Source organism: Meles meles, chromosome 17, assembly GCF_922984935.1.
Source record: "Meles meles chromosome 17, mMelMel3.1 paternal haplotype, whole genome shotgun sequence".
Lineage (NCBI taxonomy): Eukaryota > Metazoa > Chordata > Mammalia > Carnivora > Mustelidae > Meles > Meles meles.
The window spans coordinates 1,759,405-2,005,592 of NC_060082.1; the positions used below are offsets into that span (position 1 = coordinate 1,759,405).

At 61.2% G+C, this 246,188-nt stretch overlaps 13 protein-coding genes and 5 long non-coding RNA genes across 33 annotated transcripts; 11 read left to right on the forward strand and 7 right to left on the reverse strand.

The window, feature by feature from the left end:
* The first annotated feature begins 1,634 nt into the window (after window positions 1-1,634).
* Window positions 1,635-21,758, forward strand: SEMA4A (semaphorin 4A). 4 transcript variants are annotated; one of them, XM_045983540.1, is made up of 16 exons: window positions 7,080-7,230; window positions 8,131-8,262; window positions 8,499-8,666; window positions 10,328-10,488; window positions 11,400-11,462; window positions 11,721-11,819; window positions 12,054-12,159; window positions 12,833-12,949; window positions 13,175-13,299; window positions 13,451-13,623; window positions 14,626-14,776; window positions 17,847-18,027; window positions 19,379-19,497; window positions 19,583-19,740; window positions 20,003-20,103; window positions 20,462-21,758. In XM_045983540.1, exons 3-16 carry the CDS (start codon window positions 8,528-8,530, stop codon window positions 21,052-21,054), a joined length of 2,286 nt encoding a protein of 761 aa, XP_045839496.1. In that variant the 5' UTR covers window positions 7,080-7,230; window positions 8,131-8,262; window positions 8,499-8,527; the 3' UTR covers window positions 21,055-21,758. The 4 variants fall into 4 exon arrangements, with proteins under 4 accessions (XP_045839498.1, XP_045839499.1, XP_045839496.1 ...); XM_045983542.1 differs by lacking the exons at window positions 7,080-7,230; window positions 8,131-8,262 and adding an exon at window positions 1,635-1,662; XM_045983543.1 differs by lacking the exons at window positions 7,080-7,230; window positions 8,131-8,262 and adding an exon at window positions 3,960-3,980.
* Window positions 21,759-27,256: 5,498 nt separating this feature from the next.
* On the forward strand, window positions 27,257-41,885 carry SLC25A44 (solute carrier family 25 member 44). 3 transcript variants are annotated; one of them, XM_045983361.1, is made up of 4 exons: window positions 27,257-27,399; window positions 31,631-32,268; window positions 37,451-37,578; window positions 39,618-41,885. In XM_045983361.1, exons 2-4 carry the CDS (start codon window positions 31,644-31,646, stop codon window positions 39,807-39,809), a joined length of 945 nt encoding a protein of 314 aa, XP_045839317.1. In that variant the 5' UTR covers window positions 27,257-27,399; window positions 31,631-31,643; the 3' UTR covers window positions 39,810-41,885. The 3 variants fall into 3 exon arrangements, with proteins under 3 accessions (XP_045839317.1, XP_045839315.1, XP_045839316.1); XM_045983359.1 differs by lacking the exon at window positions 39,618-41,885 and adding an exon at window positions 37,997-38,206; XM_045983360.1 differs by lacking the exons at window positions 27,257-27,399; window positions 39,618-41,885 and adding exons at window positions 31,004-31,278; window positions 37,997-38,206.
* Window positions 41,886-42,025: 140 nt separating this feature from the next.
* PMF1 (polyamine modulated factor 1) lies at window positions 42,026-53,833 on the forward strand. Its single transcript, XM_045983363.1, has 5 exons — window positions 42,026-42,221; window positions 50,383-50,488; window positions 51,007-51,107; window positions 52,060-52,255; window positions 53,346-53,833. The coding sequence occupies exons 1-5, from the start codon at window positions 42,064-42,066 to the stop codon at window positions 53,397-53,399; spliced, it is 615 nt and encodes a 204-aa protein (XP_045839319.1). The 5' UTR covers window positions 42,026-42,063; the 3' UTR covers window positions 53,400-53,833.
* A 137-nt stretch (window positions 53,834-53,970) lies between these two features.
* Window positions 53,971-55,753, forward strand: LOC123928278 (bone gamma-carboxyglutamate protein). Its single transcript, XM_045983364.1, has 4 exons — window positions 53,971-55,161; window positions 55,292-55,330; window positions 55,412-55,481; window positions 55,594-55,753. The coding sequence occupies exons 1-4, from the start codon at window positions 55,098-55,100 to the stop codon at window positions 55,721-55,723; spliced, it is 303 nt and encodes a 100-aa protein (XP_045839320.1). The 5' UTR covers window positions 53,971-55,097; the 3' UTR covers window positions 55,724-55,753.
* A 140-nt stretch (window positions 55,754-55,893) lies between these two features.
* On the reverse strand, window positions 55,894-60,992 carry PAQR6 (progestin and adipoQ receptor family member 6). 4 transcript variants are annotated; one of them, XM_045983353.1, is made up of 8 exons: window positions 60,939-60,992; window positions 58,873-58,950; window positions 58,365-58,492; window positions 58,062-58,267; window positions 57,771-57,897; window positions 57,283-57,379; window positions 57,044-57,194; window positions 55,894-56,766 (listed from the first exon to the last, which is right to left on the reverse strand). In XM_045983353.1, exons 2-8 carry the CDS (start codon window positions 58,921-58,923, stop codon window positions 56,492-56,494), a joined length of 1,035 nt encoding a protein of 344 aa, XP_045839309.1. In that variant the 5' UTR covers window positions 58,924-58,950; window positions 60,939-60,992; the 3' UTR covers window positions 55,894-56,491. The 4 variants fall into 4 exon arrangements, with proteins under 4 accessions (XP_045839309.1, XP_045839308.1, XP_045839307.1 ...); XM_045983352.1 differs by lacking the exon at window positions 60,939-60,992 and adding an exon at window positions 59,507-59,689; XM_045983351.1 differs by lacking the exon at window positions 60,939-60,992 and having other exon boundaries at window positions 58,640-59,494.
* A 35-nt stretch (window positions 60,993-61,027) lies between these two features.
* SMG5 (SMG5 nonsense mediated mRNA decay factor) lies at window positions 61,028-84,733 on the reverse strand. 2 transcript variants are annotated; one of them, XM_045983347.1, is made up of 22 exons: window positions 84,514-84,733; window positions 81,239-81,337; window positions 80,617-80,740; window positions 79,897-80,053; window positions 78,576-78,665; window positions 77,573-77,662; window positions 76,846-76,924; window positions 74,826-74,951; window positions 74,669-74,737; window positions 74,314-74,522; window positions 73,579-73,716; window positions 72,788-73,372; window positions 70,925-71,100; window positions 69,788-69,863; window positions 69,030-69,205; window positions 67,830-67,988; window positions 64,786-64,845; window positions 64,165-64,324; window positions 63,685-63,775; window positions 62,946-63,020; window positions 62,505-62,643; window positions 61,028-62,394 (listed from the first exon to the last, which is right to left on the reverse strand). In XM_045983347.1, exons 1-22 carry the CDS (start codon window positions 84,585-84,587, stop codon window positions 62,311-62,313), a joined length of 3,036 nt encoding a protein of 1,011 aa, XP_045839303.1. In that variant the 5' UTR covers window positions 84,588-84,733; the 3' UTR covers window positions 61,028-62,310. The 2 variants fall into 2 exon arrangements, with proteins under 2 accessions (XP_045839303.1, XP_045839304.1); XM_045983348.1 differs by lacking the exon at window positions 84,514-84,733 and adding an exon at window positions 84,306-84,412.
* Window positions 64,852-67,820, forward strand: LOC123928276. Its single transcript, XM_045983362.1, has 2 exons — window positions 64,852-66,695; window positions 66,974-67,820. Exons 1-2 carry the CDS (start codon window positions 66,203-66,205, stop codon window positions 67,384-67,386), a joined length of 906 nt encoding a protein of 301 aa, XP_045839318.1. The 5' UTR covers window positions 64,852-66,202; the 3' UTR covers window positions 67,387-67,820.
* A 182-nt stretch (window positions 84,734-84,915) lies between the features above and the next one.
* TMEM79 (transmembrane protein 79) lies at window positions 84,916-91,083 on the forward strand. Of its 4 annotated transcripts, none has more exons than XM_045983355.1 (4): window positions 84,916-86,149; window positions 86,914-87,716; window positions 87,850-88,063; window positions 90,351-91,083. In XM_045983355.1, the coding sequence occupies exons 2-4, from the start codon at window positions 86,957-86,959 to the stop codon at window positions 90,562-90,564; spliced, it is 1,188 nt and encodes a 395-aa protein (XP_045839311.1). In that variant the 5' UTR covers window positions 84,916-86,149; window positions 86,914-86,956; the 3' UTR covers window positions 90,565-91,083. The 4 variants fall into 4 exon arrangements, with proteins under 4 accessions (XP_045839311.1, XP_045839312.1, XP_045839314.1 ...); XM_045983356.1 differs by having other exon boundaries at window positions 84,916-85,430; XM_045983358.1 differs by having other exon boundaries at window positions 85,248-85,345.
* On the reverse strand, window positions 89,717-90,352 carry LOC123928279. The gene is made up of 2 exons (XR_006815654.1): window positions 90,044-90,352; window positions 89,717-89,842 (listed from the first exon to the last, which is right to left on the reverse strand). It is a non-coding gene; the product is annotated as an uncharacterized LOC123928279 (long non-coding RNA).
* A 387-nt stretch (window positions 91,084-91,470) lies between the features above and the next one.
* LOC123928272 (glycosylated lysosomal membrane protein) lies at window positions 91,471-94,089 on the reverse strand. Its single transcript, XM_045983354.1, has 6 exons — window positions 93,915-94,089; window positions 93,376-93,633; window positions 93,021-93,221; window positions 92,702-92,920; window positions 92,081-92,337; window positions 91,471-91,971 (listed from the first exon to the last, which is right to left on the reverse strand). Exons 1-6 carry the CDS (start codon window positions 94,032-94,034, stop codon window positions 91,806-91,808), a joined length of 1,221 nt encoding a protein of 406 aa, XP_045839310.1. The 5' UTR covers window positions 94,035-94,089; the 3' UTR covers window positions 91,471-91,805.
* A 3,117-nt stretch (window positions 94,090-97,206) lies between these two features.
* Window positions 97,207-113,594, reverse strand: CCT3 (chaperonin containing TCP1 subunit 3). Its single transcript, XM_045983349.1, has 14 exons — window positions 113,441-113,594; window positions 111,584-111,645; window positions 110,924-110,974; window positions 110,766-110,828; window positions 109,681-109,777; window positions 105,005-105,122; window positions 102,930-103,116; window positions 102,161-102,310; window positions 101,278-101,410; window positions 101,004-101,085; window positions 99,813-99,993; window positions 98,434-98,679; window positions 97,882-98,013; window positions 97,207-97,544 (listed from the first exon to the last, which is right to left on the reverse strand). The coding sequence occupies exons 1-14, from the start codon at window positions 113,469-113,471 to the stop codon at window positions 97,440-97,442; spliced, it is 1,638 nt and encodes a 545-aa protein (XP_045839305.1). The 5' UTR covers window positions 113,472-113,594; the 3' UTR covers window positions 97,207-97,439.
* Window positions 113,470-120,047, forward strand: TSACC (TSSK6 activating cochaperone). The gene is made up of 7 exons (XM_045983309.1): window positions 113,470-113,492; window positions 113,622-113,697; window positions 113,880-114,079; window positions 114,494-114,550; window positions 116,722-116,771; window positions 118,504-118,626; window positions 119,559-120,047. Exons 1-7 carry the CDS (start codon window positions 113,470-113,472, stop codon window positions 119,774-119,776), a joined length of 747 nt encoding a protein of 248 aa, XP_045839265.1. The 3' UTR covers window positions 119,777-120,047.
* An 8,905-nt stretch (window positions 120,048-128,952) lies between these two features.
* Window positions 128,953-138,856, forward strand: RHBG (Rh family B glycoprotein). Of its 2 annotated transcripts, XM_045982813.1 has the most exons (11): window positions 128,953-128,973; window positions 129,119-129,236; window positions 134,227-134,413; window positions 134,883-135,033; window positions 135,145-135,292; window positions 136,179-136,345; window positions 136,624-136,761; window positions 136,882-137,015; window positions 137,341-137,462; window positions 138,270-138,343; window positions 138,506-138,856. In XM_045982813.1, the coding sequence occupies exons 3-11, from the start codon at window positions 134,247-134,249 to the stop codon at window positions 138,572-138,574; spliced, it is 1,170 nt and encodes a 389-aa protein (XP_045838769.1). In that variant the 5' UTR covers window positions 128,953-128,973; window positions 129,119-129,236; window positions 134,227-134,246; the 3' UTR covers window positions 138,575-138,856. The 2 variants fall into 2 exon arrangements, with proteins under 2 accessions (XP_045838769.1, XP_045838768.1); XM_045982812.1 differs by lacking the exon at window positions 128,953-128,973 and having other exon boundaries at window positions 128,983-129,236.
* Window positions 138,857-198,075: 59,219 nt separating this feature from the next.
* Window positions 198,076-199,350, forward strand: LOC123928422. The gene is made up of 3 exons (XR_006815695.1): window positions 198,076-198,305; window positions 198,552-198,718; window positions 199,133-199,350. It is a non-coding gene; the product is annotated as an uncharacterized LOC123928422 (long non-coding RNA).
* Window positions 199,351-199,475: 125 nt separating this feature from the next.
* On the forward strand, window positions 199,476-200,377 carry LOC123927539. The gene is made up of 2 exons (XR_006815482.1): window positions 199,476-199,687; window positions 199,930-200,377. It is a non-coding gene; the product is annotated as an uncharacterized LOC123927539 (long non-coding RNA).
* Window positions 200,079-230,508, reverse strand: MEF2D (myocyte enhancer factor 2D). 3 transcript variants are annotated; one of them, XM_045982169.1, is made up of 12 exons: window positions 229,623-230,508; window positions 214,311-214,501; window positions 213,532-213,735; window positions 212,232-212,369; window positions 211,162-211,372; window positions 210,907-210,963; window positions 209,297-209,487; window positions 208,802-208,822; window positions 207,541-207,670; window positions 204,342-204,561; window positions 203,671-203,977; window positions 200,079-203,461 (listed from the first exon to the last, which is right to left on the reverse strand). In XM_045982169.1, the coding sequence occupies exons 2-12, from the start codon at window positions 214,362-214,364 to the stop codon at window positions 203,450-203,452; spliced, it is 1,545 nt and encodes a 514-aa protein (XP_045838125.1). In that variant the 5' UTR covers window positions 214,365-214,501; window positions 229,623-230,508; the 3' UTR covers window positions 200,079-203,449. The 3 variants fall into 3 exon arrangements, with proteins under 3 accessions (XP_045838125.1, XP_045838126.1, XP_045838127.1); XM_045982170.1 differs by lacking the exon at window positions 229,623-230,508 and adding an exon at window positions 216,880-217,488; XM_045982171.1 differs by lacking the exon at window positions 208,802-208,822 and having other exon boundaries at window positions 229,623-230,506.
* Window positions 230,509-233,265: 2,757 nt separating this feature from the next.
* Window positions 233,266-235,921, reverse strand: LOC123927397. The gene is made up of 2 exons (XR_006815456.1): window positions 235,658-235,921; window positions 233,266-234,438 (listed from the first exon to the last, which is right to left on the reverse strand). It is a non-coding gene; the product is annotated as an uncharacterized LOC123927397 (long non-coding RNA).
* On the forward strand, window positions 233,275-238,844 carry LOC123927396. Its single transcript, XR_006815455.1, has 3 exons — window positions 233,275-234,343; window positions 237,762-237,923; window positions 238,229-238,844. It is a non-coding gene; the product is annotated as an uncharacterized LOC123927396 (long non-coding RNA).
* Window positions 238,845-246,188: the final 7,344 nt, after the last annotated feature.

Genomic DNA, 246,188 nt, shown 5'->3' on the forward strand with positions numbered 1-246,188 from the left:
TGGGGTCTGTCTCATTCTTGCTATGACTCCAGCGCCTAGCGCGCTGCATCAGGCAGCGGGCACTCTGCCAGCGTCCGCAGGCGCAGGAGGGGAATCCGTCGGGGCGAGCACAGTCGCAGAGACCTGCTGCTCCTGGCTGCCGGGCAGAGGTCACCTTCCCACTCTGAGCGAACCACCCCGGGAACCAGTGCGGAGAGAGGCTGGGCCGAAGTCATTCAGTTGCTGGTGGCGTCCGGGGCTCCTGGTTCCCAGAAGATGCTGTGGCGACTCACAGCACGGTGGGATGACCCGGGACTTTCTGGAGGAAGGGGTTCTTTTGGGGCGGGCAGGGAAGGACAAGAGCTCTGTCGGGGGCGCCTGGCCGGCTCAGTCAGTGGAGCGCGTGGCTCTTGATCTCGGGTTGTGAGTTCAAGCGCCACGGTGGGCGGAGAGATTACTTAAGAAGAAATTCTGGGGCGCCTGGGTGGCTCAGTGGGTTAAGCCTCTGCCTTCAACTTGGGTCGTGACCACAGGGTCCTGGGATCGAGCCCCGCGTTGGGCTCCCTGCTCAGTGAGGAGCCTGCTTCTCCCTCTCCCTCTGCCACTCCCCCGCCTTGTGCTCTCTCTCCAATAAATAAATAAAATCTTAAAAAACACAGAGAGAAATTCTATCTGGTGGAAATGAGAGGACGTCCTGCTGCAGGCAGAGGTTGATACACACTGAAACTCGGGGAAACGCTGGATCTAGGAGGTCTGGAGTCGAGCCTTCCGAACCTGCAGGGATTCCCCGGGGACTTCACATTGGCGCTGCGGGCACCGGGGAGCCGTGGGTTTGAGCCCAAGAGAGGAGAGCCATGCTTCCTGTGGGCTCCCTGTCTGAGGTCTTTCCGCCTTCATATCTTTGTCCTCTCCTTATCTGCCTGTTTCCCTCGGCTGCCCGGGCCCCTCTGTGGCCACAAGTAACCGCTCAGGCCTCTGCCTTTTCCATGCCCCCGCCCTCACCAGCTCGCAGGCCCGGAGGTGGGGAGCCAGACCCTGCCTCCCTGCAGCCCCAGCGCCACAATGCCCTTACCCTGCTGCAGAGGGATCTGGAGGGGAAGGTGCTCCCTCCCCTGGCCCCTGGAGTGACCCTGGGGGGGACTGTCCTCGCCTCCCCCTCTGGGGCCAGGCTGCAGGCCCTCACAATCCTTGGGCTGGTTCTCCGTGCTTAGTACCAGTCAGTGCCAGCTGGCAGCTCTGAGCGAATATGGGGGAGGGGAGGAAGTGGGCAGGGCCCAAGGGGATGGGGGCCAGGATCCGAGGCGGTGGTAGCCGGAAGCCGGGTGGCCAACATGGGGGTCCCAGAGCATGAGGGAGAGGTTCAGCCGACGAGTCTGAGGGCTTCAGGAGCAAGAGAGGGGACGTCAGGCCCCCAGGCCCCCAGTCTGGCCCTCCTGCCCGCCCCCCCGCAAATCTCATCCTCCCCTCACCCCCCACTTTCCTCCACCACCACCCCCTGAAGCCGTCCCTGGCTAATTCGTCTTGGTCCCTTTAAGAGCTGCCTGGGAACTGGGGCACCGGAGGGGGCTGGCAGGGCCCCCACCACCTCCCCCTGCCATGCCCGCCTCGCCTCCGCTCCGCCCCAGACAGACTCTGCTGGAAGTCTTGGACGCCGGGGTTAGGGTCTCCACTGCTGGGCTGGGGGTAAGGCTGGAAAGTGGTGGGGACCGTGGTCCCCGGGGGAGGGGACGGGAGGGTGCGATGCCAGTTTCCTAGCACTCTGGGCACAGAGTATCCGCGCCAACTTCAGTGGATAACATAGGGGGTCCTTCCGGGTGGTCCTCCGGCCTCAGGCTGGGGGTAGGGCAGCTCTGGGGGTCTTTAGGGGCAGAGCCTGGGGGGAAGGATCCCTGTGTCTCCTCACCCTCCCCTCCCCCATCTCATTTTCCTGGGACCCTCCTGGGATAAACTCCATCAGCCACTTGTCCCTCCTGCAACTAAAGATGTGGGACCTGGGCACCCCCATCTCCCCACAGGTGGGGAAACTGAGGCTAGGCAAGCCAGAGGAAGTGGAATGGTATGTACATTAGCAGGAGAGATGGTGATTAGGCTGCACAGAGCTTCTCCCTCCTTCTCCACCTGGAAGAAGAGGACACAGGGCACTGGGTGTCCAGCTCGCCCCAGTACAGTTCCAACCACAGCGCGAGACGACGTTGCCGCTGCGTCACCGGGACAGCCTAGCTCCTGCCTGGAATTCTGATTCTGTAGCGGAAGGCCGGGAGAGGCTCCCCGAAGCCCACCTGCGTGGGGGTGAAGTAAGGCAGGGAAGCTGGCAGCCTCCCTCCACTTTGCTTCCTCGGAGGAGTTCAGAAATGTGGCCCTTACGATTCCGGTCCAGGAACGGCACCCAGTGCCCCTAGAGGGGAAGGAGGTGGGGGAAAGACCCAGGGACACTCGCAGTGGGAAGTCCTTCCGCAGTCTGACCCCTTCCTTCCTCTTGCACCACTCGCTCAGCTGCCCCCGACCCCCCCACCTTGATTTCCAGTCACGCCTTCTCCCGCCCCCTTGTGCCCCCATCCGGGGCAGAAGAGCCTGGACAAGTGGGCGCTCTCTGAGCCCCCAAGGCCAAGGGGCCGCCGGCAGCAGGAAAGGGACCTTGGGGGGCAGAGATAGAGCTTGGCTCAGAGTCCACTTCTGCTTTCCGCACAAGCCCTGCCCAAGCGGCTCCTCCCCAGACGGAAACGCTCACTCGCCACCCGAACCCAGACCGGAGTGGGAACCAGACTTGGCCTCTGAACGCCCGGCCTGGGGCCAGCACCAACACACTCACTTCCTTCTTCTTAGAAACACGATAAGGTCTAGAAATGAGCCACACTGCTCCCAGGTAGGCTGGAAAGCCGTTACTTACCTATGTGAATCAGAGAGGGCAAGCACGCTGCCCAGGGTCACACAGCCGGTCTGAGGCAGCCCAGCCTGGGACCCCGGGCTCCGGCTCCCTGGCCCCTGACCTGGGGCCTGCTTTACGGCCGTCCCCCAGGCCCGGAGAAGCCAGCCTGGAAGGCGTGTTGTCAAACTGCTCCTGTTACCAGTGAGGAAGCTGAGGTCCAGGGGGGACGGGAGAGCAGGGAAGGGTACAGGGGTGCTTGGTTCCGGGGCCGGGAGAGGACACAGGCCCAGGTTCAGAGCTTCCAGCCAGATCCCTGCTTGCCCCTTCAGAAGTGGGAAAGACTCCAGCTCAGGCTTGTCTCTGTTTTATCCGCATCTGGTCTGGACTTTAGAAAGTCCCTTCTGCAGGAGACTGCCCTCCTCCTCTTATAGCATCGCCCTTCTCCCCCAACAGGTGTCAAGGGGCTAGCCAAAGAAGGCCGTGGCGCAGAGCCTGAGCCTGGTGGTGGACCCCTTCCCGGGGGACTCGGGGCACTAGGAACGGAAGAGGCTTCCGAGCCTTCTTGACGGAGACCTCTCAGCCCATTTGCCCGGATATTTGTGTGTTCACTTGCCTCCTCCGTGGCAAACTCAGTTTGCAAGGGGTTGGGCCGGCTGGCAGCTGGGTGGGACCCCCCTCCTACAGAGACACAGTTCCCAGGGAAGAGCGAAACCCAGAGAAACTGACCACAGGAAAGAATTTGGCACCACATGACCCGTGAACCCAGCTGGGGGACATCTGTGAGGTGATGCCTGCTGGACAGGGGGAGAAGGAGCTGAGCAAGCCCCCCCCAAGGGCTAGTGTTCCCTTCCCGCCTACCCCCCACAGCTGGATCCCGCCTCCCCCACACATGTGGATCCGTGAGCCGCAGAAGGTGGGGCACGGGGGGACACGGGTAGGAGGAGGAAGAATATGGGGAGATTCTAGTCCCTCCCACTTAGAGATGCGGTCGTCATGGTGACTGAGGACCAGTGAGGCGGGATGGGGTTGAGGATGGGGGGCGGGGGCGTGGCAGGGACGGAGGCACTGGGAGACGGAACTGCCGGGCATTCTGGGGGGAGGGAAGCGCGGTGCATCCCCGAGCTCCAGGCTCCAGGTAAGGAAGCAGGAGAACTGAAGGGAGGGGGCGGGCCATTGTCTGACGCTGGCGCTGCCCTGAGGAGGGGGCAGACCGAGGGTCGGGCCATTGTGTGCGCTGCTCTGCTCAGCCTTCCAGCAGTCAGGTTGGAGGAGGAAGCCTAGGAGGCCCCGGGTAAAGGCTTAGTGGGGGTCGGGCTGGACGGGTGGCAGGAAGGCTGAGAGCCAGTGTGGGCGGGAAGAGGCAGGGGAGGCTGGGGGAGTAGAAGCCGGGAGCACCCCTAGTGCCTGACGCACGGTAGGCTGCTCTGCACAAGTTGACTTGACTTGGTTGTGACCATGAAAAGGGGGCCCCAAGGGGCAGGGCAGGTGGGGCGGAGGAAGGGGAGCCAGGAGGCTGGTGTTCCCCACGACTGGGCTCTTTGGGGGCTGCCCCTGAGGCTGGAAGGGAGAGGGGCTGGGGGCGTTGGACCTGCTAGGTCATTGGCAAAGCCTTTCTCCCCACTCCTGGAGCCCCTCTCAGTATCATCCATATCATACCTCTCAGTGAGGTGTCCATGTGCCCTGGGGCACTGAAGAGACAAAGTGCCCCAGAGTTCTCTGGTGAACACGGGATGCGGAGGGGAGGGGGGTGAGCATGGGGTAGGAGTGCAAGGGGTGAGCACAGGGTAGGGGTGCGGGGAGGTGAGCACAGGGTAGGGGTGCGGGGGCTGAGCACAGGGTAGGGGTGTAGAGGGTGAGTATGGGGTAGAGGTTCAGGGGGGTGAGCACAAGGTAGGGTTGCAGGGGATTAGCACGGGGTAGGGGTGCAGGGGGTGAGCACAGGATAAGGGTACAGGGTAGGGGTGCAGGGGGTGAGCACAGGATACGGGTGCAGGGGATTAGTACAGGGTAGGGGTTCAGGGGATGAGAACAGGTAGGGGTATATGGGGGTGAGCATGGGGTTGAAGTGCAGGGGGTGAACAGAGGGTAGGGGTACAAGGGATGACCACAGGGTAGGGGTGCAGGGGAGGTGAGCATGGGGTAGGGGTCAGGGGGTGAGCATGAAGTAGGGGGTGCAGAGGTGAATACGAGGTAGGGGTGCAGGGGAGGTGAGCACAGGATAGGGGTCCAGGGGGATGAACACAGGGTAGGGGTGTGGGGGGGTGAGCATGGGGTAGGGGTGCAGAGGTGAATACGAGGTAGGGGTGCAGGGGGTGAGCACGAGGTAGGAGTGCAGGGGGTGAGCACGAGGTAGGGGTGCAGGGGGTGAGCACGAGGTAGAGGTGCAGGGGTGAGCACGAGGTAGGGGTGCAGGGGGTGAGCACAGAGCAGGGTGGAGAATGACACCTCCATCTCCCCTCCCACCTCCAATCCCCACAGCTAGAGCTCCACCCTGGGCCAGAAAGCTTGGCAGGAAGGGTCTGCTGTTTGATGTGACTGAGGGGCCGTGGGGGAGGAGTCCCCAGAGGAGGTGGACCCTGGGGCGGGGGACACGGCTGAACTCAGCATTGCTGCTACTGGGGGGTTGCCCAGGCTAGGGAGAGAGGAGCCCGAGGACCCCCGCATTGGGGCTATGCAACAGGCCTTGTCCCTGAACACCTGACCCCTTCTCGCCACCCCTCACCTGCACAACCCTCCCAAGAAGTCCCCTGCTGGGCCCTGGTTTCTTCACTGGGTCAGGCGGGAGGGAGGTGGGGCCTGCCCTCGGGGAGCTCGGGGCTGTGGGCAGGACTTGCTACGTGGTCTGCCGGGCTGGTGCAGAGGGAGATGTGGGCGGTCGGTCTGGTCAGAAACCATCAGTTGCCTTCAGGAGGCCGCTGGAGAGCAGCAGACCCTGTGCGCGGGCCGGGCCGTCTGAATGTGGGCTCCTGCGACTGCCCAGGTCACGTGTCCCTGACCCCAGCCTGTGGCGGCTCCCCAGCTGCAGCTGCGACGGTGCGGGGCGGAGTGTGACTCCAGGGCCTCCCATGCAAGAGGGACAGTGGCGAGGCGGGGCGCAGTGCCCTTCCTCCAGGTCTGGGTCTTCCTGTGATCTCAATGGCCTTCCTGGGTGTGGGGCTCCTGCCTCCTCCGGCCCGCCAGAGAGGTTTCTGTTCCCTCTTGCGTCGGGAGTCCCCTGCGACACGCGCTCTTGGCCAGGAGAGCCTGAGCCAGCCGCATGCACCCTCCCAGCTGTCTTCCCGGCCCAGGTGGCTCTGAGCTGAGGGAGGACAGCGGGAGTAAGCGCTCCACAGACACTGGGTGGCCAAGGGATTCAGATCTGAGCCTAACTTGGCTTCTCCCCGGGGAGACTCCCTGAGCCTCACTCTCCTTACCTGGGAAATGGGACCACCACGGCAGCCAGCACAGTTCTCGGCAGACCAGAGCTCGGTAGTGCAAACTACTCATGTTGGCTGGAGGGGCTGGGAAAGATGGTCCGGCCAGAAGGAAAATTCCTGGGTCCCTGGGGAAGAGGGGCTAAGCCCAGCGCGTGTAATCAAACACTTCTAGAGGCAGGGCGTGGGGCTGAGAGCGTGGGCTGGAGCGGCTTCCCCCACCTCCCCACCCACCTCCCCCCACCAGAACTCCTCCCTGTGACCCAGATAAGCCAAATCTGCTGGAGCCGAGAGGCCCAGGGCCAGGGCAGGTCCCAGTCTGGGCTGGGAGGTGGGGAGGCACCGAAGGTGGGGTTCCGGGGGGAGTCTCCCAGGGTTCTGGGAGTCTGAAAGACTTTCTCTAGCGGCTTGCCACCCCTTCCCTGGCTTCTCCCAAGGACCTGGCCACCAACCTCTGTAACAGTTGTCTGGAGGGGCCTGGTTGAGACCAACCCCGAGGAGAATGGAAGAGAAACGGGAGCAGAGGGACAAGGAAAGAGGGCTGGGGTCCCCAAGACCCCATTCTAGGGAGTGACCTGGGCTGCGTTGTGGCCAGAGGGCTGGCAGGACAGGAAGGACTCCCCGCCAGAGGAATGGGCGTCTGAGAAGGAGTGGGGTCGCGGGTCGGAGTCAGGTCAGCCCAGGGATGGCCGAACTCTTAACCCAGCAGCCAGCCTGTCTCGGGCTGAGCCGGCCGGAAACTCCCCACTTCATAGGCTGTGAGCCCTCGGTGCGAGACGTGTCATTAACTCTGCGTTATGAGGCTCCCCCGGGGGCCTCCAGGGGCAGGTGAGCTATGGGGGGGTTGGGCGCCCCAGCAGTGTGTCCCGGAGATGTGACTGCAGACGGGACATGCTCTGGGCCACCCAACCTGTGCTGCCCCGAAGGTGACGGAGACCAGGCTGCAGAGGGACTGGGTCGGCACAGCTGTGGGTAAGAGCCGGAGGCTCAGTTGGAAGTGGGGTCTGGGGGTCCGCCAGCTGCAGGCCTGTCCAGCCCCCAGCTGGGAGGAGACCTCGTCTTGTGGCCGAGCCGAAAGAGGAACAGCAAAGCCCGGGTCAGGGCTCCCAGCTGGGAGGGCTCGAGCAAGAGAAGTCACTCCTGGTCTGGTCAGACGGGATGTGGCATGACAGAGGGCAGAGGGGTGGCTGACATGACCCAGAAACTTTCTGGCCTTTTCAGCTTTCTGGATGGACAGGGAGAGAGAGGAGGGGAGACAGAGGCAAGTCTCCTTTCTTTGCCCGCCCCACCCCCCCACTTCCGCCCAAGCCCAAGCCAGGGATCTGTCAGGACTCGAGAGGTGGAAATTCTGGTTTTCCAGAACTCCCAGGGCTGGCTCTGGCACTATGAGCACCTGGAGGGCCGCGCTCCCGGCCCAGCCGGGCTAAGGCCTCTGTCCCCTGCCTCCGGGACCTGGGGACCCCCTCCACCCCAGAGTCCGGACACCCGGGTTTCTGCGCTGTGGCTAGCTCAAGGGTATGCGGGAAGGGGCGGGTGGCTGGTGGTGGACCATCCTGGGGACACAGAGGCAGCGACCCCGGGAGACAGACTCCAGGGAGAGGGTCAGCTGTGGACACTCCGGCAGTGCTAGGAGCCTGCTGGGCTCCTCATCACCGCCCTTCGAGGACGGGGCCAGGTAGGCCTCGGCACCAAACATCGGAGACCCACGCCTGGCTGGGCCGAGGGGAGCTGTCAGAGCAGGCCGTGCAGGCCCGCCTGGGTCGTCCAAGGCCAGGGGTGAAGGCGCAGCCCCAGGGTACGTGCTGATCTGAAAGCGTGGGGAGAGACCCGTCCGATTCACCTCTGCTTTAAGTGTGGGAATCTGCTCTCCAGAACCTCCCCTTCCGGGGGGCCAGGCAGCGCTCTGGGGTCTGGACTATGGAGAAGGGAAGGAAAGGAGGAGACAGCAAGAAGGACTCCTGAGAGCAAGGAGCAAAGGCAGAGCCGGGCCAGCGGTGGCTGGAGGTCAGGATGACGGCCTGGCGGCAGGACGCAGACCCAGAGGGCGGCGGGAGGCAGCGGGCGGGCGCCTGCGGGTGCTGGAAGTGAGACTCCGCGGGCACCCCGCAAAGGAAGCTGCCCCCTCCCGGCTGCCCCCACCCCACCCCCACTTCTGCTGCCTGGGGCTCTCCCATTGGTCCCCTGGGGGGATGTGGTGAGGAAGGCTCACGCTGAGAGTGCCCGGGCGCCTGTTTCCCCAGAGCCATCTGGTGACAGCCTCAGGCTGAGCATGGCCCTCCCAGCCCCCTGCCGGGACCCCTGGAGCCTCCTGGGCCTTCTCCTCTCCCAGCTGTTCCTGGCTGTGCAGCTACGGCTGACTGCAGGCGGCGGAGGGCAGGAGCCCTTGCCCAGGATCACGTACCGCGCGGGTAAGTGTCCGAGGGCCCGATGCGGCTGAACTGGAGCGGCAGAGGAGGACAGAGACCAAGGGAGGGGGGAGGCAAGGGACAGGGTGGTGGGGGGAGACTGTGGTCTCGCAGCGCCAGAGACTGAGGAAGGAGTGAAGAAACCGTGTGGCGAAAGACTGAGGGACGGGAGGGACCGGGCACTTCTCGGAGGCGGTTTTTCCTTCCGTCCTCACCCGACATGGTCCTCCGGTTGGGCACTTCAGACCCAACTGCTTTCACACACACCCCAAACCGAGGCCCGTGCCAGAAGGTTATCCGTGGACCTGGCGGCCCAGGACAGGCAGGCACGTGACAACCACACGACCATGCCGGGCCACGCCGTGTCCAGTGCCGTGGACCCCAGGAATAAGAGAGTCAGGGCGGCCTGCTGGGGTCCCAGGAATAAGAGAGTCAGGGCGGCCTGCTGGGGTCCAGGACACTATCGGCTGGTTTCTTTCTTTCTTTTTTAAGATTTTATTTATTTGACACAGAGAGAGAGAGGGAGATCACAAGTGGGCAGAGGGGCAGGCAGAGGGGGAGGGGGAAGCAGGCTCCCCGCTGAGCAGAGAGCCCGATGAGGGGCTCGATTCCAGGACCCTGAGATCATGACCTGAGCCGAAGGCAGATGCTTAACCCATTGAGCCCCCCAGGTGCCCCTGTCGGCTGGTTTCGTGCTGAGGCTATGGGGGCTGATGTTCCTCCCACTTCCAGGGAGAAGGTCCGGGGAGGACTTGGGCCCTGCAGGAGGGGTGGGTGCTGGGGTTACCAAAGGAGGCAAGACTCAGCCACGCTCAGGGGGCTCGCAGGCTTGAGTGGGGAGGCACGTCCGCAACTAGCCGTGCGAAGGGGGTCAGTTCTGTGAGCTCTGGGGGAGGCCGCCCCTCCCAGCACCTTGCCAGCTTCTTTTGGTCCTGAGATTGTCAGAGCTTCCAGAAGTAAGTCTTAGCGCGACGGTCCTCCAACGAGGGCCGAGGTGCCAATGTGCCCGTGAGGGGATTGAGGAGCTTGTCCCTGTCACTGGCACGCCCCTCCTGGAACCAGCTCGCCTCCCCCGCCCAGGTGACACCCAGCCATGCCAACAGGGGCCTCTGAAGACATGTGGTCCCCTCTGCTCAGCCTCTGGCTGTGATTCTAGTGGCTGAAGCTTCCTGCTAGAGGAGAGGCAGGGGGGTTGGCAGGTGTGAGCCTACAACTCACAGCTACCCCAACACGCCGTCCCATGCGGCTCACATCATCTTCCTGTCTGTCCCTCTGCCTTCTGCTCCCCTGCTCCTCCCTGGGGAGGGTCAGGGCATCCTTCCCCCACCCCCAGCGCCCCCCAGGCCTGGAAGAATGTCCATGTGCCTTGTTCGATTTCCTGTCCCTTTGTCTATCTCTTGGGTGCAGGCCACCTTCCCCAGTCCCAGATTGTCATTAGCCTGTCTCTGGCAGGCTTTTGTCTCCCCTACGGGCTCAAGACAGACCTCCTAAGTTACTGGCACGTCGGGGTGGGGGAAGGGCAGCCGCTGATGGAGAGCGGGTCCAGCTTCCAAGGCCCGTGGAGCACACTGCGCCAACCCTCCTCCCCACCACCCCCACCTCAGGAATCATCTGCCTGCCCAGCCACCCCTCATCACTCACCCCTTCTCATCACTTCCCAACAGGGGAGGGACGCAGGGCTCTCAGCCTCTTCCACCAGAAGGGCCTCCAGGATTTCGACACCCTGCTCCTGAGCGATGATGGAGGCACTCTCTATGTGGGGGCTCGAGAGGCCATTCTGGCCTTGGATATCCAGGACCCAGGGATGCCCAAGCTGAAGAACATGGTGAGGAGGCCAGGGATGAAGGGTGTAGGCTGGGTGCGTGGGGGAGCACCTGCCGGGGGCCTGGACTGCCCACGCACGACTCACTGCGCCAGCACTGTCCGCTCTAACCTGCGGCGATCAGCCACCCCCGACGCAGGTATCTGGTCTTCAGAGCAGATGAGAAACGCCACAGTGGCCCCACTGCTTGCTGGTACCATGCACCCTGGCCGAATAACATTCACTGCTAAAGTGGCTGACGTGGAAATCACCGACACTGAAGGCAGCGGGACTGGAGTTATGTCAGTAGTACGGTGTCCACCCGCCGGCAGAAATCCCCGAGGCTTCCGTGTCAGATCATGGTCACCCTCCTGCCGGGAACACTGTGGGGGCGACCGGGGAAGGAAAGGGAGTGGAGTTGAGGGTCCCTGAGCGGCTCCCTCGTCTCCTCGCTGTGTCTCTCAGGGTGTGTCTCTGGGCCACCTGTGCGGACGGGATGCTGGGTGAAAAATGCAGATTCTCTGAGGTGTGCGCCAGGAACTGACATTTTAAACAAGTTCCCCAGGAAACGTGTGGTTTGTTGACAGCCGCTCTGCCTAGCCCGCGGGTACTGGGTACTTTCCATATGACCCTGGCTGTGCCCTCCGGAAGCCTGTGCGATGGGCTAGGACCCCTCACCCAGGGAGGGGCTGCGCCTGGATTCAAACTCGGGTCTCATTCCACAGGCTGGGTTCTCCTGTAGAGCCGCACCCTCCTGACACCCGTATCCTTCGGGCAATAGCCAAGGTCAAGGGCTGGTGTCATTATAGCTCATCAGCGTGCACTGACCACCGTGCCTGCTGGTGGCTTCAAAGCAGACCTGAGGAGAAGACAGCGGGTCAAAGCTAGAGCAGAAGACCTCATTGTCTTCTCCCTCCCGACCCCTACCGCTGCAGATCCCCTGGCCGGCCAGTGACCGGAAAAAGAGTGAATGCGCCTTTAAGAAGAAGAGCAATGAGGTGAGTGGAGGTGGGGGTGTAGGGACTCTGGGTGGGGAACCCCTGAGTGCCCAGACCATCATGGATGACATCTGGTTGGGCAGGCAGTGGAGGAGGCTTCTTTCCAAGGCGGTCGCCTGCATCACGCTCTGTGAAGACGTCCAGGGAACCCCCCCCAGCAATTCTGGGCCCTCTCCCCACCAGGAAGTGGGGGGGCAGCCCATGGGGCCGAGGCGTGTGGGGCAGGTGGCCAGACACCCGGATTCTCTATCTCCCCAGACACAGTGCTTCAACTTTATCCGCGTCCTGGTCTCTTTCAACGCCACCCATCTGTACACCTGCGGCACCTTTGCCTTCAGCCCCGCTTGTACCTTCATTGTGAGTTACGGGGCACCAGCGCCTAGACCCGAGCATCCCTTCTCACACCTATACCCCGCCCCCACTCCCCCCTCCATCCTCTCTAGCTCTGGAAAACCCTGCTCTTCTGGATGCGGGACCCTCGTGAGCTTCCTGGCCCCAGTTCCCCTCCACCTTTCTCTCCCTTCCTCATGCCCCTCATTTCCCAGACATGAGACTCTGGCGTTCTGGCCCCCAGCCTCTCCCCCCCTTTAGGAACTCCGAGATTCCTACCTGTTGCCCATCTCCGAGGACAAGGTTGTGGAGGGGAAAGGCCAGAGCCCCTTTGACCCTGCCCATAAGCACACGGCTGTCTTGACAGGTGAGTATCAGGTTCCCAGTAGCGGCTTTCCCGGGTCATTCTGTGAAATATGGAAGCTGAGAGTTTCCTGAAAGGCAGGGGACAGAGGGAGGGGAAGCCAGGAGCCTCAGAGCACTAGATCTGAGGGGCACTCAGCACCCCAACCACCAGCTCCCCAACCACGAAGGAGGTGGGGGGAGATGTATAGAGAGGTTCACTTGGGGGGGGCTGGGAAGGGTCTTGGGCAGAGAAGAGGCCTGAGGCTCAGCCACTTGTCCATAGATTATAGAGACATCACTGTCTGCGCCCTCCCATACACAAACCACCACAGACTCCCCACCCTGGCTTCCTGGAGGAGGTGGCCTTTGGCTTTTGAGTGGGACCTCGGAAGTTGGGTAGATGCACAGGGAAGATGTTCCAGGAAGAGAAGAGTGGGACCAAGGTGTGGAAGCAGAAAGCACCGCCACGTCTAGGGAGGAAAGAGGGATCCTTTCTGGCAGGGGGTTCAGCTGGGCGTGCGAGGGAGCGGCCAGGGAAGGGCTGTACAGCGCCAGCGTGCAGAAGGCCGAGGAGGGAGGCTCCTCCTGCCGCAGGAGTCCCTAACAAGGGTGCTCAGAGGGGTCTACCAGCTGGGCTGTGGGCACCCCAGGAAGCTGCACCCTCCAACGAGGACGCCTCCCGCCCTCTCCCCTAGATGGGATGCTCTATTCTGGCACCATGAACAACTTCCTGGGCAGCGAGCCCATCCTGATCCGCACGCTGGGACCCCAGCCCGTCCTCAAGACCGACAATTTCCTCCGCTGGCTGCAGCGTAAGGACCCGAGCCCCCAGCCCAGGTCTGGCCCTGCCCTGAGCGCGGAGACCGGCCCGAGAGCCGCGCTTCCCGCACTCCGCGGTCCTCTGTGCCAGGAGGCCTGTTCGGGGAGGGGGTGCAGTTCCCGCCCCCGCGGCAGGCGCCCCCAGCGCCACCTCCCGCCAGCCGCGGGGCGTCCCGTCCGGCCCCGGGGTCCCAATCCTGAGCCTCCCCGCCCCGCAGCGGACGCCTCCTTCGTGGCCGCCATCCCTTCCACGCACTTCGTGTACTTCTTCTTCGAGGAGACGGCCAGCGAGTTCGAGTTCTTCGAGAAGCTCCACACGTCGCGCGTGGCCAGAGTCTGCAAGGTCTGCGGCCCGCGCGGGGGGCGGGGCCGGCCGTCGGGGGAGCCGCGGCGCAGGTGGCAGAGGCGGGGCCGGGCTCCCAGGGCCCAATGGGAGCGGGGAGGGGGCGGGGCGACGGGGCGAGGCGTCCCTGACTCCGCCCCCGCGGCCCTAGAACGACGTGGGCGGGGACAAGCTGCTGCAGAAGAAGTGGACCACGTTCTTGAAGGCCCAGCTGCGCTGCTCCCAGCCGGGGCAGCTGCCCTTCAACGTCATCCGCCACGCTGTCCTGCTGCCTGCCGCCGCCGGCGCCGAGCCCCGCGTCTACGCGACCTTCAGCTCTCAGTGGTGAGCAGAGCGGTGGGGACGCGGGGGCGGCACGCGTGTCGTGGGGCCCAGAGCGCCCACTGCATGCACGCCACCTAGGAAGGCACGGACCCGTCACCACGTCCCAGGAATCTGACTCATGACCTTCGTGGAGGTGGGAACGTCAGGCTCAGAGAGGTTCTTTCTGGTTTATAACCTGCCCGCTTGCAAGAAGGATAGGAGCTGACGGCAGGGGAGCGTTGAGACCAGATAAGGTCAAACCGATGAGGAAATGGGAGTAAAAGGAGAACGAGAAGGCAGGGATAGGGTCAGCACATCACAAATGGCTGTCGCTGGTGCAATGTTGGGATGCTGGTTACAAATTTAGCTCTGAGCTTCCCAATGGCCAGAGCAAAGAGGGAAATACCATCAGTGTCGCCAAGATAAGAATAGTCATTGCTTGGAGGCTGGGAAACGTTCATTGATTTGCTGTGCTCTGGCCCCACAGTGTTTAGGTGTCTGCTGACCATATGCCAGGTACCAAAGGTATCTGCTGGCAGCAGGGGCTGGGATCAGTGGCATTCGGAACTGAGAATATGGGGTGTGCCACAGTCTGCCTAAAGGGAACAAGAGAAACCTGTCTTCACAGACCAGGGCTGAAGGGATAAAAATAGTTGCATAGTCAGGCTCTGGTTGGTTGTCCAAGGACCAGGAATCTAGGAGGCCCAAAGGATCAGGGCTTCATCATCAGGGGCTGGTTCCATGGCCCCTCCGATGGGTACAGCCCAGCCTGGGCAAGACAGGAAGGAGCCGCCCCAAGACCTGAGCCCCAGTTAATTATCCTTAAGGATAATCCTAAGATGAGCCAGAGTGAGGGGCTCTCCTGGCCCTTATCAAGGGGGCGGCGGGGGGGGGGGCAGTAAATAGCAGTAGGCCAACTGGGCCCTCCACACTCCTGCCCTCCAGGGCTTTCTCACAGGGGTGGGCCAGGCCTGGAGCTGGGAGAGCAGAGGAGATGACCGCGTCTGCTCTGGCTGTCCCCAGGCAGATCGGTGGGACCAGGAGCTCTGCTGTCTGTGCCTTCTCTCTCAAGGACATCAAGCGTGTCTTTGAGGGGAAGTACAAGGAGTTGAACAAAGAGACGTCACGCTGGACTACTTACGGGGTCCCCGAGATCAGTCCCCGGCCAGGCAGCGTGAGTACCACCCCGCACACCGAGCAGTCCTCCGCCGCACTGATACACACATGTCCTGCACAATCAGTGTCCGATAAATGTTACCCAGCCCCGTCTGCTCAGGCACACACCTGCTCCCGTGGCCCGCGTTCCACAGGTGTCCGTGCATCCTACACACAGAGAAGTCCCCCTGCCGCTAAGTGCACCCCAAGTACCCGGGCGTATCATGGAGGAAACAAGGGAGCCCCGGCTGTGCCAAGAACTGCCTGGGCATCTGACTCTGCCTTTCTTGTTTAACTTCTGTGTTTTGATCAGAGCTGTATGCGGACGGCATTTACAGAATCTTACGGACCTACGTGGTCAGTTACCAAAAACAGCCCTATGCAGCGTCCCACACTTTTTCCTCTCTAAAGGGACGACCTCTTTTAGCTGAGCTGATACGTTTTGTATTTATCTCCAAATCTCTAACATACTGTTATTGTTCCTTCTTGACGTTTGGGTTTCAGTAGGATCTATCGAATGCCCATTCTGGGTGGTGACGATTTCCCTATGCCCCTCACCCCTACCCAGGCACGTAGGCGCTGGCCTGCAGCAGCCAGCAAGAACCGTTTGGGGGCATCTCTTTCCAAGCTCATTTGTGCTGACATGACGCCAGTGGCCTGAGACCCGCGGGAATTAGGGCTGCCGCCCCCCCACCCCGAACTGTTTTACCAGCACACCACTGCACCCAGCCGTCATCTCCCAACAGGGTTTTATAGTAATTTTGGTTAGATCAGTATTTAGATCAGGACTCATGCACAGCTGAGCCAGGAAGCAGGCCCTGATTACGTTTCCTTTGTGCATAATTTTAAAATTTCCCCGGGAGTGTGTAACTCTCTCTCTTCTTTTTCTTTCTTTTTTCTTCTTTTACTTTCTTAATTTGCTTTTTCTTTTCTTTTTCCTTTTCTCTTTTCACTGCCTTGTTTTCTAAGCTCTTATCATTAATTCTACCCCAAACCCTTCCTCAGTGATCTGTGTCTCTTCTGAAGACAGATGCGTTAGGCATTCTAACACGTTTGCCTTCCTGGAGGTGGTTCCCGTGAGCCGCAGCCCAGACCCGCCCCCCGCAGTGCCGCCATCCTAGAATTCCCCTTCTCGTCCTTCTGGGCATTTCCTTTGTATCTCTCCGTGAAGTCCTCGTGGTTCTGACACCCATGGCTTCCTCTTTTTTTTTTTTAATTTTTTCTTTTGTTTTTAAAGATTTTATTTATTTATTTATTTGATGGAGTGAGTGAGAAAGAGAGAACGCACATGAACAGGGGCCCACACCTTGTTGAGCCGGGAGTCCGACTGGGGACTTGTTCCTAGGGCCCTGGGATGCTGATCTGAGCCGAAGGCAGACGCTTAACCATTTGGGTCCCCCATGTGCCCCAAAATACAATTTATTTGAATCAAAATCTAAGTAACATATGTAACTTTGGATTAGCTGGGTTTTTTTTCTTTTTTAAGATTTTATTTATTTATGACAGAGACCACAAGTAGACAGAGAGGCAGGTAGAGAGAGGGAGGGAAGCAGGCTCCTCGCTGAGCAGAGAGCCCAACATGGGGCTCAATCTCAGGACCCTGAGATCATGACCTGAGCTGAAGGCAGAGGCTTGACCCACTGAGCCACCCAAGAGCCCCTCTTTTTTTTTTTTAAAGTTTATTTATTGAAGTAATCTCTACACCCAGCGTGGGGCTAGAACTCGCCCCGTGGGATGGAGAACAGCACACGCTCCTGACGGAGCCCGCTGGGCGCCCCTTGGGTTTGTCGTTGTTTTAAGGCTCTTTTAATCTGTACGTTCCACCGTCTTCTTTTCTCTTGCCATTTGCTTGTTCTGTGGAATTTTTCTCAGTCTAGATCTCGGGGCCTCCGGGTCTCTGTGGCGGAGCTGCTGTTGTTCCTGTGCCTTCATTGGAGGCTGGGCCTAGAGACTCGGTCCGATCAGAGCTCCACGGGGGTGTAAGATCCCTTCAGTAGTTCTTTGCCTGGAGAGGGTCTGTTTCCTCTGGGTCGTTTAGCTTTTCATTTATTTTTTCCATTGGTTCGTTTTGGTCTCTTTTGTGTTCGTGATTTAACTCACGGGTCTGATGGCCCCGGGCTCTCTGTTGTCGTGAGTACACGAGGGCCCATGAAACTCTCCGGAAGCTTCTTCCGTGGACGTGACCGCCAGCGGGGGCTCCCCGATGCCCCGCGGAAGGTGGCCTGGCTGGGCGGTATTCTCAGGGGCCCTCCGTGTCAGCATCATGAAGTCTTACCTCTGACCTGCAGCCAGTTTTCTGGGGCCCTCTTCCAGACTCGTGCTTGGAGGGAGACGGCCTGGCTGCTGGCCCTGGGGGCCCAGGGGGCCGGGGGACCACGTCCCCACGTGCACTGGTCCTCCTGCCTTCTCCCCTGCTTTCAGCGTGTGCCTGCTGCCCGTGTCCAGAGACCCTCTGCTTTCTGGTCTCCAGAGAAGGAGCCTCCAGTCCTGGGCCCGGGGCCTGCAGGGCCAGCCCCCCCTCACCCCCCACGTGTGGGACCCCGGCCTGCCCTCCTGACGCAGCCTCCCACCCCACTTCCAGACGTGGCTGCTGCCATTCATGACCTTTAGAGAGTCTGCCTTGTAAGTCAGACTCCTTTGGCGACCCCAGGGCTGGCTTAAGAAAAGTCTTTCCTTTTTTCCATGCTCCGTCTTTCACCATCTTTGTTCGTTTGACTTCCAGCTTTCACCCTGTCTGCCTTTGCTCTCCCCTGTCCCGTCCCCTCCTTTTCGGGGTAGGGGGAGGAAGTGAGAGTAGGTGCACGTGCCCCTTCCGGCATCAGAAGGAAACACAGATGTTCTCACCTCACGTCGCAGATGAGGAAATGGAAGCGTGTGGAGGGGGAGTGACTTATCTGCACAGTGACAGTGACGGAGTGGGGCCCCGTGAGCTGGTGACACACTGTGCTGTGTGCAGGGCCCGGAATTCAGCAGCCCCAGGGTCCTGAGATGAGGACTGCCTTGAGAGAGGGACCAGTGGGGGTGCGGGAAGGCAACAGTGAGCTTGCGGACAGGGAGCCCTGACCTGAGGCTCCTCCTTCCCCTTTTAGTGCTCCGTGGGCCCCTCCTCCGACAAAGCCTTGACCTTCATGAAGGACCATTTCCTGATGGACGAGCAGGCGGTGGGGACACCCCTGCTGGTGAAGTCTGGTGTGGAGTACACGAGGCTTGCGGTGGAGACAGCCCAGGGCGCCGACGGGCACAGCCATCTGGTCCTGTACCTGGGCACCGGTGAGTGGAGTCTCCCGATGTCCCGCGGCGACCACACAGGGACTGCGACTCGGGCTGCGCAGGGAAACCGCGTGCTTCGTTCACTCCCGCTCTCAGTCCGCAAACGCTTGCTGAGAACCCACGGGGCTCTAGGATACGGTGGGATCACCCGACAGCCCAGCGTCCACCCTGTCTGAGCTTTGAGTCTGGAGGGGGTGACGGACACAGAACACAGTGGGCTTTGATGGCCGGACCAGGAGCTGTTTGTCTCCCAAAGCCCCAGTAGAGCCGGTGGCGGGTGGCTGGGAGCAGCCCGTGGCGGGGATGGTCCTTCAGGAAGTTGGCTGTGAAGGGAAGCGGGGAGGGGGCGGCCGGAGGAAGGAGGGGTTTCCTGCCAGCAGGCTTCTTTTTTTAAGATGGGAAGGTCCTCAGGCCCCAGGAGAGAGGCGGCGGTGAGGAAGTGAGCAGGAGGGTCAGGGGTGGCTGGCAGGTGATGTTGCAGAGGGAGGAGGAAGCTGGAGTCCAGGACGCAGGTGGGGGGCAGCCCCCATGCTGGGATGGGGTGAGGAAGTAGGAGGAGGGAAGGCCGGGGTGGGTGTCGGGCAGGGAGCGGACGTGGCTGTCACAGGCAGGTTGGTGTCCGGTACAGGAGGAGGACATGGGGTCTGGGGCTGGGGGCGAGGGGTGGAAAAGCAGGGAGGTGTGAGGAGAAAGGGCTAGATTCAAAAGTCAGTGTGGAAAGGAGGAGAGAGGGTCAGCGGGGGAACGTGCAAGATTGCGTGTGTTGAGGGCTTGGTGGGGGTAGGTGACCTTGAGCTTCCGTGGAAGGAAGCTACCTGTGCGCCCATCCTTCCAGGACACGTCCCCAGCCACTGTCCCCGCTGCGTGCCTGCTGGGTTCCAGCAGAGCAGGATGGACGGAAGCTCGGTGCCTGGGGGCGCATGGAGACAGACAACGCATTAGAACATGAGCCTCGCACCCAGTGTGTTTTGAGATTGGAAGTTGATTGGGAGGGAGGGGGGTCCCCCAGCCACCGCAGGGGGGTGTGACTTCTAACAACGCGGTCAGCGCGACCTCGCGTGGAGGAGGGACCCTCCGTGGAGGCGAGGATGGCGGCTGCCGGGGTTTCTGCAGCAGCACGTGGCTGTCCTTGGCCCCAAGTCCGTGGGGCTGTGGGTTTGGTTCTCACGAAGGAAAGACGGAGGGGCAAGGGGTTCCGAGCCGTTGGTAACCGAGCTCCCGTCAGCCCCACGGCGTGGAAGGGAGCAGCCTGATGGGCTGTGCTGGTTCTCTTCGGAGGAGTCTGGAGTCAGAGGCCACACACGAGGGCCCGTGGAGGAGGGCACGGTCTCCACCCTCTGTCTCTCCGCAGCCACGGGGGCCCTCCACAAGGCTGTAGTGAGTGGGGACAGCGGTGCTCATCTGGTGGAGGAGATCCAGCTGTTCCTCGACCCGGAACCTGTCCGCAACCTGCTGCTGGCCCCCGAGCAGGTGGCAAGGGCCCGTCTGACGAGGCGGGGCTGGGGGGCTGGGTCCTTACTGGGGGTGCAGAGGTCACTGTCCCTCTCGTTTCCAGGGCGCAGTATTTGCAGGCTTCTCGGGGGGCGTCTGGAGGATTCCCCGAGCCAAGTGCAGCATCTCTGAGAGCTGCGCGGACTGTGTCCTGGCCCGGGACCCCCACTGTGCCTGGGACCCCGAGTCCAGAACCTGCCGCCTGGTGCCCAGCCCCATCCCGTGAGTGCCGGTCCTGGACGGCGGTGGAGCCTGCCCCCCTGGGACCTTCTTACCCAGCGCGTGGGGCACGGTCCGCCCGGCGTCTCCCTCCTGGGGCCGAGGCTCCTCCTGGGGTGGGCTGAAGCGAGGGGTCTTGGAGCTGCCCAGCCGCCTGGGTTTGCCTGCGTCTTCCCTGTCCTGACCCCCCACCTTCCTCTCGTCCTCCATCCTCTTCCCACTTTGGTCTGTTTCGAGGCCTGAGGTTTGCTCTCTGCCTTCGCAGGAGGTCCTGGAGACAGGACCCTGAGCACGGGAATCCAGGGTGGGCATGCGCCACAGGCCCCATGGGCAGGAGCCACCAGCCCCAGAGCCGTCCCCAAATCAGTGAGTGTGGAACGGGGGTGGAGGATGGGGGGAGGTTTAGGTGGCTGCTCCCCCAGCGCCCCCGGCTGGAGAGCCCAGCGCCCCAACCGGCGAGGATTTCAGGCCTGGCTTCGGGCGGGAGAATGGGAATTGCAAGCGGGGATTCCGGATTGGGGCTGAAGTCTGTTTTGGTGTCAGAGTTGGAGTCAGATGAACCAAGGTTAGTGTGGGGTCCAGATTGGAGACAGACAGGGGCTCAGCTTTGAGTCTGGGGGCTGAACTGGAAGGTGGAGAGGGGAGTCAGGGTCCAGATGTCCGCAGAGCGTTCCTGCCCTCCCGCTCCCCTGCCCTTAGCCGTGTCCCCTTCCTTCATCTCCAGTTAAAGAAGTGCAGGCTGCGCCCAACTCCATCCTGGAGCTCCCCTGCCCCCACCTCTCGGCCTTGGCCTCGTACCGCTGGACTCACGGTGCGGCCGAGATCCCAGAAGCCTCTTCCGCGGTCTACAACGGCTCCCTGGTGCTGCTGCTGCAGGGCGGGGTAGGAGGCCTGTATCAGTGCTGGGCCACAGAGAACGGCTTCTCTCACCCCGTGGTCTCCTACTGGGTGCACAGCCAGGACCAGCCCCTGGCCCTGGACCCCGAGCTGGCAGGCATCCCCCGGGAACGTGTGGATGCCCCACTGACCAGGGTTGGGGTTGGGGCCGCCCCGGCTGCCCAGCGGTCCTACTGGCCCCACTTCCTCACGGTCACCGTGCTCCTGGCCTTAGTGCTTTCTGGGGCCCTCCTCCTCCTCCTCGCCTCCCCGCTGGGGGCTCTGCGAGCCCGGGGCAAGGTGCAGGGCTGTGGGACGCTGCCCCCAGGGGAGAAGGCCCCCCTGAGCCGGGAGCAGCGCCTCCAGCCTCCCAAGGAATGCAGGACCTCGGCCAGCGATGTGGACGCTGACAACAACCACCTGGGCACGGAGGTGGCTTAGGCTCTGGGCAAGGCTGCGGCCGTGTAGGGTAGGGGAGGGCGGGGTGCCCAGCTGGGCTGCCTGGGGGACCTGGGGCAGTGTAGCCCCAGGACAGGCCGGAGCACAAAACACGGCCTTCCTGTTGTGCCGCTGGTGGTCCTCAGCAGGCCGGACACGGCGGCCTGAACCCCCTGGGCTGTCCCTCCACCGCGCACTGGGCGCTCCACCGGGCCGTCCCAGACCCGGACCAAACAAGACCTGGAGCCCATCCTTCCTCTCCGGCGGTTCCAAGACCTTCCAGAAACATGCTGCTGCAGGAGCCCCTGCGACCCGGGACTGTTCGGGCCCCCGTGGTAACAAACACCGAGGTGCGAACGACACAGCTGCCCGCTGCCCGGAGACCCCACGGGGCCGCCGCCGCCGCCACGGACACCAAGGCTCCGCTGTCCCGGGTCCCTGCCCGGAACTGCCCCTCCTGCTCCTTTACCAGCCGCGCTGCTGACTCCTGGGAAGTCCTTCTGGAGGTCTGACCACCTTCCTTCTTATTTCCGCCGGGGCCGACTGTGGCCCCTGCCGTGGCTGGAAGGACGGGATAATCTGAGCCTTGTTCCTTCCTCCGCTCTGGCTGACCTCTTGAGCCCTCTCCTCTCCCCTTTCCTTTATTTTGGGATCCAGAAAACCGCTTGTCACAGACAGTTTATTTTTTATTAAAAAGACAAAGCTCACGACTCGTGCTGTGTTCTGGGAGCAGAAGGCGGCCGCAGAGGACGGCGGGATGGAGCGGGCAGCAGCGGAGGGCCTCAGCGGGGAGCGGCGCCGGGCTGGTGGGGCCAGGGCTGTCCAAGGGCAAACCAGCTCTTGTGGCACGCCGGCTGCCCACCCGGAACCAACCCTGCAGCCCTTTCCTCATCCGTCGCCCACGCGCGCCGTTCCCTGCCTGGGCAGCTGCCGTCCCCGCTGTCCCCGATCCCGTTGCCCATGTCCGCGGTCGGTGTCCACTCTTGGCGGACTGAATTTACGGAGAGACCCTACGGCCACCCCCAGCCGGGGCATCCCCTTCCCCGGTCCCACAACAGCCCTGTGTGGGGCTCCCCCAGGGGCTCCTGTCACCGAGACCCCAGCACTGCCCGCACGGCACCGCTCCTCCCTCCCCCCCACACCCACGCTGGGTGTTCCCCGCAGGGTCCAAACTGAGGAGACTCTCTTTCCGGTTCTCACCCAAACCCAGACAGGGCACCTTCTGGCTGCCCACCCACGGCTCCCACAGGGACAAGCTCGCCCTCCTGGGTGCCCTGTGCTCTGGCTTTCTGTCCCACCTGTCTGCACAGTGACTGAAGCATCTCATAAGCCCCAAGGGGCCTTGACCTCTCTGCCACCTTCACACTTGGCCGCCGCACTCCCATGACTCTCTTTCTCTGGGGCTTCTCCTTTTTCCTTAACCTGTTTATTTGTAACGTGGCTCAAGCACACGACAGGCGGTTTACCCCCTTCACGGACCGCCGTGGAGTGTTGCTGGCGCTCGCGTTGCTGGTGATGCCGCCAGAGCTTTCCTTCCTGCGGCCCTGGGTCTCTGCCCCTCGAACGGCATCTCCCCCTTGCCGGGCCCCTGCGGGCCCTGCAACCACCAGTCCCCTCGCTGTGAATTTGGCTACGTGCCGTGTGTCCTGTGGGAGGAATCGCACGGTATTTGGCCTTCTGCGACGGGCTTCTTTCACTCCCCATGATGTCCTCAAGGCTCACGCATGTTGGAGGACCTCCTTCCTCGTCGGGGCAAACACTGTTCCCCCGGGCATGCGTCCCGCCGCTTCTCCCCCGTTCTCGCGCCGGAGGACCCTCCGTTGTGGCGTTTCTCGGCCACGGCGGACACCGCTGCAGTGAGCACGGGTGGGCAAGTCTGCCCTCCGGACCCCGTCTTCTGTGCCTTCTTTTCTGGAGGGGGTCTTCTTCTCTAGAAATGTCCGCCCCCCCCCCCGCCCAGTGGCTCCGTCTTCCTCGATCACCGAACACGCTGTTAGCCCGAGCCCGGCTTCTGCTGTTCAAGCACCTGCCAGATGTGCCTTGTGGCTCTAGCCGCCCCCTCCCACCCCGGGGACCTCTAGACCAAGAGCATTGGGACTGCGGAGGGCACTGGGCCACAACGGGGCTGCTGGGAGCTTGCACTCGGCCTATGTTCCTGTCCGCGCCGCAATCCCTCATCTCTTGGAAGAAAGGAATGTACCGGAAGGCCCCCTGCTTCAAGAGTTATGGACCCTCGCTGCCAAGCAGGTGTCTCCTCAGCGAGCTTTTCTCCCCGTCTCCAGCCAGCCTGGGACAAGCCCACTGGAAGTCTTCCTCCAGGCCACCCAGAGACGTCGGGAAGTGCGCCCTTTCTCTGCCCTTCCCTGCCTCCCTTCAACATTTCTCTGGAAACGTCTCTTTCCTCATTCCCCTCTGAGGTACCATTTAGATGCCTCCAAGCCATCTTCCCAGCGGGCCCCAGTCCTGGTGGTCATCCTCCCCGGGATTTCCCTGATGCTCACTGTCCGCCTCACTCAGGAGGTGCCCGAGCCAACCGAGGCAACCCTAAGAATGTGAGCGACACTGAGAGCGGGCCCAGGGCGGGGTGGGGGGCTGTGCATCTCAGGACACCCCCAGAGCCGGCAGCATGAGGCGTGAGGCACTACGCACTGGCCACAGGAGGCTTCTGGAGATTCTCACCATCTGTGACAGGACAGCCTCCGTCTGGCTCGCCCTGAGTGACCTCTGTGCAGCCTTTGACCTTGGTGACCTTTCCTTCCTGCAACACCTGTCCTCTGGTCCCCGGCTGCACACTCGCTCACTTACCTGCCTTCCTGCCTGCCTGTCCCTGCATCTGAGTTTCCTGCGGGCATCCTTCTCTTCTCTCCCGCTGAAAGCTCCCTTGGAGGGGCGCCTGGGTGGCTCAGTCATTAAGTGTCTGCCTTCAGCTCAGGTCCTGATCCCAAGATCCTGGGATCGAGCCCCCCATTGGCTCCCTGCTTGGCAGGAAGCCTGCTTCTTCCTCTCCCATTCCCCCTGCTTGTGTTCTCTCTCTCTGTCAAATAAATAAATAAAATCTTTAAAAAAAAGATCCCTTGGACAGTGTGTCCATACCTACTGCTCCCTCGCCCACCTCTTAATGAGAGGTCCCTCCACCCGTCCATCCCCCCACCCATCTGTTCAGCGAACATGCACTCCGCCCCGGCTGTGGTCCAGAATGTGACTTAGCCAGGCCTACCTCCTGTCCGCTCGGGGCTTCCAACACAGCAGCAGGGACAGCTGGCTACGAGCCAGTGAAGAGGTATTGAGGGGGACAGTGCTTTGCCTGCCCCTCCAGCGACCGCTTCCCTCCACCTGGACACACCACAGACATGTCTGACGCAACATGTCCCAAATTCGATTTGTCATCCCCTCCGAACCCGCCCCCTCTCCCACGTTCCCCTGTGCTGGATAGTCACACTGCAGTGCCAAGGCCTGGGGCTCGTCCTACACTTCCTCTCTCCCACCCCTCCATGGCGACTGGGTCCCCACCCCATCTCCTCCCCCGCCCTCGCTTGCCCCTGCCGCCGGCCATCAGGTCCTGACCGCCTCCCGCAGGCAGCCAGAGCCGACCCCCCACCGGCCCCTTCCACCTCTCTGCCACTCCCATCCGGATGCCATTCTCTGGCCAGGGTCAAGAAGAGCTTGCTAGAAACGATTCTGCCACAAACTTGAAATGGCTGGGGCACCTGGGGGCTCCACTGGCTGAGTGTCTGACTCTTGACGTCAGCCAGGTCGTGATCTCAGGGTCGTGAGATCGAGCCCCGTGGCGGAAGTCACGCTCAACGGGGAGCTTGCCTGAGGTTCTTTCTCTTCCTCTCCCTCTGCAACCTCTCTCCTTGCTGGAGCACGTGCAAGCTCACGCTCTCCAATACATACATAAATAAATCTGAAGAAAAAAACTTGAAATCGGTTTTCACTCAATCCAAACTAAAGAACTCCAGCGTGACCTCTGGGGACAGCGTGCCTTCCCTCCAGGTGCTCTGCATACGCCTCCTACTACGGGCAGCGACTGAGCACCTGGGACCATTCTCCACAAACCTTTACTGAGTGTCCAATGTCATTCCAGGCCTTGGTGACACAGAGATCAGTAGCCTCCTGCCTAATGGAACTAACAGTGATGTTCTTGAGGCATACCGTTTCTTCTCCCTGGGACATCATCCCCTCTGGATTCTTCTCAAACCTACCGTGCAGAGTTAGTGCCCTAGGCACACCTCGCCGTAATTCCTTTTATACGTGGCTGCTGCTTCACGGGGTTTCTGTGTACCTGGCATATAGTCTCAATGCTGAAATCCTTTCATTCATTCAAACATTTACTGAGCACTTACTACGTGACCGGCACTGTGAGGTGCTGAGGGCACACCGATGAACAAAGTAGACACAATTCTTTTTTTTTTTTAATTTTATTTTTTTGAGAGACAGAGATCACAAGTAGGCAGAGAGGCAGGCAGAGAAAGCAGGGGAAGCAGGCTCCCCACTGAGCAAAGAGCCCAATGCGGGACTCGATCCCAGGACCCTGAGATCACGACCTGAGCTGAAGGCAGAGTCTTAACCCACTGAGCCACCCAGGCGCCCCAGTAGACACAATTCTTGTGGTCATAGAGCATACATCCCAGTGTGGGAGACAGACGACAGAGGTAGTCAAACAGGTAGGGTATGTTAGAGGGTGATGCGCTATAAAGGAAAAAATTGAGTTGCAGGGAGAAGGTTGAGTGGAGTGAGTGTCTACAGATAGGAGATCCAGAGCAGGTCTCGTGGCTAACGTGAAGTGTGAACAGTGAAACGATGCAGTAAATGGAAGTACAGGCTCTGTGGGTGCCTGCGGGAAGCGCTTCCAGACGTAAGCAGAAGCCAGTCCGAAGGCCCTGAGTTGAAGTGAGAGCAGTAGACGAAGGGAGAAGGATACTCGGTGTGCAGGGTTGGAGGGAGACCGTAGGACCTCGCAGGGCTTTGCCATCGTAGATATTGGCTTTTACTCTGAATAAATGGAGGACCCCTGGAGTATTTGAACAGAGGCGGGAACAGAACCCGACCTAGGATTTAAAAGCATCACCCTGGCTGCTGTCTTCTGACTAGAACATAGCAGGAGCAAGGGGCGAAGCAAAGAAACCGGTGAGGTAGCTGCTGGAGGCATCCAGGTGAGAGTGGTGGCTGGGGCCAGGCAGGCAGCGCGCAGCTGGTGGGGAGTGGCCAAGCTCTGGACAGACTTTTGAAATGAAGCCCATAGGGGCGCCTGGGTGGCTCTGTGGGTTAAGCCTCTGCCTTCGGTTTGGGTCATGATCTCGGGGTCCTGGGATCGAGCCCCGCATCGGGCTCTCCGCTCAGCGGGGAGCCTGCTTCCTCCTCTCTCTCTGCCTGCTGCTCTGCCTGCTTGTGATCTCTGTCTGTCAAATAAATAAATAAATAATCTTAAAAAAAGAAAGAAAGAAAGAAATGAAGCCCAGGGCGTCTGAGGACGGGCTGCCCCCGGCGGGTGAGGGAAGGAGAGCTGGCACCGGGTCTGTGCAGACGCAGGGCTGGTCGTGCTAAGGAACGGACGGGAGGGAAAGAATGTCTGTGCAAGTCCTTTGTCCCCCGGTCGGTGCGCTTTTGCTGTTGGGTTGTGGACAATCCCATTTTGAAGTGAACTCACTCTCCACCCCGGGTCTTCCAGGCCCTCATTTAAAATCCAAATCCAGGTGGTTTCAGAGCCGGAGGACACCCTGATGTCATTTACTCCGCCTCCAGAATGGCCACTATTCCCGCAGGTTTTGCGTTCTCGAGCCTCAGAATCGGTCGTCTGACCGCAGTCCTTCCGGCTGCACACCGGCCTCTACTGTTTTGGCTCCACAGATGAGAAAAGTCACGCAAAAATCACAGATTAGATTTGGAGCTAAGGTTTCCAACAGACCCGAAACACAAGGTGACCCATATACAGCGGGATCCTCAAGCAGGGCCGGGTGACTCGGCTCGGCGAACGAGAGAGGACACGCACGCGCCGCAGAGCGAAGGGCACGACGAGGCCCAGGGAGGCGTGGCTTCTGCCCGAATTCAAGATGGCCGCGCGCCCCGCCCATCCCCTCCTCGGGGGTGGCGGGGAAGAGGCCCAAGGCTCAGCACGCTATTGGTGGGTTGCCCGCGGCGTATCCCCGCCCCCTCGCGGGGGGGGGGGCGGGAGTGACAGTGTCCCAATTTCCGGTTCCGGCAGTACGGGGAGCCCGGTCGAGATGGAGGAAGATGCGAGCGGGGGCCGGCGGCCGCCGGGCATGGAGGCTCGTGTGGGCGCTGTGGCCTAAAGGGCCGGGCTCGGAGCTCGCCTCAGTCGCGGCAGAACCACCCTGATCGGAGGAGGTGAGAAGCCGCCGGCGCGGAGCGCCTCACGGCGGAGGTCTCCGAGGACCCGGACCTGTCACGGCGGCGGCGGGAGCCGGCCTCGCAGCCCCAGGGCCGAGGGGCGGCTGCGGCCGGGCGTCTGCTCCCGTCGGAGGAGCGCACGGCGGAGGGAGCGGGGCGAGGGGCGTGGCTCGGCCGGCAGCGAGCCCCGGGCCGGGGGCGGCCGTGCGGGGGGCCCGGGCGGGCGCTGCGGGGACGGCTGTCGTGCGGCGTCTGTGATGAGGATCGCGTGGGCGCCTGTGGACGACCCCGGGAGAGCTGGGTGCGACCGCTCCGCGACGGGGGGGGGGGGTCGGCCTCGAGGGAGGGGTCGGAGGCGTCGCGGCGGCGGACCGTGGAGATGTGTCCGCGCCCGCGCGGGGAGGGAGGAGTGTGGCTGCAGGTGCAGCGGGAGAGTGAGGGACAGAAGCGGGCAGAGGCCTTGTTTCCGCTGAGAACCGGCCCGAGCCCAGCGTGTGGGTCCAGAGCTGCGGGTGGCCGCGGGGACAGCTCTGCCTGCGTCTGGTAACCAGCGCTGGGCCCAGTTCTGGTGACAAGTCGGGACAGAGTGTAATGGTCCTGGGCGGATGTCATCGTTATACCGATAGCGACAGTCGTCACTTAAAGCAGTGTTTTCCAAACGCCGGGCACAGTAGTCACCCAGAGAGCTCGTTGACATGTGGCTCTTACTGGGCGGGCTAGCCTGCAGCCCACGTTCGTCTGTCTGCAAGCTCCCAGCCCTCGGGCTGCCCCTGCCTGCGGCTCTGAGCAGCCAGGGCTTAGGGCAACGCCGTCCAGTAGCGCTTTGCAATGGTAGAGATGCTTCGCTGTTCCAGAATGCTTTCCCACTACCGCCACACCGGTGTATGTGTGGCAGGCCTGGCTGTCCCGCTTCCCAGATGAGGAAGCGGAGTTTCAGTGAAGCGACATGGTTCCGATCGCACCCGTAAGTGATGGACGTGGAACTCGGACCTCCCGCGTACGGGTGTTCTTCCCCCTTGCATGACCCCGGCCTTCCAGGTGGCACTGCCTTGTCCTGAGCCGGAGTCTCATGTCAGAACCTAGAGAATGATCTGGTGTGATGCTTCTGGTTCCGGAAGCACGTGGAAGGGAGATGTGCGGAGACCACCAGTCTGTCCCTTTCCCCCACCGGGCTTGGTATCGGAGGCTCTGCCTCTGACATCTCGCTTGATGACTTCGGGGTGTCCTGGGTCATCTCTTGGGTTCCATAGGAAGCACTTCAAACTTTGTGCCTGGGCAGTGGTTGAAAGATGGGAGGAAATTCAGATTCGGCGCTGTGCACACAAGGAAGGGTCTGGGGAAAGAGCCAGAAAGACGGGGGCTGACTGAGTTGGGAGAAGGGAAGCCCGGAGGCAGTGTGCGAACGGGTGCCTGCCAAGAGGGTTTTCCATCGCGTGAAACGGGAGGAACTCGTTCTGACACTTCAGCGGGAAGTTTGGAGGTTATGTCACAAAGAGCAGGTTGGGATCCCACTTTTGAGGGGCAGCCGCAGCTTTTGAAGGCTTAGAGGGAGTGCGTGCGGGGCCTTCTCGCCTTCAGCTGCACAAGCTTCTCCCTCTGCGGCATGACCCTTAGTGGCTTCGGCCACCATGGCAGCTGTAGAAGACACCTCCTTGGCTTCGGAGAGTCCCCCTTCCTTCTGGGAATTTACAGTCAATAGGCCCAGGTAAGGATGGAGGAAAGCGGAGAAGGGGGCGCTGGGTCCCGCCGTCGGACTTCTTATCAGGAGTTAGTGGTTCTTCATGATTCAGCCCGACGAGTTGAGAACGAGTCCACTGCTCTTCCTTTCTGTCCTGCTTAGCACAGTTGGCACGAGCCCGGCAGGAGGCCGTCTTGCTCGAGCCCTGCCGTATTGGTTTGGTGACAGCAGCGTGCTGGCCAGTCGCTCAGCTCGGTCAGTCCCTGCACCGGCACCCTGGGGAAGCAGAGGCAGCTCTTGGTTTCTCCGGAGCAAAGCTGAGAGAAATCTCTTCCTCTGCAGGCCCAGGAGCTTATGGTTAACCCTTTAACCCTTGAGTGACCAGCAGCCATGAAAGCATTATTGCTGCCTACCACGGGAGGAGGGACCCGGCTTTAGACCGAGCGGTGTGACTTGTGTTGGAACTCCTCACTTCCCTTGGGGTAGCAGGCATGGTCAGTAGAGGAGAAATCTTGGCTCATATCCTGCCTCCGCCGCGACCTTGGACCTGTTCCTTTTACCTTATCTGATGGTGTCCTCATGGAGAAGTGTCTAACTCGCACAGGTTAGGTTCTAAGGTCACATGAGGTGACAGGTATTCGGAAAATCCTTGCGTCTCTCTCTGCTCACCGCCCAGTGGTGTTGGAAACATGACCTTGGGACCCTGGATACCAGACACTCTGGGCAGGTGACAGGGACCACTTTCTCTTGAAGGCCTCAGAGGACTGGACTGGGGGGCTTGGTGGGTGTCCCCATCTGAGACTGGGGAGGAAGGGCCACTTTTGCCCGCAGCGAGTGACGCGGCAGCCTTCCTTTCGGTTATTTCCCACATCCTAGATGCTCCACCTGGGCCGAGCTGGTTGTTCTAAGCCATCGTTTGCTGCTCTCGTGGTCTGCGTGCATTCCTGCTCTGTCCCCACGGCTCTGCCCTGCAGCGTTCCTCCACTGGTCTCACCTGGAAGCTGAGTTTTTCCCTCGGGGCACAGGGGTTTGGCTCACCCTGCAGGCCGCCTGGCCTTCTGTGACAGTGACACGGTCCAGCCGGGGTGGGGTGGGCGCTTCCCGGAAAGCTCCCTGTGCTGCTCTGCTGACTTCCATGGCAAAGGGAGAAGCTCCTCGGGCTACTTGGGACCTTTGGTTGGGTGAGGTGGTGGAGGATGGATTCTGTTTAGACACTGGACATGAGGTTGGCCGAGGCACTGGCTTCGGGAACATTTCAGCTTCTAGAGATGTCCCTTTAATGTGGCCACCTCCTTTCCAAACCTGTCGGGATTTTTCCCAAAGCCTGGGGAGCCCCTGACGTCTCGCTGCCAGTTCCAGCTCCCGGTTTCCACTCTGGCCGAAAATGGCCGGTGTCCTGTGCAGGAACACGTTCTGTTGTCGCTCAGGGCATGTCCAGTAGATCATGACCCGTTGCCGGACGGTTCTTAAGTTGGAAGGTCCTGGTTTCCTATGGTTATTGCATTAGTGCTGGTTTTGCTGGAGAACTTCGGTGGTGGCCAGGCCTGACGGTAGAGCCACGGCAGCGTACTTTGGCCTGGTTTCTGTCTGAGTCTGAGATCCATTCCCCGGAGGGATTGCTCTTGTCTTTGAAAACAGACTGTGCGTGTCTGGAAGGCAGAGTCGGTATCTTCCTATCGCTTCGGTCTCCCATCATTGTACAGCACAGGGGTTACGATTTCTGTGCGTAGGGGTGAGAAGGGCCGGGCCTGTCCTGTGCTGGTGGTTCTCCAGACTTCAGGGAAACCTCTGCTCTCTGCTGCTTCTTCCCTTTCTCTAGAGTGAGTTATCTAATAACCAAAGAGGACTCTGACCTTTTGCTTTTTGCTAACTTTCTATCCTTTGCTGGAGGGAGGGGAGGGGGGCAGACTTTCTTCTAACGCAGGCTGCAGGGAAGATAAGTGTAGCGAGTGTGAGTCCGGGCAACTCGGAGGGCCCAGTCGGAGGCCGGTAAATGGTGACGGAAGAAGCACCCTGCTGAGGGTTAGCGGTCAAGGCGGTGCCGCCTGGGCAGGCCCTGGAGCAGCCACAATGGAGCACTGGCTTCCGCTCAGCGTTAGGAACCGGCTACGTGTCCCTCAGTGACAGCCCTGCATCCCGCCTGGAGGCCTTGCCCCCGGCCAGGTGGTTTCTCTAGCGGCATCCTGAGCTCTGCCTGCGTGAGCAGAGCAGGAGACGCAGGGGCTATGACTCTAGGGCCCGGGCAGAGGCAGGGACTGGAATCGGTGGTCTGCTCAGCCCCAGCAGGGAGCCGAGCTGGGAGCTGAGCTTCGGGAGTCACTGAAGTGAGGGGCGGCTTCTGGAATTGGGGAAGGGTTGACCGAGGAGAGAGAAGGGGGCACGGAGGACGACTCGGGCAGGAGAGCCGGCCAAGCTGGACTGGGTGGGATCGAAACCGCGGGGAGGCGGGTGCCCCGGGGATGAAGCCTGAGGACAGGGTTTGGAGCCGGCAGGGCCGAGTGCGAGCCCTGGCCTCCTGGTCCACGTCCTCCCGCCCGCTCGCACCCCCAGGTCTGTAGGCGCCATGGAGGACAAGCGCAACATCCAGATCATAGAGTGGGAGCACCTGGACAAGAAGAAGTTCTACGTGTTTGGGGTGGCCATGACCATGATGATCCGCGTCAGCGTCTACCCGTTCACCCTCATCCGCACCCGGCTGCAGGTCCAAAAGGGCAAGAGCCTCTACCACGGGACCTTCGACGCCTTCGTCAAGATCCTGCGAGCCGACGGCGTGACTGGCCTCTACCGGGGCTTCCTGGTCAACACCTTCACGCTCATCTCCGGCCAGTGCTACGTCACCACATATGAGCTCACCCGGAAGTTCGTCGCTGACTACAGCCAGAGCAACACGGTCAAGTCGCTGGTGGCGGGCGGCTCGGCCTCCCTGGTGGCGCAGAGCATCACGGTGCCCATCGACGTGGTGTCTCAGCACCTGATGATGCAGCGCAAGGGCGAGAGAATGGGCCGCTTCCAGGTGCGGACGAGCCCCGAGGGACGAGGGGTGGTAGCCTTCGGCCAAACCAAGGACATCATCAAGCAGATCCTGCGGGCGGATGGGCTCCGAGGCTTCTACCGGGGCTACGTGGCGTCACTGCTCACCTACATCCCAAACAGCGCTGTCTGGTGGCCCTTCTATCACTTCTATGCAGGTAAGGGGGGGCGGGGGGAGCGGGGGCGGCGCGGGTGGGGCGCTGTGCAAGCCAGAGCGGAGGATTGCAGGGAATAACGGGGTGTTCGTCCAACAAACATTTGATCCCAAGAGGGCTCACGGATGAATGAGACACGGTTCTTGCTTTTGGGGAGCTTCTGTCATCGCGGGGGGACTCAGACGAGTAAAGTAGACGACTCTAGAACATCAAGTATGTTGATTGCCTTAATCAGTGGGGGTTCGTGGACTTTAATTGGAAGGCGAGGAATGACAAAATTCTTGGGATATTTGGGATCTGAAGAGGAAATTTCAAATTTCAGACGAGTGTTTGCGTCGGATGCCTTTCCTCAGCGTTGTTAAATTCAGGGTATCAAAGAGCCTGGAACCCCTCCGCTCCTAGAATGTATTTTTGTTTGTAAGACATTTTATTTCTTTTTAAGTGTTTCCCAGAAACGATTACTGGGTCCACAGAAAACATTTTTGAGGGTCTCAATAAGCATGTTGCCAGACTTCCTTCTGGAAGGCAGAGTGCATTGCCAAGAACAGGACCTGAGCATGCCCATGACCGTTGACACCCACGGCTTTGGGCCACCAGCAGACTCCCGTGAGGACGGCGTCGGCTCGCAGCCTCTGCAGTCCCTGCTGTGGGCTCCGAGCCTTGGCCGTGGGCACTCTGCCCAGTCCATCCGGGACCTTTCTAACCAAACTTCATAATGCCTTCCTCACCTGTCATCATTCTCTCCCTCCGAGACTACACATTGGTGATTCTCCTGTTCTCCTGACTGTGCCTCCTTCTTTATTGCTAGCTCTGTTTCTCTCTCCTGTTCAGCACAGTCTTTCTTCTTGCATATTTGGTAAAATTCACCTACCCAGACTCCACCCCTGACCTTTTGCCTCAGATCCTTTGGGAACAGATCCTGGTAATCTTAATGTTAAGAAAAACTCTAAGAGGGGCGCCTGGGTGGCTCAGTCTGTTAAGTGTCTGCCTTCCGCTCAGGTCATGATCCCGGGGTCCTGGGATCAAGCCCTACATCCAACTCCCTGCTCAGTGGGGAGCCTGCTTCTCCCTCTGGCCCCCCCCCCCCCACCGTTTGTGCACATGCGCTCTTTCTCGCCGAAGAAAGAAAAAATGAAGAACTCTAGGAAATGAGAGCATTTTCTCTGCCATCTGTTTTTGCCCTTCTCTCCTCACGTGACTTCATTTACCATTGACTTGTCCTTTTCTGCCATGTCAGAAAATCTGTGTCTGTCCCTAGACTAACTTCCCAGAGCTCTGGACAGACACTGACTGTTGGGCCTCCCGACTTGGACGCATGCATTTACATCCGAAACACTATGCAGTAAACTCTCTTTCATCCCAAGCTGGTTGACTCACTTCCTTCTCTCAGAAGCCAGGTTATTCTCCATGTCACTGACACAGTCACTCCCTCATCCCCACATCTGGTCCTGGTGACCCCGGAATGTCTTTTCCTACTCTCTGTCCATTTCTCCTGCCTTCCCTGGAAACCAGGCCTCAGGGGCCACCCTGCCGGCTGCTGCGCCAGCCCTCCAGCTGGTCTCCCATCCCACCTACCACACATGCCAATGGAGTCACTCTGTAAACCCTGGGCGTGGTGCTCAGCGGCTCCATCTGCTGGCCGAGGATGGGCCCATCTCTTCAGCCTGGCTTCCCCCGCCCTTTCCAGCAGAGTGTCCCCTGGTGTGGTGTGCGTGGTAGCCAGGCCAGATCATGCACCAATCTTCCCACCCCAGCTTTGTTCCTCTCCGCCGTCCAGGTGCAGTGGCCCTGTGAAGCCGTGACGTACGTGAGTGCTGCTCACTGCCGCCTGTCTGGCCTTGAGCCCCGCTGGTGTTCCCTGCAGCTGCATAGCTTGCCTCGGCGCCGCATGTGTGCGCCTTCTCTCTTCCACGGTGGGGAAGGGTCCCTTTTCCTAATGCAGTTTTCAGTTGAGATACAATTAAGACACAGTTGATTGGGAAGGTTCTTGGAAGGGGGAGGAAACTGACGTTTCTTGACTACACGCCACCTGCCAGACAGGCTCCTGGACCCGTGTGCTTCGTAAGTACGTGTTGAGCGAGTCGAGTGGTTCTTGTCCTTCCTTTTGCTTAAAATCTGCCAGTGCTGCCTTCTGAGCATTTAGAACAAATGTATCACTGAGCTCTGTCCTCAGCTTTCCATGTAACGTTCTCCCGGCCTGGTGCGCCCTGTCCCCTGTCGTCCTTGTGCTCCAGGCCTCAGCCGACATGCCACCCTTGCACGGAAGACGCCTTCATCCAGGTCGAAAAAGGGCTCCTTCTCTCTTTTTTTTTTTCAGCTTGTTTCCTTCACAGCATTTGTCGCAATTTGCGATCACTTTGTCCTTGACTCACAGCTCCTGCAGAAGAATGTGAGTCCCATAAAGGCCCTTCTAGGTACATTTCTCTGCTGTGTGTCCTGTGCTCAGCGCAGTGCCTGGCATCCGGTAGCGTGAAACAAACACGTTTATATTACTGTCCAAAATCATGTGGCAGGAGGGACTTAAACCAAGTGAGCTTGGGTTTACCATCTGCTCTGCAGATATTTGGTGCCCATGAGCGCTTGTTGAATGGGCAGTGGAGAGTGGAGACTGGGACTCTTGCCCCTACCCTCTTGCTTTGTTTTCTCATCCTCTCCCGAAGTCCCAGGAAAATGGTCTGTATGGATGACTACAGCTGGAACCTGGAGCCTGCTGTGGCTTGCAGACCCAGGGGCCAGTGCAGACAGGCCCATGGAGGCTGGCAGCACTGAGCCCGAAGCCACCTCGCAGTGGCCGCGAGATGCTTCCTTCTCTGGAGAAACAGGACGCGGGTGTCTCGGTTTAGGCTGGCCAGTGGCTAGCAACCTCGGGTGGTGGGGGAGGCAGCTCTGGCAGGCCGTATGGAGTCCTCCCATGCTGCCGGGTTTAGAGGCCCTCATGCCTACCCCGATCTTTAGGTGGCCACAAATGACCAAAAGTAAGGGCATGAAAGAAAATGCTTTTTTTTTTTTAAGATTTTATTTATTTATTGGACAGACAGGGATCACAAGTAGGCAGAGAGGCCAGCACAGGGAGAGGAAGGGAAGCAGGCTCTTTGCGGAGCAGAGAGCCCGATGCGGGGCTCGATCCCAGGACCCCGGGATCATGACCTGAGCCGAAGGCAGAGGCTTTAACCCACTGAGCCACCCAGGCGCCCCAAGAAAACTCTTTAAGGTTCTGTGGCAACTGAACTGTAGAGAGAAGAGGGAGACAGAACCCGCGATGGTGAGCCTGCCATACGTCCAGCCTCCTGCGGAGCAGAAGCCAGAGCTTCGGCCTTACACTGGCCTTGCTGCCCTTGAAGACTTAAGGCACGCTCTGGCCTCAGGGCCTTTGCACAGGATGTTACCTCTGCTTGGAAAGTTCTTTGCACAGATCCATAGGGCTTGCACTCGCCTTCAGGTCTTTGCTCAGACTTGAGCCACCTTGGAGAGGGCTTCCATGCCCACCGCGTTTACACCTGCAGCCCCTGCATTGCCAGTGCTCCGCATTCCCCATCCCCCCTCCTGCTTTATCCTTATCGACAGGGGACACACGTGACCTTCTGACGTAGCTCTGTCTTTTGGTTTTTGGGATTGCCTGTGTCCCCCCAGTAGAACAGAAACCTTTCTGAGGATGGGATTCGACCTTGTTTATTCACTCCTCCATCCTCGGGGCCTGGGGCAGCTGGCCACGGTGGCCACTCAGGGAGCCTTTGTTCAACAAGCGAGCTCTTGTCTTTCACGGCTAGAGAGGGTAAAGCTAACAGTCGAGCTGCGCTGAACTTCCCAGTGACCAGGGAGTGGGTGAGTCTGGCCCTCTCCGTCAGCAGTTTGAGAAAGGAGCTTTGCTTTCCTGATACGGCCTGGAGAAAACATCGCACTGTTGGATATGACTTTCTCTGGTTGTTTTTATTTTTAAAAACATTCATAGGGCAGGGGACCCCGGGGGGCTCAGTCAGTTAATCGTCTGCCTTCGGCTCAGGTCATGATCCCAGACTTCTAGGATCGAGTCCCGCATCGGGCTCCCTCCTCAGTGGGGAGCCTGCTTCTCCCTCCCTCTGCCGCTCTGCCTACTTTTGCTCACTTACTCTCTCTAATGAGTAAATTAAAAATCTTAAAAAAAAATTCACATAGAGGGGCGCCTGGGTGGCTCAGTGGGTTAAAGCCTCTGCCTTCGGCTCAGGTCATGATCCCGGGGTCTTGGGATCGAGCCCCGCGTCGGGCTCTCTGCTCAGCAGGGAGCCTGCTTCTCCCTCTCTCTCTGCCTACCTGTGATCTCTGTCAAATAAATAAATAAAATCTTTAAAATAAATTCACATAGGTATATACATAATGGAGTATTAGCCACTAAAAAAATGAAAACTACCGTTTGCCATGACATGGACGGAGTTAGAGGGTATAATGCTAAGTGAGATAAGCCAGTCGGGGAAAAGCAGTATCATAGGATCTCACGCAGACGTGGAATTTAAGAAATAAGACAAAGAAAAAAAGAGACAAACCAAAAAACAGGCTCTTCGCTCTAGAGAACACACTGCTGGTCAGCAGAGGGGAGGCAGGGGGCTGGGAAACAGGCGACGGGGGCCGAAGGGGGTTAGCGTCACGAGCACTGAGCGCATATAGGATTGTTGAATCACTGTATCGCACACCGGAAACTACCGTAACGCTGGATGCTGAGAAACTGGAATCAAAAGCACAAATATTCACGTGGCCCAGAATGCACAAGGTCAGGTCAGGGATGCGGGGAAGAGACCCCGCGCCCTCGGCGGTCACCCTGCCCCTTCCTCGTGTGCGCATGGGAAGATGGGCCCCGTGCGCGTTCCTGGCGGTGAGTGGAGCGGAATGGAGCGCAAGCCTCGGGTTTTCGCCGCAGGGAGGATTTCCGTCCATCAGATGAAAGGAGCTGGCGTGCAGAGAGTTTCTGCAACCCGTTCTCCAGAGGACTGTTCTGTTCAGGTTGGAGATGGACCCAGCGTGGCTTCCGGAGGAAGGGTCCTCGGAGCCCTCAGTGTTGTTGGCTCCGATAGAAGCCAGGAAGAGGAGACGGGCGTTCCGGGGGCCGAGGAGGCTGAGGCTGGAGAGGGTTCGTCCTCGTTGGGCACAGAAGCAGCCTGAGGGCCGACCGCGTGGCGCCGCACGTCTTGAGGCCTTGTCTTTCCCTCGATTCCAGAACAGCTGTCGTACCTCTGTCCCAAGGAGTGCCCGCACATCGTCTTCCAGGCTGTCGCGGGGCCCCTGGCCGCGGCCACTGCCTCCGTCCTCACCAACCCCATGGACGTCATCCGCACCCGGGTGCAGGTAAGACCGGCCTCGACCCGGGTGAGGAGGGTGGGTGACCTGCGGGCCCCCCCGTGCCCCCTGACCTCTGAGCCGTGGCCTTCTAGTCTGGCTGGCCTTGTCCTGTCAGCCAGGCCCCCTCCCGCAGCCGGCTCGCGTCTGCAGAAACCGGCTGAGCCCGTCGAAGCCCCTAGTGCTCCCCTCGTGGTGTCTGGGGCCTCGTACGTCCTGCTCCTGGCCTTGCACACTTGTGCCAGTCCGCTGCTCCTGTCGTGGCCGTGCCCGCCGGGCTCCTCCCCGCCTGGCCGCCTGTTAGCACAGCCGATAGGACAGCTTTGCCTTGCAGCGCAGGTGTGTGGCTGTTGGACGTCTGTCCATTTCGGCGGGTAGGTCCGGCTCCTCGGCTGGGCTGGGTTCTCTGCAGACTGTTCTTGGGCAGGCCTCTCCCACTGACCCACTGTGTCACGGAGACTCAGCGGGACGCGGACAGAGCCCTTGGCGGTGCTGTCCAGGGATGATCGTCCCTGTCCTCCGTCGGCTCAAAGATAGCTCCCTGGCACCTCGTCCAAGGAAGCCGAATGGGAATCTGGGTGTGTCACATACAGGTGGCGGGGGCTGCGGTGGGAAGCTTTAGGTGGGGAGAGTGGGGGATGGTGATGTCTGCAGTGGGTGCGGTAGGAGGACAGCTGTCCAGGAGAGTGGGCTCACTGGTGAGGGGGGAGGGGAGGAGAAGAAACTCAACAACTTGGAGGTGAAGTCAGCTTCCCTGATGCCAGGATGCTGGGACAGAGGTGGCCTGTCAATCTAGGTTTACTTGTCCCTGGGAAGGAATTCCGCCCCCACACACTTTTTTTTTTTTAGATTTTATTTATTTATTTGGCAGAGAGAGACACAGTGAGAGGGGGAACACAAGCAGGGGGAGTGGGAGAGGGAGAAGCAGGCTTCCCGTCGAGCAGGGACCTCGATGCAGGGCTCGATCCCAGGACTCTGGGATCATGGCCCGAGCCGAAGGCAGACGCCCAGCAACTGAGCCCCCCAGGCGCCCCCCCACACTTTCGAACGAATCAGTTGGCATCTGATTGGTTTGCAGATAACAAAGTGCACGGGTTCCCTCCTCCTCTTCTGAGGCTTATTTCCAGTGTTCCGTGAGGAGACCCGAGGGAAAGGACAGGTGTCTGCTTCTGAGGCATCGCCGGGTAGGAGGGGACAAAGCGCTCGGGAGGCCCGGAGGCTCACCCCAGCGGCTGCGGCTCTGCGGGAGGGCAGGGGGCAGAGGCGGGCAGAGGAGAGTGCTGCGGAGGACGAGCGGAGTGTGCAGCCACGTGCTGCGGGGTTGCTGCGGGAGGTCAGGAGGAGGGGGTGACGCTCGGAGCCGATCGCCTTGGGAACATCGCCCAGTCCGGAGAGGCGGCACACGGAGAGCTGGTGTCCTGCGCGGGCTGAGGGTCTGAGTGGGGCCAAGTGTGCTTCGGTGGCAGGGTCTGGGGGCACAGGAAGGGGGCAGGGCTGTCAAGAAGAACAGAGAAGATTCCTGCCTCAGCCGGACGTCCGGTGTGGCAGGGAACAGGGGTCTCGGGTGCGTGTGGGTGCCAGGGTGGGGGGAGGAGTCCAGCCCGGGGACTGAGGGACCTAAGTGGTCGGAACAGAAAGGACGGAGTGGCAGGGTCGCGCGTACCCGGTCTCCCTGAGGCCGGAGGGACGCAGCCAGGGCAGGGCCGCGGTGGAGGGGCTGGTGTGACGGCGGTAGCGGCTCGCACGAATGGGCGCCTGGGCCTGCCAGCGGGACTGCTCAGACCACCACCGCGGGGGCCGGGGGGGGGGGGTGTGCTGCGTCGCGGTCGCAAGTGTACGCTCCCCCCGAGCCCGCGCTGTTGGCGGCTGGTGATCAGGGAGCAGGATCCAACCCCAGCAGGCAGGCGGGCCCGGGGGCCCACAGGCAGTCCCGGGCCACAGTGCAGCTCCCAAGCACGGTCCCGCCCCAGACCCCAAGGCACAGGGAGGCTGTGCTGAGCGGCGGCTCTGACCGCAGCCCTCCGCCCTCCGCTGTGTTGCTTCTCCAGGTTGAAGGCAAGAGCTCCATCGTCCTGACCTTCAGACAGCTGATGGCAGAAGAGGGGCCCTGGGGCCTCATGAAGGGCCTCTCGGCCAGAATCATCTCAGCCACGCCGTCCACCATCGTCATCGTGGTGGGCTACGAGAGCCTTAAGAAGCTGAGCCTCCGGCCGGAGCTGGTCGACTCCCGACACTGGTAACCCGCGGCGGGAGCCAAGCCCACCGGTGGCCGCGCTGCTCTGGGGCGGGGGCGGCGTGGGGAGGGTGGCGCCGCCCCCCGACGGGCTCCCTGCCGCCCCGCATCCACAGCCCTGCCCCGGGGCCTGTCTGGGACAGGGCAGAGACGGATCGGCTCTTGCTGAAGAAGCTGCACACTGGGACCCCCTCCCCTCTCCCATACCTTTCATTTTCTTGCCCAGCTGGGCTCCCTGGCTCAGTCCCGGTCCTCAGCCCTGTCCTAGGGAAACCCGCTGTCTGGTGCCGCCGGCCAGGCCCTGCGAACCCTTCTTCCGGCTTCCCCCACCGTCTGTGTCCCGGCGACCCTGACAAGAGCTGTACATAGAGCTTGCTTCCCGTCACTGGTCTTCTCCTGGGCCCTCAGCCCCGCTTCCGTCAGCTGCCACCAGCCCTGTCCCGCTGCCTTCCGCGGGCCTGCTCTTGCTTACTTCGGGGCCGAGCTGCCTCCAGACGCTCTGCTTCTCCCTGCCGCCGGGGCGCTGGGGGCACGGGGCCAGGCACTTCCGCGCAGGGAGTAGGAGCAGCGAGAACCTCTGGTGTTCCAGAGCACTTGTCCTCTCTTTGGAGAGGTATTAGGTCGGGGACAAACGTTGATCCTTTATCCTGTGTGTGTTTTTTTAACGCCTGTGAACTAGGTACTGTCAGTCCTGCTGAAGCGCCAGTCCTGCAGTCCGAGCCCACCCCTTCCCCAGACAGGTGGAAAACGCCGCTCTTCCCTCAATCCCAATTATCTGTCCCTCCACGTTCCTTCCCAGCCAGCAGCCCCCGGATGTGCAGGCCCGGGGTCACTAGAGGGCCTGCCCGACGGAGAGAACAGCCAGTCCCGGGCAGCCCAGTGGAGCTCTGGGCCCTGGGCAGTGGGGCCGCCTGCATCTGTACCCGGGTCAGCGGGACTCACGGACACACAGGCCTCACAGTCGGAGCCTCCGAATCGTGGAACCGCTGGTGTTTCTCTTCTCCTCATCCCAGTGAAGAGTCTCCACGGTCACGGGCCTCCTGAGGGGTGCTTGGGAGAGTCAGGAGCAGGGCACGAAGCTACCTGCCCACGACCGCTGCACTTACCAGCCCGACACTGCCCTGCGCGGCCGCCCGGCACGTCTTCCTCATGCCCCGCTGCCACCCAGGCCGCCGCACCCACAGAAGGCACACGAGCGATTGGAGGAGCCTTCCCGCCTCTCATCGGTCCGCCCCGGGGAAGGCCGCGGTGCCGTGAAAGGTGCTAGCTACCCGAGGCCTTGACACTTCTAGGCTGCTCCCTTCTGCCTCCCTGGCCAGGTCAGAGCCAGACCCCGCTTCTCCACCTCTGCCCACCTGGGTCCGTCCGATCTTCGAGGGCTAACCCCCTTCACCTCCCTTGGGCTTTGTGTCCCCTCTCCTCTGTCAGGTGTTCCCCAGTGTCTGTCCCCTAGTGGCTCCCTCCCCACACACCAGGGTGCACAGGTGACTCTGACCCACGGCCCCTCAGTCACCCACCTGCCCAAGACCACCAGCAGGGTGGAGGCCAGGGTCCAGTCCCTGCAGCCTCGGCGCTTCTGCCCCACGCCTCCTCCCTAGAGGCCCGTCTGCCATCGGCCCCACCGCTGGCCACGCGGGCCGGGCGGTGGCAGGAGGAGGTGTGCGTGCGCTCAGACTGCTTTCCCCCGAGCTCCCCACGCGGGGTGCCGCACACCTACCCCCGCCCTCCACCTCTCCCTCTGTCCGGCTGTCCCTCTGTCCCCCGCTCCTTCCTCCACCTCTCCCTCTGCCCCTCGCACCGGCGCGCGCTCGGACAGGGAGCCCCGGCCCTTGGGCTCCCACCCAGCCCGTCAGGGGGCGGGTGGCCTCGGGTTACGGAGCGCCCGGGTGGGCAGCGGGCCGAAGGCGGCGGCCGCTGGACTTGGGGGGGCTGGTCCGTGGCCCGCCCCGGGAGGAACGTGGGACACGGGGCGGCGGGCACGCAGGTGCAGCTGGCGCGTGGCACACCGGACTGCTGTGGACACGGACCCCCACTGTTGCACTGTACGAAGTCCCTGACGTGTGATTAAACCTTTTTACTGAGCCCCAGGGCGTCGGCCTGCGCGCTGTCCGCCTGCCCGCCCGAGCGCGCCGCCCCGCCCCCGCGGCTCGGTGACGGACACCCGCCGCTTCCAACCGGAGGCGCCCGGTGCCGGGCCGGCCAATGGGGGGCCCCGGGGGGCGGGGCGAGGGAGCCCGTTAGATTTGGCGGTCGGGTTCAACATGGCCGCAGCGCGCTGCGTCCACGCAGACGGCGGCTGCGAGGAAAAGGGGCCTGAAGGGTCGTGTCCAGCCGTGCCCCCCGGCGCCGCCATCCCGAGGGTGAAGCTCCTCGACACCCTGGTGGAAACTTTCCTCCAGAAGCTGGTCGCTGCCGGGAGGTAAGGGGCAGGAAGCGAGAGGCCAGGGAGGCGGAGCGGCGGCGGCCCGGTCACGTGGCCTCGCGCCCGGGTCGTGACTGGCCGGGCTCCGCCCGCGGTCACGTGGTCGCGCGCGCGCCGTCGGGGGCGGGGCGGAGCGGGCGTTCTGGGCGCTCGGCTTCCGGGGCTGGGCTCCAGGGCTGGGCTCCGGTGCGCGGGCCGGCGGGGCGTGTCCCCGCGGTGGGCTGTGGCGGGGCTCCCCGCGCCTCAGCCCCGCACGGAGCGCCGGCCTGGGGGCAGACGTGCGGGGAACGGACGCCGGACTTGCCGAGACCGTGGGCGGGCGCCGGGGGAGCCGCAGAGGACGTGACGCCCAGCGGAACCTGCAGGAGGGAGCGACGGGGAAAAGGCTGCGGACGAGGAGGGGCTGTGCAAAGGCCCTGGGGTCGTGAGGCCTGCTGGGGAGGGGCAGCTGGTGGGCTTCGTGCCGGAGCCGGTGTCCGTGGGAAGGAACCTGGCAAAGCATCCGCACTGTTCTTGTGGACCCGTCGCCAGCCGCCACCAAGCCTGCCCACGCCAGGCCCCTGCTTTGTTTTAGGTATTTTCGTTTTCGTCCCCGTTCGTGTCTTCCTCCCCTCCCCAGGCCTCACGTTCTGTGGGCTCGTGCCCTCCGCTTGGAGGTGGACCCGCGGCCGGGCCGGCGGCGCCTGCTCTCGCGGACCCGGTGTCCAGGGCCATCAGAGAAGGGAGTCGGGGGTAGAGGAGTAGAGCCGCGGGCCGGGGCGTCTGGTTAGCAAGAGTGCAAGGAGGGGACACTGGTGTGTTTGCCTCCTTGTAACACAGGTTTCGCGCCCGGTTGTAAGTGTACGTGAGTGGTAACCCGGCCGCGTGGGACCGTCTTCACTGATCACCGCTTGCTTTAGGCTCTCACCACGGGTCCTCCGTGCCTGTGGTGCAGGGCCGCTCCCGCTGCCTTTCATGCCCTGATCCGCATCCGGCCTCACCCAGCCGGTGGCAGACCCCTGGCCGCCTCTGGGCCCGTCCTCCACAGCCCCTGCGTGGGTGGCTGTCCTCGTCCTTGCTTTCGCACGTGCCGGCATTTCTGCACGAAGGTAATGGAGAGGGACCCTGGGTTCTGGGGTTCACACCTGCCTCTGCCTTGTCAGATTGCTTTCCGGAAAAGCTGTTTCTGCCTCCTCCATCTTCACCCGCCCGGCGTCCACCACCTAACCCCTGCCGCTCTGAAGGCGTGGACAGGGCTGTCCCATAGCGTCGCAGCTTCGGACATAGCCTCATCGCCCTTGTCAGTCACGTGGCTTTCCTTTTCTGCCGGCGGCCTCCGCGTTTCCTCTGGGTTTTCTTTTTCAGACTCGTTTTCTTAAGATTCTACTTATTTGTCAGAGAGGGAGGCTGAGAGAGAAGGAGGGAGCAGCAGGCCCCGCTCAGCAGGGAGCCTGGTGTGGGGTTGATCCCAGGACCCCAGGATCATGACTGGAGCTCAAGGCGGACGCTTAACCACTGAGCCCCCCAGGCACCCGTTCTGCAGAGTTTTAACGTTCTTTAAAGAACTCACGCATTCTTTTTTTTTTTTTAAAGATTTATTTATTTATTTATTTGACAGAGAGATCACAAGTAGGCAGAGAGGCAAACAGAGAGAGAGAGGAGGAAGCAGGCTCCCTGCCAAGCAGACAGCCCGATGCGGGACTCGATCCCAGGACCCTGAGATCATGACCTGAGCCGAAGGCAGAGGCCTGACCCACTGAGCCACCCAGGCGCCCCAGAACTCACACATTCTTACTAGATCACTACCTCGTACTTGATAGTTTCTGTTACTGTCGTGAATAATACTCTCTTGTTTTCTGTTTTCTTTTAAGTTAGGTACTGATGACTTAGAGAAACTATTGCTTTTTGTGAGATAATCGTATCCAGCAGCCTCGTTCCACTCTCACTGAAGTGTGATCTCCCTCAGAGCGCGCGGGTCATCAGTGTTCAGCCTGATACCATTTCCACGAGTGAGCACACCCCAGTGACCAGCACCCAGCCCCGGAAACACCCCCAGAAAGCGCCCATACACCCCTCCCATCTCACCTTCAGCTGGAAGGGTAACCACTTTCCTGCCCTTTGTTAACCAGACATTAATTTTGCTCGGGTCCCCCCCTCACGCTTCATTAAATGGAAGGAACCCTGTGGTTTGTGATCCTTAATGTCGGACCCTTTTCCTCGACGCGGCCTTTGTGAGATTCACCCGCATAGTCATCAGGGATTCACAGTAGTGCACAGTGACGCGATCGTCTTTGCCTTCTTCCTTCTCCACAGTGTTTACGTTTTGGCTACGTGTTGGGGCGCCTGGGTGGTTCAGTGGGTTAAGCCTCTGCCTTCGGCTCAGGGCATGATCTCAAGGGTCCTGGGATGGAGCCCCACATCGGGCTCTCCGCTCAGCAGGGACCCTACTCCCTTCTCTCTCTCTTTTTGCCTCTTTGCCTACTTGTGATCTCCATCTGTCAAATAAATAAATAAGTAAAATCTTTAAAATAAAATTCCATTTTGGGTGGCTCAGTGGATTAAACATCTGCCTTCAGCCCAGATCATGATCCCAGGGTCCTCTGATGGAGCCCTGCATCGGGCGCTCTCAGCAGGCTCCTCCCCCTCCTTGTACTTTCTCTCTCCCTCTCAAATAAATAAGTAAAATCTTACTCCATTTTGAATAATCTCTGCTCATGGGAGATGATCATGTGACGATGTTAAATTTTAAAACCAGGTGACTGAGTTAAGCGCGCGGAGCCCACAGGAGTGTGGTCTTCTCTAGTATTAGAGTTGCGGGTGCAGGGGCACCGGCAGCTCGGTGGCGGGCGCGTGCACCTCTTGGTCTTGGCGTACTAGTAGGTTCAGGCCTGTCCGTTGAGTAGGGACATTCCTTAAAAAATGGAATCTTAAAAAAGTAACATTGCAGCTGACCAGGGGACACGTTACATTGTATAGTCTTCTACAAATGACCATTATTAGTTTAGTTTGGGCTTTGTTTTTTTAAGCGGGGGTCCATTTTTTTGGAAGTCTGAGGCGTTCTGTCTGACCTTGAAAAGCTCCTCTGCCCAGAGTCGGGTGCCGAACTGCCTGGTCCGGGCTGCAGCGGCCTGAGGCGGCGCAGACAGAGGTGACTGGGGCGTGGGGCACAGGGGAGAGGAGGGACAGGGACGCCAGGACTCCCCTCTTGCAGTGGTTGGGAGCTGGGGAGGGAAACCGGTCTGGGCTCAGAAAGCTGCTGGGCAGGTGCGGGGTTCTCTGCGCCTTCCGATCCCCCTCCTCGCGCCTGGCCCAGCCCAGGTCAGTATTCTGCCTGCACCCCACGCCGGTTCCCAGCACCGCGGAGCCCCTCCCGGTGGGAAGCCGCGCCTCTGCGCCCCCAGGCCTCTCCCCTTCTCCGCAGCAGCTCCTGGAGATACGGGGCTGTGCAGAGACCACATTCGGGAGACTTGACTGCAGTTTTGCTCTTCTGAGGCTGTTCTACAGAACGATTGTTGTAGCGTCGTTCACCTCTTACAGTACCTGGTTCGTGAACGAAGCTTTCTGGTGCTGTGTCCGCACCGGAGACGCTGTCGGGTTCGACGCTGTCCAGTCTCAGGCAGAGTCTTGGCCTGCGTGCGCCGTGGGTAAGGGGGTTGCTGTACAGCTATTTTGGGAGATTTTTAAAAATCTTTTTATTCGTATTTATCAAACCAGAAGAAGTCTTTTTCAGAAAAAGTATCACAATTTCAGATTCTCACTATTAAGTTTCTGGTAGTTTCCGAAGTTTCCAAGCAGAAGAAGTTTAGGTTACAAGGGGCTTGTGTCCTCACTCGAGAGAGAGCCAGAGCTCGAGCAGGGAGAGGCGCAGAGGGTCGGGAAGAAGACGCGGGGGACCCGGAGATCACGACCCAGTGGGAAGGTGGACCCCTAGCCACCCAGGCGCCCCTAATGAGTTTTTAAAAGCTTTTTGCCACAGTCGTCCTCATGCGTCACAGACGTGTGCTGTCCTCAAGGAGCATTTCTTGTTCGGGCTTCCCTCTGCCTTCTCAGGCCCGCGGCTGCCCAGTGAGCCCGGCAGCGGCACCGAGAAGGAGCCACCGACAAGCGCCTGCTGGTGAGCGCGGCAGCCGGTGGTGGTGGGCGGTGTCAGACCCCCAGCTCTGAGCGCCCCCTCCCTGGGCGGGGGCCGAGGCGCCCTCTGGTGGACGGTGGCTGGAGGGGCGCTCAGCGGGGCACGAGCGCGGGCTGGGGCGGTGCTTAGAGCTGCAGGCCAGCGGGCGGGGCGGGCATGGCCGAGCCATCTGCAAAGTCCTGCACTGACCGACCGCGGGGGCTTGATTCTGGGCTTCGGTATTTTGAGGGTAATTGAGCAGGGCGCTCTAGATCTCGGGGTGCCGAGTTCCAGCCCTATATGGGCCACAGAGGTTACTTAAAAACTAACTTAAGGGACGCACGGGGGGCTCAGTCACTAAGTGTCTGCCTTCAGCCTGGGATCGAGCCCCACATCGGGCTCCCTGCTCCGCGGGGAGCCTGCTTCTCCCTCTCCCACTCCCCCTGCTTGTGTTCCCTCCGTCACTGTCTCTCTGTCAAATAAATAAATAAAATCTTAAAAAAGAGTTAAAAGAGTGTAAGAGAAGAACTAGATAAAAGTCAGTTAATACAGTCGTTGTGTTTTGATAATTAGTAAATACATTTCAAACCGTGACTTTGGTGATAAATAGAGCCCTCTTTTGGGGGGTCCACAACTTAGCCTTTTCTCCTTCGTGGGGCCGCTGGGCTGGCCTCGAGCAGGCGTCTGCCACCAGGACCCTTAGGGAGCCCTTGCCGTCTGCGGGGAGGCTTTGCCGACTGCGGGGAGGCAGCTCGTTGTTGGCCACGTCCGCGGGCGCCGTGCGGCCTGCGGTGGAATCGGTGCTACCGACCGGGAACGCGGAGCTCGTGCGTGTGCAGGCCCTGTGCTGGGTGCGTCACACACGTGACTGCGGGAGCTCTGGGAGTGCGGACAGTGACACCCCGCCCAGCAGAGCGGCACCTGAGGCTTGGAAAGGTGCAGACACTGTCCCACGTCACTCATGCGACGAGCGGTAGCGGTGGGGTTTGAAGCCAGGCAGACGGACAGGCCGGGAGCCACGGAACCAGTGCACAGAGCCACGCGCAGCTGATTGGCCCCTCGGTGCCCTTGGAAGGCCAAGGCCGGGGCACCGTCCCAGCAGGGGGTGAAGGGGGCTTGCAGAGAGGCCGCCCTGGGGCTGCTCCTGAGGGAGGACCCTGGGCTGATCAGTGCACTCCGCTGGCCTGGGGCTGGGGGGGTGGTGGGGCGCGGGGCGGCGCTGCCTCCAGCACAGTGGGGCCCCGGGATGCAGGGATGTGACGGGGGGGGGGGGGGGGGGGGCATGACGGCCCCGAATGTTTTCCAGAAGGAGTCACTTGATCTGCTTTGCCCTGAAAGGACGTTTTTAGGAGTCACGAGGGCATTTAAACTGTTCCTGAACCTGTAACTCGTGGGGTGGGGAGAGGGGCGGGAGGAGGGCAGACAAGGGCACAAGCGTCGGCTGGAGGGTGAGGACGCCCAGGGCGCGCTGTGTCCGTGGGCCTGACCGTGGCGCGCGCTGCTCTGCGAAGGGCGTCCGCGGCGAGAGCGCCTGCCACGAGGAGAAGCTGTTCTCCCGGTTTTCTGTGTCTTGCGAGCCGGCGGGTGTTGGCTGCACTCGTCATGGCCGTCCTGTCACTGTGTGTGAGTCACAGCGTCGCGCTGTGGGCCTTACCCATGAGGCGTGGCAGCGACACCCCAGGGTCAAACAAAGCCCGGATCCCTGTCCTCCGTCTCCCCTGCCCCGTGCTGCAGCCCAGCAGCCCGCCCTCCGCTCCCGGGCGGCCGGCGGTCACTGTCCTGGGGATCTGCGCGTGTGGCTTCGCCGTCACTGAGTCCTCGGAGCCCAGCGGGGCCACGCAATGACCTCCATAGCAGCGCTGGTGGGCGATGGCCTGTCCCTGGTCCCTGGGCCCCGCGTCCTCGCCGCCACCACCACCAGATGCCGGAGCGCCGGACAGGGGCCCACTCAGACCCTCTGCCTGCAAGCGGGCCCGGGGGAGGAACAGGATCTCCGGTGTCCAAGCCAAGACTTTCTCCAGCCACAATTACCCAGTTTCAGTTCCAGCCCGCTTGGCCGGACGTCCTGCGTTGCCACATTCCTCGTGTAGCCACAGACTGCGTGGCGAGTGGGGCTGGCAGAACACAAGACGCCTGGGGCCCCGCCGAGGCTAAGGGTGCCGCCCTCTGTCCCTGCCCCTGCTCACAGGGGCCAAGGTTTAGCCCCCCAGGTGCCGGTGTCAGGGGGGACCGTCACGACAGGGAGAGACCGTCCCCTCACGCAGAGCCACTGGCAGAGGCTTGCAGGTGGCCTTCTAGAAATAACGGCCTGGCCTCCTGCGTGTGCCAGTTTCCAAGGTGTCAGTGCTCAAGCCGCAGTCAGGGAAGGACAGCAGCGGCGCCCCGTATGCGGAGCGTTTCCAGACAGAGGACAGCAGCCGCCCCGGGGACCAGGAAGGTGCTGGGCCGGGAGGCGGCGGTAGCCTTGCTTCTAATAGCACTTACTGGCCGACGACAGGACTTCGTGTTTGGGGCAGTGGCGCAGCAGGTTCACAGGTTTCCCGCGGACGAGCAGGCGTCCCTCGCAGGCCCCGTGCTCACACAGGTGTCACCCGCTCTGCAGACGTCAGGGAGGGCAGGAGCCATGAGAAAGGGGGGACCAGCAGTGAACCCCGAGCGGGGGGGACTAGGCGTAGGCTTCCAGGGGCCCAACACCCTGTGTGTCCCGCACCCCCCAGTCTGGCCACACAACTGGGGAGCGTCCGGTCCCCCGCCAAGCGCAGGTGTGCGCTGTTGTGTGCTTGGGGACTCCGGGCTCAGACACTCCTGTGGGTCATTGAGGACCCCCCACCCCAGCTTAAAGACCATCCCGAGACCCTTTGCTTTCAAAGTGCCCCCCATAAGCGGCCGTCCCCACGTCCACGTGTGCTCCCGCAGAGCCCCGGGAAGGCCGTGCGGCTCCCTCCCCCAAGATCACCCAGTACCTGGTTGAGGGCCAGCACCCGGCAGCCAGCGGACAGGCCTGGCCGGAGGGAGAAGGGAGAGAGAGAGACAAGAAAGCAGGGAGTGGGGAGGGAGAAGGCAAGAGACTCCGTTGCCTTATTTGAATTTCTTTGTCCAAGAGAGCGGGCCTCCGGGAGCGTCCTGGGTACCCTCTGATCCTTCCACTACGAGGATGGATCCAGGAACCAGCTTCCAACAGCGGGGACAGAGACCTCCTTTTACATGGCACAGACAGGGCGCCCAGGGGCTCTGTCGGTGAAGCGTCTGCCTTCGACGTGATCCCGCCCTGGGATCGAGCCCCGCATCAGGCTCCCTGCTCCGGGCACGTCTCCGTCTCCCTCGGCCTGCCGCTCCCCCAACCCTGGGCTCATGCTCTCTCTCTCTCCCTTTCCCTCAAATAAATAAAATCTATAAAAAAATTTTTTTTAAAAAAGCGTGACAGTAAGAGGAATCCATTACCCCATTAACGAGCAGCCCCAAGGTGGGTTGGCTCTGGAGTGGTTTTCAGCGTGACGATGTCCTCAGACAGCCCAGGCCCCCTCTTCCGTTCAGCCTCCTCAGGGCATGAGCTCTGCCCTCAGGCCAAGGTCCCCACGGCCGCCTGCACGGGTCGTCCCCTCCCACAGAAGGGGCATTGCTTCCTTCCCGTGTGGCTCCTCTACAGAGGAAGGAAACCTCTGCCAGAGGCCACCTGTCCTTCCTGTCCTGTCCTGCTGGAGTGACCAGAGCTTCTCAAGGACCGCGGTCCACCCCCATAGCAGCACACCCCCCCCCCCCCGGGAGCGGGTTGGACACTGTGGGGGCGCCCGGCACGGAGTCTTAGCTCCCGGTGATTTGAGGCACCGAGGCCGGACGGGTGACCCACCCGTAAGGGGAGACCCCGGAGCTCAGTTGGGCTCTGCTGTGGGGCGGCGGGGGCCCTGGGGATCAGGTGCGGCTGAGCGGGGCTGCGGATGACAGCCGTAGCCTTCCCCGGGGCCGTGGACTTGACTGGCCAGCCCCTGCGGCAGGGAGGCAGGGGTAGCCAGGCCGGGCGCAGGCTGGCCGTGCGCTTGAGCCTCTGCCTGCCGTCTGTCCCCCCGCCAGCTACCGGAGATTCAGCGACTGTTACAAGCGCTTCTGCCGGCTGCAGCCTGACGTGACCCAGCGGATCCACGACACGTTTGTCGCCCAGCTGCAGGCGTCCGTCCGGGTGAGTGGCAAGGAGCCCAGCAGGGGGTGCTGGCCTTGGGGTCCCCAGGGCTCAGCACTGCCCTCCGTAGCGGCAGGCTGCCGTGGCCGCTGTCAGTTCTGCTCTCGTGGGCCGGGGCCGGGCCGTGTGCCCGCTGCCCTGTGGGCTCCTGTCCTCCCCGCGTCCCCAGCGCCCGGGGCACAGAGGAGACACACAACCGTGGCCGACCGTGGAACGGCCTGCTGCGGGGAATGCGAAAGAGGCCGGGGCTGTGTTCGCGTGTTGAAGTAACCGTGGTCCCTCCGGAGGGCTCCACGCCCGTGTGTGTCCGCCAGGCCCCGGGCAGCGACACCCCAAGGGGCTGGGCAGGCTCTGCTGTCCGTTTGGTACTTTCTGTCCTTCATTATTAAAGTCACACGGAGAGAAGTTGGAATGTTGGTATGAAGACACAGAAATTAGCCCAAATCTTACCGGTCCGGCGCGCGTGGTCACCGCGGGCTTGTCCAGCGTCTTAGCGCTGTGGCCCGCCTGCCCTTCAGGAGGAGATCTCTGAGATCAAAGCGGAGGGGAACCTGGAGGCGGTCTTGGACGCCTTGGACAGGATCGTGGAAGAGGGCAAAGACCGCACGGAGCCGGCCTGGTGAGTAGCGTGGCCCTCAGGGGAAGGCGAGCCCCGAGCCGGCGCGTGCTATTGGGGGCTCAGGGCCCACGGGGAGGCTGTCCTTGTGGGGGGCTCATCTCGGGACCCACCTGGCGGATTTGCAGTGCCTGTCTGGCCGGGTTTTAGTCACTTGTCCATTTCACAGTATTTAGGGGACCCCTGCTGTGCGCCCCCAAAGCTGACCTTCCCGTGGCTGGGGGCGCCCCACACAGGATGGGGGGATCCTGAGCTCCTGCCTCCACCGACGCCCCCTGCCTGAATTTAGGCCAGAGCCAGGAAACATCTTTCTCATGCCTTCCAATTTTTATGCTTTATGACCTTAACACACAAGAGAATTGGGTTTTAGAGCTAAAAATGAATTTTTTTTCAAGATTTTATTTATTTATTTGACAGAGAGATCACAGGCAGGCAGAGAGAGAGGGGGAAGCAGGCTCCCCGCTGAGCAGAGAGCCTGATGGGCTCCATGCCAGGACCCCGGGTTCATGACCTGAGCCAAAGGCAGAGGCTTTAACCCTCTGAGCCACCCAGGCGCCCAGAAAAACGAAGTTTTTAAAGAACTTCTGGGGACTTCCACGCCCCTGCCGCTCGGAACAGCCCGTCCTCACTCCGGGCGTTCGGGACCCGCGCATTCACCTCCAGACCCGCCTCCCGTAGCTTCCCAGGTCGCCGGCACCGGCTGGGCCTCTCGGGGTAGCCCTGCTGGCGGAGGAGCTGGGGCGCAGGGTCCCATGGGCAGGGGCAGTAGCCGGAAGGTGGCCTCCTGCTCTGGAGCGTTCGACGTGGGCGGGCTCCTGCGGCTGGCGGGCAGGGAGAACGGGGAGGGGCCCCGGGCGCCCGAGCCGAGAGCCGGCAGGTGAGCGCCCAGTGGAGGCCCGGCCCGGCCGGCTCGAGACTCACCCACACCTGTGCTCCCCCCTACCCCGACACCCAGGCGCCCCAGCGGGGTCCCGGCGGCGGACTTGCGCAGCGCCGTGGTGCCCTACTTCCTGCAGCAGCGGGACGCGCTGCAGCGCCGGGTGCGCAGGCAGGAGGCGGAGAACCGGCAGCTGGCGGAGGCCGTGCTGGCCGGGCGGCAGCAGCTGGAGCAGCTGGAGCGGCAGGCCCGGGCCCGGCAGCAGGCCTGGCAGGTGGGTGTCCCCTGCCGTGGGGCCTGATGGCAGGTGGCAGCTCGAGGGACGGGCTCCTCCTGTTGGGCTCAGTGGCCTGTGGCCGTGGGGCTCTCCACAAGACCCCCCCAGGAGCCTTCAAGCGTGTGCATTCGGGGGCGCCGTCTGTCAAGCGTCCGACCCCGTTTCAGCTCAGGCGGTGCTCTCGGGGTCGTGGGACTGAGCCCCAGCGCGGCTCTGCACTCAGCAGGGAGTCTGCCTGGGACCCTCCTCCCCCTCCCTCCCTCCAGAGTGGCTCCGGTCCAGGGCTGAGGGCGCCACTGCCGGGCTCGCTCCGTCATCCGGACGTGCAGCCCCTCTTTACTGTGACCACTTGCGGGTTCCTGGGGCGGGCCCTCCTGTTCCGTTCCTCGCCGCAGTGGGTCCCCACATCCCTGGCTCCAGGGTCCCCGAGCCTCGCAGAGCTGGCAGCAGGAGCGGGGCCGGTGGCTTGCTCCCTCCTGCCCTCACCCCCTTCCTGGGGGCACCGGGCAGCAGGTTCCCACGGGGTCCTGACCCGGGCCTTCTTGGGGGCCCCCTGCTGAGTTGTCAGGCCCCGCTGCTGCTGCTCCGTCCCCATGGGGCCATGGCTCACTCTCCTGTCTGGGCCCCGACTTCCAAACCGGCCAGCCCTGACATCCAGAGCTTCTGTGTTCAGAGTGGGGCACACAGCCCCGGCTCAGAGCCGGGCTCAGAGCAGCCCCAACGCAGCCAGAGACCTCACCGTGTGGGAGGTGGGTGCCCTGGCGAGCTGGGTGCGCGACTCCGTGGGGCACCTGCAGGGCTGTCCGTGTCGCAGCCCATGGCCCAGCTGCGACGCTGCTAGGGTCAGGGGACACTTGAGGGCCCTTATTCATGCTGGGCGCTGCTCTGGGGAGACCCAACCTCAGTGGCCACGACTGCCAGCCTGCCTCAAACACTAGCTGAGTAGGGGACACCTTGGCCTGCTCCTCCCTTGCTGGGCCTGTGACCTGAGCCGAGACCCCTTCTGTGTCATTGGGGGAGTCAGGCCGAGTGGAGGGGAAGCTTTACGGTTTCCCCTGTGCTGTTTGTCTCCTCCTGCTGCTGCCAGGCCCTGCACAGAGAGCAGAAGGAGCTGCTGGGCGTGCTGGGGGAGCCTGAGTGAGGTGGCGGCCGCCGGACCAGGACCAGAGGGCAGGCGAGGTCAAGGGCCTGGGCCGGCTGCTGCTGAGAACCACTGACGTGGCGGCCAGTCCCTGAACGTGGATGGGATCAGCCGGAGGATGAGGCCTGACCAGCTCTTCTGCCTTGGGGGCTCCCTTGGGGTCACACACAGACACACCCCCCCCCCCTTCAGACCCTTCCTGTTCTCTTCCGATGTGATGCGAGGGCCGCCGGCCAGCTCCCACGCCGGGAATCAGGCCCCAGGCTCTCTGTCCTCCAGGTCGGGGCCAGCCACCTGCCCTGCCTGCTCCAGAGCGCCCGTGGACCTGGCCCGGGGCATCTGTGTTCAGGCCGCCCTGATTGCCCTCTTGCTGGCCAGCCCCAGGGCCCTTGCCATGTTCTCCCCACATCCGCAAATAAATCTCCACACTGTAATCTGCGAGGATGCTTCCTCCCCTGGGCCGCTCCCAGTCTCTCCCGGGCCAAGGCCCCCCGCGCGGCCCCCATGCTGCTCTGAGAGCCTCCAGGCCGGGGCGGGCTGGTGGGGGGCCGCTGACCACCGCCGTCCTGCGCAGGAGGGCAGCAAAGGCCCTTGGCCCGGAGACCGGGACCCCTGGGTCCACCCCTTGTCTGCCAGTCGGGTGCACTGTGAGGAAGGCCCCCGGGCAGGCCTCCCTCCGTCTTGCGCACGGTGAGTGCCCGTGCACAGGCGCACACGTGTGCCGACGGGTGAAGTGGGCGGGTACACGTGGGGCACAGAAAAAGCTCGCCCGGGAGGCTTGGCTGGGGCACTGGGGACACAGGCAGATACCGAGGGACCCTTGCTGGCTGTCCCGAGCCCAGCACGGCTGCGACATTCGTGCTGGAGACCCCCCTCCTGCCCGGCTGCAGGCCGCGGGGTAGGCAGTGAGGCCGCACTTGAGGACGCCGTTTCCCCATCCTCTCCAGGCTGGGCCGGGGCACGTGGCCCTCGGGGTGCTGGGGTGGGGTTTTGCAGGCTGGACGTCTGTCTCGGAAGACAGGTCCCAGCTGTCACCTCGAGGAGGCTGCCAGGCCGCAGGAGGACCAGAGGAGACTCCATCTCCTGCTCCTCAGAGGCCCTGTCTGTCCCCCTGCGAGGGGCTCCGGGCGAGGGTCCCCACTGCCCCTACACCAGGCCTGCCACTGACTTTGCGGGGATGGGCGCCTCTGCCCTGCCTCTGGGTGAACGAGGGCATCGCTGCCTCGGGCTCCCCCTCCCTGGGGTTTGGCTCCTGCCCTCGGCCGGCAGTGCAAATCACAGCCTTCCAGAGGCAGCCCGGCTCTCCCGAGCCTATTTTAGACCTGGAGCCCCCCTCTGCCCCCAGGCTCCCCCGCCCTGGCCCGGCCTGGCCCACTGGTGCTCAAACTGAGGCTGGGGGGGGAGGGGGGACTTGGGCTGTGCCCCCTGGGGAGGGGCCGGGCCTGCCCAGGCAGCTGCAGTTCCAACCACAACATCCTTCGGGGCTTGGCCTTTAGAGCTGGGGCAGATGACTCCCACACAGCCCTGGCACAGCCCCCCGAGACCCGCCCACAACATGGGGGGCGCCCTCCTTGCCTGCGGGGCTCAACCCGGAGTATAAGTGGCGCGGGTGCTGGCCGCGGCCGGAGACAGACCAACTGAGGCCCAGCAGCCCCGGCAGCCGCTCACGGACACACAGACAGACAGGACAGACCCGCCATGAGGCCCGTGACGGCCCTCACCCTGCTGACCCTGGCTGCGCTCTGCCTGGCGGGTCCGGCCGGTGAGTGGCCCGCCTCGCCCGCCTCCCCTCCCCTGCCTGCTGCTCCCCCAGCGGCCCTCGCTCCTGTGGGCTCTGTCCTGGGTGTGGGGGCCGGGAGGAGCGGGGCTGAGCCAGACCCTCTCCTTTGCAGACGCGAAGCCCAGCGGTGCAGAGTCCCACAGAGGAGCAGGTATGGGGCAGGGCCTGTGGGGCGTGCGCGGGTCACCCCGCAGGCCCTGAGCCCCCTGACGCCCGCCTCTGTGCCCCACAGCCTTCGTGGCCAAGCGGGAGGGCAGCGAGGTGGTGAGGAGGCTCCGGCGCTACCTGGACCCCGGGCTGGGGTGAGTGCTGTCCGGGGCCCCGTGGCTCCAGACCGGGCCTGGGGGTGCGCGGGGAGCCCCGGGGCCGTGGGCGCTGTTCCTGGAGGCTGATGCCCCTCTCTCGGCGTGTCAGAGCCCCAGCCCCCTACCCGGACCCCCTGGAGCCCAGGAGGGAAGTCTGCGAGCTCAACCCGGACTGCGACGAGCTGGCTGACCACATCGGCTTCCAGGACGCTTACCGGCGCTTCTACGGCACGGCCTAGAGCGGGCGACCCGATGGCCCCGGCCCGGCTGGCAGCCGTCCCACAAGGGTGGGGGCCCCATCATCCCACTGCTCCAGAATAAACTCCGGAAGAGGAACGGGGGCGGCGAGTCTTTGTCCGTTTGTGGGGTTTGGGGGGCGGGCCTCTTCGGTCTCAGTGCTCCCCCGATCTGCTGTTGACTGGTTTATTAGGAAGCATCGAAGGAGCTTTCTAAAGGTCTAATTATTAGGCCCCTCTAGCCCAGCGCCCCTCCCCCACCCAGGACACCCACACAGACCCGAAGGCCCGGACAGCCCGCGTGGCTGTGACCGGGACAGCCTCTTCCCCGAGGGCAGAGAGCCGCCCGGTGGTGGGCGCAGGGTGGCCGTGGGTCTCCAGGCCGAGCGCCCGGGGTCGGGGGTCTAGGTTAGTCCTGTTAGTGCTTCCCCGGGCTTGGCAGAGACTCGCGGCCAGAAACGGGACCCGGTGTCAGGGCCTCGGCACCTCCCCGTCCCCAGCCTTCAGCTGGGGGCCAGCTGCAGCCCGGCACTCCCACTGCCCCTCTCGGACCCTCAGCACTTACCCCGCCCCGCCGAGCACACCCTCGCAGCCCTCCTGCTTGCTGCCGGCAGCACCCTGGCCGCTTCCTCTCCTCTGCCCTCTCTCTGCAGCCGCTCTTGGCGCCAGGCTTCCCTGCGCCCCACTGTCAGTCAGGCTCCTGTCTGGACTCCTCCCCAGCCCCGGGGCCTGGCCTCTGCCTTCCCCCAGGGCAGGCTCCGAGATGGGGCCTCACTGCTGTCTGGCCTTCATACCCCCCTCCAGGGGGCCGCCCTGCACCAGGGGGCAGGTGCTGGGGGCCCGCAACAGGGAGCTTGTGAAGGCAGCAATGATGAGCAGGTTCCCGGCCACTGCCAGGCCCAGCGCGGCCACCGTGCCCGCCAGGCCCACGGGGGGCTCCTGCGTGGCCAGCCAGGCTCGGCGAGATCCCATGTCGGCCAGCACCGCCTCCAGCTGGAAGTGCGTGCCCAGCACGGCACAGATGTGGAACAGTTGGTGGCTGTGGCCTGTGGGGGGCGGGGGGCTCAGGGTGCGCACCCCGTTCCCAGGGCCGCCCTGACTGCCTCCTCCTCTGGGCGGGCTGCTCCCCTAAACGGGGAGTATGGAAACCTACAAGGCCCCCAGTACCCGTGCTGCTGGTTCCCCCGTTATGTGGGGAGGGGGTGCGCGGGGACCCTGGGTGCTCTCCCCGGCTGCGGTACCCCGTTCCTCGGTTCGCTCTGTGCTCTGGGACGCTGTCTCCCCTCACCCCTTCCGGGATGGGCACCACTCTGGAGCGCTCACCAATGTAGTCGAAGCGTCCCGGGGCCAGCCGCTCGGGCAGGTGGGAGGCGAAGAGGAAGCCGGTGAGCAGGGCACACAGCAGGTGGTAGCCGTGGCTGGCGCTCAGCGCGTCCTGCCCGCAGCCGGGGCCCCTGACCCAGCACAGTCCGAGCTAGCAGAAGACGAGCGGAGCTGCCGGGAGGGCCTTCGGGAGTGAGGGTCTGGGGCGCGGGGAGGGCAGGCGCCCCGGGCTCCCTTACCCGGTAGAAGAGAGGGAGGTTGTCGAACAGGAAGGGATAGGCAAAGGCAGCCGTGCGGAGGACCTTACTGAGCCCAGGGCTCTCCAGCTCCGGGAACCTGAGGGAGGGAAAGGCTAGTTACCACCCTTGCTTGCGGGTGGTCACTGAGGGTCAGGGGTCCTCCGGCCAAGATGGACTGTCACTAGCTTAGCGGCCGTGAAAGCCCTTAGGGCCCGGGAGCCTCTGGAAGTGACCACATCCGTGAAGGCGGTAGACCCCCGCCCGCCCGCCGCTCTAGGGTGGCCGTGAGAATTCAAGGAGAGGGCGCAGGTCCGGTGCTGGGGCGCAGGAGCGACACCCGGGGAGTCCTCAGTAAGCCGGGCCGTTGTTCCTCATGTCGGTCAAGAGCCCGAGGCGCAGGTACACCATCGCCGGCCTCCAGTGTGTCTGAGGCCTCCAGCTGCGACCTGTCCCTCCGCCTCCCCCCTCCGCACTGGCGGGAAACCCACCGGGAGTAGCAGGAGAGGCCGGTGCACAGGAAGGAATTGAGTGCGGCCGCAGGCACGAAGAGCCGGTGCAGGCGGCTATGCAGCCAGGAGGCCGGCATGGAGTAGGCGGCATAGGGGAAAGCACAGCCTGGGGAGGAAGGGGGCGGGGCTGGAGCCGAGGTCTCACAGGCGCGCCCGGCCCCGCCCCCAGAGCGTCCCGGGCCCCGCCCCCGGAGCGCTCCGGCCCCGCCCCCAGGCCCCGCGGGCCCGCCCCCACAGCAGGCCGGCCCGCCCCGGCCCCGCGGGGCTCACCCAGGCTGTAGAGGCTGAGCGCGCCGTAGTCCAGGAAGTAGCAGATGTGGCGCGCGCGGGGCGACATGGAGCTGAAGGTGTGCGCGCAGCACGACGCGAAGGGGTAGAGGCAGGCGGGCAGCAGGAAGACGAGCAGCGGCCGGTGGTACGGCTCCGCCCGGAAGCCCGGAGCCCCCGCCAGCGCCAGCAGGCGCCACACGAAGTACCTGCGGCCGGCAGCTGCTCAGGCCCGCCGCCCGCCCGCCGCGCCCGCGGGCCCCACGGCCCCTGCCCCCCACCCGGGACCCCGTCGGCGGCGCTCACCAGGTGGGCAGGAAGTGAGTCCAGATGTTGGCCGTCTCGTTGGTCATCTGGAAGGAGCTGAGGACGCAGTCCCGGGCCGAGCTGCTGGGGCGGCGATAGCCGGACAAGATGCCGTCCTCCCAGAACACCTGTGCGGGGCGGGTGGGGCACAAGGTCGGGGGGCGCCACTGCGCCCGCCCCGTTCTCTCCGCGAGACCTCCGCAAGCCGCGTCGCAGGGAGTGGGCTGGAGGTCAGTCCCGCCCCAAAGCCGAGCCCAGTCAGAGCCGCGCCTTACCGCAGGTCCCAAATACCCAGAGAGCAGAGGAGAAAGCGAGGAGGCAGTGGGAAGGGGACCAGAGAGGCGGGGTGAGGTGGGGCCGGAGGGAAGAAGGGGACTCTGGGGAGGGGTCGCCAGCAGGTTCCTTAGAGAGCAGAGGGACGCCTGCAGGAAGGAGCCCCCCACGCCCACGCCCAGCCGCTCGGAGGGGGGAGCCTGGGGACGCGGAGCTGGTGCGTCAAGCCCCTCACCCGAGGGACCTGGTGGACTCGCAGGAGCTGGGGCAGCTTGAGACTGAGCATGGTGGCCCGGCAGCTCCACGCCGTGACCTAGAGACAAAGCGCGGGGTGAGGGCATCAGGTATCTGCCCCCATCCTCGGGCCCCTTCTCACCCCGGGCCGGCCGGGCCTGGCCGCCGGGAGCCGGAGTGCGCTGTGCCCGCAGGTGCGCGCGGGAGCGGGCGTCCATCGGCACACCACGTGACCCCCGTCCCCGCCTGGAGCGCTCAGTCCCGGGTGCGAGGGGCTGCTCAGTTTCAGCCCGGGACGGACCGAGTGCGGGGCGCTCCCCAGCGCGAAGGCAGCCCGGGTCAGTAGTCCCAAACCCCGGGTCCGGGTCCCCAGCCCCCAGTGCCCGTCTCTGGGGAAGCCCGAGTCAGGGAGGTCAGTGCAGAGAGCATCCGCGCACCCCCGCCCCGCCCCAGAACGCCCCTGGCCCACGGAGCCGGCGAGCACAAACTGGTGGCGCTCGCGGAGAGCTCGGGGAGAGGCCGGATGGCCGCGGGAGGCGCAACGAATTAGGGCGAGCCTGGCTCTTCTCTAAAGACCCCACATGTGCCCCGGGGGTCCCCGACCCTCCTGAGCCCCGCACCCCTCGGCTCCAGACCTGTGCTCTGCCTCCGGGTGGCTGCGGCTCCGCGGCCCCTCTTGCCTCGCCCAGGCACATTCCTCGGCACCGCTGGAGGGGCTGGGCCAGCCGGCGGGCGGAGCTGCCCGGGGGCGGGAGAGTAGGACCCTCCCCCTGCCCCCGCCGGAACAGCGCGGCACAGTACAGCCCCGCCCCGCCCCTCTTCCTGCCTCCGGCCGCGGCGATCCGGGTGTGGGCCGCTCACTCCGGACCTCACCGCCAGCCGGTGCCCCGAGCCTCTGCTCCTGCCCGGCCCTCTGCCTCTGACCTGGGTGCTGCGGACTCTGCTGGGCACAGGCAGATCCGATCTCTAGTCCCTGTGGCCGGGCTTTTAGATGAGGCCTCCCGGGTCCCCCAAGAGTGGGATGGGGGTGATTCGACCCACCCTGCGTGCTGCCGGCCTCCCTGGGGGGGGGGGGTGTTGCTGGAGATGCTGGGGCCTAGCTCCATTGGGGTCCCTTCCCTTAGCGGTAGGGTTGGGGTCTCTGCAGGGCTGTGTGCTGTAGCCATTTAAGCAGAGGAGGGGTCTGGAGCAGGCGCTTCACCTCTGGTCCCCCAGAGCAGGTGTCACGCCCCAGGTGAGCTTCCTTACCCAGAGCGTGGCCAGCGCTCCCCACCTGGTGGGTCAGCAGGCCGGGGGCTCCACGGGCAGAGCCCCAGGCTCCTGCCAGCCACGGGCAGGCGGCGGGCCAGGCCTGGACGGGGAGTGAGACAAAGGGGAGCCAGGGAACAATCCCAGCCTTGTCCAGCCCCCAGGGAGCAGCCGGGGGTGGCGCAGCCCCATTAGCAGGCAGCTCACTCGGCCTCCCGCACACAGCCAGCGCCGCCGGCTTGACCCGAGCCGTGGACATCAGACCGGCCACACCAGGCTAGAGCCAGCCCGGACTTGGCCAGGGGACATGGCGCCCTCCTCAGATCAGGGGGCGCGCAAGGGGTCCAGGTTCTGCCTTGAGCAGGGCGGTGGGGGGAGGAGGGCGCCTGGGCTCTGGAACCCAAATCCTGACTTGTGACCTCAGAAAGCACCTCTCACTGAGCGCAGTGCTGGGCCGAGTCCAGAGCGAACGCCTCCAGGAAATGGGGCTGAACCACAAGGGAGCCGCCATGCCTGTTTATCCCCCGACGCGCCAGTCCTTGCCGGTGGCCTAGGGCCGAGGCCCCAGAAGCTGGTCTCCAGGCCCCCACGCACGCCCCCTGTCCCCACCCCCGAGGAGGAGCTTCAGCCCCGATCATGGGACCCAGCTGGAGGCCAAGCATCACCCGCCCCAGCGGAGCTGCTGTCCTTGCTGGAGTTCCCGCCAGCACCCCTGCGAAGCCACCAGCCGCTCACAGGGCCACCGAGCTTGGAGTCTGCCACAAAACCATCCCTGGGGCTTTCACCCGACTTGCTGGGTTCTTGCTTTGAGGGGTTCACCTCGAAGAGACTTTCTGGGAACGCCACTTCTGGAAGAACATGCCGACGTCCCAATACAACTGGACAGAATGGCACCAGGAGACGGGGTTGGGCTTCGAGGGGTCTTTATTAAGTGACGCTTTCGTCTCAGTCTCTGCCAGGGACTGGGGGGGGTGACCCCACTGCCCCCAGGTTGTCCCAGACCTGCTGTCTTAGAGGAAGGAGGCAAGAAGCCTGCTTTCCTCTGAGAACAGCCCGGGAAGCTAGGCTAGCGCTGGGGTGGGGGACGCAGAGCCGAGACCCCTGGCACCCCCCCACCCCTGGCCGAGCTCCTGGCCAGCCCCAGGGCAAGGGGCCAAGGCATTCCTGGCCAGAGCTTTCCGGACAGCCTGCGCCCGCTGCAAAGCCCGCTGCCCTGAGCGGTTCCCGAGCCCCGGCTCCCACATTCACCTCGCCCCTTGCTGCGGGCCAGTGAACCCCATGCTCCGCCCCACCAGGCCAGCAGCCCCTCGCCAGGCAGCTCTAAGGGCCTCTCCCTCCTGCCGCCCACCTCCACGCAGGCCTCTCCCGGCCTCGCACCTCTCCCCTCTCTTCCCGGCCTCGCACTCCGCCCCCATGCAGGCGCCACCACCATAGGGCTGGGGGCCCCAGGGTCCCTCCCTGGCCTGCGGGCCAGACTGCCGACAGACAGAGTGACCTGCTCGGGGCCCTGGAAGCCAGGCAAACGCAGAGCGGAAGCAGAAGTGGGACGGCTGGCTGCGCGGTCCCCACAGCAGGAGGGGGTGAGCCCTGGCCCTGCTCTTGGTGCCGGCAGCTCCAGGCCCCTCTTCCGGAAGAGTCCCCAAGGCTCTGGAGCTGCCGTACCTGCATGAAGGGAGAGGTCAGGCGGTCCTCCAGGAGAGAAGGGTCCGCAGAGAACTACCCACGTGTCTGGTGCTACCCAATTCTCCCCACCCCCTGCGCCAGAGGGTCCAGACTCCAGGCGCCAATCACCCTGCGTCCCGAGTGAGGAAGAGGGGCCCTTCCGCTGTCCCTTCCCCTCAAGAGGTCCACAAAGCCCTCCGATGGAACGCGGATGCCCATGCCTGCCCCCTGCCCCTGGGGACAGTGGTGGGCTGAGGCAGCAGGGCTGGCTGGGGGCCCCCAGGCCTCTCCTGCTCCCAGCACTTCCCTCACTTTCCTGACGTCATCGTCAGGGAGACCCGCCCTCTCAGCCGGCTCCGGGCCCTCCCCGCGGCTCCCGGGACCTCCCCGCGGCCTGTGCGCGGCTGGGCTCCCTTCCTGCGTGCGTGCGTGCGTCTGCGTGTGCTGGGGTGACTACAGGCGGTCCTGGCTGCCAGGGAGGGCAGGAGAGGTCTGGACGCGGCCCCACTGTAGGGCGTGGGGGTCCGTCTCAACCGATCTCCTTCCACTGCTTGTAGAAGTCCAGAACATTCTTGATGTCCACACTGGCATGTGCCGCGGCCTGCAGCGCTGCCTGAGGGATGGCGGAAGCGAGACAAGCAAGTGCATGGAGTGGTCTGAGGAGGCCGTCGGCCCGGGCACCTCCAACCCGCTCACCCCCATCCTGCTACCTTGCAGACCGACCTGCATAGGGCCTGAGAGCACACTGGGGTTGTCCAGCGGAAGGCCCGTGACAATGGTCACCATGCCGCTGGGGTCCTCCTCACCCGCCCCCTGGGCCAGAGTCAGTTGCTTGCAGCTGTCCAGGATCTTATACAGGGTCCTGGGAGGGAGGAAGAGGAGGCAGGCCAAGCCACGGCGTGAGGGCAGCCCGCCTACCAGCATCCCAGGAGCTGGGGACCGGGAGGGCAGCAGGAGCACAAGGAGAAACCAGGCAGAGAGGGACAGTGGTTCTAGAGGGTGTCCCGTGGGGACTGGGTAAAGGGACACTGAGCAGAGCCACCAAGGGGCTCTGGGGCTGGGACCACTTCTCCCAGGGGACACGACAGGCGGGTTAAGCATGGCCCCAGGCTGGTCCCCCGCCGGGGGAGAGGTGGGAGAGCAGGGAGGCGGGCCGGAGATTACCAGGCGTCTGCGTCCTGCCGCTTTAACTTGTGCCGCTCGAAGCTCTTCCCCACCTCTTTCTGGCAGCGAATGTACCTGCGGCAGGGGGAGGGGGTGAGAGGAGGCAGGGCACCTCCCCTACAGCACCTCCGGGTGGGGGCGGGGGAGGGCACCTCGCTCCCATCGCAGCTCTCTTTGGAGCCATTTCAAAGGAGCTTCCTGGCCAGAGCCCAGCTCCCTTTTCCTCCCGATAACATCGATCCCTGGTTCCTCCCAGGGGAGGAGGGGGGAAAGGGAGGAGCAGCAGATGCTTTTCAAGTCGCGGCTTCTGCAGACAAGGTCCAAACAAGCAGGCTTTGTGTGGCTTCCTGGCCAGGCAGGGGCAGATGCCACCGGGGTGCCGGGGAGCAGGAGCCAGCTTGTCCCTCTACCGCTACCGAGCCCCGAAGGGAGGGACTGTGCGGGCCTCAGCAGTCCCCGCCTGGCTGCGCCGGTGAAGGCACTCCCAGCCCAGGAGCCCTGATCGCGACCGACCGACCCACAACAGCAGCCGGGAGCCTGGGGGGGAGGGTGCTGCCCCCGCTCCGGTAACGCTCATCTCACGTCTGTCCCAGAGACAGACAACAGCTCGACTGTCCAACAACAGGCTCTCCCTCCCTCCGGCCACGGCTGAGACCCTGACTTGTAATTCTATCTCCCCCTCCCCGCCGTAGCGCACACGGACCGCAAGTGTGTCAGGGGCCGCCTGACCCACACTCACCTGTTTCCTTTCTTAAACTCTGCCTCCAGGTACCGGATCCCATCCCGGGCCCCTGGGTGCTCCTTCTTCAGCAAGTCCAGGCCATCGATCACTGGCGCACGAGGGGCGGGGGGGGGGGGGGAGGAGGACGGAACAGGTGAGCTCGCGGGGAACCCCCAGCACCCGCTGCGGGAAAAGCAGGGACCCGGGCTCCTGGCGGCTCCCAGGGCTCTTCCAAAATAGGGCCTTCTCCGATCAGCGGAGCTCGCGGTCGACCAAGTGCGCGCGCTTAGGTTTTTCTCATTTCTCCCAACCGTCTTGGGAGTCAGCATGTAACAGATTGTCACATACGTTCCACAGACGAGTGATCGAGCTTCGGAAAGACGGCAGGACCTGACCAAGGCCACAGTGTGCAAACTGGGCCTCCGTGAGCGCTTCTCGACTGCAAGCCCCACGTCTCTCTTAACCACACCCTGTCCCCCCCCCACCCCGTACACCTACCTGTCCTCGGGATGATGACAATGAAGCGGCCGCTGGCGGCCAGCTGGCGGATGACCGGGAGGTGGTGGCAGAGGGCCTGGGTGTCAGGGACGAGGTAGGGAGACATCGCCGACTGGGCCTTGGGCTGCTGCAGGCTCCCTTCCAGCTGAGAGACCTCGAGCTGGGGAGAGAGGGCAGAGTAGCTGCGGCTGCACGGGCCCTGCAGCCTGGGCGCGAAGGACGGAACCCAAGGGGGCGCTCGTGGGGCGTCCCCTGCTGCCGAGGGGGATGGGGGGGCCTCCTTGTACCAAGGCCTTGGAGGAAAAGGAGGCAGAAGGAAAGGGAAAGAGAAAGAGAAGGAAAAGCGAACAGAGAAGGCAGAAAGGCCCACCGACGCCGAGCGAGGAAAGAGCCGGAGAAGGCGGTCTGGGAGGTGAACTGCTTCAGGCGAAGCCGGTGCACAAGGGGGTGACGGCACAGAGCTCTAGGGGCGGGCGCCACACTGGGGCAGCGGGGAGGGGAGGCGGGGGAAGCCAACAGGCGCTCGGGCAGAGCAGGGGGCAGCGGCTGGGCAGCATCTGCCGGCGGGGTCTGACCAATGAGCAGACGCAGAGCGGCCGCCGCTGGGTTCCGACCGCCTACCTGAAGCCGCAGCTGGGCCATGTCTCTCATCAGCCTGTTCCGACGGGCTTCCTCCTGCGCCTACAGGGCGAAACGGGCGCTAGGCCTGGGACCAAGAGCTGGGGCCACAGACCCTCCCCAGTGATCAAGAGCTCTCACGCGTTATCCGAGACAAGTTCCAGAGTGGGAGACAGGAAGGCATCACATGAGGTCAGCTCTCCCGCTCCCACCAAGTGAGCGAGAGGGAGGCTCAGGAGACAGACCACCCCTGGCAAAGAAGGGCTTCTGGGACCCACGCCGCAGCTCTCGCCGGCCCAGGCACTGGGGACGGGGGCAGCAGCTGCGCGTGGGGGCCGCACGCACAGCGCCCAGCAGCACGGCGGCTTGCGAGCTCTGCCCCGCTGCTCTGCGCAGCCCCCGCACACCACACCTTCCATCACCAACCACTTGCCAACTTCTTCCAAACCTGCTGCTCCCCTTCTGGCGGCCCCCGACTTGGGAAAGCAGCCACTGTGTGCGCCAGGAGGCTGAGCTGGGCTGTGACTGGTCCCTCTCTCTGCTCCCCAAGCCTTCGCCTTCCTATCCTGCTGACCACACGCCCGAAAAACCACTCACACGCTTCTGCTCCCCTTCACCTCCGCTGTGTGACCCCCGGCTAAGCTGGTTCCTCCCCCCTCATCTTCCCCAGCCCCTGCCTCCGCCCCCAGCCACCTTCCCCGCCGGCACCCAGACACCAGCTGCTGGGCACCGAGGCCCCGAGTCCTCTGACGGTTCCCTTTGTCTTCTGGATGAAGCCCAAACTCCCTAACGTGGTCTAAAGATGAGACGAAGGATGGGGGGGGGGCCACGGCACCGAAGGACCTTTCATGGGTGAAGGGACGTCCTCGGAGCGAGGCTCTACACCAGTAACCTGTAGAACCGCACCCGCCGCGAGAACGCGTGTCCGGACAGAGCCAGACTGAGGGCGCTCCACAGATCGGCTGACAGACACTCCCCAGAAGTGTCGAGGTCACGAAAGCAAAGACTGAGAAACCGCCACAGCCGAGAGCCGACCAAGGACACACACAACCCAACGTAATGTGGGAGCCTGGGAAAGAAAACAGACATCTGGGGCACCAGGGCGGTGGCTGCCTTCGGCTCAGGTCATGATTTCAGGGTCCCGGGATCGAGCCCGCATCGGACTCCCTGCTGGGCGGGAAGCCTGCTTCTCCCTCTGCCCACCGCTCCCCCTGCCCGCGTTGTCTCTGTCTTTCCCACTTGCTTGCTCGCTCTCAAGTAAATCAAATCGTTAGAAAAACAACGAAGAAAACAGGCGTCAGTGGAGAATCCAGTGACGTCCGAGTGAAGTCAGGGCGAACGGCACGCGCTCGTCCCAGCATCTCAGTTGTGACCATTACACGACGGCTGTGCGAGTGCGCCGACCCCCCCAGAGGCCAAAATGGCCCCCCTGGAGACATGGGGCGCAGGAGGGAGGGAGGCAGACAGCAGGCGCTGCCGGCACCGCCGGAGCCCAGCCCGGGAACAGCCTTTCAGGCTGGAGTTGAACTGGGAGGTCCGCTCTGCCGCCGGGAGAGGAAGGGACCTCCATCTGGGTCCAGGAAGAGAAGAGCTGCACCAACCTTGGCCCCTGGCATCGTCGGGCCAGCGGCTCAGAGATGTGGGCCTCGGCCGTCCTCAGGGGACATCCGAGGAACCACAGGCAAGCTGGGTCCCTAACCCAGGCAGGATTAACCTAACGGCCACAGCAGCTCAGAAGGAAGAGCCAGTCTGCCCAATGCCAGAGCCCTGGCTTTACCACGGACAATCCCTCCTCTGTGGCTCCGTGTCCCATCACGGGGCGCAGGAGAGGGTAAGCGCCCCTTCACTGAGCGGCACCCAGGGCCAAATGCGCTGTCCCGGGCCAAGTCGGCGCGGCACACGGAAAGCTCTCGGTATGTGCTGGCGGCAGATGTCACCACGGGGAGGGCACGCTGCTGCTAAGGGACGTGCCCTTGGGGTGGACATGGGCCACTGAGCAGTGCTGGGGGCAGCCCAGGCAGGCGACGGGACCTTGGGGTCCAGCACCAACGGCGAGGGGCCCTCAGTGGCTCCCTGTCTGAGATGAGAGTCTTGGAGTTTTAAGCTAAAGGAAATGTCTACAAAAACTGACATTTTTAAAGCTGTGTGATTTCCCTGTGAATGTCTTGGTAATTATGTGTTTTCCCCACAGAACAGCAACAAACCCTAACACGACAGGTGTTTTCTCAACACGACGAGCCTTTCAGACCGCAGAGAAGGGAGTTTCTGGTGCGCCCGCGCCCCTTCCCAGCCCCGCACGCTGTCCGCGCGAAATGGGTGCTCAGAGACGTGGGGAGGCCTGCAGCTTGGCAGGAAGGGACGGGCCTGCGACGAAGAGCCTCAAGGTTTGCAGAGACACGTGGGCCGCGCTTGGGTGCCAGACACCCCTGCTGCCCCCCGCAACGGGCTGCCACCCGGCCCAGGGGGACAGTGTGCCCAGCTGTGCAGGCCCCGGTGCAGAGCCCAGACCGTGCTCCCGAGCAGCAGCCCCCGAGACCAAACGGCCTTGCTCGCTCACTGCCAACCCCAGGGCCTAGAGAACAGACCGGCCTGGCCCGGAGGTGACTCTCATCAACGTCTGGGGGACCAGGTTCTGAATGGAGAAGAGGTTAACCCCAGCCACCTTCTACTTTGTGGGGGTCCCAGAGGGAAGGATCCTGCCATTCCCCCACCCCCAGTCCTCATCCCCAAGACAGGAGGCGCCAGGAGCACCTGCACACACAAGCCCGAGATGCGGGCTCCTTCTGGCGTCACAACAACCCCATGAGGCCAGGGACCCGGTGGGGGAACCCAGCAGAGAGCGCAGACAGGAGGGGACAGGGACGGGCCTCCAGCCCAGGCAGTCTGGACACGGACAGGGGCCAGGCTGCCTCTGCTGAAAGCATCGCTCCTTCCTCGTGCTCCCTCCCTGTCTGCAGGAACACGGGGGGACGCCACTCCCCGCGGCCCTGCCGCCCCCCTCCCCTCGCTCTTGCGTGCAGGCCCCGCACCCCAGGACGGCGGCTCACCATGCGGAACTGCGCCTGCGCCTGCTGCAGCACGCCCTCCCGCTCCGACTGCGCGATGCTGACGAAGATGCCCGCCTCGGCGCTGAACTGCAGCGCGCTGCCTTGCAGGCGGGCCACGAAGTGCCCGAAGCTGCGGATGCAGCAGATGCGCACGACCGCCTGTGGGGACGTGGGAGCCGGTCAGGCGCGGCAGGGCCCCCAGGCACCGCCCGCCCCCGACCCCCCCCCACAGCAGGGGCAGGCCGGTGGTGTGTGGGGTGGGAGAGGGGAGCCCCGAGACCCAGCGCTTTGGGCTGCCAGGAAAGGAGCCTCCAGGCGGGACTGGCTAACCAGGACCCAGGCAGAGATGGAAAAGGCAGGGCGGCGGGCTGAGCGTGGCGGTCCTGGGCACTCCTGCTGCCTCCCTCTCGAGTGGAGAAACGAGGGGACACAGCTAGACCCGTGGTTCCAGCCTGTTCTTTCGGTTAGGAAAACTATTCTTCCCCCTCGAACAAGAATCCTCTCTAAAACATGGGGCGCCTGGGTGGCTCAGTGGGTTAAGCCTCTGCCTTCGGCTCGGGTCATGATCTCAGGGTCCTGGGATCGAGCCACGCATCGGGCTCTCTGCTCAGCGGGGAGCCTGCTTCCTCCCCTCTCTCTGCCTGCCTCTCTGCCTGCTTGTGATCTCTGTCTGTCAAATAAATAAAATCTTACCAAAAAAAAAAAAAATCCTTTTAAAAAAAAAATAAAACCCTAAAGCATGAAACAGATGAAAGCCCAGGCCCTCTGGCTGGAGAGGAGGAACCAAAAGGCCCCTGTGTGCCGGCGAGCACGCTGGGTGCCTGTCTGCTCGGCTTAGCCGGGGGTCCCCAGGCAACCCGCGCACGGATGCGGACACTCGGGTGACCGGTCAGGCAGCGCTGCCCCTTCCGGCTCTCTCTGATGGCTTCCTGTCCGGCTCACAGGATGCCGGCCCCGGAGTGAAAAAGAGCCTGAGAACAGCTCCTAAGCCCTAACAGCCGCCCCATTCCACACTCTGCAAAAGCCGGACACGGTGGACGCACACGAGCATCCCACGGGAAGGAGGGCAAGCCCAGCAGCCCACGAAGGAAGCACGCCCAGCCCAGCCCTGAGGACACTGCCCGTCCTGACGGGAGGGCCACCAGCTTTACTGCGGGGCTGGATGAACAGAGCTGCTGGTGTCAGAAACGCCATTCCCACCTCCTCCAAGGCGCTAAGCAGGGGCCGATCCGCGTCGAAGTTAAAGCGTCGATGGGCCGCCCGGAGGGGCGGCAGGTTACGAAGGGCCGTGTCCTCTGGGAGCAGCAGGCTGGAGGGCAGGTCAGGCAGTTCACAACCTTCAAGAAGGTCTTGGACCTCGGGACACAGGGCCAGGCCTGGGGAGAAGCTGCGTTGAGACCACCTGCCCTGCGGGAGCCCCCTGAGGTACATGGCCCTTCCCCCGGGAGAGCAGGGAGATGGACACGCAGCGCTGCCCCACAGGACCGGCAGGGCTGGAGGAGCGGGGCAGGCACGAGAGCAGTGTGCTCTGATGGGAAAGGCTCCCCGAGCCCAGGATGGACCTGAGGGGAGGACCTGCAACCTCTCAGCTGAGGCCAGAGCTGGGAACTGGAGCACACACGCAGCTCGAAGGTGGCAGGAGGGGATGAGCTCTGGAGGCCCAGGAGGACTCTCAGTGACTGGGGCTGGCTCCCAGGCCTGCCTCTCTCTGCTCCTGTCCACCCCACGGCCTTCCCCGGGGAGGCCGCTGCCCGGCCAACCAGGCCACCTGCCCACAGTGGGGCAGTGCTGAGGAAACCAGAGATGCAGAGACCACAATGGCCGCTGTGTGCCAGGATGGCAGGACACAGAGCCCCATCAGCCTCCTTCCCCTCAGGCTGGGTTACCAGGGAGGGGGCTGGGCTTCGTGGGGCCACGAGGGAGAGGGAGAGCAGGGGCAGTGCTGGGCGCTCACTCACCAGACTCCTGGAGCTCGCCAGCAGCTGGCAACAGGTTCAGCAACACAGACAGGCGATTCCACAGACTCTGAGAGCTCTGCGAAGAATGGAAGCCTTCGGTGGGACAGGGGCAAGAAAAGCAGGACACCTGGGGGGTCTGGGAGCTACGGGCACAGACCTAGAGCGATCTGATAGAAAACTCAACAAAAGAGGCCGGGGATTCCTGAGAGACCTGGAAAGTAGGGAGCCGATCTCATGAGGAATGAAGGGGGCCCACGGGCCTGGCTGAACTTCATCACCAGCAGCAAGACCGTGGGGAGAAGGTTTGAGGCCACAGGAAGGACACTGGGCTCTGGGAGTGGGAGAAACCTGAGCACCGGAGGCGGCTTCTCCCCACTGTTCTGCCCTCCATGTGCCCATCCTGGAACACCTGTATGGGGACGTGACCTCACACCCGCATCCTTAGCACACGTCCGGATGACTAAAGGGGAGTGAGTAACTTGCTGCCGGCACAGATGAGCACACGCCCAAGGGTGTGCCTGGCCCTAACCCCAGCTCTCATCTGCGGAACAGGGCGACCTGCAGGGGAGGGGTCCTCCACAGCGGGGCAGATGTGCCCCTGGGATAGAGCAACACTGGACAGCAACTGTGGGGCCCTCAAGGCTCGAGACAGACAGACCCTGAGAAGGCAGCCCTGCCCCCCCCACCCCCCCGCCCCCCAGCGCCCGCCCCCACAGCGCTGGCTCAACGCCACCCCCTCGGCGGCTCCCCTGCCCCAGCGCCTCCACCCTGTCTGGCCGTCCTGCCGCCCCCGGGCCCTTCTCCCAGGCCCCGCCCCTCCCTCTGGACTCCAGGACCAGGCCCGAGGCCGGCCCTCGCACACGCCTTCACTGACCCCAGTCCAGACAACTAGCGCGCCGCCCGGCGCCAGGGGCACAAAGTGCAACAAGCAGCTCTCGCTTTCCCTGTCCGCAGACTCTGGGCCCCAGCCCAGGCCACAGGCTCCTGGAGGGCAGAGGTCACGTCTAACCCTGTCCCTACAGAGAGCGTAATGGCCCACCCGAAGCAGGTGCCTAACGTCTGTCGTGATGGACCCAGCGGAGGGGCCCCCCGGCACCCCCCACGGCGGCGCTCCCCCGCTGCCCCGGAGAGCCGCACCTGCGCACACACGACGATGAGGTCAGGGTTGGCCCGCAGCCAGTCCAGGAAGACCTTCACGGCGGGAAGCAGGCCTTCAGCCGCCAGGACTTGCAGCTTCTCCTGGACGCTGCGCTCGTTCCGACAGGAGCGCCCGCTGGACTCACTGCCCTCCGACTCGGAGCCCTCCTCGGAGGCTGGGGTGGGGAACAGGGAACCGGGATGAGCAGCAGGCACGCAGCCTCGGGCTTCAGCTCCAGGCCAGGGGCCACCTGCCCGCACCCCGGAGCAGAGTGCTGATGTGGAAGACGGGGAGCTCACCACGCACCCCCGCCTCATCTTTCCACGCCCACCAGCCAGATGCTCTCAAGCTGCGAAACCGGTGCCTCCGCCCTTCCTGAGCCACCTGGGGGCTCAGTCAGTGGAGGGTCTGCCTCCAGCTCAGGCGTGATCCCTGGGTCCCGGAGTTGAGCCCCGAGTCAGGCTCCCCGCTCAGTGGGGAGTCTGCGTCTCCCTTTCCCTCTGCCTGCCACGCCCCCTGCCCGTGCTTGCTCTCTCTCTCTCTCTCTGACAAACAGACAAATAAAATCTTAGAAAGAAAAACAAAAACTGTTTCTTCCTGGGGCCCCTGGCTGGCTCAGTCAGTTGAGTGTCTGACTCGTGAGGTCAGCTCAGGTCATAATGTCAGGGCCAGGAGTTCAAGCCCTGTGCTGGGCTCCACACTGGGCGTGGAGCCCACTGAAAAATAAATAAAACAAAATATGGTTCTTTCGGTCTCAAGCTAACTTGTGAAGGGGTCTACAGCTATTTCCTCAACCAGTGTTTATAAAAGGCCTACTCTCTGCTAAGCAGAGCAGACAACCAGAAGGCAGCCGGTGGGGAGGGAGAAAAGGCACACAGAATTCAACAACAGCCGAGGCGCCTGCGGGGCTCCCCCCGCTAAGTGTCTGACTCCTGGTCTCTGCTCAGGTCACAATCTCAGTGTCCGTGCGATCGAGCTCTGTGCTGGGCCCCACACTCAGCACAGAGCCTGCGTGGGATTCTCTCCCTCCCTCTCTGCGCCTCCCCTCTCACGCAGGTGTGCACTAATAAACTAAAGTAAAAGAAAAAAAAAAAAGGACATCCCCGCCCCCCCAGCACTTTCAGGGGCGGGTCAGCGTGTGGAGCAGGCCGCCCCCTCTGCACCCGGGCTTCCTAGCTTGTCGCCCTGCAGCGTTTCCTGCATCCCACCCTCGTCCAGGCTCGGTGTTAGGAACTGATGATCCAAGGCCAGACCGGACCCATGCTGCCCGGCCCCCACGAGGCTCATGGTCTCGTTGAGGACACAGACAAGCCAACAGACAAGGACGCCTGAGTGGGAAAGGCTTGGAAGCTGTGGCAGGGCAGACGCTACAGGAGCCCGCAGGGAGGAACTCTCCCTAAGCCTCGGAAGGATACCAGACCCCGTGATTTCTGAGGGAAAACCAGAGGGCAAGTAAGAGGAGCCAAGCACCAGGTTAGGGGCAAGGGCAGCACTCAGAAGAGGGAGAACTCGTCCTGCACAAGGCTGCTGTGCAAGTTCAACAAAGCACACGACGACAGGCCAGCCCGGCGCCCAGCAGAGAGCGGGCACCGGGTGCCCCCGTGCAGGGAAGAGCCCCTGGAGAGAGGACCCTGGTGGGACGGGGGTCAGTGGCAGTGGTCGTGTGGGAGCAGGGGCAGACTGCAAGCAGCAGCGGGGACTATGAGGATGACGCTGCCAGACTGGACCGGACCGGAGGGAGCACACGGACGCAGCGAGGGTGGGTGGCGGGGGGGGGGGGACCCGCACAGACAGACAAGCCGCCTCCCTTGGGGGATGGCGGGAAGTACGGACCAGAGTGGCGTGGACAGAGGTCCAGGTACCTGGCTCCGAGGGCTTGTCCGCATCTCCGTTGATGCAGGGCCTGCCGCTGGCCACAGCATGAGCTTCGGCCGGGGGCTGGAGGAGCAGGTTGCTGAAGGTGGGGGCCAGTCGGAAGCAGCGCTTGGTCTGGAACATCTGGGTGGACATGGCTTGCAGGTTGCTGGCAAGGCTAGCCTCGCTGGGGCCCAGGGGGCCATTGAGAGACTCGGGAGCCTCTGACCTGGGCCGAGCAGGCTCTGGGGCTGGGGACCGTGTCCCCTCCTCGTCCTCCATGTCTTCCAGGTCTGACCGGGACTCTTGGCTGTTCATTTCTGAGTCTGTCTCAGCATCAAAGGCCGTTCCCCCACCTTCAAGACTCTTGTCAGAGCCACTGTCCGAGCCCTCGCTGGCCCTGGCAGAGTCGCGGCTGGAGTCCGACTCAAAGCCCTCGCTCAGGTCACTGTCGTCTCCTGCTTTGGGTGGGTGGCGGCGGCGGCGGAGGCAGGAGAGGCGGGAAAATTTCCGGCTCTTTCTGACCTCACCCGCTGGAGGTGCTGCGGGAGGGGGCTCAGGGCCTGGCGCCTCCTCCTTCTCCAAGGGCTCATCTGTGCCAAGAGGACAGTCAGGTGGGGCCTGGGGGCAAACTGCAGCGATTCACCACCTCCCGAGCCCCCCACGTGCTCCCCTTCCCGTCACCGCACACCAGCCTGACCTGCCCACGCACACGCCCCCTCCCCCCCCAGTGCACCTGTGCCGTCGCTCTGGAACGCCCCCCTCCCCGCCCGCACTCTGGAACGCCCCCCCAGTGCACCTGTGCCGTCGCTCTGGAACGCAGGCCCGGGGTTCTCGCCCTCCTCCAGCTCCGCCTGCAGCCGTATGTTGACGTGGTTGACGAGGTGCGAGAAGAGGGCCAGCGTGAAGGCAATGGCCGCGCTGTACTGCTTGGACCCTAAAGCCGGGAAAGCCGGGCATGAGCGGCCCAGGGCTCTGAGGAGGGGCAGGCGCCGTGAGCTCCAGCCCCATCTCACCAGCTCTCCCCCTTCCAAGGACCCAACCACCTCTCAAAGCTGCTTCTAAGTAAAAAGATTCCTCAGGTCTCTGCATGATTATCCTGCCGCCGAGGACCGGCCAGCTCACTGTGTGTGTCCTCAGGCAAGCACATCGTGTGGGCCCACGCCATCTGCCCCGCTCTGACGCCTGCAGGCGGGCTCCCCACTGCCCCGGCCCCCACACGCCCAGGCCCGCCTCCCTTTTCCTCCTGACTGCTCCACGTGCCCCTGCGACCGGGAAGGCCGCCCAACTGCCCCGCAACGAAGTCGGAATTCTGTCTGGGTCATCGGCTAAGTACCCTGTCCCTCCTGCTGGCCCGGGTTGTGACCGAGAGTGTGTCTGCGGGAGGGGCCTGAGGTGGGGGCACAGTGTGGACAGGTTGTCGCCTTCGCTCCTTCAGCGTAGGGGTCCCCGGCCGAGCAGCGAGGCAGGCATGGCGGCGGGCGGCCGGGGAGGAAGCTGGGTGGGGGCGGGAGCAGGCGGGGCCGGGAGTCACCTGCTCTCTTCAAGCTGTGCACGCCCATGAGACAGATGATGACCATCTGAAAGACGAGGAGGTCCGGGACGAAAGCGTAGCCGCCCTCGTAGTCCTCCTCGCCCTCGCTGGCCAGGCTGAGGCCGGGGGACGAGGGCGGGTAGAAGAGGCAGAGGCTGAAGTCCTCCAGGACCGACTGGCAGAGCGACGTCAGCTCCGAGTCCACCGGGCTGCGGGACAGGAGCGACAAGGACGTCAGTGACGTGGCCCGGGGCAGGCAGGAGGAGCTGCGGGGCACGGGGGAGACTGCAGAGAGCGGCGCTGGGCGGGAGGGGCTCCCAGGAGGCAGGTCAAGGGCCCACCCTCTGGCGCTCACCTGCTCCTGGGCTGCAAGAGGCTCTGCAGATACATGAAGTTCACCAGCAACCTCTTGACGTCCTTACATCTGGAAGAGGAGGGAAATGCCAAGGGAAATGGCAAATGCCCCAGAGGCCCTCCGGTCCCACCGCCCCAGCCCCACGGGCCCTACTCACCGCTTCTTGCTGGGAGAGAGTTTCCGAGTCTCAGACTCCTGCAGCCGGTGGTACGTTTTGGCCGCCTTGTCGCACAGCCGCTTGAGGTTCCCATAGGCCCCCTCAAAGGACACCTCCGACTGGATGCTGAAGGAGACACAGAGTGCGCTGTGCAGCCCCGGCAGGGGACGGCGCTCCGCTGCCGCTTGGGCGAACAGTACTTGGAGCAAACGCACGCTGCCCCCAGGCTCCCTTTCTGTGTACAGACTCGGGCCAAGGCCCTCTTTCCAGATCCAGTACGCAGACACAACTTCCGGACAACACGGTGAACCCAACACCTTCGCTCCCTCCGTAGCAGAGTAATTGCTTCCGCTCTGTCAGGGACCGTGCCTGCCGTACGGCAGCTAACAAGCCAGCCGCGCACAAGTGAGCACACACAGTCCCGCGCTCACTGGTTCGGAGGCGAGAGCGCGTGGAGGAGCCCGCCAGAGGCCAGGCCCGGCACAAAGCCGCCCGCACGTATACACGGGCACACAGAGCCGGGACGAGCAGGGACACTGCGCCGGCCCCACGGTCCCGAGCCAGCGCCGAGGCTCCAAGCCCAGCCTGCCTCACGGCAGCACCCACAACACCAAGAGAGCACTGGGCTGTTTTATAATGTATTTTCGTCGTAAGAACCAAGGGACAGAAAAGAAGAAATATGTGTTACTGGTGAGTTAACAGGTAGTCACAAAGTCACGGACACTCCTTCCGTCCAGAAGTGGGTTCTGTGTGTCCTCGCCTTAAATCGGGGACAGGGGGAGAGGACGAGGCAGGCAGCTGCTCTGACCACCAGAATACCACACAGATGACTGCCGCTTTCCAGGCCCTAAGAGACGGGCAGGTTCTATTTCCAAATGTCTTGGGTCACAATCCAATGTCCAGAGCCGTGAGCTACCATGTATGAAATCCACCTCTCTCAAGAAGAGAAACCACATGGAGTGGGTAGGGGTCCAGAGGAGCCTCACTCCAGACAGAGCAGCCCCCAGGGCTGCTGAATACCAGTGACTGATCCTAGAAAAGGCCACTGGGGGGCAAAGAACAGCCTGACCGGGCCCCACCCAGATGCCTCACCCACCAACGGGAGACGTGAGTGCTTTAACACAGCAAGGCAGGGCCCCCGCGGGCACCTCCCAAACCTGGACGTGCCAGGCTCTCTCTGGAAGTGACGGCTCGCAATCACGGTCACGAGTGTGATGAGGGACCAAGGACCAGTAAGGGGGGCATTCCCGGAACGGCACAAGAGGACTGGCGAGGAGGCGACGGAAGCCCATGAACATGGTCACCTGTATTTAAGAACAGCAGCTGCAGGGGCCAGTCTGTGCCGGTCCTGGACAGGGCGCAGGCGCCCCAAGAGCAAACACTGAGCTGGCTCAAGGAGGTTTCCTGGACCAAGGGAACCACGGATCATGGCACAGGAATGAGAAGGCAGACGCTCAATTCACACGCGGCCCACACACTTATGAAAGACCAGCTCCCTCCACTCCCCTTGCTTGGAAGCCCAGTTCACGGCAGAATCTTCTGGAAACATCCTGCTTCTCATGGAGCTATTGGCCCCGACAAGGCGGCTGCCGCTGGGGCCCAGGCGGTTTATTCCTGGCCGTTACCTCACTGGGGCACGCAGCGACCCATCAGACACACGTCCACTTGGCTCTGGCGACTCGGTGACCTAAGCCCACTCAGCTCGGCCATCCTGAAGCCGAGGCTCCTTATTCTGAGGGCGCGTCAGCACTGGGGAAGCAGCGGGCCCTCCCACACTGTCGCCATGGTCACTCGGGACACCGAAGCCCGACGGCTGTGCTGTTCTTGATAGCCGCTACTCTGACACCATTCCGTCCCCCACACCCCGTTCACTGCCTCCCCCGAGACAGCCATCCTGCACTCGCCCGCAGACGGTGGCCAGCTCCGCCTCCAATCCAGGCGCACCGGCGACAAGCGGGCGCTGGGAGAGGGCGGGGGGGCGAGCAGCAGCAGTGGACGCGGGGCGCGCAAGCGGACTCACCAGCGCAGGTAGCAGTACATGGCCTCCACGTTGTAGTACTTGCCGCCCGCGAGTGTGCCCAGCTGGTTGAAGGGCATCCCTGGAGGGAGACAGAAGTCACGTGGTCTGTGCCAGGACAGTCCCCCGCCGCCGCCACGACCCGGCACTGCTGAGCACCGGGAGCTCACGGGCTCGTGGGGAGGAGGAGGACCGGGTCTGCAGAGGACACCAGCGTCCCCGGGGAGGAGCGGCCAATCCTGTTTCCCCAGGGGACTGACTGGAGACTCGTGTCCGGCCTCGCCTGCCAGGGGTTCGGCACCAACGGGCACCGTTCCGTCAGCGGCAGCTGCGGCAACTCTAGGGTTGCTGGAAGCCCACGGAGCCCTCTCCTCCACGCCGGCTCTGTCGCTCACCCCTGGGCTCTCCTCCTACAAGCAAACCCCCGCCTCTCCGTGGACTGGAGCAGCTCCTGCTCCCACGGTCCCTCGAGTGTCACTTCCTCTCTCTACAGGGGCCTGAGGCAGGGGAGCCGTCTTCTCCTCCGTCCCCTCTGCCTCCCTCCTTCTTAGATCAAGAGTCCGCATTTCTCTCGAGCCTGTGTTCCAGAGGGAGAACGCACAACCAAGGCAAAGTGCGACGGGACCGAGCACGAGGCCCCAGGGACGCCAGTGCGGCCTGCCTGCCCTCTCAACGTTGTCTTCCCGCTGAAAAATGCTGCGGGGAGGGAGCCGAGTCGGACGCCACTTACCAATCTGGGGAGCTACGGACAAGGCCTGGTAGTAAAACCTCTCGGCCAGCAGCCCGGTGTCCACGCCCGCTAACTCATTCTGGTAACGCGCTGCGGGAGACAGAAGGAAGGCAATATGATGCTGCCGTTTCAGAAAAGCCTCCCCTCGTCTGGGAGTCCGCTCTGCGGAGCTGGAGGAAGACCCTGGGAGGAGACACCTGAGCTATGAGGCTGGCTGCTGGGCCTTGGGCATAATCTCAACTCTGCACGGCCGCGGGCCAATCGTTCAACTCTCTCTTCCCTGCGGGAGCTTCAAGGTGTGGGAAAAGTTTAGTGTTTGTAAACAGGCTCTTGTTTATCTCCTCCCACTGTAAGGGGACCCGGGCACCCGCCGCAGATGTAACTGCTTGGGAAGACCTCCAGTAGCGGGCTCTGGAATACAGCTGGTTTGATCCCGCAGGGAAGACGTCACTGAGGACACTCGGCCAGTCTAACGCGAAGCGGCCGCTCTCTCTGCACACAGGGCCCGTGAGGGGGCCAGGAGTGCGCGGGGCAGGGAGGAAAAGCCTCAAGGGACAAAAAGTAACGTATCTAATAGCCTAACGAGGAAACTTTAGCTACCAGGACCAGAGGCCCAGGGCCCAGCGCAAGAGAGTCCTCCATTCTAGAACGTTTGCCAGGCAGGGCAACCCTCCAGGAGGCTGAACTTCAATTCCTCTTGGAGTCCAGGAAGAACGAAAAAAGCAAACCCCAAAGGAGAAAAATGTCCAACTAAAAAAATCTTCCTAACCCACTACTGAACCTGAGTTATCACCCAGACTTTCTCAAAGCTTATTTCCTTCTTCCACAATCACTGGTCCTTTCTGGCTCACGGAGGAGCAGTGACAAGGGGACATGTCAGGTACAGACTGCAAACTATTCCTCCTGCTCTCCCGTCACATACAAGCGGGTACCAACAGCGGAAGCAGCTTCCCGCCTGTCCTGGAGCCCAAACTGCTGCCCAGACGGGAGTGCCGGCTCTTACACAAATCGCCCAGGTACACGAGACACCGGTGGCATGCCATCTGTGCCCAGTCCGTCTCCTTCCCTGACGCAGACACTGGCTTCTTGCATCCTGAGAAAGACAGAAAGGGACACTCAGAAGCCCCTTCCCCGGCCCTCTACCTAACGGGAAACATCTTTCCTAGGTGGAGGAAGGAGATCAAGAATCCAAAGCTCGTTCTGAATCCCTGTGTTAGGGGGCAGGGAAGACGTGCATCCAGGACCCAGGTAGAGAGACAGAGGGCTCCGAAGTGAGGGCTCTTCACCGCAGGAGCTGTGGACCCCACCGGCCATCTGGTATGGTGTCTAGGAGGGCGGTCTTAGGTTACGTCGTCGTTTTTAAAATCACGTTTTGTAAAGGCACCAAATGCAGCGCTGGGCTTCTGACAGAGAATGCCCCGAGGTGGCAGACAGCGTCTGGCCAGGGCAGGGGCACAGGCAGGGGTAGGGAAGGAGTGTGGGGGCCAGACATCGGACGAGGAGGGAAGGAGGTCGAGCACAGTCGCCGGCCCCTCGGGCAGCCACGTGGACACCAGCGCTGTCCTGAAGGAACGTCCGTATCCCAAACATTTCTAACACCTTCAATGCGCACAAAAAATTAGGAAACAACTGGGGCGCCTGGGTGGCTCAGTGGATTAAGCCGCTGCCTTCGGCTCAGGTCATGATCTCAGGGTCCTGGGATCGAGCCCCGCATCGGGCTCTCTGCTCCGCGGGGAGCCTGCTTCCTCCTCTCTCTCTCTCTCTGCCTGCCTCTCTGCCTGCTTGCGATCTCTCTCTCTGTCAACTAAATAAAAAAAAAGAAAAAAATTAGGAAACAACTTCTGAAGTCAAAACAAACAGTGCTGGGGGCGCCCGGCCAGCCCAGTCAGGGCAGTGGGAGGCTCCTGATCTTGGGGTCGTGAGTTGAAGCCCCACGTTGGGCGGAGAAATTATGAAAATAAATAAATAAGTACTTAAAAAAAGGAAACACACACATGGTGCTGAGCAAATTCAAGGGCAAGAAGAAATCAAATGCTGGAACTTCCACCCTCCAGTGACGGGCCTGCTGGCCACCGTCCTGGCTGCCCTTCGAACACCTCCTCGTCTGCACCCCCGACCGACGGAAACCTCTCTCTTTCCTCCAGGCCTTCACCCTACCTCGCGCGCTTGTTTAGAGAAACCCGAAGTCCACAGACCATTGGCAGGTCTGGCTAGAATCGTCTGTGCCTGGCCAGGTCACCAGCTACAGAACCAGAAGAGTAAGGCGGCCAGACGCGGCGGCCCCTACACTCGCTCCCCAAGCCCACCTGTCGGATGTCACTGACCTATGAGGGGGTCGGTGACGTGGGTCCAGTCGATGCAGCACTGAAGCTCCAGCTGGTAGTGGGACTGGATATAGAGAAGCAAATGCTGGTAGAAGCCGATCCCAGCGACCAGGTGCGTCCGGTAGGCACACTCCAAGGCGCTCCGGCTGTGGACGTGCTGGACGGCGGGACAGCGAGGGGAGGGGCTGCTCAGCCGGGAGCTCACAGGGCTGCTCCCCTCCCTGACCCCAGTCCTCTCACCAGGAAACGAACTTGGGTTCTTGGCTCTGGGAGTTCGCCCACATGCCCCTTCACTCACCAGTCACCCCACACCCTCAGATCCCCCTCTCTGATCGTCCGGTCTGGGGGAGGCTCCCCTGGCCAATCCGAACCACATCAGACCCCTCCCTCCTTCCTGCCTCTTTTCCGTGCCTCCTCTGCCTCCAGCCATGTCCTGGTCCACCTTCCTAGCTGTCTCTGCCGTTCTCAGCTTCCCTCTTTATTTTTTTCTTTTTTAAGGATTTTATTTATTTATTTGACAGAGATCACAAGCAGGCAGAGAGGCAGGCAGAGAGAGAGGAGGAAGCAGGCTCCCCTATGAGCAGAGAGCCCGATGCGGGGCTCGATCCCAGGACGCTGGGATCATGACCGGAGCTGAAGGCTTTAACCCACTGAGCCACCCAGGCGCCCCAGCTTCCCTCTTTAGACACCTTTCTTCTCAAAACCTGGGCCCTCCCCTACCGTCTTGTGAGTCTTGATGAGCTGAATAACTTCGTAGTACACCTTCCTCCAAAGCAGCTCCTCGGCCTTCCTCCCATAGTCCACTGGGTGCAGGAACATAAGCTTGACGCACAGCTCGCGCAGCCTGAGGGCACAGAGCAGCATGGGAGGCTGACCATCCTTGGGGAGGGGAGGCATTTGCCACACCCCGGCCCACAAATCCCCATGCCTCCCGAGGGACGTCAGGGGTCAGTGTGCAGGGCCCGGGACAAACAGCAGTCGTGGAAAGCATTGGAAACCCCAAAGGATAGAGGCGGGAGCAGTGAGAACTTTAATAATCTCCTTCGCGCCCTGCACGCTTCTCTCCTGCTCTCCTGCCTTTAACCCCATCCTTCTTTCCTGCCAGTTGGCAGCATGATCGGTTCCCCCAACTCAGTGCCATCCAGGGCACCAGGCTGCTCGAGGAAGAAGCTGCAGAAGTGAGGGGTCCCCACGTCCTCTCTCAGGAAGGCCAGAATTCTCAGCCCATGACCATACCACGAGCTCAGGAGGTAAGAGAGAACACGCGTCTGTGTGCGACAGGGTTTCGGGGGAGAAAGGCAGAGAAAGCTTAAGGCTTTGTCGTTGAGAGTCTCTGGCTTACTTGTTCCTTAGGCTAATGTTCTCTGGTTTGAACACCTCCTGATAAGCGGTTTTGTTGCAAAGGATGAGGTCAAGTCGATGCACAGCCTCCACCACGGCCCTGGAGGGAAGCACAGGCAGAGAGCCCTGAGCCCCGCGTATGTCCAGGCAGGCTGGGGGGGCGGGCACTGATCCTAGAGCAGAAGCTACAGAATTAGGGGCAGGGAAACGGGAAGGCTGCAGGCTAAGCTGTGCAAAACCAGATATCAGTCGCCACGCACCCCAAGAATAGCCCTCTCCCCTGGGGGACGTTGTCACTACTTGTGGCGGGGCTTGGGGGGCAGGGGAGCTGCTACGGGCCTTCAGCGGGTGCTGCCAGAGACCCCACGGTGCACAGGACAGTCCACCACAATACATATCTTGCCCCAAGTGTCCAAGGTGTCAAGGCAGAGGAGCCCTGTGATAGGAAAAGCTGGATTCTCTAATGGAAAGAGCCTGGGCTGGGACGCCAACAGGAAATGCAGGCTCTGACCCCTGGCTGGGTCTACGTCTGTAATTTTGGGCAAATTAAGCTCTCCGAGCCTCAGTTTCCCTGTCCATAAAAATGGGGACAGGCACGGCAGCTGCCGCAGGGGACTGTAAGGATGAACTCAAAGGACTCGCGTGTAACCCTGGCACACCGCAGCCGCCCAACAAGTAATGGGACACGAGTTAATCGCTGTCCAAGGCCTTATTGTCTCTGACACAAAGGAAAGGCATTCCTAGCATAAATTTCTATTTCTGAATTAGTGGGGAATGGAAGAATGGGGAGGGGGGCTGCACTGCATACTACGTAGTCACAAGGTCTCCTGGATTCTTTGTTTGCTATGAGAGGCTCTGGGTGCGAAAGAGCTAACTTCCTTGGGTCCCAGTTCTCCCATCTACAAAATGGAAGCACTATTAGGCCCACTGCACCAGGATTAAATTAGCGAAGACATGAAGCACTCATAATGGTGCCTCATATGTGCACAGACTCAGCAAGTATTAAATGCCTCTATCTTTCTTGTCGTAAGGCCAGGACACCAGACACCGCGAGAAAAGGCCACTGAAATGCCACCATGGATGGCTAAGAAGTGCCAGAGGGACGTGTCATCTCTAGGAGGGGAAAACCCAGAGGAAGGCAGGTAACAGCTGTGGAAAACAGGGAAACTCAGAAACAGCTCCGGGCACACAAGCAACCAAGAAAGGGGTTTGGTGACTGTTTCAGAACACAAGACATGGGCCCCTGGGCTGGGTAAAGTGGGCCACGGCAGCCTGGCTCCCTGTGGTGGCTCAGGTGCGACGCCAGCAGAGGCTGCCCTGCCCAGGGCAAAGCGACCGCCAGCACCCAGAGGAGCGGGCGGGAGGGGACTCCAGGCCTTCTCACAGGCATCCTGAGAGCTCAGCATTTCTGCAAATGCCTTCTGGGCTGCCTACAGCTGGGAGCCAAGCCCTTTTAGCCAGCCTGGCCCTCCATGCTGGGGCCGGGCTTTCGAACTTCCGAGCCGCGGACAGACCTCGGGAGCGTGTGCACGTGTCTTTGTGGACCGGCTCCACAGCTCTCCTTCATTCTCAATCCAAGAAACCTTAATAACCTTTACTCTGGAAAGTTGTAAATGCAGATTCTCTTCTTTCTCTCTTTTTTTTTTTACAGTAATCTCTATACCCAACGTGGGACTTGAATGCGTGACCCTAAAATCAAGAGCTGCACGCACTCCTGAGCCAGCAGGCACCCCGAAAAATGACTTTTTAAAACCAGTTAATCAGCCTAATTAATTAACTGGTGTTTGTGGTCCTTCCAGCATCCTTTCTACTGCTGCCTTTTCTTCTCGGGAGCTTAAACATCTCAGAATCTCCGTCTATAAACAGACGGTGGCGATTTCCCAATTTTACTGACGCTCAGAGTGACAGTTTCGGGGTCCAACACCACATTTACGTGGGGCAGAGAAAGCAGACCTTCCTTCCCCCGTTCCAACAGTCAGCACTGCGTTCGTAAGAACAAAAGCAGCGACCTGCTGCCTCCTGCGTCCACCCTGCTCAAAGCCAAGAACACAGCCAGAGGCAGAGGGACGCACGCGCACACGTAAGCCACACGGGCACCCACATCGCCTCGTCAGTCCCGTGAGGGACTGGAGTGGGCTGAGAAGAACTAGGCCTGCGAACGATCAGAAGGATGACCAGGCCCTTCCCGAAAGCTGGAGACAAGTACGGGATCTCGCAGGCAGGGCCCACGCTCGGACGGGCAGCGCTGACGTTCGGCAGCGTGACTGTCACCCGCGGCCGGCTCCTCACCCGCCCTGAGACGGCCAGGGGCTGCGGGACTGGATCACTTTGCTATTTTGGGAGCAGCCGATACTCCCCTCTGCCTCTGGCTTACAAGGCCAGGAAGGCAGGAGGCCCACTCGCGGGAGGAAAGGAACATGCTCCGGACTCTCGCTGCCAAGATGGGCCAACGCTCCGGCGGGCCCCCGTTCTACAAACCTCGCCCTCGACTGGAAAGCAGCAACCTCAACCTCGTCTCACGCTTCACCCCATTCTACCCCAGTTCCAGAAACCCCGTTCCAGCTGCCCCCCAAAAAGAAAAAATCCTCGACCGTGTGTGGGAAGAGCGCACAGCGGCCTCAGCAGAGGGATGGGGGCGGCAGCCCGGGCCTCCGGAGGGCGAGTGGCGCTGCGGGAGCCAGAAACTGGGAATGGACGCTGCCTGGCCAGGGCTGTAGTCCTGAGGCTGCGAGGAAGCAGGGCTCGCGATCAGGAGGGCCCAGGTGCCCTGAAACGGGCTCCCGTGACCTAGAAACACTCCGGACTCGGCCCTTCGTGGCCCCTCCCGGCCGACGCAACTCGTCTTCAGCCTCTCTTTTCATTCAAACTCCGCAATCGGGACCCGGAGGGACTTCAGGGCGTACGCGACCCAAGCCTGTCCTCTCCAGGATGCGGACGGCGAGGCCCAAGGTCACACGGAGCCCCTGGCTCTCCGGGCTGCAGGCCGAGGCGCTTCCCTCCGCCGCGACCTGCGGGGTTCGGAGCGCCGCTCCCTTCCGGGTTCTCCCCGCCTGCGACCCCACCCTCACCTCCGCGGCCCGCAGAGCTCGGCGCCCGCCCCAGGCTCCGGCCAGGGGCCTCCTCCACGTGCGCCCCCCCCCGGCCTCGGCCCCCGCGGGGCCCCGCGCCCACCCCGCTCGCCGCCCGGCCGCGCCCTCCCGAGCCCCCCCGCACCCCGGCCCCGCCCCCGCGGCGCCCACTTCCCCCGGCGGCCGCACGCACGCCCCGGCCCCTCACCGGTAAAGCCGCTTGGTGTGGAGGACCTTCGCCTCGGGCTCGCTGCTCTCCCCTGGGGGGGGGCCTTGGCTCATGGTGCCCGGGTCCGGGGCGGCTCCCGGTCACAGGCCCCCGCCGCCCGCCGCTACCGCCACCACTGCCGTGTCCGGCCGGAGCCGCAGCCGCCGCCGCCGCCGCCGGCCCTGCTCGGCCGCCATCGCTGTGAGGCGGCTGCCCGCGACAGCTCCGCCTCCGCCCGCCAGATCTCGCGATAGCAGCTGCCCAGCGGCGGGCCCGCGGCCTGAGCGCCGCCAAGTCTCGCGAAGCTCGTTTTCCCTCCCGGGAAGTTGCCCGAACTAACTGCGGGCAGCGCGGCCTCCTTCCGGCTTCTGCCCGCCCCGCGGAAAACTTTATTGACAAAGCAGCCCGGGAGCGGACGGCGGGCCCTGCGAGGGGCTGGAGCTGGGCTGGGGCGGCAGAAGGGCCCACAGCTAGGAGCGAGGCTCTGCTGCGTCCTGCAGTGGCCCCTCGGTCCGTCCTTCCGACCCTTGACCCCAGCCCCCCGCCGGAGCCGCGTCGCTCCCGGTTACCGCCGACTCCCTCCCCACCCCCACCCGCGCTCGCCGGAACGAACCACAGTGCGCGGGGAGGGCTCCTTCCAAAGGCGGCGCGCGAGCGGTCGGCCCCCCGGGACGCCAGCCTCGACCGCGCCCGCGGCTGCCCGGCTCCCGTCGCACAGAGCCGCGCCCGCGTGTCCCAGCGGCCCCGCAAACAGTCGCACCCAGCCGCGCGATGCGGGGCGAGCGACCCAGACCCTGTCCCGCCCTCCCAGAGCTCCGGCTCCCCCACGGGGGTGAGCAGCCCCGCGCCCTCCGCCGTGGAAGGTCACCTTGGATTCTGATTGCTTTCCTAACCTTACACCTAGGCTACAACGCAAGGTGTTTTGGGGTCTTCGTGAGTTGTGATGGGAACATAACCTCCCTTCCCCCTCCATGTCCTGCACCGACCTTTTTTCTGTTCCTGAAACCACCTAGGCTGGTCTTTCTCCTGCTGTCCCCTCCTTAGGACACTCCTAATTTCCCATGAGGTCACAGCTCAAATGTCATCTTGGCTAAGAGGTTTCTCTCTAATTGTCTGACAGGTTAGGCTCTTCATTACCTGGGACCCCAATACAAGAAGCTTCTGGAGGGCAGGGACCTTGCTGTCATCTTGTCTCCTATGTCTGTGCCTAGAATAGTGCTTGGCTAGGAACAGGTGCCCCACAGGTATTCATGGATAACGGTAGAAATTCCACTTCTTTTCTGGGTCTCCCAACCTACTTCAGCTCCCTTTCACGCACAGACCCACTCTTTATCCTCTGCTTTGCCGAGCTTCAGGCTCCCACGCATCCCATGTGCCTGGACCGCCGCTCACCTTGACGCCCAGCTGCGCCCCCACTTTGAGAAAGGATGACGACGTCCTCCGCCAATGCTTTTTCTGTCGGCAGATTCAGCAGGGCGGGTCCTGCCCCTTTAATCTGGGCCCCACCTGCTCTGGTCAGACAGGTTTGGAGACACAGGTAAAGGGAGAGAGACTGAGAGGAACACTTGCAGAGCCAGCAGGGAGCCGGGCAGCTCCTTCCCAGACGCTGGGGACCCTCCGCCTCTTCAGATGGAAAGTAAGAGGGTATCGTGGGTCTACATGGCTAGAGGTAGAAGGCCATTGAGGAGGTGCAGGGAAGGGGCCCAGCCCCATCCAGCAGGAGTGAGATGGAGAAAACAGGGAGGGGAGAAAGGAGAGGAGGCATGGGAAACAGCCATGATTAGACCTAGAACTCAGAAGGGACAGCCCCAGGCCCTCTGGAGATGGAGGACAGAGGACAGGGGCTGGTGAAGAGTGGAGACTGCCCAGGTGCCCACCTTGGAGACGAAAGAGCTGGGCGCACGGCCGCTGTCGCATCCTTGGGACAGAGTTATAGGCAGATCACTGGTATCAGTTACCAGGAGAGTTCCGAGCAGGGATCGACAAGAAGAAGGGAAGGATTGAAGATGGGGGGGGGGGGGCAGGGAGGCCCCTGGGGGGAAAGGAGCTCCTGGCAAAGCTCTAGACACCCCTTCTCCCTCCTGTTTTTGCATGAGGGTGGCTATGAGCCCAGGGGCTTTGGTGGAGGGAGTAGAAGGTGTGGGCGGGCGCTGGTGAGGCCACAGCGGCCAGCGCCGTGCCCCCTGACTCACCCTCTCCTGCTGGGCAGCATTTGACGTGGAAAGGGTGTCTCCATTTCAGCTGCTCACTTCCCTCCCACCTCCTTCTTTTCAACACTTTTCTTGGCCCCACGTTCTCCCTAAGGTCCCAGAAGAGGCTAAAGCCCATGAGACCAGCTGCCCCAGACCAATGGGCCAGAAACCAGGAACTTCTGAGACAGCTTTCTTCTGCTCCCTCCAGGGTGACAGGCCCTCATGGTAGACCCCAGGAGTGAGGCCCGAGGATGACAGAACCCGAGACCCTGGCCCTGCTGGAAGTGAAGGGGCCTGAGGCCCTGGAGAAGAGCCCACCCCAGGCCTTGGTCCCCAATGGCCGGCAGCCAGAAGGGGAAGGTGAAGCCGAGTCCAGTGGAGCTGCGTCCTCCAAGGTGGGGTCCTCAGCTGGGTCTACCACGGCCGGAGAGGGACCTGAGGATGGTCTTGACAGCACAGTGAGTGAGGCGGCCACCTTGCCCTGGGGGACTGGCCCCCCGCCCGGTGCCCTGTTCCCAGACCCCCCCGGGTGGCGGGACATCGAGCCCGAGCCCCTCCGGTCAGAGCCACCCACCAAGCTAGAGGAGTTTTCCGAAGATGATGCCAACCTGCTGCCCGAGAAGGCGGCCCGGGCCTTCGTGCCCATTGACCTCCAGTGCATCGAGCGGCGGCCCCAGGAGGACCCGGCCGTGCGCTGTGAGGCCGGCGAGGGCGAGTGTCGCCGGGCCTGCCTGCCCGCCCGGGCCACCCAGCCCGAGCCCTGTGAGCGCAAGTGGGCCGAGGCCGTGGTGAGGCCGCCGGGTCACACTTGCCGCGGCTGTGGGGGCTGCGGAGGCCGGGAGGGGCTGAGGGCCGTGGCCTCGGTGGGAGCCGCCCTCGTTCTCTTCCCCTGCCTGCTGTACGGGGCCTACGCCTTCCTGCCCTTCGACGCCCCACGGCTGCCCACCATGAGCTCCCGCCTCATCTACACGCTGCGCTGCGGGGTCTTTGCCACCTTCCCCATCATACTGGGTGAGCCGGCAGGGAGCGGGGCCGGGGGCGGGAGCTCCCCTTCCCTGGGGCCCCTGCGCCCCCCTGCCGTGAGCCTTGCGCCCGCGGCTCCGGGGCCAGCCAAGCCAACCCTGCGCGCTCTCCGCCCCGCCAGGGCTGCTGGTGTACGGGCTCAGCCTGCTGTGCTTTTCGGCCCTGCGGCCGTTCGCGGAGCCGCGGCGGGAGGTGGAGATCCACCGGCGCTACGTGGCCCAGTCGGTGCAGCTGTTCATCTTGTACTTCTTCAACCTGGCCGTGCTCGCCACCTACCTGCCCCAGGAGACCCTCAAGCTGCTCCCCCTGCTCACCGGTCTCTTTGCCGTCTCCCGGTGAGCTGCCGGCGGGGGGGGGGGGTTGCTGGGGGACGGGGTGGTGCTGGAGGGACCCCGGCATTTTGTCTGGGGAGACGGGGGCAGGGAGCCCTCTGCATCAGCCCGGACGTGCCCCCTGCATCGGTCGTCCGGTGAGTCTGCTTTGTTCCTGGCGCCTGACCTCACCTGGCGGCAGGTGATCCGCTCCGTGCTCCCAGAGGAGGTTGTTCTCGAGAGCCAAGGGCCGACCCGAATCTGAAAGGGCTGCCAGGTGTCACTCCGTCAGCCTCTCACCCACTGGCGTCTCGTCAGACACCCCCTGTGACCCATGCTCCGTTCTGTGCCTGTGTGAAGGCTCCAGTTACTAGAGAGTCTTCTCTGTGTTGTCTTGTAAACCGCTGTCCTGACTTTGACTCTGGAAGTGCCCAGGACCGGTCAGGCATTTGACACCAGGGCTCCACGTCCCCACTCCAGCACCCTGCCCCCCGCCCACGGTTTCCTTTGCCTCAGTGTCCCGAGACCTTCCCTGTGGCCAGAGAGGCTCCTGCTCGTCGGTGGTCACGGCACTGGCCTCCTGCCCCCACGCGCCGAGCCACGCTGGCTCTGCTTCCTCTGCTTTCCTCTGGAAGCCACCTGAAGCCCTTTGGGGCGTTTCCACGTGAGCTGCTGCTAACCCAGAAAGCACTTTTGAATTTCTGAAGGCACACGCAGATCTTTTCGTTTTTTCCCTCATGTATTTCCTTTTGTTACTTTTTTTTTTGAAGCCTGCGTTTGTCAGAGCGCGCACGCACAAGCAGGGGGGTGGGGGGGGGGAGAAGCAGACTCCCGGCTGAGCAGGGAGCCCAGCGTGGGACTCGATCCCAGGACATCGCGATCATGACTCAAGCCTAAGGCAGTTAACGACTGAGCCCCCCAGGCATCCCTCCTTTTGTCACCTTTCATGCAGGATTCCCGGTCCCTTTAACTGCTAGAACATTCTTGCTCTTGAGCTAGCATCCGTGTGCCGTTCTTCTGACCGCAGTCCAGTGGCCGTCTGTCCCACCCGCCTCCCGACCGTCTTGCAGCCTGTTTTCTCCCAGATGTTCCCCCAGATGAACGTGTTCCTGCTTGTGTCCCTCACCCTCCCGTGTCCCCGTGTCCGTCTTGGGAGTGCCGGCCTCAGACAGAAGCTGACTTAAGCAGACATGACGCTTGTCTGGCCCTTCCCACCCGGTTCACAGTGAGGGAAGCCCAGCAGGTCAGGGAAGGCCCGCCAGCAGCCATGGGACCTGGAACACAGCCCCCTCCACGTGTCCCCCCAGGGCCCTTCCTTCCCTGCCGCGGGAAGGGTGCTCAGCGCTCGTGCCTGGCTTCACCCTCTGCGGAGCGTGGGGCTTCAACATGGGACTTCACGCAGAGAGCTTGCGGGAGTCTGGTGCTTGGGGACGGCTCAGCCGCTGGAACCTAGCGTCCCCCTGCGCCTCCCAGCCTGGGGCCGAGGCTCTTCCCTGTCCCACGGGTGAGAGCAGAGCACGGGCGTTTGGTGGCGAGTGATCCTTCCTGTGACAAGAGGCAGCTGCTGTCCTCTTGGCACTAGGGGTGTGTATTTGGGATGGATCTTCCAAGAGTGGAAAGGCCTATCCCTTTGGCTCCAGGTCTCTTGAAGCCGGCTTCCTTGCTCTTTTTCCCTCCGTCCTCTAACATGGCAGGAGAGAGGGTGATGATCAGGCTTGGGTTCAAATCACAGTTTTATTATTTCCCTGATGTGCAACCTTGGACCAGTTCTACTTCATCCCTTTGGAGTCTTTGTTTCTTCATCTGCAAAATGAGAAACCAGTACAGTGGGGTACGGTCCGGCTGGGAGAGACGAGGAAGTGGGTTATGTATGGCAACAACCCTAGCCTCCAGGACAGAGTCAGTGGCGGGAACGGTCTGTACAGTGCGCCACCGAACTTCAGAACGAGAAAAGGAGACCATCCACCTTTGGCTTGCTCCCCTGCGCATAAAGCCTTGACTCACAGGCCGCTGGGTTCCTGGATGTCCGAGGGGCGTGGAGGGGAGGGGGGCGGCTGAGGGCCGAGGACCAGGACGGGGGACATTTCATTGTACTCGCTGGTGCCCTTGCATTTCGAGCCACAGAAAGGGATCCCACCTACGCTGAAGTTTTAGACTTAAATTTGGAAAGTCAGCAGAGAGGGAGGGAATGACGGGGCCTCCCGGAGATGCGGGATGTCCACACTCGGGTCCACGTCGTGTCGTGTCCACCGCCCCCCGGTCAGCCCGCAAGCCCACCAGCTGACGCACCTCATCTTCCTGCCGCCCCCAGGCTGATATACTGGCTGACCTTCGCCGTGGGCCGCTCCTTCCGAGGCTTTGGCTACGGCCTCACGTTCCTGCCGCTGCTGTCCATGCTGCTGTGGAACCTGTACTACATGTTCGTGGTGGAGCCCGAGCGCATGCTCGCCGCTGCCGAGAGCCGCCTGGACTACCCCGACCACGCCCGCTCGGCCTTGGACCTCAGGCCTCGTCCCTGGGGCTGAGGCCCCCACTCAGCTCCCCCGCCCCCGGCCTCAGTGCCTCAGGGGACGAGCCCCAGGATTGCCCGTCTGTCCCCTGTTCTCCCCCTTTTCACCTTGGGAGCCCTCGGCCATCGGGAGGAAATTCAACTGGTTTCTTGCAGGGGAGGAGGTGGACAGCCATGCCCCTTCTGCAGGCTGAGGGCAGGGGGCTGGCACAGGGAGCAGGGGCGTGGTTCCCTCCTGAGCAACCCCTCATCCCACCCCTGGCGCTGCCTCCAGGACCCTGTGCTGGCCTCCGCCCCACTCCAGCCCCCGTGAGGCCGCGCAGGCAGAGCCTCCGCGGACTGACCATCTCTGTGCCATGGGCCGCGGGGAGACTGGCAGTATTACCCGTGCCCAGGGTAGAGCCTGGGCGTCCGATCACACGGGACTTGCACGTTCGCTGGAAACCTTCCTGCAGGCCTGGGTTCAGGACCCTCCGCCACGGGCCCCTGTAGGACTTTTAGCTTCGGTCAAGATGATTAAAGCTGCCCCAGCCCAGAGCTGCTGCCTGCTCCCTTCCGACCCAGTTAGGCCCCCTAACCGACCTCCAAACTGCAGAGGGGAGGGGAAGCCTCTGTCCAGAGAGGGCCAGGGGTGTGTGTGTGCGTGCGCCCACGCACATGGTGGCTGGGGTGCCTGCAGGGTGCGGTGGCCGTGTGTGACGATAAATGACCGCCACGGCCCTCCCTCCCTCTTCATGTTTGAACCCCACTCTCAGGTCTGAGCCGACTGGTCCAGAACCCCCGGCCCCACAGGACAGAGGGGGCGTGCTGGAGGGACGAGAGGGGGCCGCACACAGCCTCCCTTGCCCACACCTCAGCCTTCGGTTCCTGGAACCAGCACTCCCCCCCCAACCGTGACACCCGCACACTGACAGACGAGCCCTTGGGGGGGGAAAAGAGTCTATTTCGTCCCTTCCAGGGTGGCCAACCAGTCCGAAGGCCTCTCATTAGGCCTGAGTCCCATCCCGGGAAACAGGGCTCAAGGGGCGGGAAGGGATCGCCAAGGGACCCCCCCCCCCCCCGCCCCCAGCAATCACCCTGTCACTGGTCCCTCCCCGGAGGAGGAAGGAAGCTGCCCCTGGGGGCCTTTGGGAAGCTGGGGGTGGTCTCTGAGGTCCTGCAGGGAAGCCGGATGGAGAAGGGAGCAGCTGATCCTCCATTCGGCAGACTGGTCAGACAGGCCCGGAAGTGCACGTCCCCTACCCCGGCGAGCGGGCCTCAGTTGATAGGCTGATATTCAGAGCACTGCCTGTGGCCCAGCAGCAGAAACAGGCCTCCTGCCAGCAACATGAGCCCCGGGGCCCCCAGGGCCACCACCATGATGCCCAAGATGAGTGGGGACAAGCTGTCCATCGGAGGAGTGCCCACCCCCAGAAGCATCGACCTAGGGCAAGCAGAGTGGGAAAGACAGGCCAGCAGGTTAGGCGGGAAGACCGGGAGGCCGGGGTCCCCCACGTCCACTCCCAAGGCCCCGGCCCAGCCCTGGCCCTCACCAACTGAGGTAGCGTTCGTCCCAGTAGCCGGGGCCTGTGGAAGTCCCAAAGGTCAGATTGAAGGCACAGAAGTTGGTCTGGGGCCCAAAGAAGGCTCGGACAATGGGGGACTGGGGGAGAGGGTACTCCAAGGTGGGGTGCAGTGGGGACGCTTGGCAGGGCAGGGCTGAATCCCGGCCCCTCTGCCTCTGGGAGAAAGCCACCGGCCGCCACTGCATGAAGCCCGATGGGGGGGACCCCCACAGCAGCTGGTCCAACTGGGGAGAAAGAAAAACAACAGGATGAGGACGACACCCTGTGCCTCCAGCAGTCACTAGCTGTCCTGGGGCCTGTGCCTGCCTCCAGGACCGAAGGCCACTTGCACAGAGCCTCAGTCTCTCCTCTGTAGAAGGGGGAGCTGGATCGGGAGCACCAGGTCCCTCCCAGCCCTGCCCCCTGCAAGCCTGTGCTCAGCTCCCTTCCCAGCCCCCAGGCCCATCTTGCTTCCGTCTTGGGCCGAACTCTTTGGCACGGTGCCCAGCACCTAAAGCTGCTAAACTACGTTGCTGGTCAGTACCTGGTTACCAGCACCTCTGGCCCCGCAGGCTCCTCCTGCGGCCCCCACCCCGCTGGAAGCCTGACCTGGAAGACAGCAGGCGTGTACTCGTCATCGATGGAGCGCTGCTCTCGCACGGACGGGCAGTCGGGGCCCTGGGCCAGGGTGACTAGCTCCAGCCCAAACAAGGAGCGGTTTCCCCGGGGAGTGGCCCCGACCAGGGCCACCTCGAGCTGGCAGGTGTCCGCCGAATGCAGGAGGCGCGGGGCCTGGGCCGGCCGGCCGGAGCCAGGAAAGGCCTGCACCTGGAGTGGGGGAGGCACGGGAAGCGGGGGCCTGTGTCTGCGGGCCCTCCCCACCCTCACAAACCAGCTTTCTGGGCTCCTCTGAGTCCCCACACCTTACCCTGAAGGCCAGGCTGCCGTTGGCAAAAGCCCCGGTGGGGTCACGAATGGGGTGGCCTCGGAGCGTGGCACTCAGGGTGGCGGGGTCCAGAGAGTCGGTGATGTTGTCCCAGGAGAACTCAGCCAGGGAATACGGGGGATACGGTTTTCCCGGAGGCTCGGCGGCCGCCTCCGACGTGTTGGTGTCGTCAAATTCAAACAGCTGGCGGACGGGGTGACGTGGGAGGGGCTTGCTGTGTCCCGCTGGACCCGAACCACCCCCCGCCCCCACCCACTCTCAGACCCCCACCCCCGGGGTCCCATTTTTGACAGTCAAAACCACCCCCGGGGACCCCGATGGATTCTCTGCTCCTCACCCTGGTGAAGACAACAGCAGAAGAGAACCGGACGCTGTCCGCGGGGAGCACGGTGAGGCCCCCGTCCGGCTCCGGGGACAGCAGGCGGCTCCAGTTGACGGCCAGGGTACTGCGGGGGGTGTCGGTGGCCACCAGCAGGGCTGCCGGGGGCCCCGTGCTGCTCCACACGTAGTGCAGCGTGGAGTTGGTGCCCACCGCCCGGATGTGGAGCAGGTTCTGGGGGGGCCCCTGCCAGTCCGGGATGACCTCCAGAGACACCTGGATCATGGCGTCGGGAAAGAGACACAGGGTGAGGCCGCTTGGGAAGGATGGGGAGAGGCAAGGGGCACAGAGGTGGACAGAGCCCCAGACGCCGACTGGCGGGCAGATGAGGGCGCAGGGCTGGGGGGTGAGGAAAAGGCCCACCTGGGTCCCTCTGGGCCATCGGGGCAAGACAGGGAGCCCCCGCCCTCCGCAACCCGCTCCCGTGGGCCCCAGCGGCCCCCTGCTGCCCTCCCAGGCCAGCGTCTGCGGAAGCGCCCAGGGCTCTAGCCCCTCACCCGGCGGGTCTCGTCCCCCAGCAGGCCGAGCGGGGCTGCAGACGCCAGCAGGCTCAGGAGGAGCGTGGGGCCGGGGGCACCGCGCCCCGGGCGCCAGCAGGGCCCCTCGCCGCCGCACATGGGGCCCCGACTTCAGAGGGCTGAAGAGCCCTCAGAGTCACGTGACACGCACACTCAGCTGACCTCCGCGCAGGGCGGGGCCTCGCCCAGTCCTTAAAGGGGCCGCATCCCTTAACCCCCATGCAGGCTGGGGAGAGCAGGCCCTCGGGAAGGTCGGGAAGGTGGGGAAGGTGGGCGGCCCGGAGCGAGACACCCGGACCTCTCCTACCCGACCGCCACGCTGGCTGCCTGTAAGGGGCCACAATGTCGGGATTCAAGATCCCATGGGATCCCGATACAATAGGCTGTGCTGCGGGGAAGGCGGAGAGGAAATGGACAGAACTCGGGCGGAGACAGGGTGCCGCATGGGTCTGTCCCCGACTGCAGAGCCCGCGCTTGCCCCGGCTGACCTACCAGAGCTCCGCCTTGTAAGATACTTCCAAACTAAGAGGAACAGCGTATTTGTCAAAAGGAGTTTATGTCGGGCTGAATAACCCCCCTTTTTGTTGTTTTCGTTTGGTTTTTTTTTGTTTCCGCACGTGACTCAGACTTCCTAAGGTAAGGGAGGGTGTCACCCTTCTTCCCTCCTGAGACCACCACTGTGGCGTTTGTGACTCGTCCTTCCGGAGGAGCACAAGGCAGGGGCACCCAGCGGGGTGCTGGGAGCGGGCGACTCTTGGTCTCGGGGTCGCGAGTTCGAGCCCCGCGCGGGGCGCAGAACCTGCTGAAGAAAGCAGAACAAGACCCAAGCTGTTCTGTGCGTGCCGCGTGCCGCACATGTACACAGACGTGTGATGCCCTGTGACGGCGGCAAACCCCGGCCTGCCGTGTGCTCTCCCGCGTGCGCCTTGTCGCCTGCCCTCTGCTCCCGGCGCATCCTCCACTCGTGTGTCTCACTGCGGGGGCCTGTCCCCCGGATACATCTACCCAGAGCCGAGGTGGTTTCCAGCAATCCGCTGCGGCAGACTGTGGCATGAACACCCCCGTATCGACAGCATTTCACACGCATCTGAGTCCAAGTATCGAAGCTACACGGCTGAGCCCACAGGTGACGAGTGAGGTTTCTCCCGGACAGGCCGACAGGCCGTGTCCAGGAGGGCCTGACCCTCGCAGCCTCTGCCCTCCTGCTTGTCCCCGCGAGGGAGGCTGGTCACTCCTCCGTAGTTACACCTTGGCCTGATTGTTTGCAGGCCCCGCCTCCCTGACCGCCAAGTGCTAGTTTTCAAGTTAACTTCTGTACCGGAACCAACACCACCGCGTCCCCCACCACCTCCCCGCTTTTTCACAATGTCCATTATTCTCCCCCACGCTGATAAGTTCTAAAATGTCAGGTTTTCTTCTGGTTTCACTTTTTTATATTGAAACCTTTCAGCTGCCCGGAAGTAGTTTTGGCAACCGGGTATGAAGTAGGGATCTAATTTTATTTCCCCCCAAATGGCTCCTCTGGGATGAACTCAAGTTTTCTCAAAAAATTCATTTTTGAGGGCGCCTGGGTGGCTCAGTTGGTTAAGCAACTGCCTTTGGCTCAGATCATGATCCCAGAGTCCCGGGATTGAGTCCCGGATTGGGCTCCCAGCTCCACAGGGAGTCTGCTGCTCCCTCTGACCTTCTCCCCTCTCATGCTCGCTCTCAAATGCATAAATAAAATCTAAAAACAAAAAACAAAACAAAAAAACCACTCATTTTTGAGACAAGTGCTTGTATCGTCTGAGCTACCAAGACAGGGGAAAGCAGAAACTGGAGTCTTGCCTGAGTGGCGGGGAACTCAAGCCTCCCACCACTCCTGAAAATGCGGCTTTACAGGAGGAAAACGGGATGTGGCCGGTTCTAGGAGTCTGACAGCAGGGGGGCGGCACGCCCAGTCTAGGAGGTGACGAAGCTGCAGTCACGGTCCGGGTCAGGGGCCCACAGGGTGGTGACGGAGGCAGCCTGCGCGGCAGGGAGAGGCCGGGAACGCCGGAGCTGCGGGAGCGGGGCTTGGACAGGAGGAGCTCTCCAGGAGTCCGGCTCAGAGGCGCTCACAGGGACAAGGGTCTGAGCACAGCAGACAGGCCACCACACGCTCCCCCAGCGTTCACCCCAACACCCGGCAGGGACAACTGCAGCCAGAATGGACGTCGGGGAAAATCGCTAAGGGGAGAAAGACCCCCAGAGTCTTCAAAAGCACCACTTCAGGACCGGGTCGTCTACCTCGCCCCTAAGGTCCTAGAGCGCTGAAGGACTGACTCATGAAACAGGCGGGGCCCTCAGCACAGGACAGGCAGGCTTATTCCAGAGCCGCAGGACAGGAGGAGGAGCAAGGCCTTCAGAGGGGGCTGAGCCAACGCTGGGCCCCGGATGCAAACAGACCAGGAGCCCCCGGGGTCTGTGCCAGACGGATGCCCCAATGTGAAAGGGAGTGTGACTGATCTGAGCCCCCGTGCAGACGGGGGAGTACACGCGCGGACTGGAACGTGTTCAACAGTTAGGCAGGAGGCACCGTGTGCTGTTCTCCTTCTACCGCACACTCAGCTCAACTTGACTAAGGCCTGCGGCCGGGGAGGAGGTAAGGGCTCTTAAAGTGTATGAATCATAAGGACAAAGGGGACGTGGAGGGCCCCAGAGCCGAGAGGAAGGACACTGAAAAATCGCAGGCCCCACCGGGCCTCCAGCATCCCCGGCCATTATTTTCCTCTCTGGACAAGAACGAAGCATGAAACATGATTAAACCTTCGACGTCTGCCAGCAGGGAGGCAGAGGCCCTCCCGCCACTCGAGCGCGCCAGGACATGCCAGTGGGCCAGGGGACAGACGGCAGTCAGGGAGAAAAGCATTCCAGGTAAGAGAGGAGGGATTCTGAAAGTTAAAGGCAACAACAGAAAAACCCAAGGTTCACGCTCTTCCGGGCAAATGCCTGAGCCCTGGGTGCACTGGGTGTTGCTGTCTACACAACCCCCGCGGGAACACCCAGGGGCTGGACAGGTTCCTCCTGTTCTCTGGGTCCCGAACACAAGGCGGTGCTTCTTCCAGCTGGGAAGTACGACCCTTTGAATTCCAAGAGTCTTCCCGACCAGCATCCATTGGGAAGTCTGAAAACACCTTCAAGAAGGCAGATACCTCCCTCCTTCCCGCCTCCCTTTCTCCCCAGCAAGGTCTTCTCCTCCCTCTTTACCAGGAGGCAAAGACAGAACTCCAGATCGAAAAAGACATAAACATCGTCTCAAATGACTTAGATTTAATCATCGGAAGCAAACTAAATTAAATGGAAAGCTTACAATAGAGAAGAATTACATGTCAGTGCCTTTTGCAAACTGAGCTGGAACAGAAAAGGAGCTGGGCTGCCCCTCAACCCGATCCCTTCCAAGACATCCACAGTGTCCCTGGCAGTCTGGCTCAGGGAAGAGGGAGCCTCCGCCGGCTCTGCGCGCTGAGGTCGTGGCGCCACCACTCACTCCTGGCCGGCATCGGGAGCCCCGCCTTGCCGGCTCTGGTCATCCCCCTTCTTTTTGTGGCCCGAGACGATGTCATCAATCCGCAGCAGGAGAACTGCCGTCTGGGGAAAAACCACAGCCCCAAAGAGGTCAGCAGAGAAGGGAAGAGCGCTTGTTTTCTTTAAAACCCAACACTGAGCTCCTCCCACACGGTTAGCATTTATCTGCATTCTACCTTTACCCAGCCTGGCCCGGAAAACGCAGCTCTCCCTCAGCAAGGGCCACACCTTGTGGGGTCCCCTTGCGTTCTGCATGAGCTAAAGGTGAGTACAGGAAAGGATACCCTGCGAGACCTTCTGAGAACGCTCTGTCTTCTGAGCCCGCCCTTCGAGATCGAGCCCAACACGCTGGTTTCCAGAGACGTGCCCGCCCGCGGCCCAGCGGCGCTCAGGGCCTCACCTCCACGGCCGTCTTGTACGTCTGCAGTTTCACGGCCAGCGGCTCCCAGATGCCCAGTTCCTTCATGTCCACCAAGGTGCCGGTCTCACCATTTACACCCCACGTCTCACAGTTCTCCTGGGTGTGCTTGGCCTGGAGTCGGAAGGAGTATCAACAGCTCGAGGGAAAACACCAGAAACCAGTGGGCAGGAACATCAGGTAAGAAGGCAAAACAGTGACATGAGACCAGGTGACGACAGCTGACTGCAGACAGGTGGAGTGTGAGGGAGAGAGAGAGAGAGGGAGAGGGAGAGAGAGGGAGAGGGAGAGAGAGGGAGAGGGAGAGAGAGGGAGAGGGAGAGAGAGAGAGAGGGAGAGGGAGAGAGAGACAGAGAGGGAGGGAGAGAGGGAGAGAGAGAGGGAGGGAGAGAGGGAGAGAGAGAGGGAGAGAGAGGGAGGGGACACCTGAAGGCTCAAGCTGCCAGGAGAGCCAGACACACAGACGTGAACCACCCCCTTGGGCCGAGCAGCTCTCCCCAGCCCGTCCGGAGCAAAGCGTGGGAAGGAACTCACCCGCAGGGAGGTGAGCAGACGAATGGTGCTGGCCCCGCAGTTCTGGATAAGGGTGCGAGGGATGACTTCTAAGGCCTGGGCAACAGCCCTGTAGGGCCACTGTTCCACACCGGTCATGGCCTTGGACTTTTCTGTCAAGGCGTGGGCCACGGCCATTTCCGAGGCCCCACCCCCCGGAACCAGCTGGGGGTCCAGGAGGACGTTGCGGCAGACTTGCATGGCGTCCTGGAGGTTGCGTTCCACTTCCTTGGGAAAGCAAACGGATGACGTGAAGCCCAAGGCTGGGGACTCAGGAACACGAGAGAGGCACTCGAGGGCTCCCTAACTGCCACGTCGGGTAAACCGTCAGGAGGGCAGCTGGAAAAGTCCCTAGAACCCTGTGGGGCAGAGCAGACGCCCTGCGCTTCGCAGAAGCACAGGGACTACAGGTGCAGGAGGGCGGCGGTGAAGTCAGGCGACACAGAGCAGGTCTCCCGCTCCATCCCGTCCCAACGGCCGGCCGTGCACCTGTGGCTAAGTTACCTACCCGGGGGCGAAAGTGGTATTTGTAGCGTCAGCTTAAGAAACAAGGCAGCAGCAGTTACCAGGGAAATGGTGAGTCACTGCTGAAGGGGTGTCTGGCAAAGTGACAAGGTTCTGAAGATCTGTGGCCTGAGACTGTAAATGTGTGCGGAACTGTACACTTAAAAATGGTTCAGATGGTCAATTTTACGTAGCTTTTTTGTAATTGAGAATTTTTTAAAAATGACATATATGTGTAATCTCTGTATCTAAGGCAGAGCTCGAACTCATGACCTCCAGATCAAGCTGTGTGTTTACCCAGTGAGCCAACCAGGTGCCCCTAAAAATTGTTTTTCAGGGCGCCTGGGTGACTCAGTTGGTTGAATGTCTGCCTTCCGCTCAGGTCATGATCCCAGGGTCCCAGGATCGAGTCCTGCATCGGGCTCCCTGCTCAGCGGGGAGTCTGCTGCTCCCCTCCTTGTGTTCTTTGTGCCAAATAAAATCTTTTTTTTTTTTTTTTTTTTTTAAAGACGTTATTTGACAGAGAAAGAGAAACATAGCGACAGAGGGAACACAAGCAGGGGGAGCTGGAGAGAAGCAGGCTTCCCGCTGAGCAGGGAGCCCGATGTGGGGTTTGACCCCAGCACCCTGGATCGTGACTCAAGCTGAAGGCAGACATGCAACGACTAAGCCCACCCAGGCACCCCAAATAAGATCTTTTAAAAAATTACTATTCACTTAAAAAAAAGATGTTTGTGGCCACATATGAAAAATTAAATAGGTATGAATGGGCAACAGAAGGATTTTAGGTCTGGGGGGGCTCTCTCAAGAAACGGAACGACCCAGTTCAGGCGCGCACGCCCCCGAGGCAGACTCACAGAGAGCAGCTCCTTGCTGGCCCCACGCAGGAGAATGGTACAGGCCTTGGGGTCCTTGCAGTCAGTGATGAATGTGAAGTACTCATCTCCAATTTTCTTGATTTCCAACACGCCTGCTCCTGTCCCAACATCTTCTTCTCTCAGCTCTTCCGGCCGGCTGACTATCCGGGCCCCACAGGCTCTGTTGATTAGATTGGGGGGGCATGTGACTTCGGGTGCTTTTACTCATCTTCCCGGCCCCTAAGGCCAGTGGCTGGGGGTAAGGCCCGAAGCGGGTTGCTGGAAATGCTGCTATGTAACGCAGGAGCGCCTGGCTGCCCGGTGGAAGATTCTCAAACACGTGTAGTTACGTGTCCTTGCGCTGACAGGGCTTGCAAACCGCAAATACACCGGGAACAACTAGACAACCAGGTGCGCTTTAATGCGAGGATATTCTGCGGCTCCTCAGCGCCGGACAAATGCGTTCTCGGGCTCATCTACCGTGTGTGCCACGTTACGGTCCTTTCCAGACGCGACGCGTCCTGCACGGCCCAATGAGAGCTCAAGGCCAGTAACGGAGCTGCACGCGAGACAGCGCCCAGTCAAGAAGGGAGGAAAGTGAGTCCGTGAGTGTACGTCTGACTCCACTGCGCTGAGCACAGCACTCAGCTGCCCGCTGCGCCCCCCGCCCCCCCCCCGCCGCCGCGGGCCCACAGTCAGCCCTCCGTACCCGTGCGCGCTCAGAGCCGTCTCCGAGGGGGCGGAAGGGTAAAACTCGACTGGGCTCTGATACTTGACACTGGGGTAGACTTAGCTTTAACACAAAAATGAGTAGCAAAACGCATGGCACGTGAGCCCAGATCTGCAAACAGCGAGGCCGTCGTAAGCTGCACCACAGCAGCTGACCATCCAGTCAGGGAATCGGACGGCCGTGCTCTAGGCCGAGCTACCGCAGACAGGCTGACAGACCCTGAGCCAGGGCCCATAGACGTGTAAGCCTGAGCCGGTCACGACTGGCCAGCAGCAGGCAGCAGCTGGTCCGGAGCCTTTCTGGAGACAGCACACAGCTAAACCTGGGTTATGCCCATCAAAACCCGATCTGGCCGACCGTGTCCTACATTAAACCTTTTCAGGTAACAGGAACCACATTATAAAGCTCCAAAAGGGAAACACACGGGAAGGAGGAATCTCATCTTTACGTGGCCAACTCACCGGGCGATGCGGTTGTTGTCTGTCTTCCGGACTCTGCGGATGGCTGTGATGTTGGCCCGCATGAGGTAGTGCTGAGCTAAATCTGTAAACCCAAGAGCAGAGATGTCAAACTGGAAGCCGGAATCCTGGGTTCTGAACCGGTGTCATCCCCAATGTACCTCACACCATCGCGTTTACATGCGGTCCATGCCAACGGGGGGGGGGGGGGGGGGGGGGGGGGAGGGGGCAGCCACCCTCTTCTACTCACCAGGAGGAAAAGCGAATGGAGCCCTACCTGAGATGCCCTTCTCTGTGATGACCACATCGGGCTTCAGGTGGATGATGTCCTCACAGAGCTGCTGGATGTACTCCTCCTCCATCTGGAGGATCCGCGTGAAGTCCTCCTCTCTCGTGATCTCGATGTCAGTCTGCGCGGTGGAGAAAGCCGCGGACTTACAGGTCCGCGAGAGGCCTGCCGCCAGGAGCCCAGCCCTCGGGAGCCGGTTCAGCTCCAGCACAGCAGCCGAATGCCTTCATTTTTTTTTTTCTTAATTAACACATAATGTATCATTGGTTTCAGGTGTGCGGTTCCGTTCACGCCTTCGTTTAATTACACATTAAATGGAAGTCAAAGGTAAAGGCAATCAGGGGTTTGTGGCCTGAGGTCCCTGACCCTCAGTGCAATGTTCCCTCTGGCCCGTCAGTGTGCCTGGTATCTGGGTCTTGATTCTTCCCGCCAACAAAATACACCTTCCTCCCAACGCCTGGGTTAACGAACCTCAGTTACTTTACTCTAACCACACATAGTAAAAGCCTGGTGAACCTCCTCCCTCCGAAAATTCCTTGGCGTTCCCAAGCTGAATTACCCCTGACCCTATGTTCTACTCGTGTCAGGAGAGGCGGCGCGGCAGTACGGAACCGAAGCCAAAGAGCTGCGTTCAAACCCTGACCTGGTCAGTACGGTTGTGTTCCTCAATTAACCTACCTTCCCTGAGCTTTGGATCCCTCATCTGTGAACGGAAATCAGTACGAACCCTGGGAAAGAATTCCCCTGCGAAGCAGAAACTATACACGCAGGTCGCGGACGCAGCAGGCAGGATAACAAACACGCCTTTACTTCCGTGTCCCTGTTCATAGAGTCCTATGCCAGCTGCAAGGAAGTGGGCCAGGAGCCTCACCTGGCTTTCTCCCTTCTTGTACTCCAGAGAGGAATCCAGCAGCACGATGCGTGGGTTCTTGATGTAGCGCCGCATTCGGGGATGGGTCACGTCTTTGTTAATCATGACTCCCCGCAGGACACACGAGTCTTCGATGATGCCCCCCGGTATCTGAGCAAGAGACCCACTTTTTAGCCACAACCAAGAGCAGCCAGTTCTCAACTCCCTTCCCAGACACTCGGCTTTCCCGAATGAGCACGGCTGCAGGTTTCTGACATAGCTTTTTCCCCCGAACGTCAAAAACATAGTTGTAATCACACTTAGCACTCCAGGAGGCACACCAATCCCGGACCAGGACCCCGAGCTGAAGGTCAGCCGAGACTCTAAGAAATTCAGTGACTCACAAAGATTCTCTCCTACTTCCGGGAAGATTCCCACAGATGTTTTAGGCTTGGGGCTCCACCTACAGGCCCACGGCTATTAATGCTACTTTTGGTCCTTCAGGGAGCAGAGCTGGGGAGTGCATTCTGGGGCCTGGGTCACAGCCTCACCAAGAGGCCCAGACACGGAGACACCGAGAAGCCCTTCTCCAGCCCCCGTAAGCCTTGTGGAGAACAGCACTGAAAGCAGCAGAACTATTTTGGGAACGCCTCCTGGGTACCCTCTTTTTTAAGCTGCAGTTTTCTGGGCAGCAAATGTTCTAACGATAAAAACATGACCCTCGGTCCTCCCAGGTGAGCCGATTCACGCTCAGAAGCAGCGTGTCCTGCACGCGGGCGGACGAGCTCACCTTCTCCACCCGGGCGTATTTCTTGATGTCAATCTCCTTGCGGCCGTTCTCCTCAAGCTGCACCGTCCGGACGGCGTCGAGGGCAATGGTGCAGGCCAGCGAGGCCCACCGGCTGACGGCTTTGGTGGTGATCGAGCTGTTGATGATGTTCAGCATCACGTCGCGGTTACTGGTGTCCACAGGGGTACTGGAGGAAGAGGCAGGCAGTGGGCTCAGCGGACGGCTCGGACGGTCGAGAAGTCCCTCGTCTACAGCCTGGGGACCGGGGGGGCCAACGGGCAGAACTGTCCCTCCCCCTGCCTTTCGACAAGATTGCAACTAACCCATCCCTGGAAGCTATCTCAAATCTGAGCAGTCTCTCCTCATGCCTGACGAGCCTCCAGACTTAAGGGTTTACAGAAAAATGATCTGTTCTTTACCTTCTGCTTCAACCAAATAAACTCAACTTTTATAACTTGGGTCAAAACACATTTTGCCTCTGACACCTTATCCCACAGCTAGTAAATGCCAAGAGCTCGTCCTGGAAATCCCCCTCGGCCTGCACTATCCTCGAGCAGCTGACTCTGCGGAGAACCACATGGTGCGTCTGTGTTCAGTCTTTCCTAACAGCAGCACCCACTTGAATGCGGTAAGACTATCTGCAGCCATAAAACTGAAGTTCTCCAAGACCCTGGACACCATCTAAGCCAAATTTTCATGTAACAGTGTAAGGCATATGATACGCTATCATTACACAGTTGGTGAATTATGAATTTTTCTTTTAAAGGTTCTATTTATTTATTTGACAGAGAGAGATCACAAGCAGGTGGAGAGGCAGGCAGAAATAGAGGGAGAAGCAGGCTCCCCGCCGAGCAGAGAGCCCGATGCAGGGCTCAATCCCAGGGCCCTGAGATGATGCCCTGAGCCGAAGGCAGAGGCTTTAACCCACTGAGCCACCCAGGCGCCCCTGGATTTTTTTTTTTTTTTTTTTTTTTTTTGAGACAGAGAGCATGAGCTGGGGGAGGGGCAGAGGGAGAGGCAGACTCTCTGCTGAGGAAGGAACCCGATGTAGGACTTGATCCCAGGACCCTGAGATCATGACCTGAGCCGAAGGAAGATGCTCTGCCGACTAAGCCCCCCAGGCGCCCCCAAAATTATGGATTTTAGAGAAGAAACAACAGCTCTACAAGTATCACCCAAGACATTCAGACAATTATTGTTTGATAAGAAGAACTAGCAATTCAGCTCCACAAACTCAATAAATCCTTCGGTTATCTCTACATTCTTACAGCTTACTTCATAAAAATAATTTTAGGCAAACACCACATTCCCTAAAAGTGCTAGAAAGACTTCATCACACACTCTGTCTCTTAGCAGGACTACGACACATGGCTCGCCAAGTCACTTGAGGCGTATGTACCAAACACCCAACCACACACGTGCAGTATGTCGGAGTAGATCGTTACAGATCTTACACAGAATTTTTACACCAAAGACTTTCTGCATTATGGCATGACCTAACATCCTCTGATTTTAGAAGTCCTGCCTTTCCACACTCCTATCGTTACCCTATTGGTGCGCAGCAGACGAGCAGCAAGCTCTCTGATTCCTAGATGGGCCTCGGACAGAATTTTCAGTCCCACCCGTCTGGACTTTAACGGAAAACGCCGGCCGCCTCCCTCCGCAACATTTTCCTAGAGAGTCAACGGTGTGAGGCACGGTCACACGTGATGGTAGAACACTTTAGTATTAAATCCTCAATAATTAGTCACCTAGCTCTTCAACTAATCCCCCCCACCGGCATCTGAGCTTTGAGAAGTGAGGTCTATTTGCTACGCATTTTCCATGGCAGCCCGGACAGGGGAACAAGCAAACCGCATGTAACCTGAAGACACTCAGAAGGACTGAACCCAACTCCCTCTGTCTGCTTTGTGTCCGGTCACGGTCCTTTGTCCTTCTGCTCTCCTCCTCTCTCTTCCTCGCATACAGGACTACAGGGTAAAGCCCTGCTGATGCGCCTAGCCTTCCTCGGCCACCGCGGAACACGTCCGTCCTCCAGGCCCCCACGGCCGACGGCGGGTCTCTGACGTCAGTACCTGATCTTCTTAAGGGTGCTGACCATGTCGTCCAGCGCCTTGCGGTACGCGCTGATCACCAGCGTCGGGTGCATCTGCTGCTCCAGGAAGTGCTCGGCCACGGACAGCATCTCCCCGGCTGGAAAGAGACACACGAGCCATCGTGGTTGTTTTAGAAGCACCGAGACTTCAGGCAACTTCATGAGACTTCTAAGAATACCTTATCGTTCTCCCTAAAATAGATGGTCCCCAAACCTATGCCAATGGTCTGTTAATAAAATCTTTTTGTAATCCAACTTTCACACTTCATACGCGGCAATCCAGCAAGAAAACACCCTCACCAGACGCGCTTCAGAGAGCAAAGACTGAGCAGTTTGTTCACGTGCTCTTTCAAGACCAGCGTTTGTCACCAGTTTTCTAAGCAAAAGGAGACGTTTTCTCCCCCCAAAGACTCTAGAGGGAAAAACGAAACGACTTGCTTATGATTATCTCAACACCTAGGAGGCAGAGAAATACACATAAAACAAAACTACACATAAACAAACAAAATACAAATATTTTTGTACTAAAAACAAAATACACATAAAAGGGGCGCCTGGGTGGCTCAGTGGGTTAAAGCCTCTGCCTTCGGCTCAGGTCATGGTCCCAGGGTCCTGGGATCGATCCCCACATCGGGCTCTCTGTTCAGCGGGGAGCCTGCTTCCTCCTCTCTCTCTCTGCCTACTTGTGATCTCTGTCTGTCAAATAAATAAAATCTTTAAAAAAAAAAAAAAGAAAAGAAAAATGACTCTAGGAACAGCAGGGTCTTCTTTATCAGAGCTACCTAGACTCGTGGATACTTAACCCCCTTATCTCGCGGGGAAATTCAACGAGGTCAGGAGCTCGGAAATCCTGCCTGGCGACCACCGCTCATCCGCAGTCACAGAACAGTGAGGAAGCGCATGGAGTCTGTCCTCCCTCTTGCCTCCTCCAAATTTTCCTTCCAAGCACAGAACTAGCCACACCTAATTTTCACTCCTCAAAGAGAACTGGGGCTGAACAAATGCTTAGTGGGCACCTGGGTGGCTCTCCCGGTTAAGCGTCAGACCCTGGGTTTCGACTCAGGTCATCTCAGGGCCAGAGGACGGAGCCCTGGGTTGGGCTCCGATCAGAGGGGGTCTGCTGGAGCTCCTCTCTCTCCCTCTGCTCCTCCTCCACCCCAGCGCACGCTCCCTCGGAAAATAACCAAGTGCTGAGTTGGTGGGGACGGCACTACATCTCCACCCAACTCTGCACTTGCTAAAACGAACGGAAAGCATCGCTTTCAAAGCTAAGACAACACTTCGGTTACTGCACTCTACTTCGAGGCGCGCGAGCCAGCATCACAAGCCGACCTCTGTTCCAGAGTCGTTTCCTTAAAATGAAACAAGATGGGATCGGGAGGGAGACAAACCCTAAGAGACTCTTAATCTGAGGGGGTCAGGGGGGCAGGGGGAAGACAGGGTGATGGACACTGGGGAGGGCATGTGCTATGGTGCGTGCTGTGGAGTGTGTAAGCCTAACGATTCACAGACCTGTACCCCTGGGACTGGTAATACAATGTATTACTGAAATCAGATTTTAAAAAATAAATGCCCTGATTATAAACATTTCTCCATCAACTTAAAACACACAGAGAAATAAAAGCAACGTCACATTTTTAGAAGTGATCCTTTATGATCCTACAGAAAATGGAAAGCTCAGTTATTAAAACATGTATGGTCAAGACTCATTGTCAACATTTGTCAACCTCACAACTGGCTAAAATGTTATTTATAGGGGCGCTTGGATGGCTCAGTTGCTAAGCATCTGCCTTCGGCTCAGGTCATGATCCCAGGGTCCTGGGATCGAGCCCTGCATCCAGCTCCCTGCTCAGCGGGAAGCCCGCTTCTGCCTCTCCCACTCCCCCTGCTTGTGTTCCCTCTCTGTCTCTGTCAAATAATTCAATATAATATTTTAAATAAGTAAATAAAATGTTATTTTTGAGCCCCAAATCAGGAGTATTTTCATGGTCCCTCACACACGTGCTAAGAGGAACACTCGAGTCACGTGATGCGATGCCCTGCCCCGCTTTAGCGCCCACACTTTATACGGTACAGGTTCACGTTTCTGTGCTTTTTGTTGACTTCACTGTTTAAACTGGCCCAAGTATAGCACTCCAGTCCAGTCCAGCTTTCCTAAGTGCAAGAAGAGTGTGACGTGCCTTACAGAGAAAACCCCACATTACAAAAGCTCTGTTTAGGTGTGAGTTACGGTGCTACTGGCTGTGAGTTCAATGAATCAGCAACGTATGTTACATAATGTGTCCTTATTTTTATTTAAAAATTTATTTACTGTGGAGCGCCCAGGTGGCTCAGTGAGTTGAGCATCTGCCTTCAGCTCGGGTCATGATCCCTGGTTCCTGGGATCGAGTCCTGCGTTTTGTTTTGTTTTTTAAAGATTTTATTTATTTGACAGACAGAGATCACAAGCAGGCAGAGAGGCAGGCAGAGAGAGTGAGAGGGAAGCAGGCTCCCTGCTGAGCAGAGAGCCTGGTTCGGGGCTCGATCCCAGGACCCTGAGATCATGACCTGAGCCGAAGGCAGATACCTAACCCACTGAGCCACCCAGGTGCCCCAGGCTCCCTGTTTAGTGGGAACTCTGCTTCTCCCTCTATCCTTCCCCCAACTCATGATCCCTTGCTCTCTCAAATAAATAAAACTTTTAAAAATAAATAAAATTTATTTATGTGAGAAAGAGAGACCGCGTGTGCATGCCCCTGTGCAAGTGCGTGGAGGGGAAGAGGGAGAAGGAGAGAGAAACTCTCAAGCAGACTCTGCTCAGCACGGAGCCTGATGCCAGGTTTGACCTCAGGACCCATGAGATCATGACCTGAGCTAAAACCAAGAGTCTGACACTTAACTGACTGAGCCACACTGGAGCCCCCATAGGGTGTCTTAAAAAAAAAACACACCGAGGAGTGCATGGGTGACTCAGTGGGTTAAGCCTCTGCCTTCGGCTCAGGTCATGATCTCAGGGTTCTGGGATCGAGCCCCGAACCAGGCTCTTTGCTCAGCAGGGAGCCTGCAACACACACACCCCCGCCTGCCTCTCTGCCTGCTTGTGATCTCTTTCTCTCTGCAAAATAAGTAAATAAAAACTTAAAAAAAAAACCACACAGAAACAAAACAAAACAAAAAACAAACTGAGGGGCGCCTGGCTAGCTCACTTGGAAAAGCGTCAACTCTTGATCTTACAGTTATGAGTTCAAGCCCCATGCTGGGAATAGAGATTATTTATTTGGTTGGTTGTTTATTCTATTTATAATTCTATTTATCTGTCAGAGAGAGAGCACTGGCTCATGCGGGAGCACAGGCAGTGGGAGCGGCAGGCAGAGGGAGAAGCAGGCTCCCCTTTGAGCAAGGAGCCTAATGCAGGACTTAATCCCAAGACCCTGAGATCATGATCCTAGACAAAGGCAAATGCTTAACCAACTGAGCCACCCCGGTGAACTGGGAGATTACTTTAAAAAATAAGTAGGGGAGGCTGAGGGTTGGCTCAGTCAGGGAACCATCTGCTTTTGGCTCAGGTCCTAATCCCAAAGTCCTGGGACTGTGGCCATATCAGGCTTCCTGCTCAGTAGCGAGCCTGCTCCACCTCTCCTCCCTGCTCGTGCTCTCCATCACTCTCTCTCTCCCCCAAATAAAACCTTTCTAAAAATTAAAAAGAAATAGAAATAAATAAAACAAAAAAACCCCCTCACATTAAGTAAGGTATAAGGGCACCTGATTCTTGGTTTCAGCTGTCATGATCTCACGGTGGTGGGACTGAGCACCCTATCAGGCTCCAAGCTCCCGTTTCTGCGGGAACTCTGCTTGGCTTTCTCTCCCTCTGCCCTCACCCTCTCCCCTGCTCCCCTCTCCTCTCAAACAAATACAGTAAGGTATACATTCATTAAAGAGTGTGTGAAGAGGCTCATAGGAGCCTAACACGTATCTACTCCAGGACAGACGGTTTAACGTTTGCGAATTCAGCGTCTGTGGTGACTTTCCAGAATGCAACTTACTGTGAATGACAGGAACCCACTGTATTTTGTTCAACCAGGTTTTTAGTTCATCCTACACTATGATAAATGTTTTATGCTCACTTGGATAAAATACACAAAAAATTACCAATAAATTATTTAAATAGTTGTAATTAATGGACGGGTAATAATTTCCTTCTTAAAATAGGACACAGATGTTATTTCCGAAAAAATCTTCATGTTTTGATCACGTGGGTGGCTCAGTAGGTAAAGCGTCTACCTTCAGCTCAGGTCATGGGGATCAAGTCCTACATAGGCCCCTTCTCCCTGTACCCCTCCCCACTGCTTGTGATCTCTTTGTCTTTCTCTCTGATAAACATGTATATCTTTAAAAAGACTATTTATTTACTTGACAGAGAGAGGGAGAGAGAGAGCACGCACACACAAGCAAGACTGAAGGAAAAGCAGGCTTCCCGCTGAGCAGGGAGCCCGATGTCGGGTTCGATCCCTGGACCCCAAGATCATGACCTGAGCCAAAGGCAGATGCTTAATGATTGAGCTACCCGGGCAGGTGCTCCAAATAAATAAAATCTTAAAAAAAAAAAAAAAGGAAAAAAGAAAAAAACCTCATGTTTCAATCGAGCTTCCCTTATCGGCACTGCTGTCCTCCTCTTACCGAGAATAATTACTGATGTGGTCCCATCTCCAACCTCTTCATCCTGCGTCCGGCTGATTTCAATCATGGATTTGGCTGCTGGATGCTGGACTTGAATCTGAGAAGGAAAACGCAGATTGCCACGGAATCAGCACTACTCAAAGACCGCGGAACCCACTCCACTTGGTCCTGACTCTTGAGCTGTTATATTCTCTCCCTTAACCAGCACCGTTTCACCACAGCTTAAATGATTTTAAGGGCTCTCCAATATGTCTAAGTGAATCCTCTCTCCAAGTCCCCCTCTTTTTAGGGAAAAATGCGTCCCAACTCAACTACTCAAGTTTCTCAAAGACAGAACAGCCTCTTTCATAGCTTACTTTCTGGGAGCCCCACTGTTGCAGCTGAACTGTATTTTCCAAAAGGACAGCTGAAGTCCTACCCTCTGGAAACTGTGAATGGGAATGTTACTGAAACACGGTCTTTGCAGATGTAATCAAGATCTACAAATTAGATCAGGCATGATACAACAACAGACCCTATATCCAACCACTGTTGTCCTTATAATAGAGCCAGAACAGGAGATTGGCCTATAACAACAGAGAAGGAGACAGGGGGCGCCTGGGTGGCTCAGTGGGTTAAGCCTCTGCCTTCGGCTCACGTCATGATCTCAGGGCCCTGGGATGGAGCCCCACACATCAGGCTCTCTGCTCAGCGGGGAGCCTGCTTCTCCCTCTCCCTCTGCCCCTCCACCTGTTTGTGCCTGCTGTCAAATAAATAAAAATCTTAAAAAAAAAAAAAAAAAGAGAGAGCCTGAGCCCACAGGCCAAGGAATGTCACAGACTGCGGTCACCCATCAGATAGCACCAAAGACAGATTGTTTTCTCAAGCTTTCGGAAGGAGGAGGGCCCTGCTGACACCTTGATTTTGCACTTTTAGCCTCCACTCTATGAGAAAATACATTCCTGTTTAAAGACACAGCAGTCCTAAGAAACTATCATGCATATATAATTTTACGGATCCTTCATAAAATCGTTAGAAAGCAAAACGTTCCAATGTTAGTGTACGTGCTGCCGAAGCGAACACTGGAAAGCGAAACGAAGTCACACCTCTCGAAGAATGGCGTTGCCATCATTGGTCATCACAATGCCTCCCATTGGGTCCAAAAGCATCTAGAACAAAAGTAAGTCATACCTAAGTTACACCTGTTCCAGGTGACAGACAGGAGAAATCTGAAGTCAGAACATTCAGGAAGGGACAGGCCTACCTTCATCATGGACTTGGGTCCCAAGCACGTGCGGATGATATCTGCAATGGTCTATCAAAAAGAAAACAACAGACACGTACCACTGGTCAGAAGGCCCTTGAGTGTGGGTGTTAGAAGGCACGTTCCGTACAGGACGTCACACGCTCGGGGCTGCTATTTCTCCCCCAGGAGCGATTTCAGGGTGGACGCAGAAAGAATTTTTCACAGGAAAAGAGAACGTGGCTTCCGGAGCTTCAGGTTCCCGAAACTCAGGCAACTGCGGGTCCACGTGTTAGCATTTCTTCCCACGACAGGGGCCTCCACACTGCGCTGAATCGGCTCTGGGGCGGTTTCATTCTTTCATGCAGAAGCATGTGCTCAGTACCCCGCCAGGACCTACAGTGGGAACTAGGAATGCTAACGGGAAGACAGTCCTTCCCCTCAAGTAACTCGTGGGGAATGGCAGGCGGACACAAGCAGGTTACAAAACAATATACATTAACAGAATTATGCCCAGATATTAGGCCTAACTCACTGTGGGAGGGTATCCTTCTACCTACCACCATAAGAGAAATGGCCTGAAAGATTTTCTTCTGCCTAACTGCAAATGAATACAAAAGTACCAGGGAAGGCAGCTGGAGGCAAACTAATCAACTTTAAACTACTTAAAAGACACACTACCTTAGCGGCATTGATGTTTCCAGATTGAACTTTTCTTCCAGATTCACGCTTTGTGTTCTGGCCTAAAACAGATAAAACAAAATGCAACAGACCAGGATTCACCCACTGTGTATTCACCCACTCTCATTCCCTGACCTTTGAAAATAAAAACACACACAGGTTTTACAGACGTAACGAAGATCAACCCTCATCGACCGAACCGTCCAGATACGCGTACGTTCCTGTGTTGACATACCTTAATAAACCGTTAAAAAAGTAAGAATATGTACTCGTGGCTACTTCTTCGTCAACCCCTGCCATACAAACGATCCCTAACACTTCAACTTTGGAACCCTGCTCATTGCCTTCCACGAACCAAACGTTCCGTATTAACAGCAGATTCAGAACCTGAGGTCCACGAATGGGCCCTAGTGGAATGGCGAACTCCTGGAGGTTAGGAGAAAATGGGGAGATACTGTGTTCTTGTCTGGGAAGGGGCTCTCGATCTATCAATTCTCAAAGGACCGGTGACCTAAAAAAAGCATCAATCACCGCTTTGTGTAAAAGAGGAAGAGGCTTGGGGGTTCCTATCTTCCTACTTGGGCAGAAGGAATCACACTGACGGTCCCAGCGTATTACTGACGTGCCCCCGCGGTGTGCTGTGTAATGAGAATATGCTCTGAAGGGCTCGGTTTACAAGATACACTCGCTCCACGCTTGGATATAATAGGAAAGTCTCAGGGACCCCCTACCACCAGCCAGAGCTAAGCACGTATTCTGACCAGGGCTACTCGGGTCTAGCCACTAGTGCCAGGGATAAACCCAGACCGGAAAGAGGCTTCACGATGCACCACTCACCCCTGGGCCCTCCCAATGGAGACAAGCCCGTGGCTCCAACCAAACCAACATAATGCTGATTTCCCTCCTCTCCCAAGTTACACACTCCCTACACGTTAAACGGGTAAAATTTTCACCCAGTCCCATCAAATCTACACGCTCAGGACCCTCTGAATTTAGATCCCCGTTTCAGGCTGCCATAACTAAATCCCTCATGGGCTGTCCGGCAGACTGAACAGAAGGAACGCGGCTTTGCCCCAGTTAGGTGAACCTTTTTTTTTTCTGAAAAATTATTTCCTAGGTACAGGGAAAACGGAGAAAATCGCGTTATTGCATTTTGTATACCGAAAACCGTAAGGGAGGGACAAGAGCTTGTAGCTCGGGTACAGAAGTTACCCGAAAAATGGGAACAGCCCAAGGGAAGACAATGGAGGTGGCGCTCCTTAGAAGGGAATTCAGGAAAACTCCGCAGGAGATCGCAGCGCAGAGGACGCCGCGGGACGAATTACATCCAGGCCGGACCCCCGCAGCGCGTCGCTGGAGGGTGACCCCCGGGGGCTGTCACTGAGCCTGACCACGGTACCACTGGCTGTGCGCAGACCCCCTTTTCAGCAGCTCACCCCGTCACCTAATCCCCCCATCCCACGAGGACAGGCTGCTAAGCCCTCAGTAAGGACCGGACGCTCGAGCCAGGCGATCCGGCGGGGCCCCGCGGGCCACGGACCCACCGGCCACGGCGCCGAAGCCAGGCCAGGCCAGGCCACATCCCACTCCCCAGCCCCGCACCGAAAACCACGCGAGCAGGGGTGCGGCGGCGCGGAGAGCGCGAGTGCCCGCAGCCCGGCGGCTCGGCCAGGGGCAGGGAGACAAGGGACCGGGCTCGGGGCACTCGGGGGAGCGGCAGAGGGAGCTTCCGAGGCGCACGACGACGGGAAGGCTGCGCGGCCGGACCCGGGCCGGACCGGGCTGGGGCCCCACGGCGAAGTTGGGGGGGGGAAAGGGTGGAAAGGGGGTCCCTGCCCCGGCTTCCTCCCAACTCACTGAGCACGAGCACCGGACGATGGCCCATCATGGCGGCGCGACGCAGAGCCCGGTACCCAGAGCTGGGGCCACCGGCAGAACCTTCTGGAGAGAGAGAAGCAGAGAGAAGCCCAGAAAACGCTGCCTCCTCAAGGCTCACACCTTAACCCGCTACCCTCCGGGTCGCTGCCAATCACCGCAGCCAGCTCATTGACCGGCACGAAGACCGACCAATCGGCTTCCTTAGCCCCGCCCTCTACGCCAGAACGGCCGTGCAAGCTAGATGGAGAGCGCGCGGTGATGGCACGGGGAGGGCGCGGGCGCTTGCGCAGTAGGGTGGCCGCTCCCGGCCGCGTGCGGCGCGCAGGTCGGCGCAAGCGCGGAGGCCGGGGCAGTTGGCCGGCGCGCCACTGCGCATGTGTGTCAACTACGAGGGTGGGTGCTGGGCGGGAGGCTTTAGAGTAACAGCGCAGGTGAGGTGCCCGAGCCGGCCGGCGTGCGGGGTGCGCTGGGGCCGCGGGGGGCCCTTTCCAGCCTTAGCTGCGGGAGGAGCCGCGGCGCGGGCCGCCTCGGGAGCTGGTCTCTGGGGCCGACTGGGTGGCAGAGCCCTTCTCGGGGCGCGCGGCGAGTCCCCGCGCGCCCTTCGCGCTCCTTCCGCAGGTGCTTCCCGCTGTCCGGCCCGGAGCGCGCCCCCGGGGCTCCCGCGCCCTCCTCCTGCGCCGCACTCCCGCCCACGGAGATGGTGGGGAGCCAGGGCCTCGCAGGGCAGGAAGGGGGCCGCTGTGCGGGACGGAGCCGCGGTGGAACCCCCGCTCGCGGGAGGCTCTTGGGGACGGTCTGGGCGTAGGTCACGACTGCTCTGTCCTGAAGAGGGAGCAGTGGTGACAGACCTGCTTCCAAACTAGCAGGAGCGGGAGAGCGCGGGCGCCTCCGCGGCCGCGCCCACTTGGCGGTGACGTAGGACAGGACCGACCTTCCCGCGTGCGCCTCCCGAGATGCGCCGGAGAGAGCCCAGACTGTCGCTAGAGGGACAGCGCGGGTTGTCGGGCCTGTAACGCTGTGCTTCTTCCGCAGGCACCACACCTGCTGGTGTCCCGATGGAGCAGCGCGCTGGCCGTCCCGACGGAAAAGGTGTGTGTCCGAGGCCCCGCACCCACCCGCAGCGCACACAGCAAAGCCAGGCCTCGCTCGTTGCTCCGAATGTGGCAAAGTGATTCTGCTTGTGTGTATTTTTTTCCTGTTCTGTCCCTTAAGCGGAACCTGCTTGTAGCTGTTGTGCGGTTTCCCGTTAAATGGAACCGTCGCTGGGGCGCCGTGCGGTCTTCCCAAGAGCGCTTGTGCCTCTTGAGCTCAGGGTCATGAGTTTGAGTTCCATTCTGGGCGTAGACCTTCCTTTAAAAATAAATAAGTGGGAACATTGCTGTATTCGCAGTGCCTAGAACCGGATGTTACATGATAGTTGCCAACACACGCTGAGGGAATACATTGTTTTCCCTCTTACTGCTTAGAACTCTCATGTGCAGGGATTCCGGGAGACCTAGTGTTGGGAAGAGTAAACAGATACTGGGGGGGGGGGGGCGCAGTCCCACTCAGTCCCACTCAGCGGACTGGGAGGTGCCTGGAGCAGCGACTGCAGAACCAGACACTTAACCGTGGGTGGGGTAGACGACTCCCACCGGCTGAGTCACAGCTTAGACAGAGCAGACTAACACTCTCCACAGTCGTCGGGGCTGGTAAAGAGCATGACCATGGAGCCCCCAGGCCCGCACTTAACCCCGGCACTGCCACGTGGCTAGTTGTGGAATCCTAAGCAAATTTCCTAACTTAAGTTTTTTTCAGCTAAAATGTGGAGAAAGCTACCTACTTCTTACGGTCATCGTGAGAAACAGAAAATGTCCATAAAGCACCTGTTCCCTTTATTTTCTGTGTTCTGCGTCGCGATGCTGCTTCCCAGCCTCCTTCCCCTTTGTGTTGTCGGAGGTGTGGTTCCTTCACGTGCCCCGTGTGTCACTATTCCTCCCACCGTCACACCTTCCAACCTGGTGGAAAATACATCCTCCTCTACCTGGGAAGGGACTGAATTGTGGACAAGTGCATTTGTATGGAACTTAAAGTTAGATTTTTTTCCAATTGTGACAATAATCTCGAGACCCCTAGTTTCAGCTTCTGTCTTCGTACCATCCTGCATGAGCCTTCAAATGACAGATGAGACGTGGGGAAAAGGAGATGCGGGGCCTGCAGCAGGGCTTGGAAAATGCACAAGCGCAGCCTAAAAAAACCCCAAAGATGAATTTCCTTCACCGTCACCAGGAGTAGTAGGGAATAAAACAGATTTGCATTTTCATATGCCTTTTTTTTTTTTTTAAGATTTTATTTTACTTGACAGAGAACACAGGTAGGCAGAGAGGCAAGCAGAGAGAGAGGAGGGGAGGCAGGCTCCCTGCTGAGCAGAGAGCCCGATGCGGGGCTCATCCCAGGACCCCAGGATCATGACCTGAGCCGAAGGCAGAGGCTTTAACCCACTGAGCCACCCTGGTGCCCCAACAGATTTGCATTTTCATAGGCTCAGTGAGTCTCCAAGTAGAGAGGGCCTCAGCCTGGCACCGGGCTGTGAGGACTCCCTGCCCCCTGCTGGGGGGGGGCCCCTCCTCTGTTGCACTTGGAGTTAAGGACAAGAACATGACGTCTTCCTTCATTCAACCTACCTGTCACACCTCTGCCCCAGGCTTGTTTCCTCTGAAGACAGCCGTCCTGTATCTTCATCTCCAGGTTCCGGCTGAGACAGGATTGCTTCGGGGAACACAGTCCCCGGCTGCCCAGATGGGTTCTAGGTTCGGTGTTCTCTCACACTTCCCGGTGGAATGACACACACGCTCAGTTGCTTAGTGTCTACACCGCAGGGCTGGCAGCTCCCTGAGAGTCGCAACCACGTGGGTCTGCTTGCTGTGGCCTCGTCAAGTGGTGGACGCTCACAGGCATCGGGCTGTCTCCTAGGTGTGTAAGTGAACCGGTGGAGTCCGTCTTTCTGTCCTCCTGATCTCGGTCCGGCAGTGACTCGTGGGCTCTCCCGGAGACCCAGCCGCTTTGCCTCTCCATCCGCTGCCTCTCTGTACACTTGACCGCTTCCTTCTCACCTTCACACTCCCGAGGAAGAGCTCCCCAAGGTCCCGATTTTGCTCTCCCGCTTTTTCACTCTAGAGAGCTGATTTATTTTTGCACCTTCTTCATCCCCTTTTTGGGGCTGGCCTGGCAGTTTGACCTTTCTCCCCTAAGCTCAGTGCCACTTCTGGCTGTTTTTCTAGGCATCTCTACTTGGACTGTCTCGTCTCCACTCATTCTGTATGTCCAAAATGTGAGTTACGTTAATCTGATGGGAACCCAACTCAGACTCCCTTGGGTAAACAAGGAAATTCAGAGGCTTGTGCAGTTGGGAGGGAGGCTGAGATGGTCACAGGACAGGAAGGAGTCCCTGCAGGAGCAGGGGCGTCCGGGACTGCACTGAGGGACATGGTGCCTGCAGCCGTCTGTCCGTCCATCTCTCCCCTGCGCTCTTGTCTGTGCTCGCTTGCTTGTGTCTGCTCCTTGCGGCATGCTGGCCAAATTCAGTAGCTTTCCTCAGCCCCAACTTCGCATTTCCCCAGCACAGCAGATCAGAAGAAAGCAAGCCGCTTGGACAGCAGGAGCCGGCTGTGCACTCCCATCTGGCCCCTCGTGCTTACGCTTGGATCAGCCACATTGCCGAGGAGGATGAGATACCATGGTCGGCCTGTGTTGGGTCCCACGCCCTTTCCTCCTGGGGAGCGGGGCCTGGTGTGGTCCCAACCAGAATGGCCTGGAATCTGAGAAGAGTAGTTTTTCCAGAGGAGGTGTTGCTCACTAAACAAAATTGACACGTCTTCTGTGGGACTCATGACCTTCTCCCTACAAATGCACTTTTCCTTCTAACTTAATTTTTTGTGCCAAAGGTTGTGTATTTCCCCGTTCAAGAACTTCTTTCACATCCAGCCTCTTTTAATGCCTGTAGATTAATCAAAGAGAGTTTTTATCACATTTTCTGATCCTAAAAGGCTCAGGGGCTTTTCACCGGCCTCAGGAGAAGGCCTGACGTCTCAGACTCATGGTTGTGAAGGGCCCCCCGCGGCTCAGCTGCTCTGCTGAGCCTCCTTCCTCCCCACTTGAGGTATCTTTCCCGGTAGATGCCCTCTCCCGGCCTGGGGTCTTCCCTGACTCCCGGACTTGTCTTGAGCTCTTGTTCCTTTCCGAAAGCATCCATTTCTGCATCCAGTCACAGACTTAGGATAACTACGAGATAAAAGGCCTGGTTTTCGAGGCACCTGAGTGGCGCAGTTGGCTGAGGGTCTGACTTGATTTAGGATCGGCTCGTGATCTCCAGGTCGTGAGATCGTAGCCCTGCACCTGGCTCCATGCTCAGGGCAGAGTCTGCTGGAGATTCTCTCTCTCAAATAAATAAATCTTAGAGATGATAAGAACAATAATAGCAACAAAGTTCTCATTTTCACCCAGACTGTCAGAAGCGCATTGTTTAGGTCCTTGGGTGGTTATTTTTTTTTTAAGATTTTATTTATTTATGTATTTATTTGACAGAGATCACAAGCAGGCAGGGGCTGGGGAGCAGGTTCCCTGCTGAGCAGGGAGCCTGATATGTGGCTCCATCCCAGGACCCAAGACCATGACCTGAGCCGAAGGCAGAGGCCTGTCCCACTGAGCTACCCAGGCGCCCCGGTCCTTGAGTGGTTATATCTCACGTTTCGTCATCAGTGTGCTATTCGTCTACCAAAGAGAGAGTCCCTGGGAAGCCACGAGTTCGAGACCCTGTGATGCGCATAGGAGTAAGCACGTGGCACGCGTCCACGAGAACTTGCAGATGTTGGCTGAGCCCATCCCTGCTTGGCTTCCCTTACTCCCACTGTGGTTTTCTTTTGTCTGTCTTACGTCACTTCCTCTGGAGCCACTCAGCGCAGGGCCTTGGTACCTGTGTTCATAGACCAAAGGCAGGGGTCGAGTTAGAAAGGCCATCCCTCGTGAGAAATGACTCTGATTAGTTGCCTCTGATTTTGTTCCAGCCAAAGAGGAAAGTAATGCTGTGCCTCTTTGTCGAGCCAAACCCTCCCCTAGCTTTATCAATCTCCCAGCAAGTTCCCCACCGGCCACTTCCCTGAACATCCAGAAAACAAAGCCGCCCTCAGGTAAGGATAGGGGGGTGGTTTTCCCAAGGGACCCAGCGCTGGAGGGGGAGGGCTTGCACGCAGGAAGTGGCCTGAGCTCTCCCCAGGTTGATCTGGTACCAACCCGGGTCGCTGGCAGCTTGCTGATTATTCAGGTCAAGTGATGGCATCTTCTTCCGGATTCTGCCCATTTGTGTTGGTTTCCTTATTCGCATACTTACTGGGCTACGCGGCACTGAAGGGAAAATTGTATTGCTCGCTAGTAACTTTAGTTAAAAAGCGGCCAGGGAAGGAAACGGTAGGCAGTCGTTCGCATTCCCGTGGGGAAAGCCATGGGTGTTTCAGACACCTGCAGGGAGCCTAACCAGGCACCAGGTTATCTGACAGGTCATGACAAGAGTGTTTGCTGACCTCAGTTCAGCAAAGGAGCCAAGGCCGATAAATACACAAGAAGTAGGCACATCACTGCCAGAGTTACCCAGGACTCGGCTGTAGTCGTTGAGAACAGTAGCAGAGTGACGTGAGACGACAGGAGGGACTGCGGGCCCCCGCTGACCCCACGCCGCGCCAGGCTGGGGAAGGATCACAGATCGTCTCACTCACTCATCAGTGTGTTCTGAATACTTAGACACCAGCACGCTTCTGGGTGCTGGGGGTAGAACAGTGAATGAATCAGAACTTCCTGCCTTCCCGGAGCTAACATTCTAGAGGGGGGCTTAGACAACCATTAAATAAGTGCAGAACAGGCCGTATGATCACAAGTACTATGGGAAGAAATTTAGCAAGGGAGAAAGTAACAAATCCCGGTGACGGTTTTCCAGTTAAAATAGCGTGGCCGGGTGGGGGACAGCCGGACACGGGTGTGTGCGGACTGAGCTGTGCGGGGACGACCGGAGCCCTCCCTGCCGCGGTTTCCCTCCTGCCCCCGGTGCACCTCCTCTGCTCTCCCTCAGGAGTTGGCCACAAGCCCACGGAATGCCTGGGACTCCTGGAGTGTATGTACGCCAATCTCCAGCTCCAGGCCCAGCTCGCCCAACAGCAGATGGCTATTTTGGAAAACTTACAAGCGTCCATGACACAGCTGTCTCCTGGGAGGGGAAGCAAGAACTGTACTCTCCCGGCCTTGTCCCGTGGCCTGTTGTTCACTCACCTGCCCCAGCCCACTAAATGAATCGTGGAACAAAGTTACTGTGTGCGTCTTCTGCTTTCTCCCCGGCAAGCCCTCGGTGGAAGCCAGTGCGTAGGAATCCTGCACATGGCTGGCTCACAGTCAGTGCTCGCAGGGTGCAAAGCACTGGGCGAGCCACGGGGATACGTGTCACGGTAGAGACCGTCTTGGGATATTTGCCATCTAACAAGGCAGCTAAGATAATTCCTTGCAAAATGCAGCAGTCCTTGCAGGGGGCCTGGAGGGAGGCTGCAGGGGGGCTGCAGGGGAGGGGGTTTGTAGGGAAGGCCGCTGTGCCCATCTTGGACTCTGTGAAGGGGTGGGCGTGGGGGCATAGAGAGATGAAGTAAGGGGGGTTCATGTCAGTGGAGGGGCTTGGACAAGGACCTCGAGGTAGGAGAATAAGTCACCAGAAATTAGGAGAAGCAGCTTTCCTCCCCAGCAGAGGATGTGAGGGCGAATGGAAGAGAGCTGAGATCTGACACGCAGCTTTCCCCGAGCGATGGGACTAGCAGCAGCCACTGGAAGCTCCGATTCTGTTGGAGGCGCTGAAGAGCCGAGGGAAGCCTTCCGAGAGCAGCAGGCACGGGTAGGGTCATGGAAACACCGCGGGCAGGCATTCCGGGGAGGAAGGACAATGGCACTCGTGAGAATCAGTTGATGATATAGTCTGAATCAGTTGATAATATAATCTGATGTGAGACTGCTGTTGGCCGGATAAAGGGGTTAGAAACGGGCAGGTCATCTCCTCAAGACGGAGTGGGGGTCTGAGCTGTACTGGGACAAGGACTGACTTCCAGCAGAGAAGGACTGACTACCAGCTTTGAACTTGAAACACCAAGACATGGCACATGGAAATTTCTCTGCGGGGAAGTCAGTTTAGCTTTAAAGAGGGGTCAGGTCCAGCCATAAATTTCCAGTGTTTGAGAAGAGGACACATGAGGTTAGCTCAGCCACGTGAGCCGCACTGGGCCATCACTTTCACAGATGTGTTGGCAAATTACCCTCAAGACTGGGTCCTCTTTCCCAGACGCCTTCTCTTCCTGTGAAACGCAGGGGAAGAGCTGGGTTGGTTTGCAGAGGTGGAGAGGAGGGAAAGCAGTGATTAAGAAGAGGGTTTCAGGAGCGCCTGGGTGGCTCAGTGGGTTAAAGCCTCTGCCTTTGGCTCAGGTCATGATCTTGGGGTCCTGGGATCGAGCCCCGCATCAGGCTCTCTGGTCTGCAGGGAGCCTGTTTCCTCCTCTCTGTCTGCCTGCCTCTCTGCCTGCTTGTGATCTCTGTCAAATAAATAAAATCTTTTTTTTAAAAAAAGGGTTTCATTTTCAGTCTGGAGGTGTCTTCAGGTCTAAAATGAGTCTCTTGTAGACTGCGTATGGATGGGTCTTGCTTTCTTACCCAATCTGACAGCCCTGTCTGTCCCTCTGCCCCTCCCCCCCCACTGTCATTGGCCCTCTTTCTCCAGAAATAAATAAATAAATCTTAGAAAGAAAGAAAGAAAGAAGGAAAGAAAATGGGATTTTGAAGAGAGAGCTGCACTCCCAAGTTGGTTTTTTTGTTTTTTGTTTTTTGTTTTTTTTAAGATTTAGGGGGCACCTGGGCAGCTCAGTGGGTTAAGCGTCTGCCTTCGGCTCAGGTCATGATCCTGGGGTCCGGGGTCTGAGGATGGAGCCCCGCATTGGGCTCTCTGCTCGGCGGGGAGCCTGCTTCCCCCCTCTCTCTGCCTACTTGTGATCTCTCTCTGTCAAATAAATAAAATAGTTTTTAAAAAAGATTTTATTTTTTTTATTTGACAGAGATACAGTGAGAGAGGGAACACAAGCAGGGGGAGTGGAAGAGTGTGAAGCAGGCTCCCCACCGAGCAGAGAGCCCAGTGCGGGGCTCCATCCTCAGACCCCGGACCCCAGGATCATGACCTGAGCTGAAGGCAGACGCTTAATGACTGAGCCACCCAGGCACCCCTGCACTACCAAGTTTACTGAAGCATTTATACAGTAGCTAAGATCTGGAAGCAACCTAAGTGCCCATCAAATGACAAATGGATAAAAGAGCTTTGGTCCATATACCACATCCAGCTCAGCCATGAGAAAGGAGGATATCCTGCCATTTGTAACAACGTGAATGATCCTGGAGCACAGAATGCCAAGTGAGGGACATCAGAGAGACTAGCACTATGTAATATCACTCATGAAGCCTAAAAAAGCCAAACTAAAAAGAGCAGTAAACTGGTGGTTACCAGGGGATAGGGAATTGGGGACAAAAAGTGATATTTAAGGGGCGCCTGGGTGGCTCAGTGGGTTAAGCCCCTGCCTTCGGCTCAGGTCATGATCTCAGGGTCCTGGGATCGAGTCCCGCATCGGGCTCTCTGCTCAGCAGGGAGCCTGCTTCCCTCTCTCTCTCTCTCTCTGCCTGCCTCTCTATCTACTTGTGATCTCTCTCTGTCAAATAAATAAATAAAATATTTTAAAAAATAAAAAAAAGTGATATTTAAGGGTACAGAATTGTAAAGAGTCTTAAATAAGCCATAGCGATTTAATGCACAGTATAATGAATATAGCAACAGTATTGCAAAGGCAATCATTGCAGCATATAAATGTATCAAAGTAACATTGTATACCTTAAATTTAGGCAGTGTTATTTGCCTAATATATTCAATAAAGTGTTTTTTATTTTTTAATTTATTATTTTTTTAAGTTCTGTTTTGTTTTATTGAGGTGCTTGGGTATCTCAGTTGGTTCAGCATCTGGTTTCAGCTCAGGTCATGATCCTAGGGTCCTGGGATTAAACCCCGCATGCGGTTCCCTGCTCAGTGAGGAGTCTGCTTCTCCCTCTCCCTCTGCCCCCCCCCCGCTTATGCTAGCTTTCTCTCTCTCAAATAAATAAAGTCTTAAAAAAAATTTTTTTTAAAGATTTTATTTATTTATTTGTCAGAGAGAGAGAGAGACGGAGAAAGAAAGATCACAAGTAGGCAGAGAGGTAGGCCAAGGCAGAGGGAGAAGCAGGCTCCCTGTTGAGCAAGGAGCCGGATATGGGACTCAATCCCAGGACGCTAGGATCATGACCTGAGCCGAAGGCAGCCGCTTAACCAACTGAGCCACCCAGGTGTCCCAAGTCTTAAAAAATTTTTTTGGGGGCGCCTGGGTGGCTCAGTGGTTTAAGCCGCTGCCTTCAGCTCAGGTCATGATCTCAGGGTCCTGGGATCGAGTCCCACATCGGGCTCTCTGCTCGGCGGGGAGCCTGCTTCCCTCTCACTCTCTCTGCCTGCCTCTCTGCCTACTTGTGATCTCTCTCTGTCAAATAAGTACATAAAATCTTAAAAAAAAAAATTTTTTTTGCTGGGGTATCCGGGTGGCTCAGCTGTTAAGCGTCTGTCTTCGGCTCAGGCTATGGTCTCAGGGTCCTGGGATCAGGCCCCACATTGGGCTCCCTGCTCAATGGGGAGTCTGCTTCTTCCTCTGTGATCTCTCTCTGTCTCTCTCTCTAATAAATAAAATCTTTTTAAAATATTTTATTTATTTATTTATTTGACAGAGAGAGCAGGAACACAAGCAGGGGAAATGGGAGAGGGAGAAGCAGGCTTCCTGCCAAGCAGAGAGCCCAATGTGGTGCTCGATCCCAGGACCCTTGGATCATGAACTGAGCTGAAGGCAGATGCTTAACTGACTGAGCCACCCAAGCACCCAATAAATAAAATATTTTAAAAAATAAAAAATAAAAAGATTTTGCTCATTTATTGTAGAGGGAGGGAGCATGAGCGGGGGGAGGGGCAGAGGGAGAGGGAGATGCCAACTCCTTGCTGAGGGAGGAGGCTGACATGGGCCTCAATCCTAGGACCTGAGATCACAACCTGAGCTGAATTCAGATACTTAATTGACTGAGCCATCCAAAGGCCCCTTTATTTTTATTTTTGAGAGAAAGAGAGAGAGCAAGCCAGTTTGGGGAGGGAGAGACAGAGGGAAAGAATCTCAAGCAGACTCTGAGCTGAGCATGGAGCCTGACGTGGGGTTTGATCTCATGACTCTGAGATTATGACCTGAGCTGAAATCAACAGCTGGTCTTCTAACCAACTAAGCCACCCAGGTGCCCCTCAGTTAAAAAAGAAAAAAAGGAAAAGGAAAAAAAAAAGTTTAAGTCATGCTCAATGGAAAGATAGTCCATGTTCATGGATAGGAAGACTTAGTGTTGATAAGATGTCGGTTCTTCCCAAGTTGGTCTTTTTTTTTTTTTTTCCTTTAAAGTAGGCTCCACCCTGGGTGTGGAGTCCAATGCAGGGCTTGAACTCACAACCCTGAGATCAAGACCTAATCCAAGATCAAGAGTCACTCACTTAACCTACTGAGCCACCCAGGCACCCCATTCCCAACTTGGTCTATAGGTTAAATGTAATCTTTTACCAAAATCCCAGCAAATTATTTAGTTGATATTGACAAACTTATTGTGAGGTATGTATGGAGAGGAAAAGACCCAGAATAGCAATATTGAAGAATGACGTCGGAGCATCTTGGAGATGCCTCCTGACTCCAAGACTTAATGTGAAGCTGCACTAGTCAAGACAGTATAGTATTGACAAAAGGCTAGATGAGTAGAGCAACAGAACACAATGGAGAGCCCAGACATAGACCCACATAAACATAGCCAGCTCCTCTTTGACAAAGGAGTAAATAAAGGTAATCCAATGGAGAAAGGATAGTCTTTTCTTCTTCTTTTTTAAAAGATTTTATTTATTTATTTGACAGAGAGAGACACAACGAGAGAGGGAACACAAGCAGAGGGAGTGGGAGAGGGAGAAGCAGGCTTCCCGAGGAGCAGGGAGCCCAGTGTAGGACTCGATCCCAGGGCTCTGGGATCATGATCTGAGCCGAAAGCAGATGCTCAATGACTGAGCCACCCAGGCGCCCCTGGATAGTCTTTTCAGTAGTGTTGGAATAGCAGGACATCCACATGCAAAACGTGAATCTAGACTCCCTTCCCTCCCACCCCACGTCCAGTCCTTTAGGAAACCCTGTCAGTTCTAGCTTCCATGTCTACCCGGAGCCCGACTGCTTCCTCCTCCATGTCACCATGACCACCGGCTCTTGCCCGGATGGTGCCGGCCGGTCAGCTGGCTGCCTGCTTCCACTCACACGCACACTCATGCTCCCCAGGCAGCCAGAAGCTCCTTTACAATAGTAAATCGGATCATGTGACTCCCTGCTCTTGGTTGCCCCCATTATCCCTACAGAGAAGCCGTGCTCCTTACCAAGGCCCTGAGTGCTCCATGTGTGGCCCACGTCTCCCTGCGCCGCCCCCTCGCTCACCACACTAGCTGCCCTGCCCTCCAAGCTGTTCCCTCTGCTCAGGGGTCCGTAGGAGCCCCTTTCTGGCTCCCTGTGTGTGTCTCCTGAGTCTCCGGAGGCCATCTCCAGCAGCCCAGTCTCACGCTCCCTTCCCTTCTGTCCATCTGTCCTCCTGCGGCCTCATCTACATCAAACCTCTTAGGGCATGTTATAGAGCTATTTGTGTGTGTTTCCCGAGTCTCCCCCACCGGAAAAGCATCTCCTTGGGGGCAAGGTCAGTGTCTGTTTTTCACTGCTCTATCCCCGGGGCAAAGCCAGGCCTGCTTGACCTTGTGAAGTGTGGTTCCATAAACAGCTAGGGAGGGAAGGGCTGAGTGGCTATGATTTTGCTTACCAGCATCACGAGCCCCAGATTTCACATCCTGCCTGGGTCTCAGGGGTCTAGGACTCAGACGGGCCTGCAGGACAGAGACCCAGAGCAGGCAGCCTGCGTCCTACGTGTGCACTGGACACGGTGAAGTTCTCCAGTGGTACGGCCTAGTCCAGTCGCTCTTCTGCAGCCAGGAGCTTCCTAGAGCCAGGAGCCCTTGTCAGGTGGTAGGGAGTCAGCTCGTCACCTCCATCCCAGCTGTTGCCGCGCAGCTGTGGACGACCCCCACCAGGCCCCAGACAGAAATCTCATCCAGTCATTCCATCCTGCGTCATATGGGAACATTTCTGCTCAGTTGCTCCCTTTCCAGAGAAGAGAGGTGTTCATCAAAACTCACGTTTGGGGAAGACCGGCAGGGAGCATGGGGCTGGCTAGGAGAGGGAGTCCTTGGACTCCCCACAGAAGGAAACAGTAGGACGTGAGCCGGCTTTCCCAGCAGCACGGGTTAGCACCAGGGCCAGGATGCCCTTGGCCCTCCGCAGCCTGATCCTGTCCCTTCATTTACATCCCCCCGGAGGGCAACCCCACAGTTACTCAGTAACCCAAGCCCTGGGTCCAAGCCAAGGACCGCTGGGGCCTCCCTGGGCCAGGGCAAGCAGCCCCCGACTGTTCCCCTGGGCCACCCTCCACGTGTCCAGCTGCTTAGTGGAACCTGGAGAAGGGAGGTCCGAGATGGGGCAGACCCCCGGCCTGCAGGATGGGAGCAGGTAACAGACTCAGGGACCCCTTGGGGGAGGTGTGGGGTAGAGGGAGGACTGAGAAACAAAGCCCCCCCCCCCACCAGAGCTTCCAGGCCCAGAGGAGGCAGGGGAAGGGCAGGGACCCTGAGAGCACTTGGATGGAGCTTCTTCCTTCTGGGTGGTGGGCCAGGGGAGTCCTCGCAGGTGGAGGCCTGTCGGAGGGCCCCTCAGAAGGGGAGGACTATCAGGATCTTGCCCTCTGCTGGGCCAGGGGTGACACGGGCTGGTGCCACTATTTGTTACAATATAATGACCTTTCCATACAGGGGGGCACACAGATGTAACCCAGATGTCTACGCTCCACAGGCTGGCCCGGCTATTCTGGCCCTCTAGACCTCCCGATACCCAGGAGATCCCGCAGAGAGCCCTCTAGACCTCCAGGCCCAGCTGTGTTTCCCAGGTTGACTAGAGCCTGGGGTCATGGCCCCAGGCCCTGGCCCAGGGTTGAGACTAAGCGAATTGTTGTTGGATGCATGAGTGAACCACGGAGGAGGGGGAACCTGAGATCCGGAGGCATTCAGAGACAGAGAGACAACAGGCGAGACCGAGATGGGACAGGCTCCCAGAAGATGCTGGGAGGGCCCAACCCACTCCTTCCTGCTCTCACCGGTTCTGCAGCTTATGAGGGCTCTTCCCCTTGTAGGGCCTGTCCAGACCCTGCCTGGGCAACCCAAAGCGGCCCCCACTCCCAGACAGTGCCCAGGAAGCAAGCCACATCCCTGGGGCAGAAGGCTGGCTCCAGGGAGGTACCCCAGGTGAATCGTCTGAGAATCATTACCCAAAGGCTGCTGACCAGACATCCCCCCCACCCCCACCCCAGTAGGAGCTAGAAAACAGCCTTCCTGCTGACCAAGTAGTGCCAGAGGGCCACGGGCCACGGGCCAGGGGCCGCGGAAGGCCAGAGAGCCTGCTTGGGCTGCAGGGAGCAGTCCCACAGAGGCTGATCCCTGCCCTCCCAGGCCTGCTTCGCTGGACACTTACCTAGGTCAGGAAGCTGGTCACCTAGAAGCCAGCAGTCCCCCAGAGCCCACGCGAGGCTGGAGGCTAAAGCTGAAGGTGGGAAGTGCAGAGGGGATGAGCTGCACAAAAGGCAGAGGGGAAGCAAGGAGGAGGGTCAGGGACGGCACACCTGTCCCTGTGCATTCCGGAGAGGGGCAAGCCCTCTTGCTGGCAGGAGCCCCGCCTGACATCTGCTGGGGGGAGTGGCTGGTCCCTGTAACCCAACCCTGCCACAGCCTCCAGGAAAGGCAGCTCTCCCTTTGCAAACAGGGACGAGCCCCGCCCACACAACAGCCCCCTCAGCCTAGGTTACGCAGCAGGAAGGACAGAGGGCTTCCCATCCCACCAGCCCCACTGAGACGCCCGTCAGCTTTTCTTCTTTGAAGCCCCTTGTGGCCTTCAGGTGGCAGAACCAACAGTGCCAGGGTCTTCCACCCATGAAAGCCCTCCAGCGGCCCCGCGCCCGCGGGCTGAGGCCGTGTGCCTCAGCGGGGCCTTCAAGATCTTTCTAGACCCCCCACCCCAGCTTCTGTCCCTGAACACCCTGGACACTCCCATGGCAGGTTTCCGTCTTTGCAGGTCCCCTTCTTGAAATGTCCCCTCCTCCTTCTTGGAATGCCCAATTTCTAGGTTGTCCTTCTAGAACGCCTGCAGACACGACCTCCCAGGAAGCAGCTCATGTCTGTGCCCAGCCTCATCCCTGCTCCCATGGGTTCTTCTGCCTCTCCTCCTGGGCCCCCACGGGCTCTGTACTTCCTAAGGTCCCTCGTTCACCCCAGTGGGAACTCAGTTCCCTCCTAGGTGCTCCTGGAGGGAGGCCTCACGTGGTTCGTCTCCAAAGCCTGGCTCTCAGTAGGCATCAGTCGATCTGTGTCCTTACTGTCTGTCTCCCAGGACCCCAGCCAACGTAGACCTCGCCCATGTTAGAAGCAGCTCCTGACTCTGGGCTAAGACCCTTCTCCATCTCCCGTCCCTTCTTTCCAGCTGCTGAGGCAGAGGCCAGGTGTCCTCATCCCTGTGCAGGCGACCAGGGAGCCCAGCTGTCACCGCGGCCAGCTGCTGGGCAGGCTGGGATGCAGACCGGGGTGCGAGGCCCAGAAGGCTTCGGGCCCAAGGGAGGGACTGTGCTGCTGAGGCCCAGATACGCCCAGTCAGGTTAATCATCAATGCCTGGCCAGTCTCTTTGCCTCCGTTCTCCATCTGGCTTTTTCAGCTGGGAAAAGACTGAGTAAGCCCTCCACTGCCCCTGATGTTCACCCCGGAGGGGCCAGGCTGGGGCCTTAAAGGGCCTCTTCCTTGGGAAACACTCTCTAAACTAAGGCCACGTTGGGAGGGCAGGGTCCTCTCTTCCCCCCACCCCCACCGGTTTCAGCGGTGCCCCATCAGGGCAGGTCACAGGCCATCTCCAAGGACCTGTCCCAACCCGAACAGCGCGAGAGGCAGCTGGGCCACGGGAGACAGGAACTGGGGGTCCTGATAACCCCCTCCCCGCCCGGACGTTGTCCCACCTCAGGCCTCGGACACAGGCCTTCGCCACCCTGGTTCCGCACCTGCCCGGGCTGGGGCTTCGAGCTGTGGCGGAACCTCCTTGCGGGCCCGGGTCTAGCTGCGGTGGGCGGGGCCTGACCCGGGGGGCGGGGCCTGGCTCCGGTGGGTGGGGCCGAGCCTCGGCGGTCTGGCTCCAGTGGGCGGGGCCTGGTCCGGGGGCGGGGCCTGCTATCTGGGGGCGGGGCCTGGCCCCGGTGGAACCTGCCGCAGGTTAGTCCGGGATAGTCCGCCCCGCGCGCCCCGAGCCGGAGCCGGAGCCGGAGCCGGGGACTGGAAGCCCCTAGCCATGGCCGGGTCCCCCCGCCGCGCCGCGGGCCGGCGACTGCAGCTGCCCCTGCTGTGCCTCCTCTTCCAGGGCGCCACCGCCATCCTCTTTGCCGTCTGTGTCCGCTACAGCGCCGAAACCGACGCCGCCCTCTGGCGCTGGGGCAACCACAGTCACGCGGACAACGAATTCTACTTCCGCTACCCAAGTGAGTGCGGGGGAGGGCGCGGCGAGCAAAGACCCCAAGGTCCGCGGACTCTCGGGCGACTCCGCCCCAGGAGGGCAGCCCTCTCTCTCGGAGAGGAAGGTGCCCCAGATTCATAATGACAGCCTTCCGCTGGTGTCTGCGGTGTCCGGGCATTGTGCCAGGGCCGCACATGCATGATCTCCTTTAGTCCGCGACGTGGACAGGATGGGGAAACCCAGGCTCGAGGAGATTCGTTGGCTGCTTAAGGTTCGGGCTGCCAGAGTTGAGGGAGCGGGGATTCAAACCCAGATCCGAGCTGGAGGTGCTCTCTGTCTCCCCTCCCAGCTGGCGTGACTGGGCTTTGCAGAACTGTTCCCAGACGGGCTTTGCAGGGCCTCCACCCTGACCACAGGCAGAGAGTCGTCCCTGTGGGGAGTGGTGTGCCGAAGGTGGGAACGGCAGGTCCTCGCTGTGAAGGCAGCCAAGACCGGTGGCACTGAGCATTTCCTCCCCAGCCACTCCAAGCTGGCCCTTCCAGAGTCAGAGAGAGAGAAGGACACCACCACCGACCACAGCTCTGAGAAGGAAGCCTGGCAGGGTCATTAGCCCATTTCCTAGGGGAGGAAGCTGAGGCTCAGAGGGCCTGTGATTTGCCCGTGACCGCCCATCAGATGAATGGCAGAGCAGGAACTAGGACTCGGGCTTCCCAAGCAACATCCCCTGCTGGGGAGGGACAGAGGGGGGGACAGAGCCTCTCTCTCAAGGTTGGGGGCCACCTCATGCAGCTCAGGCCCTGGGCAGCTGGGACCAAAGATACCAGCTCTCCAGACTTCATCACCATTGCTGGGCAGCGCTCCTCTCAGTCTTAGTTTTCCCCGTCTGGGCCATGGGGAGAAGGAAGCCTCGGTTTGGGGGATGCACTTGCAAACAAGGCCCGGAGTGTGGGAGTCTCTTCTATAAACCCTGGACTGTGATTATCCTGCTTTTCCTCTGCTGAGCTGGTGGCGGACTGTCCCCACCTGACCCTCTCCCAGTCCCAACTCCGACGCAATGAGGCTGCTGATGCTGAGGGCATAGAGGGTGAGATGCACTGGGCCCCAGCTAGAAGTGCCAGACCCCCGGACCCCAGCCATCTTCTGCAGGGGCTGCAGATCCTCCCGTGTTTCGCGTCAGCCCTGTCTGCACAAGGTGAGCCACAGACGCTGGATGGCAGGCTCCCGGGTCGCGCATTTGCTCAGAGAGGTAGAGAGTTGGGAGCAAACAGCCCTCAAGCTGAGAGAAGCAAGTTCTTGTCCAAGGGTCTGACCTGGCTGCCCTCTGGGACCCTGTATTTGCTCCTTCTGGAGGGCCTCGAGGCCTTGGCGCCCTGCTTGCCTCAAAGTTCCTGAAACACCCCAGCCAGTTGCCCCTCTGTTTTGGGGGGGAGCAGTGCTCTCCTGCAACGCGCAGCTCTCCCTGGGCTGCAGTAAGAGGACGGGAGTGGGGATCCTACCTCTTTGATGTCCTAGGTTTCTGTCCCTGTGGACTTGGGACCCTGGCGTGGGGGGAGGTCGGGGCGGAGGGAAGTGTGAGGTCTCTGGAGCCTGGGGCTTTGATGATCCGGGTCTTCCCCTGCCCCTGAGTCCAGGGGAAGGGGTCAGGGCCAGAGGGAGGTGTAGCCAGCGCCCTTTGGTTCGGGAGATGAAAGGGAGTTCTGCAGCTGGTGTTGAACTGTGGGGCTAACCGGTGCCAAGGGCACGGCCGCTCCGAGGGTCCGTCTGACCTCTCGCTGCAGGAGGGACCCTCAGAGCCCATCTGGTCCACTCACCTCAGGTGTGCAGAGACAGCCAGAGAGCTCAGGGGGCTACCCAAGATCACACAGCAAGTCAGCCAGGCTTGAGCCAGGTCTCCTGGCCGCCCCGCTGCGGCAACCCCTTCTGTCCCATGAGGCAAGTCATGGAAATAAGAAAGAGGGGAAAAGACAGGTTGACGGGGGACAGAGCCACAGCCATGAGAAAGGGTCTCAGAAAACCGTGTAGGCAGGTCCTGTTTCACATGCCTCTGAGAGCTTAGCTCTGGGGAGAGGGGTTGAGGACAGATAGAATCGGGATCTTCTTGGAAGACATGGGGGAAGGGGGATGTGACTGGGACCAGAGTGGTTTGTGACCTCTGGGAGGAGGAGGGAGTCAAGTGTGAGAGGAGGTGGACCTCCAGGTCACCACTCCCTTTCCTCTGCTGGGCGTGTTTACAGCCCCACTTTACAGATGAGGAAACCAAGGCTCACAGAGGTTAAGTGACTTGTCCGTGGTCACCCAGTCCAGCTCTAACGGTCCCCTTGTTCTTCCTTGTCATTTTGCTCAGGAGCCGACACGTGGATTGGGGAAGAGCGGTCAGGGAAGGAGGGAGGGAATGGGTATCTCTAGGGGACTTTTCTCTTCTCTCCAACCAAAGGTGCATGGGTTTGGTGGCCACAGCCAATGGAGAGTCTGCGGAATGTCCCGCAGTGAAGGAGATTTCTTGATGTTTAGACTCCAGTTGAAAGGTCAGGGGACTGAGTTTTGATTGAAAACAAGCCCAGAGCTGGAGATATAAATATGATTGCCAGTTATGACAAGTGCTGGGGCAGTTTCTGCTCGTCAGGGTCAGGGAGCCCAGTAACCCAGGCCCCTTTGCTGTCCTGCTGTCCTTGGACGACAGAACAGACATGACAACGCCTTTACTGTTTCCCACAAGGGGAAAAGAAGCCAGACAGCGAGGCCTCAGAGAACTTAGGGTGCAGGCTGGCCTCTGGGTGATTCTTCTCCTTTTCTGCTGGGTTTTAAGATCTGAGAGGGAGGAGAGAGCTGGTGATTCGGGGGCGCACAGGGCTGGAGGAGTGGCACGGTGTTGGGGACATTTAGCAAAGGCAGGGGACCCCCAGACCCTTACCCCTTTGGCAGCTGGGGGTGGGGGCAGCTGAGCCCCAGACCTCTGCTTCCGGCACCCACCCAGCCGTCTGCCAGGGGCTTGCAACCTCCTCTCCTGTCAGCCCAAACCCAGCACAAGAAAAGTCTGCTTCTCTCTTTTTTTTTTTTTTTTAAAAGATTTTATTTATTTATTTGACAGAGAAAGATCACAAGTAGACAGAGAGGCAGGCAGAGAGAGAGGGGAAAGCAGGCTCCCTGCCGAGCAGAGAGCCCGATGCGGGACTCGATCCCAGGACCCTGAGATCATGACCTGAGCCGTAGGCAGCGGCTTAACCCACTGAGCCACCCAGGCGCCCAAAGTCTGCTTCTCTTGAAGTCGCGGGTCGCGTGTACGGTCCAGTAATACACGTTTGGCCTCTGTCGGTGCTTCTTCAGACGAAACAAAAAGGGGACCGTGATCTTTTTCCTTTATGATCTCCCTCTGTCTACAAGAGACCCGAGGTCGTTTACAACAAACACATAATGAGGACCAGAAAAGAAAAGCCGAGAAGCAGAACGTAAACAATGAGCAGCAGTCACCAGCTGTAATCGCAGTGTGGCTCTGAGCTTCCAGACGGCCACGAGAAAAGGGAAATCCAGTCAGTTATGTGTTCTCTCCAGAGGCGAGTGGGTCCCTGGTTCTCTGACGTCTGTGTTGAACGCTCCGTGAGGGCAGGTGCGGTGACAGCCGTGTCCCCAGAGCCTGGTGCCCCAGTTCTTAGTAAAGCTCTGTCAGGGGAATGCGGGGGAAGCAGCGGGGGGGCCCTGGGGAAGTGACATTTGCTAGGACTAAGTTCCAAGGGAGATTTCTCACGTGGAGCTCTAAAAGGGGAGTTTAGGGTCAGAGTTGACCCCGTTTCTCAATAGCTTGTTTACCCTGTGTGATTTCTGACCGCGCTCATGACACTCCTCTAGCATTTCTCAGTTAAAGCCAAAGACACGGCGCGGAATTCCTCCAGAAGACCGAGCCGGCCGGCGCGAGCCGCACTAGGTCACGGCTCAAACCCTGTTTACACGGAGTGGGGGAGGGGTGCCGGCACACGTGGACGCCGAAGCAAACGCTGCCTGTGTCGCATCGCGGGCGTCCCCTAGACGCTTCTCTCAGCCTCGTCTATTGCGCAGCAGAAAGCCTCCAGTCTCCCTGCCCAGAAACCTCACTGACACTGTGACAGTGTGTGATGAATCCAACGAATTCATCTATAAAATTAACAAACGCAGATTACAGAAAGAAACACACAGGGGCGCCTGGGGGGCTCAGTGGGTTAAAGTCTCTGCCTTTGGCTTGGGTCATGATCCCAGGGTTACGGAATCGAACCCCACGTCAGGCTCTCTGCTCAGCAGGGAGCCTGCTTCCTCCTCTCTCTCTCTCTGCCTGCCTCTCTGCCTACTTGTGATCTCTCTGTCAAATAAATAAATAAAATCTTAAAAGAAAAAAAGAAACACACAAAAGAGCAGAGCCCTCCTGCCCCGAGCCTCTGCAAGGCACAGATCCAGGGGTCCCCATTGGCTCTGTGTCCCAGCAGCCCCGCCCCTCCGTTCCTGTCCCCGTCCCTGTCCCTGAGGAATTCTCTGTTCACAATCGGAGCTATTTCCCCCCCAAAAAAATAAATAAATAAAATTATTTCATAAATTGTTTTTAAAAAGTTTAAAATCCCCCAAATGGAGAGAGGCACAGATTCCGAAGTCTGAGGGATGGAGGTTAGACACGGAGGAGGACTTTCCAGCAGAAAGGGAAAAAATTGGACGAAGTGCGAAGGGGGAGCCAATCTGGAGCCCGGCAGGGGGGCAGGGGCCACCACAGGGGAGAGCTCGGGCAGGAGAGCCCCGTCAGGTGTGGGAGGACGGGCCAGAGGAGAGAGCAGAAGGCTGGGTTCCCGGCTCCCACATGGGGACAGCAGGGCAGGCCAGGGGGCGACCCACGCTGGGGGGTGACCCACGCTGGCATGGTCCCCGCCACAGCAGGGGGTCTCAGAGGGCCGGTCGGCTCCAGCCTCTGGCCGCCCGGGCTGGCAAGGGCTGACCCCTGCCTCGCGGCAGGGCGGCTGCCGGGGTGGGCGGGCGCCGGGCAGCTGCGAGTGCCCCCGCAGGTTTCCAGGACGTGCACGCCATGGTGTTCGTGGGCTTCGGCTTCCTCGTGGCCTTCCTGCAGCGCTACGGCTTTAGCAGCGTGGGCTTCACCTTCCTCCTGGCCGCCTTCACCCTGCAGTGGTCCACGCTCGTCCAGGGTTTCCTGCACTCCACGCACGGGGGCCGCATCCGTGTCGGCGTGCAGAGGTGGGCAGTGGCGGGCTCCCGGCTCCTCCCCGGTCCTGGGCTAGCTGGGAGGCCCCTGCCTGGCGGGGAGAGCCAGCCCCAGCCCTGTCCTTCCGTCGGCTCCCAGACCTGCGGCTGCTGCCCCAGGGGCCTGCCTGCTCCCCCGCCCGCCCGCCTGCCCGCACACCCGGCCATACCTGGCCCTTTCTTTAAGCCCCTTCTTACCCAAGGGCTGTTGGCGCGTGGACAGCTTCCTGGAAAAGGATGGGGTTCAGGGGCGCGCCTGGTTCAGGATCTGGTCGTCTTGCCCCTTGTGGGCTTCGCGCTCCACGTCCCAGAACCTCCCGGAGACGACTTCCCTCGTCCACGAGAGGGGGCCACGGGAGCCCTTCCCGCCCACCCAGGAAGGTGCTCCCTGCCTCCTGCCCTGACCCGGGCCTCCGGGGCCACCCTTGCCCGCCCCTCCCGCCCTTCTGTCCCATATCCCCAGCATGGTCAACGCGGACTTCTGTGCGGGGGCTGTGCTCATCTCCTTCGGCGCCGTCCTGGGCAGGACTGGGCCTGCTCAGCTGCTGCTCCTGGCCCTGCTGGAGACCGTGCTGTTCGGGGTCAATGAGTTTGTGCTCCTCAGCCTCCTGGGGGTGAGTCCGTGGGGCCGGTCAGGGCAAGGCCCCAAGCGGGGGGAGAGCATGGGGCCGGGCGGGGCGGTGGCAGCAGGCGGCTGCCCCTACACGTCTGCTCTTCCTCCCCAGGTGAAGGACGCGGGGGGCTCCATGACTATCCACACCTTCGGGGCCTACTTCGGGCTGGTTGTCTCTCGGGTCCTCTACCGGCCTCGGCTGGAGAAGAGCAAACACCGCCAGGGCTCCATCTACCATTCCGACCTGTTTGCCATGATCGGTGAGGCTGGCCTGGGGGCGGCGGGGGGAGGGGAGGACCACCTCCAGGCGAGGTCTCGGGGTGCTGCCTACAGTCCTTGGGGTCCTGCTGGGCTCTCCCTTCCAGGAGCCCGGGGTCTGTGCTCAGCATTGGTTTGTTTTCGACATGTTCTTGGAACTCAGTCCTGGGGTGTCCACACGCCCCAGACCCGTTCCCCAGCCCCAAACCAAGTCTGACGGCACCAGCCCCTGCTTGAAACCCTTCAGCCCCCACCCCAAGTCAGAAGCCAGGCTCGGCCGCACAGCTGCCCCCCACCATTCTCCCCACCTACTGCCTCCAGGACTCTGCCCCTCCCGCTGCCCCCCCCCCAGCGATTTCCCACAGGCCCCTGCACGCTGGGGGCGCAGGGAGAGGTCATGGGTCCCTCCTGGGAGCGGTGGGGGCTGACCGTCGCCGCCACCTCCCCCTTCCAAGCACATGCCTCTACCTTGGCCCCTGCTCCGGTCTCTGCCTTCACAAACAGGGCGGGGAAGGAAATGGAGACTTTATTTTCTCGTAGGTGGTTCTGAAGAATGGCCAGACTGCCTATGCCCCCACTAAAAAGGTGGCTTTGCATTTTTTGGTAAAGATTTTCTTTGAAAGAAAGACAGAGATCGTGACAGAGAGCGCAAGCAGGGAGGAGAGGACTGTGGGGCTCGATCCCAGGACCCCGGGATCATGACCCAAACGAGCCAAGGGGACGCTCAGCCCACTGAGCCTCCCGGGTGCCCCGATTTTGTATTTCTCACTCACCTCCAGGTCTGTGGTGAAAGGGGATGGATGTTTTGGCTGGAAGTCAGGGGCTCCCTCAGGAAGGCACGCTTCCCCGGAGGCTCACGCCCCAGCTCTCTCTGTGCCCCCCGTTTAGGCACCATCTTCCTGTGGGTCTTCTGGCCCAGCTTCAACTCTGCGCCCACCGTGCTGGGGGACGGGCAGCACCGGGCAGCACTCAACACGTACTACTCCCTGACGGCGAGCACCCTCGGCACATTTGCCTTGTCGGCCCTGGTCGGGGAGCGCGGCCGGCTGGACATGGTAGGGGTGGAGGCCTCCGGGAGGCAGAGGACGGGTCGGGGGAGGAGCGTTCGGAGACCCGGTGAGGCCTGATTTCCGAGGGAACAGGACGCAGCACAGGCCCGGGGCCGAGATGTTTTGGGTCCTCGGGGAGACCGCGGGGCAGCGAGAGGCTTAGAGGTCAGCCGGCAGAGGGACTTCTAGAGGCAGGAGACGCCGCTGTGCTGGACGGGGTGCGGCCGGGCTGGGCGTGCCATCCGGAAGGGCCTCCCACGCCCCCCTCCCCGGTGCTGCCCCAGGTCCACATCCAGAACGCTGCGCTGGCCGGAGGGGTTGTGGTGGGGACAGCAGGTGAAATGATGCTGACGCCCTTTGGGGCCCTGGCAGCTGGCTTCCTGGCTGGGACGGTCTCCACGTTGGGATACAAGTTCTTCACGGTAGAGACATCTCCCGGGGCCCTGGGCAGAGCACGGGGTGCTCAGCGCCTTTCCTCCCCCATCTCCAACAGCCCAGGACGGGGGGCACTCAAGACTCATGACTGGTGTCCTGTCCTCCAGCCCGTCCTCGAGGCGAAACTCAAAGTCCAAGACACATGTGGTGTCCACAACCTCCACGGGATGCCTGGAGTCCTGGGAGCCCTCCTGGGAGTCCTTGTGGCTGGGTTGGCCACCCACGAAGCTTACGGAGAAGGGTGAGTCCTCACCATCCCTGGCCCTCCCCAAGGTCACTATCCCCGCAGGGTGACCTCACTCACTCTCTTCCTCCTTTTGTGGACCAACACAAAAAGCACTATTTTCATTCACTCGTTCCTGAATAACGACAGGAAGAGGTCATGACCCTTGGGACCAAAAGAGATCCTCAGACTGAGTTCTCAAAGCGTCTAGGGGTCTGCGGGCCCATGAGGCTGACAGGGTGTTCTGGGCTCCCTCGAGGTCCTTTGGCTGCACGAGGCTGTGCAGTGCACTGGCGCCCTGACCTGGGCTCCGGCCCTGTGTCCCCACCCCCTCTCCCTGCAGCCTGGACACCGTGTTTCCGCTCGTAGCCGCGGGCCAGCGCACCGCTACGTCCCAGGCCGTCTACCAACTCTTCGGGCTGTTGGTCACACTGACGTTTGCTTCCGTGGGTGGGGGCCTCGGAGGTGAGTGACCTTGGCTCTGGTGGGAGGCTGGCAGGAGCTCTGCAGGGCGCAGAAGACAGAGGAGGGCTGTCCCCCGGGGGACCGGCCAGCGGATCCCGTGCCCTTGACGTTCATTGGCTCAGATAATTAGGGAGCACCTGCTTTGTGCCAGGGGTGGGGTGGGGTAGTAGAGTTCAGGGGTAACCTCATCTGCAAGTGGGCACCTGTTCCCTCCTGGTGCCCGGAGGAGGTGGGGAGCCAGCCCTGGACTGAGTTGGTGTCCTCTCCGGGCCTGGGGCTTCCCTGCACTGCCTGCTCCACCCACCAGAGGGCAGCCCGACCTCAGGCTGAGGTCCTGAAGGGGCCGTTGGGCTCTGGTTCCGGGCAGGGCAAGGGGCAGGGTGCAGGGGGTCCGGAACCCAGATCCGTCCGTGGAGGCAGACTGCCCGCTGATGCCCGGTCAGACGGTCCTTCCTGACGTCTCGACTCGCTCCTTGTGGCCTTCAACGTAAAACCGATGACTCAGATCCCCAGCCCTCCTGCTCTCCCCCGCCCCCGAGATTCTCGTGCCCCAGCTCTGCACCCCTCCTGCAGGGAGGCCGCAGAGAAGCTCAGGAGCTGTGTCACAGCGGCATCACGAGTCACGGGACTTCTCCACCATGCCCAGGGGGTCAGGCCCAGTTCACAGGGCTGCGGCTTGCTGAGCCCTTGGCATGGGGTCCGACGCACAGTAGGGCCCCCCCAAGCCAGCTGTGACCCTGACCAGCAGGTGTCCTGCGGAGCCCTTGGGCCTCCCAGCCCCTCACACCCACCCCTACCCCCCACCAGGGCTCCTGCTGAAGCTGCCCTTCCTGGGCTCCCCCGCGGACTCCCAGTGCTTCGAGGACCAAGTTTACTGGGAGGTGAGGTGTCTGCAGCCCCCCCAGACCCAAGCCCTCCCTCCCGGCCTCACCTCAATGGTTCCGGCTGCCTCTTTCCTTCCTGCCCGCTCCTTCCCGCCCCATCTGTGGTCTTCAGCCCCCCGGGGCTACCCCCTCACCTGCTCCCCCACCCCTGCCCTCCAGGTGCCTGGGGAGCAGGTGGAGGAAGCCCAGGGCCCTCTGAGGGCAGAGGAGCCAGACAGCCGGGCCTGACTTGCTTCCAGCCCGTGAGAGAGGACGCTCTCCTTTTAGAAGATGCCGACCGGCCACCTGCGACCGTAGGGAGTTCTTTTCTAGCTCCTGCCCCTCCTGCTGCAAGAAAGGCTGAGAGCTGTCTGCGGCCCTGGGGACAGGGCGGTGGAAGGTGGGGAGATGGGGGGCGCACCTGGCAGAGGTCGAGGGAGACCTCACCCCCCCACACCCCTCGGCCTGTCTAGTGAGGCAGCCGAAGCGCCAGGCCCGGCTGTTGGGGTGATAAACACCACCCACACCGAGGACTCCGACTCCTTTTTTGTGCACTGGGCCTGTGAGGAGCTCCTCTCTGGCTCTGACACACAACGTTGGAACGTTGGACCTCGGGGCCAGCGAGCTCCCTCCTCCCTGGGCCCATGGTTCTCCCTCTAGGAGGCCGAGTTCCGCCAGGTGGGTGCCCAGCCTAGGCTTGCTTGCCTCCAGGGACGGGGAGCTCATTCTCTCCCCAAAAGTCCGTGTGTCCCAGGACAGCTGGCACTGCTGGCCAGGTCCTCCTACCCCAGGACGGCAGCCGCTCCCACTCCTGACTTGGGCAGGCGCCCGCGGGGCCGGGAAGGGGAAGAGAGAGTTGTTTGCCACGGAGTCCCTGAAAGTAGCCCGCAGCCAGGCCCTGCTTCTGCCCCTGCGGGCGGGAGGCCTGGGGAGTGGGAAGCGCCCCAGAGCGGCTGCGGGAGGGAAGGCAGCGCCCGGCCGGACCTCCTCTCACCACCAGAGGGCGCTCCGGGCCCGGAGCAGGAGCCGGTGTCCGTGACCCTCCGGCCCCCTCACCCCCAAACCCGCGTCCTTCCCGGGGCTCCCGCTCTGCTCCCCAGCATGCCTGCCCCGTGTCTGTGTTGAGCCCCCCCCCGTGTGTCAGGCGGGCTCTAGGGCTTCAGAGGTCGGGCGGCAGAGAGGGCCCCCAGCAGCGGGTGGGAGGGCCGGGACCCCTCCACCCTGACCGGCCCTTCCTCTGGACTTGGGGCACGAGCTGGGCGGACCGCAGACTCTCCCTCGAGACCAACAGCCGTTCAGACCCAGGGACCCCGGGGGTCAGGGGCAGAGGGTGCCCCCAGCAGGCGTCCTCCTCACTGTGGTCAGGGACGGAGTTTGGCAGGGGAGCCGGGGGAGGGGAGAAACACAGAGGGCCCCCGAGGGACAAGCGCTCCATGGGACCCGTCCCTGCCCTAGGGGCCCATCAGCTTCATCCTTCCTCCGTGGAGGCCCCCAGGGCTGGCCAGGGTGGGCAGGTCATGGGGAGGCCCCTGAGCTGGGGCAGAAGGGTGCCGCCCAGATGGCAGTAGGGTCCCCCGTCCTGTCAGCCCCCGCGGGGATGGGAGGGCTTGCGGGAGAGCTGAGGCCACGTCCTCCCTCCCCCCACCGGGGCCTCAGCTCCCAGCCCGGTGCTGGCCCAGGTCCAGTCGCTGAACTGGAGCCCGCCCCCCCCAGCAGTCCTCAAAGGGACCTGAAAACCTGTCCGGAAAGGGATGAGCCCTGGCGAGCCCCAGTTCAGTCTGGACTGTCATTCTGCACGCGACTGCCAGCATTTCCCTCCGGGCCCTCCGCTTCCAGTCCTTCCTTGACCAAGGTCGCATCCCCAGGCTTGAAAACGTGGCCTGCTCCAGCCCAGGCTGGCTGCTGCTCCCTGCTCCGTGCAGGAGGGCTTCCTGGAGGAAGGGACCACTGAGAGCTCTCGGGGGAGGCGGCTAGCCAGGCATCTTCCGAGGGAGGAACTGTGGGGTGGCCCACCCAGAGGTCCCTGAGAAAGGAGGGACAAGGCGGGGACCGCCCCTCAAAAGTGCCCTGGGACAGGTGGTCCCCTGCTCCATGTCCCCCACCAAGCCTCCGGTGGCCTGGAGACAGCGCTGCGCTCAGTGCTCAGAGGACTCGGTCCGGGCCCGAGCTGTCCCGAGCCAGATGCCTGGTTGGTCCTCGCTTTTCCTCCTCTCCCTCCCATCCCGGTCCTGAGGGCCAGCAGGCTGCTGGGCACCCCACGGACTGTGCCACGAGGAAGCCAGCCATCACTCGTGGTTGGGATGAGGGCGATGGGGGTGTGGGAGTGACGGGGGACAGGGGCGAGGGTCTCGTCACTGCTGTCTGGCGGGAAACACGGGTGTCTAAGGAGCCCCTCCCCCATCTTGCCTGCAGCCCCGCTCAGCACCACTGCTCCCCCGCAAGGTGGCCCATCCATCCAGCCCGGGTCAACAGGGTGACAATGAGTAGGTCAAGGAGATGGCAGGGATGGGGCCAAGGGGGCTCTCTCCTCACCCCTTCAGGACAATGAGGCCTCTGCCCCTCAGGGAAGCCCCCTCTGATCACCACCATTATCACTCTCAATGCAAGACAATCAGATGCTTGTCCACTCGTGAACTGCACGCAGCCCCAGCTCTGGGACCTTGATGGAGGAGGACACTGGGCCCTCGCGCTCCTCCAGGGACGCACTGATGGGGAAGACGGGCCACGCAGAGGCCGGCGTGGAAGCCCGCAGGACACTAAGGGAAGGGTTTCTGCAAGTGGCCACTGTTCTGGCTTTGCATAACTCTGTCCGTCCAGGGAGGCTCCCCGGGGCCTCAGGGCCTGGGTGGCTGGAGTCCTCTGGCCGCCGCAGCTCGCCTGACCTCTGAAGGACCTGGCCTGAACATCGCAGCCTGGGAAAGGCCTGAGCTGTGCCATTGGGATTCACATCACGGCGTGCGCCCCGGCTCGAGGAGGAATTAGACACGGCGTGGGTGTCCGAAGTGTGGGTCGGCGGCTCGGCGGGCGCCCCGCCTCACCCCAATATTTCTCTCCCACCATCAGGACCCCGACCCGCCACCTCCCGGCTCTGCGCCCCAGCCCCTTTGTCTGGCCCTGCAGCCCGCCCCCGCGCACCCCGGCCCGTGCGCCACCGCGGCCGCCACCGCCAGCGGGAACAATGCGGGCCAATGTCTCCGGGCCGGCGAGCCAGGCTATGCAAATGCCCCCGGCCTGTGAGAATTCCCCTCCGCCGCTGGCTTCCACTGCCTGAAAGGGGCCGGCGGCCACGGCCTAGAGATGAGCTGTGGTCCCCAGGCCGGGGACAGAGCGCCATTGTCTCCGCGGCACAGTCTGATCACCAGCCTTGGCCCCAGGCAGAGGTGACCCCAACCTGTCCCCTCCACACCTACTCCTTGCCCCAAACAGGCTTGACTTGGGGGTCAGACCGTGGTAGGTCCCCTACTTCCCTCTCCCTGCTCACTAGCTTGGCCCTCTGGGGTTCCTTCCCTTGGGGCTTCAACCTGGCCCGGTGGGTGAGGCGCTTCCCGCTCTCCCGACCTGTCCACAGAGCCTCTGACCCCTATCGCCGTCCATTTTCTCACATCACAGGGACCCAGTGGACTCGTACAGCCGATTCCTGTCCAGAGCCCCGAGGGGAATGCTCGTGGTTTCCCCAAAGCAGGGTACTGACAGAGACACCCCCGGGGGTCCTCTCTGACCCCTGAGCCCCAGACCTAGTGCCCCCGCTCCCCGTCCACCACATTTAGGGGCCCCGTCTGGCCTGGGAGAAAGGTGCACAGTGGCAGGACTCACTGACGTGCGGTCCCCTCCCGCAAGTGAAACAGGTGCGCCCCTCCACGCCGGCCCAGGGGCCTGTGTCTGGCTCACGCGTGGGACTGGCCAAACCCTGGGTTGAAAGGCTCAGATGGGGGCGTCTGGCTGGCCAGAGTCTTGACTACGGGGTCCTGAGTTCAAACCCCACCTGGGGTGCAGCGTTTTCCTTACAAAAACACTCAGACAGTGGGTGAGGGAGCTCTGGGCTGAGAGCAGAGTCCCTTCCTGCGGGGACAGGAGCCTGCTCTGGGGGACGCGCTGCAGGCTGAGCTCTGGCGCAGGGACTTGAGGCTGGACAAGACGCAGGGCCCGAGCCCACCTTTCCTGGACCTCCGTGCAGATTTGCGAAGGACGGCTCCTGCCCCCCGGGTGAGAAGCTCTTTTAGGGCTGGTGCTGAACCCTTGAAACAGGGCTACGTCTGGGACTCCTCAGACTCTCGGGGCCGAATCGGTGGGGCCACCCCGAAGGGAAAGCTGTCCTGGGAAACCCAGGCCTCCGGTCCCAGGAAGGCGAGAGGCCAGGATGGGGTGGGGTGGGGAGAAGACGAGAGACGCAGCCTGAGGAGCCTCTGGGCCGGCCCAGCCTTCCAGCCCTGGCCTCCCTGGGGACACAGCAACAATGTGCCCGGCCACCTCACCCTGGGGGATGGGGGGGCGGCCTCCTGGGCTGGCATTTGGGACGCTCTAAGTTAAGAGGAGAGTCGGGGTCAGGGGGTCAGCCCCCTCCCGGGGCTGGGAGCCGAGGGGTGCCGTGGGGCCCGGGAAGCAGCCAGACTTCTGCCGGCCCCCAGCCCCCACCTCTGCGACTGGGCCTCCCCCGCGGCTCCTCACCCAGCTGCCGACCCAGAGTTCCTCCGGAGCATCGTGACCCCGGCTGCCCTGACTCCTGTCGCCACCCCGGGAAGAAGGCAAACCCTCGTCCTCACGCACGTGCACGGCCGGACCCCACCGGCCCGAACCCCAGAGCGCGCCTGCCGTCCCACGAGGACATTTGCAGGCGACACCCTCCGGCCGGCCAGTGCCGGAAGCGCAGCGACCCGAGCTCCCGGCTCGGACTTCGGGGGCTCCCCGGGGCCTGCTCGGCTGGTCTCTGGGGCCCAAGCAGGCCGCGCTTGGCTTGAGGCTGAGAGAGGAAGTGGCTTTGTTGTGCCTGGGCATCTCCCGGGTCTCAACTCACTTTCCCACCCTGCTCTTCTTGGCAGGAGAGCCCTCGGCTGGAGGGGCTGCCCCCCCGCCGTGTCCCCTCCGTCCTCGCTCACACCATCCACTCTCCGTCTCCCCAGAGCAGGAATGTGGCTCCGGGACACTGTGGGGCTTGTTCCCAATCCCCTTCTAGCTCATTTCACTCAGGCTTTCACAGACTCGCCTTCCTCCCACGGGCTGCTGTCTGCTTCGGGCTCTCCCCAGAATTCCCCTCCTCCCCGCGATTCCTCACGCTTCATTTTGTCCCAACACCATCTGAGCAGGCTGCGCCCCGGGGGGTCGAGGAACCCCGGGGTGGGAGCTGGCGGGGGGGCAGGGTCCCCCCTTCTCCCCAGCTTGCGGCCGGACCCCACGCTGCCAGCCCTCCGGCCCACGCCCCGCAAGCCTCGGATCATCGGTGGAATTAGCACCGGGCTTCTTGTCGGCACTTGCTAATGCAGACCACGAACCACCGTGGTCACTGATGCCCAAGCCAGCGGGCTACATGGTCTCCCGGACTGCAGGTGGGCTCCGGCCTGCCTCCATCCTGGGCTCCACGTCCCCCCACCGAGCAGGTGTCCTTGGGCACAGAGCCTCTGAGGGGCTTAGCTGGGGAACGAGGGAGCCCCGGGACCGGAACCAGGGAGAGAGGTGAACGGCAGGGCGTGATGCCAGCGCCCTTCTTCCCTGGAACATGCGGGGGTGGCTCGGGATGGAGGTCCCAACAACCACGGCCCCCGGGGGCCCCATTTGCCTTAACCCTGGCGGCGCAGTGTTTGGATTTCTCCCTCTGAGGCTAGGGCACCCTCTCGCGAGACAGCAAGACCCTGTGGAAGGGAGCAACGGGCTTGAATGGGAGCCGACCGGGTGCCAGGCCTTCAGAACCCCCGAAAAGCCGGCCTTCGTTCTGGGGGGAGGGTCGCTAAGCCCTCCAGACTGGGGCGGGCGTCCTCTGTAGGGCCCCCTCGCAGGGTATAATGCGCTGGTTCGCCCCAAATGGACTGTGGGCGCCTCGAGGACAGTGTGCGTGGGGCGCTCTGCCTCTCCCCTGACCTCCAGCCCTGGCCACGGGCCACGGAGCAGGACGGACCCAGTCAGGGGCAGGAGAGTAGGCTGAGCGCCTGTGGAAGGTGGTCTGGCAGGCCCCGCCAGGTGCCCCTCTGGCCCAGCCTGGCCTCAGTACCCCTCCCTGTGCACTCACACCCTAAGAAGTGGCCCCAGGCGGCCCAGGAGAACTTGGGAAGAGCCCCTCCCCCACACACACCTGCTTCCCCCCATTCTTCAATGTCTTGACTTTTCCCTATGGCTTTTGAGGGAAGGATCCCCCAAGACTTCAGTCTGCCCCAACTCAGAAGAAGGGGGGGGAGTCCTGAAAACAAAACCCCAAACGCCTGCAACAACCTTAAAGTAGGAGAGATTGGCTGGAAGGCTTTTAATCCCTTAATCCCTCTCAGATGGGCCTTGAGACGCTAATGATTTTCCTAATTATTCCCTCCCATTTTCCCATCGCTCTGTAAGGGCTTTCGAGAGGAGCGAAACTCTGAGTGAGGGGGTGGGATGAATGGTGGGACCACCGCCCCCAAATTGAGCGGGAGCCCAGGTGGCTGGAGAGGTGGGGGAAGGGCCAGGAGGGCTCCAGCTGGGGACTCGGGCTCCCCTGCCCCTGGGACAATGGGGGCGGTGGGGTCGGGCGCCTGAGAGGGCCAGGTGTGGGGCCGGGGTCCCTCAGTGTGAATGGCCCATTATCCTGCCCCAAGGATGGGAGTTGAGGGTCTCTTTATGTCCCCTAGGAAAGGCCCCTCTGGGTGATAATCACCCTGGGAGGGAGGTGGAGGTGGGGATAAGGGTCTTTAAGGGGGACCAAGCCTCTTGAGAGAACAGGGGCCATTCAGGCTCCAGGCTCCCCTTGTCTGCAGCAGCCTGGGATCCTGTGGCCCATCCAGGGCAGGTGGGGGTGGGGGCGGACCATGAACGCGGCCAGTCTCTGGGCTCAGCCTCCTCCCCATCACCGTGGCCGGCAGTGGCCTTCTGCAGGAGACCGTCCCCACGCCCCGTCCTGATCCCCACCTAGGCTTGGGTGCCTTGGGGCTCCGGTCTCATCACCGCACTACGAGTCACTGAGTTTCTCTCGGGCCAGACGCGTGGAGAGCCGACCCTGGACCTGCCTCCCGCACATTCATGAAACCCTCCGAGGGCTGCCCCTCCCCTCCTCCAGACTCCCTGCGGGACGAGGACGAGCCCCTTTCACAGAGAGAGAAACTGAGGTTCTGAGCAGTTCGGAGACTCGTGAAATGCTACACAGCCGGCCACCAAGGGAGGTGGGAGCCGTGTGTCGCCTCCCAGGCCCAGGGCTCCAGGCCCCCGGCTCTCTGTCCCCCTGCCTGGAACTCGGGCCACGAGGCTGTCTGGAGCCCTGCAGCCTGGGCCGCTGGGAAGGGAGAGTGGGGGGGGGGGGGGGCTGGCGCCAAGGGAAGAGAGGAGGCCAGGGGGTGGGGAGGGGCGGGGGGCTGTGGGGCTCCTCACACTGGCCTGCGTGGTTTGTGTTTACGGATGAGTTTTCACAAGATGAAGTTGAACAAAATCTGGCCTTCCCTAAGCACCTTATTTGAAACTGTGATTCGCCTCCTGACCCTGCCTGTCCTGCCACTCCCCTTTTCCTGATCTGTTTTTCTCCAGGTCATTTACGACAGGAGTAGCGGGTCATGTCATTCTCCCACAGTGGCCTCATGAGGCCCCAGGGACTGGGGTCTGGGTGCGCCAGCCAGCGCCCCCCATCAAGAGCCGGGTTTGCCTCTGAAGGCCCTAGGCCCTGGGGAGGTAGAGAAAGGGTGGCCTGCAGGCTGGGTTTTCTGGCCTGTGGGGTCCTTGAGCACCTGGAGCCACAGCCCGGGGGTCCTTCCCGGTGCCCCCCAGCCGGGGGAAGCCCCGTGTCCCATTATGCACATTCACTTCCCACTTTGTTGGGCCTTTTGTCAGCGGGCTTGGGAGTGTGAGGGGCTATTACCACAGGCCTCATTATCCTCAGCAGAGCAGTAACGAGGGGTCCCCTCCGCAGGCCTGCGCACGGGCAGGGTCCCTCCCCTTTAATAACGACAGCGGCTCGGGCCCTGCTGTGCTGGACACTCCACTTCCATTACCGTAGTTAACCCCCGCCGCTCCGGCCGAGAGCCACGTTTACAGCCCCATTTCCCAGATGACAGTTCTCGAAGGCCCCACGACCAGGCCCCCTTTCCCCTCAGGAGGCAGCCAGCCCCGGGGGAGGAAGGGCCGGCAGGGCCCAGGCCCCAGAGGAGGACACACAGACGTGCGGAGAGGACAAGTGGGCCCACGGGGGCCTGGCAGCAGGGACGGGAGCCACCAGGCCACCACTGTCCCCTCACAGGGCTGGTGCGGGTTCAGGGAGCGTGTGCGCGGAGCTGGTGAGGAGTCAGGCTCTGCCCTCAACGCCAGCTGGCCAGGGAGGGGTGCTGCTGCTCTGGGGGCCGGTCCCAAAATGCCCCGGGGACCTGGGTGGAGCACGGGGGACACTGACCAGGCCCAGGTGCCTGGGAGGGAGGCCGGCAGAGGCCGGAGGAGGGGAGAGGCAGGTAGAAGGAACCGAAATCCCACTCTTGCCTCCTAAATGAAGCATCTCAGGCTTTGCTACTCTGGCCTTTGGGGTGAAGCACTCTCCTTCCCCAGCCTTTAAAAAAGATTCAATGACCAATATTCTACATGTAATTGTTTCTGAATAATTCCTTCTCGACACTCTGGAGGCACCAGGGGTAAACTAGACAGCACGGAGTTTCCCTCGGACCTCAGTGTCCGCCCCACGTCCCGTCCCGGAGACCACCACGTCCCCAGCTGCTCGGGACCCTCCCAGGGCTACTCGGGTTTCTAGAAATAAGCCCCACACCTGTGTTTCCCCAGTGCGTGTCCCACCCTCTCAGCCGGAGAATGAGGGAGGGGAGCCTGGGGATGGAGGGGATAGGAGGACCTCTCAGAAGGGCAGAGAAGGGGCGGGGGGGGGGTGCGGCTGGGGGGCTCCGTCGGTGGAGCATCTGCCTTTGGTTCAGGTCAAGATCTCAGGGTCCTGGGATCGAGTCCCACGTCTGTCTGTCATCTGTCAGACTCCCTGCTCTGCGGGGAGCCTGCTTCTCCCTCTCCCTCTGCCTCTGCCCCTCTCCCGGGCTTGTGCGTGCGCTCTCTCTCTGAAATAAATAAATAAAGACTTTAAAATTTTTTTAAGAGGAGCAGAAGGGCTGGCTGTCCCGGAACTGGAACAGAGCGTATGAAGCTCCGCTGTGCCCAGGTCTCTTTCTGCATGAGAGTCAAGGAGGGGCCTGGGTCTCCAGAGTGGGGGCTCGGGGGCTGCACCCCGCACAATTGGACCCTCAGCCTGGGGTCTCTCAGGGCCTGGAGGGGGTGTGTCCCTCTGTCCCTTCTTGGAAAGGCCGGGTCTGAAGGGAACCCCCTGGTCAGTGGGACCCCCAGCTCCAGGGTCTTGTCCTGGGGGACATGACTTTGCTGTGGTTGTGAGGGTTATGTACGGTCATAAAGTGTGTAGTAAAATGCGAGACACAGAGCACCCTGACCGCCGTCTTAAGGGCTCCGCTCTGTCCGGAACTAAGCGCCCCCTTTGTTCATTCCTGGCCTGGAAGCACTTCTCCTGACCCCAGAGCTCTGCGACGCAGCTTCTTCTTGGGTCCTCCGGGAGGGCAGCGGTGCGGGGCCCCTGGAGCTGGGGTATTCAGGCTGGGGCCCCGCCCCTCCTGGCCCGGTGCACTCTCCCCTCTTCCTCTTCCGGCCTGCCCCTCCTTGGAAAACCCACCCCGCTCATTAGAGCCCCTAGAAAGTGCTGGTGTAAGGCGGCAATTAGATCGTTAGCCCCAGCCCACCTGCTCGGCCTGCAAACGCCTTTTGATTGTAATCCCTTAATCTCCCTCAGATGGCTAGCGGGGCTGGCTCTAGGGCTTTTGCCCCAACAGCCCCTTCCCCCCTTCACGTCCCCCAATTAAGGGGTCCTCTAGGCAGAGAGTGCCTTTCCCAGGCCTGGGAGGAGGAGCGTCCTGCCCTGGTTCCCTGTTGGTGAGAAGTGGCCCCAGATGGTGGCCCAGCCCCCCTGAAGTTCCCATAGGTGTAGCTGAACCCCCTTGGGCTGCCCGCCTCCTGCCCTGCTTTCTCTGCCCACAGGGAAGCCGCCCCCTGGCCTCTTCACGTCAGGCGAAGTCCACTTCACGACAGGTGACGTCCACTTTCCTGTCCACCCAGCCCTGCCTGCCACCCAGGCCGGCCGGCTCCCCTGTAGTTCTGCCCAGGAGCCGCGGGCTTGTGCTGCCGTGGACCCGAGGGCCTGGCCCGGCCCCGGGGAAAGCCCCGCAGGGACCCCCAGCTGCCCTCCGCGGCCACGGCCTTGCCCCCCAGCCTCCTGCCCACTCCGGGTTCTGGCACCTCGGCTGAGGGGCTGGCAGAACACTGTGCCTGAGCTCTCGGAGCAGGGCAGGGACAGGAGGAGGGACAAGGTGACCCAGCAGGGGCCCAGGCTTCAGCCCAGCCTGGATGAAGCGCTTTCCTGGGAAAGTTCTGTCACTAATTGACTTGCAAATGCCTTGTTTGTCCCCAGATTCATAATTAGTGCTAAGGATTTCTAGGGCCCCGTCCTGAAGGGGCTTTTTTGGGGCAGCCTGGCCCTCTCCCCTCGCTGAGGTCGCCTGGACTGGGGGTGGGCAAAGCCGGGCACGGGTGCCCAGCTGCCGCCTGGCGTTCCCACGGCTCCCGAGCCAGCGTGTGAAAGGAGGGTGTGGGCGGTGCTGGTCGCCGTCCTCCAGCCGGGACTGGGGCCAAAGCCCTGAGGCTCCAGGAAACGACAGAGCTGGGGAGTGGGCAGCGTGGTCACGGGTGGGGGGCCGGCTGGCACCCCCAGGAAGGAGAGCCCAGCCGGTGCTGGCGAATGGCATTGGCGGGGCCTCCGGCGAGATGAACAGGCCAACAAGGGGCCTCTCTTCCCCGCGGCTTCCCCACAAAGGCCTTGGCTGCACCACTGGACGTGGGGGGCCGGGGGCCACCGGACAGAGAGGAGAGGCTATTCTCAAAGACACCCCCACTCCCGGCCACTGCACTCCAAGGAAGGGGCCCTGGGCTGGGGTCCCGGGTTCAGGCCCAGCTGGGACTTGGATCTGCTGAGAGAGAAGAGCGAACCTCCCAAGATCCGGGCCTCAGTTTCCCCCACAGCGTTATCCCTGGCATACTCCCCTCTCTGCTGCCCCCAGCAGCCGACCCCACCCTCCGCTGCCAGTTCCCAGCCGGGGCCCCTAGGCCAAGCCCAGGCCCTGACCTTGAACACCTTTCCCCCTCCCAGAGGGCAGGACGAGCTGTCCCAGGGTCTGCCTGCAGGGGAGAAGTAGGCAGGTTCTAAGCCACGGAGCTGGACAGGCCAGGGCCCCGCCATTTGCACACAGGGGGTCCTGGATGCATCTGTCGGCCTGGGGGGCCTCGACTGGCAGGACGCAAGGGGACCCAGCAGGCCTGGCACGGAGTGGCGGCCCAGCCCCCAGTCTAAGTTCTTTCTCTAGCTGCCCGGCTCCCAGCTCTATGTCGGGCCGATTCCCCCGATTCCCCCCCGTGGCTGTGTTCTGTCCTCGCCTGCCCCCCAGCTTCTTTGCCTGGCTCGCCCCACGCCCCTCTGCATTCCCCGTTTCCTCTCCAGCTCCTTGCCCGCTTTGCGTGGTAAGTCCTCCCTGGAGTCTAACCCTCGTCGCAGGTGGCCTCTCCCCGGCCTGGCCTCTTTGCAGGCGGCCCAGCAGCCAGGGCCCTGCAGGAAGCGCGTGGGCCATGCGCTAACCCGGAGAGGGGGAGGCCCTTTTGCCTCATCTGCATACAGACGGGCTCATCAGCATACAGACAGACCTCATCTGCATACGCTCTGTGGGGCTCTGGGAGCACATTCCCAAGTGTCCCGCCAGGCCCCTCCCAGCCCAGTGCTGGCGTCCCTGGCGAGGGAGCGCCCCCACCCGCCGCCCCTGTCTGGGTCTGGGTCTTTCTGCCTCCCAGGCTCCTCTCGCACCTGCTGGGCCCGCGCCCTGCCCTTCCTTCCTGCGCAGAGCCCTCCCTCTGCCGCCGGCCGCCATCCCATCCCCAGCCACTGCGCCGGGAGTTTCCTTCTCAGGCCAGGAGGCCACCGGCGCGGGCAGAGGGCTGCCCCCCATCCTTGGCTGCCTCCCCACCCCAGGGCCCCAGCACCCAGAGGGTAAGGGGCTGTGAAGACAGACACTCAGGGCAGGGGTGGGGGGCAGATCCCCAGCGACTTCCTTCCTGCTGACCCCGGAGCCCAGTGGGCCCCGGCTCCATTCGCCCCTCCTCCCCAGCGACCGTCCTGGGGATGGGGGGTGCTGGGGACCCTCGCAAGGCCAGACAGCAGGAGGGGTCCCGAAAGGAGGGCTGGGATCCTTAGAGGCGCCGGCCAGGCGTGGGGCGGCGCTTCAATAAGCCACGTCGTGGTACCAACGGAACGGCCTCTCCTTGGCTGTGTCCTGGGCCCTGCCCAGCCCTCTGAGACCTGTCCTTGCGGGAGACCCTGGGGCGTGCTGGGGGTGGGGGGTTCTGTAGCCTTCCTCCTGTCCCACGTCCGTTTCCTCTGCGAAATGAAGAGAGCGACAAAACCAGGTGGCTTTCACGTGTCCCTTCTCCCTGGAGACAGTGCCCAGGTGCCCAGCCGGCGCTCTGGACGCACCTTCAGCAGATGCCGGGGGCCCTGGACTTCGTCTTGCCCTCAGGCCAGGAGGCCCGGTTAAGGGAGCTGAAAGTGTGGTGGTCAGTGTTTCGATGGGGGGTTGTAGATGCACATGCATATACGCATAGGGAGTGTCTCGGGGAGGACACGGGACAGTGGTTGCCTTGTGGAGAGGAGGGGCGTGGCTGGGGACGGGGCGGGAAGGAGACATCCTTTCCCTTTTGTGCTGCTGGAAGTGTACCATGCTTCCTAGCTTCAGCATTGTTATTTAGGACGATTCCAGGTTTCAGACTATCATTCCACAGAGCGGCAGTCCGACTCCCAACACTTCCCTGTGGGAGCTCTGCACACAGGGAGGGGCCTATCTTTGGGGGACGCGTTGGATACGGGAGCATCATCGGGGAAATGGGGTAAGAGCACAGTCCCAGCCCCCAGGTTCCCACCAAGGTCTTGCTGGGTCGTCCTACCCGCCATCCAACCCGCATCCCTTTCGCTAAGTATTTTCCTCTCCTTCTGCGTCTACAGAGGAGGCAGGAGTGGGGGCTCTCTGGTCTGCTCAGACAGAGGACGGCTGTGAAGAAGGGCCTTTGTGGAGGAGAGAGGGCCACCCAGGGACACCCCACACAGGCGCTCGGGGCAGCAAGCCAGCCTCTCCTGCTCTCTTGGTCCTCCTGGTGGTGGTTCCAGGTCAGCCGGGAGCATCTGCCCATCGCTCTGAGCTGGGCCCGGCCAGAGCCTTCGAGGGAGGCATCACCAGGAGCCCTGGGGCGGCTGGAAGCAGTCAAGGAGGACTTCAGGCCCCACACCTGGTGTGTGTCTTCATGAGGCTTCCCTCTTCTGCTGCCGCAGCAGCCCCCACAGCAAGGGTCTCTCGGGGGGGAGCCCTCCCCTCGCATCCCACCCAGGTACATCACGACCACCAGGACTGGTTCAACATTTAGGAATCTTTACTAGAGGAGATGGGACCCCCATCTCAGGACTGTCAGCTCAGACAACCCGGGAGGGACCGGGCTGGGCCAGGTGGACAGCTGTAGACGTGGGAGCACGGGTGGAAAGAAGTCCTCTCCCCAGTGGCTCCAGAGGAACGGGCAGCCCAGGCTGGAGCCAGGGCCTGGCTGGTTCCATCCTGCTCAGAGGCTTCCTGGAGCAGCCGGTCAGTTGACAGTGCTGAGCCTCATGCTTGGGTCAATCCCAGAAGGCTTCTCGGAGTGAGCCCACACCCACGGGATGACAGAGGTCCTTCTTTTTGGTCTGAAAAGAAGTGTCAACAGTGGAGAAGGTTCTCCTTGGAGACCTTGGAGGCACAGGACAGAATTCCAGGGACAACATCCAGTGGCCCTGGGGGATCCCCTCCACCAAAAAGGCAAGGGCCAGGGGGCCCCACACCCAAGGGCTGAGTCCAGGCATCTCTTCCAGGAGCTCTACCCAGAGCCACGACAGGATGGGGAACCCAGACCCCCAGCAGGTGAGAGATGGGGCAGTGGCCAGGGGACTTGGCTGAAGGGGGGGAACAGGCTTCCCTTGGACGAGGACCAGCCTGGGAGGATGTCGGTGGCTTCAATAGCAACCGTAGCCTCTTCCCCAGTCCTGTCTTCGCCTGCAAGGGCAGTCTCAGCATCCCTCGGGCTTTGCCCCTGAACAGGTGCTGTGAGGCCCCCGCCCATCTGTTCCTGCCCTTCCGTCAGTCCGAGCGTGTTAGGAACCTGCTGTGCAGAAGCCACAGGGGAGGGAGGCCCATGCGCAGGAGACCCACCAGGGCCCAGCCAGAGCCAAAGCCCAGCACAGCCCAGCCCAGCTTACTTGCCCCGACTCTGGGCAAGTCACATGTCCTTCGTCAGGCCCCGACTGTCCCTTTGCAAAGTGAGGGACAGTACCAGCCCGTTTCCAGGTCTGTTGGAAGATTGATGGAGAATGGGGCGGGGACTGGGGCGTGGGCCAGTGGGTGCTGAATCCAGGTGGGTTCCCTCCTTCTTAGGGTAAAGCGAGCAGAACGGAGGAACGAAGCCCAGCCAGGGCTGTGTGCACTCTGGTATCAGGAGCGCTCATGCGGGCACGGTGTCCCTCTCCTGCCAGCAGGACCTGGGAGCCAGTGGCTCTGGGGGTCCCTCAAGTTCACCCCATCTGACTTCCCCAAGGGCTTCGAAGGTGAAGAGAGAATCTCCGGAAGGGGAAGGGACCTGAGCCGTGCCGAGGATGCAGCTCCCCTCCCCCCAGATCAGATGGTCCGGCCTTACCTCCCCCCTGCCCTCTGTTCTCCACCCTGCGACCCCAAACCCAGCCTTTGCAGGCCGCTAACCTTGGCTGAGGCGGTACTCGGGAGGGGTGCGAAGGTGGTGTGCCTTGCCCATCACACGGGCAGCTCCCCAAAGGTGAGAGGACTCGGTCTCCCTCAAACCTGGGCTCCTCCAGGCCCCGACTTCCCTTGGCCCTCAGCCTGCCCTGGATCCTACAGGCCCTGGGAGCAGGCCCCCTCCTCGGCACCCCAGCTGCGTCTGCCGGCCTCTCCCTCTGCAGCTCACTGCTGGCATTTCTGGGCCCAGACCCTCAGCCTGCCTCAGAGCCCCATGAGCCCCAGGCTGGCTGGATTTGGGGGACAACAGAAGGGAAGGTGCGGGTCAGTGCCTGGGGAGGGGCGGTGGGGGAAGCTCAGAGCAGCACCCCCCAGCCCGTGGGGGAGGAGGAGTCCAGATGGAGCCGAATCTCCTGCCCCACCCTCCCAGCCCAGACGCAGCCGCCAGCATCTCCTAGCAACGGTCCAGGAGCAGGGGGCTGGGAAGGGGGGCAGGGAAGCAGTGATGTCGTAAATCACCCCAGCCCCTCCCTGCCAGCCCACCCTGCCTCAGTGGAGAATGGCCTCTCTCCCTCTGCCCGGCCCTCGTTCAAGATGCCCCCAGCAGAGCCGGGCCCTGCTCAGTGCCCCTTCAGGATGTCCTTCTGGGTCAAGGTGACCATTCCCCGCCTTCGGCCTGAGCTCCAGAGGGAGGGAGGATCCGGTCCCTGTCAACCTCCCGAGTGGCAGGAGCAGGGAGACTGCCTTCCTAGGGGAACCCCAGCCCCCCACCCCGAGGGCCTGGGACACTGCCACTTCCCAGTGGCCTCTGGCTCTTGCTTCCTTCTTTGGGTGGTTCTGGGGGCAAGGAAGGGGAATTTCTAAGCATTTTGTGACACGGACTCCCCTTCTCTAGACAAGATTGCATTTATTATTATTATTATTGTTGTTATAAACAGGCTCCCCGCCCATGTGGGGCTTGAACTCAGGACCCTGAATTTGAGAGTCACATGTTCTACTGACTGAGCTGGCTGCGCGGCTCTTGGACGTAGATCCCCCAGTCTCAAAGGGTTCCTGGGACCTCACCAAGCTGGCCAGGGCAGCAGCTGGAGTCCGGGAAGCCCGGGCCGCGACCGCATCCGGTGGCCGTGGGTCCTTACCTCTCAGAGTGGCCGTGTCACGCCCGGGGTCGAAGGGTGCTTCGCTACAGATCGGGGTTAGGCCCTGGCAAGGACTTCCCAAGACAGGAACGTGCGGGATCATGGGATCTCCTGGCTGGAGAGAGGAAAGGCCCGTCGCAGGAGTGAGAAACTGGGTGGGAACCGGCCGGGAGGGCCTCCTCGGCCACGTTAGGGAACACCCCGGGAGTCTTCCGCACGGAGCCCGCCGGACCGCTGGCCTCCATCTTGGCTATTTTTAAAAAATCACAGGTTAATCTCAATTTTTAAGCAGGGGGAAGGGATCCATCCCTGGAGACCTGTCTCCCACCCTGCGGGAAGCCCACGGGAAGAGCCGGGAGGCAGTGCCCTGAGGACACGATGGCAGCCCGTTGCCGTGGCAACGGCGGCAGGAGTCCGGGACCGTGGGGGCCGCGCTGGGCGCCAGCTGGTGCCAGATGGACAGCGCCGGCAGAAGGTAGCCCTGGCCGGGTGAGGCTCGTGCCCCCGTGCCCAGGGCTGCCCCTCCATATGCCAGCCTCGGCCCCGCCCTTCCCCGCAGGCCTCGGGGCTCCCCGCGGTCTGCGATCTGCCAGGAGAGCCGGTCCCCTCCCAGCTCCTGCTCCTAGCGCCGGGAGTGACCGCCCGAGACAAAAGACCCTGCTGCTCAGAGTCCTGCCGGCCCGGGGGCTGAGGGCGCTGGAGGAGTCTGAACTGAGCCCCCCGCCACCCCCCCCCCCCCCACAAGGCCACGGCACGGAACGTGGGGACCGGAGAGCCCGGCACGGCAGGCCCAGGCCACCGTTCGTAGACGCTCACCGAGGGTCCCCGTGTCTGGCGAGCGGTGCCTCTGAAGAACCCTAAAGTGGGGGCCGCGGGGGGAGGGCAACGTGGGGGGACCTCAGACCGGCTCCCCCAGGGCTGCTGGTCAGTGCGCTCACAGAGCCAGCTGGAAGGACGAAAGAAGCTGCGGTCAGGGGGTCTCCCCTCCAGGTGTTAAAGATGCCCGCGGATGGAGACCACCAGAGCCGCCAACAGCTTCTCCGACAGGCCTCCAGGGCGGCCTGTGTCCTGTCCCTCGCCCCCCGCCCCAGGCGTCCTGCCTTCACCTCCAAGCCCAGGAAGCCCTCCCTGAGTGTTCCCACCTACCTGCAACGGCCCTTCTAACTCTGCGTCCCTTTTAGAATTAGCCCTGGACGTCAGCACACAGCCTTACAAAACACCCCGTCACGTGGACCCTTCTGACCCAGGACAGCTGTGGAAGGAAGTCAGGATCAGAGACTTTCAGTGCGTTGCCTAAGGTCACCCAGCCCGTAAGGGAAGCAGGGTTTGCATCCCGACAAGCCTGTCGGTTCCGGGTCAGCAACGGAAACCTCCTCCTGCTGTCCGTCCCCCGGATGGGGCCCTTCCAGCAAGTGCGTGAGCAGGTCGTCCTGTCTGCTGTCGGCGCCCCAGACCCAAACACTGATCTAGGAACAGTGGGCACGAAGCACGGGGGTGGGGAAGGGCCCTCTATGCTGGCGGTCAGCAGCGCCTTGCGGACCCGGCAAGGAGAGAAGCGTCTCGGGGGGAGGGCAAGACTGGGTGCTCAGGACTCCTTTCCACCCTCCCGGAGCGGGGAGGGAGGTGCCTGAGCAGGAACTGGGAAGCACCAGGGAAGGGCAGCCGTGGCTTGGGGAGGGGAGGCTGGAGAGGCCTGGCAGGACGGACACGGTGAGTCAGGACGGGTTTGGGGGCGGGGAGAAGGCCAGCAGCAGGGCCTCGCTGGGGGGATCCTGGAGAGGAGCTTGTCCTGGGCCTGTGGCCGTGAGAGCCCGGCCGGATCTCAGCATCTCCATTTCCTTCCCAGGTCTGGTTAAAGCTTGAGGCTACCCCTCAGCCCTCCCCTTCTCCAAACCCCTTCCACCCGGCCCCCCCGGGGGCCCTGAGAGCTAAGTCCCCTCACCTGACAGGGCTCTTCCCCGTTCCCTCACCTCACAGAGAAGCCTTTGTGCAGAGGCTGGGCCCGGGGGAGGGGAGGGGCCGTACCCCCACTCCCCCCATCCCCCCCAGTGGCCACAGCAACACCTACCACTGCCTGCTGGGCCGCCTCTCCAGCCTCCCGCAGCCTTTCTCCAGGAGGGAGCCCCTCAGAGCCCGGCCCACGCCCCACCACCCTCCCTGTCCCTCACCCCCTCGTCCAGGGACTTTCCGCAACCAGTGCCCTCTCTGCCCTTCACTCCGGTCCCAGCCGCCCGTCTTCCTTGCTGGCCCCGGGCACTGGTGCTGGGCAGCCCCGGCTTCTCCACCTCCGCCCAGAGAGCTCCACAAGCCCATCCGCGCGCAAGCAGGTACGCGTGTGGACGGTGGGGTGAGGCCAGGCAGAGACCCTTCCTCAGGGGCTCCCAGGCCTTACACACGCTCCTGCATTTGCAGAACTAACCAGGAGCCCCCGAAGCGTCCCGCGGGGCACGGGCCGAGTGGGCAGCCCGATGTGGGGTCCCGGCCCCTCCTGGGAGCGGTCATGGGCTGCCCCCGGGCCGCTCCCTGCTCCCGGCCTCTCTGCAGCTGTCAGCGAACTCCCCAGCACCCCGCCACATCCAGCCCCCCTGGCGGGGCCCATGTCCCATCTCTTCGGGCCCCAGAGTCCCCCTAATGGACAGCCCCGTCCCTGCCTGTCCACGCTCCACCACCCACTTCTTCCCCAGACCTTGGACTTGACACTGTACCTTGTATCACTTTCATACCCCCCCCCCCCCGTCTCCAACCGCCTGCCCCGCACCCCTGCAGCACCCGGCCGGGCCTTCACCCTGTCGCCTGACTCCTGCCCTCCCTGTGGCACAGCCAGCTCCTCTGCGAAGCCCTGCTGCCACCTTCCTCTGCCACAAGGCCCCGGCACGCGGCCGGCGGCAAATGCCTGTTGACAGGAGTGGACGCGGAGGCAGGGCGAAGGGGAGGAAGGTGTGGGCACGAGGGGCGCTGCGAAGCGGGGCGATGGGTCCTGATGTGAGGTGGGGGAGGGAGGGCCTGCTCCCAACGGGACCGGAGGGCCTAGGAGTTCAGTGGAGGCACGTGGCAGGAGCCCCTCCGCCGTCAGAAGCAGGGCTGAGCCAGCGTGTCTGGGAAGCGGCCACCCGGTGAGTTTCTGGGGGAGGCTGGCTTGTACGTCACTATGGAAGCCGGAAGCACAGGCACCCTCCCGGCCCTCCTTGCAGTTCGGGCCTGGGCATCCACGATGCGGGTGTATCCATCCCTCCATCCTCTGCCTCGGGAGCTAAGGGCAGGAGCACAGAGGGCAGGTGGGGGACAGGTCTGGAGTCCAGAGAGGCCAGAACGAGTGAAGCGGGTGAGCGTCCAGAGCCCCACGATGGCTGACCGGATACACTGGCAGGCCCGCAGAACCCTGGGGCGCACTCACGAATGCAGACCTGGCTGGCCCGGATGGAGGGCTGAGTGAGCAGAAGCCAGAGCGCACAAGCAAGGATGTAACAGGAGAGCCAAAGGCCATGGGAGCGGGCAGGACGATGCCAGCAGGAGATGCTCTGTAGGGATCATCCAGCCTGAGCGGGGCCCGTGGATGTCCATCCGGGGCAGACTCCTGGGCTGGGCAGAGAAGACTAGAACCCTCATCTCAGGTGGTCCTGCCTACCCAACACTTACCCTCTCCTTCCTCCTGCTGGGATGCCCGGTTCTGACACCTCCAGGATCTGTACCTAACCCACGGCCCATCAGATCCTTGGCCAGGTCCTCTGACCGCAGGCGCTCACTGGGGTCTGGAAGGGGACAGGAGGTCTCTCCGTCAGCCCTCCACGCAGGCCAGGCTCCACCCAGGCCAGGCTCTCGCTCCTTTGGGGCCCCCATGCCTCATCCCTCCCGCCCTCCCTCTCTCCCATCCTCTCTTCCCGATTCCAGGAGCAGGTAGACTCAACCGCGGTCCAGTCGGCCGGCCAAGCACTTCCTGTGGCCTCACCCCCATCCCCCACCGCGTCCATCCACCTGTCCGAGGTGGCCGTCCCAGGGGCACCAGCTGCCTAAGATGGCGGCCTCCCGCTCCTCTGCTTCCGTTCCCACAGCATTGCCTCCCACCCCCATCTCTCTCTTTCTGAAGCTTGAGCCCAACAAGGTGGGGGGCCAGGCTGGGGAGCCAAGGCCGGAGGAAGCAAGACAAAAAAGGACAGAAAAGCCGGCCCCTTGGCATCTCTCTTTGGCATCTGAGTCCAGCTCAGGGAGGGACGGCAGAAGGGAAGAAAGAAAGTAGTGTGAGTTTTTATTTCTGGCCTCTTCCTGCCACCACCCCCCTACACACACACACTTTGATGAAAACAAAATCTCTCCCCTTTTCTCTCTTCTCCGTCCCCCTCCCCCCTTTTCCTGGCTCCTACCATGAGCCTCCTGGAATGTAAATGAGTTGTATTATGCAAATGTATGCAAATCAGGCTTAACGAGCGGAAGGAGGGGGCAGAATGCCTAATGAGTAATGGCGGAGGGTGCAGATGGAGGGTGGCGGGGATGACCCCCTCCTCTTCCCCCGTTCCCATAGCCTGGAGGCTTGCTGGGGGTAGCAGGGTGTCCCTCACTTCTGGGAAGGGCTAGAAGGTCAAGGCCGCTGTCACTTGAGCTGAGAAGGCCCAGGATGGCCTGGTTTGGAGGGGAGGGACAGGCTCGCTTGAGGGGAGAGAGGGTTAAGTACAAGGGACTCCTGCTCGTTCGCACAACCTTCCCAGAGTGTCTGGATGCACCAGCCTCCCTGCCTGGCGGCTCGGCTGGGCTCTGCTGCTGAGAAGAGGGTGAGGCTCACGCATGCCAAGGCTTGTGCCTCAGAAAGGAGGATTCCCAAGGGAAGATTCCCAACCAGACCCAGGTTCTTCCTGGGGGTGGGGGTGAAAGCTGTTCTCTCTTTGTGCTCAGGAAGGTGGGGGTTGGGGCCGTTGCCATGGCAACATAGCATGGAACACCCACCTCCCCAACATCCAGCCCCAGAGGACCTAAGAGTCGAGGGGGGGATAATAGATTGACACCCCCTGATGCCCCCACCACCTGGCACTGCCAGCCGGAGATGGCGGCATCACATCCTAGAGAGAATGGCCCCTTTGTTTCTGGGCTCCCGGTGTCGCAGAAGCAGGCCTGGGCACACAGAAGGGCCTTTCCCAGGCCCTGTTCCAGTTTGCATGACTCTTGCTGGCCGCTGGAGACTCCTTGTGGCCATTCGCTGGCCTCTGTGCCCTGGCAGATGGTTGCCCCCTTCCCTTTTCTCCCATGGGCTTGCCAGCCACGGCTCGCTGTACCTCCCCCTGCGCCTCTGTCCGAGGCCTCTCCCCTCCGAACCTCTGCGGACCGGAGAGCAGTCGGCCCCACCTCGTGCTGGCTCCTGCGGACGCCTCACACATCCACACACGCATTCTGTCCTTTTCCGTGCGCGGACAGCCCGTGAACCCTCTCAGGCCTCCTCCTCCCAGCTCAGGCAGGGAGGCCCCACGGGATCTAGCAAGACCCTGGGCAGGGCCAGGCTGGAGTTCAAGAGGGGCCTCTGGGCGTTTTCCCTCCCCAGCTGAGTGACCTTGGTCCTAACTACTCTACTCTCTGGGAATCTGTACAATGAGGGACAGAGGGCCAAGGCTCATTCTAGCTCTACCTGATCTCACAAGGGCTTCGGTGAAATCCTTCCTGAAGTCTAACCCTCATCCTTCCTGCTGGGGCAGCGGGTCCTCGCTCAGAGACCCCGCAGAGGACAGACACAGTTGCCTGAAGATGGAATGCACAACTGCCCTCAGCCTTTTCCTCTTCCTGACACTCCACAGCCGCCTACAAACAGTTCCCGCAGATTCCACAACCTGGAGACGGGAGAAGGGCCCGTGGGCACCCGGGAGAAGGGCCTGTGAGCACCCGGGAGAAGGGCCCGTGCGCATCCTCCCGGAGGGGCCCGCGCCTCCGCGGACTCACCTCCCGGGAGCTGTCCGTGGTGCTGGATGCAGCGGGGCTCGCGGAGGAAAGAGGGCGGGAGGGTGGGAACACCCACCCGCCCCAGGTGAGAAGCTAAAGGGAAGAGAAGAAGCGGAAACATTTGGAAACTTGTTAAGTAAAGGGGTGGATATCCCTGGAGGAAGTTTCTCCTCTCTGCAGATCCCCAGATCCCCAATACAACGCCAGGGAGAGGGAGAGCCCAAGAGCCAGAGCAGTTCTGAGCCTCGCACCCCTTCATCCCTAAGGACATGAGAATCCTGGATTAGCTCAGTCTTCATTTGGGTCTTGTCTGGAAACCCGCAGGAAGGGCATAGTTCCTGGCCTTGAGGAAGGACAGGTCGAGGTAGCTGATGGGGCTCAGACCTCTAAGTTCCACCCTAAGATCTATGGTTCCCACAAGGAATTTAGTAATAAAGATGAGGTAGATACACAGTCTGCCCAACAGCATTACAGTTACAGAGCGCTGGAGAGGAAAAGTAGGGAAGGTAGGAAAGAGCACAGGCGTGTGCCTGGGTGCGTGCGCGCGCGTGTGTGTGTGTGACCCAGGCAGAGGGGTAAGCCTGCATCCGTGGTTCTTAGCCCTAGCTGCACATTAGAAATACCCGGAGAACTTTCCAATGATGCCAATCCCTAGGCCTCATTCTCAGACACTCTGATTTCATCAGTCAGGAATTAGACCCAAACATCAGTATTTTTTTTTCTAAAGCTCCCCTGTGTGTAACCCAGTCAAGAATCCCTGGCCTGGAAGAAAGCTCCTAAGACAAAGTACAAGGGTTAACCCTGGCCCACCGGAGGAAGAGGCAAAGCTAGGGCCTCTGAAGAAGTAGGGAATAAATATGGAAGAGAAGGACAAGCATATAACTTCTCTCTCCTGGGAAATCCTGGTGCCCCCCAGGCCAGATCTGGATGGGAGACTGGCTCAGGTGTTGGGCTTGTCTCTTCTGTGTTGTAGAAGCTCATACCATCCCAACGACATCAGGCAATGAGAGAAACTGTCGCCCTACCACAGTCCCTTGTGTGGAGACAGAGCATGGGTGCAGTGACCCCGAGGGCGTGCTGCTCCCCTTCACCCAGAAGGTCCCCAGGGAGGCAGTTGTAGAAGGTAAACAGCAACAATGGTTCCTTTCAGTGTCCAGATTCCAACCCTCCAGTCCAATTAGCAGACACAGCAAACAGCAATTCAGCTGCCTTCAGCCGCTGTCATAACAAACTCAGAGCAGCCTTAATGGGGGGATTAGGGCAGGAGGAGGAGGGGAGTGTCACTCTGAGCCTTGGGAGAGCCTGGGTGGCAAGGAAGGGCTCCCCTTTTCTCTCACCTCTCTCCTATCTAAATATGCACCCACACACCTTTACCTTCTATAACCCTCTTCTCATTTTCCTCAAAGCCCTGATAATGTTTTCATGGTTTCATCTACTCTTTCCCTGCAGTGATTTTAAAGCACTAATCTAAACGCATTTTCTTTCCTAGGGAAGTAGGCACACCCTGCCTCTGGAAGAGAAAGTGCCCTACATAACTCCCCAGGATCTCTGAGGTCTGGACAGCAAAGGAAGGAAAGTGGAAAGGTCGATCTGTGCCCAGAGCATTAGGGTGGGAATAAGGCGAAGAAACAAGTATCAGAATATTCCAGGTCCCAAGCCTTGGGAAGTGCAGACTTCAAGTAGGACTTCCAGACCCGGAAGAACGAGGGGCTGTTTCTCCAGAGGGTTGCTAACCTTGGGAATTGAACTTGGCAGTCAGGGAGGTGGGAGGCAGGGAGGCAAGAGGAGAGAAAACACCGCTTCTTAAAGCTGCTCAGTGCCGATGAAAAGTCTGCAGGCTGGTAGGCAGGTGTCCATTTGGTCTGTTAATTACACCCACTGCCTAACGGGTCCTTTACCTAAATAAACTGTTTTTAGTAACCCTATAAACTTAATGGAATAAGCTTGGAATTATTTTTTTTTAAGATTTTATTTATTTATTTGACAGAGAGAAATCACAAGCAGGCAGAGAGGCAGGCAGAGAGAGTGAGGGGGAAGCAGGCTCCCTGCCGAGCAGAGAGCCCGATGCGGGACTTGATCCCAGGACCCCGAGATCATGACCCGAGCCGAAGGCAGCGGCCCAAACCACTGAGCCACCCAGGCGCCCCTAAGCTTGGAATTATTATCTACCCTTGCCATATTTCCCTATCTACATAAGTCGAATTATAGTACGCTACCAAGAGGTGATAAGATCTGTGAAGCAGAGAAAACACGACGGCCCTTCTGACCCAAGGACTCTAGGCTCTTCCCTGAACAGGCTGTTCCTCCTTCCACCAGCCTCCAGACACTGCCTACCCAGGTCTCCAGCAGTCCCTCCTGGACTCCAAAGCTGGAAAAGAAGGAAGGAACTTCAAGTTTAAATGTGTTGAAATCCTCAGCCAAGAACATACCAAAGAGCTGTCCTTTCTTGCATTCGGAGCTCAATCATAAGCTTTCAGATTGTTGTTGCAAACTGTAGGGGAAGTATGACTCCTTGCCCATGGATATGGTAACATAGCACAAGGTCTTTTACATAGAATTCTTTGTTTGCTCCATGTAACAATCCTGAGGGCATACATTCTTCTCCCCCTTCTATAAACATCCTGCTGAGGCTTGGAGATGTTGCAGCTGGTACGTGATACACCCAACCCCGGACCTTCCAGTCACATACACTCTTTCCGTTTCTGTCCCTCCCCAGGCTTGCTGATGGTGATGACGGTTACAAGTAGGGAAAACTTTCTTTCTTCCTTTCTTTCTTTTCTTCTTTCTTTCTTTCAGACTTTATTATTTGACAGAGACACAGCGAGAGAAGGAACACAAGCAGGGGGCTGGGAGAGGGAGAAGCAGGCTTCCCAAAGAGCAGGGAGCCCAATGCAGGCTCAATCCCAGGACCCCAGGATCACAGCTTAACAACTGGGCCAGCCAGGCGCCCTTAGGGAAAACTTTCAATGCTCTGCATTGAGGAAAATCTGACCCAAGGTGAGGGTGTGAGTGAAAATCAAAATTTGAGTCAGATATCTAGGAGAAAATTGCCTTTGAACTCCTGGACTCGGAATCCAATAGGAAGCCACTGGGATGAGGGCGAGGGAGGAAAGTGGGTGAAGAACCAGCTTAGAACTTGGTTCCCAGTAGGAATAGGTGGACGTCGCCAGATCTGAAGAACAAAACTCTGTGTCAACGCAGAGGTGTGATGATACCAAGCCAGAAAGTCGCTCACTAGTGACAGGTGAGCCCCTTGCGAGCCCCTTGGAGCCAGCTTCCTTGCACCCCCATCCCATCAGGGTGCCTCGTGGGCTCAGCTGGAGAAGGCATCATCTGGTATAAAAGTTGGGAGGCGGGGGGCACCTGGGTGGCTCAGTGGTTTAAGCTGCTGCCTTCGGCTCAGGTCATGATCTCAGGGTCCTGGGATCGAGTCCCGCATCGGGCTCTCTGCTCGGCAGGGAGCCTGCTTCCCCCTCTCTCTCTCTGCCTACTCGTGATCTCTCTCTGTTAAATAAATAAATAAAATCTTTTAAAAAAAAAGTTGGGAGGCGGGCAGCAGGACTCAGGGGTATTACTGTGATGTCTGCATTTGGTAGACCCTTCCCAACCCAGAGTGTCGGTCCCTTTAGTGAATTTGTACTTATGCGTGGTCAGGCATCCCTGATCTGACAGCCAAGCTTCCTGCCCACTGTGGACCCATCACACACACACACACACCCAGCCTCAGACCGGGTCACTCAGGTTCTCACCCTCCTGAGCAGACACAGAGAGCTCCCAGCACAGTCTCCCAACCGTCTCCTGACCGCCCTGCCTGCACACCCACGCGCGCGCCGCCATGTGGACAGGGAAGGCAGCCCACACTCCCCCACCACTTCCCTCCTGGCCTCTACCCCCTCTCCCCAGAGCAGGTGTTTGTTTTGTGCCCTCCACCCACCCGCTCCCTCCCAGCTGGTCTCCTTGGGAGACCCAGTGATCAGATGGGCTCCTGGGCCCCCCACGGTGTCAGCATAAACCCACCGCCCCTACAACAGTTCTTGGTAGAGGAGTCTCAGCAGATCCCAAACACACAGCATGAAGAGTTTAAAAAAAAAAAAAAAAAGAGTAGGGGCGCCTGGGTGGCTCAGTGCGTTAAGCATCTCCCTTTGGCTCGGGGTCATGATCATGAGGTCCTGGGATCAAGCCCAGCATCGGTTTCCCTGCTCAGCCGGGAGCCTGCCTCTCCCTCTCCTGCTCCCCCTGCTTGTGTTCTGTGTCAAATAAATAAATAAAATCTTTAAAAAAAAAAAAAAAGCCTGTCTTGCTTGGGGCTTCTCCTCCCCCTCCTCCCCCTCTTCTTCCTCCGCCTCCCCTCCCCCTCCTTGGATCACTACCAGGCCAGAGGCTCTCTTCCCTTGTCTCCTGGGCTTTCCTCCCCCCAAAGGTCCGACCCCTCCTTTCTCACTCACCCTCACCCACACCACCCACCCTACCCTCTGGTCCTTCCCCCCCGCCCCGGGTTTGAAACTATTCCGCAACCCTAGCTTCGCACTGAGGTCTGTAGTTCCTCATCTGTAAAATGGGGTTAATCATAACCACCTCCCAGTGTCCGCCGGTCAAAAAGCAGCATGTAGACGACGGAGGCTGTTACCAGGAGGTACGGTGCGGTGTTAGGGATTCTCAGTCCCTGCCCAAACCTGCTCCCTTTCTCCCTAATCCTGTCTCCACTGCCCCCCTCCAAAAATACCAAATTCCAAACAGCTGAAAAAAAAAAAAAAAAAGTGAGAGGCAGCTAATCTCTCCTTCCTCCAAAGCTTTAAAGGGAGGAAACGTGTGTGCTCTAGGCTCCCTGAAGCCTGACTGTTTTCGTCTGGAGTCCCCAGGATTTCTCCCACAGAATGTATCATGTAATCATGATCTCGCTATAGAAGTCAGTTCCTGGAGGAAACGGTCAGTTGCTGCAGGGAACTGGGCTCTGGGAAAGGTCATTTTGCCCCGTTGTCCTGCCCTTTTTCTCCCTGCACTCTGGAGGGCCAGGTGGTGGGGGAGGGAGCGGGGAGAGGGCGTAAATGCGGGGTGGGGGGGGCGACTTCCGGCTTCCTTCCACTTACTCTGTCCCACCAAGTAACTCTGGACCGTCCTCCTCCTCCTCTCCGCTGCCCCGAAACACTTGCTTAAAATATTTAGGTCAGGCCAGATAAATGGATTCTTTCAGAAAAGGCCCTGATTAATCTCTCTAATTCTTTGCTTTCTCTGGGCAGCATAAATACTAAGCTACAGATTCCTTTGTGTTTGAGCTCCTTGAGGCCATTTGCTCTTGGAGGTGATTTCTAAGAGCGTGAGGATGGGATAGGAAGGTAAGACCCCAACTCAACCCATGTGGTCAGTGAAGACAAAGCTGGCTTGAGAAGAGTAAAGAATATGGAACAAGGGAGCTGAGAAACACTCCGCAGGCCCCTTCCCCAGAATCCAGCCTGTCCCTCCCCGTCTACCCCCAGGTCCACCCCCGCGCGTCTCCACTCGGCCATTCCCAGCTCCCAGCCCAGCTGGGTAGACCTACAAGGCTTCAGGGAGCGGATGAAAGCAAAAACCGCAGGTGGGGGTCTTTGCTCTTTCCTTCTCTCCTGAAAAGGAGGTCTGGGGGAGGGGTTTCCCCCAAAACCTCCCACCCCAGCAAAAGCTGGGCATAGCCTGCGGGAAGTTGTTCACCAGCGCCCACGGGAGACGCCCCGAGCCCTAGACACTGTCCCAAAGAACCCCGCACGTAGATTTCAACGGATCTCCGCCTTAGAGCAGCTCCCCCCTCATTCTGCCCAGAAAGGCCCCATCCTGGGGAGGAATCACCCTGCCCCTTTCTGCCTAGTCCCAGCTCATGGGGAGCACCTGGCTAACGTGAGCCCCGGCGGCGCCTCCTACCTGCGCGGACCCGGGTTGGGGTTCGGTCTTGAGGCCCGCGGGCCACCGGCGTCTCCTCTCGCCCGCGCGGCCCGGGGTCCTCGCGCCTCCAGCCCCTCGTGTAGGCCTCCCCCGCCCGCCCATGCGGCCAGCTTTCCCGGGGCCCTCTGCGCAGTGTATGGGGTTATTTTTACTTTCGGTTATCTAGCTTTATGAAGACTCCACACCACTCATACAGCTAGATAACCAAAGATAACAACCAACCCCGCCTCCTGGCTGCCGCCGCCGCCGCTTCCACGCAGCCTCCCGGCCGCCGCCGCCGCCCCCGGCCGCGCGGTGGAGGAGGGAGGGGGCACGGGTGTGGAGGTGGGGGCGGAGAGAGAAACGGAGTCCAAGCCCGAAAGGGACCCGGAGCACAGGACACAGACAACCACGGAGACCGAAAAGGGCGTGCGAAGGACGCGAAGGCCGGAGGCGTCGAGGTCCAGGGAACGCCCCCGGGCCCCAGGAGCTTCGAGCGCCCGGTTTCCCGCTCGCAGCCGAGCCAGAAGCGGGAGTTCCGCGGGTCCTTCCGCAGGAAGAGGGACTCGCGGGCTTTTCGCGCCAACCGGGACGACCGCAGGGACCGCGGCAGAGGCCTCCGCGGCCCCACGGGGTCCCCACCGCCCTCCTCTGGAAGCTGCAGGGCGCGCCCAACAGCCCAAGCCTCTGCATGGGACCGCGGGGACCCCCTGCTCGCGAAGGGCTGGAACAAGGGCGCTGACTAAAGCCGGGGGCGAGCCGCGAATCGTGCGGGAAACCCCCGGCGGCGGCGTCCTGGAGGGAACAGGAAATCCCGGCAACCGGGAGGGAGGCAAGCCGGTGCGGGGTGGGCGCCCCAGGGCGTCCCCGGCGCGTCTCGGGTCGAGAAGGAAAGGGCAAAGACCCCACCCGGGAGGGGTTCCGGGAGACCCTCCCCCACACACGAGATGGGGCAGGCGGTGCAGGTGAGCCGAACCCCAGGCCCCGCGGGACCCCCAGAAAAACGGCTTTGTACCAAGAGGTCCACAAAGCACCCAAGGCTGTGAAAATGGCCGGGGGTCCGAGGCGAGAGGGGCCCTGGCGCTCGGCGGGGATTCCGATCGGGAAGGGGAGTCGTCACGGAGGTCCCCGCAGCCCCGAGGAAGGTGTGGGTCTCGGCCGGCCCCTCGAGGCGGACGCGCAGGCACGCCGGACACCTCGGCGCTCGCCCACCTGCTGCCCGGAGCCGGCCAGGCCACTTACAGCGAGCCCAGGGCGCCCATCGTGCTCTCCCGCGCGGTCCTCCCGGCGCGCTCCCGACGCGCAGAGCTGTGGCCCCGGCTCCGGGGGGTGCCAGGGCTCCGCGGGCGCCGGGGTGCGGGCGCCCGCCGGACCTCAGCCCCCGCCGAGCCGCGGCGAGCAGGGCCGAGCGGGCCTCGCCTCCCCAGCTCCCGCCTCCGCCGCCGCGGCCGCTGCTCTGGCCCGGGCGCGCTCCGGCTCCGGACTTTTCATTCATCCTTTCACGCTCCCTCCCCAGCCCAGCCTCCGATTGGCTCCGCCGAGTCTGACGTCACCGCCTCGTCTCCCGGCCGGCCCCGCCCCTCCCTGCCAGGGACGAGCCGGAGCGCGCCAGTGGGGCGCCCCTCCCCCAGAAGCGGGCTGGAGGGGGGGAACCTGCGGGTGCGGACCCCGGCCTCTCGCTGCCTCGCCCACCCGAGCCCGCCTGCTCTCTCCCCGCATCGCCACGCGTGGTCTTCACTCCCTCCTCTCTCCGCAGGCCCCGCGTTTCCCGTTTGGCCCGAGGTACTGCGCCAGGATGGGGGTGGGGAGCCCAGAGATATCAAAAAGAATCAGATAACGAGATTCTGCCCCACCTGCCTCCTCTCCTGGACGTTCTTTGTGCCTGTCGTGTCCCGATCCCTTCCGGACCGGAATCCTAACCCTTTAGGACCGGCGGGAACCTCGCTCTTGGTTTCCAACCCAAAACAGTGACGGAAAGATTCCGGACGCCTGGCGGGAGACGCGGGGTCCGAACCGGGCAGGGCCTCCCTAGTCGCGGCGCAGAACCTGGAACATCTCTAGAACCTGCTCGCCACACCAAGGGTCCGGTGGGGGAGGCCGGCGGACCCCCGCGGGCTTTAACCCGGGCAGTCTCCGCGCATTCCGCTCGGCCTCGGAGGCCTGCCCCGTGCGCCCCCACCCCCGCTCCATCTCCGGCGTCTGGAGAGCGGGGGTCCCAGGGAGAAGGGTCGCTGTCGGCGAGGATGTCCTGACCTGGCTGTCCCCATCCAGCCCAGAGAATCCGAGTGCAGTAATGCAGCGTCCCAAGGCCGGCAGCTCGCGCCCCCAGCAAGCCGGGTCGGATTCTCGCTGCCTGGCAGAGCTCTCCGGAGAGAGACCTGTGGGTCCCTCGCTGAGCCCCAGTGTCTGCCAGGGAGCAGCCCCCGTCCGTCCAACCGCCCTACTCTCAGCCCCCTTTTGGAAAAAACCTACGACTTCGATTCCTAGAGCCCGTGTGTCTGCTTCATCCCAGCCCATTCCTATCTCCTGGGATCCTTGAACCCGGTGCCAACAGAGGTGTGCCCCTCGGCCTGCCAGCGGGCAACTGTTCTATCCACTGGGGGGGGGGGGGTCACCTCTCCGCACCGTTGGGACAAAGCAGAGCCCGGGTGCTATTCCCCCGGTTAGATGCAAGCCCATGGCCAATTTTCATTTTATGCACCCCTTACAGAGAATGTCTGACTAGTCACCACACCATTGGGAGGTGGGGGACACTTTGAAATAGGGTAAAGCCTGGGGACCTGTGTTTCCCCAGAATAGCAGTTTGGACCTGGCTTCCCCAGTCTCAGGGCGCTCTCAGGGCTGTGCTTGGCGCAGTTCCCCACCCCCACCCCCACTCCTCTGTCAGCCTCCAGAGGGTCTCAGGACTGCTACCCAAGGGAAAGGCTTTCTAGAAGCTTCCACAGCATCAATTCTTTACCCTCCCAGAACTGGGAGCATACCAGAGACAAAGTGCCCACGGCCTACTTTCTTCCCTCCCGCCCTCCCTGGTGCCCCTACAGCTCAGCGCAGAGCACTGGGGGAACACAGGGGTCTCTGTTGCCTCAGTTCCATTGCAGAAAAGTGAAATCCTCCTCAAGCCCTCTCACAGACAGACTGACCCGACCAGCACGCTGCTGCATGAGCTCTCTAAAGGCACCCTCCCTACAGGCCCTGGAGAAACCCTAGGGCCCTCCAGCCTTTCAGCTTCCTGCCTACAAACGTCCCCAAATAATTCCAGGTAGTTGACTTCATACCCCTTTAAAAGAAACCCAAGACCCTCCAGACATTCCAGAAGCCCTGGATGGGACCTCCACTTGTCCACACACACGGCCAACTTCCCTTACCAATATTCCCCCATTTGCCCCCTACAAGATCCCTTAAAAGCTCCCGAAGGGTACTTTCTCTCGCACCCCTGTCCTCCCCCTCTCCCAGCTCCTGGGAGGCTGGGCCCGGCAGGTGGGAGAGTTGCAGCCAGTGCCCTCCGCCCTCCCCTGTCAGTCACCAGTCCCAGCCTAGTCCCCTACCCCCCCATCTTCATAGGGACACCACCCAAAGAGTGCAGTGACTGGGGGGGGGGACCACCAAGAACCTTCCTTCTATTTCAGCCACTGCTGTATTTCTGCTGGGGAAGGGGCAGGGAGTTAGACTCAGGAAGCCTTCTTTGCCCCCGGGGAGACACTCCCTCCTCCATGGGCCAACATCAGACTTGCTGGACCTTCTCAAAAACGGGGGTCTAGAAAGCAGGGTACATTGCCAAATTTCCCCTCCAGCAGCTAGATAAGGAGCTAGATTTTCTGCCTTGTCCATAGCCACGGGTGCCTCAGAACTCCCCCAGCCTAGGCGGTGTCCAAAGGTAAGGAGGCCCCCCGCAGGGGAAAACAGGGGGGAGTTTCTGGCCAGAGTCCTGATGAAGCCAGATTCCTGATGAAGTCAATTTTGGTTTGGTTTTCTGGGCAGACAGGACAAGCTGACCTCCCAGGGTCCTGCTCAGGGATGAAGGCGAGTGGGGCCTCTGTCCCCATTCCCATGCGGATGGAGCACTAAGCCAAGCCCGGAAAGAGCCAGAAGCCTCCCCCGGGCCTCTGGGCTTGCTGTCACTCGGGTTTCCCAAAGGACAGTACGCGGAGGGGAGCAAATGAGACGGCCCTCCAGGGCAAAGTCACTCCTATTGGGTCTGGGGGATGTAATACTATGCCGAAATCATGGTGGGTGCCCAGGAAAGAGTGGGTTAAGGAGGGCATGTGCGTGCGTGCCCGGCTGAGTTTGCCTCCGTGTGGATGGGTAAAGAGGGAGGGCATTGACAAAGTGAGCGCCCTGCGTGGGAGGGGACGGGAGAGGCGCAGGGACCCCGTTGTTTTGTGTTAGTGACTTCATTCAGGGTTCCTTTGACCACAAGAGACCCTGTACTCTCCGGAACTGGATACGGCAGGCCTCGGAGAGCCGCCGGCTGGAGCAAATGAGTGCCTTAGGACCCCCTGGTGCTGGGCCTGCCGGCCTCAGTCTCCCCAGGAAGGCCTCACCGGGAGCCCCCAGCACTCTTGACCGAGGCTGGCGTACAGTAGCCATGGCCTGCAGACCCCCGAGTCCTTCCACGGAAATTCTGGGGTGCTACGGGGGGAGCCCCCCAAGTCCCCGGTGTCCATCACAGTGTGCAAGGGTGTCCTTTAGCTTAGAGCCTGCCCGAGCCTGTCCCCACCCCCATCCCTGCGGTCCTGATGCCCACCCATTGTCTGTGCTTGAACAGGCCCATGTGTGGAAAAACAAGGCCTGAATTGCGCTTTCTGGATGCAGCTTTGGGGCAGGTTTTTATCATTTGGGTCCAAAATATTTTTATAATTTGGGTCAAAAAATTTTGGCATTAGGCCACTCTCTGGAAACATTCAGGTCATTACATTAAAAGCGTTTTTTTTTTTTCTTTGTTTCAAAGATCAGATTAGTTCCCCTGGAAGATACACACGAAAGCTGCCTTTGGAGGAGGCTGGGTTCAGGTATTATTTCTGCCTTCTGAGTGCCCCGTTGTTATGAACATTATCACACATCATTCTTTTGCTACAGAATATTTGCATTGTCTGTGGGGTAGGGACACATAAAAGCAGGAATTGGCAAAAAAAAAAAAAAAAAGTGCTGAAGCCATGAAAAAAAAAAATCTGTCTATCTCCATAGGGGCAGAGGAAGTTAGAGGGCATGGGGACGACTGGGAAGACTTTGTCCCTGGGGACGCCGCGCTCCCCTCCCCAGGAGCCTGGTTTTCTCCTGTCGAAATGCCTTCCTGGCTGCTCCCCGCGCTTAGACCCAGAAGCTGAGCTGCGGGCGGGTCTCAGAGCCCTCTGGAGCCAGGGAGGGGAGGGGAGGGGAGGGACAGGCTAGAGGGCCGGCGCTCAGCAAGGGGCTTCCTGGGGGGGGCGGCAAAAGCATGGGGGTGCCAGGGTGCCGTTTGTGTACACGCGTGTGCAGACACAAACCTAGGTGCAGAGACAAATGCCACCCCTTGTCCCCGGCACTCCTGGCCACAGCCTCCCCGATCCCCATGCCCACAACCCGTGCTGCTCTCCTTTCTCACCTCTGCCGCCCAGGGACCCACACCCTCACCCCGCCCTGCAGCCACCTGCCTCCTCCTGGGTGCCCCAGTGGCTGCCCGCCCAGGCCTCAGGAACCTCTGGGAGAAGAGGAAGAGTCCCCCCACCCCGGGTCCCCAGGGCCTCTCCTCCCTCTCCCAGAGCTGGGTGCGGCGGCGGCGGGGGGAGGGGGGGGAGGGGGTGTCTGGTTCCCACCGTCACGCCACACGTCTTAGAACCCTCAGAGGGGAGCAGAGTCAGGCCCGAAAGCTAGAAGAGGCAGGGTGGGGGGACCAGGAGCACACGGAGGGGAAGCGGGGGTGTAGTCTGCCCATCCCCTCCACCCTGCCATCGAAGCAAACAAGTAAGAAAATAAATACCCTAAAGACAAGGTAACCACCCAGGACGCGGGGCTGCGGTATCTCGGAGGCCGGCCCTGTCGAGGAGGAGAACGTGACGGTTAGAGTGGTTCCCGTGCTCCCCTTGCTCCCTCGCCTCCCCCCTCCCTGCCGCCCTCCTAGGTCCTTCCCTCCTCCGCAGACCCGGCTGCCCTCTTCCCTGCCGGAACTCCAGGCAGCACCAGCGATGGCGAGGGTGGTGGGGAGGGGAGCAGCCGGGCACCCTGGACGTGAGGGAAGGCAGGTCCCCGCCGGCCCCACACTGCCCGGACACTGCCCAGACGGCGCCCACCCGAGCCCGCTCGCAGGCTGTGCCGCCTCCTGCCGAAGCAGAGGCCCCTGGCCCTTCCGACTTGAGCCTGGGGCAGCAGACCCTCACCCCACGGGCGTTCTGTCCTCTCAGCTCCGGGCTGCTCCCGCTGCTTGGGGCAGGATGAGGGATCTGGGGGGCACTGAGACCTGTTTGTCTGTCTAGAGCTAAGGGTGTCTGTAGTCCTCGCCCCGGAAGACCCGTCCACCCTGGAGCTGCCCGAGCCCCCCCCCTCCTTCTCTGTCTCACGTGCACAGAAGGTGAGAATATAAAGCGGCATTTTACATGTTACTGTTGGGTACGGAACCTTCTCTCAATATTTTACAGCTTCACCTTTCTGGGATTTTGCTTTCAGGCTGAATTTTGATTTCAGGGCCTGACGTGGGTGACCCAGCTTCTGACATTCGTGAGGTGTATTTGTGTGTGTGCGGGCGTATGAATGTGTGTGCGTGCACGCGTGTGTGTGTGTGTGTGTGCGCGCGCGTGCGTATGTTGGGGTAAGTTGACGAGTCCTTCTCCCTCAATCTCGCTCCACAACTACTCCACCTTCTTTAAACCGGGAAGGCCACCAGCCTTCACGCAGGGAAAACCGTCACTAGGCAGGGCTGGGAGCAGGACGAGCCTTCCATCCCAGCTCCATCTCTTGCCCGAGCACTTTGCCCGCTCGCCCTTTGCCCGCTCGCCCGCGTCTCCTGGACACGAATGCCCACTCGCCTCCCAGCCTCAGCTCCGCTGGTCCCCATTCCTAAGCGGATGTCTCCATCTGAAAAGGTCCTCACACCAAAGCGGGGCCAACCCCGAAATTTGAAGACTGGCTTGAAAATGGGCCCAAACACAGCTGGGGGCTCTGGCTCCTTTCCTCTCCATCAGAAAGGCATGGGGTCCCCGCTGAGCCCTGCCCCTCACCCCTCCCCACACTGTGCCTTGCAGGGGGTAGGGGGCATGGTGGCGAGGACCGCGCCCAGGAGGGAGGCATGGGGCCTGTCCGGTGACCAGTAGCCTCAGCTTCTCCCAGAAACCTGGCCTCCGAGGACCAGAAATAGTCTGCGGCCTGCAGCCCCCACCGGCCTACAGGAGTCCCGGCCTGTCTCCCAGAATTCCCCCCCTCCGTGGGTGGGGACAGGAATTGTGCCTTCTCTCCATATCCCCTGGGCCTTCCCGAAAAGCAAGAAATAAGAACCAGCATCCGATGGGGCTGGCGAAAGCTGGGGGGGTGGGTGCTCCTGCCCCTTCTGGGACCTGAGCATCTGACCAACACCCCACTGGGCTTTCAGCGCCCCGAGCCCATTCCCACCTGCCGGCTCATGGGAAAAGCAAAGTGATCTAAATTCTGTAACATGCTTTTGGGGTTCCTCCTAATTCTGGTCCCCACCTGTTTGGGACTGTGGCTCCCTCCCTGCCCCCAGCCCCAGGACCCAGCTCCTTTGACCTCGTCCTCCCCCAAGAGCTGAAGTCCCCGGGGCAAAGAGGATAAAAGCCGAGAAAGGAGTCCAGACCCAGGACCCTCTTTCTCTTGGCTCCCGTCCCCACCAGTCTCCCTTCCTGCTGCCCCCCCTCCCCCGCTGGCAGGAGCATGAAGATGTCGGCGTCTGGTGGAGAGAGGGAGCGGCCGATTAATAGGATCAGTAGCACCGTGACCCTAAAGCCTCCCAATCCCGTTGACAAACTTGGTGAGCCGCATCCCACGGGCCGGCGGGGAAGGAGGGGACCGGGAGGCGCTCTGGTGGTGGGGCAGGGCTGCTGCCTCAGCTCACCGCCCTGCGCGCCCCGGAAGCAGGAGCGAGCAGGGACCCCCCTCTGCCAACGACTCCTCCACACACACGCCCCACCCCTGTGGGTCGCCCCCTCCGTCTTTCATCCGCGGTTCCTTTCTGCGATTTTGTGCCCGCCTCTCCTCCATTAGCTGGTGGGCACAGGAGGGTGCCCCAGGCTGATTCTAGGGGACCGGGCTGATTCTAGGGGATCCCAGCCCAACCCAGCCCAGCGGTCCGAGAGAGCAAGAGCCCTCCGGAATGGCCACTCACCCGGCTTCTGTGAGGAGGAGAGCAGGCTCGGTGGCCCCAGCCGCTGGACTGCCTCGCTCGGCTCCAGCCTCCTCTGGCTGGGGGGTGGGGGGGACGCAGCCCCGGTGACGGTGACGTAGCATCTGTCTGTCCATTCAGGAATTCTGCTCGCCTCCCCCTCCCTCCCTCTCTCTCTCCCTCTGGCTGCTGTCCCTGGAAGGCTGCAAAGAGGGGGTGCTGCCCCAGTCTGGAGACACCACGACCACCAAAATGACAGCCCGCCCGGAGAAAGCCCCCTCCCTTCCCTCTCCAAGGCCTGTGTGGGGAGGGGTCTTTGTCATCTCTGTTCCCCACCTCCTCCTACTGCCTTCGCCAACCTGAGGCAGAAAGAAGGGGCTCAGGAAAGCCATTGTTCCTCCAGGCCAACCATATCCCCCAAGGAAGCCAGAGAAAGGGAGAAAGGGTGTGACAGACAGGCACAGTCCCCAGGCTCCTGACCGGTCCAGCTGACCTCTGAACTTGAGAGCATGGCTAGATGACCGGTCCAGGGTGGGGAGCGGAGTAGAGAAGGAGTGACAGGAAGGAGGACACTTTGTCGTTTCAGGGTGTCCCCGGCCCCCCCCCCCCGCCCCCGTCCCAAGCCTCCCCCAGCCCCAGGCCCTGTCAGCTCCGGGGAAATCACACATCCACATCCAAGTTGTGAAGAAGAGAGTGACACTTGGGAGACACCGTGTGCCCACCGTGGGGGCGGAAGGCCAGCGCTGGGAAGTCTAGACGGGAGACAGGAGGGGTGGGACCTCGGATTCAAAGTGGGAGATAAATTATCTTGTTCTCAGAGGAGGGAGAGCTATCTGCGGGCTGGTTTCCAGGGCCCGGATCCTGATATTTGCTGGTCGCTGGGGCCCAGGATGGCACAATGGCCGGTCCCCTCCGTCACCCCACCCCAGCCCGCCCTCCCCTCCCTCCCACTCTTCCTGGCCGGCCTGGGAACTCTGTCTGAGCTCAACGTGACAGACAGCAGGCCTGCATGCTAATGAAGTTTGTCTCAAGTTCATTGTCAAAGCCCCCCCTTCCCCAAGGCCCCCTCCCCTCCTCTCTCATACACAAATCTCCTTCCAACTTTTGTCCCACAGACCTGGAGGCCACTTGAGTCCCTGCCGGCTCCCTCTCTCCCCCTCCCCCATGGCTTTCAGTGTCCCTCTTCCCATTACCTCCCTCAGCTGGGGCGGGGGGCTCTCTCCTCTCCCTGGTGCCTTCCCAGCCACCTTCCGGGGCCGTCGTCCCTCAGCTTTGAAAGGGGGATTCTGAGGGCTTAGGTCAGGGTCCGCAGGCCTGGCTCTTCCTTCCGCACCGGAGTAGGGAGACCGGGGGACGGTGGGGGGCAGCCAGACTGCGCCCCACTCCAGCCTCAGCCCCTCCCCTCATCACTCCCATTATGATCATTTTGCTCTCCCCTTGATTAATCTGCTTCACTAGCTCAGAAATAAAGATCCTTTGAGACTAATTTTGTGCCCCCCCCCAGGCCTGGGCTCCCTTTAGCTCCTTTCTCACCGGCTGGAAGACATTGAGCTCCTTGTCTGGGGGCTGGGGGGTGCCGGTGGGATGGAGGGGGCTCTCCAGCGCTGGGACGTGTCCAGCAATCCAAACCTGTCCTCCCTTTGTTCCTGCAAATCTCCTCACACTGTCCCCACTCTCCGGAGTCTGCCTTTCTCCCAGTAACCGGGGGCTGGGGAGGAAGGGGAGGAGGACCCTGAACTCACCCCACCCCTCAACTCCAGGGAAAGGGGGGGGAGAAAAGGGAGCAAAAAAAAAAAACCTAATCCCCCCCTCATTAGCCAGAAAGGAAGCGAAAGGGGATAATTATAATTAAAAGCAGACAGCTGTGGATCCAGGCCTCCTCCCCCCTCTGCCACCAACCCCCAAACATCTGCACGGGGCGGGCGGGCTTGGGCTCCGGGCACCTCTCCCCCCTGATGTCCTGAGAGCGGGGAGCAGGTGAGGAGGGGGCCGAGGTGCAGGGGTGGCTTTGGGAACAGGGACCCTTACCCTCCGCTGGCAGCCCTGCACGGGCTTACCTGCACCCAACACGGGCCTGTAGAAGGCAAAGGGCGTTCAGCGGTTCAAATTCAAGGATCTGGGGGAAATCTCTGATCTTCTGAAAACCAGTAGCAATTTATTCATGATCATATCAATACAAAAAAATCACATATAACCTGGAATATTTTCCCTTCAGGCCTCTCTTTCCTCCTCCCCCGGAGCTGTCTCCCAACACAGGAGGGGTAGCGGAGAGCGGCGAGCTGGGGCCTTGGAGGGCCGTGCGGTGACAAAGAGAGGCTCCTGGATTTAGGGAACACGTAAATGCACACAGACGCACACTTATAATTTGGCGTGGTGCTGCTAGGCCTCGCTCTGCTATCCGTGTATTTATAGAACTTGATCATAGACCGGAACAGCAGGGTAATTATAGCATTATTAGCATATATGCAAATCAAGTAACCTATATACGCTGAATGGAAGCAAATTATTATTTATTTCTCTCCCTCTCTCCTTCACCGGGATCTGCTCGGGCTCCTCAGAGCGGCACACCAGCAATTATCCGACACCCGCAGAGGGGCCCGCAGCCCTGGAGGAGGGGCGGAGGGTGTGGGACACTCGCCTCCGTGTTGTTCTGGGAAGAGCGGGGAGGGGCTCTGGGAGAAGTCAGTGAATTCCCAAGGGGGGTTGGGGTGGGCTTGGAGAGACGGAGACCCGAGGACAACGAGTGACAGAGACAGGGAGACAGACCCCCCCCCAGTTCCCAGGAGTCGAGGACCAGGGCAGGTGGGGGCAAAGCCCCTCCAGCCCCCCACCCCCACCCCCCACGCCCAGGGGCGCAAGGAATCCAGACTGGGAGAGAACTCGGGGCCTGCTTCTCTGGAAGGCGTGGGGGAGGGGCCGCACGCGCTCTACGGGGTGCATTCCGTGGTGAACACAGGGCAGCTGCTGTCCCTGCCGCTGCACCCCGTTCCCAAGCCCCCCCCAGCCCTGATTGAACCACCTAGTAAAGAGGCCCCTGTGTCGTTCTGGCCCCCCCGGTGGTAGTGCACAGCGTGTGGACACAGGGAGACTCCAGCCCCTCCCCCTCCCGCAGGGTGTCTGGTCGCTGTCCTCGCCATTGGGCTCTCCACCTAGATGTCCCCAGGTTCCTCCCCTGCCCGGCCGGGTCGGACTCCAAGGGCTCTTGGCCATGGGTTTCAGAGCCTCACCCCTCCACCCCCGTGAGGGACCCCACAGGGCTTGCTGTGCCCCCAGACTTGTCCGCCTGCCCGCCACGTTGCCAACGTCTCCCTCCAGGCAGTGCTCCCCGTGTGGCCATCCGGCCATCTCTGCGTCAAGAAAGCAAAGCCGTGGCCCACCTGAGGCAAACTTTAAAGAAGGCAATATTGGGGGGCAGGGCCGGGAGCGTTACCGAACTGCCGCGGAGTCTGCGGCCAAGACTGCTCTTGAGGGATGTAACGTAGAAGGGGAAGCCTCCTCGAGAGAAACAGACAGAAAAAGAACCCCCAGAGAGACAGTAGCCAAAGGACTGAAAGAAAAAAAAACTTCCTTTTTCTTTCTTTCTTTTATTTTTTTAGATTTTATTTATTTATTTGTAAGAGCAATAGTGAGCACAGCAGGGGGAGTGGCAGGCAGAGGCAGAGAGAGAAGCAGGGAGCCCCCGCGTGGGACTTGATCCTGGGACCCCGGACTCGTGACCCAAGCCAAAGGCAGATGCTTAACTGCCTGAGCCACCCAGGCGCCCCAGAAAACAAACTTTCAAGGCCATACTTGGATTTTTGCGCAAACGTGAAAAGGCGCTCTCACAGAAATGCAGAGACCAGCAAGATGGACGGACTTCATCACCCATGAGTTTAACCTCCGCAGAACGCATTCATCCTTCTACCTGCTCCTGGGTCGGCTGCGTGTCTTTGTGGCCCAGCAATACAGAGGTAGAGACCGAGACCTACAAGAAAGGCACCAGGAACCCAGCCAAGGACAGGGCATACCTCGAAAGTGCCAGCCAGCCCGCCCGGTGGGGGCAGGGCGGGGGCAAACCTGCCCTTCTCTATCCCATCCTAGAGACCTGGGTCGTGGCCCTTCCTCCTGCCTGTCTCTCGTCCAGCTCCCCTACTCCTGCAGCTCTCATGGGCAGCAACTCAGTTCCAAACCTAGTCCCGTGTGTGCACACGCATCTCTCCTAGCCCATCTTCTTTCCTACAGAATCCATGTCGCTGGCCATCCGGTTGGACACCCATAACCACGCACCGCCTGCCCCGTGCCCAGTGTGGGCATCAGGAACTGTGTGTGGAGCAGGTCCCAGGTGTGACCCGATCGGGTTTGTGTTTTCACCCAGCTCGGTCTGCACCGACTCACGCCTGCCTGTGGCCAGACTCCACCGTCCACCCCGTCTGCCCTGGAAAGAACCCCAGACCGGGCCACAGAGGTTTGGGCCGGCACGTCGGCTTGGGCTCGATGCCCGGGAGCTGGAGAGTTTCTGCTTTCCATCCCCCTAGGTGTGTACTGGTACCTATATCTGTATGCACGTGTTGCTTTGATTCCTAGAGCCACACACATCTTTCCCGCTCCTTCTCACCCAAATAACGGCCTCCAAGTGGGCAGCTGCCGGCTACAAGGGCTGGGAAGCCTCGCAGGCACTCGGATGGGATCGCGGCGGATACTCCAACCCGGTGCCATTTTCTCTACACACCACTGGCTTCCGCCTGCTTTGCAGAAGGGGTCCTCGAGGACTGATGCTCATTTCTGGGGCTCAAGCTCCCAGATTTGGGCTGGATCCTCCGCTACCCCAGCAGCCACGACTCCCCACCTTGGGAGTTCCTCCCACCTCAGCCAGGCGGAGGTCCTGAACCCTGGCTGCGTGTCTGGCCACGGGGATGGCGATGCTGCGGGGGGGGGGGGGGGGGGGGGGGGGGAGACCAGGCAGGTCCCCTTGCCACTGCCCTGCCGCGGAGGGTCACACTGGTCTGAGTTAGCACGGAAGCCGGCCCCGCCCCCCCCAGCTGCCATGTATGCAAGTAGGTTTCCGTCGCAGTCCTATTTGCAGTGTGCAATGATGTGCGCGCTCGCTGGTGCGCGTGGACCGATCACTCCCGTGTCCATTATGTCCGGCTCTGCCAGAGTGTGGTGTGTTTTGATGGTCTCGCGCTGCCGGGGCTGTGGGTGTGGCATCGGTTGATCTAGGTGTTTGCCGGCGTGTCTAGGGGCCGGCGCCGACCCGGTGTGAACCGTGGGCCTGTCCACGCCCCCACCCCCGCCCCGCCTGCAGCCTGGGGTCAGGCCGGGCCAGGCCAGAGGGGAACACGCCGCGCCCCTGCTCCGGTCTCGCTCTCCAGGCGCTGGCAGCTCGGCTCCCGCTTCCCACCAAGTCCGGCCCGGGGCTCCGCGCGGGCACCGGGCAGGTGGGGCGCCGCTCCTTCTAGGGCACAGGGCCGCGGGGGCGCCCCAGACAAGAGGCGGCCGAAGTGACCTAGTGAGCGTTGAAAGAAAAAGGGAATCGGAAACAGAGAACAGAATCCATTTGAATAGGAGTCATTAAAACCGAAGGGATACAATAATGCTAAATAAAATTAAAGGGAAACGTGACAAAGATCTTAACGTTAAATTAAATGGTGGGAAAGACAAGTTAACAAAATGGAAGAGAAAAGGCTTGGAAGGGGAGAGGCTGAGCCGGGGCGATGTGGCGTTGGAGTTGGGGGGCACGGGACGGGGGGGGGCTGCAGGAAGCGGGGGGGGGCGGGAAACGGGGGCTGCAGGAACGGGGGCTCCGGGAATCTGGGGCCGCGGGAATTTGGGGGCTGCAGGAAGCGAGGGGTCGCGGGAAGCCGGGCGGGTGGGGGCGCACGGATCCGGGTCCGGGTCGGGAGACCGCAGGGAGGGGGGAGCTCGGGAAGCGGGGCCGCGGACAGCGGAGGTAGAAGGGATTCAGGCCGGGGAGGGGCTCGGATTGGGGCGAGGGGGCACTGCCGCGGGAAGCGGGGGTGCGGCACGGGTGGGGCCGCGGGACGTGGGGGGATGCAGGATGCGGGTCTGCGGGGTTCGGGCACTGCGGCAAGGGGGAGGCGCGGGGTCCGAGGGGCTGCGGGAACCGGGACGCGGGGTCTCCTCCGCCGGCGGCCCGCGCCCCCGACCCGCGTCAGGCGAAGAGCGGGGCTCGCGGCTGTGCCCGCGCCGCTGCCCTCCCCCGTGCGCGCTGCCGAGCCCGGCCCCGGGGAGTAAAGCCGGGAAGAGCCTCCCTCGCGCACGCCCCAGGCTCGGTCCTCCCGCGGGTCGAGGTTCGCGGCGCCGAGCGGAGGCTCTGGGAGCCGGGGCGTGGGCGGCGCGGGGGCCAGCGGCCGTGGCCACGCGCTCCCCGAGCGGCCCCGCGGGCTGTGAGCGCGAGGCGGGAAGGCCCGGCCTTGGTGCGGGGCCGCGGAGCTGAGAAACCAGTCCCCGGAGGAGCCGGGGCAGCCGGGGCGCCTGGCAAGCCCGGGGCGAGGAAGACCAGACGGACCGAGCCGGGGGAAGGGGGCCGCAACCGGGGGCCGGGGGAGGGAACGAGGCCGAGAGAAGGCGATTCGGGGAAGTAGGACGGAGGAGAGAACCGGGCGACCAGGGCGGAGGAGCGCCGACCCCTCCCGAGTCTGGCCAGAGGCCTGGCGACCCTCCCCCTCCCTCCAGCGGCCTGGGGGCCCCTCCCTTTGCTTCTGAAGCTGCCCACTTCTGCCTGAGACCCAGGTTTCCAGGGGCCCAGTGATCCAGCCTCCAAAGAATTAGGACCGCATGGACCACGTGGACCCTGTCTGGTTCTCCGAGCAGGGAAGGGGATGGAGAGCCAATGCCTCGGTGCCTCCGGGAAGCTCTAACATTCCGGCTCCGAGCAGGGGCCTAAGCGGGCGGCCTGCGGGGCCTCCAGGAGGTGCAGGGCGCTCTTGGCAACTGAGAGGCTGGCTCCGTCCAGAGCTTAATATCTAAACTCGGCCCCAGCTGACCTCAGCGCCAGGTGGCCATTCTGCTCTCAGAACACCTGAGTAGGGGCACCTGGGTGGCTCAGTGGTTAAGCCGCTGCCTTTGGCTCAGGTGGTGATCTCAGGGTCCTGGGATCCTGCCCGGCGTTGGGCTCTCTGCTCAGCAGGGAGCCTGCTTCCCTCTCTCTCTCTCTCTGCCTGCCTCTCTGCCTGCTTGTGATCTCTCTCTGTCAAATAAATAAAAAAATCTTAAAAAAAACAACAACAAAACCTGAGTAAATGCCGCCCAGCCTCCCAGCCCTCTCCTCTGCCCAGACCTCTGTGGGTTTGGGAGGGGTGGCCAGTGACCAGCCCAGCTGCCTTGGCCGCACTACTGTGTCCGCCGCTTCCCTCCCTGATGAAGGAAGGGCTCTCCCAGTGCAGGGCTGACCTGAGCCAGGAGGGAAGGAGACCATCCCAGACCTGCTGGGTCCGTCCCACCCCAGAATATTTTCGACCTCATCAGTCAACGTATTGTGTCTTAATTTGGGGCAGAGAATGAGCTAACCTGAGAGAAAACCCTTGCCCGTGGGGGTGGGAGGTGAGGAGTGGGCTGCTTCCATGGGAGAACCCCCCTGGGAGAACAGGGAGGAGGAGGTCTTCCCCAGAGAGTTCCTGCCGCGAGGTGAACATCCAGGCCCGGCATTCTGGGGAGAGGGTCCATGAGAAGGCCAGGGGGCTCCGCGGAAGGGTGCTGGGTATTGGGAGGAGCAATGGCCGCGGCACTGTGTAACGGGCTGTGCGACCCCAAGCCAGTTCCCTAACCTCTCTGAGCCTCTCTTCCCAACAGGTAAAATGAGGAGAGGAAGCTGTGAACTCAGAGAATTAATGTGCCCAGTGTGCGGGCTTGGCCTTCACACTCAGGAAATTGTAGCTTTCTTATAGCTCGGTATTGTCCCCTCAGCTCTGTGATTTTTGTATTGGGGGGAGAGGACAGTAGAGAGGAGGATGGGGTAGAGGGAGCTTGCTGCCTTTCCCCTCTGCCTTCCTGTTCTCACCAGTCTGCAAATCCCTGTGTCAGCTCAAATGATCTCAACACACACACACACCCCAAAGCAAAAAACTACATTAGGGGCACCGGGCTGGCTCAGTTGGTAGAGCAGGAGACTCGATCTCACGGTCACACATTCAAGCCCCACGATGGGCGTAGAGATGACTCTATAAACAAAGTTTTAAAAAATACACACCTTAGGGGTGCCTGGGTGGCTCAGTGGGTTAAGCCTCTGCCTTCCGCTCGGGTCCTGGTCTCAGGGTCCTGGAATTGAGCCCCTTGTCGGGCTCTCTGCTCAGCAGGGGGCCTGCTTCCTCCTCTCTCTCTGCCTGCCTCTCTGCCTACTTGTGATCTCTGTCTGTCAAATAAATAAATAAAATCTTTTTTAAAATACACACATTATAAGGTATCCATCTGTTAAAAAATGCTAAAATAAAGTAAGGTAGATCTTTATACATTGAAATAGCCCCAAATAAAATATTGTACAAGCAAAATTCCTCCTGGAAACTGCACCTGCCCTGTGAAGCTGACGCACTGAGAGGAGTTGGAATTTCTGTTCGGAGTTGACTGACTTCTACGTACCACCCGCCGGCCCCTCATGTATGTGCTTCCTTTCAAAAAAGTGTGGCTTCTGTGTATGGACAAATGCATACTTTGACTGTGTGTGGGTTTTGGATTCCCCTAAATTAAATCTGTGAATCAGATACAATTGCAATCAGACACCTGTTCAGCACCTACGGAAAGTTCTGGACGGGATTCAGGTGCCCACATGAATAAACAAGGTGTGCCGTAAGCACGTCACGCATTTAGCGCCATGAGCCGACCCCCGCGACGCTGAGCTTGCGCTCCCTTCGGGGCTCTGTGGGCACGGACCTGGGGCCCGCAGACAGTCGCCAAGCCTGTCTGTACCGTGCCGAGCTGCCCGATGCCCTCCTCACCCGGCTGTTCGGAGACCAGAGGACATTCCGAGCATCCGAGTTTCTTCAGAAGCTGCTGCGTCCCGTGGAGATCAAGATCGTAACACACAGGACGGACAGACTGCGGGCCCGACCGGCTACACCACCCCTCACGCGGACTGGGGCTCCCGTTTGCCCGCACCTCCAGATTCTCCAGATGGAGGGGCTCCCAGGCCCGGAGGCGCTTGGGCTCTGGGGCACGGAGGTGAGCGGAGAGGGTGGAGGGTTGGGCGGGTGGTTCATTATCGCCGCATCTCCCCTTTCACATGCCCCCCCCAGCGGCTGATTCCTGCGGCGGCTGCCCACCCCCCTCTCCCTGGCCCAGGCTCGGCCTGGCCGTCCAGTGAGTGGAGCAGAGGGGTCCCCCGCACCCCCTGGGGGGCTGTGGGGCCGGGAGTGGGCAACAGACTGGAAATCCAGTGGGAGGGACACAGTGGGGGATTCTAAGAAAAACTTCCTGCCTTCCAAGGTGGGAGAGTTGATCTCCTTCTCTTCACAAGTAAGAGTCCTCGCGAGCACCCTGGGACTGGGTGGGGGGGAGGGGGGCAGCCAGGACCCTGCGGCAGCCTCCGGAGGAGGGAGGGGGAGGCCGCTGAGGAGTTCTGAGGGCGCAGGGAGAGTTCTGTTTCTGTGCTCTCTCAAGAGGAGAGGGGCCGGCCCGTCCGGCAGCTAACGAACTCCTTCCCAAATTCTCCGCGCCAGAGGGGGGTCCGTTCTAACAAGGTGCCCTGGGCCCTGCCCCTCCCTCCCCAGGAGCCGAAGCCGCCAAAGGTTCGTGGAATATAATGGATCATTTTCCAATTTACCAGGGTCTTAGAGATTACGCCGCTAATCCCATCAAAGACCATCTGCTTACATTGTCCCTCCGGAGCCAAAATAAATAGATCCTTTACTCCCCGCACTCCAACTCCTTTGGGGTATTGTCGCGGGAGAAAGTTCGACAAGGCCCATCCCTTTTCCCCCTCCCTCCCGCTGCGGGACCGACAGAAAAGGAGAAAACAAACTTAGCTTGTCTGCGGGGTGAAAGGTCACTTATGCCCCGGAGCCGCATTCTTCTCGGGAGCCTGCGTAGCTGGGAATCCCGGCGAGGGGCGGGCGAGGGGCGGCCGGCCAAGGCCTCCGGGGATCAGTCCCCCGCCGGGTGGGGGACCCGGGACTAGCTGCTCAGCGGCTCTCCCCGCCCCGAACCTCAGCCCCAGCCCGTTTGCAGCGTCTCTGAGTCTCCCCGACCTCTGACGGTCGGGGAGCGGTTCCTGCGAGCTGGGCTTCAGCTCTCCCTGCAGAACTGTGGGGCCAGGACATGAAAATGCCGGATTCCCTTGGAAAGTCATTTATTCTAGAGGCTTTTCACCTTCCTTCTCTCGTCAGTCATTACTCTGTCACCGAAGGGGGCTTCACAGACGGGGCAGAGAGGCTGCGGGGGAGCCCGGGGGGAGCTCGTGGCTGGCACCAGGAGTGGGGGGGGGGGCGCGTGCAGACCCAGCGCCGGGCATCAGGCAGCCAGAGTCCCTACCGCGGACAGGAAACGGGCCGGGACACCGGGTGAGGGACGAAGGGTGGGGCCTCCAGAAAGCCGGCGGCGGCCAAGCAGAGACTTAAAGGCCAGAGGGCTCTTGGGGGGGCTGGGGAGAGTCCCGCCTGCAAGAGGCAGCAGCGTCTCCCCGCGGGTTCCCCCGCCTCCGTGCCCTCCACAGGCCCAGTCCCTCAGCCGCCCTTTCCGCTGCCTGTGACCCGGTCAAGAACCTCAAGGAGTTATCACTTAAAAAAAAAAATTATCTCGTGTTTGGGGAACCCGGCTGGCTCAGTCAGTAGAGAGCACGACTCCTGATCTTGGGGTCTTGAGTTCAAGCCCCATGTTGGGCGTAGAGCTTACTTTGAAAAAGGGGGGGGGGGGGTGCCTGGGTGGCTCAGTGGGTTAAGCCTCTGCCTTCAGATCAGGTCATGATCTCAGGGTCCTGGGATCCAGCCCCGCATTGGGCTCTCTGCTCAGCGGGGAGCCTGCTTGCTTCCCCCTCTCTCTCTGCCTGCATCTCTGCCTACTTGTGATCTCTCTCTCTCTGTCAAATTAATGGATAAAATCTTTTAAAAATAAATAAATTTAAAAGGGGGTGGGGTTAAAAGAACCCAGAGCAGCTGCCAGCAGCCTGTCCTGAACTCTGCAGGGGTTCCAGGCTTTGCCCAAGAGCTGCCTGTTTGGGGCCCCTGCCCCTAGACACACTTGATCCCCAGAAGGGCACGTCTTGGCTCTTGAAAAGCAGCAGAGTGGCGGAAATGACACCATCAGCGTCAGCCCTAGCCTCCATTCCCTCATCTGTGAGACAGAGCTAATGCCCACCTCACAGGACCACCGCAGGCATCCGGGGACACCGCACACAGCACCTGGCAGGTGCTCAGCACACACGCAGAGCAGGGACTGAGCCCCAGTACCACGGAAACCATTTGGTCATGAAACCCTGCAGGGGTGTATACAGTATTTACATGTGGAGGGACAAAATATGAATTTCCTAGGTATAAGATGTGCTCACTTGGGGCGCCTGGGTGGCTCAGTGGGTTAAAGCCTCTGCCTTCAGCTTGGGCCATAATTCCAGGGTCCTGGGATCGAGCCCCACATCAGGCTCTCTGCTCAGCAGGGAGCCTGCTTCCTCCTCTCTCTCTCTCTCTCTCTCTCTGCCTACTTGTGATCTGTATCTGTCAAATAAATAAATAAAATCTTAAGAAAAAAAAAGATGTGCTCACTTGACAACTGTTTGCTGGACACCTATACGGCAAAGCACGAAGGGACCCGAAGGGCAGTGAGGACTGTGTCCTGACTGGAGAGAGCAAACAGGGATGCAAGGTGCTGGCCTGTGCTGCTGGACGGGATGTGTGCTCGGAAAATCAGACAGAAAGTCCATGGAGAGAGAAAGAGACAACAGTCAAGTGAGGGGATGTGCAATCAGGACTGGCTTCCTGAAGGAGGTGGCATGAGGCGTGGTCCTTGAAGGACGCACAGGTCCCCACTGACAGAACACAGGGGAAAGTGAAGGCCAGGAGTGAGCACTTCCGACCAGAACGTGGACCAGTGAGACCTGAATGTTCGCGTAAACACAAACTCATTATGAACCAGTGACACTGTCTATCCTGGTGCAGCTAAAAGCTAATGCCATCCTTGGCTCTAGTAGGGGAGAGCCACGTCCAGGTCAAGAAAGATGAGGAATGTCACCCGACTTTGGACCAAGCACATCTTTTTTTTTTTTTTTTTAAGATTTTATATTATTTATTTGACAGAGAAAGAGAGATCACAAGCAGGCACACAGGCAAGCGGGGAGGGGGGGGAGCAGGCTCTCTACTGAGCAGAGAGCCTGAGGCGGGACTCTATCTCAGGACCCTGAGATCATGACCTGGGCCGAAGGCAGAGGCTTAACCCACTGAGCCACCCAGGCGTCCCTGGACTGAGCTCATTTTAAAGGAGTTGCTGGTAGGCAAGAGTGTGGAGAGGAGGATCAGCCACAGACAGCCCTGGGGCCTCTGCCTCGGTGAAGGGGCGGCACCCCCCTCCTCAGTAAAGTGCACGGAATAATTTCTGCATGGCAAGGAGGCTTACCTGAGCCGGTGTGGGAGATACCCAAAAACCATTCTTGAGAAAGAAGAACTATTCGCAAAGCTTCGGGAGACAGATGGTGGCCTTTCACTGTTAGTGGGGTGTGATGCCGGTCAGTTAATGGGGCAATGAGGAGACTCAGGGAAGGCAGACAAGGAGATAAGGAAGCACTTTAGGTTTGGCCCGAGCAAGAAGGTTCCAACGGCTGGGGAGAACGTTTGGCCAAGAATGGCCACCCAGGGAAGATGTAGAAGGAATTTCTGATTTGGGGAAGTGATTGAATTAGCTGGTTTCTAATATTCTTTCCAATGCCAAGATCCCAACACAACGCAGCTCGCAGGTGTCAGCTGAGATAGAAAACCACAAGCTTCCATGAAAGCTCCAGGAAGGCAGGGACTGTGTCCACGGGTGTCATTTCTCTGTTGAGTGCCCGGAAGAGTGACAGGCCTGTAACAGGTGTTTGGTGAATATTTGTGGAATGAATGAATGAATGAGCGGATGTAGGAATTAGACAATGCAGGAGAAAGTTCTTACAAACTGTAAAATGTTGCAGATAGTTAGAAACAGCAACGATTATCGTTGACATTGAGTTGTGTTCCAAGTGCTTTCTTTGCGTAAAGACGGTGTTCCAGCCGTGCGGTCAAAGGCGAAGCATGGGAAGAAGTGAGGTCTGGAGGAACCAGGGAGGACTAGGGAGGAACGGAGTGTCCCAGCCCACAGACAGAGAGGACAGGATGAGTGGTGGTCTTGGCCCCACTGTGCTCAAGGAAATGGGGAGGGCCCTGCTGGGCTGCATGGCCTTGGTGACTCCGCTAATTCAGACATTGAAGGCGCCTGGGGGGCTCAGTTGGTTAAGCAGCTGCCTTCAGCTCCGGTCATGGTCCTGGAGTCCCCAGATCGAGTCCTGTGGGCTCTCAACTCCATGGGGAGTCTGCTTCTCCCTCTGACCTCCCCTCTCATGCTCTCTCTCACTCTTTCTCTCTAATAAATAAATAAATAAATAAATAAAATCTTAAAAAAAGAAAAAAGAGGTTGAACTGAGCAGTAGGAGTGGAAATGACCCAGAAAGGGGATTCCACCTCAGAGTGAGGTCAAGGAGAAGGCGTCATCTTCCACGGGGACCGTGTGTCTGGCCCCAGAACACCAGCATGGGCGGTGGCCCGGTCAGCCCCCGGCTTCGTGTCTCAGGAGCCTTTCCAGGTGCCTGGCCGAGATGAGCTGCGGTTTTCTCAAGGGGCCCTGGCTTTTGGCAGAGGGAGAACCAGTAGCTGGTGGAGGGATAAAATGACGTTCCCGTGGGGAAGGTGATGGGGTCTGTGTGCCCGAGGGTCCTGGGGCAGGGGTGGGTGAAGTAATGACGTCCTCAGGCACCGCTATTTACAAGAAAAAAGAAGGTTCCGCACCCAGCTCTTCTCCTGGTCAGTCCGGGCTGGGGCGTCCTCTCCAGATGCCCGCGTGCCCTCACCCGGGGCTTTCCGTCTCGGTCCAACGCCCCCTTGGCGAACCCTGGGGAAGGCTGCAAACCGGATCCTAGCAGCTCTGCGCAAACAACCCCACGGAGGACGCCTCGGGCCCCCGGGTCCCTCGCCCGCGGCCCGCTCGGGGCCTGCAGGGCGGGAGCGCGTGGGGCGCGGCCCCGGGGTCCGGGCGTCCGAGGGCCGGGCCGGGGCGCGCCTCGCGGTTCGTGGCCTCGTGCCGCCCCCTGGTGTCCGCAGACCAACACGCCTCCCGGGGGCCGCGCAGGGCACGTCGGCGGGAGCGCGCGGGGCCGGCCGCGGGGGTCGCCGCCCGCGTCCGCTGCTGTCCCTGGGGCTGTCCCTGGGGCGTCCCCGTGCTGACCGTGACCGTCCCCCGCCCCGGGCCCGGGTCGGCGGGGCCGCGGGAGCGAAAGGCCCGAGCGGGAGGCCAGACGCGGGTTCGACCCTGCGGCGCTCTGCGGGGCCCCCGAGGCGCCGGGAGCAGAGCCTCTCCCGGGGGGGCCGTCGGCTGCTCGCGGATCAGGGCGGCGCCGGCGCGCGGGTCCCGGGGCTCCGGGCTCCCGTCCAGGGTCCGCTCCCCTGCAGAGGGCCGCCGGCCAGAAGCCCCACGCGTGCCCGGAGCAGGGACGGGGGCGCGCGGCGGCGCGTGCGGTCCCCAGCGGGTGCCCCGGGGCGTCCGCGGCGCGCGTGCTCCCCCTGGCGGTCACGGCGGTACTGCCGGGCAGGGCGGGAGGCGCGGGTGCTGTCACTTCGTGCGCGTGGACGCGGACCGCCGGGAAAGCAGACGCCTTCGTGCTGAAGTGGACGCAGGTGCAGCCCACTCTGAACGTACCTGTGTGTTCCTGCCGTTAGGGCGCCCTCTGACATTTCCTGCGCTCCGGGATGCTCTGTCCTGCTCCCCCGGGTCGGTGCTCACCCAGGCTCCGGGACCTTAAGCAACCTGTGCCCTGCCGTCCTCGCAAGTCGTGCAGCCGGGCTCCAGCCGGGCATGGCTGCTCCAGGCCCCAGACCCAGCTTCCCTCCTCCCGACTAACTGTGGGAAGGCTCTCGAACCCTAGTTATGTCAGAATCCAACCGGGAAGGGCGACCCCTCTCTTCTTGGGGACATCTCTCGTCTCTTCCAGCTTCCGAGTGCTCCCTCTGTCCCCGAAGGCAGTTTCCTGGGAAAAGAGCCCACTGGACAGAGCCTGGAACCCGGACGTTGAAGCCAAACTAACTTTTGTACACGACACACGCACGCCTCCTCGGGACACCAGCCGGTCGTGGGGTTAGTGTGGAAGGGACAGAGAGGCCCAAGTGACAGTCCATAGCCCCCGAGAATGTACGAGACTAGTCACACAGACAGACATTTACAGAAATCCCTGAGACTGGGGAATATAGGATAAAAGCAAAAGATACTAAGGGAGGGGGTTGGAAGAGGTCGAGCTAAATGTGTCCGTGCAGGGTTTGAAGGCTTATGGATGGGGGCGGGGTGGGGAGGAAGAAGGGACCCGGAGAGGGAAGCAGGAGAGAGCAGACAGGGTGGGGGACGGGCAGGTGCGTCCAGGGCTCTTGCTCTCGGCTGGGTGGAGCTCCAGCCCATGGAGGGCACCGGGAGGACGAGAGGCTGGCGTCTGAGGGGAGCCCTGGAGGCCAGGCTGACAGGGTCGACCGTGTCCAGCACCGAGAGAACAGTGGATGCGGCGAAATGCCACACAGGCCCAAGCACTCTGAGACACGTGGAATGCTACCACGCTCCGCTGGTCTCCCCGTAGCAGGGACGGGGACAGTAAGCACGTCCCATGACTCCTGTGGGAGGAGCAGAGGCGGTTACGCGTGGGAAGCACCTGGCACATTGCAGGAACGCGCTCTACGGCGGCTCTCGGACTGCGGCCTTGAACCTGAGCACAGAGGCGAAGGTAATGGCCCCGCAGGACCACAGCCGCTCTCCTGAGCCGAGAGAGCAGGGAGAGGGCAGAGCCGCGCCGCTGGGACACAGTGGCAGAGAGGGCCCAGCCCATGCACGAGCTACTGACCGAAGGGAGGGGAACAGCCCCGGCCTTCTCCCAGCGGTGAGGCCGCTTGGGCCCCTGAAGACTGTGGCTTCGGGAGAGAAGCTGGGATGCAACGCAGGCAGGCCAATGAGGACGGCAGACTTCCCGATTGCCCGTGGGAGAAGCTGGATGGCGAAGGAAGGACAAAAGACGGCAGCGTGTGAGAGGCTAAGATTGTGACTGTCCTTCCTGGTGTCGGAGAGATTGGGGTGTTTGCTCGTTGGGCACGGGACGGCAGGAACACTGCTCCCGGAGCCGGTGCTGCGTCTACAGGGGAAGACAGCCCAGGCGCACTCCTGCAGGGTCAGCGCCAACACGCAGCGAGGAAAAACTTCCTTCCTGAGGCGGGGAGTTAGGAAAAAGAGGTCCATCAGGGAAGATCCTGAAGAGTCACCAGGAAGAAAGTTCTGCGCCTGAGAGTGGCCACGTGGGGCCGGAACCTAAGCAAACTGCGGAAGACTGAGGACTGTCCCCTAGGAACCCGGCCGTCACCTGTCCCCCCACCCTCCCAGTGAGCTGTGTCCCCAGGGCAGTCGTGGCACCAACCAGATGGAAATGGGGGACACTGGGCAGAAAGATGGGGGTTGGGAGCTAGAGGCTCAGATATCATTTACCAAATTAGAAAACATAAAAATAATAATATCCAATGCTAAGAGAGGTATAGGCAACCAGTGGGCCATACACTTCTGGGACAATTTTCTAGTGGCAATATGTATTAAAAGCTTTTCGGGGCGCCTGGGTGGCTCAGTGGGTTAAAGCCTCTGCCTTCGGCTCAGGTCATGGTCTCAGGGTCCTGGGATCGAGCCCCATATCAGGCTCTCTGCTCAGCAGGGAGCCTGCTTCCTCCTCTCTCTGCCTGCCTCTCTGCCTAGTTGTGATTTCTCTCTGTCAAATAAATAAATAAAATCTTAAAAAAAAAAAAAAAAGCTTTTCAAATGTCACACTCCTCGGCCTTCTTTTCAGTTCTGAGTGTTAAATATAAGGAAATAGAAGATATGTACTGATATGTTCAGTGCTACATATAATAAAGGAAACAGTTTTTTAAAAATATTTTATTTGACAGAGAGAGAGATCACAAGTAGGCAGAGAGGCAGGCAGAGAGGGGGAAATGCACGCTCAACCCACTGAACCATCCAGGTACCCCATGGAAAGAATTTTTTAAAAATAATTATTTCCTTTAAGATTTTTTTAAAAGATTTTATTTATTTATTTGACAGAGAGAAATGACAAGTAGGGAGAGAGGCAGGCACAGAGAGAGGGGGAGGCAGGCTCCCTGCTGAGCAGAGAGCCCGATGTGGGGCTTGATCCCAGGACCCTGGGATCATGATCTGAGCTGAAGGCAGAGGCTTTAACCCACTGAGCCACCCAGGCGCCCCCCGAAAGCAGATGCTTAACCGACTGAGTCACCCAGGTGCCCTGAAAAAAGAAAACAATTTTCAAGACAGTAAACTTTACTACCTGAGTAGATGATACTAGGCAGCCACTAAAAATGTAAAAATAACCTTTATTGACATGATACAATGATACCACAGTAGTAAATAAAAAGAAACACAGTACACAAAATCCAAGTATGTTCTTATGGAGGGAGAGTGGTGAAAACATGTATGTGGCTTGGACAACTACAAAATTATCGTGACCATTAGCCGGGATGAAGAATTAAGGAGAAATGACCGGTTTCATTCATAAAGGTACCGAGGCACCGGTGAAGCTGAACACACAGATAGGAGGCTCCGGAGCGACATTTCGGTCCCAGACATAGAATCAGTCACTAGGGAGGCGCCTGGGTGGTTCAGTGGTTTAAGCCTCTGCTTTTGGCTCAGGTCATGATCTCAGGGTCCTGGGATCAAGCCCCGCATCGGGCTCTCTGCTCAGCGGGGAGCCTGCTTCCTCCTCTCTCTCTGCCTGCCTCTCTGCCTACTTGTGATCTTGGTCTGTCAAATAAATAAATAAAATCTTAAAAAAAAAAAAAAAGAATCAGTTACTAGCATCGAGGTGGCTTAAACCCCAGGCACAGACGCTTCCCTGACAAGCCAAGGGAGTCAAGGAGGAAGGAGGTCAAGGAGGGGTCAAGGAGGAAGGACAGCCAACGACAGAGTCCCCAGCAAACCGCAGAGTGAGCCGAAGGAGCACAGCCAGGGGAGAGTGAGGGCTGGGAGATGGCCCACAGCCCCAGTCCTGTCGCACAGTCCCGTACTGCCCTGTGGCCCGTCTCCTCCCCCCCGCCCCCCACCCCCCGGGGCCGCAGGCCTGCAGGCGAGAGCTTGTCTCCTCTCATCACTGAACCACCCAGCACCGCCTTGCCTACAAACACGCCGGGGCTTTCTCAGCGACTCTAAGCGGCACTCATGTCCCCAGTACCCTGTGCTCCAAACCTCTTCCCTCCGCTGCCAAACTGCCTGAGCGTGTGTTCTGTACAGAGCGTGTGTCTATCGTCTGTGTGCAAAACGTGACAACAGCACAAGCCGCTTCCTCCGAACGACAGCGACGCGTCCCCCGGGCGCTCCCACCGCGGCTCACCAGCGGCCAGCGAGCGCCTCTCCCAGTCCCGGGGGCTTCATTTGGCCAACACGCACTTTGATCTCTCTGCAAATCTGATGTTTACAGGGCTGGCTGCCCGCCTTCCTTGAAAACACGTTCCCATTCGGTTCAATAAACACCAATGGAACACTTCTTGGTTCTGTAATAAAATGTAAAAAGGACAAGACTCGGTCTCCGAGTGAGAGGAGTTGAGCCCAACTGGAGCCCTTCCATGAATTTAGCCACAGGGACCTTTGCCCGGGTCAGAAGGGGTTGGGTGGGACGTTGGAAGCGGAATTCCAATGGCGCTGAGCGGAGGAGCAGAGCCAGCTTAGGACAGGAAGAGAAGCAGCCGGATGCAACAGATCCAGAAATCTGCTGGAGAAGGGAAGAGAAAGAACTTTCCAGAAAGTCCTTGGAAGGGAGCGTAGGAGAATGGAGTGGCGTTTTTGTTTTTTACCAGTTTTTAAATAATCTAAATTGGTATTCAACACTTAAAAATCACGAGGTTTCAAGTAACAATCTGGATTTTCAGCTTCATCTCGGAAACCGGAAGAGGCGGTGGGCTGCCCCGGGCCGCCGGGCTCTGCGGTGGCCACTGCCTGTCACACCTCCCGCAGCGCCACCCAGCGGGGCGAGCGTGCCTGCCGGGCTCTCCTGGGCTTCGGAACTGGACACCCAAGCTGTTCTCTCCTGCTTCTCACACTCGTCCTTCCCAGACGGGATAACCGGCTGCTGCCGGTCCTCAGCGTTCCCTGCAGGTTCCCGGAGAACCCGTCCAACCACGGCTTCTGTGACCCGGCCTGCAAGTCGGCATTATGAAATCCCTCGACGGCGGGCTCGCGTAGGAATTTGCAGACCAGACGGGTCCATCTTCTCAGTCCACAGAACACAGTCGCATCACAGAACTCTAGAGCCCGAAAGACCTCTCCTGGGCCCCGCCTCGGGCACCGTGGGCCTGGGTCCGCCGCACTTTCCGCACGCGCCGGCCAGCTCAGCCATGGGAGTCCCAGTGCCAGGAACGCATTATGGGGCAGCGGAGGAAAGCCGCGTCCCCGTGATGGAAACCTTCGTCTTCACCTGTATGAGCCGATGTAACTCGATCTCCAGAAGGGGCTGAGGCACGTGCTTCTCTGAGTTACGGTTGCGGACGCGGCCTTTAACATACGAGGAGAGGGGCGCCTGGGTGGCTCAGTGGTTTAAGCCGCTGCCTTCAGCTCGGGTCATGATCTCAGGGTCCTGGGATCCAGTCCCGCATCGGGCTCTCTGCTCGGCAGGGAGCCTGCTTCCCTCTCACTCTCTCTGCCTGCCTCTCTGCCTACTTGTGATCTCTCTCTGTCAAATAAATAAATAAAATCTTTAAAAAAAAAAAAAAAAACATACGAGGAGAAACACTCAGACAGCTGAAGTGACTTGTCCGAGGTGACAGGCCTAGAAACGGGGTCTCCTAACTCACACTCCAGTGCTCTTTCCCTCCGGCTCCCACTTGTCCAGAGCACCGTCCGCAGGCACTTCTGCATCGTCCCATCAGCCCACCGTTCTTCCGGCCGGGGGTGCCCAGCGGCCGGTGGCCACGTGCGACAACACACCTCACACCTATTCTGGCAACTGCCTTCCCGCAGCGCCTGTCACGCAGGCCTTTCTCTGGTGACTGCTACCGCCGCGCAGTGGAGGACCCGAGTTTCCTCGTGCGGTCTCATCTTTGTCACCGACAAACTCAGCGTCCTTGGAGGGGGCTTGGATGCCGGCTTTGCCCAGAGAGGAGAGTCGCTTCTCCGGTAGTCCTGACCCTGGCAATGGCCGGCCTGCCCCGGTGCGGGTCCCCGCCTGCCGTCAGGGCCGCTGTCTTCAGAACGGGATGCCCACGCGATGACAAAGTCCGGTCCCTCACCCTCTCAGCAGGTGCTCGCTGACCGCGCTCTGTCCCAGGCACGGCGCTGGCCTCACTGGAGACTCAACCCCGCGGGGCCTTCCTCGCGCTCGCCTTTCCTCTCCTGCCTGCGTCCTGCCGGCCTCGGGGGACTTTTGGGTCCCTTTCCTCATCTTGCCCCCGAGTGCCTTGAAGGGCTGTGGCGACAATGAACCACACCGCGTGTGGAGTGTTCTGGAAACCCAGCACAGCTCACGCTCTCTCCTTTTTCACCTACTGCGTGCGTTTTGGAGGAGCCATGATGCTGCTCTCCTGTTTGTTAAAGAGCTTATTTACTTAATTGACAGAGACACGGCGAGGGGACACAAGCAGGGGGAGTGGCAGAGGGAGAAGCAGGCTTCCCGCCGAGCAGGGAGCCTGGTTCGGGTCGATCCGGCCCGAGCTGCAGGCAGACGCTCAACAGCGGAGCTACCCGGCGCCCCCCCCCCCCCCTTGTTAGATTTTCTTTCTCTGCAGAGACCGAGACTCCCCAGCGGCGTCGGCGCTGCCCACCGGCCGGTCGCGGCTCCATCTCAGCGCCCTGACATCGTGACCTGGGCCGGTACCACGGTCACAGGCCGGACCGACTGGGCCACCCGGGCTCCCGCCAAGCTCACTCCAGTGACATTCAGAGGGTCAGGGGCGCGCGGCCCCCGCCCCCGTCCGTCCGCCCCGCGCCCCCTCCCGCCGCGGGACCCGGCGCACTCGGTCCACCCTTCCGGTGTCTCCGGCCTTCCGCCCCGCGCACCCGGCGCCCTGCTGCTCGCTTCCTACAACGCTTTCTCCGCGGGTTCGCCCCGCGGCGCCCTGCCGTCCCGAGACGGGCCCCGCCGGCCGGGCTCCTCCCCGCCGCGTCCGCTCCGGGCACCGCCGCCCAACCGCACGGCGCACGGGGGCTCCGCGGCGGGGCGCGCGGACCAAGCCCCCAGGGCGCCCCCCCCGGAGCCCGCTGCGCGGGGAGGGGGCGGCGCTGGGATCACGCATGCGCACCCGCCGCTCCAGGCCCCAGACGGCCGCGGCGCGCCCGCTTCGTCTTTTCCCCGTCTAGGGCTCAAGCATTTGTGTACGCGTGCGTACATTCCGGGCTTCGATTGGCTGGTGGCCCCGTCCGTCACCGGAGTGGCCAACCGAGCGAGCTCCAAGGTTCAGTTCCCGCCCCACGATGGGGGCTGGGCGGAGCTTTGGGCCTTTGTCCGCGCCCGCGCTCGTGGGGACGAGCCCGAGGATGCGCGCGCCCGCGGATGCGCCCGCCGCTCAGCCGCGGACGGTGGCCTTGGTGGCCGCGTGGTGGCGGGGAGGGCAGTGGGCGCGAGGCGGGCCGAGGCAAAGGCCACCACGGGGCAGCCCGTCGGCCGTGTGTTGAGCGCCTGCCGTGCGCCGCCCCGCGACCCGCTCCGCCCTCCGGAGGCGCCCGCCCGGTCTCTGCGGGGCACGTGGGGGCGACGGCGGGTGACCGCAGCTCGGCCCGTGGCGCTGTCCGCCGCGCCCCGCCGCGCCCCGCACCTTCCAGCCCCCGGGCCCGCGGCGCGGCCGTGCGCGTGGGCTCGAGCGCGCGGGCAGAGCCGCCGTGGGGCCGGTGTGTCCCTGCAGCGCCGCTCGCTGCTCCCGACGCGTGTGCGCGGTCCCGGGGCGGGGAGGTCGCCCGGCCCTTGGCACCAGGCAGGCGTCGGAGGAACGCGAGCTCCGGCCGCTGGCCTGGCCGCCGTGGCCGCGACAGCCCCCACCCCCGCCTCCGGCCTCCCGAGAGCCGCGTCCGTGGGGCAGGAGCCCGGGGCGCCGGTTGGGAGGGCCGCGGCCAGCGCAGGACGCGGTCGGCTCAGGGGCTCCTGCAGGGGCTGCAGAGCAGAGAAGCGGCGCGAGGTCACCACAGTCTGGGAGAGAAAGATCCTCTGGGCTTGGAGCCCTGCGCGGTGTCCAAAACAGCTCGTTTACCCCAGGAGCCCTACTGTGTGCCCGGCCCTGAGCCACATGCAGACCTGGGCAAGACCTTGTACGTTTTATTTATATATTTTTGAAAGATTTTATTTATTAGAGATCACAAGTAGGCAGAGGGGCAGGCAGAGAGAGGAGGAAGCAGGCTCCCCGCTGAGCAGAGAGCCCGATGCGATGGGGGGCTCCATGCGGGGCTCGACCCCAGGAGCCTGAGGTCATGACCTGAGCTGAAGGCAGAGGCTTAACCCACTGAGTCACCCAGGCGCCACACTACCCAGTGCATTTTTAAAAGGCGCTTTCAGTCCAGTCGTGGAGAGAAAATAGAAAGTAGTACCTCTACTTTGGGCGGGGACCGGACAGCAGGGGAACAGACAGGGAAGTCAGGAACAGCTTCATGGAGGGAGAGTTGTAGGAGTGAGACTCTTGAGTGGCAGGGCGGGCTTCAAAGGTAGCAACGAGTGTAGAGCGTTGGGGCCCCCAGACCTCCTCTTACCCGAGTAAGTCATCCAGTCTCGTGGCTTTGACGAGCAGCCGTCACGAGAATAAGGATGAACACTTAGCAGGCGCTCGCTCCGGATCAGAACGGTTTCCGAAACTGAATATCCTTCAGGTTCCTGAGAAGTGTCATTTTCCCTTATCAAAAGAAACCCAGAGCGGGGTGTGCCTCGGAAGGACCAGTTGGGCCTTTGGAACCAGATCTTCCGTAGGTTCCCATTCTCCTGACCACCGTGACAAGCCCCACAGCCTTTCCTGGGGAGCAGAGTACCCGTGTCCCCCTCCCCGCCCCTGGATGCCCCCAAAGAAGGCACCATGAGTATGCCCTTGTGGGGGGCCCTGGCCGGCTCAGTTGGAAGCGTGTGCAGCTGTTTACCTCAGGGTGGGAAGTGGGAACCCCATGTTGGGTAATGAAAACGTAAAAAACAAAACAAAACACGAGCACGAGGCTAGTGAGTCGAGCGAGGCTGTGGCAAAGGCAGGTCACAGGCAGATCCACTTGTGGTTCTGTCTGCACAGCTCCCCTGCCCGTGTGCAGCTCAGGGCGTAGACGTGGCTCTCTTCCTGCCCGGCCCCCAGCCTTCGTCATGGTCCTTGGAGTTCCCATGTCCTGAGGTTGACTTCATGGGTGACCAGCACCATGAATGACTTCCCTCTTCAGAAAAACCTCCTTACGCCCCTGGCGATGTACACGGCGGGGCCCGAACATCTCCCAGTGCCGTGATCGGCTTCCGGGTGTGCCTCTAACTCCGCCGAAACAAAACCTCCCTTCTCCGGACAGACCCGGGGCTGCAGCCCCTCCGCCCACTCAGGATTCCAAGCGTGAGTTTGGACCCATAGAGCCTCCTCCCTTTCCTTCCTCCTCTGCCTTCACCAGGCCTTTCCCAAGTTCCGGGATCTACCTCTTTAATCTTTACTGAGGGGTGCCCGGCTGGCTCTGTCGCTGCAGCGGGTAACTCTTGATCTCAGAGTCGTGGGTTGTGAGTTCGAGCCCCAGGTTGGTTGCAGCGATTACTTAAAAACAAAATCTTCAGAACTTAATAATATTTGCTAAATTCACTTGTAAAGGATCCTGACTGGGCCCAGATTCTGCATTCCTCCCACTGGTCCTCCACATCGCTGTGGGAAGGAGGTCGCTCCGGCGAGAGCTGAAACGCAGATCTCACCAAGTCCCTCTCAACACGTACAAGCCTTGGATGACCAAACGTCTCCAGAATAAAGCCCAGACCGTGGCGGTAAGGCCCTTCACGGCGAGGCTTCGGCCTCCCTCTTCTGCCTTCCCTGCTGTTCCCTTGACCCGCACCACAGTGTTGGATCTCCCGAGCACACCGCCCTCCCTTCCACCGCCCGCGCTCGTCCTGCCCGTGTTTGCCCGGGAAGGCCTCGTGTTCAAACCCAGATCCGCACGGAAGCCCCCCCCCCCCCCCCCCCGGTGTCTCCTCGCCGGGGTCTGGCTGGGTCTCAGGGCTGATCCCTCGGCCCACTCCTGTCCTTCGACGTGACCTTTGCTGCAGGCTGCCCGCTCACGTGTCAGCTCTGGCTTCACTTGGCCCCTGTCTAAGCTGGGAGCTGCCCGGGCCTCTGTCTCCAGGACCCAGCCAAGGGGCTCCCACGGAGTGGGTGCCTCGTCCGTGTTGGTTGCCTTTCAGAGGGGAAGAGAGCAGGAGCCCGGATACGGACAATCTGTCAGGACGCGGGAAGAGGGCAGAAGTGACGCCTACCCAGGACACCGGGTGGCGATGCCCACGGAGGAGGAACGGAGATGCGAGGGGCGAGGTGTGGCGTCAGGTGGCCACACAGCCCGGGTGGGCGGGCGTGCCTCGCGGAGTCTGGGGAGGCTTGGGCCCGTGTGAGAGGCTGTGGACGGGAGGCGTCTGCTGTCACCGGGGCCTCTCCCCATGGCTGCTTCGGCGCCATGACATGGCCCCGGGCGTCCCCCAAAATGAGAGGGACTCAGCAGCAGAAATCTCCTGCCTCCCGCAGAGCTGCCCCCGTGCATTGGCGTGAGGGAGGACCCCACGAGGGCCAGGCTGGGGGACCCCGAGGCCGTCTCAAAGGGGCCAGCGCAGGCAGCCGGAGCGGGGCCGCATGTGGAGGACATGCGAAGCCCTTCTGCACCGCCTCTCTGCCACAGCCGAGGGAGCAGCGACGTGGGATCCACATCGGCGCCGGGACTGGCCGACCCCCAAGACCCCCGCGATGCCGTGAGCACCAACCCCGTGACTGGCGCACTCCTTGCCCTTGTGTCACCGGCTCCGCCCGTGCACACCCTGCCGGGCCAGCCACACCCCAGGCAGTGAGGCGCCAGGTTGGGGGGCCCTCAGGGGCGCCCTGGGAGAGGTTTCCTGGCCCCGTTAAAGCGTTTTATAGCAAGAGGGAGCCCTGGCCCCCGTCACCCTGCTCCTGACCTGGCCTTGGTCACTGCTCTCCTGCCTCTCGCGCCCAGGACCCCCCACGCGGCTTCCCCTGGGACAGCGCTGGTCCGCGCGGGGTCTCTGCTTCTGCCGGAACCACTCACCTGAGACTGGGAGCACCCCCACCCACCACGGGGCTGAGCGGACCCTTGGGCCACACCGAAGAAACCAGAACCCAAGCCCAAGTATCAGAAACGTGTATTCTTTTTCTTTTAATAGTAAACCTCTTTACAACAAATATAGTGAGTTTTCAAACAAAACTCATACGAACCCCGAGGACTTTGTCTTCTTATTGTGTAGAATACTAAAGCGTCACCATACAGCACGGAAAGAAACATTGAAAACAAATCAACAGCCACACGCTTGGACTCGCCCTGCCCAGGACCCAGGAGCAGCCCCGGGAGTGTGGGTGATTGTCGGGTTTGGGGGGCATGCCCATGCCTCCCCTCCCTCTCGCTTCTAGGACTTGAATGGGGAAGACAAAGAGAATCCAGATTCTCCCTAGAACATTCCAGCCCCCTGCCCCCACACAAATCCCACGCCTTCCCCCATCGCTGACGGGGTGGAGGAGAGGACTGGAGTCCCCAGGCTCAGGTTTCCTCTCCTCCACGAAAGCCTGAATTCACCCCCAGCCCACCCCAGGGGGTTCCAAAGAGTCAGTTAAAAATATATAGATATACTTCTACACTTTTACAGCGTTTGTCTCTCCAAAGAAATAAATAATCGTCAAGAGAAGGTGCATGAATTCCTTCCTGTCCAAGGTGGGGAGGGCTGGGTAAAGGTCAGGGGTCAGTCTGCTGCGTCGAGCGCACTGCTGGGGGGCGGGGATGGTGTGTCCCAGTGGAACCGGAGGGCCCTCTTGGTGGGAAGGCTGGGGAGGGGCGGGCCAAGGGAGGACTCCAGTCTCGGATGACTTTGGCAAACGCCCAGTTGTGAGGAGGAAGGAGTCGGCGGAGGCAAATTTGGCTTTGCGAGAAATGAAGCCCCCCTGAGGGACCCGTGCGTCTGGCCAGCCAGGAGCCCCTGCCCCCAAGAGAAACCTTGGGATGCTGAATTGCAGAAACGTCACACGTTCACTCAGACCCACCCTGCCCCCAGGGAGAGAGAAGACACGCACACGCACACGCTCACACATGGTAATCAGAAGCCAGGCCTGCCACCACAAGGCAGAGGGCAAAACTGGTGATTATTGCGCCGGGAACCGCAGGGGCTCTCGTCCCGCCCCCGTGTGTCTCGTGGTGGCCGAGCCCAGCTTCCAAAGGTGGGCGGCCGGCCGGCAGGAACGGCCTGAGAAGGGACCGCGTCACTCAGGCTGTACTGCGCACCCGTCACTCACCCGTTCAGCATTTACCACGCCAGCTGCGTGCCAGACGCCGGGCAAGGCTCTGGGGATGCACGCGCAAGACTATACCCTAGTGTAGTTCAAGGCTCCAGGCTCCTCGACTCCTGAAACTCCGTCCAGGACCCCGCGGAGAAGGCCGGGACGTGCTGTGCGCCCAGTGGGCAGCTGGGGTTTCAACTCTGAGTAAGGGAGGGTCATGGCCCAGACAAAGCAGCAGCTTCCAGAAGGAAGAGGAACATGAGCGCGGGCCTGAAAGCAGGATGGGCGCGGGGGGGGGGGGGAGGAAGGGCAGCTGCACGTGCGCAAAGGACCAGGGCCCAATTGTGCTTGGAGCCGGAGAGCCGCGGCCCCAGGGAGAAGCAAAGGGGGCGACTGCAGGCTCCCCACAACGGTAGCCGCAACCTGTCAAAGCCGAGGGTGGACGGAGCAGGGGCAGGGGTGGCGGCAGGGACCCAGGAGAGGCGTGGAGCCGGAAGCCAGGGTTGCAGAGCACGGCGGCCTCCACAGACACCAGGCACGTGCACGCGGACATGCCCTTGGAGCTCGCCTCTCACGGGTCGTGGACAGGCCCAGACGGGCTCAGACACACCCCCCCCCCCACACACACACCGGATGGCCTCGTGCACACGCTCAGGGACACGTGCGGTCACATACAACCCTGCTTCTGGTTCCTTCCCTGCGTCAAGTGTCGGAATACTGCAAACGGCTGAGTCCCAGAGGCAGGACCGCACAGGTGGGCCTTGTCCGTCGTCTACTGTCCCACTGGGATGGCGCCCCAGGGAGCGGCGTGCAGGGGAAGGACTGGGCCACACGCCCCACTGGCCTGGACACGCCACCTGCCCGCGTGGCCCGGGCCCCTCCAGATGGCAGGCTGGGGACCTGCCCCCTCCAGTCTGCTCTGGGCTCCAGCCCGAGGTCCCGGCAGAGGGGGCGGGCTCAGGGAACAAGAACAGCGAGGAGTCTCATCTGTACAGTACGGGCCGCTTGAGTCATTATTATTACAATATACTTTGACAAAAATAGAATCTCATTTCATATCAATACAACAACAACAAAAAAACCAGTTTCCTGGACTGTTACACGGCTAACGTTGTCCAAAGGTTGCTATTTACAATTACAGTAGCCAAGAGGGAAGGTGGGCTGCGGCCGGGGGCGGTGGGACAGGAGGTAGCCGACCAGGAGGACGCCCAGAGCGGGGAGGTGGGGTGGGGGGCAGGAGGATCTGGGAGGGGACAGGGGAGGGCCCAGGACCAAGGGAGGGAGGCGGCCTCCCACCCTCACGCCAGCCCAGCGTCCCTCCTGCGGGGATGGGTCTGTGCAAGGAAGAGCCCCCACACCCCTCCCCACCCCCCTACACTTTCTGGCCTGTTTTCTGGGGCTGCCGTCGGCGAGGGACGGAGAGCTATTGCACTGTGTATCGTAGAGAAACCGCGAGGGAGGGAAGGGGGCCCCGACTCACCCCTCGCCCCAGCTCTCGGCCCCTCCTCGTGGCTCTCCGTCTTTCTCTCCCAATGTGCTTCCAAGGGGTCCCCACCTCAAACCCCGACCCCAGCCTGAGAACCCCAGACACCCTTCCCAGCCCAGAAGCTCGGCCAGCAGCCCACCTCGGGGGTGCGTGCTGTGTGTGTGCAGGGGCGCTGGGGGCCAGCCTGGGGTGCTCTGCCCCAGGTGCCTCTGGCCGCGGGAAGAGCCCAGCCGCAGAGACCCTTTCCAGACCTGTGCCTCGCCTCCCCTCTGAAGCGCAAACCCACCCATCAAGCTGACTTTGGGGTTTCAGTCTATTGTTAAGGGGTTTTGTCGTTTGGTAGGTTTTTTGGTTATTTGCCTCTGTCCGGGGGGACGGGGTGGGAGGGCTCCGCGTGCAGGGCTCGGCACCTGTCCTGTCCCAAAGGCCTTTCGGGTCCCCACCCCTCCTGCAGCATGTGTACAGCGTGCAAAGTGTCCCCCCCTTCCCGCAAAAAAACAGCCCCCCCCAGCCAGGGAAGTGGCGGGGGGTGCAGAAAGAGAGGACGGGACCGTCCTCCTCTCCAAAGCGAGAATCCAAATTAAAAAAAATATAATAATAATAATAATAATATAATAATTATACACAAACGTAACCGTCAACAGGACACGGAGCACAAAAGGAAGGGGGGTCGAGCGGGAGGAGCCCAGGGCGGGGAGATTGTCAGCTCTTCTGCAGGGAGGCTGAGAGGGGGGAGTGGGAATCGTCACTTTAATGTCTGCGGAGAGAGGAGACGGAGAGCGGGCTGTCAGGGCCCCAGCCCCGGGCCGGGCGCCCCCCATTCCCCTCTCCCCGCAGGGCCGGGCGGGCTTGGAGGGGCCTGTGGCAGGGCGGGGGCGGCCCAGAGGCCTCCCGGGTGGGGGCTCGGGGGCGGGGGCGGTCCCGGGGCGCAGCGCACTGGCGGCGGGAAGGGTGACGCTACAGTACCCAGGTGTCCAGCCGCATCCTCTTCACAGCGGGGCCCTCCGCCTCGGGCTCCTGGGCTGGGCGCAGCAGGCCCAGCGTGGGCCCGAAGTCCCCCCGTCCGTCGTCCCGGTCCCCGGTCTCGTAGGAGCCGCTGGCGGGGCTGCTGAGGCCATCGCCGGGCTCGGGGCGGGTGGCCGGGAACACGGCTGGAGGGGGCGGTGCAGGGCTGCGCTCGCGGCTGGGGGACACCGGCTCCGACTTGATGCTGATGTGGGGGTGCGTGGTGACGGTGAGGGCGGCCCCCACGTGGGGCAGCGGGCTGCCCGGGCTGGGCACCAGGACACAAGCGAGGAGGTGCGGGACACAGAGGGGACGGGGGTGGGGCAGGGAGGGGAGCACACAGAGAGCAGCCAGAGGGGAGACGGGGGCACGAAAGGGAAGACGAGAGAGAAGGAAAGGAGCCGGTTAGTTCTTTCTGTCCCGTGTCACCCAAGTCTTCCTGGTGCCCTGGGCTGCCTTGGGAGGGGCTCCGGGGCTGCCTCTCCGTGCCCCCCCTGTGTCCCGTGCAGTCGGCTGGCGACAGAGCACCTGGAGGGGGGCACCCTGCTCCCCACAGGAGCCTCCTCTTCCCGGCCCCAACCCTGCCCTCCCTGAGCGCCCCCCACCCCGCCCTGGGGCGCGCCGGGACTCACATGAGGCTGCTGAGAGACACGGGGACCAGATGGGGCTGGGGCTGGGGCTGCTGGGGCGGCTGCGGCGGCGGCTGCGGCGGCTGCTGGGGCGGCTGGGGCGGCTGCTGCGGCGCCGCGGGCTGCGTGGGCTGTGGCCAGGCGGTGACACTGCCCAGTGACAACCCCCCGGGCGAGCTGAAGGTCGGGAGGGAGGAGAGCTCAGCGCTGCTCAGCTGGTAATCTGCGGGGGGGAGAGGACGGAAGGACTCAGCACCCCCCAGCGCAGGGACCCCGAGGAGGGAACGCGCGGCGGCAGGTGCTGCTTCTCGGCAGGAGGAAGAGACGCGGTTTTAAACAGCGTGAACCGTTCTCCTCCTTTCCACCAGGGCCAGGCGTCACTTTCAAGTTGTCCACGGAAAGAGGGAAAGTCAGGAGGGTCTGACACGCGCCAACCATCGCCGCTGTGACCGCAGGTCATCACGAGCCTGACACGGGCGTCCTGGGGACCCCGGGCGCCGGTCGCCACCCTCCCCCCGGGGCCGCGTCACTGCGTCCGAGACCGTCAGCGCGCAAGGGTCCAGGGGTTGAAGCCGCCGCGTCTGCACAGCCACCGGGTGGAGTGCGTGGGCCCCGGCTGGGCCCGCAGAGCGGAGGGGCGGCGAGGGTACCCCAGCCCCTGTGCTCCGGCTGGGTTTCCCGCCGGGCGGTGCTCCTCGTTCTTCACCATCTCAGTCTTAAGGAAGAAGCTGACGCCGCACAGCTGAGGCCACGATGGCCGCTCCCACGGCAGCCTGTCCAGCTGCTTGGCAGAGGTGCCCCGAGGAGCCCAGGGCAATGGCGTCGTGGGGGCGCACAGGCACAGCCCACGTGGCCCCCCCCCCACCGCGCTCTCACTCAAGGGCTCCCGGGCTGGGCCCCGGTCTTTGTGCAGGGACCACGGCACCACGGCACAACAGAACAAGAATGGCGAGGGCGGGGGCGAGGCCCCCAGCGGCCCCGTAACCTGGGGCAGGCGACGCCCTCGGACTTGTCCGCCCAACACGCACAGCGCGAGGCCTGAGGGGCCAGAGAGGGCAGGCGGGTGCACCACAGCGTCTGGCACGCAGGAGGGTCCCGAAGACCGGCCTGGGGCTCTTCCTGATCCACGAGCTCCTGGCTAACCCCTAAGTCTCACCCGGAGACAGTCCCTGCCTCTGGTTTCATAACAACACTGTGGGCTGCGATGCTGGTCCTCAACAAAAGCAGAGCGAGGGCAGGAAGGAGCCCCTTGGACTCATGCGACAGACAGGGATGCCCATCCTCGAAGAGCTCCTGCCTCGCCCACCATCCACCGCCACGGGGTGCGAGGGGCCCGACTCCCGTCCCGCACGTCGCCACCACACGCCTCATCTGTGCGGAGGCCCAGGGCCCCCTGGAAAGGAGGGACATGGCGCACAGGCCGCCTGGCAGCCCACTCGCTCCGGACCCAAAGCGACCCGTGGACCTCTGCGGCCAGCGCCAGCGAGGGGCCGGGCCTGCCCCTTCCCCGGGACACCAGCAGAGCCGGCCTGCCCTCAGCCAGAGCTTGAGCAGGGGCCAGGGACTGGGAGCGCCGGACAACTGAGCGGCAGCACGTCTCCGTTTGTACGTGGAGGGTCACCTGAAGGACCGCTGTGGAGACGGCGGCCCGCTCAGTGGCCCCTTGCTTGCAGACCTGGACCCCGGCTTCTGGGAGGGCACGAGGGGGCCCACACTTCCCGGCAGGGCCCCGAGGGCAGGCCCCGGTTTGGAACACGCTTTCACACCACATGCCAAACAGTCCGAAGTCTGGCCTTGCCGGGCGCCTGTCCCCGTGTCCCAGAGGCCCGCCAACCTCCCCTCCTGCTTCAGGAGACTCCCGAGGGCCGGACACGATGGCAGGAAACCACCACCGCGTTTCGGGGTTTCCAAACACGGGAGCTCTGAACAGTGGTCTGTGCTGCTCTCTGCCGCCGACCCTGCCCGCCCTCGACTCTTCTAGGACACTGGCCCCTGAGGACACAGCCATCTGTAGCTGCCTGCGGGCCGCATACAGACACAGGCCGCGGGCACAGGGCTGAGGGGTGACCACACGACACCTGGGTGGGGACATCTGCACACGGACGCGGTTGGCAGGGTCCGGCCCCTCACCGTGGCGGGGCTGCTCCAGCTCCCTGTCCTGCCCCGGGGGCTTCCCTGTGTCTGCAGTGGTGCAGTTTAGCTTTGTGCCCGGGGAGGAGGCAGGATCGAGCGAGGATCTGTACAGATGTCTGGAGCAGGGGTTGGGGGCGGGGAGTTCAAGGGCCTTTGGGTCTAGCCTGATCCAGCACAGAACAGCCCCGGCACAAGCCAGTCCTGGGGACCAGGACACTGTGGAGCGCCGAGGTCTCAGCACGGGAAACAAATCCTCAGACACGAGGTGCCGAGGCGTTTCGCCACAAGCAAGCCCGGCGTGGAGCAGAGCCAGGACGGCCCACAGCGTCACCAGCTGCTCCCGGGAGGGGACTGTGGGGGACTCAGGACGGCCTGGGCACTGGGTGTCCTGTCCGAATTCCTCCACCCAGAGGCCCCCCCCCATGTCTCCGAGCAGCTCTCCACCCGCACACCCCGCCCGACCTTCATGAGCTCCCTCTCCCCATCCTCCCTCTGCCCGGAGCCCCTCTTGGCGTTCCTGGGAGTCTGGGCAAACCTTCCCGACAGGCTTCTGTCTCTGGCCTCTGCCTGTGCTGTCTCCCTCTTCCCCTCCTCCTCCTCCTCCAGGAAGCCGAGCCCGGCCCAGACCATGCCCCTCCCCACTCCTTCGGTCCCCAGCCCTGGGCCCCCTGCTCAGCCGACCTCTGGCTTGGCTCCTCCTCAGACAGGAGGCTCCCTAAGGACAGGGACTCCTTTCTCCATTAGGCCCTGTATTAAAAATGGGGACTATCTACTTAATAACTTGAATTTCAGACAAAACAATGAGTAATTTTTTAACATTTATGCAGAAGAACATCTTTGACACGCACGTACCCTCAAAAATTATGTTTTATTTGAAATTCAAATTTCAGTGGGCATCGGTGTCTACTTGCTGACTCTGGCAACCTTCGTCAGCTGGGGGCTCCCCCCGCCACCGAGCATCCCCCAGTGACTCTCTCTCCTGCTCCCCCTCTGGTCCTGGTCCCGCCCCAAGGCCAGGCAGCTCCCGGGGGGGGGGGGGGGGGGGTGGCTGGAGTCCCCAAGCACTCACCTGTGTTGTAGGCAGTGGGCATGGAGGAGAAGGGGAGGCCCTGGCTGAGTAAACTGGGCGTTGCCACGGAAACCACTGGCGTGGTGAGCGAGTGGGTGGACTGGGAGGCCCCAAGGCGCTGGGCATTGTTCTGCAGGAGGAAAGGGGTCAGTTGGTGGATGGCTGTGGCCAGGCAGGTGGGGAGGGTGGGCCGCCTCCCCCCAGCCCTCCAGTGCAAGGCCGAGCTGGGGCTCCAGGCCCCCAACAGCCCTGCGCTCGGTCTGGAGGGGCCGCGGACAGGCAGGGCTGCTGGCGTGTTCCCAGAGAGGCCGAGACCCGGGGCGGGAGACGCGCCTGGCCGGGCCGAGGAGCAGCAGACTGGGCCACCCTCCCCGCCCTCCCCGCCGCACAACCTGCCAGAGCGCGCCAGCCTCTGCGTGGGGAACGCGGGGAACGCGGGGCCTGGCGTGGCGCGGGCCCGTGTGCACACACGTGTGCGGGCTGTCGGCACCGTCTGCCGCTGAGTCACTTGTTTATTCCAGCCCCACGCCGCGGCCGAAACTGCCGACGTGTTGGCCGCCAAAGCCCGCTGCCTTTTCCAGCTTCCCTGGCCCCCCGTCAGGGAACCCGGGAGAGAGCGGCCCCGCCCTCGCGGCCGGCAGTGGCCCGTGTGGACGCGGGAGGGCGTGTGTGGCAGCTGCCATGGCCTGAGCACAGGCGAAGAGGGCTGCGCCTGCGACCCGCAGGGCCAGGCAGAGGGGCCGTGGCGAGCCCCGCCCCGCGCTCCCAACCCCCAGCCCCAGGTAAATCTGGCCCAGCCTGGGACCTCCGCTGCCCTGGGAACGCGCTGTCCTCGCCAGCCGGCTCCCCTGCCAAGGAGGCCCCACCCTGGCTCCCCAGCATGCTCAGCAGGGTGGAGCCGGGGGCGAGTCCGGCACAGCCCCTTAAGATGGGCATCCTGGGGCCCCGGCAGACAAGCCCGTTGAGGCTTGGGGCTGGCCCCTACCCCATGCACACAAGCGTGCACGTGCACACACGCAGAGAAGGGGAGGTGGAGGCGAACACGGCACAGAAAGACAGGCGCGCACACACAGGGACGGACACGTGCACGTCTGACCCCCGGCCCCGGCCCCACTCGGCCTGGACCCCGCCCAGCGCGGATGAAACACTGCGCAGCGCATCAGCAGTTGGAGGGACGGGGCACACGCTCCCCGGGGTCGCGCGGGGCCACCGGCCGACCCAGGGCTCCACGCCACCACACACGTCTCTGGGCCTCACTTACCAGATCTAAGTGGTCCTCAGTCTGGGAGCGGAAATAAAAGCAAGGGGCGGTTCAGTGTGCGGCCTTCGCCCCCGCCTCACACCCCGGCCCCCGCGGCCGCCCCATCCACCTCCTCGCACAGGAGCGGGACAGCTGTGCGGCCCAGACAGGGCTCTTTGGTGTCCACACCGACTCCAGAAAATGCCACAGCCCGACGTCCACCAGCTCGAAAGCCGTCCCAAGCCAAGCCTCAGCTTCCCGTTGCGCTGGCAAACCTCCGCCCGCCCCCGGCACAGAACCTTTTCTCCCACTTCCTGTCCCTTCCTCCTGCCCTCGTGGGTGGCACGTCCACGTTCCGACCTCTCGGAGGGCCCTCTGGGGAGCGGGAGCTCACAAGAAGTCCAGTTTTCGTGGTCTCCCTTGGGTAGTCCCGCAGGCCGGCTGGCCGCACCCCTCCTGCCGCAGGTCGGCTCTTCCCCACCCCCGGCCCCGCCCCTCGGCGCAGACCCCGCTCACCAGATGATGCATCAACCCCTTTCCTCCCTGGGAGGTGATGACCCTCAGGTCAGGCTTGCGACTGGGGGCTCCGAGCTGGGCGCCGTGGGTGGGCGGAGGTGGAGACTTGGCAGGGATGCCCTTGTTCAGAGTGCTGCCGTTGGCCACGGGGAGGAGCCCGGGGGAAGCCCGAGCACTGACATAGCCATTCCCTGAGAGGAGGAGAGGGTGTCAGAGGACGGACGGGACCCAGGCCTCCGCCCCTGTGCCAGGACTCCACGCTCAGGCTCACAGGGGCTGCTGAGCTCTGATCCTCCCCGAAAACCCCCGTCCTGGGAGAAGGGGAGAAGCCCCCTCACTCTGGAATTACCGGATTGTTCCCTTGGCTCTAGGCAACGTGCGCCAGAGCAGGGGGCAGAGGCCGCGTGGCTTCGCCTCCCCACCTCCCTTCTGGTGACACAGACAGGGCGGCCAGCACCTCCCGACCCCAAGGCCTGCCCCGACTGCTCACAGGGGCCCGGCTGCAGATGGGGGGGGCAGCCTGGGACTTGGGCCTCCGCAAGGACCCCCGAGGCACCCCGACCACTCAGGCTGCAGCTTTGGCCAGAGACGGGGTACACGGGACAGGACGCCCACGGCCCTGGGGGAGACGAGCCATCGGCTGGTGGTGGTGCTGTCGCTGGTCACGGGGACCGACAGCACAGCCGCCGCCACGACTGGCGACCGCCGGTGCCGTAAGGACCTCGTGCGTTTACGTCACCACCTATACAGGCCCCCTCGTTCGTCCGAGCTCACTGAAGCCTCACGCTGAACCTCGCAAGGCAGACAGGAGGGGGGTGAGCCCCAAGCCCGGGACGGCGAACTCGAGGCCTGGGGGCGCAGAGGCACACGGACTCGTCCAGGGCACGTGGCGGGCTGGACGCCATGCCAGGCCCCACCCGCATTCCACGTGCTGGGCTTGGGCACCCCGAACGCCCGCCTCGGCCGGAAGACTGCAGGCCCTTCTCTGGCCCTCTTCGCCCTCCCCGGAGATGAAAGGATGGCCACCGTGCCTCCACGCCCCGACCCTGGTGCCCAGTCACCCCCAAGGACACACTGGATGGTGCCTGGGGCTACGCTGCAGGCTCTAAAGCCCAGGGAAGTGGGGACGACCACAGTCCCGAGTGTCACCTTGCTCTGTCCCCCGGGAGCACACTGTTCCCCTCCGAGTGTGGGGCTGCCTGCATCCCCATGTCCGGGTCACTCCGGGAACGGCAGGAATGTCGGCATGACGCCAACGGTGACGTGGGAAGTCACCAGCCAGCCGGCAGCACAGGGCAGGGGAGAGGCCGTCGGCGGCCGGGGGTCCGAGCAGGAACGCGTCGGCAGCGCCACACAAAGGCATCCTCCAGATCCCACCCAGACGTCCCGTCCACCAGAGAAGCCTCGCATCCCTCTCCCCCAGCTGGAGACGTGGTCTCTCCTTCCCGTCTGTCCGGGATTCCCTGAGCCTCCGTCTCTGGTGACCGCCCACGCCAGTCAGGGCTGCAGACCACCCTCAGGCTCAACTCGGGCCCTGGGACCTTCCTCTCATCTCCTCGGGGTCCCTCCGGGTCCCTGGGGCCCGCGAGGCCACCGAGCAGACCACTCACCGACAGGGCTGGGGCAGGCTCCGTTAGCACTGTTGAGGTCGCCCCCCAGCATGGCCCCTGGGGACAAACAGAGCCACAGTGAGCTGGCGGGACAGCACCTTCCTGGTGGGACCCAGGACCGCAGAGCGGCAGGAGCCCCGGTCCCTTCCCTCGGGAGCCACCCGAGCGAGCGACGGAAGGCCGTGCGGGGTGAAGGGAAACCCCCCGCTGGAAACGGGATCCCCGAGTGCCCGGCAGGCCTCCTCCCCACCTCACCTGCGCTGGCCGGCCGCTGGGGCAGGCCCGGGGACACGCTGTTCCTCTGCAGTGCTGGCTGCTGGGGGGACAGGAGCCGCGGGTCCGTGAGGGATGACGTCACCAGGGAAGGGGTGACCAGAGAGCCGCTGGGATTGCTGAACTGCAGGGAGCTCTGACTGGACACAGGCACCGTGACGGGCATGGCGAAGTTGGGGGCCGGCACAGCGGACTGGACGGAACATGGAGAAGCGGGGTCAGGCCAGGCGACACCCCGACCCCGGACCCACTGTGCCTGGGAACAGGCGGGCCCGGGCTCCTCGTTCCTGGGCCCTGTGTGCGAGGGCCCGCGGCTCAAGCTCTCCCGCCTGGCCCTCTCGGAGGCGGTTTGCTGGAGGGAGCGCTTTGGGACAGAGCTCTGGCCCAGAGAATGAGACCTGCTCACGGCGGACGGGACCAGGGACCCCCGAAGGCCCCCAGTGGAGGCGGGTTAGTCCTCAGCCAGGCGGGACACACGGGGAGCAGGTTAGAGGGCCTGAGGACAGACCCACGCGCACCCACGCAGCTGCACCGAGGCTCAGGACCCATGTCACCTGGGCTCCCTCAGCGGGCGGCTCGGGCAGCGGTGTCCACAGAGGTCCCCCCCCCCCCCCCCCCCGGACACCCGGCCCCTACTCTCCTGCTGCTATGGCCCTCACGTCATCTACACACGCCCCGCGGCCACGCCCGGCCCGCACGGACACTCGGCCGGGGCCACCGGCACCCACAGCGTGGCTGGGTGGCGCCTCACTGGTGACGGCCAGCCCCGGCGCGGCGCGGCTCGGCGCGGGACGGGCGTCAGGGGCGGCCGGGGGGCCGGCGCGAAGCCACACCATGCACCGCGGGGAGACGGCCCCATGCGACTACTCACGGCCAGTCTATAACTCTGCATCATTTTATCAAACTCCTCGTCTATCTTTTTATACTTCTCCTCCGTCTGGGGGGTCAGGGCAAACACCTCGTCCGCCTCGGGGCTCTCACACTCCCTGTGCTTCTTGTGCAGCGCCTGGGGGCCGGAAGGGGCCGACAGACACGCGGTGAGTGGGGCTCACCCCGTAGCGCCGGAAGAGCCCGTCCAGCTCCTCGCTGGCGCGCCGGTACTTGTCCTCCAGCAGGGGGCTCTGCTCCAGCGAGTCCTCCCCGTCGGGCTCGGGGCTGTCGCAGCCGTTGAAGCCTTTCTTCCTCAGGGTCTGCAACCGCACAGCGCGTCAGCGGCCTCGGGGGCGGGGCGGGGTCCCGGGCGGCCTCCGGCCTTCTCCCCACCCCCGGCCTCCGGGTCCCCAGCATCTCCCGGCCACCCCCTGCCCCTCCTTGCGGCACCGCGGGGACACACGCTGGGTTGGGTGGGGGGACAACCGCGGGCGGCGCAGACCCCTGCTTCCCAGGTGACAGGTGGGGCGGGGCCCTGGGGGGATGGGCTGGGGGCTGATGCGGGGGGCGGGGGGCCAGCCCCTGCCTGACCAGCCCCAGCACCCAGAAAAGCAGCCCCGCTCACAGGAAGAGGGGGAGAGACGCAGAGACAGAGACAGAGGAAGAGGCCCGAGGAAGCGGCGCACGTGGAGCCCCTGCTGGGTGACGCCCCACACGCTGTCCTTGCCAGGGGCCCTCGCCATGTCGGGGACCGCCTGGTAGGTGAGGAGCAGACCCCAAAGTTCCCTCTTCCTGCTCTAAACACCTTCACAGACGCTCGTCTGTCTTCAGTGGATAACGAACGTACGTGCTCCGTTCTAGTCGCGAGTCATCTGTTCTCTCTACTACAGAACTAAGGTAACTTCCTCCACATCTTGGAGGTCACGCGGGAGGCCAAGCCTGTGGCTTCCCGGGCACCCGCCTCGCTGGCACAAGTTCTGTTCCCTGAAAGCACGCACACCCCGTGGGAGAAGCAGGAACTGGGCTCTGGGCTGTCTCGCTGAAGTCCCACCACACCCTTCCAAGCTCGCCCCGGCCCTGTTTCGTGGAGGTGGGCACCACGGCCCAAGGACACATGGCCAGGAAAGGCCACCACTGGATTCCAAGGCCTGTGTCCTCCGACAGCCTGCAATGTGGCTTGTTCTGAAACAGAAGACTGAGCCCCAGGGACCCACCGAGGGACAGAGGCAGAGTGGGAGAGCTGGAAACAGAGGAAGAGAGACAGAGACAGATGCAGGAACAGACCAACGATGGACAAGGAGAGAAAAAGACAGAGAGGACCAGAGGGAAGACCGAGCAGAGGGACGTCCTGCCGGCCTCACAAGCATGAGCGGAGACGCAGCGGGCCGGGCGGGCAGCAGGCCGGGGTGCACACCGGGCCAGGTGGGCAGCCCGCCCGCCTCCTCGGTCCGGGCGCGGGACCGTGCGCGCCCGCGGGCCCACCTCGATGATGTCAGCGTTGGTGCGGCTCTCGTGCGGCTCGTTGTACTCGGTGTACTTGAGCAGGACCTTGTCCATGTCGGTGCTGGCGTACTGGAACAGCTTGTTGGAGTGGTTGAAGATGATGAGCGCGATCTCGCAGTCACAGAGCACGCTCAGCTCGTACGCCTTCTTCATCAGCCCGAATTTACGCTTCGTGAATGTCACCTGCGGGCAGGGGCAGGGCCGGCGGGGGGCTCTCAGGAAAAGCCTGCTTCGGAGCCCCTGGCCTGGGGGCGGGGGGCCAGGCCAGCACCTTCCAGCCACAGTACGGCCACAGCGCAGCCCAGAGCTGCCTCCCGGAAGGGAGAGAATCTGGAGGGACAGAGCTCCACACCCCCGTGCCAGGGGCTGTGAGTGGGTCAGGGAAGGAAGACCGGAGGGCTTCCCAGATCCTCCCCTGGTGTAGGAAGAGGGGGAGAATTAATCTTGGGGAACAGGGTGTGCCTGGGCATGGCCTGAAGCTGGCGCATGGTCCCTGGGTGGGGTGGGTGGGGGGTACTGGGGGGGACACCCAGGTCCCCTCTTACAGCAGCACATAAGCCTTGGAGTTCTGAGATCCAGGGTTCCGAGACCTGCAGGGAGCTGGGGTTCCTCTCCTCCCAATTCAGTCCTTCCCCTTCCATAATAGCCTCCAGAGGCCCCCTCCTCCAGGAAGCCCTCTTGGACTAGCAGGAGGGAGCGGAGGCAGAGGCCAGCTCCCTGCCCTCACCCACTCTACGTGGCTCCGATACCCCCCTCACCTGTCGGTTCCGCTCATCAGTGATTCGCTGGATCTGAATCTTTTTCCTCCCCATCTTCTCCGGGATCCTCAGTGCTAGGGAGGAGAGGGGATCGCTGGGTGGCGGGTCTCGGCGCGCCTCACACTGTGCTCATGAACAGCCTGGGATCAGGGCTCAGTTCATGGTCTGCAGGACAGCTTCTGCACAGCGTCCTGGGAGGGGAGGGGAGGGGAGGGTCATGAGAGGACGGTCAGCCCCTGGCTAGCACCAGCACGCAGGCCAGGCTCACCGCACCCCTGGAGAGGCTGGCGGCATCCACCCCATCCTCGAGATGGGGACATGGGGGTGACCTGAGGCAGCAGCAGGCGCTTACACCCAGGGCCCAGGCCCCAGACCAGGCTCTTTCCACACCAACGCTGCTGCTCTCGGGTTCCAGATCACACACAGTTGGCTTCCAAGGGTCTGGGTCCTGGAAAACGCCCCCAGCCCTCTCCTCTGCCCAGAACCACACCCCCCAGCCCTCTCCTCTGTCCAGAACCCGCCTGGAGTAGAGACAGCAGGCCTAGAGGGGCACTGCCGTTCGCGGCACCGGCGCAGAGAGCACCCACCAGAGCCACGCACGGCTAACCCCGGTGCCAAGACAGGCGCACTCTGTGGCCCCGGCCCCTGCCCTGGGTCAAGCACACAGAGCAGTCCGGAGCCTGGGGGCCCAGGGTGGGGCTGGGGCTGCAGAACCCTCTCGCCCTCCCTCCCTCCCTCCCTCCCTCGAGGCTGCTCCACACCCGCATCCCATATCCTCCCTGGGCCTCTGCCTCAAAGTTCTGCTTCAAGAGCCTCTTCTGCTGCTTAAAATAAACTGACACACACCAGCCCACCCGCCGCAGCAGAGTCTGTAAGCTTTCTCCGCGCGGGGGTCCACGGCGATCCACAACTATTTTGGGCCCCGTGGGCCATTCAGGTCTGCACAACACGTAAGCACAGACGGGCTACGGAGCTCAGGGACAACAACGGGCACAGGGGCAGCTGCGGCCCGAGGGCACAGCCTGCAGACGCCCGCTCTGGGGAACCACGCTGTGTCTAGGACCCGAGTCCAGTCTGGGCTCCAGCCCTTCCCAGACTCGCCCCCCCGAAGCACAGCTCAAGGAGGGAGCGTGGTGTACACCGAGGCTGCTGGCCTCCAGGCACGGGCAGACGCCCCCCATCTCCCCCATCTATAAACCCTCAGGCTCGGCAGCCAGCTGGGCCACTCCAGGACGGACCAGTGCGTGCGGAGGGAAGCCCAGGCTGACCCAGGAAGTGCCCGCGCTCAGGTGTGGGCGGTGCCCAGACAGGCTGGGTGAGCCCTCAGGGACTGGACGACCGGGGGTGGGATGGAGGCACCATGAGCCCATGGCCCCTTGGGCTCTGTGAATGCGGAGAATCAGAGGTGGAGCCTTCCGGCAGAAGGGCCAGACAGAAGGGCAGCGAGCAGGAGATCCAGGCTTTCCAAAGCCACTCTGGGTCTAGGGAAGAGCCTGGGCCATGGAGGTTCAGCCTGTCCCTCCGGGGACCCCCAACCACAGAGCTCTAGGCAGAGACCCTACAGCACAGTCCAGCAGGTGGGCTCTCACTGCCCCCAACCTGAGCAGAGAGGACAGGCACACCTGTCGTTTGGGACCCCCTCCCCGGCCCCCACTCTCAGGGACTGCTGAGTCTTCCCTGAGTCTTTCCAGCCGCACCCAGCCACGGCGCCCAAGGTCCCACAGTAGATGGCGGAGCTCAGCCTTGGCGGCTCGGCCAAGGAGGGCAGGGGAGAGCGAGGGGAGGCAGGGAATCTGTGGACTTGGGAGGAACCAGGAACACCCCTTCCCATCCGTTCCTGTCCCTAGGACTGGCCCTCGGGCTCTCCCTAGCCCAGCTGGAGAGTTTCTGCTCTGTCCCGAGACCTCAGGCAACAACCCGGCTCCTGCACAACCAGGGGATCCTCCATGACCCCCTCCCCGACAGGGGTCCCGAACCTCCTCCTCTCTCCCTTGTTCGCCGGGTCCTCCTTGGGTCCTGGGTCCCCTGCTGTCCCCGCGGGACAACGCCCACACAGCCCCCACAGCCGAGTGGCCCAGCAGCCACCCCACTCCTTGCCTATGGCCCCGTCTCTGCCAAAGACCCGCGTGGAAGGTCCCAGCCCAAGATCTCAGCCCCCAACCCCCCCCCCCAGCTTCCCAGTGCAACCCCAAAGCTGAGTTTCTCAGAGCCGCGGGACTCTGGGCTCCCGGGGAGGGTGGAGGGGGGCGCGGAGAACAAGGGAGCCACGACGATGGCGTTTTCTTGGAAAGCCTGGCCTGGCCTCGTGTAGAGGGTTTCACGGCCACCCTCCCACGCTCAGGGCACCCACCATCCCTCCGCCACCCAGTCTCCCAGCTCCCTCTCGCCACCTTTTGTGCAGAAGCAAATTCTTGCTGGGATGTGGCCTCTTATCAGCTTCGGGCCAGTTCTCTCTCTTCCTCCAAGTGGGGAGAGAGCCTCTCTGTGCGCCTGTGACCCCTACAAAGTCATTCCTGCCGTCTGACCTCGTTCCCTCGGCTCTCAGGGTCCCTGCCCTTCTAGCACTTACCACCACCGCACACTGGCTATATCCCCGCGCTTCCATTCCATGCCCGGCTCCCCAGGAGCTCGAGCTCGAGCAGGAGCCACGTCCGCCCTTTTCGCCACTCTACCCCCCCATAAGGAGGAGCTCAGGAAGGCTCTGCTCAAACGAGGGACGGTCTCCCTTGCGACCCTGTGAGAAGGCCTTCCTGTGGTCTAACTCCGGTCGGTCCCGCTGCAGGACCCACAGCCTCTCACTGTGCCCCTGAACTTGTACGTTTGCACACCACCGGCCCTCCGAGCGTGCCCGCCTCTCCGGGCCGGGCCTCAGCCCTCCCCATCCTCGGGCTGCCTGGTGCAGAGGGTGAGACTCTGAAGTCTGCGGAGCAGCCCCGAGCACATGGAGATGGAGAGGATGGGGTTGCTTAGGCAACTGTCGCCTGGCAACCGGCTCCCTGGCTGATCTCCTACACCACCCCCCCACCCCCGCTTCATGCTGGGGGAGCTGGGATGCAAGAGGGATCGGGGCTGAGACAGCGAAGCCACAGAGGACCCCCGCCCCAAGCATCCTCTGACCAGAGTGGAGTCGGGGACAAAAAGACCAGGCCCAGTCCATCCCCTCTCTGCCAGGGGAGCCCCTAACTCCACGCTTCCTGGGCCACCCGCCCACTGCTGCTCCTGTCCCTGTGCCTGCCACGCCAGAGGACGAGGTGCCCCTGCCCTGGGCAGTCCTTCCTCCCATCTGCCCAGGAGCCCCCCACGGAGCGGGCTGAGTCTGTAGTAACCTCCTCCCCCTCCACCATGCTGCGGCTCCACAGGGCCCAGAGTCTGAGCGCCCCGGGGCCAGAACACGAATTCACCCGTGACTTTGGAAGGAGGGTGGCTGCGGCCTGGGTGGGTGCCGAGGACCCTACATTGACCCCATCAGGGTGAAGGAGGCCCGTCCCGCCCTGCTTCCCGCGCATCAATTAGGAAGGTCCCAGTGAACACCTGGGCTGCCCCAGGGAGCCTGACAGCCTAAACCGCCGCCAGGAGCCGGAGGCCCGAACATCTGTCTTCCCGTGGCACCTCTGCTCCCTGGCCTGGCCTGCCCCACTCTGCCTCTTCTTCCCGGCTCTCTCCTCCTCCTCTAGGAAGCCCTCCCAGCCCAGACTGTTGGCTGTCTCTCCTGGAGCCCAGGGCTGGAGGGGGCTGAGCAAGCCTCTGTGGACACGGGGTCGGGGGGTTGGCTATGCAGCTCTGCTGGCCCCAGGGCCCGCCTGACCTCAGGACCCGGCTACGGCTCCCTGGGCTGGTGGCATCTGCGTCACCAAAAGCAGCCCCTGGAAGGCTCTGGCAGCTTCTGCTTCTCCCACTCAAGGCAGGGCGGCAGGACAGAGCCGGGCAGCCTGGGCCTCCTGGGGGCGGGGAGTGGGGCCAGAGCCAGCGCGGGGGAGGGGGACAGCGGCTGGGCCAGCCCAGGAGGCAGGCACAGACCCACCTTCTTCAGGGAAAGGCCCGGCAGAGCAGCCCCAGCGAGAACAGGGAGGACCGGGGCTGGGAAGGCTCATCCGACACCACCCTCGCTGGGGACCCCCAGGGCCACCTGTCCAAGCTGGGATCGAGGCCCAACACGAAGTGGGTTCTATTTACATGCAAATGAGGTGCAAACAATATGCAAAGTGCACCCTAAAGGGGGTCTCAGGCTGGAGGGGCCGCGGGAGGACACACAGGCTGGGCCTCCCCCAGTTTAACACCTCTTGGTACCTGAGCAATATTCAAACCATTCTCGGGTTTCAGAATGATGCGATCTCAGTTCCTGTGTGAGGGGGGCCTGGGGCCAGTGCGGAGAGTGCAGGGGGCGGCCGGGGCACCTCCTGGACCTGCTGCCGCAGCCCAGCTGCCCTTCCTGGGGGCGCCTGACACGTCCTCCAGCTCCTCTCTCCTCCCTCCCCACGGCCCCCCCACACCCCCTGGTGCCCCGGGGCCCAGCAGCCCCCAGGAACCCGAGGGCATCTGATTCCAGAGCGGCCCCACTAGGGCAGGCCCAACGCAGCAGGGGCGCAGAGAGGCTGAGCAGCAGCACCGGTCACGGAGCACTGGGCTCGCACCCACTCCCCGCGCACCAGGCTGGCCCTCCGTGCCTTCCTCTCCTTCCTCTCCGGCTGATCCGGCTGCAGGCAGGACAGGAGGGAAGGCAGGAGGCGCTGGAGACAGCTGTCATCCCTCCTACCGCCCCTGCCCCGTGGCTGGGCTGCAGGGCATGAAATAAGCAGCAGGCGCGGGGGGAGGGGTGACAATCCAATCCACCTGTCACCCCCACAGTCAGGCGGCCTCGAGCAGCCTGCTCACTAACGGGGGAGGAGGCGTGGTGAGGCAGACACAGAGGAGGGCGGCAGAGGGGGACAGACGCCCAGACCGGCGAGAAAGAGAGGCCGAGAGGCCGAGAGGGAGGCCGAGGGTGGGGTGAGGCCGAGACAAGAGGAGGAGAGGTGGTGGGGACAAGGCTGAGAGGCAGCTCAGCTGCACCCCAAAGCTGGGCTGGGGGCACAACCGGACAGGATGCCAGGCCTGCCCTCTGGATCCCCGCCGTACGGCCAAGACGGAGCAGGGGAGGGCAGGTCCCACCGAGGCCGAGGGCATCCGGGCTCCTGAGGGCAGGCAGGCCCCCATAGTCGGCAGAGGGGAGCCCAGGAGCCCCCTCAGCCCTGAGCCACCCCAGGGCTCCCAGCCCTCCTGGCCTGTACCCGCAGAGCGGAGACACAGGGAAGCTCGCTCCGCAAGAGCGGGGTGGGCAGGGGAACCCCAGCACAAACAGGGCCCAGGGAGAGGGTGCCGGGGTTCCCAGGCCTGGGGTGCACACGGGGGGGGGGCCTTCCTTCGCCATCTCTGAGGTCCTGGGAAGTGGGGGCAGTGCCCCTCACCACCACCAGCCGGCCGCTTCTCATGCCCCCAGCCTGCTCCCCCCTCCATGCTGTTCCACCCGCTTCATTCACCCCACAGTTCCAGGGTCCGCTTTCCACGGCGCAGGCAAGCCCCAGCCCCATCCTCCTCCCCTCCAAGTGCCATTTGGCAGGCTCCCTTCCCAAACCCCTGGTTCCCACCATCTTCCCCTCCCTCGGGAACTCCCCTCCCCCAGCCCAGCAGCCTCAGGGTTGGGCAGGGGCTATTTTTAGCCTGGGCACTGAGCTAATTTTAACTCACCGACAGGGACCTGGGGGCGGGCTGGCGGGCTGGGGGGAGGGGGAGGACCAGCCCAGGCATAGCTGGACCCAGAACAGGGTGGTCTCAGGTCCCAGGTGCCCTAGGAAGGCGAGTGGCGGCAAGCACTGCAGCCTCGGCTGAAGGGGCTGGAGCGGCCCTGCCAGACGGAGCGGCCCCGTGGCCAGCGCGCGGGGCACCGCCCTGCAGCCTCCACTGACACCTCTCCCGAGCCCCACCCCAGGCTTCCCGCAGGGCGAATCCCTGGGATGGGGTCATCCTGTTCTCTGCCCAGGAGACGCCTCTCCAGGGAGGGTCTATCTCCTGAGCCTCCCCCCTTCCCCGCCCCAGCCTGTCCTTCCCGTAGTCTAGCTGCCATCCTTCCTGCAGCGGCGGACAGTGTCCAGTGCTCCACGGTGGCAGCGGCCAGTCCCCAGGCTGCAGCACCGCCCACCGCAGCTCTGGCTGTCCCCTGGGGGCCTGGGGGCTGGCTGCTGGGAACCACCCTTCACCCTAAATCCTCCCCACTTTCTGGAGCCACCGGGCCTGATCTCAGGAACAATCTGGGGGTGGCAGGAGGTGGAACCCCAGCAGAAAAGGGGCGGCTGTGGCTGAGCAACAGGCAGCCCAGGGAAGCGTGGGGTCTCTCGGCAGGGGTTCCGGAGGCCTGGGTTCTAGCCCTCGCTCTGGCCCTCAGTGACTGTGTGGCCTTAAGTCACTGCCTGCCCCCCGCCACGTTTTACCCCACTGGTCAGCACAACGGGTGGGTGGAGGGGAGAGGGTACCTGAGCGCCCTTCCAGCCACACCATTTGGCTCCCATGCTCCTCAGACAGGCCCCAAAGGAAGGGAGGTCGGGGTGCGATCGGCCTGGCTGGCCCACTGTCCTCCAGTCAGGGGGCAGGGCAGCGTGGGGGCCACAAGACAGGAGGGACGGGGCCGATACAGGCGCGAGCTGCTTTCTGAACCCGCGTGTTGCTAGCAAGGGGCTGACAGAGGCTCGTGGCCAGCAAGGGCGGCACCAGGGGGAGAGGCGGCCCACCCGGGCCCTGGCCGCAGAGTCGCAGCCTCCCCAACTCCAACACCTGGAAAGCCTATCAGACCCAGGGCTTGGGTAGTCACTGCCTCCCCGAGGTCACGGTCATGGTCATTAGTGGGGCTGGTTCTGGAACCCAAGCCTGAGCCTGGCTTCACGCTCTACCCGGCAGCGGGATCACACTGACTCACCACCGCTCATTTGCATGGGGATTTGCATAGTGTCTCTGACCTTATTCCATCAGGGCTCAACTTCCCATTCCAGGAACTGGGCCGCCCCCACCCAGGACACCTGGGCCCTCGGGATGGAGCTGGGCACAGTGGCCAGAAGGCATCCCCGAACCCAGAGAGAGCAGCTGTGGTAGGAGCTCTCGGTCCCCCTGAACGGGGCTGGGGTGTGACCCTGAGACAGAGGGACCGCAGTAGAGACTCACTGAGCTTCATGAGGGCTCCACAGCCGCCCGGGGGTGCCCAGGACAAATACCCCACCCACCCCGTAGTGCCCAGGCTGGGGCAGGAGGAGGATGGGCCGTCTGTCCTTTACTTCCGCCTCCAGCCTCATTTCTGAAACCCACTTCCAAGCTTCCAAATGAGAGGGGACGGCCTCGTGCAGGCCAGACAAACGCTAGGCTCAGGGAGGGCTTCCCAGGGCGGCCGCTTTGGCCTCAGAGTCGTCTCTGCGACTCAAATTCGCTTTGTTAGAAGTCACCCAACCAAGCAGGGGCAGCTGGAACTGTCTCGGAGAGCGCTGAGGCCCCAGCAAGACCCTCTAGCCAACGGGGGCTGGAGGGCAACCCGTCCGCAGGCTGCCTCAAGGAGGGCTCGTCCGCCTGTCCAGTTAGAGCCCCGACCCTCGTGGCCCTGCCCTTGCCCGGGGGTCCTCTCTCCCCAGAAGGCCTTCCTGCCGTCCGGCCTCCATCCCTCCCACCGTGGCCGGCCCTTCCACGCAGGCCACGGAGATGAGAGTGGTGGCCGGGGCCCCGGGCCATCTGAAGCGGTTGGGACGGTTAGTGTGACGCCTTCCACCTCCCCACTCGACTTCCCTCTGGGGTCTCAGGAGACAGAAGTGAAAGTGGCAGCTGGGGCCTTGGGGGCGGGTCGGCCAGAGAGCCGTTGGGTGAGCGTGAGCAGGCGCCACCAGGGCCGCCTGGACGGCCGCGGCGAGCGGGTGGACTGATGGTTAGAGCCAGGGAGGGACTTCCCATGGCAGCGAGGGCACAGGGCGACTGTGGAGTGCAGGGTCTCGAGTGAGAGGGAGACAGTGGAGGACAGGACAGTGGGCAGTCTCAGAAGGATGCTCTTTAGGGGGGTGCCAAGACCCTCCCTTCCCAGGCACAGGGCCGGGCAGGGCAGCTCTGGCCGAGGCAGGTGGCGGGGTCCGGGCCCTGACTGCTGGACCAGCAGGCGGAGGAGAAAGGACACAAGGCTCGAGGCCCGGGCCCTCACAGGGGGCAGCACCTGTCCTGACAAAAGGGAAGCCGGTGGGTCAGGCTGCGAGTGAGTGTCCCTCTACCGCCACAGACGGGCCCAAAAGAGGCCAATCCAATCAGAGACACAAATCCTCCTAGAGACAGCACGACCTCAGGGAGCCACGGAGGACTTAAAGGGGCCGCTCAGGGCGGTGGCTGGGTCTCCTCCCGCGGAAGGACAGTCCTCTAAGCCCTGGCGGGGGCGGGCGGGAAGACGGCTGCGGCTGCGTGGGCCTGCCGGGGCGGCCAGCCAGGCCGCTCTTACGGGATTAGCTCCTGCTTGCAGGAAAGGAGCCAGGTGAGGCTAAGATGCCCAGTCGGAGGGAGGGGGCCCAGGCGGCTGGGGGTAGCGCCTCACAGCGACACAAACGCCTGCGCCCGATGCCACGCACAGCCCCTTTCCAAGACTGACGGTGTGTGGACCCCTGGGCGACCCCTGCCTGTCACCCAGCTTCTCTGCCTGCGACCCGGCACCCCCATCCCAATCCAAGCGGGGAGTCCCGCCGGCTCTCCACTCCTCATCCTTCTGCCACACTTTATGCCCAGCCCCCTCCCCCGGCCATGCCCCAAGGAGCAGGGGAGGGGGCCATCCCCTCACCCCCACCCCCTGGCTGACAGGTGGGAGAAACAAGAGGGAGCAGCTGGGCCAGGACACCTGTCCCCACCCGGTCAGTCTGGGCCCCACGGGCCTGCCCTGGGGGGTGCACAGGGGAGTCACCAGAGAAGCGAGCAGCTGTGGGGGCTGGAGGAGAGGGGCTCAAAGGTCAAGCCCCCGTTTCAGGCTCGGCCCTTCCTCCATGGCCATCCCAGCCTCTGCCCCTTGCGGGACACAGCACATGCGCACGCTTTAAGGAGAGACACTGGAAATCTGAGGTCGTCTGTGCTATCCCCCCACCTCCATGTGAGGTGGCTCCATCCAACAGGAGCCTGGAGCGGAAGACTCCAGAACCAACAGACCCTCCCCTCCCCTCCAGCCCCACCCACGGTCTCCTCTGGAGCGGAAGACTCCAGAACCAACAGACCCTCCCCTCCCCTCCAGCCCCACCCACGGTCTCCTCCGGAGGTTTGGGGATGAGCTCTCCCGACTCTCCAACCCTCGGCCCCAAGCGTCTGCTGGTGGGGGCAGGGTGGGAAGTCGGGCGAGTAAGGAAGCCGCCGCCAGGGATCTGCGAAGACTCCCGGGAAGGTGGAGGTGGAGGGAAGGCTCGGAGGCAGGGAGACAGCTGGCTGGGGAGGCAGGGGTGGGCTTGGCGTCCCCAACCTGTCACCGCGTGAGATGGAGCCCCAGGCCTGGAGGCCCGCGCAGGGCCCGCTCAGGCAGCGCCCACACCCCCGGTCCCAGCCAGGCCACCCCACCGTCCGGGGGGCTGCCCAAGCCAGCAAGTCCCGGGTCGGGCTGGCGTCGGGGTCTAGAAGAAAGGAGGCACCCACTTTCCAAGCACTGGCTCTTGAGGGCCCCACATGTCCCCCACGGACCCTCCCTCCTTTCCCAGGGGAAGCGGCTCTTTCCGTCACCAGTGATGAGGGGCAGAGGTGGGTTTCCTGCATGATGGGGGCTTCCCTCCCCCGGGAGTCCCAGCAGTTCCTTCCGGGACAGAGTCCCAAACTTCTGGGCCTGGGCAGGCTCCTGTCAGCCAGGCCTCTCGCCTTCAGACCAGCCCGAGTTCCTGCGGCCCGTCTTCCCACGCCGGCGGCTCATGACACCATGCTCGAGCGGGTACTAGTAGGCGTCCTTCAGTCCCTTTTCTGGGGGCCTTCTGCCATGGCGCGCCGTCAGGCAAAGACACCTTCTCGGGAAACCAAAGCGACATCTCCCTCAGCTTCCACCAAACCTCAGCCTCCACCCCGGGGCCGGGGGCTCCCAGGAGCATCCAGGGGCTCACCCTTCCCTTAATGTGCCGTCCTGTGCTCCTCCCCGGTCTTCCCAGGCCCCCTGCAGGCCAGGACCCTTCCCTTAACCTCAGACAAGGCCCCTAACTCCTCACTGGGGAAGAGGCACCTTCCCAGTCCAGCTGGCTCCTGTGGCATGGGGGCAAGAGCGTGGAGCAGACGACCTCTGCCTCGGTTCCCCAGTGATAAAGAACAGTTATGCCAGGAAAGCAATGAGTCTCCGTGCGCCTGCATGCCCAGCACAGAGTGTGGCCCACGGGACAGCGTGACCAGCGCTCCCTGCCTCCAGTCCCCAGGGATCTCAGGAGTCTCCGAGTCAGGTCTCCAAAGGAAGAGAGCATGGGATAGGCTGGCGGGGAAGGTCCCTTGATCAGAGGACAAAAACATCTCCTTTTCTATATGCTTCCCTGGTCTGCCCAGCTCCCTGGGGAGTGGCCAGAGCACCCAGCCAGAGGCACCAAGCCAAGGTCAGTGACCAGGCCTAGAGCCCAGAGCCTCCTGGGAGGGTGAGTTTAAATGAGTAAATATGGTCCCGCCTGGGTGTGGCCAGCAGCAAGCAAGCTGAGCTCGGGACAAGCCCCTCCCCTCGAAGCCTTCCGCAGAGGGAGAGCGCTCCCACAGCAGGCACAGCCACCTCCCCACCCCTGCCGACTGGGGGGGGGGTGTCCGTGCAGAGTCAGGGAGCACATCCGCCAGGTATGCGCGGAGGCCAGGACCAGACAAAAACATGGCGAGGCTCCCCGAAAGGGGAGGTGGTGGCCACAGGCTCAGGAAAAGGAAAAATCAGCTGCCTTGGGGACCCCCCCACCCCGGCCAGGGATCTACCCCGCAGTGCCCAAGGGCTCAGATGCAACCTTGACACATGGGGGTGGCCTTGCTCATCAGAGGAGTGGGGAGGGAGACAGAGCCTGGCACGAACCACCAGGTCTCCCAGGTGCTCTGATGGCCTCGGGGCTGGTGCGGCTCACGTTCACCTGGAAAGCTGCCTTAGCCCAGGGCACGTGGGCCGCGTGGGGGTGCGGGGGGCAGAGGCCGTGTGAGCCAGGGCCGTGGGGAGGGGCAGTGATGGGAGTCAGCTAGGGCTCCTCAACTGGCAAGCCCGGCCCCAGGGCTGCCCATCTGCGGTCTAAGCCCAGTCCCTCCTGCTCTAGGGAGCCCTCCCTCTGCCAAGTCCTTGCGGGCCTCTGCCTCCTCACACCTGGTCCCCCCCCATCCACGGCCTCCAGTCCCTTAATCATCTTCCCGCTCACGGGCCCAGCTGCTCAGTGGGTGTCTACACACCCCTGGGTGTGAGCTCGCACACCTTCACGCACGCCCTTGTGTGTGATCTCGCGCACCTTCACGCACGCCCGTGTGTGTGATCTCACACCCTCCCGCACGCCTGTGTGTGTGATCCCGCACCCTCCCGCACGCCCGTGTGTGCGCTTGCACACCTTCGCGCACGCCCGTGTTTATGAGCTCCCACACCTTCACGCACGCCTGTGTGTGATCTCGCGCACCTTCACGCACGCCTGTGTGTGCGCTTGCACACCTTCGCGCACGCCCGTGTGTGAGCTCGCACACCTTCATACCATGTGCCCCGAAATGCTGGGAACCTGCCAGGTGCATCTGGGCACAGCGGTCTGCACAAGGACCCCCCCCAACCAGCACCCCTTGATGGGCTCCTGGCAAGGGGGCAGGAGAGAAAATACCCAGCCCCAGGCCACTGTCCGAGCCCTTCAGAAAGCAGAGCCCCGGAGAGCGGCGGGGGAAGAAAGCACCTTTAGGGCTCCCTGTTTCCCAGACCGAGGGAGGGCCACCGCTGTCCCCGCAGCAAGCACCCCGGTAAGTTCTTCCCGAAGTTGGAGCGCCAGGCCGCTTGCTGCAGTGGTGGGCGGGCAGCCCGGCACCAACCAGAAGCCGGCAAGGTGTCCAGCTTCCCACACAGAGCTCCAAGCACCTCGCACCTCCCCTCCCACCATGAGTAAGTCACCAAACTGGGACAGAAGGACAGACGGTTGGCCGGACTCCGGCCCCATGACTGGCTCATAAAAGCCACCAGCAATGACAGTGATGCCGAGGCGATGCGGGCTCCCCCCGCCACCCCCTTTGCTCTGTAACAAGTGGGATAATTGCCTCAAACTGGGGGGCCTCAGGAAGCCCGGAGAGTCCCAGCCTGGTCCCTCAGGGTGGGCAGAGCCCCCCGCCGCAGAGCACCATGACCCAGAACCCGACCCCTGACGACAGACCCGAGGCCCACGTCCGACTCCCATACCCACTGCGGACACCGAACGTAGCCGGGCCAGCCTCTCTGACCTGCCCCCCACCCAGCCCTCTTCTCCAGGAAGGCCACCACCTTCTGGGTGACAAGGGCAGAGAAGCAGGCTCTGAATGGTACAACCAGGGCGCTGCTGGAGCCTCCGTGCATCCCGGACTCCTCCTGCTCCCACAGAGGCAGAGAAATGGGCGGCAAAGGGGGCAGAGTGTCCGACTCAGGGCCCCCCCACGCCGGGCCAGGGCAAGCACCGAGATCCTGGACCCGGTGCCAGCCAGGGAGGGCAGCGGCCCAGGGGGCGGGGGGAGAAGGTTAGCAAGACGAGCAGAAGGCCAGGCCCCTCTGGGGGCCCAAGGGCGAGGGGCGCCCACAGCAGAGACTGAGGAGGAGGAGGGTGGGAGGGGCTAGGTCGCAATCTGTGAGGGTCTAACCTAAGGCCTCCTCCTCCCTGGGCCCCAATGGAGCCGGGGGCCTCCCCCAGCCTCCCTGCTACTGGCACTCCAGACCCCCCGGCCCCCGCCAGGGACTTTACCCTCCACCTTCTTTCCTCATTGCACCTCCCAGGAAAGACCAAGAAAGATAATAAAAAAAAAGAAAGAAAGAAAGAAAGAAAAAAAAAAAACACCCTGCTGGAGAAAGATTATATAACAGCAGCCAGAAAGACTATCCTATCTCCGGGTCTGTGAGAAGAGCCTAGAGCCAAGCGGGGCAGAGCCGGGAAGCCCAGGGCCCTCCAGCCCAGGAGCAGCAGGCCCAGAGCAGGGGGGACAATGGGCAGTAGGTCAGAGCCGCCATTCCTGGTCCTCCACCACTCGGTTCCAGGCAGTGGGTACAGGAGACTGAAGCCCCAGCCTCTCACGCCCATCCCCCAGCACACAGGTCCGGATGCTCTCTCTGCCTGGGTCCTGCTGCTCCCCTGGACCTGGACTCCACGAGCAAGGACTGTGTCTTCCCTCTCCTTGTCACTCCCTACTGTGGAGCCACGCCTGGAAGACTGGCGCTTAGACTAAAGACCGGACACAGACCTGCTGTGTGATTTCAGGTACATGGCTCAACATCTCTGGTCCCTAGAGGAACACGAGCGAAAACCTTTTCCCAGAGAAACCAGAGACCCCCCACTTACGCACATTCACGAACACACCTGCGCACACACCCAGGTACATAAGCACATACAAGTATGCTGGGAGGCAGGGAGCTACGACAAAGAGAATAGGACTATTGAGACCCAACAGCCCAAATGCCCATCCTAGGGCAAACTAGGAAAGAGCCGTACGTGGGCCCGAGTGTTCCCCAATCACCCGACATAAATGGGTCTTCAGCCACCCTCGCTGGGATCCCACCCCACCCCCACCTCCTGCCCAACACACTGGGAAACCACAGGAAGGAAATTCATTCCCAGGCAGGCCGTGGGAGCTGGGACAGCCAGGCTAAGTCCTGGGGCGGGTGTGACCCAGCGGCCACAGGCGGGCTGGACATCTGTGAACACTGACATGTGCCTCTTCAATGCTCTCCTTGGCTCCCAAGACTTCCCTGTTGGGGGTTTGAAGCCGAGGGGGAGGTGGACAGCTCCCTAACTTCAAAACACCCAATCTAGAGCTGGCCTGGGCTCCCCTCCTATCTCGAGGCCAGAGCAGCCCAAGGTCACCGCCCCAGACGGCAAACTTCCCATAGTCCAGGCCGGCCCTTGAACTGCCTGGGAGACCCGAGGAGGGGGTGGGGGAGGGGTGGGTGAGGACCACCCCCAAACCAAAGAAACTAGGCCAATAAGGAGACCTCAAAAAGGGGACTTGGCACAGGGTAGGGGGGCAGAGGACCACCCACGGCAGCCTCCCCCAAACTCCCAACAATGCCCTGTTTAAGAGGAGGTACAGAGAGCCTCCCACTTAGAAGGACAAACCTGGGATAACCTAGTCAGCGGTTCCGAGGGTGCCCACACCCAGGAGCCCTCCCGACGCGGGGACAGACCTACAGAGGCTGTCCAGAGGTCGGCTTGAACCACTAAGGAGAAGGGGCCCTTTCTCCCATTCCCCCTGAGACCCAAATCTGACGGCAGGGGGCTGCCACAGGGCAAGACACAAGACTCATCCTGGTCTCCTTGAAAGCCCCCCAACACTCCCTCGACCCCCACTCCCAGACCAGTTCAGCCTGCCATTGGTGAAAAGAGAGACTAGAGAACTCTTGCCCAGATGTTGAACAGCTGCAAACTTCTGGCCAGGGTTTCTCCAACTGGGGCTGCTGACAAACCAGATCGGGGGTCTCGGAGTGGGGGTGGGAGGTCCCAAGAAAGGGTCGAGCGCGCCCACCTCCGTGGTGACTCGGCGTCCCAAGTCCACAGGCACCCGGCAATCCCCGGCCGGGACACACACACACACTCACACACCCCGACCCACCACCCCGGTGTCATCTGAACAACGTCCCCCCTCCCTCCCCCGCTTCCCAAACAGCTGCGGCTCCCCCCGCCCCCACCCTCCCGCCGCCCTCCCAGGCCCCCTTCTGCACCATTTCGGGCCAAGGAGGAGTGAACAGGCGGCGCGAGCAGGGAGAGGGAGGGAGGGCCGGCTGTTAAAATGTCAGTCGCTCCCGGCTGTCACCGGAGACCCCCTCTGAGGATGGCGCCCCTGCCCAGCCCGCTCGCTGGCCGTCGTAACCCCGACACCCACAGACGGGCGCGCCCCCACGCGCAGGTCCCCACCCGACCCCGGCACGCAGGGAGTCAGAGCCCCTGCACTTGTCCCCCGCCGAGTCCCCGACACAAACAAGCAGCCCCCCACGTAGTGCCCCGCCGCCGCCGCACGGAAACAGCCGGCTCCGCGAGTTCCTCCCACCCGGGGCCACCCCAGCCCACCCTCAGGGGGACGGTCCAGACCACCCTCCACCCCAACCCCAGGACGGGGTGGGGGAGGGGGCCTCTTAAAGCGGCAGGCGCATTATTTTTCCCTACTCACCGGCCCCGCTGGGGGAAAGGGGTGTCACGGCTGGGAGGGGTGGCCCTCGCCCCCGGTCCGGGGGATCTTCAACGCGGGGCAGCCGCAGCTCCGGGCGGGGGGGAGTAACAAATGAGGCCGGCGTCCGCGCGGGCCCTGGGCGGCGCCGGGGGGCCTGGGCCCCCGCCGTGGGCGCGGGGGCGGGCAGGCGCGCGGCGGGAAGGGGGGACCGGGGCCGAGCGCCCGAGCCGCCTCGGCGTTGTTGATATTTTGCTTCCTTCCTCCTTTCGGGCTCCAAAGGTAACTCCTCCAGCCCCCGGGAGTCGAGGCCGACGTAGGCACAGCTCAGCCTAGCTTGAGGGGTGGGGCCCGGGGGCTGATGGACAGGCAGGGGGGCCAATGGGAGGAGCCCGCGCCGGCGGGGCGGGGCCGGAGGGGGCGGGCCTGGCCGCGGCCCCGCCTCGCGCCTCCCGCGGCCGGCCGGGCGGGCCGGGCGCCCCACCCACCGCCCTCCAGGCTAGGCTGCGGCGCCGGGAGCGGCGGATCCCTCCGCGGGCCGGGAGGGGAGGGGAAGGGAGGGGGGCCGGGCCGGCGGCGCGGGGAGGCGAGGCGGGCGGCCGGCGGAGGGACGGCCCGCGCGAGGTGCCCCTCGGCGCTGCTGCCCCCGTGCGCTCGCCGCGGTCCTCCCCGGGGGCTGGGCGGCCGCCGCGCACTGGCGCACGCGAGCGCGCCCCGTCGACCCCCGAGCCCCGGGAGAGTTGGCGGTGGCAGTCGAAGTAGGCAGATTCAGGGCAGACGCTACATGGCGACCAGGCTCCGTCTCCCCCACTTAGGGCGCGCCGCAGCCCGCTGGAGAGGAGCGCGTTCCCGGCCGCGGGTTACCTGGGGAGCTCGCTCGCTCCTACCTGTGCCGGCCCTCCCCTCCCGGGCCGGCTCGGCAGACGCCCAGCGATTTAAAGCGACAGCTCATGGTTCTGGGGTGACCTAATCCCCAGTGCCTGCGGCCCCAAAGCACTTACAGCCGAGGGGGGCAATTTAAAGGGGCGGGACCTTAATTTCCCCCAGCACAGGAAACGCCCAAAAGCATCTTATTAAAGAAGCCGTAGTAGCTCTTAAAAAAAAATTTTTTTTTTAATTAAAAAATCCCTAGTTGCCCTGGGGCGTGGTGACTCTTGACGTGCCCTACCACAGGCATGCCGGGCCATGCCTACCCACCGGCCCCTCGGACTTCTTCTCCAGCATCCCTGTTACCTCCAAATCCTGCTGCACTCGACCAGGTGCTTGAGGAAATGATGGAATGCAGCTTCGATCTCTAAGAACCTTGCAGAACAGAAGGGTACTCAGTTCTCCACATACCCTGATTGCTATCTGGCCGGGTCTGATTTACTGAACAAAGACTAGATTCTAGGTTAAGTGCTGAGTTAAGATCTGCGTGAAGACACTAATAAGCACAGGGAAGCAGCAAGTCATGGTGATTAAAAGCATCAACATCGGAGTAGCCAAGCCTTCTTGGTTCAAGTCCCCATTCCACCACATATTACCTGTGAACACACGGACTTTATTTAACTTCCCTGGATCTCATGATCCTCTTGGGTGAAATGAAGATGGAGATAATAGTACCCAAGCTCATAGATTTGGTGTGAAAACAATTCGTTTATGCAGGTACATTGCTTAAAACAGTGTCTCATGCTACGTTATAATAACTTAAGGGCTGGACTGTCACAAACCCTTTGGGCCCATTATCCCATACACACCTCAAAGCAGGCAAGATCAGTGGAACTGCTTTGCCAGTAGTTTGGAGGCTTATCTTGTATGTCTTAAACCGGGAAGCCAGCAGGCTCCGATTGCCTTGGCCTCAGTTCCCAACCCTTCCACCTGGCTGCTCCTTCAGGAAACCTGATTTAAACAGTGTCCCGCTTTGTCCCCAAATGTAGCTTCTCAGTTCCACGTCAGACCTGGGAGATGAGGCCCCAGCACCAGAAAATCTGTCTCCCCTGCCAGGCAGGGCTAGCTTGCCCCCAACTCCTCAGGGCAAGCAAGGGGAGCCCATCTGCCCTGTCCCCGAGGACCGTGAGAAGAACAGAGGCTTGTGCCATGGCTGGGGCTGGGGCAGTAGCAAGATGGGAAAGTGCCCCCCCTCGAGTGGGGAACCTCCCCTCACTTGTGGCCTCTATTTTTAGTGCTTCCCCAGGCTCTTGCTGGAGAAACCGTTTAGTCATCAGGGTGTTTATTTTCCGGCTGTTTCCGACGTCGGGAAAGCAGAATGTTGAGACTGGAGAGACAGGGCTGCTGGAAAAGACTTCTTAGGAACAGGCCTGGGAACGCAGCCTTCAGACCCATGGGTCCCAAGATCTCGGAGGGAAAAACCAAAGTGGGCACGGGGCAGCGAAGCCCCCAGGGGACCAAGAAAGATGGGTTCTCAGCCTGCCTGCAGTTTTGAGGCTCTCCAAGCCAAAGACCCCTAGAACCCTAGCTCCCTTTGAAGGATTCTCTCCAAGAACATAAGTAGCCCCAGAACAAATCGTTCCCTATGTCTGATTTCCAGAGGACCCCCCCCCAACCTCTGATAGATCTGAGCGGTGAGCCTCCCGCCAACCACAGCTCCAGCCAATCTCAAGCCAGAGGCACGCTTGCTGGGGCTGTGATTGGCTGGCTCGTCCTCCCTGCCTTGGAATGTTGGGTCCTTAACAAAGGAATGAGGAAGGAAGGTGAGTCACCTGGGAGGGTGTTAAAGGGCCAGAAGAAGGAGAGAGAAAGGAGGCGAGGGAAGAGTTGAGTGACGGAGATGGAGTAGGGACCTTGAGATGCTGAATGATAATTCACCAGAGGAGAACAGAGGAGGAGAGAGTCGCAGAGGCTGACATTACAAGCAAGATCGAATTTACACGTATTTGTATTTGTGGAGAGAACTTCATGGAAAGGAAAAACAGCAAATATGAGGTCTTGATTTCCGTGGAGGGCTGAGAGAGGCTCTAGGGAGTAACGTTGCTGGGAGTTAGATTATAGTAAAGACTTCCCGAAACTGACTCACACCATCTTCTCCTCCTTCTAGCCCCTGCACTACCAGAATCCTCTAGGGGGAAAACACCCTTGCAGCTCAGGTGCCTGGATTTCAGTTTTTCCTTCTGCCCCTCTGATTCCCACCCCATCTTTTGTCGAGAAACGTCATCTCACAGACCAAAGTTGCTATAAAATCCCCGAGAAGTCAGACAGGTACCCACCAAAGTCCTAAGAAGTGGGTAACTCCTCTGTCCAGTACCATCTTCCTAGTTCCAACAGCAAAGGGGGGCCAACAGCTCCCTACAGTCACATCTCCCCGAGCGCCCTGATCCGCCTTTACTTGGGAAGGTCTTCCTCATCCCCAAGTGCTTCTTCACTTCCTGCCTGCCGGTGGTCCAGCCTCTGCCTGGCTGCTCTGTTGGCCCCCCTGGACCATCCCCACCCCACCCCACTCCATCCATCCCATCCCTTCTACTGGGCTGAGTACTCTTCCTCCCAGTTTTTCAGGCTCTTCCCATGCCTTCCATCTTGCGTGTGGGGGAGGGCAGGGGCTGTCAGACCCCACGGTCTCACGGTGCGCTCGTGCATCACCCCCCACCCCTCTTTGCGTCCAGTCCCCTCCACTCCATGTGGCTGCCTCATCGGTACACACCAGACTGGACTAACATTTTTGGTTTCCAGTTTATTCTTCTTCACCAGATCGTGAGCCCCTGGAGGGCACCAGGTCCTGGAGGGCAGCAGTTCAACCAGCTTCGGGATTTCGGGGCCTTGCTGGGCCTGTCCTTAAAGGCACTCAGCAATGTCTGTTACAGGAATCCGTGCCTGTCCGTGTATCTTGGTGAACATTATAAAATCTGTCTTGTCGACCTCCTCTATTAGTCCATCGATAACTCTGTGCTAGCCAGGGATGGGGGGCTCTGGTCCAGACAAGTCCCTCTCTGGGCCAGGAATTGGGGGGGGCGGAGTTAAGCACAGGGTTGTCCGGGGTTGTGCTGGCAGAGGCGTGCTCCAAGCTGGGTGCCAGGGTGCCTGGGGCCAGGCCCGGGGCAAAGGGCAGAGGCTCTACCCTGGATTTGAAGGTGGGAGGAAACGGGGTGCCAAAGCCGGGTCCTCAGTCCGTGCCCCCCCTCAAGAGTTCGCTGCCCCAGGCTGGGCAGGATGTGGTGGCAGCTGCAAGAGGGTGGGCAGGATGTGGGGGTGGGGGCAGCTGAAACGAAGCCTGACATTCGCCTCCCCAGCTCCTCCCTCCTTCCCTCTCCCCCCCCATCCGCCCCCTCCAGGTCACGTGCTTCCAGCCCGGGCACCAACGGACTATTTCTCCCTTTCCGCGGAAGGACATAGTTGACATCGCAAACTCAAGTCACCTTCGGCTTCAGCTGTACCACGCCTTTTTCTTGCCCGGTAGCCCAGGACAGAAAGTTTGCCAGATACACATTTCTTTAGCGCGCTGACCACTGATTCGGGAGTGGCCCCTTTAAATGCAAATGAACCGCCTTCTCGCTCTCGCCCCCCCACCCCCATCCCAACTTCGCTCCTCGTGCCCAGACTCCGCCAGCTGCCATTGACGTCATGCGTGCGTCAGCGTCGCCAGCCCAACCAGACGGCACGTGGGGGGAAGAAGGTGGCCTTAAAGGGCCAGACGCCTTCGGCCTGCCGGGTGCTGTTCCGAGTTTGGCCTTGAGAAGGAGTGAGATGAGAGGTGGGGAAATCTGCTGCCACAGGAAGGGATGCAGGCAGGACAGGTAGGAGCTCGGCTCCTTCGCAGAGCAGGAGAGCTGGGCCTTTCCTCCAGGTTCCCCAGGAGTGCGGGGTTTGCGCCTGGGAGCGCAGAACAGCTCTGAGGGTAAAGGACGCTGGCATTTAAGACTTGCCCGGTTAGAACGCGAGCCCTTCCTTCCCCTCTGCCCCGCTCGCCCACAGTGCAAGGACTTCGTTCTTGGACTCAGATGCCGGTCCACTTGGTATCTCCGGCACCAAGTGGACAGGTGTCTGGTGATTGTAGAAGCCGCGGGATCCAGTGCAGAGCCGCCTCCTTCAGGAAGCTTTCCCTGACTGCCCCCCGTGGCAGGTTAGCATGTACTGGCAGAAAGATGGCCTCACCCTCGTGAACACGGGTGGCGTTTAAGGACCCTGCGTCTTCCTTCCATGCGTTAGGGACCACAGGGCACACAGACCTCAGAATCCCAGAGGCCTGGGTTCCATTCCATCTATACTGTTTTCTCGCTGAAGGATTTGGGACAAGTCTCTTCATCTTAGCTCTGCCTGGTGTCACATGGGGTTAATGCCGCCGGACCGTACACTGTGCTGATGATGGCGAGCCCCCAGAGCCCTCGTATGGGACCTGTCTCATGGAAGCACTCCAGCACTCCGCAGTGGGAGGGAGCAGCTTTCAGGACGCCCGTCTCCCCACTAAACTGCCCGCTTCTGGAGGGCAAGGTCCCTGCCATACTCATTTAGTCCCAGAACCAACACAGGGTGAGGCTCATAGTTAGTGGCTTTAAAATGCTTGTTAAATGAGTAAATACGAATGAATGAATGATTTCAGTATTTCCTGGAATCCGACCTCCAAACCCAGCCTCGAAGTGCTTGCCCCAAGGGGAAAAACTGTACAAATGCCCCCTCTGTGTCCCAGGTCTTTTTAGCTCCGTGGCAGAGCCTCAAGGTGGAGTTGGGATGAGGCCCTAGTCACTGTGGTTGAACCAAAAGTATTATGCAAGCAAGCCGCAAATGACTGGTCTGCCGGGGAGACCTGAGGGGGCCTCCCCACCTCTCCCCATCCCCAGCCCCGGTGCTAGGACCCTGACCCAGGAAACCCGGGCTGGGCTTCTGCCAGGGCCAGAGGCCCCTAAAAGGGAGCTGGAGGAGGAGAGCTTCCTGCCCCTTCAGGGCTCCTTAGCCCAGGCACGAGGCCGTCTTTGGCCTTTTCCTCTCCCGAGCCCAAGCTTATCCGGCCCCAGTCCCCCTGTCCTGCTCCGACCTCCCATCCCCCCACCCCAGCCTTCAGTTCCCCCCGAGTTCTAGTTGGGGAGGGGCAAGGGCACAAGACCTCCTACCACCTGGTTCCAGCTCGCTGGCCAGAGGGGCAGTGGCCGCCTCATCCCGGTTCAGCCTGTCTCGCAGTGGCTTATCGATCTGATTTTCAGTATCTGTCACCATCTCTGAAGGAGAAGGGCGGACAGGCAACAGAAGGAACTTCCTCCCCGGGGAGGAGCTGCGAGCTGGGGGCCCTGGGAGCCCTCTCCTTCCCTGCAGACCAGGGAAGAAGTGGGGAGCACGTCCTGGGCTTGAGCGCAGCCCTGTCAAGGCAGGACCCTGAGGGACACGGGTGGGTCCCCGCGAATCTCCCGGCAGCCTCGGTGCTGACTCCGCCCCCTGCAGGGGTAGGGCGCTGCCCAGGAGCACTCTGTTCCAGAAAACCCCAAAATAACCCAACTTTGCTGTCCAGCTGCTATTTCTGTCCATCTTGTTTAATTATTCAAACCCAAGCTGGGGAGTGAACTATAAAAAGCTCTCCGGCTCGGGGACCCAGGAGAGCAGCGGGGCTTGCCAGGTTGCGATCGCAGCAGAGCCCATGGTTAAGGGAGGTCACTCGGTGAGGCCTCCTGCCTCAGAGTTCCATCTGCTGTTTGCCGGCTTCCTCTGCTTGAAGGAGGACTCGGGGCCTCCCTCCCTGGGCCTCCCTCACGGCCTCCTCCCTGCACCCCTTCCCGCCTGCCCTGCCTGGGAGCTGGGCCCCGCCCGCCTCCCTTGACTCTGGAAGTGTTTGCCCTCAGCGGACCCTTTGCTGACTGCTTCCTAGTCCTGGTTCTTATCCCGCAGATCCTAGTATCAGACCCCAGCTTCCGGGACTTCGTGGGGGGGGGGCAGGAAGTGCAGGTAAAGAGGTCAAGCCAGGTGGACACAGACAGGAAGACGCTGTACCCTCCGAGGGTACCCTGTCTGCAGAGGCCGGGGGGCTTTTCTGGGTGAGGGGGGCTTTTCCTGACTGTCCCAGGGTCTGAGCCTCTGCAGGGGCTTCTTTTGGGGACTCTGATACTGTAGCTGAGGGGACAGAGGGAAGACAGCATGAAGGACTTTATTTTTCTGGGCCTGATGCTTTTCTGGTTGGCCACAAGTTCAGGGTCAGTTTCCACTGAAACTGAAGTCCAGGGCAGGTGAATGGGAAGCTGGGTCCTCTGGGGTGGGGGTGGGGGGCTGTTGTGTGACCCCCCCCCTCCCCAGCACAGGCCTTTCCCAGAAAGGGAACAACGGGGGTGAGGCCACAGTTGCTATGACAACTCCGGAGGGGGGGGGAATCGGTGCAGGTGACCGGCCTCTGAGCAGGAGCGGCCCAAGGAGAGGCTGGGGCAGCCTGGGAGACAGAGGCCAGCGGAGGTGGGGTCACAGGAGAACAAGGGCTTTGAGTCCCAAGAGAGGAAGAGATCACTTGGGCAGCCCCAGAGACCCGGGGCCATCAGCATCGGAGGGGAAAGCAGCAGGCCGGCAGACGCTGGGGCAGGACTTTCCAAGAGTCAGTGTGGGACCGCAGTGCGCGTGGAGGGCCCTGGGTTTCACTCGGCTCTCTGGGGGCTAGTTCCCGCACGTTCCTTGGCAGGGGCTCCCGTAAAGTCCAGGCGGCCCCCCACCCCCACTAGAGCTACAGGAGCGATGATGAGGGTAGGGGGAAGAGGCTGGCTGTTGCTAAGCAACCAGAGGTTGTGTACCTGGAGGGCATGGGAGGAGCGGGGGAGGCAGGGAGACAGGGAAGGAGCTGAGTGGACAGAGCTCAAGCCTCCCTCTCCCATCATCCTCATGCCAGTGGCACAGGAGGGATATACTCGTCACCCAGTAAGTGTGTTGTTGATGGGCGTGTACGAGTGCTGTCCTCCAGGATGCTGGGACCATGTAGCTCCCGTGGGACTATCCCTGAGGACAGGCAGGGCCGGGGAGGGGGAAGAAGGAAAGATACTTAAGCATCTTTTCCTGGTCATGGGAGGGGAGGGCTTGCCCTGCCCAAGTGAGGGTAGGGGCCCCTGTGGAGATGCAGGGACTCCAGGGGTCAGCTGGGTGGGTAGGGAGCCCGGTGGGAGAGGGGCTCCCCAGAGGAGAAGCTGCCTGTAAGTGGTCCGCGTGTTCTCAAGGCTGACGTATTTCTATAATGTTATTTTCTGTATATTTTAGGTGGTCCGGAGTCTCACAGAGGTCGTGTTCCCCACCCAGCTGTGTCTCTGCCAGGCTGAAGAAGACGCTCAGGCCGTCCGCAGTGTGGACACAGGCTGTCACCACTCCTGACCGGTGGCCCACATGGGCTTAGCTTCCAACCAGAGAGAGCAGCTACATGGGGTGAGCATTTGCGGCCCTATGACGGGGTCCTGGGGAAGTGGCCAGGGGCGGGCCCCACGCATGCTGACCATACTGGTTGGGAGCTCTTGGTGCCCATCCTGGGGTGGTCTCAACTTCTGTAGGGAACCTCTCCGGGAGGGCTGGGAAATTGCCAGCTGCCCATTGCCCACACCCCAGACTTGCCCCTAAGGGCTGTGTTGCTGGGAGGACACAGGGGCCTCCTGATAGCTGATCCAGGGAGAAAGAGAGAAAACGGAGGATAAAGGGTACGAGCCTGGCTTGTTTTCATCTCTGTGTCATGCCAGGCCCTCTGGAAGGCCCAAGACACACTCTTCTCATCATCCTACAATGAACAGCCCATCGGTCACAGAATTCTCGTCCTCCTCATACAGATGACGGAACAGAAGCTCAGAGAGGTTAAGGAGCATGTTCGTAGTCACACAGCAAGAAGGGGCTCTGGGTTTGAAGCCAGGCCTGTCTGTTGCCCCGTCAAGGGTCACAGGGACACTTGCCGGGCCCAGGAGTCCACATGGAAGGGAGGTATCTTCAGGGACCCTGTTTCAAGTGCTAATGAAGAAGAGAAGAGGGCCCTTAGAGCCCCGTGTGCTCACATAGCAGCCTCAGAGCTGCTCAGGCTTAGAGAGAGCCAGCGGAGAAGGCTGGATCCCGCAGACCTAAGATCCCATCCGATCCCATCCCAGCTCAGCCATTTCTTGCTGTGAGACCTTTAGCAAGCCACTGGCCCTCTCTGGTCCTGGCATTCTGCAGTGAGAGTGGAAAGCTAATACTCCTAGAATTTACGATAGAAAAGACAAACGATGAGGCAGCTGGGGGGCTCAGTCATAAAGTGTCTGCCTTCAGCTTAGGTCATGATCCCAGGGTCCTGGGATCCAGCCCCACTGTGGGAAACCTGCTTCTTTCTCCCACACTCCTCTTGCTTGTGTTCCCTCTCTCGCTGTGTCAAATAAATAAATAAAATCTTTTTTTTTTTTTTTTTAAAGAAAAGAGGGGCGCCTGGGTGGCTCAGTGGGTTAAGCTGCTGCCTTCGGCTCAGGTCATGATCTCAGGGTCCTGGGATTGAGCCCCACATCGGGCTCTCTGTTCAGTGGGGAGCCTGCTTCCTCCTCTCTCTCTTCCTGCCTCTCTGCCTACTTGTGATCTCGGTCTGTCAAATAAATAAATAAACAAAATCTTAAAAAAAAAGAAAAAATTAAAAATAAAATAAAAATAAAAAAAGAAAAGAAAAGGCGAACAATATGTGTCTGGTGCCTTGCAACAAAGCTCCTCTCGTCCCATCCACCCAGACGGCAAAGATCCCCTGTGGCCAAGGGCAAGTTGAAGGGCCCATGCAAACTTGTTGGTGGGGCCCCAGCTGTGCTCTGGGGAGCCCCGAGCCTCACGGCAGTTCGTGGAATGTCTCTGAGGTGTGTCCTCTCGTGGCCGGGCAGCGGGGGAAATTCCATGTGGAGCCGGAGTTGTCCAGAGAGGGCCAAAAGAGCGTCCTCTGGTGGAGAGGTGAGTGATTACAACAGGTGGCAGAGAGGACGCAGTTGCCGGCGCCTGGCTTCTTCCCGTTCCTCTCGGAAGACCGGTATTAAGCATGGAGACCAGAGAATGGGAGTTCTAGAACGGTGAGAATAGACTCCCCGCCTGCTCGTTCACGACTTCCTGTGTGCACCGTGTGGAGCTCAGCCACGCCCCCCCCCCCCCCCCCCCCCCCCCCCCCCCCCCCGCTCACAGCCCGCTGTGGTGGCCTTGCCTGGACTGGGAGGCATTTTGGAGAAAGAAGTCCCAAGACTGGAGAGAACAGGAGGTTCCCAGGGAATCAGGAAGCTCAATCCTCACAGCTCCAGGCTGACCCGCATCAACGTTTTGGAAGGTTAGAGAAGAAGGCGGGAGCGGGCTGGGGTGGGCCACTCTGGACCCCTCGGGCACGTGCGGACCCAGCCCGCAGGTGGTCAGAACTGCCCAGAACTGTGCTGCTGACCTGCCAAGCACAACTCGCGTTTTCCCGAAGGCACAGGTGATTTGAACGTGCATCCGAGACTAAGAAGCACCTCTCGTTGCCGGAGCGATGGTCAGTAACTGCGTGGTCATGGGTGTTCGCCGGACTGATCGCGGTGACCACTTCACGACCGGCACGGACACCGAGTCCGTCTGTCACACGTCTGCAGCCTACCTACAGTGACCTGTCAATTACATGTCAAACGGAGGGGAGGAGCACCGGCCGCGTCGCTGCGCTGCGCAGTCTCTTTGCCCGGGGTGGGACCTGCACAGGTGTCCTCGAAAGCCAGGAGCTCCTCAAGGGCCCTCCCTCCAGGGAGGTTAGTGCGGGCGGGGTGTGGGGAGCCCCGCAGTTTCTTCCACTCGCTTCACACACTGTGGTGGGCTCCCAAGGAATCCTCCCTCTGAGGACCCAGCCCCAGACAGAAGAGAGCCTCATGCTTCGGGACGGGACGTCTCTGCTATGGAACGTCACACAGCCTTGCAGAGCAAGCCGTGGGCCCGGCCCAGGGACACACAGCCGCTGGATACACATTGCCTGATGGAAGAAGCAAGTCTCAGGGGCACTTGCCCGGCTCAGTCAGGAGAGCACGCAGCTTTTGATCTTGGGGTCATGAGTTCGAGTCCCACACTGGGCGTGGAGCTAACTTCCAGAGAACGAAGCGCGTCTCAGAGCAGTGTACGCCAGCGTAGGCCACTTGCACAAATCAGCGTGTATGAGTAGGGAAACCATCATCTGGGCAGACTTAGCGGCTCAGAACAGCAGGCATGTCGTATTAACTTGTGGGGTCGCAGAGTGATGGGGTGGCCGGGTGGTTTTCCCGCCAGCTGGCTGCGTCCTCACAGGGCCGGGGGCGAAGGCGTCCTTGTGTGTCTGGTGCTCAGGCTGGGAACACGTGGACAGGTGCGGTCCAGACAAAGCTGTGATCCTGTCTCTCTTTAGTCCATCTTGGTGCTCTTTCTGGCCCAGGGCTTTCCAGGTAGCCAGAATCTTTTTTTTTTTTTAAGGTTTTATTTATTTATTTGACAGAGAGAGACACAGTGAGAGAGGGAACATAAGCAGGGGCAAAGGGAGAGGAAAAGCAGGCTTCCTGCCGAGCAGGGAGACCGGTGCAGGGCTCAATCCCAGGACCTTGGGATCGTGATCTGAGCCGAAGGCAGACACTTAACAACAGAGCCACCCAGGCGCCCCAGTAGCCAGTATTCTTAGGAGGCGGTGTAGGACTCAGAGTTATGTGTCCTACACAGAGCACCAAGGGGGATCAATGTTTCTTCCTAGGACCTAGCCTTGGGAGCGACCCCACATCATTTCTGTGCCACACTTGTGAGGCAGTCGCTGGGTCCTCCCAGGGGTCCCACAGAGCCCCCACCTGGTGGGAGAGCAGGTGGGATAGGACGTGTCACGCCCACCTGCGGAAGAAAGCAAATTCTGCCACAGTGTGTTGGTGAACATGTAGAGAACATGAACATGAACATGTAGAGAAAAGGCCCCAAAGGATCTTCACCAAAACAGAACAGGGCTTCCCCTTAGAGAAGATGGGGCGCTGGTGAGTCTCACCTGCCTTCCTACGTATGCCTTGAGTCCTTGGAGATGACAGATACATTCTTCGGTTTGATGACTAGGAAACAGGAGAGAAGAAGAAAGGAAGAGAAGTCAAGTAAAGCTTTGCTGTAAGCCCCTCATAATGAAAGGTTTGATAGATCGGGATTGAAATGCATCTGAATTTCATGAACATATTACATTAGGTTGGTGATATTTTATTTTTTTATTATTTAAGTTTATTTTTTTGGTAAGCTCTACACCCCACGTGGGGCTCAAACTCACAACCCCAAGATCAAGAGTCGAGGCACAGTCTCTGCCAACGGCATCAGCCGGGCGCCCCATGCTGGTTCTAGTTGAAATAAAGTGCAGAGGGCGCCTGGGTGGCTTAGGTGGTTGAGCGACTGCCTTTGGCTCAGGTCACGATCCTGGAGTCCCTGGATCGAGTCCCATGTCAGGCTCCCTGCTCAGCGGGGAGTCTGCTTCTCACCCTGACTCTCTCCCTTCTCATACGCGCTCTCTCTCTCAAATAAATAAATAATAGATCTTTAAAAATAAAGAAGATGCAGAAAATGTGGACAGAATTATGATTCTTTTCCCAACTTTATTGAGCTATAACTGACATAACATTATATAAATTTAAGGTATACAATGTAACGATCTCTCTCTATATATATTTTTTGTTACATAGTGTAACAGTTAATATATAATGTAATGTGATATACTATGTAATAGTTACAGAGTGTAACATGTTCCATAGTGTAACAAAAGATAGATACATAGATACAGGGAGAGAAAGACAAGTGAGCAGTAGGTTAAGTAATGCGTCTCTTGGCGCCGATAGTTACCATGTTTGCACATGCGTCGTGAGAACATTAGGGACCTACCCCCAGCATCTTCCCAGCGTCCGATACAGTGATGCTAGCTGCGGTCACCGCTCCGTGCCTCATGTCTCCAGAACTGATCCTCCTACAACTGAAGTTTGTGACCTTTGACCAGCGTCCTCCCATTTCCACCCCCGCCCCCCAAGGACAGCCTTGTTCATTCAACGGACGTTTCTTGAACACCTGCTGCGTGTGAGTTGAACAGCTCTAGCCGAAACGCGTTGTTCATAGATCTGAGCCGGCTTTGAGGGATCTCGGGTAGCTCCGTCCATGGCCTCGTCCTGTTTTCACACTTTTATGTGGAAAGAGAAAAGGCGGCCCTGTCAAGGACGTGGCATCGTGGTGTGAAAAGACTTCAATGTAGTAGATAAAAATGGGGGCGCCCGGGCGGCTCACTCACTGGAGCGGGTGACTCTTGATCTCAGGGTTGTGGGTTCGAGCCCCATATTGGGTGTAGAGGTTACTTAAAAATAAGATCTTTAAAAATATATATATTACATAAAAATAGTGAAGATGTCCAGTTTTGCTCTTACAGTTATGGACTGTTACAGAACAAACCACCTTAACACTTAGTGGCTCAGGCGCCTGGGTGGCTCGGTGGGTTGGGCCTCCGCCTTCGGCTCAGGTCATGGTCTCGGGGTCCTGGGATTGAGCCTGGATCGGGCTCTCTGCTCGGCAGGGAGCCTTCTTCCCCCACCCTGCCTGACTCTCTGCCTACTTGTGATCTCTGTCTGTCAAATAAATAAAATCTTTTAAAAAATTAAAAAAATAAAAATAAATAAATCTTAAAAAAACAAAAAGCAAAAAACTTAGTGGCTCAAGGGCCACCCGGGTGGCTCAGCTGGCCAAGCCTCACTTGCGATTTCAGCTCAGGTCATGATCTCAGGGTCATGAGATCGAGCCCCGTGTAGGGCTCTGCGCTCAGCGGGGAGTCGGCTTAAGGTTCTCTCTCCCTTTGCCCCTCCCCCCCAATAAAAATAAATGAATCTAAGAAAACCCACCTGTGGCTCAAAACAGCAATAGCAAGGGGATGATTCCGGTCGTGGATCTGGGCCTGGCTGAGCTCTGCAGGGGGGGCGGCTTGGACTCCGGGCCCCTCGTGTGGGTCCTCACCTGGCCAGGAGTCAGCAGGGGCGTCAGCAGCAAAGGGCAGGAGGACACCGACATGTGACTTCTCCACGGGACCCCAGCGTCCTCACGGCGTGGCAGCAGCTTCCGAGAGTGGCCGTCCCAGCACCAACGGACATCACAGCCTCGTTTGTGGCATCCTTGCTGCAGAAGTCACGGTGACGTCGCTGTCACTAATTACCGTCGGATTTGAGGGGAGGGGCACCGACATCACCCGTCCGTGGCGGGAGCGCAGATGTCGCGGTAAGAGCACGGGGAAGGGGGGATGGTGTTACGTCCCTGTTGGAGAATACAATCTGCTCCATTCATTCATCATCAAATAGATTAAAACCAAACAGCGACCCTCGTTTTTTTCCAATCGGCTCATTTCACACGGGGGAAGTTGGGTCCTTCTGTGTCCTGCCGGGAGCGGACCTACTGGGCCGGGCTCCCCCGAGCCTCAGAGCAAGAGGGTCCGTGCCAGCCCCGGGCCGTCTGTGTAGGCTGTCACCAGCGGGTGCCAGGGCGCCCTCGGCCTTGACTGTCCCACCTTTCTCCTGATAGCCACACGGCTTCCCACTCCTCCTCCTTCTGAGGCAGGGCTGGGATGTCTTCCCCTCAGGGGAGCCGAGGAGTCCTAGTCGAAAGGGGGGAAAGTGCAGCCCGTCCCTCTTTCGTCTCTGTCACTCGTGTTATCCCTGATCCCGCTCTCCTTTCCCCAAAGCACTTATGGCTTCCTTTTTTTTTTTTTTTTTAAGATTTTATTTATTTATTTGACAGACAGAGATCACAAGTAGGCAGAGAGGCAGGCTAAGAGAAAGGAGGAAGCAGGCTCCCGCCGAGCAGGGAGCCGATGGGGGGCTCCATCCCAGGACCCTGGAATCATGACCTGAGCCGAAGGCAGAGGCTTTAACCCACTGAGCCACCCAGGCGCCCCACGCTTATTGCTTCTGACACTGTCGAGTCTCTGTCTTCACCAGCCCGCTGTCGGCGCCGGAGGGGGGGGGTGTGGGACACTGGGCGGATCCCCGCACCTGAGGTAGGGACCAGCACTAGAGGGCACGCGGAAATACTCGTCGGGGCGCCCGGTTGGTTCAGCGTCTGCCTTCAGCTCAGGTCATGATCCCGGAGCCCAGCGGGGAGCCTGCTTCTCCCTCTGCCTCTCCGGCTCCCCCTGCTCGAGCTCTCTCTGAAATAAATAAAACTCAAAAAAAAAAAAAAAAAGAAAGAAATATTTGTTGAAGGATTGAATTTTTAAATATACTTGCTGCTGGCAAGGTTGCGCTAAGACTACTGTGTCCTTACAGTGGGACTATAAATTGGTGCAATATGGTTTTAAATAAGCTTTTAATTCTGAAATAGTTCTACATTTAAGGAAAAGTCGCAACACAGTACAGGGGGCTCCCGTGCTCCGCTACCCAGCTTCCCTCAGGCTAACCCTGGAGTTTCTGTGGTGTGTTTGTCAAAACTAAGAAACTAGTTTGTTTGTTTGTTTTTTTAAGATTTTGTTTATTTGACAGAGAGAGGGAGCACAAGCAGGGAGAATGGAAGACGGAGAAGCAGGCTCCCCGCTGAGCAGGGAGCCCGATGCGGGGCTCCATCCCAGGACCCCGAGATCACGACCTGAGCCGAAGGCAGTTGCCCAACCAACCGAGCCAGGCGCCAGGTGCCCCTCTAAGAAACCGGTATCAACACATTCGTCTTCACTGAAGCCCCGACTGGATTCCGAGCCCCGTGCTCCACGGATGTTCTGTCCCGTCCCTGTGTCCCGGTCATGCTACCACAATCGGCAAGCCACACTTTTCTTTTTATTTACTTTTACAGATTTTATTTATTTATTTCAGAGACAGACACTGAGACAGAGCACAAAGGCCACGGTGGAGGTTCTCAGGCCCTGCCCGGGCGGGTTTCCGCTGATCAGGGGGTCAAGCTGGGCTTCTTTCCGGACCGGAGAACCCAGGGCGTCTGGCCCCAGGGCGTGTTCCTCCTTCTCTCCCCTCCGGTGCCCTCTTTCTGTTCACCGGAGCAGATTTTCTGGACGCTGGGCCACATGTGAAAAGACCCTTTATAAAGCACACACCCTTTGATGAAGCAACTTCCCTTTGGGAAGAAGAGTCCGAGAAATCCACCGGGGCACGAATCCGGAGCAAGGACGGACCAGGAAGTGAGCTGTCCGCGGCGAAGCGTGGGCTCACGAACATCAGCACACGGGGAGCTGCTGGGAGGTGCCGCGTGTGGCTGGGCTGGGCTGGGGTGACCTGCCCTGGGTGAGAGGACAGCCTGACCCCCTGGGCATCCTGCTGCCAGAAGCTGGTGCCCATCTCCACAGGGTGCTGCGAGCGGGTGACTCAGCCCCAACGGGCTTCCCGTCCTGGGTGCCGCCCTCCGAATTCAAGTTCCCACGGCCCAGGGGAAGGAAGTCCTTTGCCCACGGTCCTGGGCGGTGGGAGGCAGATCCGCTGTGAGCCCCACAGTTGTGTGGAAGGGGGGGGATCAGTTCTGCAAAGGAAGAGACCTCCACAAAGGGTTCGTCGCGCAGCATTCTTCCCTCAAAACGTCAACCATCTAGGCGGTTGGGGTGTTGTTGTTGGGGCTGTTTTATTTATTTGTTTAAAAGATTTTATTTACTTATTTGACACAGAGATCACAAGCAGACAGAGGGGCAGGCAGAGACAGAGGGGAAGCAGGCTCCCTGCTGAGCAGAGAGCCCAATGTGGGGCTCGATCCCAG

Bases quoted from the DNA above. Each gene is read 5' to 3' on its own strand.
- SEMA4A (XM_045983542.1), top strand. From the start codon at position 8,528: ATGGCCCTCCCAGCCCCCTGCCGGGACCCCTGGAGCCTCCTGGGCCTT. The intron at 18,028-19,378 runs GTGAGTGGAGTC...GTCTCTCCGCAG, and splicing joins GGTCCTGTACCTGGGCACCG to CCACGGGGGCCCTCCACAAG. The intron at 20,104-20,461 runs GTGAGTGTGGAA...CTTCATCTCCAG, and splicing joins CCAGAGCCGTCCCCAAATCA to TTAAAGAAGTGCAGGCTGCG.
- SLC25A44 (XM_045983359.1), top strand. From the start codon at position 31,644: ATGGAGGACAAGCGCAACATCCAGATCATAGAGTGGGAGCACCTGGAC. The intron at 32,269-37,450 runs GTAAGGGGGGGC...CCTCGATTCCAG, and splicing joins CTTCTATCACTTCTATGCAG to AACAGCTGTCGTACCTCTGT. The intron at 37,579-37,996 runs GTAAGACCGGCC...GTTCTTGGGCAG, and splicing joins TCATCCGCACCCGGGTGCAG to GCCTCTCCCACTGACCCACT.
- PMF1 (XM_045983363.1), top strand. From the start codon at position 42,064: ATGGCCGCAGCGCGCTGCGTCCACGCAGACGGCGGCTGCGAGGAAAAG. The intron at 42,222-50,382 runs GTAAGGGGCAGG...TCCCCCCGCCAG, and splicing joins AAGCTGGTCGCTGCCGGGAG to CTACCGGAGATTCAGCGACT. The intron at 50,489-51,006 runs GTGAGTGGCAAG...CCTGCCCTTCAG, and splicing joins AGCTGCAGGCGTCCGTCCGG to GAGGAGATCTCTGAGATCAA.
- LOC123928278 (XM_045983364.1), top strand. From the start codon at position 55,098: ATGAGGCCCGTGACGGCCCTCACCCTGCTGACCCTGGCTGCGCTCTGC. The intron at 55,162-55,291 runs GTGAGTGGCCCG...TCTCCTTTGCAG, and splicing joins CTGCCTGGCGGGTCCGGCCG to ACGCGAAGCCCAGCGGTGCA. The intron at 55,482-55,593 runs GTGAGTGCTGTC...TCGGCGTGTCAG, and splicing joins TACCTGGACCCCGGGCTGGG to AGCCCCAGCCCCCTACCCGG.
- PAQR6 (XM_045983350.1), bottom strand. From the start codon at position 59,089: ATGGACGCCCGCTCCCGCGCGCACCTGCGGGCACAGCGCACTCCGGCT. The intron at 57,195-57,282 runs GTAAGGGAGCCC...GTCTTCTGCTAG, and splicing joins ACCTCCCTCTCTTCTACCGG to CTCGGACTGTGCTGGGTCAG. The intron at 56,767-57,043 runs GTGAGCGCTCCA...CGCCCCCCACAG, and splicing joins GGGACGCTTCGACTACATTG to GCCACAGCCACCAACTGTTC.
- LOC123928276 (XM_045983362.1), top strand. From the start codon at position 66,203: ATGGCCCCCCTGGAGACATGGGGCGCAGGAGGGAGGGAGGCAGACAGC. The intron at 66,696-66,973 runs GTATGTGCTGGC...TTTTCCCCACAG, and splicing joins CGGCACACGGAAAGCTCTCG to AACAGCAACAAACCCTAACA.
- SMG5 (XM_045983347.1), bottom strand. From the start codon at position 84,587: ATGAGCCAAGGCCCCCCCCCAGGGGAGAGCAGCGAGCCCGAGGCGAAG. The intron at 64,846-67,829 runs GTGAGCCGCCGT...TTCGCCCTGTAG, and splicing joins CGCAGGCGCAGTTCCGCATG to GCGCAGGAGGAAGCCCGTCG. The intron at 64,325-64,785 runs GTAGGCGGTCGG...CTCTCTCCCCAG, and splicing joins TGGCCCAGCTGCGGCTTCAG to CTCGAGGTCTCTCAGCTGGA.
- TMEM79 (XM_045983355.1), top strand. From the start codon at position 86,957: ATGACAGAACCCGAGACCCTGGCCCTGCTGGAAGTGAAGGGGCCTGAG. The intron at 87,717-87,849 runs GTGAGCCGGCAG...CCGCCCCGCCAG, and splicing joins CACCTTCCCCATCATACTGG to GGCTGCTGGTGTACGGGCTC. The intron at 88,064-90,350 runs GTGAGCTGCCGG...TGCCGCCCCCAG, and splicing joins GGTCTCTTTGCCGTCTCCCG to GCTGATATACTGGCTGACCT.
- LOC123928272 (XM_045983354.1), bottom strand. From the start codon at position 94,034: ATGTGCGGCGGCGAGGGGCCCTGCTGGCGCCCGGGGCGCGGTGCCCCC. The intron at 93,634-93,914 runs GTGAGGGGCTAG...GCCATGATCCAG, and splicing joins TGGGGGACGAGACCCGCCGG to GTGTCTCTGGAGGTCATCCC. The intron at 93,222-93,375 runs GTGAGGAGCAGA...CCCGTCCGCCAG, and splicing joins CTGCTGTTGTCTTCACCAGG to CTGTTTGAATTTGACGACAC.
- TSACC (XM_045983309.1), top strand. From the start codon at position 113,470: ATGGCGGCGCGACGCAGAGCCCG. The intron at 114,080-114,493 runs GTGCTTCCCGCT...CTTCTTCCGCAG, and splicing joins CCTTCGCGCTCCTTCCGCAG to GCACCACACCTGCTGGTGTC. The intron at 118,627-119,558 runs GTAAGGATAGGG...GCTCTCCCTCAG, and splicing joins GAAAACAAAGCCGCCCTCAG to GAGTTGGCCACAAGCCCACG.
- CCT3 (XM_045983349.1), bottom strand. From the start codon at position 113,471: ATGATGGGCCATCGTCCGGTGCTCGTGCTCA. The intron at 111,646-113,440 runs GTGAGTTGGGAG...TATCTGTTTTAG, and splicing joins TCGTCCGGTGCTCGTGCTCA to GCCAGAACACAAAGCGTGAA. The intron at 101,086-101,277 runs GTAGGGCTCCAT...TTGGGTTTACAG, and splicing joins CACAGAGAAGGGCATCTCAG to ATTTAGCTCAGCACTACCTC.
- RHBG (XM_045982812.1), top strand. From the start codon at position 129,050: ATGGCCGGGTCCCCCCGCCGCGCCGCGGGCCGGCGACTGCAGCTGCCC. The intron at 135,293-136,178 runs GTGAGGCTGGCC...CCCCCCGTTTAG, and splicing joins CGACCTGTTTGCCATGATCG to GCACCATCTTCCTGTGGGTC. The intron at 136,346-136,623 runs GTAGGGGTGGAG...GTGCTGCCCCAG, and splicing joins AGCGCGGCCGGCTGGACATG to GTCCACATCCAGAACGCTGC.
- MEF2D (XM_045982169.1), bottom strand. From the start codon at position 214,364: ATGGGGAGGAAAAAGATTCAGATCCAGCGAATCACTGATGAGCGGAAC. The intron at 209,488-210,906 runs GTGAGTGGTCTG...TCCTCCTCTCAG, and splicing joins AGCCTGCCCCAGCCCTGTCG to GGAATGGCTATGTCAGTGCT. The intron at 208,823-209,296 runs GTGAGCGGGGTC...TTCCGCTCCCAG, and splicing joins AGGGGTTGATGCATCATCTG to ACTGAGGACCACTTAGATCT.